Raw genomic sequence first — 275,815 nt, 5'->3', positions numbered from 1 at the left:
TAAGAGTTGTAATTACTGAAATGCTATTTGAAATGAGATTTCCATGTACTTTAACTTCTGTAATTCAGCAAAAGCTTCTAAACTATACGGTAAGAATGAAAGAAGGTTAGCTGTACTTCAGATAATAGCTCTTGAATGCACAAGTGTTACACAATATCAGGTCTTTGTATACTATTCTGTACAAGCTTTATTAGTCACCATGGACATCTATGCCTCTTCTTTTGCAGCCAACATGATACAATTGCAGGCTCAAGAATGTGGATTTCAAGCTTTTCTCCTCTGGACTCTTTTTGTTTATCAAGTATGAGCACTTAATTATGTGCCAGTCAGATCTGGTGATACAGAAGCCAGGAATCTCTGACCCCCCTTTAGTAAATTATCACGGCCTTTAAAGATGTTGCCAGCTGGGTGCCAAAGAGAAATGGAAGTATCCAGGTTATTTCTGAAAACCTTGATCATGACATTTCTCCACTTTATATTATAGTAAATCAATTATTTTTTTTTTTCAGATGGTCTGTTTACTGAACACCAAGTCATTTTAATTAGATTTAGTTGCTTGTTGTTATTCTATTTTGGAGATGACGGTCATAAAATCCCTATAAGTAAGTCTATTAAAATGAATTTCTGATCCTGTCTTTCTAGTTGTATATTCTAGCTCAGTATGCAAATCAATTCTTCTTCTCTCACATGCAAAAACTCATACAGATATTACTGCATTTCTCAACAACCAGTGCCCCATGGTATAAAAAAAAAAAAAGGAATGCTGAATTGACTTGTTATCGAAAGCCATCAAATGAACATATTAATATTATTTATAATTGCTACATTGTTGCCTAAGGAGCCAGTTGCCAAGGGAATCATTAAACCCACTGATTTTGACTTTTATAGAGGATTTGAGAAAATTGCTTTTAAAAGAAAAGTCTTTCATTTTACCCACAAAGTAGGAAAAAGCTAAACTAGCCAGAACAAATAGAACTTCTTTGAGATGTCTGATAGAAAATTCCCCTGGGTGGAAACTTCAGTAATAAATCTAGAGTTTTGGTCGTATAATATTTTTTGGTACAATATACTTCAAAGGAAGAACAGTGAGGGGTTTGAACAATATTCTTGCAAACGATGCATCTAAAACAGAGTATGAACAACAAGAAGACATTGTAATTGCCTGTTTGGAAGGAATAATTAAAAAAATGTCATTATAAATATTTTAATTCAGTATTGATACACATACATTCAGAGACATTAAAGATAAAACATATCATACTGTCATCCTTTAATGTTCCTGTATTTTTGCCTATGCATCTTCTATGCTGCCCTTTAAACTGTCCCAGTGTACTACACAATTTATTCTATCACTTTCTTAAGACTTTCTGAAGGCACAGAAATACTGGTTTACATCAAGATTAATTTCTCCCAATATACTAAGTGGCAAAATAGCAGAGGAGCTTCTGAAAATACCTTTCTGTCAAAACAGCAGTCCTATCTGTAATCGCTTTTAGTCACCCTTTTCTCTTTATTTTATCTAGTTGCATTAAACAATCTCACCTAATCTTTTTCTCATTTCCATTCTTGATACCAGTGTTAATCCTGAGAAGACACTATCAGACTGGGATCAGTGCATTTGGTAGCAAACTCTCTGGGACTGACATAATACCAGTTTCATTTATTTAGTGCCACATTTCATTCATTTCATTTTGAAATACCTGCCCATTACTACTAAACAATGTCACAAAAAGCAAACACGTAGTTTCAGCACATTGTAACATTCACCTTTGTATGAAGCTAAATCCCAAGAACAATTGACTTCAAAGCACCAGATATTTTGAAAACGGTAAAAAAAAAAAAGAAAGAAAGGAAGGAAGGAAGGAAGGAAGGAAGAGAGAGAGAGAGAGAAAGAGAGAGTGAGAGCGAAAGAAGGAAAGAGTGAAAGTGAAAGAAAGAGAGAAAGAGAGAGAGAGAGAGAAAGAAAGAAAAAGAAAGAAAGAAAGAAAGAAAGAAAGAAAGAAAGAAAGAAAGAAAGAAAGAAAGAAAGAAAGAAAGAAAGAAAGAAAAAGAAAGAAAGAAAGAAAGAAAGAAAGAAAGAAAGAAAGAAAGAAAGAAAGAAAGAAAGAAAGAAAGAAAGAAAGAAAGAAAGAAAGAAAGAAAGAAAGAAAGAAAGAAGAAAATTGCAGACATAATCGGTGGTCTGAAAATTACTGAGGAGGTTGAATCCCATGTACTTTGTCAATACATTCAACAGAAACAAGCAGAGGAAGGCAACCTGTTTCTCTACTGTACCATTTCTTCTCCTTTTCAGCATTCTAGACTGGTTTGCTATGTCCTTTTCAAGTCTCTGGTTGTGTTTCACTTCAGATCACTTTTCCTGCTTCAAAATGCTAACGTAAAGAGCTTTTTTTTTTTTTTTTGTATTTTGGAAAGTTTTGTTTATAAGCAGACTCTGATTTCATTCTAGATTCTAGATTATAATTTTTTATATCCTAATTATGTTGTGACCTTGTGACCAGTAATTGTTCTTCCTGAGAGGATGTGAGGATATTTCACTTTGCACCTCACATACTAAAACATACTCTCAGTCTCCAAACTGAAACATTTGAACCTCTCCTCCTCCCCCCAACCCCCCCCCAAAAAAATGTCCATACATTAAAATGGTAAAATTCCTGTCTGGAAGCTCTTCTCTCAGTGTCTTAGCAGCAAACATGTAAAATAAGCTACAAGTATCTTTTCTTTAAATAATATACTACACACTACTGTGTAACTAGTCATATAATTAATAACTGTATAATTTTAATCCTATCAGACCATTGCCATTGAAACCTACTAAACTATTTCAGACAGGTTTGGACATGCATACTTTCTTTATCTAGTTACTAGTTTTCAAAGAGTAATAATGATATATAACAATAATTTAATTATGGTAAAACTGTTGCAGTAAGTAGTGGCAACATATGAGAACATGTTACTCAGAGCTATCCCTGATGACTGTCGTATTAATCTACAAATACTTCTTGTCTTGTTCTATAACAAGGATTGGATTCTTCAGAAGATGTTGGTAGGACCATTTAGTGTTATGGTAAATTACAGAATATTTTGAAATAAAGAAAAATTAATGATTTTTTGCCCAACAAATTATTTGAATTCCAGATGCTAACGAGGTTATGGAAGAAAAATGATATTTTGCTTGCATGGAATTTGCAGTACCAGCATAGGAGAAAACAGTATGAGAGTATGCTTGACTCTAAATAGGAAACTTAAAATAATTTCACAAAGACTTGTTAGCAAGGCTATGAGACAAACACCAATATCATTTGTCCTTGTGTAAATTACCATAACTGTTAAAGATGTATTTATTTACATTCTTATCCTTTTCCTCATATCAGCATCTCCAAAGCATAATATAAAATCTTTGTTCCATATTATGAAGCATTAAGCAATAAAAGGATATGAAACCTTGTTTTTCCTTCTACAATTTACATAAAGAACATTTGTACCAAAGGATAAGTTCATATTAGTCCTAAGACAGATCATAACAGAGCAACCATGCTGAAGCATGGATAAAAGCCATCTATAAAGACTAGAGGTAAACATTAGCAGAAAATAATTTCTGAAACATTCAAGACTCTCCAGACTTTCTGAGATCAATTTGACTATGTCCTAGCTTGGACTTAAGGGCTGCAAAAAATTTTTGTTATTGTCCTGACATGGGGCTCAGCAGTTTGCAACATCTAAAAGCTTTCTAGTTTTTAACTGTAAAAGTTTGATGGTTTTTTTGTTGGTGGTGGTGGATTTTTATTATTACTTTTCTCATGATTTAATGGCAAAAGTTTGTCCTTGGTTGCTGAGGAACTTCAAAGAATATCCTGTGTATGTGCTGAACTGTCTTGTCCCTTTTTCCTTTCCTTTCCTTTCCTTTCCTTTCCTTTCCTTTCCTTTCCTTTCCTTTCCTTTCCTTTCCTTTCCTTTCCTTTCCTTTCCTTTCCTTTCCTTTCCTTTCCTTTCCTTTCCTTTCCTTTCCTTTCCTTTCCTTTCCTTTCCTTTCCTTTCCTTTCCTTTCCTTTCCTTTCCTTTCCTTTCCTTTCCTTTCCTTTCCTTTCCTTTCCTCTCCTCTCCTCTCCTCTCCTCTCCTCTCCTCTCCTCTCCTCTCCTCTCCTCTCCTCTCCTCTCCTCTCCTCTCCTCTCCTCTCCTCTCCTCTCCTCTCCTCTCCTCTCCTCTCCTCTCCTCTCCTCTCCTCTCCTCTCCTCTCCTCTCCTCTCCTCTCCTCTCCTCTCCTCTCCTCTCCTCTCCTCTCCTCTCCTCTCCTCTCCTCTCCTCTCCTCTCCTCTCCTCTCCTCTCCTCTCCTCTCCTCTTCTTTTCGTTGAAATTGAAACATCACTAAGAAAAGACACTTTACATCCTTTGTAAAGACAAATGTTAAATCAACATAATTTCTCTCAGAATTTTCTATTGGCACAGCTATGATCTCTGATGTTTCCAGATGTTTCCCAGTTGGATGGGGGTAGGCACAAAGCAGAGTTTTATGTGCTTAATTCATCTGAACAGAAAGTTTCTAGATCTTCCAAAATGTTAAAAGAACAATTTTAACATTTGTTATTTCAATAATTTCTTCTTTGAAACAACCCCTATCTTGGCTATGCCTTCTCTATAATATTTTACTTGTTTTATACAACTATTCCTCCATTTTCAGGAACATTCTAGGTATTTATTTTTGTCAGTATAGGATAAAATACATAACTCATCAAAATACCATGAGTTAGCTAGATACAATTCACGTCACCAGATGTGTTTTTTTCCTATTTTAGATTAGAGATAGTTCCTGGAGCTGAACAGAGGTGTTGCCTGGGAATTTTTGGTTGGTTAATTTTTAACTCTGGTTGAAAATGTCAAATCATCTAGAAAAACACTCCAAATGAAACACACTGTTTTTTAACAAGAGTGAATAGGGGACACTTTCAGAGAGCATAGACTGGTGACAAAAAGCAGACTTGGGATACTCACGAATTTCATATTTTTTCTCTGAGTTAGCAGAGAAATGATTTAAATCTTTCACACCTCCGGTAAGTATTCAGATGGCTTACTTCTGCTTTAACTTCTCTGAACTTTGAATGAAATTCCCTTACCACCTCCTGAAATAGAAAAAGAATTTTACTCTATTGTGGAACAGAATCAAAGCCTATAATGATTACTGCTGAATACTTTTTCAAGGTGAAACTTCTGTTTTCAAGTTGTTCTTAAAAATCATTCCTAATATTAAGTAATAATAATTTTCTTTTTATCACTGTGGGAGTATGCTGAATGCTTGACCTTTTCTCCCAAAACATGCAGCATTCTTTGCCAGGTTTCTAGAAAATAACCCATTGACTCTCTCATTCTGAAGCACATTTTGTGGAGCCAAGGAAAGTTTTTGTTTTCTACTTCCATCTGTCTAGAAAGATTCATGAATTATTCATGTGACAGAACTTTGTTTCAAAGGAAGACTACCTGCCTAATTTCTGAGTTACTAATGTTAGTGGGAGCTGGAGTGCTATAAATGAAGTCCTGTGTGAACAAAAGCTCTGCTTTAAGAGTATGCCCTTTGAGAGTGTCATCTTTGTTAATACAAAATGAAAAGCAGGGATACCCCTTCCACTTATAAATTTATAAATTGGAATTTCCCTTATTGCCTATAATTTCTTTTTGTGTTATTAACCCACAAAGGGAAAAAAAACAAAAACAAACAAACAAAAAAACAGCAATATTTAAAAACAATTTAGCTGAACCAGCTCTTTGTTAGAAAAATGCGTAATTTTAAATAAAAAAAAAACTCTCTCTCTTTTTTTTTTTTTTTTTTTTTTTCTGTTGAGTCTTTCAGTGTATGCTTGTGTGAAAAACAAAGGAGAAGGGATGATTTCACTGTATTTACTGCTTACACACACTTAAAAATGTTTCCTCTATAACAGAGCTTTTATAAAAGTTTAATTCTGCTAAATTTCCTATATTTATTTCACATATAGTGTAATCAAGGTTTGGATAGGTTAGGGATGTTACTTCTTCAATTACTTACAGGTCATACTGGTAACAATGGGTCAGATGCCAAAGACCAAAAGCAACACAGATGGGCAGAAGGCTTTTCAGACTAGAAAGGTCTGTTTTCTGGAACCAGCTAAGACAAAATTGTCTTGATCATTTTTTATTTCATTTCAGATTTGTTAGAGAATGAGAGAGGAGGAAATGAAAACACTTTTAAATATTTTAAAATATTAACAGAACATAAGCAAAACATTACAGTATCTATAATAATGGCAATCTACAGACCCTCATATCTTCCAACATTTCTCATAAATTCATTACATCTTTTACACCGACATTTCTGTGATTTTTTGTACTTCCTCTACACTCTTAAAAGGCACATTTTTCTTGAAAAAAAAAAAAAAACATACAAACACATCAGCTTTTTAGAACATATTGTATCACCACTCTCAGTCACCATTAAAACAAGTCTGACCGTACTTATTTTAGCAAAAATGCAAAACCATCTGTCTCTTACAATGTATTGTTTATGATTTCTATCAATGTAGTCCAAGTAGATGTTGTTAAAGTACAGGTCAGAACTTGTTAGTCATAACCACTTGCGCCACGCCTTCTATAAACACAGAAAAAAACACATTCAGAAGAAATGTGACACTTTACCACATTATATGCCATGCTACATTGTTTGATTTGAAAGAAACACAGTGAATAATTTAAATCTACATGTTCAGACTGCTCAGAATATGTTTTTCAATGCAAAATTAAAGGGTAGGTGATGTTACCAAAATAAAGATATTCTGCAAGCATCTCCTCCTAAAATGTGTCTTTTTAACTGTGAGTGTATGAAGACACAACTGATGGTTTTGTACACATGTGATGTCCTGCATACCAGACTCTGCGGGCTCTTCTAATGCCTTTTGACATTGATGATGCCCCTGGCAAGCAAGTTCCAGGGCTGCTGATCCAGTGGCATGGAAAAGAAGACAGGTTTTCTGTTGTTCCAGTTGTTTCAGCAAGGTTGTGGAGAAGAGAGAAATTCATCTGCCAATTTGTGGAAATATGCCCAACACTTGAACTGTGGCAGGAATAGCCAGCAGCACAGCTTTTGCTGGTATGCTCCCATAATTTTGGGGGATGAGGAGAAGTCTCTGATGACTTTCTGAGTAAGAGAAAGAGCCTATAAATCAGTAAAATCCTTTGCAAATCTCCTTAAACATTGAAAAGCTTTAATTACCCCCATTCTATATGGCTTCATTCCCTAAGAGAAAAAAGAGGGCCAAATATGTTAGGAGACTGCCTGTGAGGATAATGGCCTTGTTTTCTCCTGTGCGTGATATAAACTTGCAGCATCTCTCCAGCCTGTGCACTGCAGGTCCTTCTGTTTAATATGATTGCTCTTAACTGCCTCACACTGCAGCAGCGAGCTTTTCTAAAATCTATACACAAAAGTGATCTTACACAGTACTTTCTTTGAATGCTTGTCTCTTTGTAGAGGGTCACTGCTCTCAGATAAAACATACATACACAAATTCCTGTTGCTCCAGTTTGACACCACGTTGTGCATCTTCTGTTCCTGCTAATTCTTTGTGATGTCTTTGTGAAATACCATAAATGGAATAGTTTATCAAATTATATCAGACATTAAAGAAAAAAAAAAAAAAGAAAAGAAAAGAAAAACAAAACCCAAGCCAACCATAGAGCTCAATTACAGTGACCTAAAAAGTCTCCTACTATGTAGTTCCTGCATTAAGATGCAACTTTGCAAAAATCTTTCCTGCTGTGTTATAATGTGCTTATTTTTTATTATTATTCTTTAAATCTCCCACTTGTCAGACAAAAGCCATGATGTGCATGTTGTAACATTATGAAAATGAATTCATAAGCCAAGTCTATCTGCCAGAGTATTCTTGCTAAATGCTGCAATGAGTGAGAAACTCAGTATGTGGCCAACCAATATTCTGTTGTGAAATAAAAGAAAAAAATATCAAGGGAACGAGGGACCAAAAACGTTTTTGACATCTATTTAATGATCATGCAGTTACATACATGTGAAGTCCCTGGGCTCAGAAAAGATCTCTTGATTCAAATCAGTAACCAGTCTGGTAAAGCCAAGAGAAAAGAATTAATTTTAGTCCCATGGTACCCCCACCACACACATCAGATGAGATTGGGCCTGTGAAACATGTAGTCCAGAAAGCCATTCATTTGGTGTGCTCATAGCCAATACCCATGACTCTTATAGCAGTGCAAAGGTAGGAAAGTTAAGATCAAAGAATCACGGAATCACAGAATGGTTAAGGTTGAAAGGGACACCTGGAGGTCATCTGGTCCAACCCCCCAGCTCTAGAACATCTAGAGTATATCCAGATGGCCTTTGAAGGTATCCAAGGAGGAAGACTCTCTGGGCACCCTGTTCCAGTGTCCTGTCACCTGCTCAGCAAAGTGCTTCCTGATGTTCACATGGAACATCTTGTGTTCTAGTTTGTGCCCATTGTGTCATGACACTGGGCACAACTGAAAATACCATGGCTCCATTCTCTTTGTTCCTTTCCTTCAGGAACCTAAACAACCTAAAAGCTGACAGCTCCAAACCATGACCGAAAACCAAACCCCCCAAAAAAGTTTTTTATACAGATGTTGATAAGATTCCCCTTGAACCTCTTCTCCAGGCTGAACAGTCCCAGCTCTCTCAGCCTTTCCTCAGAGGAGAGGTGTTCCAGTCACAGTTGGACTCATCAGAATCAGTTAGGTTCCAGAAGACCTTGCACCAAATGTAAAATCAGAGCGAGAATGTCTTCTCTCTTAAAATGAATCTGCACACTTGTGTTTCATTTATTATGGGGATGTCCGCATACGGCCATCCACACACAGTCCACTTCTCCTGTAACATTCTTTGTCAATTTAATACCTCCCCAAAACATTATCAAGGTGATTAGTAATTTCTCTTATACCTACTTCCAGTAAAGGCCTGGGAATTATTGCATCATCTCATCTTGAGTGAAATACTGGTCTTATTCCCACCATAAATAGTATTTCACTCTTGGTTTTGAAACTTTTCAAAAATGTCACTTTAAAATGAAGCGCGAACAATTTGTCAACACTTTACCCCTAAATAATTAAGTAGCCCTGTAAAACATAACAGTGCAATTATAAGTAGACTTTTAAGTCAGTCTTATATAATTAACAACAAATTAAAATGTGAAATTGAACCTAGCTTGAAAAACACACTGAAGATTGAAACTGGACAAAGGAGTAGGCAAAAATTCAACATAAATGTCCATAAGATTAATTTAGAGGACACTGACATGTGCATAGTAAGATTTATAATGCCTACAATATAATGTGGCTTAATTAATAAATTATATCGTTGTTAATAATAATAATAATAAATAGTTAAGGAAAAGCCACCCCCTTGCAATTAGGTTGGAAATCAAATGTATAATACACTAAGAACCGCAGAGCACACATCCAAGCACAAATCTAACAAAGATAAGGTGAGAACAAGCTTCGCAATATATTTGATCATTATATCTCAGCAAAATGTAATTAGGCAATCTTTGTTCTACATATTCTGTTCTTTTTGTCCTTAAGTGGTATGCAGCCTTTTAGTAGTTTTTTGGGATATCTTTCTCTTGATGTATATTCTTCCTTGCTCATAACCCTAATTTCTCCATAAAATGAAAACCAATCACTGATGTTTTTATCTGCAGTGTCACGGAATTGCCCATTAGCCATCTTCCTCAGTGTTACATCAATTGTTATAAATGTTAAAAACATTAAAATGTTACAAGCATTACAAAATATCACCCAGTTGTAAATCAGTCCTTTATCAAACTCACTTTTGTTTCCTGAAGACTTTTGATAGGGGCACTGTTAACTCATTTCACATTCTCAGCTATTACTCTGCAGTATGCTGCTGCAGGCTGTCCCGCTCCTTACATCCCTGCATGCAAGATACAAGTATTAGTGAAATCTGCTCTCCATCAGCCTGCTGTGTCTGTTTGGTGGAAACATGGTGCCCTGAGTGGGAAAGACCTCTTTTTCACAGGATGTTATCCTCAGAGACACCCTGTTGAAAGACACTTAAATATGGACTTATGTTCTGTGCTTCTTCCTGTCATGTTATTCTACTGCACTCCAACACATGAACACATCAAGTGGTCTTTTAGATTATGTGCCATTGCACTTCCAATAAGTTTTAAAACACCTCTATGCTATGTGCATGTACACTGACATAAAATACTACAAGTCTTATTAATGTCCTTAAACATTTTCCACAGTCCTCTGACAACAGTTTTCACAGCAAGAAGACACAGCCCAATGATCTGCCACAGAAGCGGTACACCAAAGAAGCATCTATTTTTCTTTTCTTTTATTGCACATGGGGTCAGGCTTATCAAGCCTGTATTACCATTGAGAGATGGACAATGAACCCAGTTTGCCTGATTGACAGTCACACTCCACCAGGCTGCTCCAACTAATTCTATCAACCATCAGCTCAGTGACAAGCCAGAGAGTGCATCTCCCTCCTTCAGATAATCACCACTAGTTTATCCAGCTCCATGCTGGGACTCCATCAAAGATGGCAAACATGACTGGAGTGCCTCTCCTGGGTCTCATGAATCTGGTTTTGTGCAACTTGATATTCTAAAACGGGCCAGAATGCCCACTAATATTTTTCATTCTACATTAACAAAGTGAATGTTTGTCATCTCGGCCTAGACCTTTGGGGTTCTTTTTGTCTGTTCAATATATTATGCATTTTTTCCGACTAGACAGACTTTTTAATCTTCATTTCATGTCTCATCATGATTTCACACATTATGTTATTACATCCTAAAAAGTAAGTTGTCCATTTTTAACATTTTTAATGTCAATTAACAAAACTTTTATATATATATTAATTATGATTGAGTATTCAGAGTTCCTTCATGTCATCTTAAGCTAAGGGCCCTGAGCAGAACTACTTATACAGGATATTTTGCATTGAGGGCAGAGATGAGGTCATTAAAGCAGCATAAACTAATCCAAGAACTCAGAAGTTAGAGGAAAATGCTTGTGATGACCTTTCATTTTGTACAATAATTTATCTAAAACAAATGTTCCTTTAATTTGTTTTATAATGGTAATCACAGGAAATGACTGGCCAGCTCTCAGAGGTTTATCTGCAGTAATTAAGCATTTTCTTCTCCAGAATTTCTCTTCCCATTGATCAGACTAGAAGTGCAATTCACTCCAGCAGGGAAAACACTTCTAGAAGGTCAAAAAATAAACCTGTGCCATTTCTTTCACCTTCTATTAAAGATGTATCAAACTACCCATGAACATTCATACTATATATCATTGAACATGAATGGGCTCAATGACCTGTACAGAACAAGGGTATTGAGCAACCTATTAGACATGCTGACAAAAATACAATATTTGGGTCACATTATACAACATAAAAATAATTACCTCAAAGTTACACTAAAAGATACAGCTTACTCAAAACTGGAGACAATTTTTATTCTTCACAAGTCATTTTTCTAACAGAGGATAAATATATTTTTGTTGTGGATTACCATTATGTTTAAATGCAGTCTTGAAGTCTGTCTTATAGCATTGTATAGTCCCTGGCTGTATTTAGAATCTAAAACCAAGAGTGCATACAACAAATATTGTGGGGTTTTGTTTTGTTTAAATTTGCCCCTTTTTGCCGCTGAAGAAAAACATTATGAACATTTAAATCCTCCAATAAAGCCTTATTTTTCTTCCTTCATTCTGTATTTGCAGAATAAATAGCAATCTGATATCAGGAAAAATCTAGTTTTCTCATCATAAATGACAGAAACATTGTGAGGGAAAAGATAAAAAAGAAGCCAAAAAAGGTTCTCCACTATGATCAGATTAGGTTTGGGGTATGAACTATACATGAATTCTGCATTTAAGGAACTCTTTCTTGCCAAACTATTTCAGCCTTTACCAATCTGACTGCTAAAGGACATACTTGAATGAATGAAAGCAAAACAGGAAATCTCATTAAATGTTGCCAGCAGCTTCAAATCATTATGAATTTTCCAATACAGCATCCAATAATTATATTAGTTTCCCAATAATATAGTTAAATGTCTCTCATTATAACTAATTGAGAAAGTACAACAGATTACCCAATCTCACCATTTTATGAAAAGAAAATTATGTTTGGTCAGCTCTGTTAACAGTTGAATTGATGGGTGTGCATGAAAAATAAAAATTTCATCACTTACCTTTTTGTGGGGTTATTTACATCATCCCTTTGTCAGATACTTCTCTCTGTGTCAACTTTCAAAACTGACCTACCAAAAGTTAAGAGAGGCTTTATATCCACAATAATTCTTTGCTTATGACCATAAGTATTTCTAGCTACCAAACCTCAGTAGGTTGTTAACTTTCCATTAGCATTGAACTCCAAAGCATTCCTGGTACTCCTGAGGTTTAAACCATCTCAGACCTTCAGAATCACTGTTCTGAGGACATCTTTACACAAATAGTTCTCTGGATATGACCTACCAGCATCAAGATAATAATTTATCATAATAAATTAATAAATTTATAATACAATAAATTTATGCATAATTTGAGATACAAAGCCTTCGCTACTGAAAATGAGGAACATGTTGGAGGAAATCTGGACAAAACTTCTAGGATTAGCAACCAGGCTGGTCCTCCTCCTACAGAATAACTTGCACGTTTTTATTGTTATAGTTGGTTATAGTGTGGATATCCATCTAAATAGAGCTATAGATGGCAGAGCTATCTGTGTTTTGCTCCAGCCTGCTAAGACAGCCCATATAGACTCCACTAAGCCAGGTGGGGCAGAAATGTTCTTTCAGTCTGGGCAAATGGTGTCTCTCAGCCTTGGCATTGTGGAATCACAAAATCAGAACTAGTAAAGCTATTTGGAGATTAAAAAAAAAAAAAAAAAAAAGGAAAAGATAACTATTCAGTTCTAAATGAACTCCAGTATAGTCCCTGAAAACTTACTTATAATAAAATAAATAAATTATTATATGAATAAATAAATATATAATAAAAAAGCTGAGGCAGTAAAAGAATGTGCATTTTTAATGTGTCCAAGATATTCTTTTACCCAGGGGATCCAAATTCATAATTATCACCTGGAATGGGATGACAAAAGGGAAATGCAACTCTGAGTGAGATTCACTTATTCATGATAGCATTTGGAGTCACAAGTGTGATACCAAAGACCTGCAACCGGAAACGATATGCAAATATTGCTCTAGCCCTGTTTCAGCACAGTCTCCTTTGTGTCACCTTTATGCTTCAGAGACCTCAGAGCTGGAGGCCATAAGGAGCATATGCTTTCTGTTGTTTTACTCATTTGCACCTACAGACAAGAGCAACATGGTCACTGCACAGCTATTTGGTAATTGTGTCCCAACCCTCATTTCCAGGGCAACAGAAGGTACCCTTGTCTCAATGCCACAGAAGGTCTCTGTTTCTCCTCTCAAAAGGAGAAACTACCACTGGTAAGTAAAATAGTAATTAGGAAGACATAGGAACACCTCTATGCAGCTAAGGCCAAATACATCTCTGCATTTCACACACTTGGCAAAAAAAAAAAAAAAAACAACACTGTAGAAACTTGGTCTGCACTTATGAAACAGGCTTCCATCTAAAAAGCACAAGGTTACAATAATACAATGCCTATAGTAATATCAATAATAATTATGTTGATAAAGGAGACAGTTGTATAATAAATATTATGGTGATTTATTTTCCAGAACTTTGACATAGCTATTTCAGACCAGTGTCTTCAAATATTATGAATGTGGCATATACATGTATGTCATCATTGATTTTTTTAACTTAGAGCTTTTGAAATATTTATGGCTCAAATCAGCAACACAGACAAAATATGCATAAAAAAAAGCACAGGGGACAAACATTTGAGAAGTGCTGCATAGAAAGAGGGACAATTATTAAAAAGAGTGGCAAGACATGAAGATGCTATGAAGGTGGTACGAGAGAAAAAAGTATTTTGAAAAATATCTAAAGGGATTAATTTGGTATACTAAATTAAGCTTTCCTTTCTTTTACATAACATTCATTTCTGCCCTGATAGCAGTTTTTCTGATTAGCAAATAACCTACCTGGAGCAACAAATTTATTTAGAAAGATAGGCAATGGGAATGGATAACAGTGCTCTGCAATGAGCCAATAAATTATAGTTGTGTCATTCCTCCCTGTTCAGGAACCACTAGCTATCGTACTGGCTGCTTCCATACAAACACTACTTGGTAGTATCAAGTACAAATTTATCACCCAGCAGGAATCTTTCTCCTCAGAAACTTAAACATGGGGATGGTCTATCCTAGAATGTCAGAATAGATTATTAAAAGTCCTTCTTTTGTAACTGCATCCAATATAAACATTTTACAGAGAGATTAAGAGAAAGTGGCCATTATTTAAAGGTTAGTTTGGGAGAAAATTAATGAATATATTTAAGAGTCCTGAAAACCATTTAAAACAAACCTGAGTAGAAAAGATGGAGTGTTAGAGCCAGAGAAGGAACACAGTTAAGATCCACTGCTGAATACAAATGCTTACTGGGTCCCCCAGCAGCCATTTTAAATAATTCAAGCCATTTGCAGCCCTTCAAATGACCAAAATCACTTTTCAGAGTGACAGCATGGTGACTGTGTGTGTGTATGTGTGTGTGTGCATGTGTGAGTTTCTGGGGGAGAAGAAAAGCTTCAAATCACAGAATTGAGATTAATGTATTCTGCTCTCATTTAATTTGGCATTTTATAAGTGGGGCAGACAGTGCCCCAGGGACAGAACAGAACCTGCAACCCATAAAATTTCCACTAATTCAAAAGAAAATCTAAACTCTCTTTATCATGAAAACAACAGTGATTTAACTGTCTGCAAATAGAATTAATCAACAGTTGCATGTCCTCACAGAATGGAATCCAATTCAATGCTATTCTCAAAGAAACCATATCGTTTTCTTTAAAGCAAAGATGTAAATGAAAATGAGTACTGTACGGACTGATAAAGGGGAGCTATTGCTTTCCAATAAGGTAAATGGCACAATCCTGATCCCAGAGTAATTTGGCATAAAACTGGTTTTTCTGGTAACATGAAAAGGACATTGTGTGTGGAGTCTCTTCCTATTGATTCATTCCCTCTTTTCAGGCTCTGGTGCTGCTGGAACAGATTGTCTCCTCATGCGTAAACCCAAGTGACATCTGATTCACCCACTGGCAGCCATTCAAGCCTATCTGGACAAGCAGGCTTCTGTGAACTGGGGACTGCAGGTTTGTTCCATGGTTTTTATCAGCCATTTTCATACTATTGAAATGATCTTGGCAATACCACTCACAGTAATCCCTCAACCCTTTGTGCCAGTGTTGTTTTGAAACACATCTCTCCTTGCTTCTAGGTGTTATCTCAGAAGGCTTGCACCTAGAAATGCTGTGCAAGTGATCAGTTAAATTGGACTCCTCAGACAGTTCTGATGATGTGCAAAATCAATGTTCTGTAAAAACTAATATAATTTTTCAAAATGCAATTAAGTTAACTAGCTGCCTATTTAACTTTAGCGTTTAAATCCCTGAAAGACTTGGAGCCTGCAAATGGCAAAGCACTCCATACATTAACTAAATACTTTTCCGCTGAACCCTAGTCATGTCCTCAGGTGCCAAGAGCCACTTTGGGGGTTCAACTATCCAATGAAACCCAATACATCAAATTCATGTAAGACAAGCTACACACTTAAACACCCATAGAGTCTGGGTTGACAGTCTGTGGAATAATGGAACAATTTTTTTGTATACATGTGGGGAGGAATTTAACAGATTTGTACCTACAATCATATCCAAGAGCTAAATTTAAAAAGATACCAAAACAAAACAAAATAAAATAAAATTGTGATAGCCTCAATATGTCTATGAGAAATCCCTATTTTACCACTTACTCCCTGAGGGAAGAAAATACGTATATATCCATACCTATATATAACCATTAGCACACGGTACAGTGTTTTGTATCATGAATTAGATATTATCCAGTGAAGCTTCCAAAGAATAAAGCAAATTAAGACCAAAACCAGGAACTCTGGGGAGTCTTCAAAATAACTAAAGATGAAAGTATAGCCTATTCTAGGCATTTAATAAAGCATCTATCTATTTGATATATAAGCAGCCATTCTTCAAAGCCACCCTGAATCACTGCAACAAGGAAGCTTAAACAATACCAGACAAACCCATTCAAAATTACAAAGGCTGAATAAAATAAAATAAAATAAAATAAAATAATAAAATAAAATAAAATAAAATAAAATCATGAAATCACCATGGGTCAGTTCAATGTCAGCAGCAGAGAAAAGATTTGATCTGACTGCACTGACTGACATGACCTGCTTAACACACATTCAAAAATACCTTCACAATTCAGCAGTTTATATAGAAGATGACCAAAGACCAAGAATGAAACTTGAACAAGATTTCTCTAGCTGCTCCTGAAATTGCATATTAACCATCTTTTTGATCACATTAATGGTGAAATAGCTGAAATAAAAATGGTACATAAAGTCCAGTCCTCAAAGTAGAAAATGCCTATTTGTTAAACAGAAGATAGGCAATGCATACAAAAGCTCTCCTTCAAAATAACCCTTAAACTCATTAATATGGTGTCATTTCAGGATCAGTGAAACAAGCAGAAAGGTGATGGAAATGTTCTAGTGATGGGAGGAATTAAGTAGTAAAATTCTATTTACTTTTCAATAAGGAATAATTTATTGCCAAGATTAAATAACAGGCAGAAAATAAAAAATTTACCTACTAGGAAAATTCTCATAACCATTCAAACATGATATACAGTTATTTAGGTAGTACTCCAAACCAAGAGATCAAAAGATCTCTCCTACTATCATTCACTAAGGACACATCAACAGGTCTCTCCATCTTTTGAGAAGATATAGCTCTGATGCTGCAACAGCTGAAGAAAGGTCTCCATCCAAAGCACTTTTCCTCAGGGTACAGTTCTTGTAATTCATGTAATTTCATCACATCATTTTAAAAGAAGAATCCAGTTGGTATCTCCTGATACCTGATATCAGCTAGTCCCCGGATCTAACCTGCCTGCAGAAGCTTCCTTAATTTTCTACCTGTTTTATGATAGAACAGAAGTTCTTCAAAACCACAACAATCATAATGAGAAAACCTCATTTCATAAGGTAAGTCTAAATGCCAAGACCCTATAAAATTACAGGGGACATATAATTTTACCTTCCGGAAGGAAGGCATCTAAGAGGACAAAACAAAATGGCAGAGAGGTTGCAGCTAACCATCTACAACTAGCAGGAGAAATACAAAAAAATATAGTAAGGAGAGCAAGGAAAACTCAGTGGAAGAAACGGTGCCAGCAGATATACTCTCCTTGTCAAATCCTTGTTTTGGAATGTGATAGGATGCAACCATATTAGTAAATGTTTCAGAAACACCCTGGGCCAGAGCTGTGTTTTGTGACTTTCTGACTTGACTTGCACAGGGAGCAGAACAAAGGGGACTGCTGAAGACCCCAGGTCTTCAGTAAAGCTTCTTAGGTTAAAATAACTTACTTTGTGAATTACTAAGTACTCCCAGTAGCACATTCTAGTATACAGTCCAGGAACAATTTCTAACTCTTAGATTTCTAAGAGAAATACATGTATCCTAACCAAACTGAACAGTAGGAACAGCTATTATCCAACATTTGTAGTGAATATACTGTAAAACCTATTCCCCTCTGTTCCTGCCAGCAATTACAAATAAAGGACCATGAGTCCTGGAGCTCTCTTATGTCAGTTAAATAAAACTGATGGCTGATTTTCAGCAATGCTTTGCCAGTTTACAACATGTTGTTTCTGGACTCATTGTACTTTGTGACACTCAGTAACTTTCAGAATTTGGAAAATTTTAATTTTGGTGATTAAGCAGAGATCAACCTGCTGCATGGAAAATCAGGTCTATAAAGAGAAAGCATTAAACGTATTCCTGGGAAGACATTTTTCACATTGTCTAAATTATATATACTATTATTAAATTAAATATTACGTTTTAAAATTAAAATCCTGAATATATGATGCTTAAATTCCTAAAAAACTATTAGGAGAAAACCCCAAACCTTTATCTCTGCATGTAAAATGTACATGGTAAAGCAGAAAACATTTTGGGGATGAATCTGAGAGATGTTAAAATCAACATTTCATATTATCTACTAAATATAATGAAACATATACCTAAATGTTGCATATTATAAATAAAGATGAATAGCCGATAAATAGTCTTGTCTGGTCTGCTCTTGCCTTACATAATCCCCTAAAATACCTACCACATGACTTAAAAAAATAAAAATAAAAATAAAATAAAAATAAAAATAAAAATAAAAATAAAACTGTCTATGATTTTTATAAAAGAGCTTAAGCTCTAAGGTGCAACCACAGTCCAAATATGACATATTTAAAATAATATCCCCATAACGTATATAACTTAACAATATATATTAAATATATGACCCCATGTAACAGCTTTAACCAATTAATAATCTTTACAGCTTAACTTTATGCTTGTTTGGATTTCTTATGTTACCGACATAAAAATAGAATGCCCTGTCATATATTCAAATACAAGGATATATTTTCATCCTTTGATATTCAAGACCTGACTGTACAGTTTTTATATGCCCCTTAATGTGGCTGTTCATACTACACCATTAAACAAACAGCCAAATAGTAAGTGAGAAAACATCACCAGAATGCATAACTTCTTTTGCATTTTCAGATGTAACTACAGCATGCGTGCCCATCGTTGCATATTTACAGGATAACAGGCATTCTGAGATTGTGGTCTATAATTTACCAGGTTTTACTGGAAAACATCCTTTATTTGAGCTTTCCCTTAGAATCAACCTCTCTACCAGAAACTTAGATCTTAGTCAAGATAAGCTTCAGGGAAACGGTACAGCAATTAGCAAGTACAAGAGCTAGTTCCATGGGAAATTCAGTAATAAGAGCTTTCCTGCTGGGATAAATAGTGGTAGTATGGAAATCAAAATGTTTTGGTTTAAAACTTGATGCTATTAAAATCAGTCTCTGCTGAATTATCTCACAAGGGAATGAAAAATCTTTTGTGTAGTGACTGGCATAGTTAAGAAATGTCTAAAGTCAAAATAGATGCTTCAAGTAATTTTTTAGATTAGAACTTAAAAAAAAAAAAAATCAGAATCACACTAAGAAACATGTTGTTTCCCCAACTTCCTAAGCATGCAAAATTCTCATTTTAATCTCTCCATGTAAACAAACTGGATATTTATCATATGCAGCAAACAACTTCATGCCATTTCTCATAGCTGTGGCCCTATTATTCTATAGAGTTGCTATGGATAAGCATAACAAATATAAGGAAATTAGCCAGAGAATGACAGTATATTCTGTCCTTAATTATATGTCACACTGTATAATTAGCATAAAAAAAACTTTGTTGTCAGTTTTTTTAATCACTTGGTTTTCTATAAATATAAGTTGAATTAATATGATGGATTGTGTATTACATAAGAAAATAAACAAAAGAGTTAGTCTTAAATTGCCGAAGAACCATTTCTGCTGTTTGTCCTTTAACAGCCATTACACACTACTTTATAACTGTCTTGAAAAACTTGATTTGGCAATACAAATGTGCTTTGTATGTCCTATAAAGGACATACGAACCATTTCCTTCAATTAACAAAGTTAAGTTGATAAACAACAAGAGTTTGAAATTTTTTTTTTGCCAAATGGAAATAATTGTGATTTGATTATAGCTCTATCATAGTACAACTTCTTTATGACATAAATGTAATTTGACCACATTCTAAATGTTTTCATTGTGAGTACTCACTAGCTAGGATGTTATGAAGTATGTTAGTTTTTATCACTATTGGAAGATGGTATTAGCAACTCTACAAAAACAATACTTTTCCCTAAGCTCTTATTTTCTCATGAAGACAACCGTATAAATAAACCAAGAAGTTTTTCAAAGTAGAAATTAAAATTCTAGCTCCCACTACAAATTAAATCACTCTGTAATATAGTTTAAAAACAAAACATAATATTTCTCGTGGCATGCAGTTAAGCAAAAATTAAGGAAATGGTCACATACACACATATTTTTGTGTATTTCTGTGTGTGTAGGCCCATGCACACTCACATTGTGGACCAGAGCAAATCTAACTCTGTATAGAGACTTGTCAGCATTGGAAACCGATTCCGATTTATGGAAATTTTGGAAATGAAATTCAGAAATTAAAGCAACGTTTGTCTCTGCTTCAGAGTAGTCTATGGCAGAAAAGGCTTTGCAGATCTAGATTCAGAAGCAGGAGCAGTGATGGGTAACACTGTATTACAGATCTAAGAAAAGCTGTCAATGAATAAAGAATTTATGACTATACAAGGATTTTTGACTAGATTATTGACAGAATTGTTTTCTTCAAACATGAAAAGCTTTTAGGGAAAGCTTGCAGCCTCTACTGAATCAGAGCCAACATACTTCATCTAACCAATGTTACTTAGCATAGGTTAATACAATAAATTAACTGGAGCTGAAAAACGTTGCCCATAACTGTCAGCTCAGTGTTGTTTCATGTGATGACAAAACAAATATTTTGATTCAGAAGAAATAAGCACTATCAAGAACAGACCCAGCTGATGTGGGGAGAGGAGGCAGAGTGGTAAGAGGATGAGGGCAGAGGGAATGGATTTTAGTGATGTTCTACCTCAGGCCCAGCTGCTTTAGCATGCCTAATGCAACTGTAGCATACACATGCTGCTAGCAGTATAGCAGGAGCCAGCATGTGATCTTGGTTCTATGGTTGATGTACCAGGGTTGAAAGCTGTACCATGTGACTAGAGCCTCATGGTCACATGGTAGGGAGGATTACCCCTGATTATGGTATTTACATGCTAAGAGAGGTGAATGGGAGGCAGGATGCCCGGTTTCCTAATGATGCTGTTGCTTGGCATGTTGTGATATGGCAGCCATTTGCCATGTAAAACTTGCAAAAAGACATACAAGCCACAGGTCTTTAGAGTCACTCTGCCATGGTGATACAATGTCAGAGCCAACAGGCTTTCTCTCAGGGCATGGTTATAGAATAATTTAGTAAGGCAAAAAAAGATAGTTTATATAATAATCTGTCATATGAATGGCTCCACTGCTTGACATGCTAGCATAGTTTGAACTCCAAAGAATTCTTGGCAGCTTTGATTGTTCCCCTTTTTATCACAGCACCTTTCTTGACATCAGTGCCTGTGGTACTTGACTTCATCCATAGCTCTGTTTTTCCCCAAATTCATCACTTCCATTACCTGTGCCCACATAACTTACCTTGTGTTGGCAGAAGGGGAAGAATATACAGCCTTCTCCTCATGAGGTAATCAATAGCGCTTCAAAGATAAGCCAGCCACCAAAGGCCTGTAAATAAATGTCACATCTGTCTTCAACAGCCCTCCATATGTGACATTTGCAATGTTTTTAGTCTCAATTGACCTGACCCAAGGGAAAGATGTCAGGAAGCCTCAGCTGAATCAGAGTTGCCGAGGTTACAGCTTCGCTGGAGAATTACCACCTTATGCTACACTGCTCTTCTTTAACAAATACTAAAACCTCAGGCTTTATTAAGATGCTATACACATCATGGACGAACTCTCAAATGATCATAAAAAGGTTAATACATCTTAGTTTAAAAGGAGACTATGCAAGATATACCCTAAAGCAGAAACACACATACAATTTTATAATGATAACTTTTACTTCCTTCCTAGAAAAAAAAATAGGTCACAAGTCTTCGTAGAAACACTGTAGATTATATTTTGGGATGACTATATTTCTAACAGAGTATTTGGCTTACATAGGTTTAATGAAACACTGACCCAAAGCATCTGCAGAATCACAGAACGGGGTAACTACTAGAAGAGCTTTGCAGCCACGGTTTCAATGAGGCATGAACACAGTATCTCCATTCTCAGGGTGAGACAGGCAGGTCTTTACAGAACAAAAACTTACAGTCATCCTTCTGAAGAAAAAGAGTAAGCAAGTTAAATGCTACAGCTGATGTTGCCTAACAGATTAAAACACTGGTTTAAAACATTATTTCTACAGCTCTTTTTATTGGTAATTATCATAATTTTCATCTATGGTGAGAGATAAAGAAATGCAAAAATAATTATCTTGATAAGTGAAAGTACAACAACAAAAGTGCAATACAAGAAAAATACAACCTTATCAGTGCTCTATTGCACACTGGTCATAAACTCAAAAATATGATTCCTTTCCGAAGTATATATAAGAGACTTCATTATGTTTTAGAAATACTGTGTATGTATCATCTTGCAAGTTTAAGCTTGTGTTGTTTGTGATAAAGTCTAGAGGTCAGTCAATTTCCTAAGGTTCAAAACTGATTGTCAGTAGAGAAGTACTTGTGCACAGCGGAATAGGGAAAAGATCCTGAACTTCTTTTTCACTGCCAGAACTCAATGACATTTAATTGTGTCAGCTTGGGTAAGACAAGGGATATAATAAAGAGAAGAAATAAGTGAAATTAAACCATAATACATAATTTGTCTGAAAAAAGTGGGTTATCGTTCATTGTAATGGAGATGTAATCATCAAGTAATGGAGTCATCAAAGTGAGACTCAAAATTATGGTCTGGGTAAGGAGGATTTCCAAACCACAGGATTTCTGACAAACAGAAATTTTGTTGACAGAAGTGCCAGCTGGAATAAAAAGAGGGTGTCAGAGAATATTCCTTATTTCAGGAGAAAAGCCATGATAAAAGTAGTTCTCAATCCTAGGATGAAATTTCAAATGGCTAGAACTAAATTTCTGAGAAACACGCCAATGGGAAAATGCATAGTGTTGAGGAAGTGCTGCATGGATCCTTCATCATATCATTTAAGTCTGTATATGTTTAAGTTGTTGAAAATTTTAGAAGAGAAAAAAAAGCAGGGTCAGCCTGAGATCAAGTGAGGTTGCTTGGGGCTTTATCTTTGAAGGATGGAGACTGTATACACTATGTATCTATGTAAGTAAAACAGCCATATTTCAGATTTACATACATATATAAGTAGTATATTCCATTGATATATAGTGTTAGAAAAGCAGCTTATCGTGTTCACAGGTTTGGATATCAGGTATTAGGGGATAGACATTAGGGCTGTGATCTAAAACTAGAATTATTTGTAAAAGAGGCAAATAAAGGTCAGATGTGTTTCCCTGTGCCGTAGATTTGACAGTATGAGAAAATAAGTTTACCTAAACATCAAGGTCTTTGGAATGTAATGGTACAAGCTCAAAGGTAATGATACCAGAAGTGTTATTTAATTGCTATAATTGCTGTATTTCTCTAACTCATCACTGCCAACATTGGCAAAAAAAGGCAAATAGGCCATTCCATTATTAGGGGCTGAGATCATGAGACACAGTGGTAGTTCTACTGGTACGATGGAATGTTTGGTGTTTTTTATCTGGTCCTTGAGATTTCAAAAATAGCAAAGCTGAGATGTGGTATTAGAGATCTATATTCAACTCACTGCATATACTTAATGAATTACACGAACTTCAATATCTGAAAAACACCATTCTTCTGTCCACTAAACTGAATGTTCAGACTGTATTCAGATATCCATATAAATACTACAAATACCTGGAAGTGCAACATGCTAATGGTGTTTATGATTTTTCTATCAACACTACCAGCAGAACCTTGATGTACGTCAACCATTATTCTTCTATTTTTACCATCCGTGCTAGAAACAGGAGGCTACTTTTTCTAAGAAAGCTATACGAATAAAAAATAATTGCATTTTTTTCCTTTTTTTAAAATAGCATGCCTGAGATATGTTTGTTTTCCTTCACATTCCTTGATGACTTCAAGAGTAAACCATTCATACTCTATAAATCTGTTCAACACAGAATAAATATGGGGAGGTAGCAGTTGTATTTTTTTTCCTTCCATATGTTAGAAACTTTTTAACATTCTTAGGCATTGAAGTTTTGAATAGTGTGTTAAACACTGGCATGGTTAATGGTGAGCTTTGTCATTAGAATTTGGTGAGCCACTGTATTGTGAACAAACAGTTTAAATGCTAAAAATAAAATGCTAAAATTCAAAATTACATCTAACCTGATCACTTCTCAAAGGTAAATGGTCACTGTTTTCACGGTTTTATTCAAATCATTTAAGGTCTGATCCTTCCACAAACGTTTTAAAGCTAATTATGAGCATTTCTAAGGTTTTGCAAGGTACTTCCACCAAAAAAAAAAAAAAAGAAATCTACCCACATTGTCAGGAAACATCCCATAGTCTGGAGTCAAATCTTTGCTGGGCACATTTAAGTTTAAGTCAGAATAGAATGAAGACTGACTCATTCATTTTTACTACAAACAACAACAGCAAGTACAATAACAGCAAATACGTCTAAATCATTGTGAATATAACAGTAAAGGGAATAGGCATTGAAATACACTGTACTGTGCTCTACCCAAGATTCTAACTGCTCGAACAGGAACTTAAACTGCTCAAACAAGAACAGATTTCATTGATAAAATTTCTTTGTAATTAACTATTCCAATAAAATTTATTTTCATTTTTATAAGAGCTACACCTTCAGCTTTACCTCAAGCTCTAATGAAGATGGGTTTTGCCCTACTGCAAAACTCAGCTGCTCTTTAGGTTAACAGTCATTGGACCTTAAGAAGGTAGGAAATTAAATCAGTCTTGGTGTCTTCTAAGAAAACACTTGGAACTGTCGTCTTTACTACACTAAAGGAACCTATGTCAAGTGGGACAACATGATTCAGTGGTGGCAGCATGCGAAAGCAAGAGGAAATCTTTGGAGAAAGGACAGTCACAGTCTACAGGGCAAAAGTGAAATGGTTGGTCATAAATTTGTATTTAAATATGTTCAAAGACCGACAAGTAGGCAATGAATGAGAGCTTTGTGTACTTTTCTTTCTTTAGGAAGGCACTACCTTTAGCTGAGACTCTAGGCGTTTTCAGGGACTAATGTTGCACAAACTTTCAGTCTTGAAGAAATGTGAAAAGGAAACAGGCCTGATGACTACATCAAACAAGCTTTAACTTTCTACCCAGGTGTGAATGGCAAAATCTGACCAGATTACAAATGCAATAATGAGATGACCAGAAAATGTGGATCCAAAGACCTAGTTGACAATTACATTTTTTTAATGGAATAACTTGTCCAATCTAAAGCACTATTCCTACTTCTGCCAACTCACTTGATGACCCCAAACATTCCTCAATATTATCTCAGTCTTGTCTTGGTATAGCTAATTCACTCTTGTTCATGCTCCAAATTTGGTCAAACTCTGTCGAGTGCTGATACACAGATCAAGCAGGCTGCATTGCAGTTGCCCTATACCAACCATTCTGGTCCCCAAATACTCACTGATATGGGATAACAAAGTTGTAGATGGGACAGATTGGCACTCTGTGGCATGCTTCACTAGGCAGATCCTTAGAAATGGTAGGTGTTCCTGGGAGAGTGAGCATCAAATCAACCTCAGAAACCACTTGCAAAACAATGCTTGCAGGTGAGTGGTTCTGAAGCTGCTTAATATAATGGACTGCTTCTGAAAATATAGAATAATGGAATCATAGACTATCCTGAGTTGGAAGGGACTCAAAAGGGTCATCAAGTTCAGCCCCTGGCTTCACACAGAACCACCCCAAAATTAAACCACGTCTGAGATTGTTGTCCAAATGTTTCTTGAAATTTGACAGACTTGCTGTTGTGACGACTGCCCTGGGCACCCTACTCCAGTGCCTGACCATCTTCTCAGTAAAGAGCCTTTTCCTAACATCTAGCCTGAACCTCTGCCATCACAGCTTCATGACATTCCCTTGGGTCCTGTCACTGTCATCAGAGAGAAGAGATCAGCACCTGCCCTTCCACTCCCCCTTGAGAGGAAGTTGCAGGCTGCCTTGAGGCCTCTCCTCAGTCTCTTCTTCTCTAGGCTGAACAAACCAAGGCACTTCAGCTGCTTCCTATACATCTTCCCCTCTAGGCCTTTTGTCATCTTCATAGCCCTCGTTTGGACACTCTTTAATAGTTTTATGTCCTTCTTATACTGTGACACCTAAAACTGCACATGCTACTCAAGATGAGGCCACACCAGCACAGAGCAGAGCAGGACAATCATTTCCCTCAACGAGCTAGCAGTACTATGCCTGATGCACCCCAGCATATGGTTGGCACTTTTGGCTACTAGGGCACACCACTGACTCATATTCATCTTGCCATCGACCAAAAGCCCCAGATCCCTTTCTGTGGGGCTACTCTCCAGCCTCTGGTCCCCCAATATATCTAGGGTTGCCCTATGCTAGCTGCAGAATCTGGCACTTGCTCTTGTTAAACTTCATATTGCTGGTGATTGCCCAGCCCTCTGATTTGTCAAGATGTCTGCATGGCCAACAGCTCCTCCCAACTTTGTGTTGGCAACAAACTTATTTGTATACCATCAAGTCCTATGTCCCAGTTATTTATGAAAACATTAAAGAGAACTGTCGCTAAAATGGAGCCCTGCAGAACCCCACTAGTGACTGGGTGCCAACCTGATATAACCCCAATTGTGATAACCTGACCTGTCAATTATTCACCCATTCTATTATGCATTTGTCTGTTTGTATGCTGGACATTTTGTCCAGAAGGATACTGTGAGAGAAAATATTGAAAGCTTTGCTGAAATCAAAATAAATTTACATCAACTGTCTTCCCTTAGTCAACTAGGTGGGTGACCTTGTCATAAAAGGAAATTGAGTTCATTAAACAGGACTTTCCCCTCATGAACCCATGTTGGCCATGACCAATAACTGCATTGTCTTTCAGGTGTTTTTCAATAACTCCCAAAATAATCGTCTCCATAATTTTACCAGGCACTGATGTGAGACTGACAGGCCTGTAATTACCAGGGTCTTCTTTCTTGACCTTCTTGAAAATTGGAACAATGTTTGCCAGCTTCCAGTCAACTGAGACCTTTCCAGATTCCCAAGACTTGAAAAATAATTGAGAGAGGTCTCACGATGACATCAGGCAGCTCTCTGAGTACCCTGGGATGAATGCAGCTGGAGCAGCAAATCCTCCATAAGTTTGGGCTTGGCTGGAAGTTTATCATTAATGCAGTCATGGTCCTCCAACTCAGGGCTCCAGAAGTCCCAGAGCCCATCATCAGTGTTGAAGACAGAGGCAAAGAAGGCGCTAAATGTCTCTGCTTTGGCTATGTTTCTATTTGTGAACTGAGCGCTTTCATCAAGTGATGGAGCAATGTTTTCTCTGGTCCTTCTTTTGCTGTTAGCATATTTGAAAAAGCCTTTTATATGGCCCCAACAGTAAAGGATAGCTTCAACTCTAATTGAGCTTTGGCTGCACAAATTTTCTTCCTACAATGGTGAACAGCATCACTGTAGTTCTCCCAAGTTGCCTAACCTTTCTTCCAGTGGCTGTGTACTTTCTTTTTCTATCTAAGCTCTAGAAGAAGATCCCTGTTCATCCAATCCAATCTTCTGCCCTACGTGCTTGTATTTTGACATTTTTGAATCGCCTGTTCCTGTACTCTTAAGATTTGGTACTTGTATATCTCTCATTAAGATTAATTGGGTGGGGGAAACCTGTGAAACAGTACAAGATTATTTAAATAATCTTTTCTTCACTGCATGGTTTTTTGGAAGGCAATAAAAAATGTTCATCAATCCCTGTGGGTAGCACAAGCAGAGCAAGATCTACAAGCTTCCTCATGGGAGATGGACTAGTAAGAAGAAAATACTTAAATGCTTGGATTCAAGGATTATATTCATTCAGATTAGGTCTGCCATTATTTGCTCCAGTATGAAGCATTCAGCCTGAAGAATCTGCATTGCAGTCTTCCATTCCTTTGGCTCAACAAAAGCCCAGTAAACACAGAAAATTTAAGGATGTTCTAAAACACATGATCCAAACTATACCTCTTCCTCAGTCTCTATTTCCAGGCTTTTGGCATCTGCAATGGAATGAAGCTGTGGGGAATGTTTTTCCTGTTCTCCTGTCCTGATGCTGGTAGCAGCCTCAATGTGCTGGATAACATTGCACTGATATCTCTGGAAGGTAAGAATTCCCCTGGCTGGTCTAAAAAGAGGCCCATACATTACAATCAATGTTTTCCTTGATTTTGCTGAACACGGCAGTACAAAATGCTCTTCATTTGAAAGTACATTTAGTTACTTACCTTTCAGAAGAAATGAAGGGAAATGGTCCAATGAAAAGGAAAGGTCTTTACCGAGGGTTTATCCGCAAGGAAGAAAGGGTAGTCTCAGTTTTGACTCCAAATCCTAAAATTGTGAATCAATAATTGAATTTTACAACAAAATGTAATTCTTTAAATACATACCAAGATTTACATAAGTAAACTTATGAACAATTAAATACATATCCATAATGTTAACAACGCAGGTTAAAGGGTGTGTTTAACAATGCCATTATCTGGATTATCCTTGGACTCAAAATAGGGCAGGAGACTTCTGGGAATCAAATGATGGCCAAAAGAATTTTCCACCTAATCCCTTGGCTTGATGTTTATAAATAAGAAAGACCATAGCATTCCTCTTCAAGGACAAATATCTCATAATACCACATCTGATTCAATATTTGAAAGAGAGGTAGAGGACTTAAGAAATAAAGATATTAAAAAAGTTTAACTGATTATTAAAATATTAAAGGAAATAAAATATTTCATGAGATTATTTCATAATATATCTTTTGTAGCAAAATGATCAAAATAAAACATCCAGTGTTAAGAAAAATCAGATAATCATGACTGAAACAATGATCCTTAAAATAAATACTAAGCATTGATGCTGGACGCACTCTTTAGACAATTAAAAAATAAATAAATCCCCAAATATTTCTTGTGGGTAACACTACTGTTATATTCTAGATTTTATAAATCCCATTTCCTCAGCAGCTAGTTAGTGTTTCATATTCCTCAAGGGTTTTAAGCATTTGTAATCATTGTATCACGTAGCCTTTAAAACCTTTACAACAGACTGATGATTAAAGATTGAAGTTGTCTCTGCATATTTTTCTTTCCACATCACTGGAATTGGCTTGTTTTGAGTCAATTTATGCCATGGCCCCAACTTGCAAACTATCTCTAGCCACAAATCCTATGGGTATGACCTCCCATCTATAGAAATGAAAGGCAGAAGGTTTTCAGATCACAGTAATAAGGAATTTGTCTATAAGCCACAAGTTTCTATACTTTATATACCAGTGCTTCACCAAGCTTTTTCACTCCATTATGAGAATAAAGTTGTTTCTCCCAAACTTTACACACCTGTTCAGTTACATGGCAGAAAGCAAACTGATTCTATCAGTAGCTCACTCTGCAAATCTCATTTGGTAGAAATGATAAGATATTCACAGTAAAATCTGGTGGCAATGTTATGTTGTAAAAGGGCTTAATTTTTTTCCAACAAAAACTATCAGAAGTATGCAGCAGATTGGTAACATTAATTGCTTTCTGTAGTGATTCCTCCTTTGTTTAACTTTTAACCCCAGACGCCTCTCTAGGATGCTACAGACTGCACCACTTTACCTGAAGGAATATAGGCACAGACATGCTGTTGGCTTGTTATAATACATTTCTCTTCTACCATAAAATGGCAGACATAAACTTTCAACAATATACTGAAATGTTTAATTATTAGATCAATATGTGTATGATGTTCGCTACTGTCCTTAACCAGAAAAACTAACCAGAAAAAAATAGTCTCACTGTATCATTATTTGTGACTACATTCATGTTGTGCTACTAGTTCATCATTACAGCTCTTTCAAAACAACATGATTTGGCAAGAACAAAATTAATAAAAATTTGATCAGGCATAAAATGACTGCATTTTGGTTAAAGTGCAGAACAATAGCACAATATAGGTACGGTATAGCTTTTGTTTTTATTCAGCTGTTTAGTATGCTGTAGGTATAAATGAGAGACTTAAACCAAGCATCAACACTGAACCTTTTAGATGTTAATGTGATGATAGCTGTGTTATTATGAGCCTAATGATATCTAGTGCACACAAGAATACATAGGTGTCATGCTGGGAAACCAATGATCTGGCTCTCATTTTGACTGCAGGCAAAGAATATCTCATCAAAGCTATAAATTTCATGAGTCTGTTCCCAAATTTAAAACCCGTAAGGAAATGGCTTTCATGGTTCAACAATTTTAAAGGGTTGCTCTTACTTGGCTTTGTAACAAGGAAATTAATAGTTCTTCTAAAACAAATCAGAATTATGCCATAGCTGCATGTATTTTCATGCTGTTGCCTTCAGCATTTTACTTCCTTTTCCAGATAACATCACTGTGGAATCCATATTGAACTCACTGTGGGGAAACATTTATTACCTGCTATGATTTCACACTACAACCTTAGATAGGTGATAGAAGTCATTTATTCATTGCTATGTAAAAATTGTTTTCTTTAGATCATGTGAAATAACGTCAGTTTCTAATCAACCTTCACTTTCCACAGAGTAAAACCTATCCAGCCTAATGTCAGGGAGAGTTAGCTTCTGTAGTGTGATACAGAGCAACCATCCCAGAGGTAGAAGGCTTACAGGACTACAATAACAAAGAAGTAGTAAAATGATATACCTCTCTTTCAGTGTCTTTTTCCCTTTAAAAACTGTTTGCACAAATATTGATTCTCCTGAGAACAAATACTCATGTTTAAATCATTTTCTTAATGAAAAAGAATGACAATGCTCTCTAATGAGCAGAAAAATAAATATTGTGTTAGGATTAGCTTATCATATGTCATATTTCATATTAAAATACCAAAATATATTTCATTTTTGGAGAGTCTTTATGAATGCACAACATTTAAGAGCCAACAGAATTCATTTTCTATGAACAAAAATTACATTGATAGAGAAATTTGCTCTTATCTGAGGATGAAGTGATTGTGTGTAACAGGAAATCAAAAGAAAAACAAAACAAAAACAAACAAACAAAAAAACAACAAACAATCAGTGTTGGAGTCCACAAAATCCTGGATAGACCACTGTTCCACAGAGGAGAATGAGCAAACATGGAGCACTGAACAAAAACCAACAGCAATCCATCACGAACTGTACAAAAACTGGTAAATTTGCTTTAATATGAGGAAAAGGACAGTTTCTTTTCAAGCATGGAAAACATGATTATGCTCTAAGCCACCCTTAAATACCTATTACTGGAGTAAATGAGGAAACTGCTGTTCCCAACTGGAGACCACCATCACTGTCATACTTGACAGGGATGGAGTGGGAAACAAATAGCTCTTGATCTAGACTTTCAGCATGTGACTTTCATTATTCAAGGACTGCATGGGAGAGGGTGAATAAAATAAAAAGGACATTAAAATTGGCTGGTCTGGCACACATATATACGTGTCTGTGTACATTTACATTCAAGGAACATGTTGCTCCATAAATATGGCTTTAGCCAGCTGAATTAAAGCTGTGTAAACTTTTGCTCATCCCATCTCTCTAAGCCTTTGAACATATTCAGATATTATTTAAGCTTCACCCTACAGGAGCTAGACTGCTTTTGGTACCCAAGCTGGCTTCTGTTTGAGTACAGCATAGACATACCTTTGATAAAAGCCACAGTATTCTGTATCAGGTTTTCAACTTAATTCTGCTGAGGCATAGCACTGAGCAACATCATGTGAAAGCTTTGTAGGCCATTTGCACTCATCTGCTTTTCGCAGTGCATTGTGTCCAAAACATTTTTAGACACTGAGAAAAAAATATATGATGAAATTCACATCGTTAGTCTGAACACTCAAGAATAATAATTAAAAAAAAAAAAAAGTCTGTTCAGCAGCAAATTTTAATTTGATCAGAATCAAGATAATGGAAATGAAGTCACCTATTTTGTATAGTCTTTATGTGACCTTTATAAGAAAAAAAAAAAAATCTTTCTTTAGTACAATTAGCTATACTCAAGGCAACAAACAGGTTTCCTTCATTTTTGTGAAAGGGATGAATTTAGATTGGTATTTTTGATTCAGTAAAATTTGTTTCACTTCATTCTCAGATTCAGCTGGTTATGATAACAGTGATCATTTTTATTATTTTGCAGATGAAAACTCTAATTTCTGTCATGCTACAACTTTTTGAATTAAATAAATTAACCTAGGGACAGATTTATATTTATCAGCTCTGACTGTGGACTTCTGGTGACATATGTTATGTGGCTGTTCTTTCTTTATGAAGTTGATATTTTAAGAATTTAAGATACAGGTGTAGTCATTTTAAGCTCATAGGCATTATGAATCAAATGGAACCTTCTGCATCTTTCAACATCTGTACTGTCTTTCTAACTGAGGTGTTTGAATGCCAAGTAATATATTTTCATACAAATACCGAACACCAAATATCTACCCTTCTCATCTTATGCACCTTTACAGTCCCAGTCTGCCACAGAGTTTAGACTCATGGCAAAAGAACAAACTTGGTGCCATGAACTGAAAAGCAATAGATCATTCGGTATGACAGGAAACATATCTGCTAATTTTGGAAAGATAGTTTGGGTGGAGAACCCCAAACATTGACTGTCTTATAGGTGGGGACAGGCAGAGAGTCCAGGACACAGTCATAATCCATCCCAGTCAATAACTTGCCCCCATGCTATGCTACCTTTGTCTAAGCCTTTTGCCATAATTTCTACATAAACCCCACCCTCTCACCTTTTCTTAGAAGTTACTTGTTACATCCTTTAAAATCTTGAAGCCTTGCAGCTCCTTCCAGTGGCAATGTTTCCCATTTTTTAAATCGTGATGATTACTAAGCTCTGAGAACCAACTTTGGTTTTCTGGGTTAGCCTAAAAGAAACAGAAACTACATTCACTGTACTCTCTCCTCACTTGTGATCTTCCACAGTATTGTGCAGAATACATATATATATAAAATATATATATAATAAAATTATATAATATATAAAATATATTATAATGATCTAATATGCTATATACTATGTAATATATATAGTATAGTAGTATATATATATATACTACATATGTATATATATGTATATATGTATATATATATGTACTATATGTATATATATAGCAGTATATATATACTACTATATGTATATATACTATATATATATACTGCTATATATATATAGTATATATATAGTATTATAGTATATTATAGTATATATATAGTATATTATAGTACATATATATAATATATATATAGTATATTACAGTATATATAATACTGTATTATATATATAATATATATTGTGCAGGCCCATAAGGTCCTGTGGGGTAAATCCCTGTTTCTGTCTTTTCTAATTCTTTCTCTTCCACTACGATGAAATAAAAATTATATTCCCCCCTTTTATTCTGAGATGGCTACAATGGTTGATCTACACTAAAAGGACCAATGCTGAATTTATTTTCTATTCTAATTTACACGATAACTGCATTTGTTAAAATGAGGTCTAGTGTTATTAAACTGCTGTAGAGTAATTGTGATTGAAATTTGTTGAAGAGCCACGCATATTTGAACCTCGTGAACCATAAAATTCATAAGATACTACTTAATCATAGGTGTTTTGGTTTTGAAATACCTGAAACTATAATTTATACTGATGGGATAAATTGAGGATGGATATTATTTACAATCTGATTTAACAGTTTATATTTTAATATACACTGTATATTTTAATATGCAGAATAACAGAAAAAATATGGAACAGTAGGAAAAGAGGTCAATTTTTTCAATCGGAGAAAACACATTTCTCCTACTGCAAAGGAAAACTCTCCTCAAGGGACTTCAGCAAGTATTGCTCTAATTATGAAACAGAATTAGTAAGATTATTTTTTTCTTTATTGCATGTGAACAATTATCAGGCTACAAAGCTACATCTGAATTTCTTGTACTAACTTTCCCACATACTGACCTGCACAGACTTAAAAGCAGAGGTAATGAGAAAGGTTTTTCTGTCAGGATGAAGGTGTTTTTTATTTTTAATTTTTATTTTTATTTTTATTTTTAAGATTTCCATACTCACTTAAGGACTGATGACACAGGGAGAAGTCATTTTATGATTTTACTATGCAAAGAATTTTATGAAGGAATTAGAGCTGGGTGGGATGGCCTAATCAAGAACATCATTTGGCAATTTTTGTGACATTCATTACAAGATGATCACATAAAGACAAATAAGGCTTGCATGGAAGAAAATGATAATACATCATGAAATAAACTAGAAATCACAAGGTATACACATGAAAAATTAATTATTTATGAAAACACACTGAAAACACCACAAAATCTTTGCCTTCACCCAGTCTCCAGCAACATTTATTTTAATCAGAAGAAATTCCAGAACTTCTTTAAGAGAACATACATTTATCTAGAACACACATTTATCTAATTTTTAAGTATCAAAGCTCTTACTCAGAAATACAAAAATGTGTCTGAGCTATAACTATCCTTTAAGGATAACATCACTCATCAGGAAAAGAAAAAAAAAAAGGCCTGTTTGCTTAGTAAGTGTTTTTAGTTATGAATAACTCATCAGCTTTCCACCCATGTTCAAGAAGCATTTATACATTTATTGGTATGGTGCTCAGTTCTGATAACTCAGCTTGCAATATAATCACAGATATCACCAGGAGCTACGTAATTAATTCCCCAGTGCAGAATGAATTTAAATTTCAATGACTTTATTGAGAATTTTGTTGTTATTTTTACAATGAGAAACTATAATCACTGTTACACAACTTCCAAATATTTCAAACAAGACAGCAATCTCCTATTTTGGGGATTTTTTCTGTTCCATGTTCAGCTCCCGAGATAGACTTCCTGCCTCAGTTTCATTTTCATCTTCCTGTAAAAGAAAATAAAAACATGAGCATTAACCAATCTATTGAAGAAGTACACTTTTTGTACTTAAACATATGCACAGAATTCTGTTCATACTTTTGTCATCTTTTGATAAGCATAAAAATAAGCAAAAAAATAATCATTAATAGATGAAATAAAAATAAAATTTAATCAAGTCTCATCATCGGCATTCATAGTAGAAGAATAATTTAATAAGTAAATGTTTCAGTTGTAGCCCTGACCAATCTACTTGTTTGTTATATAAAAAAAAAAAAAAAAAAAAAAAAAAAATTCTAAACCATACACAGATGGCAAGATATTCAAACATTTTCAGCAGACAGTATGTCACACTTTTCTTTTGTTCTTGACCAGAGGTTTCCACTAAATTATTTTCAAATGCAAGAACTTTCATCATTGTTCTAAAAATTACTTTTGAAAAGCATCTGCCATTGAAAAATGTTTCATTTTTTTTTTTGAGACCAGATATGTTTACTTCACCATTTGATACAAGACAATAAATTTAAGTTCAGAGACACTTTATGTGCTGCAGCATCGTATTTTTGTCCCATCTAGCATATTTTCTTGACAGGTCTGCCAATTTTCCAATTACTTGTACCACCATATGTTATCTGAAGATCAGTCAGGTCTAAAATAGGAAACATGAGCATGTCAGGCAGCGGCATGCTTACAATATTCTACAGCTTCAACTCCAAGAGTTGGGCTCATAATTCAAGATGAATTTTGCTGGATCACACTGAAAACAATGAAGTGACATCATAATGCTGGTCTTCATAGGAATGGATACTATTTTGTGTCCAGTACAAAATCATGACCTCTAAAGTATAAATTGCAGAAGTCTGAGAAAACTGTTTCATAAGGCAACTTGCAAGCTATCACATCACCAACAGGCCTTATCACGCGTTCAAAGTACAGCCAGTTTTCCTGCCTGCATTTTAATTCACAATACAGAGAATCTTCCTTGCTCTAGAAACAAAAAGGAGAGCAAATGAATAGACATTTGGGAGCAAAGAAGCATTCTGGCTGCTGTAACATCACTCATCAACATCTAAGAGAGAGAAATGTCAAGGACATTAGGTGGGACCCAGAAAATCACAATGTGGCTTCCCACTTTAACACAGCACCTTCATTCTTCTAGGCAAATGAGTTTATCTTTTTGCATCCTAGTCTTCCCTTTTCTACACAAAATACACAAAATAGAACAGCAACAGAAAATCTCATTAAAAACTTATAGTCTCAGATTATGTCACAAAACATTGAAAAAAATGAAAAGCTAGTTGCTCTACTAAATAAGTGTATACTCCAAAGCATCCTGTTTCCAAATTCTCTCACCTTCTGGAAGTAAGGTAGACATGAGAAATACGAGTTTCATAACTGGCCACTCAAGACTAAATGCATTTTTCTAACTCCCTGGATAGTCATCTCTTCAATTATGTTTTAAACATGTAGTGAGTACTGTGATTCTTCTAGTTCAGGTGAGGAAACACATCTATGCATGTGTGCTAAACCAAAGATTATTGATTTGTTTAAATTACAAGTGTAGTACATATTGAAGAGTGTATTGTATAGTACACACATAAAGGTCAAACTTCTAATGCAAATAAAGGCTAGGCAGACTGGGAAACAACAAAGGAGCAGTGTGTAACTGAGCTTATATGTACTGCTTACAGGAGACAAAGAATATCGCTGAATAAAAAAGCTATCCACAGAAACTGTTGTCTCGTATAGAAAAGCAGCAAGGTTCTTTCAGGATGGGCTTGAAGAAAGCAAATCTGCATGTTTCTGTAGATCCTTACCTTCATAAGTCATATTTTGGTGACCTCAATGCCAAATTTCCCATCTTTCCGGTATATAACCTGCTGTTATTCCAATGTCCTTTGTCGTCCTCCTTCCCAAGGGGAATGTAAACCCTACACAGCCATTCTTTCCCAACACACTTGTCTTAGGCTTTCCTCTTTTAGCAGAAGAAGCATGCAGAAATTTCAGAGACTACAGGAAAAGGACCTGGGTCTTACCTTCAGTGAGGACTATAGGAGGGTGAAGAAATATTAGGCTGAACATTAGCTTTCTGAGCCTGTTTTTTAGGACAAAAGGCTTTATCCAGTGAAAGACAATTCAGAAAAGAATCTTCTGTTTTTTTTGTAGACTTGACATGTTTTAATTTTGTGCTCATAAGGTTATGCTTGCTGTCTGGCAGATTTCCTAGTTTACAGCAGCAGCTGCAGTGCTCAGTGTTTTCTGAGAAGCAGAAATGATGGCTGACTGGTTAAGAGAAGTCTAGGATTTGCTCTGCATGAATACTAAAGATGGAAGCACCTGTTTTGGGATATTTTGCAGTATCAATGGTCTTTCTTTTGTTCATCTGCTGCTGCTTCAATGCAGTAAAACATATCCAAACTGGTAAAATCTACTAGGTGAGTATAAATTGGATTTATGCGGCTGACTTCCACATGCAAGTCATCCAAGTTCCTGGTTGTTATTTTGTTATTTTTTGTTATTTTGATATTTTCAAGCACAAAAGCTTTCTAAATTGTGTTGTATTAAATCATACTCCACATGGGACATCTTAGTTTTGCAGAGGCACTTTTATTTCATTTCCATTTTCCAAGAACAGAAAGTGTCACATATCATTTTGAAATGAAAATCTAATAGGTGACTTGTTGGAAAGGCATGATGGTTCATCTTTCTTAGGATATGGATTAACAAGAGGAGAAAATGTTTTCTTTGTTACATATATTATCAGCCAGATCAGTTCACTGAGCTGTGCATTACCACATGAACAACAGTGCCAGGGCAAGAGATGCCAGAAATAACTGGCAGGGGACACTGGAAAGTATGAACTAACTATTCTGACAACCATGCAGCTTTCCAAAAGGGAAAAAAAAAAAAAAAAAAAAAAAAAAGTGACAGCAGTGTCCTGAAAATGACAAATTTGCTAATTACTGAAAATTATCATAAAATTTTGACACAAACTCCTATTATAAAAAGGGTAATGTCACTGCAAGTATAATTGGGAAGGATTTTAAATGCCAATTTAGAGTGCAATTTTTGACCATACACTAAGGTGTGAAGGCTTGCTATTCCTTCAGTTTGTTGACAATGCAAAATTTCTATAAAATTTTAAATATTTTCTCTAATAACACAAGAGGAATCCCAATGATTGCATATACAGTACTGAATTTGTTGGAGTTTCTAATGCCATTAATAATGTTTGAATGTTCAGTTAAATACCCTGTGTAACCTAATTATGAAGTAATGATGCCAGACTGAAAATTAAACATATTTAATATATTTGTTTTACTAATTACCACCTACCATTATAAAGCTTTTAATTCTGAAGGGTAGCAAAGGAAAACCTTTTATTTGTTTTCATTATCAGTTAAAAACAGTCTATGATAGCAACGTGTAAAGTTGCTATTACTGGTTTACATATTTCTGGTTATAAATACTGGATGAAATATGGAATTCTAGTTTCTGCTTTGCAAAATTCAGTTTGCATTATTTCTATTAGTACCTCACATCTCTATTTTTCATTATTATTTATTTTGCCTGGTGCATTCTGCCCTAAGAATTCTGAAACAGAACAGTCCTTTCAGTGTTAAAATGTTAAACCATCAAAGTAGGTCTTCCTAGTAGATGTCACAAATCAAACCCGTTTCAGTATCTTTTCTAACTACAGCCAACTGTAGACTCAAACATTAAGTGAATTTTGAATGCAGTCACATAAAATATGCCCTAACACAGATCTGATGACTTGTAGGAGTAGCAAAGGGAAGTGAATCCCTCAAGACCGTATTTACTGAGACTATTACTACTCTTACTGAAAAGTTGCATTTAGCAGCCCAAAGGTTATTTTCATGTTGAAATTAATTAAGTTTACTAGTCTGGAATTGTTCTTATAGATTTACAAAAACAAAACAAAACAAAACAAACAAAAAAAAACAGTGGTGAGGAAAACAACAAAGGGCTTTAAAAATTGCCATTAAACCTAATACTTTACATGAAACATGAGCTTCTTAAGCCACAGAACAGCTGGACATCCCAAGGGGGAAGACCTTCTACACCATCCTGTTTCTTACACCCTTTCCCCAGGCATTCTTCCACTTCCTGATGGAATCAAGGAACTGGATTAAAGGGTCCTTTGGCTGATCTACACATGACTTAAAAAACCCTGAGGACATTTGAACCTCTTGGTTCAAGCTACTTAGTCTACACCTGGTAGTTGAGCATTAGTGGGTGACAGTAACAGAGTAGGGCCCAGAAGTTAAAACCAAGAGACTTCAGTCTGCCTCCTAATTAAGCATTGTGAATTATTATGAAAGTATTGAGCATTTAGTAGCTCTGCTAAAGTGAACAGGAATACTTTGAAATTTAGATGCCTTTAGGTGGCAAAAACTAGATGTAAGAGGTTGACGTATAAGTTCCTATTTCTGAAAATTTTGATCTGACAGTTGAGAGACGGTGTGTGTTTCTGTCATATAACTTCATCTCCTTTGAAAGCATGTTTAAGGTTAACTGCAAATGTTACTCTGAGCATAGAATAAGCGGCCCCATGTGGAAAATTTATTTTGTAGTAATTATTGCAGAATACTCCCCTATAGATAAATTCTGACATGAGAAAAAAAAATATATATATATATATATATTTATATATATAAAAGTATATATGTATATATATCTTAGAACTAGGGTTCTGAATGTCCCTTTCTCTTTTTCCCCCTTCAACAACCTTCATTTGAAATGTCTGAGAATTTCTTTTTATTCAATTATATGAAATCTCAAAGATAACAGTGGATTAGACAATTCTTAACTATGCATGGAAATTGACACTGCACTGTACATAGAACAGATCACACATCAGTTAACTGCATTTCACAGATTTGTGCATTACACGACACCTGTAATTTCTAAAGTTTTATTACAAAAATATTTTTAATAAAGTTAAATTTCTGGTTTTGACCTATATGAAGTTCAAGATGTGTTATATGAACTTAATAAATATATATATATCATAGTATGATGAACATCTGAATAAATGAGCTAAAATAAAATTTGTACTACTAAGAAATGACTGAAGGGTTTTCCATGCTATCACATAATCTAGAAATACCACCTCAAAAACACTCAGGACCAAATTCCAATATTATTACTTTTTGTACTTCCTTAACGCAAAAGAGGTGTAATATGACTAATATACTAGGCTTCATTGAGGGTGTCCAGCTGGTCATACGAAACACCAAGTGTTCCAAACTATAAAAAATAAAAGTCTTTAAACCTCTATAAGGAAATAAAGACAAAACAAGAGAAAGATTATGTTTTGTATTCAAGTATAATGAATGTAACTATGATGTAGACTCCAGAACAAGGATTGTTCTTCCATGGAAGCACATGGTAAAAGAACCTGTGAGACTCTCTATATGGATGTTTCCTCCAAACTGCAGAATCTGAACTTCTCATTTGGTTGAACCACAAACCTCACACAACTACTAAATGGCCTCAGTGCTGGAGGTGCGGCCAGGCAGGTCACTGCTGCCAGCAGGAAGAACACAACCGGACTCTTCTGACGGCAGCAGTTTTACACAGTCAAGTAGATGGAAAGCAATATTTGCTAACTCGGTGTGGTACTTATAAATACAAGTCACTACATACAATCAAGATGTTATAGTTCATGGACATTGCAGTTTATATCTCATTGGGAGGATGTTTGCATACTAGCATTTTTAAAACCCCAACCTAGACAGCAGGTTCAGGACAGCAGACATCATCTATCTCACAGATTCTAGACTACAAAACATCAGCTGGAAGCAGGTAAAAATACTAACTATATAAACTATAACTATAACTATATAAAATATAACTATATAACTATAACTATATAAAAATACAAGAGGACAAAGGGACTTTAGAAACTATGAGAGCTAAATTCTTCCTTTCCAATTGAATATGCCAAATTTGGAGGAAAAGGAGTTTGCAGGGTTATAAATTGAGAATTAAGCCAGTCTTTCTGTTAAATCAGCAAAAGGTGAGCATCCAACACTAAAATTCAGAAGTTATTTTTCTTCCAAAGCCCATGCTATTTGCTTCAAATGTATTGCTGACAACCCTTATAACGAAGAGTGGTGCAAAAATACAGAGTACAACTGGAACAGTTCTTTACCAATGGATATTAGAAGCAAATATAAATTTCTCATGATAGATGACAGTTTTCTGTCACTGCAGCACTTCAGTGATAAGGCAGCTGTTTGTTTCCCAGGAAAAGGAGACCCTTGCTACATGGATCATTTTCATAGTGACAGCCTTGACAAGTTTGACATTTGCTTCATGAAGTATTCTGAAGCAGACATCAAGAAAATGCACCCTCTGGGACCACTGGCAAGCTGACAGTCGTACCTTTTAACGTGCATCTCCATCAATTCTTACTGTCAGACCCCACCGAATTCCTACAACAAAATCTCAGCTGATCTGGTAACATTCAAAAAATGGGGGCTATGAATGAGCTAAGCATTGTGATGTAAATAAACATGCCATCGATTAGTTGGAAGCAGCTCCCCGCCCCGTTTTTTTCAGTGCAGAGCGACGTTGAACTGCTCGGTGGTTCCACGGGAGCCCTTCACCGCTGCAGTGCAGGGCATGGTACTCTAGGTGGCAATGCAAGACTGGGAGAAATGTTTTGACACTCCCGCGCCTCTTAAGAAGCTACAGACAGCTGCTTGTTTATCACAAACTCTTTCCTTTAACTTGTACTGGTACAAGAACTTGAAGGCTTTTTGAAATGGTTGTCGGTGTTTTGTATTTTCTATTTCCTTTTTTTCTAATTCTGATCGTATAGAAAAATGTACAATTGCAAGAGTCCTTACAGCCAAATTTCATGTCACGCTTAGTACAGAAGTGGAATTTTATGCCAGATTTCCAATCCTCCATCTGTTTATCTCATTTTTAGAAGGCAACCATTCCACTGAGTGGTCCTTTTGGCTGACTGCCACTACAGTTGGGATGCTCTTCAGGGCAGGTGGTGCTTGAAACCAAACCATTGTTTTAAAAGTTCAGCTGGTTCTCCTTGAAGAAAGTACAGGAAAATGTTTCCTCTTTAACAACTCAAGTCTTTAAAGGTTTATGAACTTTACACAGTATCTATGAATGCTTAACTATTAAAAGCCTGAAATATCAAATATGAAATAGATGAAAAGCCACTTCAAAAGGATTTTACCGTGTCTGTACCTATAGGGACAAGCTTTCTTAATCTCCTCTTCAGACTCAGAATGCAAGCTTGTCTTTCATTCATGTCTTTCAAGTCTGACCCTATCCCTAAGAACCTTTCTAAAGCAAATTTGTCACTCAGTTATACCACTTATATCTGTGTATATGTACATATATATATATATGGAAACCACAATAATATTTTCTACTTATATGACAGTATAATCATTATTGTTATGAATTATAAATTAAAGTTAAAAGTTCCACTATATATATACTCACAATACTACTAAAGAATAGTATTTTGTACCCTAGAAATGCATACTCTAATCAAAAAACAATGATTTTAAATATCTATGCCTATACTCCTTCCAAATTTACAGTACACATTTACCAAATTATAAGAATGAAAACTTCTTGATTCTAAGAAATAAAATGTCATTTTCTTACAACAGCTACATGAAAACAAAAGGTTCTCAGGCCAACAATGAGGAATTAAAGGCTCTTTTAAACATTTGTATTTCTTAGTAGTGTACATAATAAATATACAAATAAAAGGCTGTTCTTTTGACTGATCAGTTGTTGGGGCTCTATGTGTATCTTGGGAGCTACTAAATTATATTTGAGGAGTTTTTTTCATACTTAACTATTTTCACAAATAAGTTCATTTATTCACACTTCTATCAAAAGGCCTGAATGTTGTTTGTTCCCAAAGTGACTAACATTAATAAACAAAGTATGCACAAATGAGTTACAGAGAAATGCTCCTGCGAACTACGGTTTAGAAATGCTAAACTGTATTTAGAAATACAGTTGAAAGCAGCTGAAAGATACTGCACTAAACATCAATGAAGTACACTTTTTTAACAGAAAGAGATAGTAGTATTGTATGAAAGGAATAAATTTCTCTCTATAACAGAGAAAATCTAGACCCTAATGAAAATGTTTTAGGAAAAATGAGTACATTGCATGCTTCTGATCAAAATTAATTAGAGTTTTAATATTTTACATTTTCTCCATAATTCTTTAAATGGTGCATTTATTTCATAGTAATAAACATTCGGTTCATTAAGTAAAGTTCAAAATCTGTGTTACTCGCTACATTTAACAACCTTTGGCCTTCTTCTTCAGTATTTCTTGATTTAGGTTTCCAAAGCATTGAATAAGCAATTGACGAACACAATTAAATTTCATGACTCGGCATATTTAGGATTCTTATTTCATCTAAGACAAAGGGCAATTAATCTACCATTCTATACTGAATCTAACTTTAGTGAGCCATGATAGATACTGAAATGAACTTGGAGGCAATGCTTAATTAAATTACTGTAAAAAGCACAACCAAAGTTTTTTTTCTTTATGACAAAAGAAAATTAATATTCAATTTTTAAAAACTCTACTGCAATTTAATAACTTGGGAATTAATGAAAACATTGCTATAATATGACAGCTAACAATTCAGAAACCTTTCTTTCTCCATTTTTTATATTTCATCAGAGCATTTCACCTGAATAAAGCCATGAAATTTTGTTCAGGCTCAAGGCAGAAAAGATGGAGTACTCAATGGATTTAATATGATAACATAGCAGTCTGAACAACAATGGAAATGCCTTTATTTTAGTAATCTAATTTCCAAAAAGTGATATAAGCAAATGCTGTGAAAATGCCTTCATATTTGTTATAATTACCACTTTCAATGATAATCCATGAAGTTGCAAATGATAAATCAAGGAAATGAAAAAAAGTTGGGGAAGTAGATGGAGGGATTAGCTTCAATAACAAATAAAACCTGTGCTACAGACAAAGAAATCAGAGATGGAAAAGGCTTTTACTTTACATTTTTAAACACAATTCCTTTTTTTAGGTCTCCCAAAACACGAAGTGACATTCAAACTTCTAGTTACATGAACACATTATTCCAGTTATTTTCTTTATTTGCAGTGTTATGAAACACTCAGTGGATTTCTAATATTATTATATTATTTTTGAAAGCACCGTCTTTACACAACAGTATTTAGATTTATAAAACAATTACTTGATAGGACCAATTCTGCATGGCAAAAGCAGAAAAATTGTTTCCTATTACTGTTCTTTTGGCTCCTATACATACGGTGTGTACTAACAAGGAACTGCACAGTTTAGCACAGTATCAAGCAAAAGGATTAAAATCAGAATTCAACAAAAACAACTTGACTGACTTCGCAATGACTTCAACATGCATTAAGTAAAATCCCCAAAAGAGCATCCTAGTCCAGAAATAGATCCACATCTTTACACTATCAACCCAGGTACAATCCTTTGTGGAAGACCTACACCTTCCCTATCATTCATTTAATCTAAATAAACACTAGCACTGCAGACCTACCCTAAAGTCAAAATCATTCCCTTATGAGATGTACAAGCATACCTCTATTTACACAGCGAGACCCAGACTTTAAGGCTATTGACCTTAACTTGGTTTTAACTTTGAGGCTATGGACCTTACATCAAGTTGGACAAGAAGTTTATGGCTTTGGAAATCAGGATTCAGTTGATTTGAAGGCAAAGGCAGACTTATAGATTTGTTTGTTGCTACATTTTTAACTTTATTTCTTTACTTAAGGGAGCACTTACTGTTCTTATCCTGTAAGAATGCCTGTACAGTCGTGTTTCATACAGTGGAGCATTTCAACTCCATGAAGCATCAAGGGTATGTTGGTAACAAACACACACTAAATTTTGAGTCATAACTGTAACACATAATATACTGATGTTTTAATAGTTTTAAGTTGATTGGCTTCTAAGTGAAAAAAAAAAAAAATGTGAAATAAATTCTCTTCAAATTCCTCTCTAAACTTTGAATTTCCAAGCAAGGTTCTGTACTGAGTCTGGATGGAATGGAGTTAGTTTTCCCCACAGCAACCCATTTAGTGCTGTGCTCTCCACCTTTAGGTAGAACAGGATTGGTATTGCATCAGTGTTTTGGCTATAGATGAGCAGTGCTGTCACAGCATCAAGGCTGTTTCTCCAACCCCTCCCTCAAAGGCCAGTAGACTGGATGTGAGCAAGAGTTAGGGATGGAACATCACCAGGGTATCTGACCTAAACCAACCAGAACCAACCAGAAGGATACTGTATGAAGTCATGCTCAGCAATAAAAGCTGAAGTAAGGGAAGGAGAAAGGGAGGCTCTCATTGTGAAAATATTGGTCTAGAGAATATTTGTTGTCCCCTTTCACTTTCATCAGCCTTTTTTTTTTTTTTTTTTTTTACTTAAACTGCCTTTATTTCAACCCATGAGGTTTTCTTTTTTCATTGTATTTTCTTCCTTCTTTCTTCTGAGTAGGGAGAATGAGAAAGTGGCATGGTGGGGTTGAACTGCCCTTCAGCTATTAAACCATGCAGGTTCTAAAAACAAATGTTATATAATTCACTGGATATACTGAGAGATTTTTTGGTGATTTGTCAGAAGAGTGATGATGTTTCACTGCAGTTTTGTGAAGTCATAATCTGATGAAACTCTTTCAACTGGAAGTAATGCAATGACCAACCACTTAAGGTAATACCATAATCTGGAAGTCACCATCCCTGGAAGTCTTCAAAAGATGCTTAGATGTAGAGCTTAGGGATATGGTTTAGTGGAGGGCTGTTAGCGTTAGGTTGGAGGTTGGACTCGATGACCTTGAGGTCTCTTCCAACCTAGAAAATTCTGTGAAAATTCTGTGATTCTGTAATCGAAATGAACCTTGAAAAATCTGCTCTGTGAGAGAACCTACCTCCAAACATGCTCTGAAATCGTTACAAAAGTTTTTCGCTAGTGGTGTTTATATATACACATAGATATAGATATTTATATATATATATATATATATATATTTATATATATATATACACATATATATATTTATATAAGTTTATATATATATGTTTATATATTTATATATGTTTATATATATAGATATAGATATATAGATATAGATATATACATATACATATAGATATAGATATATAAGTTTAATTGCTTTTCTGAAATTTAGAATCAAGTTAATTGACAAAGCTTACCTTGATCTAGGCAGTCACCATAAACAGGATCCCTTACAGGTTCATGGTGCATTTCCTTCTGATAAATCTTGAAGTTATTATTTTAGTATACGACATCAAAGCCAACTTGAGGCTTGACAACAGCTTGCTTCCTATCTCTCCCTGCCCTCCATCACATCACACATAACTTTGTCAGAAGACTGGGAGGAAAAAATACTTTGATGTGATTCAATTACTGAAAAACTATATTCTAAAAGATTCCCAAAGATAGAGAAATTTGCCTATAAATAATTAGTGTTCTGAATATTTATGGTAGAAGAGCTCATTACAGAGCTTACATTATAAATCATTATCTATCTCCTTTTCCTTAAAATGTTGAAGTCACAATATCATTTGTTGAACCCCCTGAAATATATTAAACTTCATTCCTCAGAAGACTATTCACTCAGTTGTTTTTTTGTTTGTTTGTTTCCCATTCTGCCATTAGGTTATATCACGGTGCTTCCAAGACATAATATGCTTCACAACCATTAAGGTCCACAACATGCAAACACGTATACACACATCATTACATTCAACTCATCTGATCACTGAAATGAACAATACTATTTACTGTAGTTATGTATGAAATATACTGTAGAACAAGGCCCCTCTGGAATGGAATACTGAATTTAAATAGACCAAGCATGGCATTTAAATTATGGGTATTTAAGAAGAAGTTGAGGCGATTTTCAGAAGGCTATTTTTTCCTAAAATGCTCTTGCTTCCAGTCAGCTGCAACTGAAGGGTTCCAGCCAACACTTTACTTAAGGTCAGCAATATTCAGCAGTTACTGATCTATTCTTTATCTGTGTTAATTGTTCATATTACTTAGTTGTAACCTCAAAATAGGTTGTAAAAAATAAAAAAAAATTAAAACTCCAAAAGTGTGTAGCACTGCCATTCAAAGGAACATTTAAATTTAGAAACAAACATGCAACCATAGTACCTCAAATTCCAATGCAATTTAAAGATATGATTATAAAGAATATGACGACTATGAAGAAAATAAGCAAATGTTGTCTATTTTGATAGACAACAAATCAAGGACCTTGTTCTTCCTCTATGAATTGAAGTTTCCCTTTGTCTTTCAGTAATCTCCTTAACATAACATTAATTAATTGCAGCTGAAACTGCACCAAAGTATTTTTAATTCATTTAATTTCAGTGAAGCTTTCAAGATGTAAGTTCTCTAAAAACAAAGCTTGAAAAATTTTATTAGCTGTTGTTTCCCCTGTCATTCAAAACACTTAAATTGATGCCATTTAAGACGTGGATGTAGAAAGCTCCCTAGCTCCTCCCAAGATTTTGCTGTTCAATTTGATAAACTGTATTACCTTGATTTAATAATTATTTAACCATAACATCCATTAATAATCCAAATCTTGTCTAACTCATGCCACATATTGTACAAACACATCTGGAGAGTCTGATCTTGTAGAGTCTAAAATCAGCTATGAAATAAATGAAAGAAGGGAAGGATAAGAAGTAAAACATCATAAAAGCCAAGTTAATCAGGATAATGGGCATGTATCTCATGTTTTTTGTGCCAAGAACAGCTGATATATTAAGATTTATTAAAAAGTATATAATGTATACAAAATTTATATAAGCTATTACATATAGAAATATTTTATTTTTTTATAAAATAAATATACTGACTACAAGTAACATACACACAAAATCTGTCAATTATTGCACGTATTTTAGCAAAACAGTACTGAGCCTAGAGGAATCAGTCTGTAAAGTGCTTTTCTGGGGGAAACAGTTCAGACCAAGGCAAGACCAACTCCCTGTATGAAGCATGGTGTGTGGAAAAAAAGCTGAGATAACTTCTGTACTCTGTGGTGGAAAATGCCAAAGGAGGAGAGAAAGAAATGGAGGAATGCTTTGTAATAGGATTTATAATTTAAAGGAGGATCACTAACAGAAACCAGGATAAAGTTAATGCATGTGTCTATACTAAAGCAAGGTCCAAGATTCAGTAGAAGATCTCCTCAGCAAAAAACTCAACTCTGATGTTTGTCCCCCTGATATAAAATCTATTTGGCCTGGCAGAAAAAGGGTCGTGGAAACTGAACTCGCTGCTATGTTAAAGAACTTATTGGTAAAATATGAATACTAATTCTTGCAATGGCAGGATGGAGGTCTATGCATGAAAAGATTTATATAAGTGCTAAGTGCTGTTATTGTTATTACATTCAGAAAGTACAGAAGGCTTTAAAAGCACTAACTTTTCTAGTACAGAACATCACCTGTTCTTTCTGCAGCCAGCAAAGAAGACATAAAATGAATGTAGTTATTGCAAGAAACTGTCTGGTTCTAAATTCTGATGCATATTTTTTGTCTCTAGGAAAAGTAAACAACCGTTAATAGCAGGAATTTTATGATACAAAACACAGTAAAATATGCAGCAAGCTATAAAGTATGTGAAAAGCTGTTCTACTTTACATAAACTTGTTTTTCATAAGGAAGTTATTTAATTGGAAAGATGCTTTGAGAGCAATCAGAAGGCAATGCATTAAAAAGGTGTCCAGTTTGGAATGATGAAAAGAGAATGGAGCCAATTTTTAAAACATAATGAATAAGGAAGTAAGTACATAGTGGGTGCTAGAAAATCAGCCAATGAGATTGATATGTCTATTCCTCTTTTTTCAGAAGGACAAGTACCTGCTCTCCAAGGAGGACCATATTCTAGTATCATTTAAGTGGCAGTCAGTATCCTCCCTGTGAAAGATGCAGTGGTCAGCTTGAGTTATGTCATTTGACAATGACGTAACTCAATACCCTTTGACAATACCCTTTTATGTTTAGGTTGTCTTGTATAGGGTGATAATTTTTAAGGCTGTAGCCCAGGATTGCATCTTTGGGTACACCAAATTTTGGATATTTAGTTTCTGATTTAGGATTTTTAAAATACATCATTTATTTTCTGTCTTCTGCTTACATTTCAAACTGTGCTGTTTACTCAATGGGCAGCAGAATTTTCACATTCAACGCTCCCTTCATCCAAGACCAGCAGTAATTCATTTGCCCTCTCAACATATCATTTTCATAAAATGTGAGTATTGCCTCTGTATATAACCAATTTTTCCTTTCTCCTTATTTCACTGAGAAAAATAAAAAGGAAAATTTTTCTTTCATATACTTAAAACATTAATTACAGGAAGAGAGTAATTGGTACTGCCTAAGAGGTTAAAGTACTTGCTCTGAACAGAGCTGTCACTAGTACAGTATTTATATTTATAAAGTGATTTCTGCATGAATAGGATTGTTCCAGGATGAAACAACATTTTTAATACTGTAAACAAACAAGAGATGAATGCATAAAATGAACTGTTTAACAGGGCTTTAGGTACCCCTTGTGCATTGTATTTGGAAATGAAGTCCTTAAACTCAGAAGCAGAGTGATTCTCTGTGGATTAGAAGGGAGCCTCACAGCCCTTTCAGTAACATCTTTTCATACAAAATTTGGCACTAACCCTCCATTTGCCTCAGCAAATGACTTCATGCTTTGTCCTTTTAATCCAATTTCCACCTTAATATAGTTTACAATGTAGTGAAAATACTGAAAGAAGATGCCTGAAAATGTATTGTGTTGGAAATCTAACCGAGGCAGTAATCCAATCAGTCAGTTCTTCATTAACTGAGAAGTTTAACCCACAGATAATCCACACAAACTACATTTCAAAACTAGCTATGACCAGATACAGTTATCACACAGAAATGACTCAAAAAGGCAGGTAATAGACTAAGTCTGACAAAAAGAAAAGGAACAGGTACAACTGAAAGCCACAATAAGGACTGTAATCCTTATCACAGCTTGAACAGCTCAGGTCTGTACATTATTACAGCATTAGTTACTTCGCTGGTGCAGCCATTAAGTGTATGGGCTACCCTATTTAGGAATAACTTCCTTATTAACAGGTATTATCTCCTTTTCTTTTTTTTTTTTTTTTTTTTTTTTTTTTTTTGTAGGCCAAAACATCCATGCATACCTTAAGCAGACACCCCACAGCATCCAGAATCCCATTCAGGAAAGCCTTATTCATACTTTACTGTTGTGGAAAACAGTAATTTTCTTGTAAGTAAACATTGCTACTTTTGCTTCATCTTTCTTAGACCAATTAACCATACGATATCCTGAAAATGACAGACAGATGTGGACTCCAACAGCTTACCACCTATCTGTGCTGGCAAAGAAGGGCTCCAAACCAGTATCACAGTGTCTCTCTTGCAGAAGCTCCATAGATCCACTGATGAATTAAAGGCAATATATCATCACTGTCAACACAGTGAGATTCAACACAGGTTAAATTAAAAATAAAACGCCAACAATCTTCAAGCAACTTAAATATGATGAAAACATACCACTAAGATATTACCATCCAAATATTCAGTTTCATGTATCTTTTAATCCTATTCAAACTAGTATCTCTTCATACATGTCTTTAATTCATGCTTTCAGTAGAAGCAGGAGACTGAAAACTGTACCTACCCAAAGCAAAAGCATATTCAATAGTTTAATGGATTACAGTCCTGCAAATCAGAATCTGCAGAAAGCACAAAGCAAGTGAATTGAGTGCTGGAGCTTACCAGAGTTCATTGCAACAATCTTAACTGTAGCACTCCTACTTCCCTTCACAGTGGGAAAACATGACAAATAAAAGCCAAGAGTAGATAATTCATATTAATTCTAGCGTATGGGGGTGCATGCTAAATTCTCAATGGCTATGACTGGCAAAAAAGAATTGTGGAGTATTTCGTACCATTTGTGAAGTGTTTTCTGAGTGTATCTTCTTTTGCATAGCCAAACTTGTCAGTTTTACACACTTCTTCATAGAAAGCTAAATTGTTTCTTAATAATTTACACAATTTCTCACAAGATATAAGGGTTTTGTTTATATAGAATATTTCAAAGTTAAGGTGTGAGAAGCACAAAGTGTGCAGGAAGGAGGAGGAAAGAAAATGGAAAATACATTTCCTGGCATTATTTGCCCACACTGGCTCTCAACAATAAACTATCACTGTTGCTTAGTAAAAAGGATTTGCATTCTCGGTCTATGTAAAAATACAGGATATGTCTGTGGTTCTCATTTTCTTCTTGTTTCTCTGAGTGATTGAAGCAAGGGCTAAGACTTTTTCTTTCTTTTTTTTTTTTTTCTTTTTTTTTTCTGTACAGTTTAATTAAATGCAACACAGCCCTCTCCTACGCCTTGGTTAAAGTCCCAAATATATATATATATATATATATAATTTTCAAGGTCTTATCCATTCATTCAAAGAGTAAAAGAGAGTTCTCTCCATGCTTGTTTGGTTGTTTTGAGCTGATAGCTTTAGACAAAAGCAGGTGACTATAATATGTCTGAAGGCTTCAGTACCACCCCCTCACAAGCCATTTTTTTACTGCCTTTGCAACATGTGCAGAGCTTTGGAAAATGCTGCACCATTTTCAGGCTTGTTTCCTTCCAGCTTTCACAGTTTACTTCAAAAAAATCTAATCTTTTTAAATAGAAAAGTTTCTGAAGATCCTTAAGATAACTCTGAAAATCTTGACCTTTCCTGTAGGCACAGTTCTTCTTTCTTTGCTGCTGTCCCGCTTCCTTTCTTAAAAGAACGTCTCTTGGTACAAGGACAAGGTAGAACTAATGGCTTACCATGTATAGATAAATCCAGGTGGACAACTAAGGAGATTTTTCCAGAGAGGAAATATCTGGCAGATGGTTTTCTTTTTAAAAAACAAACAAGTTTTTTTGTTTGTTTGTTTGTTTTTTTTCATTGAATCTGATATTTAAGAGATTTGGAAAGCAAAATAGCACTGAAATCAGGGAGCAAAACTGAAGTAGGTATCATTCACATTCTCTGAAGAAATGAAAAATATGTTTGGGGACTATTGCAATGTGTTCTAACGAGAAAAAGAGCACCTTTGGTGTCCAAATGTAATGGTTGACATAGGCATTGAATATTTCAATGATTAATGCTATTTTAAACTGATTCATCCACTATAAAAGCCTTTTAAACCAGGAGTCCTGTTTTTTGTTAGGGAATGTATGAAGTGATATTTATCCTCAGATTTATTTTGTTCAGCAACGTACTTTATCCACCTCACCGGGAATGAATGAGAGTCTGAAAATTAAACATTTCAGATGAAAGGATACAACACAGAAATTAATTTTCCAACTATGCTTTCAGCTTTTTTGTTTGCTTTAAAACACAGTCCACCTCTCTATTCTGTAGCCTATAACAGCAGTTGCCAGCTTTCAGTCCTTATTCTCTCCTTTGGGAAGAAAATTTATCCATGACTAAATCACTAATCCTTGCTTAGCAGCATCTAATCACTGCTCATCTTAGTTGTTTTGTTTTTATTCTTATTTTTATTCTGTACCTTGAAAATTAAGCTTCAAGTCTTTTCACGCAAAAGGGATTGCTGAAAACTGAAAAATTTTAGTGGGGTTGGGATGAGGTGGAGCAGAGAACTCAAGTTTCATTGTACTGGTCCACTTGCTGGTAAGCTGTTATGCCAACTGTTGCCCCTAAATCCCTTTTGGACACAGAGAGAGATTCTTAACATCACTTTCATAAGACAAATTTCTCATTATTTTAGAACTCCCATAATAATATTTCATCACGCTGAAAAAAAAAAAAAAAAAAGAAAAAAAAAAAAGTTTAGATTCTAACCTGTGGCAACAGAAGCCTTTGTTCAACTGTTACAGATTTTCTGAGGCATACAGCAGGTTTTGATCATACTTAAAACAACTGAGATAACTTTCGTAACTAACTTCTACAGATAAACCCACCCTGCTTTCACCACACTAGCTATGTATCCCCCACTATTCCAAAAATGTTAAATGCATAACTGAATTTCCTTTTTTCGAGGTGTATGATTTCATAACCCATGGCAGGAAAGGATAAGAAGAGTCAATTGACAACAATATGTTACGCCTGTCCAAACATTTGAAATGCCATATCTCTTCAGTAGCTTGGCTTATACATCATTCTTTTGCTTTCTACATTAGTGTTTATGAACCAGTCATCTATCAAACCCTGCAAAATCAAAGAGTAGGTATTCTGGAGGCAACACTTTTTTTTTCATACTTTCAGAAAGGCACACTCAAACATATGTGGTCTAACAGCAATTAACACTTCAGAGAGCACATTGTTTCTTTGGGCTTGAAATACCACTTTCAAACACAAGATTGGCGGACTTGCTGAAATTGCTAAGCCACACATTTCAGCTTTCTAGAACACATGAAAAGACTGCATTTCTTTCCAATGGTAGGCTTTCTTAATGAAGTTTTTTGGTGTGAGAAGATGTGAAGCAAGCTCCTTACAGAGCATTGTAAGATGTGAATTCTAATATAAAAACTATCATTAATTCTCTAATGCTAAACTAGCATCAATTTTCTAATAAATAAGCTACCATTAATGCAGTAAATATAAATCAGGAACTTCTAAAGTTACAATACTCTGGAAAAAAATGGCTACGCCATCTTGTCAATGTGCTACATTTGTATTAAAAAGTGAACTATAACCACAATTCATATATGTTAACTGCAGAAACAGAAAAGAAGAAAAAAGAAAAGAAAAAAAAAAAAAAAACAGAGACCACACTGTGTATGGAATAGTGCATCTGAAAAGCATTTGTTTTTGACACTATTGCTTGGCTTCACCTCTCCTTGGCTTCACCTCTCCATCCTAACATTAGCAGGTTAAATTTTGCCATAAAGGAATAAGGGAACTGCATGGAGGAACAATTATTTTCTTTTGCCTCCAATGAAATTTTTTAGTGCTGGATGATGTGAAGCAAGCTCCTCAGAGGTCAGCACCAGTCATTCAGAATCTACAGGATTATACGATCCTAGAGTTTTCTCGCTTCAGAAGTGTAATGGTTTGTTTGAAAAGTATTAAGAGAGCAGCAGTCAGTGTGCCTGATTAACCTGCCATGAAGGCATCATACTTGTTGTACAACATAAGTTGGGCCCCATGGTTCAGAAGGGGATGAAGACAAACAAGTATTTCTTCATACCTCCATTTGAAAGCTCAAATAATTGACATGTAATGAAATCAATTCATCTAATGTACCCATATTCTTGGAACAGAGCATACCGACTCTTTACCAGAGCAAGAAAAGCCTCTGCTATATGAATCCATACACACTGGTAGGCCAATACAATTTTTTGTCTGATAAACTTGCCTCACATTATAACAGCAGACAATCCTTTGTAAAGATGAATTGTGGATAATAATACATTAGAATGCATCTTCATAGTGAAATACACATAGTAGCCTAAAGTGAAGAGACACAAGTGCCTGACTTCCAGCAGGTATGAGCTCATGGTTCAGTTTAGACATCCTCATATAGTATCTTCCTAATACTAAACCAGAAATTGATATTTTAAAGGAAAGAATGATGAGCTAATGTGAAAAAAGGTGTTAGAATGCATTTAATTGTATGCAAGTGACTAAAAGCTCTAAGTAGTTCTTCAGAAGCATAACCATATAGATGCAGACAGATTTATTTTTTATTTTTTGGTAATTAAAGGCTGAGTTTTATTATTCTGAAGTGTTTGTAGTGTATCTAGTTAAGATGTATTTTCAACATCTGATTTCTTCTTTTAGACTAGAGCAAAACTGAGAGGGAAAAAAAAATTACTCTAAAAAAAAGTTTACATTCTCACTTAGAATAGTTGGTGGAAAACAGACCAATTCATCTGACTTCCTGCCTTTATTACTATTAATTTACTCAGATTCTTCAAAAGAAAAGAGGACCTGGTGAATTTGCAAGACAACGCCAAGTATCAGTGGTTGTGTGCTGTCCAGACAATGGCAATCTCTCCATTGTTATGCTATTTATAAATGAAATGTGTAGAATCTATAGAGACAAATGCTGTTGATACTATTACTTTTCTCTGATAACCAGTAAAAGCTACGAGTTATAGAAGGTTCTCAGCCTGCCTGTAGGTAGCTTTTTGGGTTGAACTATGGCATTATTTAGGAGGCTGCTTGAGAAGACTGACAAAAATCCAGTGTACATAAACAACATGATCTTGAAAAAAGATGCCTAAAAATCTGAATGAAATGTGAAAAGTGCTAACCAATTCATTTCTTTGTTTAACACAGAAAAGCCATCAATTTAAACTGCCATGACTTGGAATCATCTTACCTGTTTGAGCTCTCATAGTGAGATGATTTACTTACACAAGGTGCACTCAGTGGACAGCCCTATCTTGCATGTTGATTTTAGGGTGGGATGGTGCAACATTAAAACAAGGACAAGACGGTAAACAAATGGAGTCACCCATAGCACTTTGTTACTACAGAGTGGCCACCTAAGAGTAAATTCCACTTGGTCTGTAAATAATCACAAATTCAGAACTGGTAGGAACTGAAAATATTTACAGAAGGACTTAAAATTGAAATTACAAGTATCTTTCAAGCTACTGATCATGCACTATTAAACAAGTTTTATTGCTTTATCATAGCAATTAATTTTTGTTTCACATTAATGACATTCTTATCATGCCTAAGTTGCTAATGGAATTTGACAACAGCAAATACCGTAAGATCATTTAGCTTATTCATGTCACTGGCAGGGATGAATACATATCTTTACATTATTGATTTTCCTAATATACTAATCGCTTCTAAAATGAATGACTGTCTCTATGTGTTTTAGTCATTGCAAAGAAGGGTTCATTTGCACATTGTCTTTTTAATATCTGATTTTTTTAAAGAAGCCAATAATCAAATTTCTAAACAGCAGTTCTAAACATAAACTTTAGGTATACACCATACATCTTAATATATGCTTCTTTATAAATATATGACCTTACTAAACCTTCTAGCTTGTTTCATCACCAGTCTGATCTGATATTAATGAGTGATTAAATTTATTGTAGGGAAAAAGGTACAGTTCAAAGTAAAATTCTCATGTTCATCAGAAACACCAAGACTTCATTTTGGCTTTCCACTTATTTGAGAAAAGCTGTTCCAGCCTGTTGCCTTAGGTCTTCTGAGTACTTTTTCTGGACTGTCTTCAGAAAAAGAAGTGTTTCTTCTGTCCAACTGCCTATGAGAGCAGCTCTCTCAGCAGACCTGCACTCTCCGGCTGCAGCTGGAACTACCAAGCATGTGGAAGCTGCAGGGCTGGCTGTAAATGTGGGAGGTGCTGGTGCTGCAGCCTAGGGCTTCAGGAAGGAGAACTGACACAGAAAGTAAGAGACTTAAGGACACTGCATCGCCCATGGAAATGGGTACATTTCTCCCTTTGTCAAAGAAAGGCTGTATATGGCCCTTAAACTACTTCAGATCATATATATATATACACACATATATATATATTTAATAATAAAAGGACAATTATGAATTCTACAAAACAAATGTAAAGTTTCATCACCTACACCTTTTCTCTTGTGTTATTACTTCATTACAAGCAGTACTAACACTTCCTTCTATTTTTCTCATTAAAGAAACTGGATGCAGAGCTGAAAAAGTTGAAAGATACTGAACAATAGTATTTGTGTAATTACAAACATATTTTCAGTTCTAATTATGTTTTTATTATCCTAATTACTTTGCTACTTACATATTTAAGCACAATTATATCCTGTGATATGCACCTCTATTACATTTACTATTAAGGCCAATTTTATTCAAATATACTAATTGCAGGGTGGTTTTTTTTTTCAAATTGTATTATTATTGTACAAAATGACTAAGTGCTACTGATCACATAGAATGTGTACCTTTAGACTGATACTAAATAAGCATCAATTTTATTGTTATTCCAAGTAAAGTATTTGCACAATTAGTATGAAGTTCAGTGCAAGATTGTTTTAAGTTTCACTTGACCTTCACTTTTTAAAAAAAAAAAAAAATTTTGTATTCATACAAACATTCCTGCTGAAGATGGGGTTAAAACTGTCACAAGCATTTTAATAAAATACCGAAGACCTTCTTTAATTTATGGCAGATATATTTTCAAGAAGGAAAATGCTGATATTATCTTGGTTATAAGCTTACTGCTGAAATGATTTAGATATTCTTTTCCTTTCACACAGTATCAGTATAAAGTCTTTCTTTGCAGGCAATGAATTATAGTTGACACTTCAAACCTATTCTATCAGTATCTCCTAGTTCAGAAAAATGAGAAAACATAAATATTTATTCTATATATACGGAAGAGACACAAGACTCTGATAAAAATGATCCATTATGGAATGATGAATAATTGTTACATGTGTCACACTTAGAACAGGAAAGGGCAAAAAAAAATTTGCCACTTTTTAATATGAGGATTTGAGGTTATTGTGTAAATAAAAACGCAGTCCTTTTATCACATTGAGCTGATAAGCCCTGTGATTTCTGATGGAATGCACTTCATAACTACATGGAAGATGAAGCTTCCTGTTGCAGACTCTTGGTCCAATTTGTCTATTAATAACATGCTTTAACAGTGTAAAAATATTTATGCAAACAGCTTTCCATTTCCCCAGCTTATATGTGCAATACTTCCCTAGCTTAAGTTCAGCAATTAATATGACTAGGAATTCATTTGTTCCATGAAACTATCTGTTCAGTGTCTTTAATCTTGTTCCTATTACTAATATAAGCTGTTATATTATGCAAAGAAGTAAAGACTGTTATAAACTGCTAAATACTAGTCTATGAAAACTATCCAAGTGTTACTATAAATTTTCCTGTTGGATGGGATGGGGTCAGTATGGAAAAAAATATAATATTTCCAAATTTTTGAAATAATATTATCAGTCTTACTATCAGTCTTTCCTTCTAAAAAGGCAGCAAACAAGCAAGCAAACAAAAACATTATGCGCAAGCCAGTAATCAGAATTAAAACAACTTGGTTTTGTTTTGTTTTGTTTTTTAATTATTATTATTATTCACAAAGTCTGTTTTTATGCTAGAAATTGAAGATCTCTGAGACAAAGAACATTCTTTTTTGATTGTTTTTAACTGTACAGCCTTTAATATAAAACCTAAATACATTCATAATATAAATCATGAAGTTAAAAAAAAATAAAAATAAAAATGACCAGCTTAAGGTATCATATGTAAATGCACAGAATTATTTACTAATTAGTGTTATGGGAGCATCACAGAATGCAATGTGATTTCTTGATGGCTTTCTCTTTATTAAATTAAAATTAAAATACATATAGATTAAGTGAAAATAAGGTAGAGTTAGTTCAGTAAATAAAAATCAGGAACTTCTAAATTTACAATACTCTGGAAAAAATGGCTAAGCCATCTTGTGAATGTGCTACACATTGAAAGCCACAATTCATATATGCTAACTTAGCAGAAAAGAAAAAGACAGAGAACACACCAGATATGCAATAGTACATCTGAAAAGTATTAATTTTTGACATTATTGCTTGGCTTCATTTCTCCATCATTGACAGGTTAACTTTTGGCATAAAGAAATAAGGAGCTACACTGAAGAAAACAACCGTTTTCTAGCCCAGTTTCTTGTCTCGTTCAGTGGCCACAGGCAGACATAGAGAAAACTGCAAGATGAAGGCAAGAACAAATTAAATCTATCCCTACTAATTTCCTAAATTAAATGTTATTTCTAACTACAATAATCTTTATCTCAATAATTTTGAGATAAAGCAATTTCACTCAACTTACTTAGTATTATAGAAGGAATTTAGAAAATGTAGACTTTAGGAATAATTCTATTATTTTAACACTACAAATTCTTCCACTTTTCCATCACAGATGAAATAAATCAAATAAAAGTTTGTTTTAAAATTTTGTCTTTGTGTTCAGTGTTTCTACATGACATTTTGAAGGAGGAATGGAGGGATAAAACGAATTTCTCTCTATGGTATACAGAGAGATTTTTCAGCACTTCGTATTAGTGGTGAAGAAAAGTTCCCTCTACTCAACCTTTCTTATAGAAACTAGGATTGGGTTTGTTTTTTGCAGTTTTGCATGCTTCCTCTTTTTGAATAACTTGGTGCCTCTGCAGATACTGAAAGGTTTCTCAAATAATATGAGTTTAAAATTGGGTTATTTTTACTCTGCTGCTTATCTGGCTAAAATATGAACAATGGTGACTTCTGGATTATCTACAGGTTCTGAATGACACTGAATCTTTTTTTCCTCTATTGCCACTTCAAATACCACTCTTTCAAACTGAAAGAAACTGCTAAAAAAAAAAAAAAAAAAAAAAAAACCATTTTGCAGAAACCAACATCTAAAATTCTGCACAACATTCAAACACAAAAAAATATATTTTATGTGTGACTCCATTTTTAAATTCTGACTTACTGAGATCTTTTTTCCAGAGCTACTTAAAAAAATAAAGACTGTCAGGAAATGACAGTAAAAATAAATATCTAAAATGCAGAAAAAAATCTCTGCTCCTTTTTTTACACTTCTTACTTTTTCATATCTTGTCGCTTTATTTGGGTATCATACCTCCCAGACTTAAAGCTACATTAGAACAAAGAAGCTCTTATTCTTGACGTTATGTTTAATTTTCTACACTTCTCTAAGAAGTTACTTTCTAAAGGCCTATCTTTATCCTCCTAAATTATGGATATTTATCTTCATAATGTCTACCCCGTGTGAGCAATATCAGATTAATTGAGTTTACCTACATGCAAAAAGTCTACTGAAAATTTAGAGAAAACTGAAGTACAGTTGAAGGTTTGGAAAACATACATTAAGGTAGAAGACAACTAAATCACAGTCTGTAAATACTTCTACAGGAAAATGAAAATCCCAAACAAATGAGCCTTTGATTTAGCTGACAAAGGTTCACAACTGATAGAGGCTTAATTTAGACTAGAAATCAAACTAATATTTATCACTGCAAGTCTCTCTGTTTCATTTGAAATATTTAAAATTAATATGAATACTTTTTTTTTTTTTTCCCCAAAATCTGTTCTTATTCACACCAAATTTAGAAAAGAAGCACTCTGGCACATGCTACATAATAAATTAGACTGGCTGGTGGTAATGACCTCTCCTGGCCTTCTATTCTATGAATCTTAGAAGACAAACCCTGGCTACTGACTAACAAAATTGACATTACTATTAAACACATTTAAGATGACAACAACAACTAAACAATACAGGAAACATTTCTATTATCATTCACATGTACAAATTAAATTAACACTGATTGCTCAATTTGGAATTTCTGATGTAAACCACTCTCAAGGGTGAATCATTAATTAGAACACACTACTTAAATTGACTCTTTTCAGAGGTGATGCTCCATTTAAGGTCCTAGAACACAGTATCTTACACCTTGTTGAGCTCAACCCAACAGTGAAAATGTGAAAATCTTACAAGCAGCAATTGATCCTGACTTACAGAAATAAGAGAAAGTCTTTCTCACTAAATACATCATGAAGCAGTAACTCTTAATTTTATTCAGTCTCCCAAACAACCCATATATGAAAAGCCTACTGTTGTGGGGTAAACTGAAAGAAAAGCTCTAAAACAGCCTTTGAATGGATAAATACAAAAGAACTATAAATAAAATAAAGCCAGAAACAGTAACTGATACTTCGTGTTATTTCATTAGTTCTTCTAGAGTACATAAACTACAACCCAACTTCCCTTTCAGCGCCAGTGTGGGTTTGCACTGGTGTACATGGATGGAAGACTTGCTCTGCTGGCCACTGAACTGGAGATCATCTCCAGACCCCCATCTTAGCCCTCAACAAAATGCATTTCCTGGGTAAAAACCCAATTTGGGTGCTCTGAAATCCCTTCTGCCAGCATTTTTCTCAGTGGACACTGGCATGCTCTACAGAGTTTTAGGAAAGTAATTTTAGCCAACTGAGTTGTGCAGTAGGCATACCTCCAATTCTTTTGTGTATATGGAGATTGCAGAATATTACAAAAACAATGCCCTATGGGAGTAAACAGAGGTATCTTTATTGGAAGAATTTTTGTGCTGACTTCTGCTGCCCACTATCTTCTTTCCTGTGCTGACTACAATCAATTTAAACAACAATCTTACTAGAGTTAAAAAAAATAATAATAATAATCAGGACTGGATAATGGAAAACTAATTTCTCAAAGATACTACTCATATTCAAAGTCTCTCTGAATTTAACTGTATTTTCACTAACATTTTCACTGTTTTTAAATAAAACAAAGACCATAAGTACAGCATAGAATATGTAGTTCTGTGTATTCCAGGTGATCCAGAGGTTTACGGAAACTAAGATGGCTGAGTATTCACTTAAAAAATATAAAAGATTAACTGTAGGAAAACTGTTCAAATAAGAAGGATTCAGTAGGTCAATGAGGGCCATGAAAGATAATGGCGTGTGCTAATCCACTTCAGAATCTTCAGAAAATAGTCATGTGTTGTTAAAATAACATACATTTAGCTTTAATTTGCTGTTAATTAGGGTAGATAAATTAAAGTATATATGGGTATCACAAAAATACATATTAATAGCAAAAAGAACTATTCTAATAGATAACACACATCACTGATTCTGGTGTCCTAAAATATGTAGGTAATATGAACTCTTAAGTGTCTGCTAAAAATTCTTCTTAACAGTGAGAGTAATTTAAAGAAACAACACTTTGATGAAGCACCATTGCAACACAATTGGGACTGTACTGCAGTTCAGAGATAACCCTGAAACAACTGGGTAGGGAAAAATCTATATAACGTACGTTATTAATGACTTCTGAGTGACCTCTGCTTATCTTCACTACCATAAAGAAGACATTGAAATTTTCAACTGTGCTCAAGCTTCATTATTCAAAATCTCGACTATAATAACTTGAGTATTCTAATGATATTTTCAACCTGTCATATTAAAATAAAGAAGAAAATTTCTGAGATTATATATGATCTAGAAAAATGATCACTGCTTTGTTTATATAGCGCTATGTGAAATCTTATGTTTACACTGCATACAATGATCAGAGAATGTATTTGTTTAATTTTTCATTCAAATATTACAGATAAGAGAGAAGATAGCAAATCATTCAGAAAAGAAAGAAAGAAAAAGAGAGAGAGAGAGAAAGAAAAACGAAAAAGGGAAGAAAGAAGGGAAGGAGGGAGGGAGGGAGGGCAGGCTAAGGATGTGTACACTAGATATTGAAAAAGGAGTTATAAATTTACTTCCCTCCAGGAAGGAATTTCAATTGTACATCACACATACCACTCAGCAAATGACAACAGTAACTTACGTGACCAGGTATCATGCCATTCCATGAACATCTCAAAACATCCAGTCACAGCTGGACAGATAGCACACATAGGTACACTCAAGCCCACTGACACCAGTACAGCTAGCAAAATATACAGCCTCTGGGTACAGACCTTCATCTTGTACAACTTGCTGCTATTTTCTAGTTAAAATTTCTTAGTTGAACATTTCTTAGTTAAAATCTTACTTGGAGTTTGCTTAATTTTAATTTTTCATTACATTTCCCACTATCTTCCCCTAGCCAAAAAATATATTTTATGATTTATGTAGTTTAAGCTGAAATTAAAACTGTTCTTCCTTCCTTCCTTTCTTCCTTCTTTCCTTCCTTTTCCTTTCTTCTTTTTTTTTTTTTTTTTTATTTCTTCTTAAAATATAGCCGATTGATTAACATAATACAACACTTTTACAGTGACAAAATATAACATGTAAACTTCAAACTTAATTTACAAAAAATGAAACAATTTTTTGTGGACAATGTGTTAAGTAAAAACAATGTTTTAAATATACAATGGCTGTAATTTGTTTGTTTGTTTCCTATCCATTTTAAAGAGTATTTCAGGTAGTTTCTCAAATAAAAAAGAAGCTAGTATAATTCAATGAAAGTTAGTGGGTGTTTTTTTTGTTTGTTTGTTTTGTCTTTTTTTTTCTCTCTCTTTGAAGGAATCTATTTCCAATTCATCTGTATTCAGAATATGAATATAAATTTGTACACAAGTAATTCTAAATGCCATTGGCTTTCCACTTTTAATACTGTTATTTTTCCAAAGAATGTATCCACAGATCAATGACCCTTTCATACTATCTGAAAATGCCAAAGAATAACACTTCAGGGATAATACTGTTTTCACTTGACTTAAATAGTCATTTTTAAAACAGAAAGTAAGCATGACATCCTAAAATTACTAAGGATGCCATCCAGAGTATTTATATATCAGGGGAAACGATGACATGGAAATAGAATTAGATAACTAATAATTATTCACACACTAATTTCAAACTAAAGACATGTTAAAATGAATGAATCTCACAGATTATCGAACTGCTTATTTAGCAGCATATATTGTTACATTTTTTGCATATTTCATCATTTTTCTGTTACTTTTTATTAATTACGGCTACTCTGAATTGATGATCTCCAATGTACACATCAGTATGTATCAAGACTGATGAATGCATCCTGGATGTTCAAGTCACGTGGAGGGTCTGCCCATATGCAAGACTCTTGCTGTACCCCTGCATGTTTTCCTGAAGCAAACTTGCAGACACACTTTACAAAACAAGTAGAGCTGACAGAAAATTCCAGGAGTCTTTCTCCTTTACCTCATCACCATCAGAAAGACTTTCTTATGGTGACCTGCAGATATGCACTTTTGCCTAGGTACTGCTTGCTGCTATGTGGTTTCTTTCAGTCCTTCCCCCTTTTCCCTCCCCCAGAGGAAAGTCTGATAGCGGATTATCTAATTTATCTAACTTCTATAGTGTGCTTTTCTCTATAGTCCATATGTAGAGAGTGCTGTAAGCTTCTGAATTCAATTATTTTGGTACTGGGAAAAAAAAAAAAAAAGTTATTTTTTAAATTTCTAGCATGGATTCTTTATTGCTTTTAGAAATATGTCTGACTGTCAGGCAATAAAAGAGAATACTGCAGGGATTCTTAGCTTTTGACATTTTTAATTGCTTCTGCTTTGGTTATTACACAATAGATAGTTTCATCATATAAATATAATGTATCTTTGCAAAATCCTTTAAAATATTATTTTAAACCAATGAATGCCATTTTCTATTTGCCTTTAATTTCCTCTCAATAGTAAGTTCATCAGAGTGTAACAATTAATTAACTTAATTAAGCTAACTTAATTATGTTCTTTCATAGGTCAATATGTAGAGCTACTCAGATTAACAGCAGAGCTTGTAAAGTTAATCTTCTTGTATAATGCAAATGATGCCAAGTCATGTATTAAATACCTTCCTGAGTAACAGATGATACAGGACTAAATGTACTTTAAAGAAGGGCAGAGACTGTGAAAAGGTTAAATAAAGAAAAATATCTTGGATTTGTGGAAATTTTAAACAGACCTAATTCATTTTTTAAGTTAATAATCTTTTTCCAAGAGGAGGCCTCATTCTATAAAGACATTTACAGCTTAAATATACATACATAAAAAATTGACTTCAAAAGCAGAACTGTGTGACAATATTTTCCAGCTATCTTGCAACCTTTATGTTTCTTTATTGAGAAGATTACATAAAACAGTCCTGTGAAAAGATTGGATGGAAAATGTGAATTCTTAACTTCAGAGCATTTGCATGCCTACTGTATTTCCCAGTTTATTTTACAGAGGAATCACTTCAGTAGCCAAAGGTATTATGCTCTCATATCTGCTTATTATTAATTCACTTTTAACACAGTTAGACTCTAAGGCTTTCTTAGTCATGTGGCTTAGCAATTTTGCTATAAAATATTAATGAGAACTACAGTAATAATAATAATTACTTGTAGAAGCATAAAAAGTAAAATCAAACAAATAAATGATCTGAACAGGTGACTGATCTCTTCTGTTAAACAAATGAGTCTGATGGTTGAAAACCATTGTCTGACATCAGGACCATATGTCAAATAGCCAAATTTCAGCCAACTAATCAAATTTCAGTCTTCTCTGTAATTAACCTGATTTAGGTCCAGAAAATATTCTAAATGCATAGGAATTCTAGGTCTGTAATCCATTGCAACTCTTTGTTGCAACACAAAGAAAACAAAGAAGGTGGGGGCACTTCTGTAAGATGATTTGAACACAAGTGTAAAGGAAAAGGCTCTGCAAGTGTGGAAACTACTCAGAACTTTTAAAACCAGAATAAAGTACTAAGAAATACACCAACAGGACCAATCCTATGTCTGCTAGGGGATTACACAGATGCTATGTGTTCTTCTCTTTCTTAAACTATGCCATGTAGAATTTATGAAGTTGCACAAAATGATGTTGCATGTCCTGACCTCAGGATGATGAAAAGGTCCAGAGCATAAATCAGCTTGTGTTCCAAAATCACAGGCCTATGACTTCTAATATAATGGAGAATAGTCTATGATATAGAATAATTAGTATATTAGCATGTGTGATTTTTCTTCAGAAAGCATCTGCTAGGTCCATACAGCATGGAAGTTTCCAATTACTTTTCTGAGCACTTTAAAAGTTAAACAAAAAAATTACGGTTCAAGAGTAAATCTGTAGTCCAACCCATTCTGTGTGTGTAACTTTTTTTTTTTTTTTCCAATTAACAGTGTGTCAAGAACAACATATTTATAGCAAAAACTGTCTGACAATTCTTTTGTTGAATAAGTTCAAGTTATCAGCTACTCGGAACAGAGGAAAATTATGGTTATATCTATGAAGTTTAGAAAAGCACTTTTTTTTTTTTTTTTCATAAGTGCAAGCATAACAGATTTGTATTTACACAGATAGATAATATATAAATATATTTCTCTAATATTTTCTTGTGTTCTCTACAAATCATCTTCCAGGTTCTTGCCAATGTGTATTCTACAAGATGATTGAGTTATTTCCTCAAAGGAAAAATGAAAGATGGAAATCCAGTTATTTAACAGTCTTCTAGTAACTTCAGATAGAGAAAATATCACATGAGCACTACTACAGTCTTTACCATGTAAAGACTTTACCTGTCTTTACACTTTTATTCAGTTCTTTCAGAACATGTCACATCTTACTTTGCTTAAAAAGAAAACACCTTAGTATATATATATTAAAAAAAAAAAAAAAAAAAAAAGCATAAAGATGGACTGGATGCTTTGCTGAATAAGTTTATGGTTTGGGGTTATTAAAAAATAATCTGTTTTAGTACTAACTTGAAGTGTCAATAGGACTTGTTGGACAAATGTTTTATCCAGACATCAAGGAAAGAATTAAAAAAAAAAAAAAAAAAAAAAACAGATGCAAATTGTGTTCATAAAAATTAAGAAATCCTCCCTTTGCATCTGGTTCCCCCAGAATTTCTGAGAATAATGTAATGATTTCACGTTGAACTTGTAAACTGCTTGAACTATTGTTACAACTAATGTCAGATGTCCTAAGTGTGGCACACATCTTTTCCTGTAGAACAAAACACAGCTGTTCACTAGTAATGGAAAAAAAAGTCTGTGCACTCTCCAGATATAGGGCAAGCACTAAAAGCTTAATAATAGTACCTATCTATTAGGTACTTAGTAATATATAGTACTATAAGATAGTACCTGTCTTAATCCTTCTTTAATTCAGACTCCCAAAATATTGCACTATTGTAGCACTTACTGTACTGTAAGTACTGTAGTACAGCACTTAGATAGCAACACAGATACATGGGCTATTCATGTTCATACAATACAGTGATGTCATTCATATTTTACCCTAAAGTGTTCCATATGATTTGGGGAGGAAGGGGAGAGGGTGGAGAAAAGAAGGTTGGCTGGTTGTTTTATTCTTATTTATTTATTTTCTAACAGAACTAAATCTCTTACAAAGAATCACACAGCATTTCATCTGTATCCATACTGCTCTAGTAACACAGCCATTCCAAAAGACTAGCTCTGTTAGCCTCTAGGCTTACACGATTAAAACATGATTAATTGATTTGCCAGTGGATCAGCAAAGGAAATTAATACACATAACTCACGCATTTCTATTTTACCTCTAATTAAAGATGAAGATATGCCTTTTATGAGACTCAGGTTTAAGGGAGCTGTCAAAACTAGTCTCTTCTTAGTTAGATAACCAACTCCTGATTCTCACTCCCAGTAGAATAGTGTTGCTTATAAGAAATGGTATCAAAACACTAGAGTAATACCCATCAGTCTTGCTCTTTAGCCACTATAAAACTATATATATATACATATATATATAAATAAAAAAAAAAGTAAAATTACTTTAACAACAAACCTTTACTTTTTTTCAGTGTGATTGCATATTCATCTAAAAAATGTATATATTTACTAAATATACTGCAACTGCTAGATGAACAATGCAAGTGACCCCACCAAATGGGGGGGGTGTAAGGGTCATGAAATGTAATTTCTTCGCCTTTGAATTTTATTGAACAATTACATTGTTATTTAAGCAAGTGCATTTGTGTATTTTAAAAACTCTGAATCTTAACATTTGCAGAGATATTTCTTTCATTAGTTAATGGTAAAGAATGTGTGGTATCAGAGATATAATTCAATGTATTGACTCAGGGTATACTAACAATAGTGAGGTACTGAATATTGAAATGGTTGTGGAGACAAAATTCCTATGTAATTTAAAAATTATAAATTTGAAAACTATGTAGTTGAGTATAACATTTTATGAAAAGCAGAGTTTTTCTACAGTTCCCTAAGAAACTGGAAAGAAGGTCTAATTAAGTGACACTGAAATTCAGATAGCACACATCTGTCCCCTTTCAAATGTGCTGAATTTTTCTTTCAATTTCACTGTTGGATGTTAGTTATTAAAAATTACAATAAAAACATACAACATTGACTCATCAATCACACAGGTAACTTTCTTACTTTAGTATGGATAGTAATTCAAATCATCCAAGCATTCAAATCTATAAAAATTACATTCTGATTATGGGGGATTGCACAGGTTTTGAAAACACAGGGTAAGGTATCTTTCTAACTTTACATACGGTTTGGTTATTTTATAAGCCAAAGTGTTACCACATCTGAAGGACACTAATGAATACACTCACTTTCCTGAATCCTTCACAGGTACAAAACTTTCACAGGTGTAAAACGTAAACACCCAACATGCTAATTATTGATGCACTGACTTTTGTTATATGCCACGTTGTATGTCCATCTGGACACTGTCCCTTTCTCCCCCAGTTACACGTGATTTCAGAGCATGAGAAGAGGCTGGGAAGAAGGGGAGCAGTAACAGGAGCAGGATCCATCCTGCCCTCCTGCTGAGTAACAGCAGCTGTGGAGAAACAGCTCAAAATTCAACCTTTCAACCACTAGCAGAGACAACTGGAGAAGCAAAGCAAAGCCTCATCTGAGTGACCACAAGGCATCACACAAAGTTAAAACTGATGACACAAGTAACTGTGTGTAAGATTCGGACTGCGAATCTTAAGAAAAAGAAACTGTAAGCAAGAAAATGACATGGATTATACAAACGAATGCAGCGACTTATGGGATTTTCCTGATTTCCTGCTACTATAAATTGTTCTCACGTTTGCAAATCTGAAATACTTTTTTGAATGTCACTTTACATATCCTTCTTTCAAAATTCCCATCCACTCCACTTTCCTGAAATCCTTAGTCTGATAGCTATTTTAATTTTAAACTTCTTTCCTGCTTCCCTTTTCCATGGCTGTACTTGAACATTCCCTTAACTGCCTTCTCACCAGTACTGATGGGTCAAATTCAGATGAGAAAAAAATTATTACACTAATAATGCATCAGCTAACAGCTACAGTTAATTCTGAATATTAAGTAATTAAGCAAACACTAAAAGAATACAAGGGACTGGTGTACCAAGAGACTTCAGATAAAAAGAAGATTTAAAAAGGAATTTGTTGAGTAAAGCTCTGCAAACACTTTTGTTGTTGTTAGAGGCAGGTTTTTTAAAGTGTAATTCACACGCATTTGTTTACCATGCTGACTTACCCCCATGTAACTTAGGCGGGCTGTTTCCTGGTGGATTCTGAATTTGGAAATTCAACATACTGGTGCTCCCCTCTCAAGGTTCCCTGCAAATCCAACCACAAAACTCTTTCTAACTCACCTCTGTTTTGATATAAACTGCGGTAACTTTTTTTTTTTTTTTGATAAAGTCTCATTCTGTTATAAAACACATATAATAAATACTTTATGACCCCATGTTCAGCTAAACAGCTTCACCATAAACTGAGATATCTACTCAAATTCAAGAGCTGCATTCCCATCTTTCAGTTCTCTGATATTTCCTCAGGATCTCTCCCCCACAGTTTAGTTGTTTGTATTCCACACAGGCCAAAATTGAGGTAAGTTGGAAAAGCTGAAAACTAGGAGCCAGAACCCATGGACTAAGCTCCCTTTGCAACTCAGGAAAATATACAAAGGCATTACTAAAAATTTATATCACTCTATCATCAGGACTGCTTACATGTGATAACTTGAGTATGCGGTGATACTCCAAAATAACGTGAAACACCTTAAGTGAAGTACCAGAATATACTCTTAAGAATTCTCCCAGCCTTGTACTAAGAATTTGTCTCTTCTTCAAACAAAGTGACAAGACTCAGAGGAAAGGAGAAATTCATAATAGAATTTGGTAATTATCTTAAGGCTGCACTAGAGAAACAATGAATGGCACTGTAAGAGAGTAGTGTTTCCTATTGGTAATATTTCATTTTCTCCTTTATTGGGAAAAATATAGTGAAAGAAAATCTGAGAAAAACAACAGTATTTACATTACCTGGTACTTGGCATGTCTTTAAAAACAACAGTAACTGAGGAAGCCAAGACCAAGAATATTAAGGCTACTCCATGTGAAAGACTTCTCTCAGAAAGGGTTGATTTAAAGATAACAATGGTTCCCTGAAAGGATGATTCTCATCATAAAGTGAAGCTGGAAGTCTGCTGACAACCTCTTCTCCAGCTATGGTGTACTCTGACAAGTATGAATTGCAAGGACCAAAAAAGTCAGTCATTAGCTGTGTTGTAGAACTACCTTACAAGTCAGCACCTTTTCTTATAACAACAGGGAGTATGGCCTTATGCCACACTACATCATTAGCATCTAGTATAATTTTTTTCAGAAAAAAAGGTCACAATGATAGGCACAATAATATTACCAAGGGCCTTTCCTTTGTCCAACCCAGCAGTTAGCTGCATTTAATTTAGGATGACAAAAGCTTTATATCTAATTAATTACAGATTCTGTTTCTTTAGTCTTGTAAAGCTTAATTTGCTCAAATCAACAGAATTCCCCTCAATGTTATGGATGTGTGAAAGATTGGAACAAAAAAAATATATAGTTTTCCAATCACTGATAATAAGAAACATCATTTAAAATGCAGTAGATGGAATATACTTGGCTTATATAATCAAGGTCCTAAAATTTACCTTGGCCTGATGTGTCAGTGGTGTGAGAGGATAAGATTGAGCTTTAGCTTTAGAAAGCTGCTAGTATGAAGAAAGCATGAAAAACAGAGGCAAATGAGTATCCCCAAACAGTTAATCTTGGAATAGAATAGACACAGATGGTCCTACCTCTTCTGGATGTTTCTGTGCCACCGATACCAGCTCTTCAGAGCTACTTCTTGAGGTAGAGGGTACCACATTACCTGGGGCCTCTGAGACCACCTCATTTGACGGCTCGGAGTCCTGAGGGCAACAGAGACAAATAGACCCCTCAGCAGCGTGTTGATGTGGTACTCCAGGATAGAGAGAGTTCTCAGAGGAGCTGTGCTCTGAGCACAGGAAAACAGAGAATACTTGAAGTCTAAAAACTCATTTTTACACTGGGCAACTAGTTTAACCCCAGAGGCAAAAACATCTGCCATATGCTTTCTCTTAAAATGGTAATACTTTCTTCATAAGAACATTTTAAGCCTTAGTAAATAGCTATATAGCATTTCAGAATTGTAAAGTTCTGAATAAGCATGCTTGTTTTGCCCATACCTACCCCTGCTCCTAAACTGCATGGAAGGGAAACCTACATTTCATCCCCTTATTGAAGATAAGAGATTTCTGCAAAACAACCTTGACCATGCTAGAACAACCCCACACAAATGTATTTTATCGATTGCTGTAAACTGATATAGCAGAGAAAACTGGTAAAGCTAGAGAAGGTAGTAGATGACTGTCAACTTCAACACTACAGTCAAATAAGTAAAATAAAACCACTTAACCACATTCTTCTTTCTAAATTACCTTTACATTGAATTTACAATGTAATGTGACTAGAATAGATTAGTCAAAATAAAAATCACTTTAATACCTCCACTGCTTCACACAGTGGTTTTGATAACTGCATAGATTGAGATATTTTACTAGGGAGAAAAAAAATCCATTAATCGGTACTATCTCTACTATGCTTGTAATGCTCATTATAGAAGATATTTTAGTTGTCATTGCTTAGCAAGCAGAATATGTGCTTTTGATGTATCACTTTCTCTCTACAGTCATTAATTGCAAGGAAATCGAGATTATACTTTCGGAAACTGCAAGCTGCAAAGCTCATTATTAAGTTTTTGACATGACAACTTCTATAATGTAAATTCAAATTTTGTACTAATAATATTCAGCACTTGCATTTTAGCCCAATGTCTATGTTTGGACTATTGGAAGGGACAAAGCTGTGGCCCAACACCCACTACTGAGAATCACAGGACAGACCAGACATTGCAAAAGAATACATGGAGGGGGTTGCTAGAGGCTAGAAAGTTAGAAAAAAGTCTATGGGTCTCGGGGGTATTCTCTAGTATCTCTATTTCATATAACTTTTCAGGTGAATTCCTGTAAAATAAAAACAACAACAGCAACCACAACACAAACCTACTAAGCTTAACTATTTCAAATAAAGCTCTTTATGACTTTCTTTTAGCATCACCTCTCTGTGACTTAGATTATTCTGGCCCATCCTGTGGCCCATCACTTTAAGTTTAAAGTTCAGTGTCACGATAACTACAAGGAAAAGACTCTCTCTTCATGTTGGCCCAATTAGCCACAAACTGACTCAAAGTACTGAACCGTGCTATTTTGTTTTCTCCTTGAGGACTAGAAAGTTAAATCATTGCCACGCAATTTATCAGCTCAGTATGTTTCCAGAAGCTCTCCTGTGCTGCTTGCAAAAACAAAAGTAACAACCACATCTGCTGGAAGAAAATGATGTACTTGTCTAAATTCTTTGGTTCAGTGATTTCTCTCCTTGAATTCTGCCTGTCTTTTGTGCCTAAGAAAACTTTTATTATGTTGCTATCACCCGTTGCCAGATAATGGTGGCAACGTTGTTTTTTGTTACTTATGTTTTTTTGAAACAATGGGTTTCAAAAATGGTCAGAGCAGCAGTAATTTGGTAAACATATATTCTTGTTTCATTTATTTTGTTTCAACAAGAGCAGCACATCACAGATGCTCTCCTCCTCCCTCCTCCTCCTCCCCCCCCCCCATAATCAAGTCCTGAATATCTTCTTCCCGACCAGCTTGTCCATCCTTCTCAATAGTTCTCTTAAGAAACTAATATAGGGCTAATACAATACATCAATTTTTAAGGAGATGGATGGAAACCTGATTTACTTTGTTATTCAAAAACATATCAAATAAATCACTTCTGTTCCAGTTACAATGGTTTCACTATCTCTTTTCACACTGCTGTGTCACTTAGGAAAACTGTGCAGAGCCTGAGCATTTGTATGAAAAGCAATCTATGTTCTAGACTAGTTCAGCAACACGTGAAGTACAGCTTTTGGAAATAAACATTTCAGTAAGTGGAATGTGACCCATTCATGTAAGGTACAATGACAAAAATGTTGCAAGGTGCAAGTGAGAACTTTCATAAAGCTTCTTCTTGGTGTCTTCTGAGTGCATGGTCAAATGAACTAGTAACCAATTATGGTAACTTGCACTCAGACAAATAAAATCACCTTAAAAGTTATTAGCATTGTTTACTTCTGTAAATGGAAGGCATACAATCTGTATCACTGACACAAAACAGCTATTTTACTGAAGAAGTGGTACATGAAAAAAAAATGTACTTCAATTTTTATTTTTTTTGTCTTCCCCCCTTATTATTTATATCATAATACACTGGGTCAACTTTGCAAAAATATTTGCACTTGTTGATCTGTAAGCCTCAACTGTAGCAGTGAAAGACTGTTCATGGATGTGTAAATGACACAATAAATGATTTGGTACACAACCTTTCTGGTGCCTAAGCCCTTCCCATTTCATTAAAATATTATAATATTTCCACCCTATATAACTTAACTGCATTTTCAAGTCAGGTCAACACGTAGCTTTCTAACAAATCACAATGTTTAACTATATTAATCAATAACTAATGGGGAAAAACACTATTAAGTGGTACTTCCAGTTTCCTGAAAATATAGACATTCTTTATGAAAATGTAAGTACACCATAAACAAATAAACTCAGAATGCTAATGTAGTAATTATATTTTTTCCTGCAAAATTCTGATTTTGAACAAAGCTCCTCAGAACATAATTTTCTTGAATTTATGAAACTTTAAAGAGGAAACATGAAATGTGTCGACATTCTTCTACGTTTATGCAAGAAAGACAGCTCTGCTTTGAACTATGTCTATTTTCATATCACCTAAATATTCATGCAATTTAAGATACCACAGCAGCATTAGCTTGATTCAAAGAGATCTAGAAAAAAAAAAAAAAAAAAAAAAAAAAGCATTTGAATTACATGTTCATACAAACACATAACAAATTGGATCTTCTGGTCCTGGGATGGAACATGCATGCTAGAGTCATGACATTAGAGTAAACCCTCCTTAGCAGCAGACACAAAATGGTGGTGGCTTCAGTGGAATGGCTGGTGGCTGGCTCAATTTGGAGTCTTGGACCTTCAGCATTTATCATTATTATTATTATATTAATTTAATTAAGGCTATAAGAGATCAAAGTGATAATGAATGGTGAGAGGTGAGAAATCAAAAATGTATCCAAGTGTAATGCAATTCCTTCAAAATACCCAGTCTTTTTCTCCCTTTCAAGCTGTTAGGCACACTTGTTATTTGCATCTACTGTAATAGAAGTAAACATTCTTCTTTTAGTTTTTGTCCTTTGCTGTGCAGAAGTATCACTGAAACAACACAATGAAAAATCAATAGTGTATACAGACCAGATGGGGATTTCATGTGTGAGCTATAAAAAAGTGATAGATTTCAGAGGAAAATATTTACATTTTATGCTATGCTTAATTTTATTTGTTTTTGAAGTCCTAATATGAGGACTTCAGTATTTTTACTTCATTATTATTATTTATTTTTAGAACAGACCATTACATTTCACTTTAAATATATATATACATATATATTTTTATATATATACATACATATACATATATATACATATACATACACATATATATACATAAAGATATGTGTTTTATATGTATATTGCAGATAATATATTCAAACATGTACACTGCCAGTGTTATATTCAAAATGAATGCTAAAGAAACAAAATAATGTCATAGTGTTTACCCATATATGTTAAAGTCACAACAGATGTAACTCATAAAATGGAAGCTCTACACAGCCTTTGATTTCAAAGAAAATTGAAAACTATATAAACTTCATAAAAAAAAAAATACTTAAAATACTTTGCTAGAAAATGTAAGAAGATCCATTTGAAACAAGATGGAAAAACAGTGTCATACAATGGTATTCATATCAGCTGAGCATCAGTTACTTTGTCTGCCATTGTTACTTTAAAACAAAACAAAACAAAACAAAAGAACCCAAACACATCAACTCACATCACCCAAACCCTTTATAGATAATTTCAAGCTGTCAGGTTTGAATATATTATGTTAACTCTGCATCAGTTTTCATGTCATCCTGTACCTTGGTCCAGTTGAAAATTACACAAGCCATAAATTAGCTTTAAACAAGCTTTGAATCACCCTGGAACTAGTTTTCAAATTAAAGAGCCGTCAGTATATTACATGGTACTGTCATTTTATTACCCCAATCAATTCTGTGTGGCCTGAGGTAGAAAGAAAATGGATGCTGTCTTCATTTGCAAAGGGTTTATCTCTTAAACCAGGCTCTGAAAACATGACTGCAGTAATGAATTGGAAGCCAAAGTTACTAACAAAGACTTTTAACAGTAGCAAAGTAGAAATATTTGTCCCTCTTTAGACTTACAAAAGGAAAGAAGAAGAAAAAAAAAAAAAAGCCTCTTCTAAAACATGAAGGCAGCTTCTTAAGGCTGAAGGACTATGGGAAGAAATTAGTCTATTTTTGTTGAAGTGCCAAAGTGCTTTTAGCCTCTGCAAACATCACTTTAGTACTGCACTTAGTAGCCTTCCTGGCCTTCCTGGGTCAGAGCAAGGTCCCTCTGCAGCCCAGGAGGCAGAAGATGCCCTCCTAGCAGCCAGCTGCACTTGCCCTCCCTTGTTCTCCCAGGTGCTTACTTGGGAAGTCTTAGTCAGAATATGGTAAAATCTAGTAAATACAAGGTATCTGTAGTTCTTCACAGTTCCCAGGAAGACAAAGTAAAGCCCCAGGAGGAATGTACTCTTTATCTCAATCTACTTACTTTGTCTTTCATAGGATTTTACTCTGCGCTGGTTAATGAGGAAAGAATACAGGCTTTAAAAGCCCCTTTCCATATTTGTAAAATTTCATTTCCCTTTTCTGTTCCTATTTTGATACTTTCCTCATGTTAATTTTCTTTCATATTTGACAATCTCCTCTCTTCCTCTGTCCTCTCCAAAGACACAAAATTACAAACATAGCCTTTAAGGTGCTAACCTCCTGCACTGCCAGTCACAGAAGCAACACTCTTGTGTTATCCTTGGCTATGTTTTATTTCTCTTGGGAAGGGATGAAGATTTCTGTGTGCATACACTGTCAACACAACAGCCTCTCCTTCTCAGCTGACTCTGAAACTCATTCAGTTCATGCAACACACCTGAACCTGGATCTAAACCCTCTGCCCTCTTTTAAAGGCAGAAACCAAAGGAAAACCTTTTATAATTCTCTATTTTCCAAGTACAGAATCTTAATTACATTCTTTAGCCTCACACCTTTTCTTTGTTTGTTTTAATTAAACTCTGTGCAATACAGAGGAACCAGTAAAGTTACACAAAGTTTCCAATAAATACCAATCTGTTTCAATTTCTTATCCTTCTAAACTTTCTAAAAACTATAGCCCTGATAAAGCAAGCTTGCATCTTTGAAATCTGCCTACATTTCCACGTGTAAAAGCACAATTTCCCTTTACAACTGTATAAAAATAAAGATGCTACTATTGCTTAGCTTTCATTAAAACTGTTTGAACAAAGTATTAAAAGAAATAAGGTCATATGTTTGGAAAAAAAAAACAACCCCCAAACCAAACATTAATCTACACATTCTTAAAGCTAGAAAGAGCACTCCCAAAATAATGTTTTTCATGTTTATTCTTCCAACTTTATCATATGCAAATAGAAACAGCAAACAGCAGAACATTTTACTATTTGAAAATGTCATCACTCACCAACCTCTGGAATCTGAATTAGTTTCCCCTTTCTAATTTTCCACATTTCCATTAGCCAGTATACTATTCCTACCTCTCTGTGGACTGAAACCTCTACTTATAAAATCAAACTCTCCTAGATTATTACTTTCCTTTTACTCTCCCATCATTCAAAGGTTCTCTTTCAGTACCCACTTTTATGACCTCAAAAGTCTCTGAATTCAATAACCGAATGTTAAAGCACTGTAATTAATAAAAATACATAAAAATAAACAACTAGAATTAACCGTAAAAATATAGGTTGTTGACAGTACTCTCTTCTCCTATACATAATACAAACGAGTACACCTTTCCTGTTACTGTCACAAACCACGACCATTGATCACAGATACACTGTGGTGCAAACTATTGGCAAAAAAAAGAAAAAAAAAAAAAAAAAGAAAAAAAGTATAATGATATAAGCGTCTATTTGTATCACCAGAAATTTTTAGACTTTCTTCAATAAAGGGAAAAAGCCAATATCTATTTTTCTTGTGCTATATCTCCCATGTTTCGGGTAACTTTGTAATTATGTGGTGTAAAAAAGAGCAAAAGATTTTACTTGACTATCCTTTTGCAGGACATTAATATACTGGCAATACTGCTGTACTACACTATTATCATTGCATATAACAGTAACTCAATACCTTTTCCTTTTTTGCTGATACCACTTTCTTCCTAAGTATTGTTCTGATATATATTATTTATTATGATTTATGATAGAAGTATATACTATAGCCCCCAAAATTATTTTTATCCTAATTTTAAAAGAGTTTTAAAAGCTCTTTAAGACAATACACAATTTATTACTGTTAGATCAGGATATTTAATCTTCCCCATGTCCATTCAGTATGGCTCACATGTCTCCCATCCTTTTTTTTTTTTCTCTAAAAGAGATAAGACCAAAAGTTGCATAATAAATTCTCAAACATATCACAAGCACCTACAGTATGCGTGCCTCTCATTGTGCTACACGTGTCATACAACTTGCAACAGCAGACTTCAGTGTACTCACAGAAAGACACTTGTATTTTGCACCTAAGCTTTAAAATACATTTTCAGATCAACAAATGTCCAGAGACACCTGCTATTAGCTGTGGAAGGAGCTGCTGCAACTACAATTGCTCCATGTGTAAGACAACATTCGGGTTTGCAGTCCTCTGTTTCCATGAGTGGTATTTCTTTCCTTCAGCAATGGTCTGGGACTGACCACAGCAGTATATTTATACAGTGTCTCCAAAAGATAGCTTTACTCCACTTGTATTTGTTTTCAAGTCATGTTTAAGCCACCCCAAACTTTTCAAACTCTTGGAGCACAAATTGACCACATTCAGGAATCCAGCACCATTCATTTTGCAGTATGGCACAGCAGCAAACTTACTTCCACCCTTCAGGCCAAGCTGCCCATTCACACAATTTCTGGTCCAAGCAGTTTGCTTCTCCCTTCTTCCACCGCTTGAAAGAAAGCATACACAACATTTGCTCACAATACTTCGCTAACACTTTGCCTGAAAAGATTGGGCACTTGAGAAGATCTTTGCTCAAAAACCAGCTGCTTTATTCTAACAAAAATAGAACGTAGCTTTTTTTCAAGCACACAATCTTCAGATATTATGCATCAGCATGCAGAGTGCGTCTGTCAGATGTTGGAACAAAGCTTTAAATTGTATCATCTAACTTAATTCTCAAGACAGGGTCAGCACATTCACTGAGCTTTTTTTCTTTTTCCTTTGAGATGTCCTTTAAGTAATATTTATTTAGCTTCTTACATCTTCATCAGTACTGATTCTTGCTTTTCAGCTCCTTTAAGTTCAGATTTTCCCAACATAACGCAAAACAGAGATGTTAAAATGTGTGATCACCAAAAGCATCACAAAATTTTCAGACTACTTATTAAATCAAAATTAGTTTTCATCTCTCCCCACTTCCAGATTTTTTCTCCAGTAACAAGAGAAAATAAAGGGATTACACAATACATCATTCTTGCAGTCTGAGTTTATTACGCAAGTTTTATAGCTCCCTAAACTTCCCTCTTATGGCATCCTTATCTGCCTGCGCTTCAGAGGTTTTCCATAACCACTGTGTCCTGCTCTGGGGAAAGGCTCTCTGTGTGCCCTCCCCATCCTTCTTTCAACCTTACCACAGCCCTAAGCTTAAATTCATTCTATTCTCTCCTGAGTCAGTTTTTGTGTATTCCTCCGTGTAGAATTTTCTCATTCATAACAATGTATGTGTGCTCACATTTTCCCTTCTGTGCCGAGGGCTTCTCTTGCAGTCCCATTAATTTTCCCCATCCTGTTTCTCTCTCTCTAGGTCCTCATCCCCAAAAGGTACTGTATTTTACTTTCAACTGGTAAAGCATGGAAATAAAACATTAATTCAATACTATGAAATATTTTAAACAAAATCAATCCATCTATATAAGAGCATTCATATAAAAATATTTCTTATATCCTCTTTTTCAGATCTCGTTGTAACATCTTAATGTGCCAAATTAAAAGATAAAACCTCACAGATATCCTTTAACAATCCTCAAACAAGTATGTTAGGAACTCTATTTTGTGGGTGCCCCTGATTTATTCATTCACACTGGTCAGCAGACTGCAGTAATTAAAGAAAATTTCCATGTAAGTTTAAACTACTCATAGAGAGGCATACTCTTATTAATGCAAAGTAGCCAGCTAAAACAAGGATGTTTTGTTCTGTCAGACTGAGCCACACTGACAAGGGACTATTTGCTAAAAAGGGAAGGAGCAGCCCAGTTGATGTGACATTAATCAGCCATCTTTTGCTGAGCCTGCAGGAACTAAAAGGTCAAACCCAGTGCTGCTGCTTTAAAGCATCCTCAAAAAGGCCTAGAAATTCCTCATTCTTACCTAATTAAAAACACTGAAAATGATATATAGAATGATGAGGCTACATTAACTCAAAATGTTGACCTTAGTCCTTTGTTCTAGGAGGCATACATTTTTATTTATTTATTTATTTATTTTTTAAGACAGAAATCCTTTTTGTTTCTCATCTATATTTAAAAACAAAACAAAACAAAACACCAAGCCCCTTAGTTTTCAGTATAATTACTTAAATAACATTGTGGCCCAGATTCTTTCAGTTAAAAACATTTTGCATGCAGTGCTTATACAAATACACAAATTACTAAAATTAATAATCTAATAGCATATATCTGTGTATTAAATTTTAGGCTTTCTACCTTGAGACTCTACTGATACATAATTCCACAAAATCTGTTATTGAAAAGGGAATGAAATAGCTTTTGTAGTCAATAAAACTAAAGCAGAAATCCCTTTGATACAGCAAACGTAAGAGTGATTTTAATAGTCACTTCATGCCTAAGCAACTCTCTTTTGATGTTGCTTCTTCATACCTCCATTAAACGTATATATCAACCTTAAAAGTATTTCTCCTTTCTCCAATGTGTGGAATACCAGATAGATCCTTGTGTTGGGTCTGTCTGGGATGGAGTCACCTTTCCCTGCAGCAGCCCACACCACCACAATCCCAAGCATTGTGTGAGAGAGCAGAGAACATTTTCCAAAATGCAAAGAGCTTCCGAAGCACTGGCAAGGCCTCTCCTGAAACAACCAGGACTACCATGACTGGCTCTAGAAAGATCTGTGGAAGGTAGCACGCACCTTCCATGTGAATAGCACATGTGAACAAGACTCCAGAAAGCACATGTTGGAAGAAATTAAATAGTCCAGATTTAGAACATTATGGGCAGGATGAGTTAAAGTATTTTGAAGTTTAGATATTTACGAGCCTCATCAAAAGACCAAAAAAGAGCAAAGGTCAATAATCAACTACAAGTCCCAGCAGAACACACAGGGAGAGTCAGGACATACCAGCACCAGCACTACTGTGGTGCAACAGAAGAGTTGTGGTGTTGGGGATCAGTCAGACAAGCTACTGCATAGAGACTGCATGTCCACCTCCAGCTCTGGTGTCTGCTGAAAGAACCCCAGAGCTTGCATTCTCTTGAGACCTCTCCATAACACGAACCAAAGCCCAGTCAGTAATTGGTAGCAACTGGGTGGTTTGCTTCAAAAATGAATGCCTGACCTTAACCAAAACGCTAAGATAAATACACACTAAAATACCTCAGATTAAGATCCATGAAAATGAGCACACTAGCATGCAGAACCATTTCAGTTAGTCAATAAGTTAATAAATGTTCAGAGTAATAGAGTGTCTTAATGCCACCTTTAGTCAGAGTTCAGCAACATTACACTGGACTATCAAGAGTTTCAACTTAAGATTCACTGCACTGAAAGCTCTCTGGGGTCTAAATGCCCCACTGTGGTTGTTTTGCTTTGTGTTTTGTTGTTGTTTGCTTTTCCCTCCAAATAATAAAAAGAAAGACATAAACACATTTAAACCTTTCCTACCGTACTTCTAGCAGATGGTTTGGTTGCTGCCCTAAATTCACTGGTCAGTCATTCAACCATCATAATGCAAATCCTGGTTGACTTCCTTCTTCTGCTTAAGAGGGTTAAAAATTGTATTTATCAAGAGATTGCCTAACCCATCTCACTGTTCTTTAGCTGAAGCAGGTAGCTTTGCATGTAAGAACAGTTCACTGGGTAAAATGCTCCACTGTAGATTAACCAGGATACTTCAGAAAAGATTTATATTCCAAATACTTTACTATTTTGTACCAAGGAGCTTGTTACAGGATCTGTCTATGCTGTACCCAGGAAGAACATAAAGAACTACAGCTCTATAAGTCATTCCAGTGAGATATTAATGACAGATTAGTAAATCACATCTCCCACATTTCAGACTTTTTTTTTTTTTTTTCATAATTAGCTTTTAAATGTGGGTGATAGTGACGACTCTTGAAGCTGTCCTTACATGAATATAGACATAATAACCTTGAAAAAGTTCTTTACCACGACAATAAATGTATTTAGAATCATTTCAAATTCATTTTGCTCTGAAGTTGCTTTGCCTTTTGCAAAACTTTCATCCTAAACAAGCAGTGGAGATACTGATATGATGTCCTAGAAGAAAACAGTAGGGCAAATTGAATATTCACTCAAAACATAATATACTTGCAAATATGAGTATCTGATATGTATCCTTATTTATTGCAAAGGATTGGTTACATATTTAATATTCATTATGTCAATGACTGTATCAATCTGCTGACGCCCTTCTACTTCCAAAATTAAACATATAATGTGATTAACCCACTCTAAGTACACTTCTGTGTCTTCCATAAATACTTGAGTTATGTTGCTATTTCCTTTTTGACACTTCTTTTCTTTGGATATTTATATCGCATGTGAAAGGATACCATCTGCCCTTCAGTATTCACGAGATTAGTAGCTAGAAGAAATCTTGCTATCTACAGATTTCCATATAAATACATATATATAGAGAGAGAAAAGGTACTGTTTGATGCTGTTGAAATACAATTAAGACTTTCTAAACATGCTCAAAGGTGTTTCAAACCACTGAACCAGATAATCATTTTCAACCATTACCAAAGACACATTTACTAAAAATCTGAGATAAACTTAATTGCTACCAGAATTTAACAATGCAATATGCATTTTAAAGGTTTTGTGAAAATCTTTTGAAAAGCCACTTTAAAATTCCACACAATATTTGTGCACTTTCTTGGTAGAGCTAATTATAATGCTCTTACAGTTATATTCCCACACAAGCTATTTGCTGAGCCAATTTTAAGGAGAGGGAACTTTTCTGCTACAGAATGCTAAAATTCAAGTGGTGAGGCACTCCTTTGCTCAGAAAGTGGCTGACACAGCACAAATCAGCAATGCCCAGCTGTCTTCTGCAAAATGTCATTAAATGTGGCTGGCACTAAGAGAATCTCTGTTTGAGAATGGCGACTAAACCTCACGACCACTATCTAACACTACCACAAAAAGCAAGCCTCGACTATGAAAAATTCATTACTTGCTTAGCACATCATAAAATGGCAATTTCCCTCCCCCACTTCCTCATCTCCTTTCTCTCTCCCAGTTCAGTATGAATGGATTTTGTCTACTTAGCATTAGTAATTTATACTGATGAGTGACACAATACTTTAAATGGCATAGATGGCAACATTTCTTTGAAAGCCTTTAAAATAAAATCAGCCTTGAGAGTAAACATGCGGAGGTAATTAGGCAACTACGATTATGTGTTCAGATCCTATCCAGAGACTAACAATTAAAGATCTACCTCTTCCTTTATTATACAAAATATGATTATAGGTGATGTGCTAAGATAATTTGCAAGGTAATAAAGTTGGACTAGTTGTGAGGAATTAAGATATATAATTATTCTTTAATTACATATATTCTAGTTCTATATAAGACATAATGCAAGAAATATATATAACAGGTGAAGAAATTTATTTCAGGCTTTCAGTAGCAACCGTAAACTACTATGCAAAATTAGAGTGGATAGGGATGTCACCAGAATCCAGACATACCCCTGCACTTTTCAGGATTCCTTTTGCTTGTAATTGCAAAGTATACACCTCTTGCTACTTTCTGTTGACAGTCTTCAATTCTTTCTGAATATTCAAATAAGAAAAGAGTGCACTTTTTACTACTGCCCTCCTGGCAGCTTGTATCATGAAAACCAAAAATTTAATCAAGACTCAACCAGGTGAAAAAAAAAAGGTCACTCACAAAACTTTTCATTCACATTTTTTGTAGATGCTTTCAGAATCAATATGTGTTCTACTAATTAAGTAAATAACAACCAACATTTGCAACTAGCTTGTTAATAGAAAGTAGCAATGGTCAATTACAATTTATTGGCAAATTTGTTTATGATTCTACTGCCAGCATGATGCCCCTAATTATCAATACTCTAGGTTAAAGGCTCATTATTTTAGGAACTCTACAGCAGGGAGATGACTGGATTGATGAAGTGAATGAATCTGTGATGTTTTGGCAGCTACAATTTGGTGACCTTCAAATGCTAATATTTTCCTTTTGTGACTTCATTTAGAAAGGAATGTAAAACTGATAGAACCTGGGTTAAAACTGTTATCTATGCATCTTTTATATTTCTATTCATCATCTTCAAAATGTAAAATACATTGTCACAATGTTACTCTACAGCTGTAAATATCTAGAGATTAATTTTGAAAAGCAAGAAAGAGAACACATCCAGATAGATCTTTTATAAGGCATTCCTCTTGTCCTTCCCAGACACTACTCTTCCATTGGTCTTCTCACATACTTTCTAAGTATGCACACCAAAGAGGAGTTATAAAATGATCTTCCTGTTGTGGGGTGCTGAAAATGTGCTGTCATTTTTTATTCTCCCATGCTGTTTTAGCATAAAACTAGGTTTAGCGACTTTATAGACATGATGCTTGCTGCTTTTTGGATTTTTTTCCAATTGCAGACAGGTCCCAGCAGAGACTCCTCAGCACTGCACTAGTGGGCAACTAAGACTGTAAATTCATTTTGTCATGGCTTAGGAAGCATAAGTCATAATTCAGTAGAAGGGCAATTTCTCAGATAAAGCGTAATTGCAAGCAGATTTTGTTAGAAGCATAACCTAAAGAAGGTAAGAGGGAGCAGTGGCATTTCTAACAGCTGCCCAGTGAAGAGATTTTGCTTCCTTAATCATTACTTTAGGAGAGGTAATAGTTAGTCTATCAAAACTAAGCCGCATCTAAACTAGAGCTTTAGATACTTAAACACTAGATTTTTATTCAGATCAGATGCATTAAAAATGTGAAGCCACTATGCTGTGTAATTTAAATTATTTTTAAGTCTGGCACTTTACTAGCACCAGCTGCCTCTTAAATGTTCCATTGGAAATTGGACATAGGTGGGTGTATTAACAAGAGTGAAAATTAATGACCGAGCTTGTTTCTAATTTCAGCCATCCTTGCTTGTTTTTACTTCATTAACTATTTTTAGTTGCAATAAAGCAAACTGTCAAGACAACTTAGGAAAAGCAGGACTACCTCAGTAATAATTTGATTCATGAGACATTCACAAAGCCTCTTGAAAAAATAATCTGCTTCATTTTAAAGATAGTATGAGGTGTGTGTATAGTAACACTGAAATGAATCACCCTCTTCAGTAGTATTTGATATATGTGTTCTTCCTGCTTGAAACATACAGCATTATAGAAGGCATTGGATGACACCACTCATCTCCCACTAAGGAAAAGAACTTAAAACAGTGTGCAAAGTTTCAGCTTTGGAAAAAATGTTGAATTGTTAGGTTATGAAAGAGAATGAATGAAGTTAAGTAGCAAGGGATTTCTTCAGTCTCCTAGATAAGAAAACAGGAAAAAAGAAAACAAATCTTGGAAATAAAATAAATTTGGGATCAAGTACCATTAAAGTGGGATTTTACTGACAAAAATACCTATTTAAAACTGCTGTGCACACAGTTTCTAGTATAACAGGATCTGATCAGATTTCTTATAGCTTTTTCTTTTTTTTGGGGGGGGGAAGGCAAAGTTTAATAAAGAACAAGTTATGTATTTCACTTTGCATTCCTAATCAGTACTTTAATCTATCCCATTGTTATGCTTCAAAATAAGAAACCTGTTTTTGCATTTGGTACAACTATAAATCATGAGGAGTAAGATCCCTGTATTTCAATTTCTTTAAACTTCTGGTTGGCATTAGATCTATTGTCCTCTGTGGAATCAATCAAACAAAGACTTGTTCAGAAAAGGTTGTGGAAAAGAGAATGTTGTAGTGTATTGCCCATTTTTCACTATACTTTTTGATACAGTTAAACTGCACGTAGTAAGAAGTAACAGGCACTAGAAGTCTAAGGCTGTGGCTGTCAGTAACATGGTGTGTTTGGAATAGGTAGAATTGATTTTGATGCAAAGAAGAATTCAAATATTTAAAATAAACATCCATTCAAAAATATTTTTCAGTGCTTAGCTTCTCTTTCATTAAAACCTAAGCTTCCTACTTACACTACGGGAATCTTCTTCTGGCAACTGAGTGTATCTGATTATTTGGATTAATTTGTGGATGTAATACCAACTAACTTTATGCTGAGCTTATCCTCTACACATAAATCAAGTCCCATCTTAACTTAATTTCAAGGCTGATTATTTTTGGAGTATTTTATGATATAAATTATTTTCATTACATGGATTTTTTTTTATACCTGTTTGCCAGAAAATAACACAGGCCGTGCCAACTCATTTTTCTAAATACGATACCTGGGGAGCAAATACTAGAACACACTTGGCAATATTTCAGCCAACTGATAAGAACTACCCCACACGACAATTTCACCCTTTTATTTATTTATTTTTCACTATCTTGAGAGTCAAACTCCTTCCTATGCCAAGGTCTGGCATTACTGAAGTTCTTAAAACAGCATGTAAGTGGTAAAGAACTTCTTTTAAGTTTTGTCACAGCCTTACACATTTGGATTCTTTTATCTTGTCCGATTTCAAAGAAATCATTTCAGGGCCAAGGTTTGACAGTTCGTCACAAACCTAGGAAGACAACAATGACTTCAATGTAACCACATATTTTCTAGTTGCTATATATAAAAAAATCTTTTATTACATGGCACAAAACATGTCCCACTGATAGCATTATTCAACTCTAACAGCTTTAAATAAAGGAACAAATACAAGAAAGTTTAACTGTATTGTTCACAATTACCATATAATAAAATAGGTCAAAATATCCATGCCTAGTAAAAGTGAAAACAGATTCTACCTTTACAAATGTAGTCACTTACACTATGCAATTTGTTATTCGGTAAACCACTTTGAAATACTAACTTAAACCTGAAGACAGTAGCATAAACATTGAGTTTTTTCCATTATATTCTGTTCTGCATGTATCAGTCAGCAGATCTGTTAGCAGTATTCATGCGTCATTTTTCAGGTGCAATGCTGTTCACCATGGTGGCAGAACATTTGCTTGTATGTTGTGTCCTCGAATGTGCACTGACTAAATTAGGCTCACAGCATCTTTATAAGCATTGCAGTCACTCTGTCAGAATATGTAACTGAAACAAGTTTGAATTAATACAAAGGAACTTTAAGAATAAATGTTTTTTGATTTATTTTTGTAAAGATGTATTTTAAATATAACTTCTTAAAATCACATTGCACTGAATGATATCTACAGAAGTGCTATAAAACATATTTACAACACGATTAAGCATGCATATAATGGTATCAGCCTGTGCCAAACTCATATATTATATTCAAATAGGGTTTTCTTGTATATATAAAATGTTAAAGACTTTGGCTTTATCAGAAATGTTTTGTTCTGAACGCTAGTAAATACCCAAATAAAGTCTGTCCATGCAGCGCTCATTCAATCATCTTCTACATGTACTCAAGCAAGCAGAATCCCTAAACTGTAACCCTTGCTAACCAGAACTGTCTAGCCTCCTTTCTAGTCCCCGGACAGTAAAAAGCAGCTCCAAGGACAATTCATCCAAATTTAAAGAAAATGTCTAAAATAAAGGTGCAGTATCAGCATTTTACAAACAGGAAGCCAAGACCTAGGGAGAGTAACAATTAAAAGTTTTATTAAATTTGTTACTCAGTTTTCAATAGTCTAGACCATGTTATTGTGGAGACTACTTTCAAAACACAACTTACATTATCACCTCTGCAGCTCTGAGAATTCAGCACTTTTGCATGTCAGGCCAAAGGATCCAAGCTGGGCAGCACCAAATGAGAAAAAGATCCACACTAAACGTCTGAAAATTGTAACTTGTCTAGCATTCACAGGAGCTTAGGGGTGAGACAAGAATAAAATTCAATCTTCCAGTCACAACTCAACTACTTCAAACAGAAGGGTAATCTTCCTTTTTTTCTCTTCCTGAAACTAACGCCTTTTTTTTTTTCAGATCTTGTAAAACCTAAAGACAGTGTTTTCTTCTAATACTCAACCCAAATTCATCTCTTTCAATGACCCCTAACAGCTAAATCAGAGAAGGCAGGGGTCCTATAGAAAATTAATAAATAAATAAAAATCACAGCATGAACTAATTAAAGGCTATAAATTCGTGCATAGTCACAAAAAGAATAAAGTGCTGCATGCAACCTTAATTTTGATATTTCCTACATTCTGAGAGCATGACATCGTGATTTTTTGGTTCTCCTGTTACATATACATATATTTTTTTAAACACAGTTGTATGAAAGCATGCAAGTGTGCAAAAATACTCTCCAAATTTGAGATAAAGGAATAATGAAAAAAAAAACTAAATTCCATAACCCATGAGATTCACATATGTACAACTCAAGAACAGACAAGGATCTTCTACACTCCTCATAGACCTTCTTAACCACCCACTTCATGTTAGCATAAAATTCCACAGACTAAAGTAATTAAATTGAATTCCTTTTCTTTTGACGAAATCAAGAGATTTGCAATAAATTTTACATGGTGATGTTTCAATTATTCATTTTAATGATTTTTAATTTAAAAAAACTATTTTGAATATTATATTCAATGTTTTAATACAATAGCATCCAATTATATTTGCTTATTCACTATGTGGAAGCAAGATATACCAAAAGAAATGCTGCTGCTTTGCTAATAAGCAAAATTATCCATGATTGCTTTCCAACAAAAAAAGGCGTACAAAAAATACTATTTGCCAGGGCTGGTGTGTTATGGCTTTGTCATTCCAGGAAATATTTCCTGAGGGGTTTAGATGAGAATTCTACACGTATACACTGACAATTTATTTCCACTGAAAAAATGCAATATAGTAAAAGGATGAAATAAAAGCAAACTAAACAGAAGTCTACAGGCAAGGCAGCTGATCTTGCAGCATTCAAATAATGACCTGACATGTACACTCTGCAGCTTTTTGCAAAATAGATTGTATACAAAGATGAACAGATCGAAACTAAAGTAGCACGGTCACTGTAACTAGCATGATATATGTTTAAAGTCTTTGCTGCCTTGGTACTTTGGAAAAATTTGAAATTGGAAGAGATACTTCAAACAGTACTTTTTAAAAGGAAGGCAATAGAAAAGAATCCTGTACAGCCATATCTTATGACAATGGAACTTGACAATGAGGCCCTTAGTGCACATAATGAACACATGGTCAGGCCACATTTGCTCCTACTAAATATTACCACATCATAATAGTAAATAATTTGGTTTATTTTATTTATTTTTATTAATATCAACTTAAATAAGGTCCTATATTCCTTCTGAATATCATTACTTGAAAGTATCGGGAAATTTATGATTTATAGTGCTGTTTGGCAATACTGAAAACACACCATAGCCCTTTCACTGGGTGGATGGATAATGTTACAGAAATGGAGAGCTTATAGCTTCACTTCAGCTTTCATGTGGCGTAACAAAATCTACAATGTTTTTTAGATGAGAGAGCTTGTCAGACCTTAGTAGTGAGCATCACCCATTCCATGATAGTGACAGCAAGAATTACCAGCAGAGAAGCTGTTGCCCTCATGCCCTACAGCAAAGTCTCTCCCTGTCTGTTATTTGACAGGCAGGGTAATATGGGAATATGCTATGTTGGTGGAAAAACTGACACAATTGCTAGTCTCGTGACTAGTGTGAGCAAAATGGAAGCAGCATGTCCAACACTTGTGGTAGATAGCTATTTAAAGCATATGTTTCTTATTGCTACATTAAATCTCTTATACCACTGATACCTGCAAGTGTTTAGTAAAATCTGAAAATAAAAACACATTATTCACTGTTGGCAGTATGCAACTCTTCCCAAACATGTCAAATTTAAAGTCATAATTAGAAATTAAAAAGCAACTAAACCATTACATGCTATGCACTATAATCTCCTCATTGAAATAGTGTAATTTACTTACCGACTGTTTTTAAGGGCCAACACTGCTACAGAAGATATTGTTGCATAATTTTAAAATGTAAACTCTAGCAGTGATTTAAATTGGATCATAACAGATGAAAAATGTTGAAGGAAAGAAAACTAAACAATGGTCTCCTTGGCAAAAGCTGGAAATTCAATCCTATTTTGCTGCTATAATCTGTACTAGAAACTTCACAGTGACATACCAAAAATTGGATTTAGTGAGTGACTGAGAGATTGAAATTGCTGGGAGCTCAGGCTTGCAATTCATCCATAGGTCAGGCAGAGTGCAGCAAACCAGGCAACCTTCTCTACAGTTTTCCTCTTCCTAGCTTTAAGTACACATTTGAGGGAGTAGGCCCTCTAGCGAGGGGCAGAAAAAGCCTTATCACATCAGTTCCTGCTGTCTGTGAAAGGCTGTGCAAAATCATAGATATAGAATATACAATTCTAAAGCCAAAGAAAATTGAATGTGAAAATGATTAAGAACATACACAGAGCCCTACAACTTTTACAACCATGTTCACATTAAGGAAAGTTCACAAGGAGTGTAACTCAATGCTAAGTTGTTTGAATTTGTTTGAATTTGTAATGAGTAAAACAATAACAAATGCTACATTAAAAAAAAAAAAAAAAAGACTTTAAAACATACAGAGCAATACAGCTTTTCAGAGAAATTTTTCTGCTTAGTTTTGTGAAAAAGCTATGTGAACATGACTACACAAAACCACAAGGAGTCCCCACAAGACAATTTTTCAGTATCTTTCATATACATTTTCACTCAAATACAATTCAAACTTCCTGAATTTGAAAGTGCAAATGACTTTATTAAATATACTCATTTAGACGTCTCTGTGAATGAAAAAGAAAATCAGACACAATAACAAGCTTTTTTTTTTTTTTAATTTGCAATAATCACTAACATAATACAAAATACATCATCATTCTAACAATAAACTTTGTTTACTCTTCAGAACACTGTGGTTTTCAACTTTAAACTAACAGACACCCTGCACTAAATGAAGTTAATCATACTTAATTTACACAGTAAAGTATTCTAAAATTTTTATCTGGTACATAGTGTGCTAATCTCCTGGAAAACACATTTAGAAAAACAAACCCTGCTTTTTTGATCTTGTTTACTCAGAAGAAGCCAAGAAAAATGGAGATGGAAATTTTAACTAACATTATCAAGAACACCTTTTAGTTTAAGCAGGTGACAGAAATTCAATAACAATTTTAATTCACTCTTGGAATGTCCATTGCATGTAAGTGGTATTCAAGAAAGATTGCTTGATGTCCAAACTGTAGTGGACAGCTAATTTCCGATGTCTGTCTTCATATCTCCTTACAGAAGAATTTGATTAACCCCCCTGCCACGTGAAACTGAGTACCATATCTTCCCAGTCGGAAAGGGACACTATCAAGTCAAAAAAATTATATCACTGTATGGACTTTTTGTACCTACTGTTCTTTATAGTAACATCCAAGTAGGATAACACACAACTTATAGCAGCACCTCTGCAGAGCTGTGTCCCTGTGTATCCAAATAGTGATTCACTTCCTTCTTACTTAAAATATTCTGCCAAATACCAAGAAAGTAGCAGCATAGCCGGTCAAATTCTAGAGAATTTTAGAATGCTCTGATGTATGTTTTTTGTTTGTTGACTTTGATGTACAAGATGAATTTGTAAATCCAATTATAAAAATCAAGTGGAAAGTGTCTCTTCAGAGGTTATGGTAATGACAGAAAAGAATGGCAGTACTAAGAAAACTGCAGAAAAGCAAAGAATCAAATCTTTATTTTTTTCATAAGTCAGAACTACAGAAGCATACTATTTCTGTCTGTATTATGTGAGTTAATCTAGATCAGAAATTTTGTTCTGATTAAGTCTGTTAAAATGTACTTGATCAAGGCATACCAATCAACATAAAGTATTAACAATTTTCACAATTTTTACCAATGGGGAAAAGAAATACTGATTTATTCATGCAAATAATTTTCATTCTTTTTGAAAAAGATATATTTTTCATCTCTCTTAGAGGTTTTGTTCTGTACTAATCCAGAAATACTTCCACTTGTCAATAACATTATCAATCTCGATATAGTATCCTTACTCCTTTCTCACATAACACTATAATGTGAAGAGAAAACATTTAACTCAGATAATAAAATTCTCTTTATTGATTATTTTCATTTTGCATACATTCTGTTTTTTAACCTGTTTTACAGAGAATCTGAAATCATTACTTTAAGACCTTCTACTGTTTCTCAGTGCAGATCAACTTATGGCATTTCAACACAAACTTCAGATGCTCAGTAAGACTGCTAAACCAGCATACTCCAACTATTTTTTCACAGGATGAATTAACTTACTTTGGAAGATGTAGAGTCACATTCCTGACAAATCCATCCATAGCCAGTCTGCTTGGGAGACTTTTTCAAGGGAGGGTCTAGACAGCCAAAATGGTAGCAGAGCCTACATTCATCACACCTACAAAAGAAAAAAAGAGATGTATGTATATATAAATTGTGTTTCTATTTTATTTAGAATTGTGCATCTTTGCAACTCTCAGCACAAGATTTCTTGATCTATTATCATGGTAGAGAAAATACATTTTCTATAAGTGGTATTTTCAAACACCAACATTTCAAGTAGGTTCTGCCTAAATTGGAATATTCCAATGCAGATGCTCACGCACCACCTTCGTCATTATCTTATGTAAAAGACATTATTTAGGAGACTTGCAAATTAAAGAAAAAATATATAACCAGCTCAATTTTTTAGGTACAATGACATTTTTTCAGAAGTTCCTTGTATTTTTTAAACAGCAACAACATTGACTTTTAGTAGTTTTAAAAGATTTATTTAACACATATTTTACTCATCCATTTTTTCAAAGCCAACTGTCATGTGCTCACGTATTCAATAACTCAAAGTGTAATTTACAGCTATAAATTTTATAGTTCTATCTGTGCAGGTGATAAGTAAAAGCACAAAATGTTTTCTGATTCTCTTTGAATACACGGGAAATGGATGCTCATTTAAAAGGATTTCACTGTGATCTTTCACTTAAAAGGGTCCTATGCATACAGAACAATGTTATATTTTTATTAATAACGTTTTCATTAGTGTTTAGTAGTGAGTATAGTCCACACATGAAACTCAAAACATTTATCATAACTATTCCTTGCTCACCCATTCCTAATGTACCAAGAAGAAATGCTACAGTATGAGTCCTTTACAAAAGGATCTTTAAATTAGACAGTACAATAATATGCTCAAATGAAGAAAAACATTTTAAAAACAAGTATTTTCATACATCTTAAAGAACTTCACTTTATTTGCATATTCTCCTGTAAATCAAATATTACAGAGTGGCTCAAATTGGAAGGGACCTCAAAGATCACCTAGTGCCAACCCCCCATGGGGGTTGCCATAGGGGTGGCCACCCACTAGATCAGTTTGCCCAGGGCCTCATCTAACCTGGCCTTGAACACCTCCAGGGATGAGACATGCACAACCTCTCTGGGCAACCTGTTCCAGTGCCTCACCACCCTCTGAGTGATGAGTTTCCTCCTAATATCTAACCCAAATCTCCCCTCTTTTAGTTTAAAATCATTCCCCTTCGTCCTGTGAGTGTCTGAAATAATCTATATCCTATATTCTGTTGTATGAAAAATAAAGCTTTTTAAAAAATTACTTCACAATATTCTCTTCAAGAAATATCCCTGAACTCTGAACTAAACCAATACAAATGATCCAAAAATAAGAAGTAAAATTAAAAAAATAAAAATTTCTAAGAATTCTCCTACAACTTTCTCTGCTTCCCTTGATGCTCATTTTCTCCATTACAAAGCACGCAAACATCACCAGAACACACAGGGTACCACAGAAGGAAGAAGCAAATAACAGAACATCTTACTGTAATGACAGAAGAAAATATTCAGGTGGCTTTTCTCCAGGAATGAGTCTCCAAATAAAATGCAAGCATTTTAAGATTATGCTCACTTAACCTAATTAAACACTTCTGTCCTTGCTATCAAGGCCACACTTAACTAGGGAAGCTGCCTGTGTTTAGCAGGTATGTGTAAGACATGAGCACTGGTAAGGGCTCTGTTCAGATAAGGGCACTGCTGGTACATCTTCTGCTAGTAGGAATTCAAAACAATAATCTACCTGTCAACAGAGTGCAAGATTGGACTGATATCGTGGCATTTTCCTATTAAAAAAAAAAAAAAAAAAAAAAAGATAAACCACATTACAAACTATATATTTAGGTTTATTTAGTAATAACTCTAAGTCCAAGTCTATATAAGTCCAAGTCTTAATAAGTCTAAGTACAGGACAAAGAACACACTGAAAAGTGGGAAAAAAAATAATAATAATAATAATTCTGTTCAGTTTTTAAAGACACAAGAGTTCTGTTGTAGAAATATATTACTTAGAAATATAGGCAGTTTTATTTCTTGTGAAAGGCATATTAAAGTAACAAAAAGGTTGAGAGTGGGAGATGAGATAGGTTACACTCCTGCTTTTCAACAGTGTATGTGACCTTCAGCAAAAGATGAAACCTCCTTTGAGCCTCAATGTTCTCATCTGCAAAGAAATACATTTTTCCTAACCTATCTCTGTATCTAGAATCTTGTTCATGTAAGCGCTTGCATTTCAGCAGTGCTTACCAGAGCTCTGAAGTCTCCCTTCTTGTAAACTGGGACCCTCTAAGTAACACAAAATAAAGGATCACACTGTTGCATTTCAGAGCTTAATCCTAAAAATCTACATCTGACTTCTAACAGCATTAATTCAGGTTGCATTTTTTTCTGAAGCAACTGCCTATATATAGAAGTGTTTATATGTTATGTTCAACAGAAACTGTTTCCCCTTTGTTCCACTTTGCCATCTCTTACGTCTTTTTCATTTTATATCTACAACATAGTATTTCCTGAATTCACCTTCAGCCACGTTTCAGATATATGCTGAGGAAGTCACCAAAAGCTGAGCTGAAATAAACAGAACACTGTGAAAATAAATACAGAATCCCCATTCTAAAGCTGACTGGTTTTAATATACATTGTTATTATTTCAGAGCTGGTTTGGAACAATCAAAATTGCTTTTTCTTAAAATGAGTTAACATACCTGAAAATTTTCAGATACTAACAGCTTCTATCTGCATCTGAGCAGCTGAGAAAATAAAAAGTACAAAAGCATATTCTCACGTATCAACATTCAAAGAGCTGAATGACTAATAATGAGGTTAAACCAAGTATTTTTAAGCAGTTCTTCATATTGTTTTATAATGGAATACAGATTTTGTATTGTGGAACACAACTCCACAGAATGTGAAGTTCCCAGCATGACACTGGGAAATTGGGATAAATACAGACTGGACCTTGGTTAAAGGCAATGCACTAGCTGACTGGCAATTCTGTTGTCTGCTGACACTGAATTGGGGCAAAAAGTAAAGCTTACACACATCTTCATACTGAAAACAGAATGCGTATTGATAATTCCTAACTGCAAAAGAAAACCTTATACCTAGGTTAAAATGGTAGTGGTAAAGTAAGAAGAAAATACATACTAGTATCTGTGTTCTTTTGTCTAGCAATTTAAAATGACACAAAATCCCCTGTCAGACTCAGAAAGTAAGAAACAGACACAAAATAAGGAGTACTATCAAACTAAATTAGAGAATGAAATTGTTGGGTCACAAAAGGTGTCACGCTGGCAGCCTCCCAGTCTTTCAGTAAATGCCCTCACAGAGCAATCACAACATGGACACTTACAGAGCAAAGGAGCTACACTACATTGTCGGTTACAAATACCATCCACTTCCATCTTAAGGATGGTTTAATAGTAAAAGTTAAGCTAGTGGGCTAGGAAAAAAAAAAAAAAAAAAAAAAGAAAAAGGAGAGAGAACACAAAACAAACCCTTTTGCTTCTTCCATTTTAAGTCAGTTAAAATTGTTAGCCTTGCAGATTCAAGGTCATATTTTCAAAACTGTTCTAAAACTAGCAAATGTTTTAACTTACTATTATTTGTGGATAACCTTTGTCATGTTTAAGTACACGACCTATAACTGCAATTAAGTGCACAGCCATCTTCAGTGGTCTGGCTAGCAGTTGTACCTAAAACTTTGTGAAAATCAGAGGTCCATGCAAAGATAAGCTAAACTAACCTCCTAAATTACTTTTAATGGACAGGTCATTGCTTACTATCAACGTTTTAACAAGCTTGAAATCACTTTATGCATCAAAATTAGAAATTGCTGTGTTCCTCATCCCAGCAATTAATGAAGATAGATATATGAGCACTACATACTGAGAAATTGGGTGTGAAGAAGAAAGGTGAATTTGAAGATAATAAATTGAATAAAATAAAATAAAATAAAATAAAATAAAATAAAATAAAATAAAATAAAATAAAATAAAATAAAATAAAATAAAATAAAATAAATATTTTTCACTTAAAAGGATACAGAATGCAAGTCATCTACAACTTCACAGCAAGAAAGCTTCATTAGGCATTTCCATACCTGAAATATGTCTGCTTTGCTATTTAATAAAGCGATCTCCATCTGCTCGTGCCCTTGGATTTCTTATTATTATTTTTAGCAGTACATCTGGCTGTGCTCAAGCCCTACATAACTCTGCATTTTCCTGTTCATAATTAACTAATTATCCTCTAATCAATAGTGTAGATACTGATTTTACAATGTAAATGAGATAAATGAGATAATGGCTGGGGTCAATCTCATTTTATTTACAAAGCCCAGCACACACATCCAATTTCATTACATTGCATCTACCTGCATAGGAGGGAGGCTTATCAGTTGGCCTGCAGAAGTCTCCATGTGAGCACTGTGCATTTACAGATGAACAGAGAATGCAAAACCCGCCCATCACTGGCACATTTCTAAGTCACTGGTTAATACCATATAAAACCACAAACAGCTGACTCAGCCAAAGTAAAGGAACCTATTTCGTATTCACAAAACAGCACTGCTCATCTATAGCCGCAAAAAGTAATTACCTACATGTCCCTGAAACACAACATTAATAAGCTAATCTTTAAATACAACTAATCTTTAAATACAACTTTACAAACATGCTTCAGAGACCACAGAAAATCTCTCACTTATGTACACATCATTGCACATCGTCTGCAGTGTCATGCCGAAAGGTACCAACCTGAACGGAATACAAAGCTGCACAATACATATACTAGTCCCTGTTCATCACAACAGCTTAGAAAGATTTCATGAAGAAAGGACATAAAACTTTGATACACTACCAACAAACCATCGTTGACACTAAAATGAAAAAAAAATGTTGCAGATTAGCCTTTCTCTGGCACGCTTAGAAATAATTAGACCAAAATTAGAAGTAATCTAATCCAGAATTTTTAAACTCTCGGAACTACAGTGGGACAGGTGACGCACCACTAGCTGGGGGATGCAACGTGATGGCTAACCCAGCATCTCTGTGGATTTGACTTAACTATTACTACTCATCTTTCCTTGTTGGCTTGTGCTGGACCCTATTTCTGACAGCAGGCTCTTAACACCTGAAGAACAGATGCTCCTTCTCAGGCAGTTGTCTTTTTTCCCCTCTAATCCCTCAGTGCCCATGTGCTGAGCCACTGGAACTGCAAACAGCTGGAGACACAAACAAGGAGTTCATTTCAGATGACAGCACATTCTTGTGTTCAGATAAACACCTTAACAACAGCTGTGACAGTTTAAGGCACTGTTATCATGTTGCTTTCTTGTTACTGGTTCTATGACAAACCCAGTGAAAGGAGCTCCCTTCCAAACTAAACCACTCTGTGACTGTGAGCATGTAAGTAAGCATCCCCCCCAGAAAACAAAGTAAGCTGACACAGCTCAAGTGAATTCAAACAGAGCCCAAGATGGGTGACTTTGGGCTGAAGCAGGTAAACAGAGCTTCTGTGACACCTTAAGTGTAACTGGACCACAGAAGTGACAAATTCTGGGTGATAGGAATGAGTATTAAGGGGTAGGCTATAACAGCACCTCCTACATGTGATGTCAAAGAAGTCACTTTCCTGTGCGCCCTGATTTAAAGAAGAAAATTAATCAAAGAGGTAATGGTGACAGAACTGTACCACTGTATATTTACTGCAGCTGCTTATGCTGTCTGGAAAGTACATTTCTTCTACTTACTGAGGGAAGGCCCCCAAAACAATAAAACATTTTCATTATGGAATATATGGAAAGCATTCTTCTTTTTAGCTTTCTATTTGGACATCTCTTGAAACTTGGTGAAGCTATTTCAAATCTTCATATCTTACCCTGCCATTCTACCCCCAAACTCTTCAACTCAGCCTCATGGATTCCATCAGAAATTGCTTGCATTTTGCTGTGATGTGTCATAGACCAAGTAGTCAATAAAAATGATGCTGTGCTGTATTCACATTCTCATTGCAGAGTTGCTAAGGGTCTTAGCAACTCTTGTTTTCAGACTGATGAGGCAGAATACTGTCAGGATTAGCAAGAGAGAAAAACAAGAAGAAAAATCCCTTCTCTATAAGAGGCATATGAGCTAAGAAAGGATGGTCAAGTCTTCTTGCTACTTCAGGCCTACAAAAGAGTTGTAAGAAATAATTAGGAGCAGGGTAATTTAAAACAGTCCTCTCACATAGACCAATAAAGCTTGATATGATTTTAGCATCTGGCATGTGACATATTCCAGTGCTGAAATTCTTCCATGAAAGCACATGTATTCAATGCTGAATATAAAGCGGGATACAGCCAAATGATAAGACCTCTTCAGACAAAGGAGCTCCAAAGATACTCAAAATTCAGCTGGATATAACTCTATGGATTGACCTTTGTAGTCAGTTCTGCTTTGCGTGGGCTCAGCACAGATGCCCTCCAACCTAACTTTTGCTGGGATTCCAGTATTTTCATAATTTTGATTTAAATTAAGCGAAATGCTCTTTCTGGGAAGGATAATGGTTATGGTATTATGCAAAGTAATTAAAAGCCACATTCAAATTTCTATTATGCTAGGTACAATGCAAGCATACAAAAGGAAGTCCCTGACTTCCATGGATGATGATGATCACAGCAGCTTTATTCTCTTCTGTTACACCTGGAAGTGAGAGGGCTTAGCTACTGCAAGCAGGTGAGAGAATATACCAGAAGATGTTTATTATTATTATTTATTATTAAGAGAGTATTTGGGCAAGGTGCCACATAGAGCAGGACGAATTTTCAGATCCTCTCTCTGCTAATAGTAGTTTCAGGATAAAGTACCTAGATGGCTTTGGATGTGAGAAACTGCATACTAATCTCTAATTACTCAAATTTCTGTCCCAACTCAAGGGGATTAAAAAAATGGCCATTTTTTCTCTTTAATGTACAATAACCTTGAGAAAAACCTGCACACACTTAATGGATCTGTACTATACTTTTTACCATCTGCTACATGAAATGAGGTTTTAAGCAAATCCTGTATTCAGTGCTAGCTACAATACATTAAAATGTGGATTATTATGGCTCTGACATTTACGAAAAAGTTCTACTTTAAAGGAAAAAGCAAAACAAAACATCCTCCCTATAAATTCAGAAGGAAAAAAATACTTTATATTACTTCTACTCCCCCCTAATACTTATCATTACGAAACTAAACGTGAAATTTGTTAGTTCATTTTAACAGAACTAACAAAGACTGTCAATAACTTATACCACAAACGAGTGAAAGAAAATAAGCATTATCTGGCAGACATTTGCATAGCTAAGTTTGTTATGCTGAACCCAAAACTGCCGTCTCTCCTACTTGCTTTTTGTGCTTTTTAATACTAAAACAAATCAAACAAAACAAAAAATCCCAATTCCAAAAATTTAACACTGTTTATAGGTAAGGAGAGATTCTGAACTGGCTATATTTATGAGATACTTCTATGTAATCCAGATTTTTTCTGAATGATCAGCAATTGATCTGTTTCATGAAACTTAGTTGGCATGTACGCAATGATTTATGTGAATGCTATAAATAAACTTTATTTGCTATACCTGTAAGTGCACAGCTTCCTTTCAGCATGAAGTGTTCACTTTTTTTTTTTTTTTGTCTCTCATTGTATATCAATGCTACAAAACACGTGGCTTTGTTAATTTTTCAAAATTCATTAAGGGCCCATATACAAGGGGAATATACTGATGTAAACACTACATCAAGTGTTTATTTTTGTTAATATTGTACAGCTCCTATATAGAACTTACATTTACAGTATTTTTTTTAAGTTCAAATTAAGTATTTCTTTGAGGATAATGCTTCCAATACACATAGATAATGCTATGCAAATTACAGCCCCCCAAAAGTGCAGTATATTATTTTTTTTCTTGGGAAGAACAAGAAATTCTAAAAGGACCAGGATGACTTCCACTAACAAACTGGAAAGTGCAAAATTCAAGAAAGCTATACTAGCAAATGCTGCATTAGACTTTCTAAAGTATACTCTAGTCATAATATATGATTGCATCTGTGGTGCCATTCTCAGGTGTTCAGATTAATACACTTAGCTACACTGAATGGTGTATTGTTTGTGAACTACTACACAAGTCCCATCACAGATTTGAAGATTGCCATCAAACTCTTTCAGAAGGTGAAATATTGAATGCTAACATCTGGCTTTCCAGAAAAAGAGGCAAATGACATAATGAATCATTTGAAAGTGAGAGAAAGATTGAAAACTAACTGAGTACTAATGTCAAAAGAAAGTTCCAAGAAAAGGAGAAAACCCTACAAAGACACTCTAATGTACAAATATACAAAATACAAAAGGAAATCCCAAGGATAATCTTTGGGGTATCAAGCATGCTAAAGGGAGTGTCAACAATACTCAGGCCAATTTTTAATACTCATTAGTCTGCCCTTAAAAGCTTCCAACAGCAAAGATTATTCAACTTCCCTCACTTCTCTAGTGCAATTATTGTTAGAAAAAAAATCTTTCTATTGCCTAGCCTAAATCATCTTGTTACAACTGAAGACTTATTTCTGGTCTGACCAGAGCTGAAGAACATTTTTCCCCTTTTCTTTGCAACAACTTATTTGTTGCATTTCTATTAATTAAGACCGTTTGAAAAAAAAAAAAAAAAAAAAGAAAGAAAAAAAAAAAGAAAAAAAAAAGGATTCTCCAGTCTTCTCTAAATTAAAGAAATCCAACCATTTTAAGCTTTTTAAGCTTTCTTCTTCATTTTGTTCTCCTGTAGTCTTCTCATCATTCATTCTGTTTTCTTTAGACTTTCTGTACATGCCTCTTGCCAAAGTAGACAGTTGAGGCTTCTCCAATGCTAAGATAGCAGTCTTCTGAATAATCAGGAGTATTTTCATGTGTTAAATGTGTTAAAAACACCTCTTTGCACAATTCAGGTATAACCAGATTGATTCATAATCAGTTTGTGACCCAGAATTCCCCATATCTTCTTTTTTGGAGACCCATCTCATAACTAGTCACCCTTCAAAGCGTAATTATGCACTATACAGTGATTTGTCCTTTTCTTTACTCCACTATGTAATTTTCTAGATGCTTTCTTAAAGTTTCATTTTCAATTCTATCCCTGTAGTGCCTTACATCATACTGGCATCACTAGCAAAAATAATCAAACTCTATTCCAATACCTAAAAGCGAAGCAAAGCAAATTAAAAATACAACACTAAATTCAGGACAGGCCTGAGTGGAACCCAGTGAGCAGAATATTGTTCCAATTTGACGGTGAATCCACAGTAACTACTGTGGTTTTCTGATAAGCTAGGTATTCTACTGCAGCTTAATTAACAGAATATTTCCCTAACTTACATAGGAGAAGATCACACACAAAGTATTTTTAAAATCTTACTAAAGCCAAGCTATACTGCAATTATCATTCTCTCCTACCCACAGTACCTATATTTAGTTTAATAACTGACCATAAGTCACACTACATTTTTTTTCCCCAAAAAACAGCATGACATACAAGTAATCACCCTTTCTCCCCCCATTTTTAGCACATTGTTGGGATGTAACTTTCTACTGTACTTCAGAATTCTGGACAAGCAAATCACTAAACTTTGTCTTTCTTCTTCCTGAAAAGTATTCAAAGATTCTCAGAGATGAATGAACCTCTACTTCCTAGTGAAAATATCTTTACTCAAAAGGTGTCGTTGTGTATCTTGCCAATACAGAACGGTAAGCATTTATTAGAAAGAAGTCTTACTCTGATATCATCCCTCCCCCTTTTAAAACAAAACGACGTGTTAGACATCAGGTTAATTTTATTTAATATAATATCCAAACATGAAATGCCCTAATAAGATATGACTTATAGGTAAGTATACACAAGTTTGTATATTTCTCCTATTACTTATTACAGCATTTAATTTCTTTCTTAAGTTTAAAAAATATTTTCAGATGGAAATGTGCCTTGATAGATAACAAAAACCACCATATCTCAAGAGATTCAAAGATTATATGTCATAAAGTTACAAGTGTGATTGCATTTGAGCAGAATTGTTCCAAGCCAGTTCAAGATGAAAACGATGAAGCTGCCAATACACTGCTACTGTAGATTTTAGAACGGGATCAGTAACATTTGTAGATGAAAAGACTATGTCTGCATCTACCAGGATATATATAGACGAAGACGAGGATCTCAGCTGTCACGCTGCGTGATCAGTTCTTCATTCCTTCCCCAACTTACACAACAATTTCATATTTGGCTTTTGAGGAAGTAAGCTCGTCCTGAACACTGCCAGGGAAGTAAGCCAAACAAAACAAATGTTCCAGAAAACAATATAGGTAAAGTTCTATTCACTCAAGTGTCTGAAGTCAGAAACAATTAGTTCATACTAATAAGCACAAAATCAATTTTTCTGTGGCAAATCTATTCCTTAAGAATAGTAAGTCTCACATGTTTTACAGGTCTTGTTACCACTGAACATATTCTTTTTTTTTTCTTTTAAGGAAACAATCCTTTTTACAGTAGGGTCTATGTACAATATGATGTTCTATATAGAAATGTTCTTTTCAAACTATATAATTAAAGTGCCACACTGATGGCAAACCATTGCTTATTTCATTCAGTATCACCATAGAGGAACACACAATATTTAAGTCCCACAGGCTTCTGTCACTCTTCAGTGAATCCAAGCATTGTATAACATCATTTACCAAGGAAGCACAGGGGAAAAAGACATTACTTAAATAGGACAATTCTGACAAGACATTTATCCGGGATCTTTCAACAATGCACATACGAAATGTTCCTGATTAGTGGAGAAAAAAAAAAGCAGGCAAATTAAGTACCTTGTCAGTCCAAATAACAAACCAATCAATTACATTCTATCCAAGCCTGACAAGCAAACTCAACTTTTTGTCATAATAAGCTTATAGTAGAGACAAGATAGCTGTTCTCCTTTACTTAGGTACTCTATTGACTGCTTTACCCACATTTAAAAATCTTTTTTATAAAAGAGGTTTCCAGGATTGCCTCCGAGGATGAGTTGTGGCAGAGTTGTGTCTCATGAAGGGTATCTACACAGTAAAGTGATAAGAAAAAAATATTAACATTGAAAGATCATAGCAGCTCTGCTCTGTCTTATGAACATTTTAACATCACAGTAGTTTCAAGCAATGCTTATGCTCAAATCCAAATAGTAAAAAGACTTTCATACCAAACCTCCATCTGTAAGTGTCAGAACTTTAAACTGAGTTACATATAACATCCTTTTATCTTTTGCTCAGTACAGCTCAAGGAACAAAGGCAATCCACCACAACACAGACGGAAGAGAAATTTTTATATTATTATTTTTTACATTATAATAGCAACAACTCAAAAACAGTTTTCATTGTGCAAGCTAGCATTTTTTCATATTTAAAACCCACAGAAAAGTAGGTTTGGGAATGACTATGTGACAAGCACTAACAGCACCGGTACTGTGCTGACTTAAAAGAAAAATGTTTCTTTGATAGAAAAGCATTTGAAAGAAAGTTAAGACTAAAGATGTATGAACTTTCTTTCAAAATTCTACTTATTAATTCAGTACACAGGACACTTTTATCATTTCTGAAACAATGTTTTTGAGGCAATCACTCAAAAATCTCCAAAACCTTTTTTTCCTCCTCATACTTCTTGCCTCATGATGTATGTTTTTTCAAGGATGCTATTTTTATTCTTTTTTAAATAAGTACAATTCTAAAAGGGTACTTTACATTTATACTCTTTAAAACTACTTGCAATACAAGAAATTAATATAACTGATATTGTGAGACTTTCACTATAAAAAAAGTCCACGTTGTCTTTGAGCTGTGCTGGCATATCAAATACATATCAGTTTTCAAAGACAGATCTATATAAAGTCTCCACCACATTTTTCCTTTTGTTTTCTACTTTGAAATATATTAAAGTAGAATTGTAAATAAAAGTTCTTTGTAAAATATGTTTAATTTTGAGTGCAAGGATTTTGAGTGTAAATATTAAAGGGATAGTAAAGAACTAGTATATGTAAATCCATTCAATTCTCACTTCATTTCTGACTTGGGACATGAACAGATTTTTAAATCTGGTGCTACAGCAGGTACACTGCTATATACGTTACAATTTTGAACTTATTAAGAAAACTGAAAAGCTGAGTGTTAAACATAAATATTTTTAACAGTCATCTTATTATAATCCCCTTCCCTTAACTAGTGCAAGCACCTTTGTTCTGAATCACCTCAGAGTAAATGAGGTTGACAGGGGTGCACATACAAGGGCAGAAAAATGAAGAGTAGCATCAGTACACAATTTGAGATAAACTCAAGGCGTTTGTGCCTTAGGAAGCCTGCACCCACACTAGTGACTCCTACAGTGTTTCTTTATATTGAGTTTTTATTAACAGCAACATGCTGACATATTTTGAAAGACATTATTTATTTATTAATATATTAAAAGGAATTTACTTTTTAACTGCTTGGACATTGTTATCATTTCTACTGTTTTTAAAATTTCACCTGATATTTATTTTGCATGTTTTAGGGTTATCTTCACCCATCTCACCTTCAAAGTATTCTTCAGTTAAGACAAAACTACCAACTCTTTTTACACAACTTTCCAGCTAGCAACAGATTAGTAAGAGACAAAAGAATATAAATGGATAAATAAAGTAGCTTTGCTTAGCTTATAGCCCACAAGCTCAGCTAATAAATTGACTGCTGATTTGGAAAACTACTTACTAAAACTTTTTCCTGGGACTTCTCATACTGTGATTTCTTTCTTTCTGTTCTGTTCTCAAATTTTGCTTTCTTCTTGCCCCTGTGTTCCACCTCCTAACCCTCTCTGATGCAAAGAACTGGGCCCATTCCTACATATGCTTAACAAATTCCTGGCACTTACTCAATTATGATCAAATGCATTATAAAGGCTTTGAATCACAGAATGGTTTGGGTTGGAAGGGGCTTTAAAGATCATCTAACTCCAACCCCCTGTCGTAGACAGGGATGCCACCCACTAGATCAGGTTGGCCAACGTCCCATCTTGAGCACCTCCAGGGATGGGGTGTCCCACATTGCAGTGAATTGAGACCCTTATACGTTCTCATTTCTACTAGTAGCAGTACCCAAATCTGCCTGGAGTATCTGAACTTGCATTTTCACACTTAGTTGAGAAAAGGATTTATGAACACAAAAATCTGAAGTCTGACAGAAAAACTGAACAGTCTTCCTATCTTTCTCACTAGCCGATGCAACAAATATCATATAGAAAGAAGCACCCTGGGTAACAGGAATAGCTGATTTCGAGACAGAGGTTCTCAATTGCATTATTTTGTCCTTTAGAAGAGTTGTTTTCTACCAGCTCTCCTTCACCCCAGAACAAAAAGAATTATGAAAGCACTTTCCTTGAAGTTCTAATACAAAGGGAGAGAAAAATACAGGCCCCTCTCAGTCTCCCCCTAATGTACATGTGGCCATATCTGCTCCCTTCTCCTCAGTTAAGTAAATATTATATAGTAGAGGGGTCCGTGTGTATGTGCAGATTTCCATTTTGCAGGAATTTACAGCACAAGAAACACTACAAATTATTTCATTACTTTCTAATGGATTTTACACAAACAGAGTGCCTTTGGCAAAGCTATCAAAAAGTATAAATTGCAACCAAATGTCCAAATCTTATGCTTAGTATTAATGATTTTGAGAATACTTGTTTTTTTTTGGTTTGGTTTTTGTTTGTTTGTTTGTTTGTTTTGCCATTTTTATGTTTGATTTCATCGGTTTATATGTCTATTCAGAGAACGTTTTTCACTGTTAACTGGTCAAAAGTAAAACACATTTTCAGCCACAATGCAGATTCAGTTTATCTTCAAAGGTCTGAAGGTAGGAAAGTGTTTCAGCATAGAATATGAATTCTGAACCATTAGGACGTTCCCACCTTGAAATTCTAGCAAGCTTAAAGAGGTATTAAAGGGTGCTGACAAAGACCAATTTTAGAAGGCAAAAATCTGTGTCTGCAGTTAGCACCAAACCACCTGAAGGTGACACAAGTAATAAGCATTTAAAGATTTGATCTGCTCAAGGTACACCTCTTGATCCCAAGAATTAATGTGTGGAATACACAACTTTATTAAGTGCATGAGAGTTACAGAGCTCTTTACTGGGGGCAGAGGGAAAAGGGAGAGGATAAGGACCCCCAAAATAATAATGTGCTATGTGTCTTCTAGACAATGGTAACTGCTTAGATCCTCTTCAGAATTGATCAAGCTATAAATATTAATGGATGTTTCCTGAATGGTTACTTACATCTATTTGTTAATATACAAACTCAGTAGCCTGCCAAGAAGTTTTCTGCAGGACAAACCACTACATCATCAGTAATAGGAAAATTTTGTTTCATTCACGTAGCCTACACACTGGAGCATAAGTAGTGACATTTAGAGGTGGTCACTGTATAAACATGCTTACTGAGGTAAACAAGAGTATAGCATTAGTCACTATGTCCAATTTAAAACAAGTGAAGCACATATTTTCAATCTATTTCAAAGCACAAAAGAAACCATATATCCTATACAAAAGATTAAGTATCAGTATCACATACATGAAATGATTTCATTCAGTTATAAAAGTGTCATTTTCCTTCGTTCTGCAATGTCTTTGTGAATACAAGCTTTGAGAACCCATGGAAAAAAATTCAGTCAATACACTCAATACTCTACATGAAACCCAGCTTTCTCTTGTAAGTGACTGCATTTACAGACCTTGTCACAACAAGGTCCTTGATGTTATCGAAGCAATTTCAAGATACTTTAATCACCGGCAAAACTCAGTAACCTGACAAGAGAAATTTGGGCCAAGAAGATTTCAGTAACTTGAAAGGAAGGTTATTGACTGATGTAATTTCATTTGGATGTGACTGAATCCAATTGATCTGCTTTTTGCAATGCATATCTTCCCTCTGCAGCTGTTGCTATCTGATTCAGCGTGGAAGTGCAAGGAGTGACTATCCCTTTCCACTTCAAGCAAAACTCTTCCTTCCTCCTGCTATTATTTCAAAAGAGCACACAAGGAAAGCATTTTCAAGTTTAAACGCTGTACACGCTGTAAGGAAAAATATTCATCTAAATGCTACGCCATGAATTTGAGTCTTGGGACTGCAAGCATATTCATTAACTGGTTTGAAAAAGAGGTTGTAAAACAAACATTTTTTATTGTTTACCAAAATACTGAGTTAAGGCTTGTAAAACATGAGGTCGTAACACAGTACAAAATTTATTCTCAATCCCAACTGCACTATATCATGTAATCCACTTTGTAACAGATTGTACATATTTTCAGATGAGTACTTTTGTATGCAATGAGAATAATAATTTATAAACACAGATATGTTGCACTTATGAAATCAAATCTTCCAACATAAGTTTGGTTTACAACAGTTCTAATAGAAAATACGTATTAGCAGAAACTTCACATGTGATATTAAGTTTAAATAGCATACATCTTAGGTAGAAAAAAATATGGTATAGATGGGAGTTAACAAAGCCTTTAGGATAAATGCGTGGGCCACCATAAATCCTATTTGTGTAGCCTGGTGTGCTGCTGAACACCAGATACATTACATTTAATGTAACAGTAACGTTTTTTCGGAATTAAGGGGAATACAAATTGAGACACACGCACCTCAAACTCAGAGTGGTTTGCATGTATGCTTATTCTCTAACGAAGATATATTCTCCAAAATTCAGTGCAGCTCTTACAACTCTTTTTTTTTTTTTTTTTCCTTGAGGTAATTTTAACATGTTCACTTTCTTATACATTGTAAAAATTTAATAAAGCTGGTAAGGAAAATACATCACATCTAGATGACAGAACACTTACTTTAAAACTATATCCAAATATGTATCTTAAAATATTCTGAAAGAACCTGTGACTAAACTCTTTTCACACACTGGTTACTGTTTTCTGCTTATTTCCAAACATGCATTGAGTGAGATAACATCTCCACTACAGTTTCCATAGTAATCATATATTTATAAGCTTGCATCATAACTCAATTCTTCAGCATTACATTACAGCACCAAACTGCTTTCTTCCAACACTACAACTTTTATCAAATCAGGATTTAACTTCAGTCATTTTATCCCTCATTCAAGAAGTGATCTTTTTCAAAATAACTTGAGTAACTGAATATTGCTGAATAACATACTTGTTATATGATAATGAAACTGTATCTGAATCAGGATGTGGCAATAGATGTTGCCAGCAATATGCAACTGGTAGGCCAACTTCTTAAAGAGTACAAAACAGAATTCATCAAAGGTGTCTCATTTTAACGAATGACTAAAAACCAAAACAAAATTCTAAATGTTAGTCATAAACACTGCTGTTTAAATATAAAATTCTGTTTTATGTTAAAGAATATACTAAAATGCCTTTCAATCTCTGTTTAAATGACTAATAGTAATCTCCCTTATAATACTGTGATACAGGACAAATTTATCGATGAATAGGGGTATAAATAACCCAAAAGTAACAACATGATAAAGTCAGTGAGATGCAACTAAAATTCTCCTGAAACAGCACCTTCTCCAAAGCAATGCCTTTACCAAATGTAAAACCAAAACTGTTTTCACAGTTTGCATGCTGTCTTGGTTTTGAAAGTGAACAGATTGGAAGTCTTATTAAATGCATATCTACTCTGACAGCAAAGTTACATAGTATGTTTAATTATTTCACCCAACAAGATGGATTTAACATGCAAAGATGTCAAACCAACAAACGAAAAGGCAAAGGCAATGTAAGCACAGCCATTCAAAAAGCTATTTCAACTATGGAAATACATGCCAATTTGGTTTAAGGACAGAATATTTTAATTTTGACTGTGTGAAAATTAGTCTTTTATAACAAAACGTTTTCCTTCTTAAATAATTGAAATGCCTTTTCTCAAAAGCTTTAAGAATATAAAGCCATCTATAGTGACAGGAACATTCAGTGTGCTGTGACACAGCATGCTCCCAACACATATTCCCAGAGGACCCACAACACAACCCTCAGCATCAACCACTTCATCTGCATGATCCCAAAGCAGGCTAAAAGCCTTTGGATTCTGTTAATTATAATAATTAAAGGTCATCTTCCACACAAAATTACGTATTGCATAAACAATGTGCAATTAAGACTTAATCTATCAGTAAAATAAGTTAAAAGTATAGCCTCAAAAAAAGTTTACATTTTATATATTACACAATTTTTTATTTTTTTTTTTTTTATGAGTACTGCCACTTGCAGTTTCTGTTACTGTGAGATCTGTGTACTTTCAGTACTATATAAATATACTAACATACTATTAATCTTACTGATCAAAACACTTATTGGAAATAAAAAACTTCTTTCAAATATAAAACTGGCTTTTGCTTATTATTGTTACTGTCAAGATACACCGTGAGAAATATTTTAATTAGGAGAGTTATAATACTGTGAATTAGATTATTAGATTCACAGCTATTAAAAAGAAAAAATGAATAGTCTTCTACAACCAAAAAATGGACCAAAAGACAAAAGGTGGAAAGTATCCAGCTTCCAGTTCAGTATATTAAATAACATCTAAATAATTTCGCTGTTTGTTTTTATGGAGAAGTAGACAAAGTCATTTTTGTGGGTTGATTTTATCATGGGGGAGAGATGACTTCTGACATGAAAATCTAAATTTCATTCCAATGTCTAAGTTTTAACAATCAACAGTCACCACCATGGTCTAAAGGAGCTGCAGAGCCACCGGACTCTATGGTGTCACACCACTGTTAGTGAAAATGCAGGCTTAAGCTACTAAGGCAGACATCAGTTATCGATGGTTTATTGGTACCAGTGAAGCATTTAGAACCTCCTGTGTGACTTTAACGTGTTAAGATCCAAGCATGACTATCAGAGTGCCACAAGACAAGCCAAAGCAGGAATTTTGGTTTCCAGCTCAGCCACTCTATCAAGCATGTATCTAAAAAGCAAGCTGCTCCACTATAGGTAACAGCTATCATGATAGCCATTCATCTCAGACTAAAACACAGATTCAGTTTGAAGAGATAAGCAATGTATTTTTCCTTCATTTTTAAAGTAACTGCTTCTCTGAGACACATTTATAGGCTTTCTTCCTCCCCAAACTCCCACTACTAAAACCCTTAAAATTGCCTAACAGTTCTGCTGTGAACCATTCTAGTCTCTAAAGCATCACCTCTTTACCAAGCTGCTGTACAGCACAGTTTAAAATCTGTACTACACTTACTGGAGTGACTGTGAAATGCAGAAATCAATTAAGACCAGGTTCTATTTATAGTTCAGCCTGGGAAGATTAATGACACTACTGGAATTTTATTGGAACATTGTGCCCAGAGAACAAAAGGAAGTGTAAGTACAGTCTCTTATCACTGCTACAGTTTAAAAATTACAGAAGAATTTACTGCTTCATCATGAACACTACTAAGGGCTGCATCACAGCTTTGGAAAAGAAAACCTTGTTAAAGGAACCGTGAGGCAGAATCTTGCAGGTAACTCTGACCAGGTGACAGTACTGATACTTACATGGAAATCTACCCACAGATCAGGAATATACATTCCACTGTGCAGATCAGGAAATCCAGCAGGTCTGACTGCTTAAGCAAGAAGCTTCTTATCGAATTAAACATGCAAAATAAGTGGTGGTAACACATAAGAAATGAAAGCTAGTACAGGTTACACAAGGGAAGTATTAAGTCGTTTGAGCACTTAAAAAGACAAAATCCAGAAGCAAAATCCTAGATGAATACAACAAGAAACAAACAAACAAACAAAGGAGTTCTACAAGAACATCAGCAGTGAAAAGAAGTTCAGAGAAAATATGGACTGGTTTTCAAGTGACACCACAGAAGGGACTGATTTACCAAACATCTTTGTGCACAATGCCTCAGCCTGCTCAGTAAAAACTCGCTTCCAGACTTCCACACATACCAGTGTGACACAGGGAAGAGAAGGACAGCTGATAGCTGGAAGGTAACAAGTCAGCATCTATTCAGGCTGAATATATTCGTATCCGTATCCATGGGGATTATCCAACAGTTGTAAAAGGGACGCCTGCTACCTCTGTCAGTCTCTTGTGTAAGATCTAAGAAACATCATGGCAATCAATACAAAAAATGCTAAGACATTACCATCTTAAAGAGCTAAGGCGTGCTCTTTAAAAAAGGGCAGTAAGTAGGACCTAGAAAGCCATAGGCTGGTCAGCCTCACTTCTGCCTCAGTAAAAGATCAAGGAGCATGTCCTCTTCGGATATGTTTTCAAATACATGAAGAACAAGAAAGTAACCCAGAAAAGTTATTTAAGATTAACTAGAGTAGGTTAGTCATGCTTGATCAACTTTCCTTACTTTTCATTGATGAAATGATTGGCAATGTGAATGAGGGATGAGCAGTGGTGGTAACATACCAAGTGTGCACAGCATAAGGCTTTTCAGCCTCCTAAGCATTTGCATTACTAAGTTAAATACAAGGTTGGATGCATTGGTTGAAAAACAGCTGGACTGCTGGGGTCAAAGAGCAGCAGACAATGAATAGCTTGAGATCTGGATAATGTCCATTAACAGACAAGCTACCACGGGTTGATTTGGGGGCTAACAGACTGCTATCTTTAATAAAGATCACCATAATGAGACAAAATTCACCTTCTGCAAATTTGTGAAAGGCAATAATTTAAGAGTGGTTGGAACATTGAACAGTAAAGCTTCAATTTACAATTTGCTCGAGAAACTTGAGGACTAGATCAGTAGAAAACTGTGAAGTTCACCAAGAACTGTGAAATTTTGCATTGCAAGAGAATAGCCCCATTATTCGGACCAGACCGAGAACCAACTGTCACAGTCACAGGCCTGCTAAAATAAATCGGGGGTAAATATCAAACTCTGTATGATTCAGCAAAAGTGGAGTCAGCAAATCAAGGGAGGTTATTATTTCTTTATACACAGTGCTAATGAGACCAAGCTTAAAATACTGTAACCAGTTTCAGGCCACCGAAATCAAGAGTTGGTAAGAAAACAAGAGTTCACTTAATACCTACCAAGATGGCAGCAGGGACTACAGCATACAACCGGCAAGGAGAGGCTAGGGGGATCAGACACCATTTAGTCCTGAAGAGAAGACACCAAGGGGTGAGGCAGGGGGATCAAAGTGCAGTCCACAACCCCTCCAAGAGCAGTTACAATGGCAGTGCAGCCAAACTCCCCTCAGTCTGACTGGTGTCACATGGGTTGACTGACACAAGCTTGGGAGGCTCAAAGGGGACATTAGGAGAAGCTTCTTTGTTACAAACAGTGAGGTACTGGGAGAGCTTATGCAGTGAGGAGACTTAAGACTCAGCTTATCACAAACACAGATTACCTGCCCTGCTATTCGTAGTGCTCCCTGAAAGGAAGACAAAGCTATAGGGCCACTACAGGTCCTTCCTACATTTAGGAAGAACCCTTCCCACATTTAATGGTCCTTCCAAACCATTACACAACTGCCTTTCTCTCCTTCTAAAGTTTAGTTCTGAATAACCTAACAGAATAATGATTAGGCAAAACAGTTTTAGCTCTGCTGTGCAGTTTGAGATACTAGGTCAACATTTTTTCATAGGAAATTTGTCATCAGTGCCCCTAATTACCAAACCCAGGAGCTGGCCAGCAGTGTGGTGACCTCGGTTCCTCAACAACAGCATGGGGTCAGAAAGAGCCTGCAGACCTACAAGCTAGATGGGAAACAGTCAAGCAAGAAATTATGATAATTTGTTCTCAATATTCTAAGCACTTTCATTTCAGGTGCTGGAAGAGTAATCTCTACATCTGCCATCACTTCTAAGTATTGCTGACTCCTATGATCAGAACAGCAAGCAGCTATGTTGAAAAAAATTGTAATGCTCAGATTCTGGGTCAATAGTGGATTTCTGTCAGTTACAATGAATAGCAAGATTTTATTTTTTTTTCCACAGCCCTCTTGAAGACAGCATCTGACCATCCACATGCCAATACTTGATTTCTAAGAGGTGTCCAAGACTGATTTATAATCAGTCGCATTTTGCAAAAGTAGCAAAATACTGTGCCCCTGATGCCATCCTAAGCTAAGACTCAAAGGTACTTGTACAATAAAGGCCTTTTTCTTTGATGAAAAGCAATTTTATATTCTACTGAAACCTACGAAGTATAAACATTTCACCAAGTAAAAGCTGAGAAAAGATTGCGTTAAAACCTTAGAAGTTTTAGTTGCGTAACTGTGAGCATACCTAAAGCATATTTGTAGCCATCAAAAAAAAAAATGGTATTACTTGTGTATATTTATATTTACAAACCTGCAATAAAAAAAAACTTACACATGAAATGGCCTAACTAAAAAAGTTCCTACATGCATTTACAAACAAAATACAAAGTCAGAAAACTATGGAAAAAACAATGTATTTGTTTGCTCACTTGCACAACACACACATATACACTCTTCTGTATTTTAAAATACATATCTTAATACTGGGAGGCTTTTTGTTTGTTTGTTTGGTTGGTTGGGTTTTGTCCTCAAAAGGCCAGAAAGTTTTTTCAAAATGCCCAGATCAATACAAAATTGGCTGACTGACATAGAAAGACAAGATTGATATGGAAAAGCTGAGATGTGTTTTGAAGTACATTTGCTTTACTTACAATGTACATTTTTCACAGATTTCCTATTATAATTTCTCAAATAATTATTTTTAAATATTTGTTTTTAAAACTTTCTAAAAACAAGTCTCTGAATGAATAAGAACTAAGAATAGAATAAGAAATACACAAAACCCTTAGGAATTACTGTTCCTTTTCAAACTATTTCTGCAGCATGCAATAATTAGTGATAGTTTTTCCAAATTAAGCCATAAGTTAACAAATATGTATAAACAGATACATTTACATTTATGTAAGAATCCAGTTATATACAAAAGAATCATACATTGCTTCTGAAAAGAACTATTTACAACAAAAAGTGTTAAGTGTCACATAATATTCTGTGCCACGGCTGAAGATTCAGATGTCATCCATAAACCTTAAAAGCAATGACAAAGACTACTTAATTGTTTTAAATGCTAATAACTAACAGATTAATGCTAATAATTAACAGATTCTCTATGTAATGCACATATATTCTCTACGCACAATATATCTCTATGTGCACAAGTAATGCACAATAATTCTCTATGTAACACTCTATGAAAGCATACTAAGAAGCAGAGAGTTGCAGAGCATCTAAATATTACATAATAATTTCTAAGAAAATGAAAAAAAAATCAGTGAAATAATACCATGACATACAATATAACACATATACCTGTTTTCCCTCAAACAAGATAGAAGGGAACCTCTGACAAAATTATTTTATTATGACAAACAGGGAAGTCAAAGACTTTTTTTCAGATTTTTTAGCAATGTTATTTGCATTGCAGTCTTGAATATTACTTTCAGTAGGTTCATCAACAACATTGTGTAGAGAAAGCATGAAGTGTGGTTTGTTTCAACTGAATCAAAAGTTGCAGTAACTTTTTTAGATAAAAAACTTTATTAAATATTAAATTTAGATCTATTTTAATATATACTCTCATTGTATTATTTCTTGCCAGTGAGGTCTCTAAAAAGAAATATAAAGCAAAGCAAGTCAGTAGGGTGAACTGATGGCTCACTCAATGCCATGCTGGGTACAAAACAAATCAAATTATTTTTCCATTTTACCACTCCCCTAAGCTTTTATTACTACTGTGGTTGGGCACTTTCAACCAGATCTCTTCCACAGTACTGTTCCCTCTGAAACATGCCAACAAAATCTAATATTCAGTGGAGGCAGAAATTGAACTGCTTTTTAATTAGTAACAGGCTTGAGTGCCTTTCTAATAGTGAACCAATACATTTCTGTCTTCAAAATATGAATTTGGGGACAAAATATGAAATAAGATCAGGTGTCATTCTGCACAACTTAGGACAGTGCAAATCTGGCCTTTTGCCTTAGCAATGGTCCTGGTCAGTCTGTAATGCCTCTGTACCCCACTTTTCCTTTTCACTGTTTTTGTTTCCTCTCAAGAAGCAAACACAGACTGTGAATGACCAGTTGGAATGATGGATATGTGAAAGGTAAAAATAATGGATACAAAGAAGTTAAAGAATTTGACCTGAAGAACTATCAAGTGCTTGAATCTGTGACTGTGATAAACTGATTTCTGAAGTCTCTTCTTTCTCACTTATTTTTTTGGGAACAGAGGAAAATGAAAACACCCCAAATGAGGCCTAGACTAGTCTACCTATTTTTGAATTCATTGGTCAAGATAGACAAAAGGTACCATGTAACATCACAGAAAGTATATGAAAACCTGGAGACATAGAAACTCAGCCCAAAGGTTGTTCATGGAGGACAATTAATCGATATATATTTGATTAGTTAAATCATATAACTAACATTTTTCTGGATTCAGAAGGTAGTGTTTCTAAGTATGCAAACTGAATACATTATAAGTAATTACATAAGCTATGCTAATTATGGTTTAGCACTGGCTTTTCATTAATGCTTCCTGTGAGGTGTGTTTTTTCTTGTTCTTTCTTTTAAAACACAAGCATTTTCTTGTCCAATTAAGAGTTTTACTAATATTTTGATCAATCAGGAAAACACAAAAATAAAAAAACAACAAAGCAGCAGAATCAATCTTTTTCTATTTGGTGTACTTTAGTACATAGCGAATTTTTCGAATCATAGAGCGATATATATGAACATAAAAAACACCATAGAGGCCACCAAGTCTAGCTTATATTCTACGCCTCTCAACTTTTAAACAATTTTGGTAGAAATTGTTTTAAAACAACAACACTGCACATGCTGATATTCAAATGCTACCACTAGGAAGCCAACAGGAAGGGAAAAAAACACCTTGAAGGAGGCTTGGGGGTGAACATGTTCTTCTATCAAAGAGAACTTTTATAAGTAGAATATTTATCCTCTGCCATATAGACCAGTAAAGCAGCTGAAAATATACCATTTTTTCAGTCATCCACTGCCCATCTCTGCTCTGACAACTCTACCATAGCAAACCTCTCTCTCAACATAAGCTTCTTATGCATGACTCCCTCTCCCAAGGTCTTTCAACAGTTTCAGGACCTCAGTACCTCTCCTTCTTCTGACCATGATCCACGTAGTTTTCTTTCTCTAAGCAGCCCAACCTTTTTCTTTCAAGCCGTGGAACCTAAACATTTTGTATTTTGCTCCCACCATGATCCATCTCTGCATCCGGCAGTGGGTATCACTCTTTTTGCCCAGATAACCACAGCTCAAGGATTCATCTGTCTATGACCCAAGGCCATGTTTTCTATAGCATATCTGCATGAGCATTTGGCTTTACCAAGAAAACAAGTTAAAGATGTAAGAGTATAGAAGTCAAACTGCTAGGTAAGTAAAACATTTCATTGCATCTGTTGATTTAAAATGGTATACAGTAAGTGACTCAATAAAACATAAATAAAAACATGAAAACCATGAGAATGCAATGGAGAAACTGAAGACACCAATTCAGCAAGATCAGAATCAACCTGTTCCAAGGAACAACAGCAGCTGGAACATCTCCACCTTACCAATGGCTGCCTGACCATTCATCGGATGTCTGCAGTGGGTCTGATACTCACACCAAAACTCGGCCCAGCAACATGCTAGTCCTCACCATATGTAATCACACAACTGCAATCACATATGTTATGTATATCTATGCAAACGCACAACTGCAATCATCTATGTGACATATACCCTGGCTGCATCTGCATATGACAAAAGGCGACCGAAGTGACACAGCAGGGGGCTAGCTACACACTGCCCAAATTCACTGTCTCCTCTTATTCTTCTTGTGTACCACCTATCCACTCTGCATCTGAATCAAGCAGACTTCATGTACCAGTCACTGGCACCACAGTTAGGCCATCTCACATAATGCTGCTCAAAGCACCACTGACAAAAAATCTAAAAAAGAGCTGTAGCAAGGCTCTACTAGTTCTGAGGAAACTGTTCCTCTCACAATATTCCTAAAGGCTTCCAACTTTCCAGACTGCATCAAATTGACACGGATGTATTTCTTTTCTATCCTTGGGAAAGAAAGGGAGGTCTCTGATTAAAAACTTCACAATTCACTTTTCTCCTTAAAGACCTACATGCATATTTGTTGTGCAAATATGGCACAACATATTAGGAACAACAATAACAACCTGGGAAATCCAATGCACTTGCCCAAAATATCAAAAACATTATCATTAACATTTTTCCTGAAAAGAGGCAGTGTACCAAGGGTACATGAGAAATATGGAGAATTTTGAGTTGGAATTATTAAAGTATTACAAGCAGTAAGAAACAGAAAATGGGGTCTGGTACTGCAATTGCCACCACTGCCCAGCATATCTAACTTTCATATGTACCAGTGCCAGCTGCAGACCTTCAGAGTAAGCTTTGATGTGGTTCAGTCATGAACATTTCATTTGAGCATTTCAGCATTCTTTTTTTGCTGCCTGTAAGCAAACTCTTTATAATTCAATCATTGTATAGAAGTATCCTGTGCATTATTCATGATTCTTGGCGAAAGCGAGTGGTTAGCTTCCACTGTTTTAGAAACAAAAATAGTAATGCGACATTAAGTTGACAATAATACCATTTTGAACAGTATCCCTAACATATAAAGCCCAGCAGCTTCACGTAAACATTTTTGCATATAGTAGGCTGAGAAAGAGTACTTCAAATACTTTTAATATGAATGGAAATACATTGAAAATACTGTGCTGCTTAATTTCAGAATTTTATCAATCTTCATTACTAAAAAAGTAATTAATATTTCATATACACTTGTTATATATGAAATTTAAGACATAAAAATGAAAGGAAATGAATTTTTCCTAAAGCATCTCATTAAACAGTGAAACTAGTTTTGTATGAAAATGAAGATAATATTTTCATTAGAATGAGACAGAACAGGTATAACAACTTCCCCAATCATTAATTGAAGTTTCAAAATAAAGAACTGGCCTTTAAAAAAAATCAAATCTTTTGTGATTTCTGTGGGAAGTAGTACCAACTGAAAAAAGAGAGAATGATAAGTAACAATTACTATAAACTTTATCCACATTTCCTTTCCCACAAGATGCAAAACACATTGTTATGAACTCCCAGCAATCAAACAAACCGACACAGGCTGATGTGCCATCTTCTCCATCTTCTTTCAGAGAAGAATTGGGATGAAATGACGGTACACAGAACACAGGAATGCCTAGCAAACAGTTTATAATCAACTATGCTGACCATTCCACACACGTGCACACACCCAGATATGCTTATCAACAGCCTACACACAGATACATGCTGCTACATACAGGGTGAAAATGAGGCCAGAATAGTTTTGACACACCTTAGGAATGAATGGCTAATGAGCACACACTATTCAGATCAAGTCTTCAAGAAACTATGATTTGTATCAGCAAAAAACCCTCACAGTTTGGGGTCTTCTGACACACCACAGAAAGCCAGTTCGCCCAATCCCACCTTTGTTTGCAATAAATGGGGGAATCCTATCTCTGAGCAAGGATGACAGGGGCACGGTTTACCTTTATGGACAATTGATAGATGTTTTTTCCCTCTACACCTGAAGCACCAGTTCTGGGCTCCCCTGTACTAGAAAGGCAATGGGCTTACTAGGTTAAGCCAGCAAAGGGACGATGAACATCAAAGGGACTGGAGCATCTGTCATATGATGAAAGGCTGAGAGGGCTGGAAGTGTTTGGTCTCAAGAAGAGAAGGTTCAGTAGGGAACTCCCTCTAGTATTAGAAACATTTTTGTTTGTTTGTTGGTATTTGGTGTTGTTTGTTTTGTTTTACTGTGAGAAAGGTCAAACAGAACAGGCTGCCCAGAGAGGCTGCAGAGGCCCCAGCCTTGGAGGTATTCAAAACCCAGCGAGCCCCTGCTTGGGGAAAGCCGCTCCAGCTGACCTTGCTTTGAGCAAGGGGACTGGGAACCAGCTTTAGAGGCCTCTGCCAATAGCAGCTATTCTGTGATTCTGCCTTGAATAAAAGCAAAAGTGGTTCAGATGAGCCTTTCAGAGCTAAAGAAAATTAGAGTCCTACAGTTTACTTATTGTTCTTTAATGTGAAAAACTAAGATTACCACAGGAGTTTTAAAAGCCCGTAGGTTTTCTTATCTCCTTTTCACAGCTAGAGCTATTAAAAGAACTGTCAGTAGGTACCAGCAGACGACAGGCTGTTTTTATGTAAATTTAAACAATTTTACTAAGACTGGTTGCAAAGTAACACTTTTTTTCCCATTTCATTTGCTTTGTATATTAAGATATTAAACCGCTGCTTTCCCACTTTTTACATACCAGTAATGGCACAATCTTTCCAAAATGCAGAATGTCAGTTATCACTGGATTGATTCACAACACACAACTGGACTACTAAAACTGGCACTATTGATTTTACCCATGCAAAACCTAAAACCTTACCAGATACAGCATTTCCTTTAAAGTAGACATTAAATACTTTTTTCCTCGGATGCTTAACATCCCTCCACAGACTTCCACATTTAACAGTTACAAATTAGTCCTCATCAAGCCAGAAAAATCTAGAAGTTGCTCTCTTTTTCTGTCATTTAATGTTAGATAGTCTTCAAAACTTAAGCTAATGGATTTATAAATAAGGTTATTCCTGATGCAATTTCTCATCCTGTCACTGAACCCAGTTTGTTATTCTTTTTGAACATCTTCAAAATTTATCTATTCTTTTTCAGCATTACTTTCTTGGTCACACTGTGTATCATCCTCAAATACCTTCATCCTTCCTGCTCTGAGTCTCAGCATAGTCAAATAGTACTGCAAAAATACACCCCATTAGAAAGTCATGACCAAAACAGTCTCTAGACTGGAAATGAGAAGTCCACTGAAATTCTAAATTTGACTTTCAAGTTCATAGAGTTTAAACTTTTTTTATTATTATTATTATTTTAACTGCCTTTTACCAGGCATAAGCCACAAGCCAGTGCTCCCATGTGGTTCTGCTGATCTGCATGCTCTGCACTAGATGGAAAAATGCAGACAGGAGTCTCATCCATTCTCTTTTATGTTTTATTTGCCTTAATTGCCGCGCAGAGATGGGATATTAAATAAGTGGTCCATATCACAAGGTCCAAAGAGACTTCCATTTTGAGGCCTAGAAAGGCATAATATAGGTATACCTATGAAACAGAAGATTTAACTCCTCTCCTATATTTCCCTAGGTGGCAACATCAGGACCAGGCATAATTTGTCTCTGAATTTTAGTAACAAGAACACTTTAGAAAGCTCTTCAAATTCATGAGATTTTTAAATCTAAGGATAAACCTCGGCTGCCTTTTACACTGAAGCATGCACTTTTATTCATACAGTATTTTCTTACCAAATTATAATCAAGCTTCTGCTATGCAATTTTGGTGCTGCTATTGCCAGCTTTTATTGCTGTATTAAATTGTTAGCAAACAGCTAAAGGCTGCCAAAACAATTTAATCATACCTATTTCATTTTTAATAGTCTTTTGTAAGGAACAGCTCTGAAATTATTGTTTAGATATTATGGTCAAATAAATGGCAACAAATTTTATCAATTATGTTACAGCTTTGGGATTTTTGCAATTAATTCAGGAAATTCTATAAAATGAAGGCTGTTAGCTATCAGTCCACTGGTATCACTGAATTATATTTGTATTTACTTCTCTCTATTCCAGCTAAAACTGAGCAATACTTCAAACTTTTAAGTACCAGTACTGCATTCCCCTTTGACTATCACTACCATTTCAACTGCCTCTTAAAACCAGAAACGCCTCATCAAATGTGTTTTACCATATGTGGGATGCTGAAGGTTTCATAAAGTCCTGAAAGTGCTATCAGATGCTACAGGGTTTTTGTAAGACACACCCCACTATTAAAACCAAACTGTACATAATAACTTATAAATAATAAAACTTAAAAATAATAAACTTAAAATAATAAAAAGTTCAGGGTTAGTTGTCCCTGTTCACTTTTCACTACAAATCTTTAAAATACATACATTATTTCAGTTTTAGATTTTAACTTAATGTTTCAGATTTCAAGGGTGTTTTTTTTTTTATTTCAAATGAAAAACTGAAGTTTCAGCCCAGAAATGACTGAAGATTATTTTGACTTCCTGTCAACTGCAGCACGTCTTCTTGACCAACCAATAAATGATGTGACAGCAAACATGTTCCAACTTCTCTCTCAAGTGAATCTCTAAATTCATTTCTAGTGCCCCCTAAGGGAAACATGCAATGATACCAGTAATTACCCAACACATTAAAACTGGATGGGAGAAGGATAAAAAGAAATGAAATGCCAAGCTGTGTTTTAGGAGGATAAAATTGTACACAATGCTAGATATAAGCAAGGCTTTTCATCAGTTCTGAAACAGGAAATCAAAAGTTGCCAAATGATGCAAGAACCGTAGCTTCAAACAAGTAATTTTTTCCTGTCCAACCACTCTTACATGTATTACTTCAGATGCAGACAAGCTCTTGTACGATACCAATGTTTTCCCAATCCATAAAAATGTAGCCTTTTCCAAGCGACAAATGCTGACCTTTCAGTGTGTTACGGTTGTTCATACTTTGCTCTCTTCTACAGCAATTTCTAATAATATAAATCAAAAATGACATACAGAAATAAGTGTACTATGCTCTATAGCTGATGTGTAAGGTCTCTGTGATAGCTAATTAGAAAGGATGCTTTGCTGAATTATCATACTTCAAATGCAATTACTGCAGAGCACCAACATAAATTAACCTTACAGAACAAGGCGTTCAATACTGTTACTGAAGATACATACATTTCCCTTCCCCCATAATCAGTAAAATTCAATATGAGAAACAATGAACATCTAGAATGGCTTTGTTTTTATCTTCAGAAGAGAATAGTGATTTCTGTAATAGAATTCAAATGCTTGGCCACCCTTCTTCTACTTTCCTAACCTAACTTTTGTTTCCTTTTAATGAGAAAAGGGAAAGTCAGCAAAACAAAATGTCACCATTAAATCATTTCACAGCATTTTGTGTCAGAAATGTAATGGAAAATGCGCACATCACAGGAAAGGTTACTGTTCTTCCAGAACATCTTTTCACTTGGTTCAAGGCACATCCCTCTACATAACTGTGCAGACACTACTGATGGTTGTTCTCCCTGGGCTTAATTTGGCAGTTGAAGGATTGTGGCATTTTCATGGAACCACTGTGCTTTTAGTGGTTATCTGGCTGAAAGTGATGCTATGATTTAGAATAATTTCTCTATTTACGTGCAATGGTAAAAGTCAGTTACGACACCATACTCCAGTGTTAGCTTATACTTTACTGCACATTTCCTTAATATGGCATCACATCGGAACTCAGAGTCAGAAGGAGAGCAATTTATTGTTTGTGTTCCTCAACAGTAAACTACGTATGGGATAAAAAAGCATTGTTATACTTAATTTAACTGACAATTCTGAGAAAAGGAATAAGAAAATTGTTCAGCCAGTTAATCAAAGAACTGAAAATTAATTTACGCTTGACCTTTACATTGTTACAACCAGTGATATGAAAAAGAGAACATACCGTATTAGTTTCTGCTAAAAGCCTTTAGATATTCTTGAAGCAAACATAAGTGTTTTGTTTTTTTCTTCCATATCCTTTCTATAGCCTTTCTTTTCAATGCTAAGTGAACCTATTAGGTGTTCCTCAATATGAAGCCAAAGAGAAGCTTGAAAATTTAGCTGCAACCGTATTCAAGACAGAATGGCAAAATTCTTGAATTGTATTTTTCTCATCTTCTTATGACAGCAATATGCAAAGAACATTTGTTCAAATTACATGACTTCTAGACAAAGAGCAAGTATAAAAAAACCCATTTGAAGGTAGACATTCAGAAAAAAATCTGAACAAGAATGAGATTGTTATAAAGTAATGACGTGCTACCTGAAACACTCAGTGATACTGAATTCCTATTTTAGTACGGAATTTTGTCGATGGCATTTTGAATGGCCTTAAACAATTCAGACATAAAAACATTTTTTACTGATATGAGAATATAAAGGAAACACACAAAGTGATGTCAGTAATAGTGATGATCTCAGTCACTCCAAAGAAGTTAGTTTTATTAATTGTAAGGCAAAACAAAAACCTGAATCTAGCCTTGGATACAGTACATGACAGATGTTTTAAAAGAAAAAATAATCACAAAAGTTATGTAAAAGAAAAACAACAAAATGAATAATTACTTTAGTCTAGATTATTCAATCTGTAACTTCAATGGCTACAACAATATGGAACCAAAGTTAGACCATCAACTGCAGACAAAATTAAAAATGTAACTGATACAAAAACTATGCTGAAATACAGGAACAATGCAGACACCTAGCACTCTGCTCCTTTTCACAAAAAGCAAAAGACGTTCTATAAAAAGATTAATATACTTGTAATATTCTCAAGTTCGTCTTTAACAGATCTTATATGCAATTATTTCAGCTATCGTAAAGTTTTATTACAAAAATTAATTTCCCCTGTAGCATATGCTACAGAACAGCCATCTTTACCAAGTACATCATGATGCTAAAGAGGCATTGCAGGAAGAACTTTTTTCTTTTTCTTGTCTATGTTTTTAAAAGTACATTCTCCAGTATGCAGCTCTGAAATATAATTCTGAGGCTACAGAATTATTATGCTAAAAAGAACAATATTACATATACAAGTAGATTACTATCTACAGGTATCCGAAGATTATCTCAGTTAATAACACCATATGGAAACTCTCAATTTAGTCCCAAATTAACAACTGCATGCATTTTTGCTCCATTGATTTATTAATGAAAATTTGCACTATATGATACTTTAATCATGTGAATACTAACTATGGCTGATTTTTAGAAAAGTGACTCAAAACCTTTAAGCTCCCTGCACTTTTAATGCCTTTTCACATGTGAGCTTTTTCAGTAAAGCTTTTTCACAAATGAGCTTTTTTTCTCATTTTACATCAAATTTTGAATACTGTAGACAAAGTTTTTGCACCAGTAGTTCAGGCCTCCTACTATCGAATCCCACACAGATTAATTAACTACAGATCAAAGACCAGTAAAAGTAATGGACAGCAGTAACAAAAGTGAGAAACAAAATGAAGTACATACCAGTAAGAATTATTATTCTGCATATTAAGATTTCTTACTCAAATAGTTCATAATTAACGTTACAGTTCGGTGAATAGATACATAGAAAACTGACTCTCTAAATGCTCACTTCACACTAATTGTGACAAATCAAAAACAGTACTGCAACACAGTGTTTAAATGGTTATTGTTTCCTGCCATTGTCTTCTACCACATTATTTTAATACCTGAACACAAACGTTTTCAAGCTATAAATTACTGAAGTGTTTTAGTTTCATGGCTTCTGTAGCAATGATTCAGTTTAACACTGCAAAACAACTGAACTGATAAAGAATTTGATAGTTGTTTTCTGAGCATCTTGTACTATGATGTGCTCTGATATGAGAACCTTGCTGCACTCAAAGCTACTGAAGCCGCTTGGACAGAATGATGGAACAGCTGACACGCTCAAATACCAACTGAATTGGATGACTTGATAAAAGTTGGATGTTGTAAGAAAAAAATCTTAAGAATACCCGCAAAAATAAGGAGCTACTGACCCTATCAATATACATTTAGATCTTTTCCAGCCATCATATATTACTGATAAAACTAGTAATTACTAATACTATCTGGTAACCAAATTGGGAAATCGTTTGCTAGGTCATCTGTCTCCCCTTTGCTGTTACAGATAATGAAATTCCACTTTAAGGAAACAAGATGCAGAGAATGTAATTTTAATCTTCTGAAAAAAAAAAAAAAAAAAAAAAAAAAAAAAAACACACCTCATTCAGGGACCTTCTTTTCTAGAGAACAATCTTTGCTGTATGCAATGAGTGAATCCAGAGAGCCTCGCTATTACATTTTTTTATTTTTATAAATTCTTCTGAATTTTAGGAGTTTGAAAAGAAAAAAAGGTATGGGAGGGGTGCACATATTTCCTAAGGCAACAAGAAAAATAATATATAAACCCCAAAATACCTAGCTGTTCTGGGAACAGATGACAACTGCCAAATACCGTGTAAAGCTCTGAAGTACAAATACATGATTGCAGCATAGACTTCAGGAAGCAGCTGTAATTGAGAGAAGGAAAAATATTTATGAAAAGTCAGTGACCAAAAAAGGTAAAATATTGTTAGTAGAACAGAGACCATACCTAACTTTTAGAGCACCACAATGCCCCAGGACTTTTTTTTCTTTTAATTAAAGTGTTTGCCCTAGAACATTAGCTTACTGAAAAACAAAAACTGTACAAAAATCTGTGGTATTTCAGTTCGAATAATGTCTTTTGTGAAAAAAAAAAAATAAATGCACACTTCTCGTTATACATATTTTCTTGCTATCTAGCATAAAAAGAACCACTTTTTAGAAGGCACTAGAATGACGTGACAGGAAAAATGATGCAACAGGTAACTTAAGCAATTAGAAAAGTTAATATGCAGAATGAATCCCTGAAAATTATATAGTGGAAATAAACTACAGTATTGAATACTGAACTTCCTTTCATTTAAGTGGTTCATTCCAGTAAAACAATGCATTTATAACCCTCCTTAAAACCTAAGACTGTTGAAAATTGTGGCTGAATTAACTAATATTTTCCTTCTAATTAATCTCTACATTAACAGCCTTAAACTATCGTAAATCACATGCTTTCATTACTGTGATAGATTGTTAATCTTGTTCCAGTGCAGTTAAAGTAATTAATAATGTGCTTGTTCTGAAATAAACTTCAGCTAATACAGAGCTTCAGAGCCGGCAGCTAACAGCTAAGGAACAAAACCTTAACTCGGAGGCTGATGTGTACCTCAACATGGAAAGGAGAGAAATAAAGAGGTAAAGATGCACCTATGCAGGACAAATGCGATTAAGAAAATGCGGAGAGAAACAGTTTCAGAGTAAAAATGTTCTGATTCAGATGAACCTTTCTAGAATATACTTCCTGTCAAATACAGAACTAAACTAAAGGAAACCACTTTGTGGAGCTAAGGACTCATTTATTGTGTGACTTGGTGACTCTCCCGTATTTGACAAACCTCCTAGTCAATCTTACCAAAGAGATATTTTTTTTTCCTTCAGTAAACATGCCAATGCATATGTCTTCATCTGTCTTCCTACTACTCACCTTCCTCATTCCAACCTGCCTTGATAGGTCTGCATGTGCAGAACATCCTACCTAGTTACATTCCCCGAAATACTAAGTCTTGTAGTTTACATACTTTCAGATTTCCTTTCTTCCAAACAAGCATCTACATTAAGAACAAATACTATATCTATGCTTAACAGTTTGCCTGACAGTTTTACACTTCTTTGAATACAATAACCAGCATTTAAATGTGTGTGTGGTTTTTTTTAAATCTATTCCATATTCATTCAAACACAACCTTAGACTGTATTACCTTCCCTGTAAAACTATAGTTATAACTTTGCCTCAGTTCTTGCAAATCAAAGCAAATGATAAAACCTAACTACTGACAAAAAAAAAAAAAAAAAACTAGACTCTACTGACAGTAAATTATAAGAAGTCAAAACCACAAAACTATAAAAACATATATTATACACTTGCTCTAAATTGTGGGATAAAGGTATCTAACACTTTTTCAGATTATTTCTTTAAACTAGCCAATGCAACTTCATGATTTTACCTCATACATAAATGTTCTAATGTTATTCTACTTTTCTCAACTACATTCTCAAATATTACCCAAAGCATATCTAAAACCAACAATTGAAGCTATGGTATTTTTTTCTTAAATAGTAGCAGTTAAATGCTGCATTATTTTTTGAGAGGAGGTCACTTCTTTAGAAGTGAAGTCATTTAAAAGTCTTCCCTTGAAAGATTTAAACATAGATTGTTTTGTGGACTCTTTTACATTCTATGCATTGAAGTAATTTTATATTCTATGTATTAAAATAAAATACACAAATCATCTTAATGTTATTCTTTTACAGAAACAAAATAGACAGCAATACTATGCTAGAAGCACTTTGTGCATACTGTGGTACAATTACATTTCTCACTCTGGAGAATGGTGAAAAATGGAAGGCAAGCATACTCAACCATTTTAAACATACTTCACCTTATCCCTGTTTCTACCAAATATGGTTAAATTCTCAAGGGAGCTCTTGGACAGTATGATAATGTTTTTTTACATTACTGAGTTATTAACTTCATTAATAAAAAAAAAAAAAAAAAGAGATACTTAAGAATTAAACAACTCCTTTGCAAGATCTATCATTCAGTGACTGTAATAAAGCATTCAGGAAATTGAGCAGTATACTGTTACAACTAGTCTCTGATTTCTCAGTGCTTTAGTTTTAAGTGACCCCTGTAACTTCTTTTACCGAATTCTTACCTCCTTGTAAAAGTGCCATGTCTCCATGCCTTGCAACAAATCTATCTGTATCACATATGAAGTATTTTTAAGCCCCTGTATCTTACTACTCTTCTCAAAATTAATTTCATTTGAGTAAAAGGTTATTCAAAATTCACACATCTAATCAATAACATGGTTTCTGTACTGTCATTTATTATGTCACAGATTAGACTTCCTCTTACTGGAGTGAATGTTTTTAAACAACTTTTCACTGTCCAGCTAACCTTGTAAACCTTGACTGTTCCACTGATCTTGTAAAAGGTAAAAATTACGCAAGTATCTTATTCAATAAAAATTACATGTTTTTGTTAAATAAATTATACAATCAATATATTCTAAATTAAAAAAAAAATGTTACAGAAGGAGTACAAAGCTCATCCACTTGCTTTGCGGACAAAGCCATGATATCTTTATAATCAGGTATAGTGCATACTCCTGTAGCGAAGCCATCTATATATAAAAACTGACATCAGCGATTAAAGAACAGTCTTGGTATTTCTATAAAATATATGGCAGCTATTAACAGACATAGAAGTACTGACACATTGACATGTATCAATACAGTTTCAAAAAGCTAATAAATATGGATAGTCTAACATTAATTACTTTTTTCCACACAAAACTATAACTTAGGCAAACTTCAGCTAATTAATGCACTATTATAGTTTATCAGAATGAAACTTGCCTTTTTAGGAGTAATTTTAAAGCACTTTGTAGGCAATTATTTAAAGATTTGCATGCAAACGAAAAACAGGTTAAATAAAGACACAGATAAGAAACAATCCTTCAGCTATTCACTGCTGCAAATAAAATGGGAAATTGGGATCAAAAAATTGAATTTCCATTAGTCAAACAGTAATAACTGGTTGAACAATTTAATATTTTGTATTCCAGATTACTAAATACTCATCTTTGTTCAAGAAATTTATTCAGTAATTTACCAGAAAACCTCACTGAACTGTAGCTGATGAAAGACTGTGCGAGCATATTAGTAGCCAGTAAGTGTCTTATTGTTCAGACACCACTTAATTTTAAACAGGTTCTTCTTTTATAAAGTCTTGAACACAAAGTGCAAAAGGCTTAATAGTAAGAGGCTGCAGTTTTGAATTACCTCACAAACCTCCATGTGTGACAAACAAAGCAATTTGCGTTTTGGACAGTGGGAAGATGGGGAGTGTGCAGTACTGCAATCTTTGAAATAAGAGAGGTAATTGCTTATTTTCCTCTAGTACTTGCTCAGTTAGCAACCCAAGTGAGACATGCATGTAAATTTTTAGAAAACCACATTTCTGAAAAACTGATTTTTCAAGAGTCATACAACCAGCCCCACCTCAGGTAACACACATCAAGAAAAGCTGGAAGGGCCCACCATCAAGATTATTCCTCAAATCTGCAGCTTCAGCAGTGGTACATTTTCAGCAGTGGTACATTAGTGATCAATTTTCACATTGAAAAAAAATAACTTCTATAACATCCCCCCAAACCTCTCTTAGTGGCAGGAACATGGGAAAATAAAAAATAAAATCCAGGAATTGCAAAATATACGTTGAATGAAGTATAAAGACGATGAAAAATTATTGTTAATTAATTGTTTTCTGAGAAACATTTGGCTTTAATAACAAACGGATCAATGCCAAACAAAACTGATCTGGAAAAAAAAAAAAGAAAAAAGTTTCTTTCCCCTCCTAAATATCTCTTCCCTTTAAACTTCCATTTAAAATAACACACTGTTTGTACTATTACTGAGGAGTTCTGTATGATGGTATGGGTGTGAGAAAGGTGGTTTCTCTTCCTTTGTGACAGTGTAAGAGAAAACTGGATTCTGTAAACTTTCCCTGACATACTAACAACATGGATCACACTCCTCCACAATTTTGGCTACAAAGCAGAAAGCCTACATAGCTAGCACATTATTACAGTCAGCAAATTTACTTTCATCAAAAGAAATAGTTACACCCCCCACAACATCCTAAATAGTTTAGAATCATAAATGTACACATAAAATATGCTTCCATAAGACTTTAAACACTGTGGTCACCTAGCTTGGATAAAGCTGTTGCTTTGTATATGAATTATGTGAAGAAAAACAATTTTTTAATTGATAATCTTGTTTTAAAACTAAAAAAAATAATAAAAGATCTAGGAAAATATTTTTCACAGAATCAAAAGCAAAGGATTAGAGCATATGAATCCTTTTTTTCCTCCCATGCAGGATGACTAATTTGCTTCCAAGTCAGCCTAATTATGAGAATGGTTTAAGATAGAATTTGTTGGGTCCTGGCATGCAATATGCTTCTTTTTTGTCTGTCTGAATTACACGTATTACTAAAATCTCTTCATGTAGCCAACAAGACGTACCACTTATGTTCTGTCATACTTTTAATTTCAACCTAAATATCCAGTTGTGAAAACCATTTCCCCATCTTCTTTATATACTCAAATCTGGTTCTCAGCACTTACAGAAAAAGCCTGAAGAAGAAAACTAATTCACAGCTCTTTTTACATTAAGGCACAGTACGTGTTCCCAGGATTCCTTCCCACAACAAAATAGCCTTCTTTCACCTTTTATTTCTTGCCAACTGTTCTGAGAGTAAGGCTGAAGAAAGCCCTTTTTCTTGTCATGGGCAGTTAAAAACTGTTGTCATCAATTGCCATCAGGGTTACTGTGTTAATAATCACTTAATACTTGGCAACTCTATTTCAGTCTGGTCCTGGCCAGGGACTAGGAGTCCTACTGAGCAATAGTAGCTTGTCCATGTATGAGTTACTGATGAGGTCCTAGCAGTACTCTGCCTCCAATTGGGGGAAAAAAAAAAAAAAAAAAATCTGGCACACAACCTGTGAAATTGTATCAGCTTCTATGGTACATGATACGCTGTAATTGAGATATAAAATAAGCTGCTCTGAGCACAAAATACCCGTATCTGGGGTACATCCTAATTCTAAAGCTACATTTAGCCTGCATATATCATTGATTCTGACTTTTGCCATAACTGATTCCTTGGAAGGAATGAGACATGCATTTTGGATAACCCTTCTAGTTAAAACAACAATTATATCTGTACTAAAGAGATCTTTTCCATAAAAATCTAACTGAAGCATACAGGGCCTAAATACAAATGCTATTTTTAATCTAAATTTATTATGAAATCATTTTAATGGATATTCAGTAGATTCAATTAGAATCAGCTTTCTGGTTGCTAAGCTCCATTATTCTTCTTTCTAGAACTCTGAGCAGTTTCTACAGCTTCACAAAGAGGCCAGAATGCCAGATATAAAGTAAAAAACAGCAAAAGTTGTGGTCAACGGTAGCTATTCAATAGCAGCTATTCTACGCTTTAATTAGATTTCTACACCTACTAAGACACCATTCAAAGTTTTTTTTCCACCTCTGTTTCAGATAAGAAATATGATTAGCAAATCCTTTTATGATCTGTATTAATAGAGGTAGCATTAACACATTTTTAAAAGCATAAATTACTCATAATCCACACTTCAGCTCATAAAATTGTTGATGATACTAATTTAATTACTTTTAGGACGGTCCTGTAGTTTTAATGTCATTAAATTGCTGGTTTATCTTTCTGACCTACTATAAAACATTGACAATTCACCCTGACAAGAGAAAATTAATTCTTTTGTGTTAGAAAAACAGATTACCTTGGTTATTTACATCTTAATCCACAGTGTAAATGTGTTTGGCAGGTCAATAAGTGAATTGAGTTAATGTTTCTGAACTAATGTTTCCCTAAATACTTTTTTTTATAAACATATTTGCTTCGTTATAAATATGATGACAAACTGATGAAGATGGAACTTTAATCCCTCATAGGGTCAGATCATCAAACCTACCTGACTAGATTTTCATTGTCTCCAGTCCCTTTGCACGTAGCACATTCAGTCCTTAAATCCTCTGACTTGGGCTTCTTTTGCAGAACAGACTGCCGTTGTCGTCTTTCTCTGGGAATCCGTTCCTGCCACAGCAGAAGGCAAAAGAAAGGAATGGGGGGAAAGGAGGGAAGGAAAGCAAATATTTTCAATTATAGTACTGAAAGTAACACTTCTACCCAAAGTTTAATTTTTTTTTTTTTGTGAAAGTGTTTAAACAAAAAAACAAAACAAAACAAAAAAACACTATATTCCAACCTCAGGTTTTTCTTCCTCGGGCACAAAGCTTCGTTTTCGTCCTCTAGTTCTCTGGAAGAAAATACATTTAGAATTCAATACAAAGTAACATGGAATGCTTCTGCTATTTATTAATTACTCAGAACTTCAACAAAAACAGGGTATCATTTAAAGCATTAACTACAACAACTACAATAACAGATGTTAGAGAAACACCTTTAGATTCTGGATATAAATATACAAAACTAGCCAAAAGGTAAATATAAATACTTTCGTTATTATTTGAAATCCACAGCACTGTCTAGCTTATGATTTCTTAAACCTTTTTTTTTTTTTTTTTTTTTTTTTAATACATAGCAATTTAATGCATCTCAAAATATGAAAAAAAATAGCAGACAAAAAATCTTAAAACAGCTATAATCAGTTCGACTATAAATGAAACTCTGAAGAAAGTAATGGTATCATGATTCTCTCAGGGTCTTCTTTGAAGGAGATTTCCTAGTTTCATAGTAAGACTGTCTGGTATTTTTATATACAGTTAAAAGTATTTATACTGAAAATAGAGCTGCCACTTCAACAGATATGTATCTCTTTACATAAGATTTTGATCTGCTCAAGTTAAAAAAAAAAAAAAAAAACTGTTTCCAAAAAAAAAAAATCTGCTTTAAAGCAAGAGTCAATTCTGTACTAGAATGGAACTTCGAGGCTAAATGAATGGAAAATACTCATCTATTTTGTGCCTTCTTAGAGCAACATTTCAATTATCATTGAGATTCTCTTTCACATTTCCTTAGGACAATGCCTGAAAAATTGTAAGACAGTAGGAGCCTTAAATACCTGCAAAAATTACTCCCAGTAAATGGACAACTGAAGATCTACAAACTGGAATATTCTCATATTCCGTGTCCAAGTTTGCAGCTGTGTGTAGTGTGTTTAAGACAAACTTCATAACAAAATCATGAGAACACTACAACCACATGAAACCATATTCCAAGTCATTGTCCAGATACTTCACAGTAATACTTTGCCCATTTAATATATAAACATACATTTAATACATTTTTAGTAATACAGTCATAATTGAGGTGTACTACCTTCCACAACTTGATTTCATGACACATTTTTTCTTTCCCTTCTAATATGTGTTAAAATTAGACGTTGAGATTAAAGATGAAATCTAAGTGTGAGAAGACAGAAGAGTTCAAAATCTACTATTAAGTATAAATTGTTTTTCTAGATCACTATTACTGGATTATGCACATCTACACCATCTTTTCCTAGCACGCTGACATATATCCTCCCTATACAAAGGAGCACAAACAATGCAAATCTCCTTAACTCCCCAAACAACGTCTTTTTCACTAGATTACACATACTTCTGGGTTCAGTCAAGGGGAGAGGAAAACAATGAGAACTTATGGAGAAAAGTATCAGCGAACACTCTTGCAACTCAACTTGCAGTTGTTTTAACAAGGCACTCAACAGATATGCAAGAGTTCCGATCTGGAAGAACCAATTGGAAGTATCTGAACCATTAAAAGTACCTGAACTTATTAATGTAGTATGAGAGGTGTTAACTAATATCACATATAAAAACAATTATTGCAAGAAAAATATTTTCCATCTTGAGTGTCTATTAATGGCCTACACATCATCCACATGCTATAAATATCTCAGAGTCACTGTAAATTAAAACTAGTTAAAAAAAAAAAGTTTGATCAGACATCAGTACACTGTCAGCTTTACTACTTCCAACCTCTGGTATTAGCTTACAATGCCATAACACTTACTAACTCCAGTAATTTTAAGCCATGTAGACACCACTGAATGCAAGATTTAATCGTGAAAGGTTAAAAATAAGTAGGTGTAGAAGTGCATGCCAGTAGATGCATTGTCATAGTCCCATGTTTAGGCAGGACAATAATGTATGCTTTTTACAGTCATAGTAATACCATCTTGAAAACTGATACATAATCTAGAAATACAAATAACAATGAAATTATTTTTTTACACTAAGTGGAAAAGATTGCAAGTTAATAACTATGTTTTAAGAAATGACGAATCATATTTGAACTTCATCAAAATGGAGAGACAAGATTAATAAATAATTGTTACCTTTGCCAAAAAAAAAAACTGTTTATCTGTCTGCTATATAATGTGCTATATAATTACAAGGTATGTCACATTAAATTCTACTTGCATTATGCTTCCATTAGGTTTCTAAACCTTCATACATACATTGTTTGACAATCACTAGAAAACAAACATTAAAATCATCATCTTTGATGTACACATTTGTAAGGTATTTTGTGTTTTTAAAGTAACAAATTTTTACATTTATGTTATCCCAAAATATTTTTCATGCTTATACAAATTTGCAATGCTGAGTCCTGCTGAGAATCATTATATGATTGTCAGCATTCACAATGAAAAATAACATCAAATCCACAACTGAGAATGAAATCTTCTGTGATTTCCAATAGTTGCCTTCCAATAATAAGGCATTTTACATTTTACATTTGTACAAATGTAATTTTACATTTATTTTCACTAAAGCTACCTTACAGGTTCACAGAAAAGAATTAGATAAACATGGATTACTTTGCCTAGTATTTTTCATTATTGTTTTTGCCATGAAATTTCTATATTTGCCTTTTGAAATACTTTGAATAATTTCTATTACTAATGGGCAGTATCAGATATTATACGTATCTGCATATACTTGCCACAGACAACTTAAAATTTAACATTTCTTAGAAAAGAAAAGCTTAAAGGAACACTGTTACAGATGTCTAATGCTAAATATTACAGCTATGATAAACTTGCTCATATTCAGAATTTATTTGGAGACAGAAATGTTAAGCCACTATAAGGTGCCTACAAATGCAGTGATTTATTTTTTTTTAAATCAAAACACCAGATAGCTTAATACTCTACAGATTCCTTCAATTTAGGACTTCTCTATATCTTAAAATGGAGTAGACTATGTTTGTGAAATTCGTCCCTCCAGTTCCAAAGAGGTGAAAAAATAGGCCAGAAAAGCAAAAAGTCAATGTTATTAGTACCCAAGCAAAATCCTCACCACTGCCAATGCTATCCTAGCAGTGTTTTTGTTTCACCGCAAAGGATAGATACCCTCTAGCATACCTACCTTTGGGAACACACAACTCAGTCCAGAAAAAAAGACAGCTTGATTGTATTAGAATGAAGTGACTCATACGTGGCAACTGCCACAAAACAACACTTTTGGACAGGAATCAAAAAGTACTGACTGATAAATTCTGGTTCAAAATATGCAATAAAAACAATGCAATAATTTAAACAATGTAACAATTTAAATTCCTATACACAGACTTATATGGTTTGTTTAAAAACTTATTTCAAATGGTGGCATATTTGTTGGCATTTCATGACAGCTGATTAGCTGTCACTAGTTGTCCCTCTCAGCCTAGTTTCTGTTCTTGAAAAGTTCTGGAATTCACTAACAATGGACCTGAACAGGAGAGATGCTATGTACACTTGACACTTCCCTGCTATTTACAGGGAGATTCCAGCCACTGAGCTTTAGATCTCACCGCATCAACGAAATCACCACCCAGGCACCTCCATTCTCATACTACACAAGCAGCTTAAGATTTCTGTTGGCACCCAAGTTAAATGCCTACAGCTAAAGCACTAACTAGGCACTAATCCTACGTTACCTTAACCACCTTGGAAATCAGACAACCTTATTCCAAAAACTTAATTGTGACACAGAAGGAAGACCTCTTTCCTTTCACTTCTAGGACCCTTAAATAAATATAATGATAATAATAATAGAGCTGTCAAACTAGTCAAATCTGACTTCTAACGCTATGACATGTTGTTCCTCTACCTCCCCCTTCCCTAGGGATTCCTTAACTTCTTTCTTACCACATCCACACCATGTCTCCCACAATAGCCCCAGCTTCTCCCTACATTGCCAAGGGAAGGTAAAGACGCACTACAAGTCCTACCCTACACACATTCTGAATGGAGAGAGACCAAATGAAAGGATAACCAAGCTCTTAACTAAAACCTCTTCCTTACTATGGGATAGTACTGATCTATCTCAGGAACATCCGTTAACTTTATTGCCTTAGGCACAAACACCTCTCTTATCAAATCTTGCCTTAACTGGCAACATGTTCCTACAGGCAAAATTATTACAAAGGCAGGTAACCGTTTAACTTAATTTCCTTAGAAAACCAAAAATCTGTTTTCTTTTGAAATTCAGGAACAGTCAAATGATCTAGTTACTGTGTCACAAAGAATATACGTTGAACAAAAATGAAAGAGAAATAAAGTGTCTCATTTCATTAGCAATACACCCCAGAATATTCTGAGCAAGGATCAAGGAATTATGATGCAAGCATAAAAATCAGTTGTTTTTGTTTTTTTTTCCAAGTAGGAAAAAGTCAGATGAAAAAATTTTAAATAAGTTAAAAAGAGATGAAATTCTTCCTGTTAGTCATTTTTAGTGTAAGACTTTGAGAACGCAAAAACCCAAACAACCAAACAATTTTACCTCAGCAAAACAACTTCTAATTAAAATCTTAAATTCCAATCAAATGATGTTTCTCAGGTAAAGAGGCTGAGCTATTTGGTTCAATGGAATCATCTAGTGGAAAGCAAGCTATCCTTCTTTTATCCTTCTTTACCAGTATTTAGCCTTCACAGCAGTCTTAACACTCTCCCTCAGAAACAACAGTCTGGGGGAGATGAAGCTCAAACATCAACAACATCTCTTTTAGTCTTTTACTTCAAAGCCTGTCATATACAGAAGTCTGAGAAACATCTCACAGCAAGGCACAGACCACTCTTCTGAGTTATTTCATTAATTTCTGATTTTGCATTCTAAATTTGGGGGAGACAAAAAAGAACAATTGCCTCTTGCCTCTCTAATTTCTTAAAAATTCACACAAAACATTATAAGACTACCTACAAGGAAACAGTGATTGACGCCACATACAAATAGCTATCACGCTAGAAAAGAAAGAAAAGTAAAACAAACAACATTTATTTGCCCCCCTCTGATCTAATCTGTAATTATCTAAACTGACAGTTATTAAAACATGCAGAAAAATATATAGGATCTTAATAATATAAGTAATAAAACACAGATGCAGAATGTTAGGGAGTGCCTCTAAAAAAAGGATGAAATTAGGAGAACTAGGGCATATAGCACCATAGGCAAAGGAAAGAAGGATACAAAATGGGTTTTGTTCAGCCACCGTGTTTTGTGTCACAAACACATCCATCTGTTGTATGCAGCAGCCTACTGTTGTGGTTTGGAACTCACACATCAGCTTAGGAAATTCAGAAAAGGACATAAATGGCTATACATATAAAAACAGAATACTGCCATATTAAATGAATGATGAAGGAAGGAATGATCCAACATGATGTGGATCAGCTGTGTGAGTGATTCAGAACTAGGGGGACATGTTTGGAAGGTATTACATTGGACAAGAAATCAGTAGAGGAGCAGGAATAACATGATTTCAATCCATGGAAGAAAGTATTGTACTGAAAACATAAAATCAGACAGTTTAAAAAAAATGTCCATAATAGAATTATAAATGTTATGGGAAAATGTGATCAACAACAGGATCAGATTTTCACGCCAAAAGAACACAAAGTTTCAGGGAACACTTAACTGGGCATCTCCATTCAGGACTTGCAAAAGCTAGAAATGAATGGCTAAATTTCACATTCAGATAAGGCCCTTAGTTTATAAGCAACTCAGTAGCAAAGTGACAATGACACAGAACATATAAAACAAGAAGATTAAGTAATGCATTGACTGCACAATTTTGAATATTCTCAGAAAAATAAATTCAATACATGAAACAAATGAAAGACATTCATAAGGTTCTAGGATGCAGGTTTCTATTCTGGATTCAGGATTCTAGGATTCTATTCTGTGGTGCACACATGACCCAAAACCACCATGGCTGTCAGCAAACTGCATCATTATCCCTCATTCCTTTGTAAGAGGCATGCTTTAAGCCAGCTTATCCAAGACCAGCAGCAGAAGGGAAAATGTTCTCCTGGAGCAGGTCTGCTTTGTCAGCTCTCCCTCGAAGAGAAGGAAAACCAACAGTAATCAGAACTGTCCAAAAGGGGGGAGGCAATCCCCAAAGATCACAAACACATCCTCTTGTTAAATATTGAAATTCACTGAAATGCACATGGAGGACAAAAATTTATACCACCACTTCTTCCTCTACACAAGGAGATAAATATTAGAATGCTATGGAATCATTCCAAAAGAAAAGTCCATGGCAAGGAGTCACTTCATTACCATAAAACAGAAGATTACTGATATGTAACAAACTGAGTAGAACACTAAAACAAAACATTTTGAACTCTACATTGACTAATAACACTCTATAAACTCTATATTGGCTAATAAAAAAGCATGGTAATACTGGGTCTCTTTATCTTCGAGGTTTTTATTTGGAAATCATATATACAAGCCTCCAAAGATTACTTAAAACAAACTTACTGAAATATATCTACAGGGCTGTTAGTAAGCATAGTATATTTGGATGTATCACTGATCATTGATGATGCTTCAATGAGTAGTAGCACTGTATCAAATACACTGCACTACACCGATTAGAAAACAGTGCTGAGTTTTATAAACTCCGTGACTAGGTTTTCAGAACAAAGAACTGGGAAAACTTCCAATACTTCCCAAAAGAAGTATCTTGATGAAATTACAGTGTTAACTATCAAGAATGTGAATAAATCAAACTAAAGGTTTTCAAAAGCCTGAGGAAAAATCAGGTTGGAACTGCACAGCTATGTCATGTCTCTCCTGCTAAACACAAATCATGACCATGTTTGCCAAGATAATTTTTAATCCATAAAGTCACCCAATCTTCTTGAAGAGTTCAATGTTAAAAATATCCTTTGCCAATGGAAAAGTTACAATCAGACAGTTACAGAAAAATCCATTTATTTGTCTTGTTTAAAGGAAAAAAAAAAATCTATTGATGGCATCACACAGGCATGAAATTATTTTAAATAAAGGTACGGACAGCTGATGTAGACACCAGATGGCACACTCGCTCAACACAGATCAAAGTGAATACCTTAAACGGTACATTTCAGTACTCATCAAAATATATCTCTGGAATAATTATTTAATTTTCCAGAAAGCTGGCAGTAGCAAAAAGGGAGCTGCCAGACAAAAAGAAATGGCAGTAAATCAAAATATGATTAAAAAGAGAAACAAGTCGACCATGAAGATTAATTACAGAGACTTATACCCTCCACCCCCTTTTTTTTTTTTCTCCAATTTTCATTCTTGTGGGAAAGCAAAAATTTTGCAACATTCCTTACTTTATGCTGTCAAGCTACACTATCAATGTGAAACTGGTAATTAACTTCAAAACTATGGTTTCTAAGAATTAAATATAAACACAGAATTTGAGATTGATTTATATCCCTTTTTATTTGAAGAACTTAAGGAGAGGGGGGAGGACAAAAAATCATGCCAAAAAAAAAAGCAAATTTGCAGATGTTGCTAAAATAAGTGATGCTCTTCTGGGAAAATGAACTTAAATACACTTATCTGCAAAATTGATAGATATGCTACTTATCTTTACTTACAGAGATTATCAATGTTTATATCATTAAAACGTCATTGGGAATACATTCATTTCTTCAAGTCTTTGCTATAATAAAAAGAAGTGACCTGTGGATTTTTTTGTTGTGTTTTCTTAAAAATATAAAATAAAAACAAAAAACTCACCACCAATTCTTCCCCCACCCCAACTCTGACTATTTCAAATTCACTTCAAGCATTGTGGAAGAGCTGCATTTATCTTAGTTTCTTCCTTTCTAAATGTGACCTCAAACTCAAATAAATAGCCCAATACTATCGAAGTAACAGTCAAGTATCCATGTATTTGGCAGGCTAATAGACATAGTTTCTATGCGCTGGTATAGATTCACCTGAACTTTTACATTTAGCATTGAGGGGAAAAAGGGTAATTTACAACATTTTTTATTATAAATACTTTAAGTTTCAGGAAGCTGAGGAAGTCCTGATTATTTTTCTAGACTGCTAATGTTCAGCTGACAGCAATTTTATTTTTTAAGTTGAATATGTCAAAAATAATGTTATCAGAGTTGTTTTAAAAGGTCTTACAGGCGCTCATTTAGAATTCTAATCAAATTTAAATAAGTTGACCAATCACTGACAATGTTAATTAATATGATGACTGATAAATATAGATAAATGTTTTAAAATTATTTGCTGTCTTGGAGCCCTGAACAATCAAACTGGAACTGATTTTCTGGTTTTCCTTCAGTAGCCATCCCTTATTCAAAACCTGTATCTATGACATCACATAATTAAGTTACACAATAGGTGTTTGGAAACCACTTGCATGGAAATACTTCAATTAAATAGAAGATAACAATCCTCTTTATCTTTTAATATACATGGTAAGAAAAAGAAAATAATCACTTCCTTTTTCTATTTCAAACAAAAGGAAGAAATATTAATTTATTTTAAATAATAGTATTTATTTGTAAAACAAAAGCAAAATACACAACAATTCCCTTTGCTGAATACAGTTAGTAGGTGCTTTGTCAGTGTTCTTTTTTCTTCTTTAAACTAATCTACTTAGACCATAGCCCGTCAGGCACAGATTTGTTTTCTTCCATGTTCTAAAGAACAAACAGCACACTGTTGGCAAATAAACTACTTTTTTCCCCACAAACACAGACTTCTTTTTCTGCTTAACAGAAAAATCACTGTCTGTTGGTCTGGATTTTATACAATATCATTATAGGAAAAAAAAAATCAGATTTTCAGTTTTTACGAAAATAAGTTTGGTATCAGAAGAAGGTTTTATTTAAATCCCTCAACTATTTGGTGCCCAAAATCCCTTTTTTTTTTTAAAAAAAAAAAAAAAAAAAAAAAAGGAAAAAAAAAAAGAAAAAGAAAAAAAAGACCTCTTCCCTCTTATAACAATGGGCAGACATTTCCTTTCCAATAAAAAGGAACCGAAGATGGAATTTTACACACACACACAACTATATGAAGTAAGAGTACCCCAGAATTACAAGAAAAATCATCCCCTATCACCTCACAGCATCCAGCTGCCCCAGCCACACAATCTCACTTTAGAAGACATATGCTTGCGACCTTTCTTACAGAAACTCCTTCACACCACCGGAGGACACTATATAAAGTAGGTAAAGCATACTTCATGAACCTTTGAAGTAAAGGGAGAAATGGTAGGTTCTGAGAGCTAATGTTAAAACATGTCTTCAGACTTTTAACCAGTATTTTTAAAAAGCATTTAGACAGCTACTGATTTATGCAAATTAGATATTGCTTCTCTGAAATTAACTAGCACCAGCAATAATGATTTGTGAAGCTTACACAAGTATGAAATTGAAATTACAAAGACTATAGATTTTAAACACAGCTAGTGTGAGAAGTTATGCACTGAAATCCAGAAAGTCGTTCAAAAGATTACCAAGGTTACTAAATATGGCTTGAATTGCATAAGCATAAACAATGCATTCAATTCTGTCCACAAATACAGCTCTTATACAATAAATTAAAGACCTAACATCTAATCTATTTACATTCATCATTCGTTTAGACTTTGATTCCGAGTAGAATTCTGATACATTTAACTTTGTGCATTTAGGCATAATCTTAAACAATCTTTTTAGCAAGGTTAAAGTCAGAAACATGTTCTTGTAAACTTCAGTTGTGCTTTCACATACTATATGCTAGGCACCCTCTCCAAAACAATGCAGTCCAAATAGCTGCATTTTGATAGAATCACAGAATCACTAAGGTTGGAAAAGCCCTCCAAGATGATCCGGTCCAACCATCCCCCTACTACCAATGTCACCCACTAAACCACGTCCCTAAATACCATGTCCAACCTTTCCTTAAACACCCCCAGGGACAGTGACTCCACCACCTCCCTGGGCAACACTTTCCAAGGCTTGATGACTTTCTGAGAAAGACTTTCTCACTGTTGCCTTGTTTTTGTTGAAACTGTTTCTCTTCTTGATATAAATATCCTTTGACATAAATACCCCAAAACATTTGAAAGCTAAGAAAGTAAAATATTAGAGAGCATTCATGGGGTTGTTTTAAAAAACATATACAGCATTTTGGCACAAAATACTGCCCTGACATAGAGACCTGTACAAGGGAGAAGCACAGTCCTCACTCTGAATAGCTTGCTTCAGTCATACTTCTCTCTCACTTCCAAATTCTACGGGGAAATTTAGTCTCCAATATCACTTAGAAGCTGTACACTCTCCAATTGCCACTGGTTTCTGGCCATCACTGTTCAGGTATGACTGTTCACATTAGCCTGAATCAAGATTTGAACAACGTAGTCCTAGCAGAAAACCTGAATTTTCATTGGAGTCTCTACTTCCCCCTCAGTTGGTTCGAAAAGGAGTTTTACTCACAGCTCTTCCCAACCCAGCAATAAGTTATAAGCCAAGTTTATGCACAAGCAGACTGAAGATATGAAGAAAAGGAATCTAATTCAAAACAACGCACAGCAATCCATTCTAAAACTCTGCAAAAAGTATCTTGAAGCAGATGTAAGACTCGGTAATTAAGAGATTTAAAATGAGCAAGCCCTGAAAAAAAACACTGCTAAGTTCACAAACAAAAATGAAGGAAAAGAAGTTGTTTGAGTTACAGAAGTTAAAACTAGATAGCTTATTAAAATGTTTACAATAACACAAAAGAAAATGAAACTAGTAGGTAGAAAAAAAGTGGAAAAACACATTTCTGCTTTTCTCTTAAAAATAATTTACCGCTGGAAAAGAAAATCCACAACATGACTGAATGCAGGAGCTTTGATGAATTACAAAAATAGAGAAAATATCTTTGCAGGATTCAAGTACACAGTCATAATTAGATTGGATGAGAAATAAAGGTATAATTATTAATATTTTTAAAATGGTATCTTCACAGTCTGATGGAAAGGAGGGAAAAAACACTATGAATAAGGTAAAAAAAAATTACATGAAAAAGTGTATCTTGTATCATGTTTGAAATCAATGTTAACAAATATGAGCTGCAAGACAAACTAATAGCAAACTATTAATTCTGAAAGTAGAAGTTAACATAGTGTTTCCGCACAGATAGCATACAGGCTTAGTTAACCATTTGCATTTGTATTAATTATGTAAAATTCTTACATACCAGCTATTGTTGTCATCAGTAACACCTAATCCAACTTTATCAAGTTAACGGCTTACCCACAGTTTCTGTCTACAAAGACAGAGTTAACTACGATGAACCACTACAGTGAGATCCAAACAAGTAAAATGCATTCTGTTCTCTTAGGTACATGGGAAAAAAAAAAATAATTCTCAGTTGCATTTGTATCTGTAACTGAAGATAAATCTATGCAAAACAAATGGAAATTTACTTAAGAGCAACAAATACACAATTCAACAGTCTTATAATTGCACTTGTTGATTGTAACTGTAAGCAAGGCTGATTACGCTGTTAGGTAAGTGGGTTTGCCAATTTCTTGCAAAACAAGACTGAATTGAATAAAACATGTTCACAGGCCCAAAGCACATAGTTAGGAGAGCACTGAAGTAACTGTTTTTAAATGATTTGTTTTTTTCTTCCTTATTTTAAATTATTTTGAATTATCTGCACAGTGAGTGCAGAAAGGACAGACCAAATTGGTCATCACTATTGAAATGCACCACTGAGATGTTTTTTCCATAACTGGATACAACTAAACTTTATATGACAAGTTGTCTGAATGTCAGGCTTTTTTTTCCCCTCAAACACACAGTCAGCCCCAGAGCTAATGAATTATAAAAAGTCTTTCATTTGTTCAGAACAAATAAGGTGTTAAGGAATCCCACACAGCTACCAAGTGTCTAACAAGTCTTCAGAGGTTGGTACTTTTCGTTTTGTTATACAACCTAGGTGTACCAAAACCAAGAGGTAATAAAGCCTAGTTTAGAAAAAGAAACCAGCATGGTGTCACAGGTGTGAACCTCCTCTTCCATAGTTAAGCTGAAGACAGAGGGGAGTGGAGAAAAAAAAGAACCACCACCAATCATAGTCAGTGCTATAGGAAAGCTAAATGATCCGAGATAAAGAGGTTATCAGAGATAACTTTATAACCTGCTAACAGGACACCACAGACATTCTCTTGCAAATTTGGTTTTGTAGAAAAGCCAAGACCTGAAGAGAACTTGAAAGACATCCTAAAAATTCAAGCAGAAGAACAAAGTCTTTATTAGACTAGTAGCCATAAATCTTCCACTGTGTAATGCTGCATTTGCCAACGTATCAGTCCACTGAAAGTAAATTTAATCTCTACGTGAGACATACCACCGTATGTGTAGATAGGTGCTCTACCAGGGGAGATGCCAGCTCACCAGTGCAGCAGCTATGACACAACACAGTGTAGCAGTGAGTGGATTGCTTCAGAACAACCAGACAGCCTTCTCTCCATTTAGCGCAAAAGAAAACTGGCAGGTATCGCAGGAGCAGCATAAGAAATAAACCTTGCCTTCCTATGGATTTCTGTACTATGCCTTACATCGCCTATTTATTCTTACTATGTCTTTTCTTCAATGCTTTTGGTTCTATTTCCCATAATCATGGATCCCTATCCCCTACTAGCTGTATACTAGCTGTAGAAAGGTGTAGATGTAGAAAGGGGAAAGAGAAAGAAGGAAAAAAAAAAAAAAAAGAGATGAAGAGAGTTAAACAGTAACACCAGGTAAGTCTCTTTTCTGCATGAACAATGACGTATCCACAGTCAGTTTAACCTACCCAGACAGCTTTAGGAACCTGTGCTTCCCCTCAATGAGAAAAAAAGGTGAAAGCGGGAGTTTCTCTCCTATAGGCTCTCAGTTATTCACAAAAATTAATTTTGAATTACTCACGCTCCTAATGTTTTGAGCTAAACTAATTGTTTTGGCTTGAACCATTCTTAAAGCTCTTTTCAGTTACAAACCAGGACAAGGAAGCTGACATAAATCAGCACTGCAGCCCAAATACTGCAAATATATTGAAATTTATTTAAACTAAACATTTAAGGAAAATACCTGTTTAATTCCATCAGTGTGTATGCAGAAGAGGCAAGTATGGTCTATCTGCTAGTACAAGCGTAAGAAGTTGAAAAAGGCTTCAGGGGAAAATGTAGTTCTCACCCATCTAATTAACTACATGAGAGATGAACTATGTCTAACCCTAACATGAGTGGGTTTAGGCATTTTCTAATACTGGGTAGTATTTTGGAAGACAAACCACAGTTTACATATAATTACTACAAATGATCAAAGGGTCATGGGAACATTATTCATTTCCTAAATTGTACTGAAACATCCATTGATACATTCATGTATATTTTGTAGGTGAAATACATGAACACGTGAAAAATCTTGTTTTGTGAGTAAGAGAACAAAGTTTTTAAGCATTATTGCATCAGAAAAACAATGAAACACAGATTAATACAAAATTTTACTCTCAATTAATAAATAAATAAATAAATAGTTAGTACAAGAAGCAAGAGCTCTTCTAAAAAAACCACCACCACTACCCAAAAAAAAAGAAAAAAGAAGAGGGCAAAAACCCCACACCACGAGAAAAATTGGAAAAATATACAACTAGTAAAACTAGGAGGTAAAATAGAAGGGTGTTATATCTGAAATCCTGAAATAACTCCTATATCCTGAAATAACAAGACTCACAAAACGTGCAGTCATTCAGTAGGTTGTTTGTACATAAGGAAATAAATTGTCACCTTAGAATTGCAATTGGCAATTCAATATATTTAAATCTGAATGTACCAGAACAATGTCCCCATGCCATTATGGTGAAGAATAGCTGTAAATTATTAGTTTAATTACAAAGTGAACTTTCATTTTTTTCCTGCCATTAACAGAGGACTTAGTGACCTAGGTGAAAGGAAAAGCTTGCACAGCTCTTCCGTACAGAACTATGTATCCCAGATTATTATTTACTTTAGCAAAATTGCATATGTAATACAAGTAATAAAACACTAAACAATTCAAAATGTCCAAAATTAAGTCATTTTAAACAAAACCACTATGAATACAAACTGCGTAACAACAACTCAACCATCATTTACCGTGTTTCTGATTGGAATTTTCTTCGGTTCTGGTGGCACATCCTGAGGAACAAATTTCACTGGCTCCTTAATCTGTCTCCGTGATCTTTTGGTCCCATCTGGTAAGGTTTCCATAGCAATATCAGCTTCCATGTCACTGCTACCTGCCTGGTCACACTCTGAGCACTGCCTGCAAAGTGAAAGATTTCCTATTTAAAACTGCAGTCACAAAAGCACAAAAAGAAATGTTTCTGAAGCAGCAAAAAAAAGCGTTTGGGTTGGAAATAAATCAATTAAAGTCAGTAAACACAACAGTATCTAAAGGAATCTCCGAAATGATTAAACAACTACGCAGGAAAACAGCAAGACTTTTTCTGTTGCTGTGGGTTGTTTTTTTTTTTGCTGACAGTATTTAAACTTTGAAAACCAAGATTTTGAAAGCAGGATTTAATCTTCAAGAAAGATGCTTCCTATTTCACTATTCATATCCTACCACATCCCCTTTTTTTTTTTTTTTAATGGTGTCCACTGATCTGTAATCTATTCATTATTGAAACTGCTGCTGCAGTTTAATCTTTACAATGACACACTACTGAATTCACTCTGATGAGAGCGGTCTTTAGTAGCAGGGATTTGGAAGAAATGTCTATTATGAAAATCAATTTTAAAATCTATTTCCTAAGGGAGACGGTTTTGAAACAAAAAAATAGCTGAGACAAAGATGTAGAACTTGTAGGTGTATATTACCAATCATTGAACATTTAGTTGAAAAAAATGCCTGTTGAGTTTCTGAAAAAGCACAAATCGCAATCAAGCTTCCAAAGTATACAGACTCTAAGGAAAGGCTACTAACAACGTCCATGATACAATTAACAAGATGGGAAATCATCAAGTTGTGTTCTCATTTGCAGAAAATACTCATCTTGTGCAAAGTCATAAATGCAGATGTTAACTAAAAACTTCAAATATAAAAGCTTAAAAATGATACCCACTGATAAAGACTGCATTTTTTCCTCACATAAAATTTTCAGTTCAGCAAACTATAAATCCTTTCGAACAAATTCCAATTCATCACTATTTTCATGTTTTTTAAATGTTCTTTTTTATAATATCAACTAAAAAATAAAAATGCATATTCTGCTATTAATTGGCATTAAAACAGACACATACATTAACCATTACCTAAATGAAGTTGCAAATTCGCTTTGGAAGGAGACATAAAATATATATATTTGGTTATTTGTAGTTAATACATCCTTGAGACAAGACAGTGTGTGCCTCCCAGATCTAACCAAAAGCACAGTCATGTGCTTTGTGTATGAGCTGATTTCTTTTTTATATGTTTACATATAAATATGTATAAATATTTTTATATGTTTACATATAAAATATATGTATGTATATGTATATATAATATTATATATATATATATATATATATATATATATATATATATATATATATATATATATATATATATAATATTATATTATATTATATTATATAATGTTCACCAGAAACACTTTTGCTCCTATGAGCTTCAGTAAGGGCTAATATAATATTAACTCATTTGATTTTAAAAACCTAATAGTCATGGTTTTATTTTTGAAAAGGCATCGCTGAGCAGACATATATTGCCCTTAATCCAAATTCCAACTCCTCTTCAACTCAAGAGAAGAGAACCACAAATACAACAGAAAACATCTTTTAATCCTGTTTCTAACAAAGGCTTGTTCTGATGTATGATTCCATAAGTTCTTTTGTTTCTGTTGGTATTTTAAGAAGTGAAATAATGGTTATATTGCCTATTCCAATAGGAAACAAAATTTATGCTGTGTTTTTTGTTTGGTTGTTGTTGTTATTCTTTATTAAAAACAAAACAAAAAAAACACAACCACAGAGCTTTCCATGCTTTTCCAGTTTTTCTAATTTTTCCAAATTCATCCAAGCAGTATAGTCTCAGATCTCCTCTGGCTCTACCTGCAGATAATGGCAGTTTTCAGAGCCCACTAGACAATCCGGTGGCTGACAACAAAAATACAGGGGGATCCAATTCCAGATTGAGTAACTGTTATCAGTGTGACCTTGGCTAAGTCAACACCTTTCTGCTTTAATTTCTCCATATGTAAAAGTAAGATAATTGTTGGTGTGTTATAATGTTATAAAGATTAATCACTTCTTATCTCTAAAGCATTTGAGCCCACTGCAAATAGGACACAGAGCAGTGCTGGTGGTATTTGCTGATCTAGAAAAGCAGAAGTACTACGAGGCAGACTGCAGGGAAGATAACACTGTATGGAGACTTCATCAGTAGCCAGAACACAAGGAAGTCAGTTTATACAGCTTTTATGCTTTGCAAACAGTAGGCCAGCATTCAAGAATATAACATGCAATTAATATTCTTCTTCCTCTCTACAGACCTCTGTTCTCTACACACACCGTGCTGTTAACATTTCTAGGCCTCTTTGGTATGCTAATAATAAGTCCAGTAAAAATACTGAGAAAAAGCTAGTAAAAATAAAACCAATAATAAATTATAAAGTAGAATAACTTTTCCAAAACTCTACTTTGAGTTATATATTTACAGAAATTTGTGTGGATAAACATACACAAATAGACAAACTTAAACAACTAAACAGAAGCTCACAAACCTAAGTAGTATTACCTTCTATTACTCTAAGTTTATAGAAAAAAGCTCTCTAGTGATCTAAGGGGAGAAGAAAACTTTAGAGATAACAGCATTCCCTCAATTATTTTTTTTTTTTTTTTTACTTAGCTAAAGGTTACTTCTTGTAGTTTTGTTCAGCTGCATATGTCCCATTGCCTTTAAGTAGTCCAAGTCAAAACTCCAAGAAGCGTTTCTGCTTAAGTGTCACAGACCTTTGCCCTTCATAACACTGCAGCATTGGTCACATCATTAACTTCTCCAGTGGAAAGGAGACGAAGTATTTATTATGATATGCTTATGCAGGTGTAAAAAATAGCTGCAAACGTGTTCCCAGAATACTGTGATGAGCAATTTGGACGAAGTTTCTTCCTTTCTATTATTATGGTAAAAACTTGCACTATACATAAAAATTAAAAATAAGCATTCTACAATTAAAGTGCTGCATAAAACTGAAGTTTTTGTAAGACAAAAAATAGTGGCATGAACTTACAAAAAATGTTTGGAGTTGGGAACGCCATCTCTTGGATGTGCCACCCTGCACCTAGGATTCCCACTCTTTAGTTCTGGGCTAGTGAAAGAGAAAGATGCATTTTTCCCCTACATAAACTCAGGCAATTTTACAGAAAGCTATGGAGACCTGTAAAGTACTTCAGTTTCACTAGGGCACCATTTAAACATAAATAAATAAATTATTGTAATTTTTATGTTAGAAAGGAAGAGAAACACTTCATCCAGGAGAAAAGATGCTGCCTGCAAGTTTCTGAAATTCTATTTCTATGCCCAAGCTTGCTCTGCAAACAGGTCATGTAACTGTCACAGCAATCAAATTCAGAAAATAGTAATATCTACAAAAAACAAAGCTGCAAAACCACAATACATTGGGGGACAGGGGAGTAAACACAGAGAATAAAACCTTACAAATATACCGAAGATGAGGTTAAAAAAAAAAAAAAAAAAAAAAAAGCTACAAACATGAATTTACAAGGAACCTCTTGATTTACTGGAATAGTCTCTACTATCACAGGCAACCACATCTTATCAACCCTTTATAGAGCAGTCAAGCTTCAGCTATAGAGTTGTTTGGTTGTTAGCTCCCATGGGACCCACAGAAAACCTATTACAGAAATACACTCCTCTGACTTGGAAACAATCTCCTAACTTTCAGCTCCTATTATGGTTTATTTCAACATGGTTCTTGAATTTAAAGTACCCTTTTTCCCATTCTGCTGTTTAATTCCAATATATTTATAGAGAGCAGACACAGGACTTCTATTCCTTCTCTGGCAGTGCTGAAGTCATGTTCATTTTAGTTCATCTCTTCAGGGACAGGCAATGAATAGAGAAACCTATCACAACAGGTCATTTTTCCATCTGTTCAGACAATCTACAACTACATCTTAATCAGAAAGCATTGCCATGCAGCACCAGTAAATTAATAGGAAAAACAGTGCTGAAGATTCAATTTCTGTACGCAAATTTTGGTTTGCTTTTACTCCGGATTTGCATAATCCAGCTTCGGAGAAATCAATAATTGAATGTGATCTTCTGGACTCATCTGAAAGGAATGCTGTTACCATGCTCCATGATCCACAACGTGAACCAAAAAGCAGCAAGTGTGAAAAGGATTTACTCCAAACACACACTCCTGATACAGATTAAAATGTTAAAATAGATTTGCCCCTTGCGTAAAATGGGAGACCATAACTGAATATGATGTTTTGGACATATTACCAATTTCTTGCTATTAAGTCATGCTCTTGTGCATTTTCCTATGTTTCAGATGTAGGTTAAAAAACAAACACACAAAAAGAAGCATGAAAAAGGTAAAATTCTTTGCATTACTGGATATCAAGTAAACATGATAAAATAGACCTGACAGCCAAAAGAAACATTTTCAACAAGAAAAGTCTACTCAACAGAAGCACGACCCTAGACTTTACTTAGATGATCATTGTTGAGGGAGCTTTCATGTTGATCATAATGCTTCTTTCTTGCTTCCATTTATTTGAAAATAACTAAAGAAAGAAGTCTTCTACTTTTGAAAGACAAGAACAAAAACCAGATTGAAACGAAAGCACTGCAACACCTCTTTGGTTCAATGAGAAATAGTATTACCGAAATCTTCAGACCTATCCATCTATCTAGTTGTGTATTTGTCATACAAAAAAATAAATCCCTTCATCAAGAAGGATAATGCTACCATGGTACTATTGTAACAATCATAACAATCATAACTCTGTGCTACACGATTCAGATAATGAATGTTACTTTTTACACCACAAAGCATTCTGAGACTCACACTCAAACTTGGTTTCTCTAACATGAACCCTTTCTGAAGAAAAAAATCAGTGGAAAAGAGGCCTAACAACTACCAGAAGCAGGTAAAGATCCATGTCTGATAACCGATGATGTGTCTGCTAAAAATTAGTGGAAACATTTGATCCATGAAGAAGTCTCAGTAATGATTAAAAACTTTTTAATTGTAGAAAAGGCCTTTGATCAAGCACTAACAATAAACTGCAGAAGATAAGTAGCAGCATGTTTTTGTCATCACATTTTCAATCTGACACCTGCCTACTACTTAGTATAAAGACCTGTGGTACAAGAAACACCTCCCCATCTCACAGTAAATGGATCTTCCGAACTCACTAGCAAAAGACAGGAGAAGCAAATGAACAGGAGCACACATTATTAAATTTTCATAAATGATTAATGGTCCAGACTAACACTGAAACACCACTTTTTGTGTACCTGCATGATGCAAATGTTTCTTCATTGTCTAAATAACCAGTAGTGAATTTATTTTTGAGCAGGGGCAGCTTCAAGAAATGTGTGAACCTAAAATGGGGCTTTTCTTTGGTAGGCACTCAAAGACCAAAGAGTGTTTTCTACTTAAGAAGTTTTATAAAACAGTTGCACAAAAATATATTTTAACCCAGAAATTTAGGAATTTATAAAGACCTACACTGATAATACAAAAAGGAGAGGGACGATTTGGATTTATTAATTTATTATTTAGGTGATGTAGAAATGAAACCAGAAGAGAGAGAACCCTGTTACTTCTCCAAAAGAATTAGTGCAAACAATGACATTACGATGTTTCTTTGTGCTACAGCTTTATATACATCAAAGAATCTAATGTGCTTTACCTAATGACAGGTCTGGCACATAGCAATTTGTGAAATGATGAGAAAACTGAAGAAAATTGAACACCATCCCTTTATAATCGAAATGTCACAAAGTTGAAGATCTCACAAACAGACCTCAAATCCAACACACTGGTAAGCTTTATACAAACCTTGTTTTAATACTGAAGCAAAAAAAATCTTTGCTATATTAGACAGAAAAGCAGACAAAACATATGAAAGTATTTTAAACATTTAATAGATAACATTACTATAAATATTATGAAAAAGTGAGGTCTTGTTCTAATATCACATTATAGAACAATCAGACTGCCAATTAGACTGCCTTAACTGCCCTATGCTACATACTTTCAGAGTGGCTTATAAGATGACAATACAGAAGTCAAAAATACAATACTCAGTCCGAACAAGACAGCCATTCTTATAGTCAAAACTGGCCAACAGACAGAGGATTTGGAAGAAATTAGTATCTTCAGCACCCAGTGTTTAATGTGAAAAAGGTAAATTTCAATTCTCTGTGCTTGAGGAACAGCACTCAGTATGCTTTAAGAAAACAGTTCTGCCCTCACTTTGAAAGGGAAAACTGTTCAGTTATTAGATATCAGTCTAATTAGGAGAAAATATCTCTAGTAGACATATGCTGTGATAAATCACCTCATCAAATTTCAGCAAAGAATTAAACCACTCTGAACTTGAGAAACATGGACCATAGTTTTCAGATGACAGCTATGCTCTGGAAATTTGAACAAATAACGTGTGTTGACTGGTATACTGGAAGAGGAGGAAAAAAAGAGGAAATAAAAAGACAGTATGTACGCACCAAAAACAATTTTTCAAAGAGCTTCAAAGAATATTTGCCAGGGAATAACGCTACTGAAAATTTGCTATTTGCAACTACCCAAACATCCTTTACTGTGAAAAAATCCAAAATTTTATATATGAAATACACAATATTGTATTGCACATGTGCTTATATTTAAGAGACTAATTTTATACCATCATCTAATGACTCCAGATGAAAAAAACTGTCTGGCTCAGTACTGAGTAAGTGGTCTCAGGAGTATAATGAACGGCCAGATACGGAATGAGTGTTTATAGGGCTGTTGGTCAGGGACTCCAGAGGATTCATTTTGTCCTCTGGCCAAAACAAATCCCCACAACGGTACCACCAAAATAATTTGGCCTTCAGGAACAACAATAAAAAAACATCAAGACTAACATGATTATTAGTCCTTTTTTTTTGGTCAATCTCAGTCCCTGGCATTTCATATGCTACCTCAGGTTATCACCGTTTTTCAAAGATGTGATTTCAATAGGAAGTACTGGTCTCTGTTGGTAGTTGACAAGTATTTTCTTAATAAAAATGCCAGTATTTCATAATCCGATTTTTTTTTTTTTTTTTTTTGTATTCTGTTTTAGCAGCTGTATTGTCTTTGTATTGGTTCAGGTTATTCGGTTATTCTCTACCACGAAAATACTCTCACTCTACCTAGAATGGAAGGGAGCATAAAAACACACACACTCTCAGAGAGAATGACAAGGCTTACGATAATGCAAGATTCAGATGAATATTCTAGTATTTAATCTTACACTTATTCTTAAATAATCTTGAGTACTTAATCTTAAAAACAAATCATTTCTAAAATGTTCAAGATGTTACCCTGCAGAAAACTATCAGGCCTCTGAACAGGGGGAAATTCTTAGTGTTAAGCACTTGGAACCTATTTCTTATAAATTCTGAGGCACTGTTACTCACCAGGTAAATTCTTACTATGACTTTGCTATCATCACCACCTACTTTTGATGTTTAGAAATACTCTGATTAATACTTATAATGTGCACTTTCTTTAATAAATTAGCATTAAATGTGACAAATATTTTAATGACTTTGTTACCAACATTTAATAGTGGATTTATTTCAACAGTTTCAAAATCCACTTTTGTAAATTGCACTGTAAATTTCTATTTAGCAATGAGCATGGACAAAAAGAAAAAACGATTAGCTAATCCACATAGCACCACACACAGAAGCTGAATCATTTAGCATCCTAAAAATAGTATGAAACTCCAAGCATATGGCATAAACTCATGCTAAACTAACCAAAGTTTAAATGAATATGTAGCAATAAAGCGTATGACAGCTGATTAGTTGTCAAACTTCCTGTAAATGCTTAAGTTAGTAATTATGAGTAAATGATTACCAGTGATGATGTAATGACAAACAAAATGCAGTATGATGTAATGATAACATAATGTAATGTAAAACAAAAATCAAGAAACAACATTTTTAACCACTTTAAATATTTCAACCTGCCTAATGTTTCAAGGAGTTTCCCACAACACCCTTTTTCTTACTTCATCTTTTTGCTTAAGTGCCCATTATATGCTATACAAATATATGAAAAGTACATGCCCCCTGTATAAAAAAAAATCACTTTTCTTCATGGCTTAATCAAAAGATTAGAAATACATTCACAACAGCAGGAGGGAAAAACCTGCTGAACTCAAACTTAATTTAAGGGTCCATTAGATATGCTCTCTACTGATCCTGAAAAAGAATGCATGAAGGCATGTAAATGATGAAAAGAATGCAATCAATACAGATCAATTTGACTGCTATAACCTCAGACTCCAAAATATGCCTTAGCTAATTAGATGTAAAAGCTAAGTTTGTGATCTAAGATATAACAGAAGCATAAAATTCACAACAAAGATATGTCAGAACTTTGAAATAAAAGCATTTACCACCTGTACTATTCTGCCTTTAACACCTACTGAGAACTGTAGTTTTACATCTTTTGGACTGATGGCTTTAGTGAGCCTTTTCAGCTGGGTTAAAAAGCAGAAAAAAAATCAAGAACAGCCTGTGCAAATGTAGAGGTTACATTAAGAAAAAAAGAAGAAGCTTCCACGTAACAAACCCGCTTGGTAAATTTGACCAAAGGGATAAGAATGTCCTTGAAATAATTAGAAGTCCAGAATCACAGACTACATTAAATAATCTAAGGAAAATAGGAAAATTACATTCAGAAGTATATTAGTGATGGTGAAAATCTTTTCAATTTTTAAAGGAAATCTCAATTTACTGGGATAAATTCAGGTTTTCTCAAGTTACAATAAAAAAAAAAAAAAAAATCAATCATCACATTTATCCAAAAAGACTACTTAAGTAGTCTTTTTATGTTTATGGAAAGTTTTATGGAAAAAATTAAGTGATATATGGAAAAAAATAGAAGCACAGTTTTCTTGATTAAAACACTTTTAATGTATTTTTAGACCAGGTGGTAACAACTCTTGGAGATGCTGTATACTAACTTCTTGCCAGATAAGAACTGCTTCTAAGGAACTAGTTCTAGCACATTTCAGAGCAGTTTAGAAACCTACAGAACACAGCAACACACTAATTTTATGACAGTTTAGAAATCAGCACCTCTATGCATCATTTCTCCATTGTATCGCTTAGCTTTTTACACTCCACTGCCAGGAAAAGAATTTTAATTCATGGAATTAAGTTGTATTAAGTACAATTACACATACGCTTTTGCAGAAGACTGAAGTAAACCAGAGTGATTTCCTATATTGCAATATAATAATCTAGTAACTAACAAATATGCTTTTAATTATGTACAAGTATTTTCTTAAAGACCCAGACAGAAAAGTTGTGTATCTGGGCCCTAAGATAAACAGAAGACCATGCCTTTCATTTCCAGAAGCACAATTAAACCTATGGTTTCCTGCCATTACTACACAGCCTTGTTAATAATTGCAGATAAACTCAAAAGCTAAGTGAATTAAAGCTATAATCTATTTGTATAAAGTGGCTAATGAGAAATCTTTACTACACAACTTTTCACCTTCAAGCATCAGTACTGAAAATAAAATAACTCACTTCAGAGTGAGTATCGCTTCAGTATCAGCGATGTCTAAAATTCTTAGAATTTGCAAGTCCACTCATGCTTATTTCCTACTTTAAGTACAGAGATAGCACAAGATAAAACATAAATTGCATTCTTACCAATAACTGTTCTTAGTCTTCCTTGGCATCCTTGTAAGAGGTGGATCCAGACAACCAAGATGATAATGTAGTTTGCAAGTGTCACACAGTAACAGTAGATGTTGGTCATGGTTCTTCTTGCAAATTCCACAACTTTTAATGTAGGCAGTGGAAAAGCATTATAATTACATTTGAAGTTACAAAAAATAAACGATACATCCCAGCACATGCCCCAGCTTCAATATAAATATGTAGCAACTAATTTCACATAAGCACATAATTACTTTTTAAAGAGTTTGTATGTATACACATTAAAACATAGAAGGCACTTAATATAGCTAAAGACACCTTCAAACTAATTTTTAAAGATTTCTGACCAATACTTTTTGATACTTTTAGAAAACATATCCGTGACAAATGGAAAAAAAATTACCTTTACCATTCAAACACTTAAATAGAAAAATTATATTGCTACTATCAGTCTTAGCAATCATAATTATTTCAATAAAGCAAATGCCTTGAAACAGGTCTGTACTGTTACTACACTGGGCAATATATCAACTCATAAAAAATTACTTTTTTTTAATTATTATTTTACTGGAATTAACATTTTAGTTCAGTTATTTCAAAAAGATCAGATGTTCATTGATCCTATTATAAAAAGGGAGGAGCTAAATGACTGGATTTAAATACAAAAGAATTAGTAAAGTATGTCTCCTGTTATTTGTCCATATGTATAAATTGCCAAATCCTCAGCTCACTCTCGTATTTTCAGCTTGCACCACTCAGAGCACTAGAATCAACTTCTGTTTATGTAATCCATCTCCTCCTTTTTTTTTAATCCTGCTAGCTGGGCAAGATACTGCCTATTTGCTGTGGCTAGAGGCCTGGCTGCTGACCTATCAATAAGCCAAAGACTGCCACTTCTAAGATGGCGGCAAGAGAAACAGATTCAAGAGCACAGTCATGCTCTGGGACCCTGATATGGGGTCCACTATTATGCTTAGTTAAAATCCAGTCAGTAGCTTCATAACATACAGAAAGGAGAAGCAATAACAAAGTGAATACATTTTATTTTCTTGGGGAAAAAAATAGAAGTAGGGAAACTTAAAACACAAGATTTCCCAAAGCATTTGACAACCTGTGAACAAAAAGTAAATATTCTTATCTGACAGGTGCTTTATGCACTCAGCCACTGTGACTAAACAGCAGCAGCACTGTTTGCAAAATCAACACAGATGATTACATTCAAAAACACAAGGCGACCAGTTAAAATTTTTCATATCAAAGTGACAAAAGACTTCTATTTCAGATGTAAAGAGGTACCTTTGTTCTTATAAAGCACTGCTATCAAGATAGAAAAAAAAAAAACCTCAGTGATGTGTACTAATGTGAATAACTATTTCTTAAATTAGCCTTTAGAAGTAAAACATGACAACTCTGAAGCATTTTGTTAATCAGAATTGAAACAAACAATTTTCTCTTAATACTTTTTTGAAATTGCAACTTAATAAATATTTTATCTATTTTGTCAAGACTTCATTACTTGCCTATAAAGTACAGCTGGAAGCGTAGATGTCTTTTGTGTTCCTCCTTCCTTTTTACTTGGTTTTCTTTCCTTAGGAGCACGTAAAATTGCAGGTATGTTCAATTTCTATTGGATTTGAACAAATGCAGTACACATGAGTCTTGGGACTTTTAGAGAATACCATTCTAATCTCAATGTAGGGAGGACAGGACTCAATTTGAGTGGGAAATGGCTTAGCCAGCTATTTTACAGACAAAAGCAACTACATATATTTATATTATAAGATCATATTAGGGTAATATTATAATTTCTCAATTAAATAAATAACACATTGAAATACTAGCATTTACAAATCATTTTCAAGCTTTAAAATAGAAGGATGGACAAATTTACATTTGTCTAGAAGGTGGAAATAAGAAAAGCAGAATTCACAAAACTGACAGAAGAATGCTGAGGCAGTTTGTTTTTCCCCCAACATCCCTACTACATTGGTGCTCGATAGGTTAATTAGAAAAATTATCTTATTGGACCAAGCCTTCCACAAAGCAGACGAGATTCTCTTTGGATTTCTACTAATCTGCAGCATGCTAGCTTCCCAGACAGCTACCATCTATCAAAGTCATTTCTCAGCAGCCCCGTGGGCCTGCATCTGTTCAACCAACTGGAAAAAAAAAGCCACGCAAGCTGTGCAAATGAATTCTATTCAATTTTTTTATTTTTTTTGTTGTTGTTTTGGTAGTATTTGTACCAGGAAATATATTTGTGAATACTTTTTTCAAAGCCATGTTAAAAAGGATAAAAAAAAAATTGATCTAGGAGATGTAATGTACTATGTGAATAATTTTTCCTTCACAAGTAGAAAAGATAGGTTGACAAAAATCTAACCAGCACAACCAGAAAAACTAACATAGCATAGAAAAACTGTTACTGCATAAAAAGGTAAGCTTCATTTCCTGAACAGCAGTACAAACTCAGCAGTACGAAAAGGCATCACTAAATTATGATGCAATTGTATGACTGCATTTTCACGATGAACAGTTTCTTCCATCTTCTTTAAAATTCTAAGAGGAAATCATTTCAATCTCTCTCTGAAAGCTAAAATGTCCATTGCCATTTAATACCTTTGATATAAAACATAAGAACACTGCAAGAATCTCATCTTTTCTCCATCAATGGGAACAAAGAGATAACCACTGGCAACAGGAGATAATCCAAATCTTCTCTTCTCCGAGATACTTATATTCATTTGACCAAAATACTCCGCTCTATCCAGTTAAAAAAATATATCATAGTGCCTCTTATATAAACCTCTAAGTTACCATACCATTTGAAGCCTGCAGTAACTAAAGACAACATGGAGAGAAAAATGGTAGGATTAACTTGTGCTTCACATTCGGCTTCATTACAAATGACAAGACAATCAGTTATAGCGAATGAACGAATTTTGCAAACAAGATCACTATTACAACAAAATTAAACTTCAGATTTCCAGTAGGTGGTTTGCAGAAGTCTATATATTTCAATCAGGAAACATTATCCCCAGAGTGAAGCCTGGGTCTGATCACATCAATTCATTTGGCCACAAAAGTGGCAGATAGAAATAAAAAAGCCCATTCTTGGAAAACAAGGTTCGCCTATAACTATAAAAATAAAATAAAACCAACCTGTCCAATGATTCTACCCAGCAGAGCCCAAATGCCCTGCCCTTCATTTCGCAGTTTTCCATTCATATTTTGTAGCTCTTCCAAGGACTCACAAAGCTAAGCAGTTAAAGAAAAAAATCAACAGAAAAAAATATATTAAGGTTTATTTAATAAAATTTATTCAACCTCTTACCTATCAAGGGTGCATTACTTTATTGTGGGATTGAAAAACAATGGAACTCATGTCAATATAGCTGAGATCAGTGCAATCAATCATTCAGCAATTTAAGATGAAATCCTGGGCTGCTACCCATTTTGTAAAAATGATCTGAAGCATTTCAGCATTAAAAATACAGTTCCATAGAAAATTAGAAAGCAAAACTAAAATACTGCAACGTCTCATGTGTTGTTCATGCCACTTAGGCAGCAAGACTGTAACAAGTAACATATAGATGAATTAAAGACCTATATTGCCATATCAAAAAACTTTCAGCCATTATCACAGAGTTATAACTTACTAAAGGATGCAAGCAGAAACAAAGTTGTTTTTTTTTTTCTTCTGGAAGCAATTGTTACTTACTGCACAGCATATACAACCTATTGATCCGGTTACAAGCTCCCACTCCCCAATCTCCTTTGCCTTTAATCTCTTTGGGCACAAGGACCTGCTATGTCATTTATGTATGTTCTCATTTAAAGCACATACCTGACAGTTTAAGTGTGAATAGCAATACTATTTTTTGTTATCACTAATCACCTACATTGGATAGGTTACTGAATTCAGCAAGAATTGCAACGTGTCACCCGTCACAAAATATAAAGTATTTCTATGTTCCCTTTAAAGTATTTAAATGTTAAAAAAAAATAATAATAATAATTAAAATTAAATTAAGACATTAAATGCTCTTTTATGTACAATCATGAATTGGATTTTTGGGTTGGGGTACAGAGGTGGGGGGGTGTGGGTACCACACTGTTTTCTCAATGTTTCAAATGAAATGCACATGTAGAATGAGAACATGAAGGGCCTTAAGGCTCAGTTCACTCATGAGAGGGCTCTGTCTGCAATCTGTCACTCGAGCTCTCTGTGGGGTCAGTCCAAGAACCAGTGTCCAGCCAATGTAGGACTTTTTAGAAGATGACTCTGCTTGTATAATGGGGAGGGGGACAGATAGCCACATTTTAAGAAGAAATAAATTTTTAACTATTATTTTCTTTAAAAACAGAAAATTATGTATCTTTGTTTGTAAATCATTTTGTTTGGAAAGTGGAATGCTATCAAAGTTAACAGCAGCAATATTAAAACAGTACAATGGTTTATCATCCTTTTTTTCTTCACCTTATTATACTCCACATGAAGCTTTTCTTGCTCATTTTCTAATTTATCCTTGATATTCCTCTGCTCAGCCATATTCTCCTGGATTTGAATCATGCGCATATTTCTCTCTATTTAAAAGAAAATCTTATTATTTCCTAGGCTTGGCTATATTTCCAAGTTTTAAGCACTAAAAAAAAAGTAAAGCAATGAAAAGCATAAAACCATAACAGAAAAGCACACAAAACTGTAACTTACAGGTTTATTACACAGCCTCAGTAGAATGAACACTCCTAACGTTTACTTTTTGCTACACACGACAACCTAGTATAGTTACTTAAATGGTGAGCTTTGATTAGGTATCTACTTGACAGCCCCAAAGTCAAAAACACACCGTTCCACACAGTAAGGAAAATACGAGGGGAAAAAAATACCAAAGCTCCTTAAGCTTCTACTCCCTTCTCAGAAAAGATACAGCTGCCTGTGTATATTTGAATGATTTTTTATTTTCTGAAGCTTCTTTAAAAAGAAAACTCACTAGTTTTCTATATAAATAGAGATTGTGCAGTAATATTCCTGACCTAAAATGAAAACGTAATTTGTGTTTGGCTAGTAAAAAAGAAATACAAGAAAAAAGCCAGTAAACTTGGACAATACGAATACAGTAAAATGATTATCTTTCATTGGGAAAAACATGCAATTTTGATCCTTACCAAGGTAATAATTGACAAAATCAGCAGTGAGAGCTGGTTGTTTATGTTTTCTTCTTCCATCAACACTGGAACTAGTATCTGAAGTATCCACTGGAAAAATGTCTGTGCTTATCCCCATTAACTCAGCTTTGCGCATAAGCTTGCGTATGGCTGAAGCACTACTAGTAAGCGGTCGTGGCAGCTTCTCCCTCGGTACCCAGGCCTGTGGCCTGGTGGTACGAGCCAGCTCTGCCTTGGCACGGTACTGCTGTAGTCTGGCATTGATTCGAGCCTACAATAAAGAGTTCCGTGAATTAAGAACATAAGGGAACAATTCAAAACCATTTTTGAGTTCTACATTTTGGAACACATCTGCATTTTATTTTCAGTATAAAAGCCACACGGTTTAATAAATACTGTTTTCACTCTGGAACATTTTGACTCAAGAAAGACACTAACAGACATTTGATTTTATTTCAAAATGCATTACCCTTTCACTAGGTTTTGGAAATATTCAGATTCCTTGATGAGGTTACCTCATTAACATGAATGATTGCTGGCTTTCAGACAATCCTTTCTGATAATAATTTGATGGAACCATGAAAACTCACTATTCAGAAAAACCTTGGCTGACCTATCAAAAGTATACCAAGCTATACTTTAAATTGGTATTTATGAGAGCAACAAAATTTGGTGACTGGTATTTTTTCCATATTTGACATGCTTTTGTAGGATCTCCTTTTCTCAATTCTGTATCTCTTTATAAATGTTAAACTGGTTGATTACAATGTGCCAAAAGCACAACTCCAAAGAGAAGTGAAATCAGCAGGAGAAGCTCACTATCCGTCTTGTTGGTGACATCTGTATATTTGTGACCATCTGGGACATCAACCCCAGCCGATCAAGTTGTTGCTGACAGTTGAAAAAAAAATTGTCTTGTGGGAACTCTGCAGCAACAAGCCTGGCAGAAAATGACATCAACACACAAACCTTCAGAGGCAAAACTCCAGCTGACTATCAGTTAGAAGTTGTTTATTTGTCTGCATAAAGAAGCAGCTAAACTAATCTGACTGCCCTACCATATGGTGTGAGATACTCTTGAGACAAAAGCAAAAAAAGTCTGCATATACATGCGCCATGTTTCAGGATTACCTCTGATTACAAATAGCATTGCTGAAGGTAGTATTACAGGCACTGTTTAACATATAACCTTACTAGGTCTTGAACATTAATGACCAAGAAACATAACAAATGTGGTTTGTGGCTACCAAAATGTGACATTTTTTCCTTGAACTCAGAGCAGCAAGGGAGAGATCATCCACCTGCAGTTGCTACCTTAGTTTGTTCCAGCAGAGAATAAAACATTTTATAACTTCCTCAGCCTAGATGCTTCTTTACTGGTTACATTCTCAGTTTGGAAACTCCAGGGGTCATTTAAGATGTCATACAACTATACCCAGAGCCTTATTCCTGAAATAGATTACATATCAGACTGACTAGTCCAAATGAAAACCTGAACTCTCAACATGTATTTAAGCAATTTTCAAGTATGTATTTTATCCAAGGAATGTACGTTTCCTTTATTGATATAAAGAAAGTATTTCAACATAGAATATTTTCCAACAATCCATAATAGTCCTAGACAGTTTTATATTTTATATTCTTTAGAATTATTTTCTTTTTTGAGCCACAGGACTTGCCAGACTGTTAGCTCAAGTATTCCTGCCAGGGCTATATAGCACCAAATATCAGCTTTTCATCCTTTGAAAGCATCCCTCAAAAATCCAGTCGCAACACCATACAGCGTTATTTGCACAATTACATTATTATTTACATTAGCTCAATACTTGTCAGTCTTAAACTTAAAAACTCCTGTGGAAATGAGCTTTTGTAATATGTGTATGTACACACCTACTACCGATTCTTACTTCTCACACAAAAATCCTCCAGTAAATTCAATTGTCTATTAAAATAGGACTTTATCTTATTGCACACTATATGCACGAGAAAGTTCAAGTATGAATTTGTATGTACTACTTTGTGTCAACTCCCCAGTCAGGCATTTCTGTCTGTACTAAGAACCCATTACAGTCATGAATTTCTAGAAATGCACAGAAACCACTCAAAGACAAAATTATTTCATAAAACACATACCCATGGGGTCTTGCTTCAGGTTAAAGTGAAGGAAGAAAGGGAAATGCTGGGAACATACCAGCATTAGCAGCACTTCATAGGAAATACAGGTCTCTAAAAAAAGACCTGAAAACAGAGCTTGTAAGAGCCACACTAGACCCAAATGGATTTTGCACAACCAGCACTTACCGTTATGTTGGAGAGTGTTCATATCATTGTGATTTCTCCACTACATAGTGGTAATTCACATAAGTGAGAGTAGAGTGTATTACACAATTATGTAACTTGCTTTAAATCAAGCCATGCCAAGCTTTATACCCCACAGAAAAATTTTATTCAAAATTCTTCAATGTTAGAGTTTGCTCATGCTCATTCTCAAATCCACAGGTCACTTTAAATTAGAGGTTATTTTTCCTATTCAAGTATCTTTGAAGATCTAAAAAGGTATGATTTAATCAAAATTTTTGATGACACGAAGATTTATTTTCTGATCATTACACTACAGCTCTCCCTTCAGAACAAGGGAGAACTTTTTCCTCTTCCTTCTCTCCATAATTTCTCTCTTCCATTATTTACTAAGCAACTGCCAATTTCTATTGCAATTTAGGCAGAATTCCTTCAAGTAACAAGCTGTTTTTCTGCACGGGCATGACTTTTCTGCAGAATTCAGTGCGGCCTCAGAAGTAGAAGCAAAGCAGGCCACAGATTTGTCAAGACTCAGAAAAAAATAAGTACACACACTCTAATATACTGAAGTATACAGATTACCTCAGAAGGACTGAAATCTTGTTATCAACAAGACACTTATCAGCTGACCTCATGCAATAACTAACAGTTTCACATGGTTCAGCCACTTCGCAGGGATATAGACTTTGCCTAAGATTTTCAGGCATCTCCTACTCAGCAGCACAGACTCAGTATTTGATACCATTTTTTTTCTTCTAGGAAATCTTTACTTTAAAAAAAAATGCGCATAAAATTCTACTTATTTCTACAGCAGGTGAAGAAGTGATCTAGCAAGAAAAAAATTCAGGCAAGCTAGAGTCTTCTGCCAATGCTAAAATATTACTACAGTGGAAAAAAAGGAAGATTTTCACTGAACATCTATGTACAAAAACACCTTATTCTTGTCTACCTGTGTGGTTTTTGTTAAGAATCTTGAAAAAAAAAAATGTATAAAAAAAATCTATGGATTGCAATGAAAATTTAATTACCAACTTTCTGCAAACAAACTAGGTCTGCAACTCTGGAAAGGATAGATGTTCCTTTTTGACATTAAGTTTATTGAGAATTGCTCTTAAGAAAATTGAGAATTGTCTTAGCAAAACTCACTGCTACAAGAAATGAAATATATTGATGGCACACGTTCAAATTTCATTCACTATATATAACAATTACCAATCTTCTAAATTTCTTTCTTGTTTAAAATGGATGATTAATGCAGATGCATTTGTGTCAGGAATATAGTACCTGAGCTTCCGGCGAAAGCTGTTTTTCTCTTTCCTGTAAGGACATTTTACAGTAAGATTGTAATGCCAAGTAGTTTTTCCGCTTCCATTTTCTGTCTAACCTGTCCGCATGCTGTTTACAATAAGCAAAAAAAGGGTCAGCTATATCCTGTTTCAAAGAAAACAAAGGAAAAGGAACAAAAATAAAGTTAAGACATACAAGGCCAAAAGGCTCTGAACAGCACAAACATTGTGCCAACAGTTTCTGTATTCAAATAGACGTTTTTAAAAACAATATATATATTTCTAAATCAACTTTGTCACATTGATTTATCTTAGAAAGCTTTTTTCCATCTTTTTCATTTTATGACCTGAAACATTTTAAAATGCATTAATAATTAACGCAGTAGTTTGATCTCTGAACTATTTTCTCATTTCCAGAAAAAAAATGCATAAGAAATTCCTACGTGCAAATTCATTTAGCATATAATATGTATTGTTAACCTCCTATTGCTTTATTGTGTCTTCTTTTGCATAATATCCTAAAAGGAATTAACAATCTGAAAAATATGTAACGCAATGTATCTGTTTTTCTCAAATGATTTTTCAGATGTATTGGTGTGATTAATCATCTCTCAGATGACTTTTTTCTCATTTTTCATTCAGATTAGCACAGATTAGCACACATTTCCAACAGATCAGCACATTATCATGCTGCAAAGCTATAGTAATTTTTACTACATACAAACACTGCAAGCAGTTTACGAACATACAAAAATACAAAGGGCTGGAGCACCTCTCCTGTGAAGACAGGCTGAGGGAGTTGGGGTTGTTCAACCTGGAGAAGGTTCTGGGAAGACCTTCCAGTACCTAAAGGGGGCCTACAGGAAAGCTGGGGAGGGACTCTTTGCCAGGGGGTGTAGTGACAGGACAAGGAGTAATAGCTTTAAACTAAACAGGGCAGCTTTAGATTGCATATAAGGAAGAAATTATTTACTCTGAGGGTGGTCAGGCATAGCCCAGAGAAGTTGTAGCAGTTCCATCCCTGGAAGTGTTCAAGGCCAGGCTGAATGGGGCTTTGAGCAACCTGATCTAGTGGTTTCATCATTATATGAAATATCTGAGCCATGATGAGATTCAGTCTGAGAACTATGTTTCATCAGTATATTGTCAAAGCTGCAGAAACATCATCATAAATAAACAGACTAAGAAAATCTTGAGGCAGTCTTCCTCCACAAGGTAATAAAAATATTATGAAATAATTAGCCTATCCAACTTTTCCTTCACTCACATACAAAACAGAATTAATAAAAATCTGTACAGGCTTTCCTTATTTTTATTTTGATTTAGACTTTCAGAATGTGTGGCAACTTACTGCCAAAAATTAGCAGCTCCCTATAATTAGGTTCTACGAGGGAGGCCTTGATTAAAAATACTTAGCTACAGAAAATATGTAAGAACATTTTCAAGTAAAAAGATAAGGCATGTGCCTAGAAGAAATTCACACAATTTTTGAAGATTCAACATTACACATAATTTAGTAGGGAAAACAACATAAAGGCAACTGCACTTTTCTTCAGTCTCACAGAAGTACACAAATTTGTGATCCCTTTAAAAGGGATCACTTAGTGGTCTGCTTTTTCACAAACAAGTTGGACTATTTCATCAACAAAGAGCCCTCCATGGACAGTCCTTTTATTTGGCCTATGACTTCCTAGTAATTTACAAAACTTGGCTCAGGAATAGTGAATAAAAAAGGCAGAATTTCAGGTCTTCCCCACAAACTTTTGATACAACCCTTTTATTCTATCCTTTCCAAAGCTACATCATACTTACCTCTTCTGCTGCTGCTTCTGAGAGAAGGCCTTCCTTCTGGGCGCAGGTCACGTGGAAATAAGCTCTGCACATCCCAGCATCACAGCTAATACATACGCCAGTTCTGGCAAAACGAGGATCTTCGCAAAAACTGCACTCCTTTATAAGGAAGGGTAGAAAATGACAGAGTATTTCAGGTGCATTTTGCCTAATATTTAATAATTTACATCTTTCATATAAGAACTAGATGGCTGGGTTTGCTCCTGTGTGGTACGGAAACCAAGTATGCTGATAACATTTGGCAATATTTAAAGCTTCACCACTTCCCAAACCCCACGATTGACTTCATTTTCAATAAGCAATGGAAAAAAGCTTAAACATCCTAAATAGCATATTGGATGAACTCTTATAAGAAGTTCAATGCCTTCTATTTCCCTTCAGAGCAACAACTAAATAGCATCTAAGCAACACACACATACTTAACTATATAGGTGGAATATCATAAAACCACAATACTGCACAGCAAATGTTCAGTTGTTCAATAAGTTCAGAGCACACACACACACAAAAAAAAAAGCATGGTCCTCTAGGTGACTTGAAAACCATTGAAAACCAAACCATTGAAAAACCAAAAACATTGAAAAACAAACAGTACATAATGTCCTTTAATAAGCTCTGATTGAGAAGCTAATTTGTGACAACAGAAGAAAAAAATAATCAAAAAACGTAAATATCAGTAAGTAAGTTTGTGATTCACATAAAATACTACATTAAGGCTTCAGCTACATTCATTCCCGGCATAGCTGTTTGCAACACAGCAAACTAACATCCACTAATGTAACCTGGAAAAAATACAAACATTTTTCAGCTGGATCAGTTCCTCAGTCTGGTTCACCACAAATTCATACTGAACAGCTGTTCCAGCAAACTAGAGTGGTAAGTGTATAAGCAAGAATAAGCAAATAGGAACACAGGCTGGTAAAGCGGTGCCGCTATCCAGTGCGTAAAGTGACCTAAAATTACATAGTTGTGCATTTCTGAATGTCTCACATGATGAGTGATTCAGTCCTCAGTTCAGAAAATGTAATGTCTCAGTGTTTTAAATGCTCTGGATGCAATGCTGTGCATCACCTACAGAAATTATTTCCATGCAGAAAGTTAAACAACAATAGAAAGGATTCACAAATGAAATTCAGTGACAGAAAAATCTCAAAAATATTGCATACACTACCCTAAAAGGGCACCCTTTAACTGTGTCACAGCACCACGTAACAGAAAAGAAATGAAGCGAATCATAGATTATTACTTGAAACTGGTATTCCAGGGAGGTGTTTAGCTAATCTGTAACTTCCACACTTGATACAGCAAACAAGGATGCTTTAAAGCTCTGTGAGAGTAATGAGTCCTCATCTGTGCAGTTCACCCATCTTACTCACAGTAAACCTTACTCCTATACACCATTCATGCTAAAAATAAAAAATTACAAATTAAAAAGCATGATTCATTGCAACAATAGGCTGCAGGGTTTTGGTAGTTTGCTCATGCTTTTTTATACAAACATTTCTAAACAATGCTAAATACTCCTGCGGGTCTACGCTGAACATGCTCCTAATATAGGTAAGTTGCACATGGGCCACCCAAAGTGTTTTAATTTATTTTAATATTTCTACAAAGTTATTACAAATTTTAATTTAGCATTCTATTTGCCAAATTAAATCCCAGGAAATTTACTATGTATAAATTAAGCATCAGAGAAGCAGTACTACAGCCACTTTTCCTCATGTTAGCCAGATAGATAGGGATTCTCCACTCTGTTCCCGTAACTACAGGAATAGTTAGTAAATCAGTGTTGGCCTCTGCCCTTTGTGATGTTTTCCTGTATGTTTTGTACATGATCACTTTTGACCTGGATTGAAAACATTTACATGTAAAAAGACTATTTTAATGTTAGACCCACTTTTTCTGTTCAAGTTTAGGACTCCATACTGTTACGTTCTGTTTTGGTTTTTAATATTGCTTTGCAGCAATCTTTTTGTATGCATTCCAGCTTATGATTACAAAGAACCAAAAGTAGTTCTTAACTGAATTTACATCTGTCTCTTAATCCACCTCACTTTCCTTTTCTCCATTTCAAATCCCATAAATCCTCTTCTCTTTCCAACCACATTCTGGCAATCTGCCACTAACTGACTTTTAAAGAAAGTAATTGGCACCTGCATAAGAGAAAGGAAGGAAACAGAAAAATAGTGACAGAAACTATAGAGAATAGCGGTAACAAAAAATAGAAAAAAGAGAGAAGGAAGAGCAAAAGTATAACAAACAGAACAAATTTCATCACATTTGCAGTCTGAAACCTGTTTGTGGAAAAAAAAGAAAAAATAAAAAAAAACAACATAAATAAGACTGGGAAGTCATATGTTATTCTACACTAAAAAGTGAAATAAAGCTAATGGTAGGTAGTACATCTCTTCTAGACTTACCTTGGCACCATACTTTGAATAATTCATTTCTGTAAGTGTTACTGGCCGCAATTTGTCAATATCTCCAAACGCCACTCCTGGAACATAGAGGGCACAAACAATATGGACCCACCTAAAACAACACATAAAATTAGGTTAGTATTACAACATTTTGTTCCCATATTACACTTGCTAATTTCAGGTTTCAAAGTGCCATGTGAATGTTACAGATGCCAGAAAAAGCATACATAAACAAAAAATATATTAGAAGCAGGTAAGGAATACATATTGGGAAGTCAGCACACTGAACCACAGCAAGGGTTTTCAGTGCAACTGGGATTGCTTCGCTTGTCTAGGTCAAGGGCAAGGCAACCAACACCCTCTGTTCTGATGGTTCTTAAGCAGAGTTCTCCATCACTGTTTATGCAACATGAAACATACATTAAGGTTTTGATACTACTCACGAAACTAAAGCAGACTGATGGGGTGGGACAGTGGAAGCAGAAGAAACAAAATTACTACCTGGTTAACAGAAAAATCCCAGTAACAAGATACCTACAAGCCATTAACTCGCTTCACTCTAAAGGAATTGGATAGTAAATCTAACAAAAGCCGTAACACCGACCAATTCATAGTGTTGTATCTGACAAGACTCTTTTCACCTGCATATTTGAAAACATAAGTTTTTATACTATTGTTAAATCACTTGTGTTTGAGATGCAAAGTCATAAATTCACTGTAAAACATGAAAAATTAAAAGTGAGAAAAATGTACATTTGAAATATAAATTTACATGCAGTAATTTTCACAGATTTTACTGGGGCTCTCGGAATCCACAGCAGAGTCATAGCACTTTAACTACAGGTAGAATCAAAAGAAGATCTGAAGATTAGTTACAATTTTGTCTTTAAATAACACGACTCAAATACAACAGCATGCTAGCTGCCAGAGAACAAACTGGGATACTCAAGTGTTCTGCCAAACTTCTTCATGTACAGACAAAGTAAAGCCAACCATTGTTTTTAATATGATATAAACACTCCAACATGCCAGCAGAATCTCTTAATTTAATACAAAATTATGCAAAAACTAAGACTCTCCTCATTACCGTATGAAAATTCAGTAATTCAGAAAATTCTGCCTGCCTCTCCATAATGTATTCATCTCCGGTAGCAATGTAGCACCTAATACCATCCTTCAAGGTATTAGTACCTTCAAGGTACTAATGGTGACTAGCCGTGCATGGCCTGAGGGCTGGTCAAGGGAATTGTGATTGGGACAATCTACTCGGAGCTGCTGCAGCCTCATTTCAAGTCCCATATGCAGCTTTGGGCACCACAGTGTTAAGAATGACATAAAATTTTAGAGGGTGTCCATTAGACAGCATCCAAAGGAGGACAATAAAGATGGTGAAGGGTCTAGAGGAGAAGACAGATGAGGATATGCTGAACTCCCTTGATTTGTTCAGCCAGAGAAGAGGAGACTGAGGGGAGGCCTCATGGTGGCCTACAGCTTCCTCATAAGGGGGGGGAAAGATGGGCAGGTGCTGCGCACAGCTCTGAGGACCAACAAAGGAACAGCATGGAACTGGGACAGGGGTGGGTCAAGCTGGGAAGTAGGAAAAGGTTCTTGACTGAGAGGGTGGTTGGGCACTGCGACAGGCCCCCCAGGGGAGGTCACAGCACTGAGCCTGCTGGCATTCAAGCAGCATTTGGACAACACTCTCAGATACACTGAATGATTTTTGGGTGGTCCTGTGCAGAGCCAGAGGTCAGACTCAATGATCCTTGTCGGTCCCTTCCAACTTGGGATATTCTCTGATTCTCTCTCTGCCCTCCCAGAACTGGTTACAGTTTGGCCTAAACCACTACCATAATTTTATGAAATACTTTTCTACCAAAAAGAATTGGTGTGCACAAGTATGTATTTCAGCAAATACTGTACATTTACTAGAAGAAATATCTCATTTCCACAAACACACAAACTATTCTTTTCCAAAAGGAATAAAGACATTATTTTTTATCCTTTCGAGCAAAATGCTACACAGAGTAAGACATGTAACTTTGATAAAGATACTGCTTCGCCATTAATAACTGCACTAGGGCTTTTCTATATCCTTTCATTGATTTAAGATGCACTACAGAGAACAAATTTGTATAAGTTGAAGTTACACTTCCTCACTGTTACTATTCTTAAAAAAAAAAAAAAAATCCAAGGCTCTGGTTGGAGATTTTTCATAGTACATTTAGAAGACTGAATTAAAATTTACCCTCCAAAGTTCAATATAAAGATACACATCTTCTACAAGCAGCTGCTTCTCAATTTAATTTGCACAGTTTTTTCATGCTCCACTGGTGTATTAAATGCTGCTGCACTCTGTAGGAGTTTATCTATGATAAACCCAACAGCTGGCTGCCTGCTTCATACTGACCTTCTCAAAATGTTTTAGTACATGTCACCGAAGTATTACAGTATTACAGATTTAAAGTGCCATTTCAGTGTGATTGGCACACAAGTGCCTCATTTCCTTAGCCACTTTTATGTGAACTCGGACCTGAATCTTTATTAAAAAACATATAGAAGTCAGTCAAGTTCACAGCTGAAGCAATTTCAGCTGCTTTTAATACCAGTTCTAAATATTTTCCTGCTCATTTGTTTAGCCGCACATGTTTTAGAAGCTTGTAATTAAGACAAATTGGGTAATCAAAGAAGAATAATCTTCCCTGTTACTTTACCATCCATTTAGCTTGGAGCAATGACGACAGATGTTGATTAGGGAAGAAGAAAAACTCCATACCATAACAAGGACAGAATTCATATTCTTGGATAATATGAGATTTTATTTCTCATAATGATAAATTCACGTTTATGCTCATGAAGCTGAGAGGTTAATGTGAAAAGAATTCTGCTGAGAAATTAAGCACCTCATTATTATAATGATTCACATAGAAACAGAGAAATAATTCCAACTTGATTGTGAAAAGAAACTGAAGAGGCTTGGTCTCACTTTTGTGTGATTTCCAGCATTGATGCATATAAAGAATTTCTTTTTTAAAAAGTGGTAAGGGGATGGAGAGTTACAGGATTCTGTTATTCAGTGGTCTATGATAGTATTCCAAGAAATGAAATGACCTATGTTGCAGTTTACTCAGTACTGTGGTAACATAATAATGGACATTGCCAACCCCATCCTATCTTACTGTGCATTGCCCCATTTCCCTATTGAGTTCAAATTGATAAATTAACAGAACGAGAGCACAGGATTATTCACACGTTGGATAGTTGGTTTTTTTTTTTTTTTTTTTCTAGTACATAAATCTATTCACCTGGGAGAGTAAACTTATACTTATTCATGACAGCCATATCACATCATCTAGCAGATAAAAATGCAATAACAGAGATAATAAATTGTCATGTTAATCTCCACAGTCAACAAAGCAGGCATATGCTTTTGCACAAATAATCAGTATTGCAGAGAAAACACTTCCATATTAATCAAAAACATACTGCTATTTTATAAGAAATTTCAAGCAAGCAGTTTTTAAAATGTTGACTGTACTTTTTATTATCATTATAAGGGAAATTACATATATAGTGCTTAAACTGCTTTAAAAAACACAAGAATAAAAAGACTGAAATACAGCTAGAAAATACAAAGCTGATCTTAATGTATATTCAATGAAGAAAGGTAGCTGTCCTCCAAAGCCAATTCCTAGCACTTACATCTAATGGAGAAGTTCAGTGGTATGAATACCCTCCTTATCTGTTTATTACCACTGCAAACTTAAAATGTTTCTGATATTAGAAAAAATTACAAGCTAAGGCAGAAATGCAAAGGCACATGCATTTTAATCCACAAAATCTCAACCAACTTATGATACTTTAATATTGTATTTACTTTCCTTAAAAGCAGTATGTCAAAAAAAGATTTCCTAAAATATCATCTAGAGCTCTGCTGACCTTTTAATGATGGCAGAATCAGTCTGTTACAGTATTAGCAACAGTACTGGAACAGAAAACAGGAATGAAAAAAAAAAACACAGCTAATACCAAAAAAACTGAATATGCTTTTGCACTCATTACAAGACAGTCACAGTCATCTAAATGATGTCATCATTTAGAGAAAACCACTACAAGCCAATGGATGAAAGAAAACTGAAAGAAAACATTGCTATATTTTGTGATTTGCTAGTACAAAATATGTTGCTCTCTAATATATAGCTCAGTGTAAATGGTTTAAACATTAAACAACATGAACTCATCTATTGTCATCAGTAAAATATGACTGCATATTTTTATAATCCTACTTATCAAACAGATATGGTCAAACAGGATTAAGAAAGCTTTGCTTTCCTCTGAACAGCCTTATCAACTAATTAGATTGCCTTCCCTTGTTAACACAATCAATGAAAAACTTATGACAGGCCCATTATCTGAAAATGTTGTGTATTACCGTGCACCTGCAACTTATATAACTGTAAAACTTACATAAAATCCATATGTATAATATTTATGTTGCCATATATTATATATAAATAGTACAAACATTATATTGTGTATATTATATACATTTTATATAAAATTAAAAAGCAGTAAAAAAGGGGAGGTAACAAAGCTGGTGAAGGGTCTAGAAAACATGTCTTGTGAGGAGCAGCTGAGAGGGCTGGGTCTGTTGACCCAGAACTTTGAGAAGGCTCAGTGGAAACCTTATTCTACTTCACAATTACCTTAATGGAGGCTGTAGCAAGGTGGGGATCTGGCTCTTCTGCCAAGCACCAAGTGAAATGGCCTCAACTGGTGTCACAGGAGGTTTACGTTGAATATTAGGAGAAATTTCTTTACTGAAAGTGTTGTGCAGCATTGTAATAGGCTGCCCAGGGAACTGGCTGAGTAACCATCCCTGGAGGTCTTCAAGAAAAGTGCAGATTTAGAACTTAATAACATGGTTTACAGGTGGACTTTAGTACTAGGCTAATGATCGGACTAGATCATTACAGATGTCTTCCAACCTGAATGGTTCTATGATTCTGTCATTCTATGATAAAAATTTATGGAAAAAGAACCTAATTACATTAATTGTTGTTCTCAAAAAAAAAAAAAAAAAAAAAAAAAGGTGTCATCTTTATGGTCGATGTTACTACGAACCATTTTGCTCTCTCCTTTATTGTAGAAAATTAGTTGCCATTAATAACAGTATCAATTTTTTTTTTAATACGACAGGAATGGAAGACATCACATAAGAAAGGTCTTCTAGCATATCCAGTAAGACATTTGTGTATATACAACAATACATGGGTCACTTCACACTGGAGAACAGATTTTATCATTCCCTTAATTAAACAGTGATTTTTTTTTTCTCACTTAGGGTACATCTTTTGCTCATCAGTCCATAAACCTATAATATTATAATGGAAGTGAAGAATATTAGTAGTGAAAAAAAAAGATTAGGTGATTGACTATCCAAAGGGCACCCACTGTTTATACCAATTTATAACAGTCTCCCTACAGGAATAGACAAGGGCAAAACCCAACCTTTTAAGAATAAGCAGAATTTGAAACACCACTTCTTCAGCCTTACCTGCCCGCATCTGTCTCCTTGAAGATCCCATCTTGGTTTGGACATAGTTCACAACTAGGTGTGACACCACATTTGCATGCATCACAAAACCAAGGTTCAGTGGAATTTTCTGAAGCTGAGCTCATGATGGAATCACTCTCTCCATCAACACCATAGCAACCTACATACACATAAATGAAAGACAAAACATAAGGAAAAACAAATAAACAGGTACTTCTCAGTTATGATTTTCAGCAGGAAATATACACAAGCACACTCAGCTGCATGATGATGAACATCCCAAGAAAGCTTCCAATATTTATGCAAGGATAACTTTTAGTGCAAAATTTGTATTCTAAATAAAGCCTATTTCTAAAGAATGATCTCACATCACAACCAAAAGATGTAAAGGTCTGTTTTACTTTGTTCTTTTAGCAATGCTTGGTGTCCTAGACATTAAAAAAAAAAAAAAAAAAAAAAAAAAAAAAGACAAAGCAACCCACAAAGACTAAGAGAATCACAGCATTTTTTTCAATTAAAGAAATGTATTTCAAGTTAAATGCAACAGCTAATGAAAGTGTAATAAAATATTGACCAAATATTTTGTTTTGTAGAGATGATTTTTAGTGCCTTTAAACATTTGTTATCCTCAATTAAGGATATGTTATCATTCCCTTATATGTTATCCTAAATTAAGAAGATCCTTCATACCTCTCTTCTCCACTGTTGTAGTAGTGCTTACGTAGAGCTACCTGTCTTCCCATTCAACCTCTAAAGTCTGCTTTGAGCTGGATTAGCAGTCTAATACAAATTATAACATGGTTTCTTAAATACTAGCACCAAATGAGAAATCCATGGGTATCATGGGTCAGGATTTAGATTTGAGAGCATATACAGCTTTCTCTTGGATATTCTGATCTTTTGGCTTCTTGCTACCCTGAAACGAAGGTGTGGTGTTTTTTTTTCCCTCTAAGAAGTCAATCATGCTAGCAGTACCCGTTCAACAAACAGCCAGCCCACTTTTCCACTTTGCATTCAGCATCCAATTCAGGTAAAAGAGAATATACATACTAAAAATAAAAATAAGAATTTGCATCCCCCAAGGTTTGTAAGACTGAACTTAAAAAGACCTTCTGTAACTTTAAAACTGAAGTATCATCTGATGAGCACAGACTAACAGTTTTGAGACACCATTTTGGTGATTGATGAAGTATATTTTAAATTTTTAGCATTCTCATTTTACTTGATTTTAAACTATGATTAAACTTATTCAATTTCTCAATTCTTCTTTGGTATGCCCAGTGCTTTTATGATTTTAACACATCTCTGGCTTAATCGCTGTAAATTTAGTATTTTAAAGTGATTTAGAAGCTCGTTATATAAATTTTGAAAAAGAGTAAGAGTAGTATTCCTACTACTGTAAATGACAAAAAGGAAGACGTTAATGCTTATCACCACAAAAACATACTTCTGTACATGACACACTTTGAATATTTACCTTTTCCTCAATAAGAGAAAAATAATATTTCATTGTCTACATTAAAACAAAGTAGAGACACTGCTGAAAGATTAAACTCAGCTATTTGTCGACAACAGTGATCAAGTCAACATTTTTGCTTGCAGAGCAGTTAAATTATTGAATTTTGCAATTAAATAGCAACATCATTTGTTAGTTTGGTTCATTACCCACTGACTATAATAAAATAGTAACAGTGCTCTAACTCCTCTTGTGACAGAAACAGAGATAATAGACTAAAACTACATTCAGAATATAAGCAATAACACTCACTGTAGGTACCATTTAAGAAATATAGTCTTCCATTACAGCACAAGATTCATCAATAAGTATTAAATTAAGTCACCAGAATGTTTCTTTTTTATTATAGAAGTATTCCAGAATCAAAGGACAAATAATACCCAGAAGTGCCAGACAAGATTCATTAGGTATATAAAATATGGTATAGCTCATACATAAACTAACTCAATTTTCTTTATAATGTCATACCAGCTTTAAGTGGTGTCCCAGAAAGTCCTTTTTAAGTTGTAACAACACAATCTTGAATACATGCCAGCAAGGCTACTTTTAAGCAATTACATTAATGTACAAACACATAACACATTGATATTATATGGTTGATGAATAATTAAGCTTTTTATAATTCTGACAGACCGTTCTTATCAAACTAATATTTTCCTAAATGTGCTTATTAAAATTACCTAGCACTATAGGAGCAGTAATACTGTCATCAATCCATATGGCAAAATAAAATTGGTTTCTTCCGAACACTGATAATTCTTCAACAATCAAATGTAATTAGATTTGTTTTTCTCAACTAAGTGCTGTCAGGCTGCTAAAATTAGCACAGTGACTTCCCACAACTGTCTTACCTTCATTCTGAAATATTTGCCTAGTTACACTTATCAGTCATTTTTTCTCCTTCTTCCTAGAAAACTACATGCGTTTGCTGCAATTATTTCCATCTGTCTCACATGTGTTGACAACAGACTTGGTTTCCATGAAAACGCAAATATAAGTAATTTTCTCATGTGGATAAAAATAGTTGTCAAGAGTTATAACCCAAGTGTTTTTTTCTTCTAATTATATTTTAAAATAATTATATAAATAATTATATATTTACATAAAATATATAATTATATTTAATATATATGTATATATATTATAAAATTTAAATATGATTGTATTTATAATTATATAAATATTAATATTGTGTATTATATTAATTTATATAAAAATAAAAATTAATTTTTCTAGCTTCTGTCTAAATATGACAGCCTTAAAGACTTCAAGATCTCTAACAGACACAAGCAGGCATCCACTCTTTTTCCCTGTCATTTAGCAAAAGCTAAACACGCTACTGCTACATGCAGCAAAAGGGATGGCCATTAGCTGGAAAAAATACACTACATTACCATTAATCACAGCTGATAAATACACCAAAACAATGTTGTGCACTCCAGTTGGAGCAAAGTTAATCCAGCCCATAAGTCACTAACTGGCAAATAAAGCTAGAGAAACCAAGATACAAAACAGAGTTCCAGAGATTGTATGATTTTGTACCAGAAACCTCAGTTGCTGTGAAGGAGCATAAGTAGGAGTAAAAAGGCTGCCTTCAGGAGTAGTTTTTTTCCACTACACACATCAGGTCATTATCCTCAACCATTAGGAAAAGAACTTCACTTGAGTAGTGGCATAATCTGTTTGGGCATGCTCCAACATAATTCTGAGCTTTACACAACAAATCTGTAGAGTTTATTTTCTAGCACAAGTTAACACTAATGCAAATAGATTAGTGAAACACATAGTATTTAAATGCAACTTCACAGCTAAAATCTAAATTTGATCTAACAATACTTAAAAAAAAAAAAAAAAAAAAAATGAGCCCCCAAATTAATTAGAAACCACCTGTTAAGGTGAGTTGTCTTTTAAGGATATGCAAGTACTTTAACACAGAATTTTTCTCATGTTTGCTATGAAGGGTGCCTGCTGCTTTTGGGTTGTTAAGTGGTAACAGAAACCAGAGAAGAGATCAAATTTCATCAATTTAATAACCATCTGGATAATGCAGATCTTTTGAGCAGGTGTATACATGAAATGTCTGTAAAGCTACAATGTAAAAGCGAGACCATAAATCTTTCACATGGATTCCACACCCAAAAATCAATACGCTTATGAAGATAATTAAATTCCTTTGACAAACTAGCAGTGAAAAAATAACATGCCAAAAATATACAGAATAATAAAGAATTTAAAAACAAAAAGTAATTGATGACACAATATTTGTCCCAATTTAAAGGGTCACATAATAAAATACTGACGTCATTTAGGATGCCAAATATGTACAGGGACAGCTCTAACTTTTTTTTTTTTTAATATGCAAGAAAAAAAATCACTTCGATTGAGTTATGAAGGTAAAAGCAGTTTAAGAATGAAGCCTTTTTGAAGAAATGTATTGATTGGGCTAAAACTTGAATTTCAGTCCAAGTAAGAGTACTTAGAACAATCAACCGCTAAGATCATTATAGCATTCACCTCTTCTGTCCATTCACAATATCCTAGTCATTGGTGGTAGCTATTCTGGAACACACACCTGAGCCTCCTCTGTGAGTTGCTTCACATAAGCATTACTTCTTGAATACCTTACAGTTTTTCAAGATACGGCAACATGCTTTCTGTTTATAAACTTGCAATCATAACAAAAACCCTGGCAAAGGTGAAGAACACTGCTAAGCAGTGTCAGAATTCAAAACATTTTTCAAAATGAAATACTGAATTTATTTTTTTTCCTCTTGCCATCATTAGCTGTAACACTAACTGCCAACTGAAAGCTTAAATGGATCAGATTAATATTCTGTCTTAAAATGAGTTAATTGAATGCTACGCATTCTTACAGTACACTTAATGCTACACTTAGAATTGTGGATCAACTGTTTATCAAACACATTCAGGCAAGCAGATATACTAAATATGACTCAACAATTAACACTGATGGAGAAGATGAATTTGCAGTTCTAAACCATGCTTTCAGTGGCTTCCACTTAATTTCAAGTAACGTGACAGCCATGCTAAGGGATTCACATTTCTCTTTTAAGCTGAAGATTAAAAAGAAGCGTTTTGCACTGCAGTGCTATAACTTAGCTTGTGTATTAAATCAGACAGTACAGAAGGCACTTGATAAACAAGTCTAAATGTATTTTATTCCACATCTCTCTGAATAATTACAATACAGAGATCAAGAGTTCAGTCTTTAAAACATAGGTATTATTTTACCGAAGTAGTATTCTTTAATCTGTGCTAACTATCTCATTTTTGGATCCTTAAAACTTTGATGAGTATAAAGGTTCAACAGATTTTGTGCCTTCTTCTCCCATGTTTGAAAAAAAAAAAAAAAATGTCCTAGTAACAATGATTTATAGAGTGTTATTTCTATGACTCTTTAAAATGCATAGTCATGCCAATATGTTGCTTAATAAATCTTTCCAACCTTGTATTTACCAACTAAGCTGATCAGCAAGACAAAGTTGTTCTGTCTGACCATCCTGTTTGGGAATTGTGGGGTTTGGAACAAAAAGCAATGTAACAGCTTGCTACAAGTGTATCTCCCAAGCAACATTGGGAGGTAATCTTCCAAATTCTTTCTCAAGGCAGCACAGTTGTTTAGGTGGTAGTGTTGGTTGTAGTTGTTTAGGTTTCAACCTGAGGACAACCTGAAAGGACAACAAAAAAGATGCATGTCTTCTAACTAACACATTCGGTTTCAGTTGTTAGACTTAATGCTGAATAGGTCCCAGGTGCAGTAAGTCAATCACCTGCCTCTTTGATTTGAAAACATGTCAAAGGAAACTTAAAAAAAAAAAAAAAAAAAAAAAACACAACACTTCACTGAACATGCATGATGTGTTTCCTTAATGAGCATAAAATTCTGAATTTTGGAATTTTGTATCTTTAGACTACCTGAGAGCCCCTTCTCAATTACTGTTTGTGAATACATGCTATGTATTCCTTATTGCTGTATCACAACTCCATGTCTGCCCCCTTCTTGAATTTACCACTAAGTGATAAAACTATATGAGTAATGCCCATGAATTTAAACACATGAAAGTCAAGAAGTTAAAATTCTCATAACATTTATTCTTCCACAAACTGCATCTCCGTATTATGATTACAGCTAAATTGTCTATTGCGTGTCATTTTATACAGGAAACTAACTTTATTTTAAACCTACTGCACTCTGTCGTTAGCTTATTTTTATGCATTGTCATTACAATGAAATTACAAACACTAAAATGCTAGCATTGGAACAATTGTACCGAAATTTATGCCACAGAAGGAAAAGGGATGAGACCTAATTCTTGTCTTGCCTTCATGTGTTCCTCTGTCTTATCCAATTATCCAAGAGGGTAATTTTTTGTCAGTCAAACAGAACATCTACATATGCTAACACCACCTATGAATCAAGAAAGCATTAACAGTATACATGAGTATAGTGTAGGTTTGCAAAAATAAACGCTGTATTTAAAATATGTTACATTCAACCCTTAATTCAGCCAAGAATTTAGAAAAAAGATATTAACCACTTCAGGCATCAAAAATCCAGAAGAATATTTTTATTTAGTAAACGGACAGTACTGGAATACATGATATTAGAGAATGAATGCTTAAACCAGAAAGAAGCAGACCACAGTAAGCAGCAATATTAAAGCATATGGAGACTACACTATAACTTTTAGCAAGGGAAGTTTTATTCTCCGCCATACACATCCCAGTAAAGCAAAAAAATAAAAATAAAAATAGAGCCGATGGAAAAGACACAGATGGAAAAACGTAAAACTTCTCTTATTGAATTCATAGCAACTAACCCAAGAGCAATAGCTAGCAAGTATACTACCTACAGTTATGTCATATCCTGTGATATGCACCAGACATTTTGTTCAGACATGCTGCAATCAATGTGTCAGGAAAACTGACACCACAGTTGGGGGTGTCCGGCTATTACACGATCTTACCACAAAAGCATTTATCCAAAGTGACAGATTACTGCCTAAAGACTTTTTTATAAAAAGAAATGAGAGTTCTGTCTACGCAGAAGTAAACACACAAGCAATTGTACAATTACAAATTTAAAAGATTTTTTTCTCTAGCAATCTAAGGTTTCTTTTTTTTTTTTTAAAGGAAAAAAATAGATCAGTATGTGAAATGAGAACAAATTTAATCGATGGATTTAATTTCCAGGCTGAACTTGAATTTTTTAGAAATAAAAGTAAGCAAAGTATAAGTATGCAAACATATGCATAAGTATATATGCATATATATGCAAAGTATAGTATTACATATATGTAGTATATAAAAGTACATTATTATATATAAAGTATAAAGTATAGTATTACATATATGCTGCTTATGTAGTTTTAGGGGTAGTTACAGATTCTTGACTTTGGACCAGTTATTTGCTCTTTAAATTGTATAGAGTTTTGGCTAGGTGTCTGAAGAGGAGAAATAGCTTTTGGACAAGTGATGCAGGCCAGGCATATGATAAAACAAAGCAAAGGGTTGCACTAAAATGAAATTGACTTTTTAGCAATCTCAAAATGTAAGGCAAGTAGAAGAGTTTCTTAAGCATCCACCATTCTAGGTCCAAATCAGAATCCCCCTATACCGCTTAGCCATGTTATGTTCCATGTGAGCTCTATCAGAGTTGCTCCCAGATGAGTTATCACCCCTCATTCCTTTGGAAAACCTCATGCAGTCATTACTGAACAGGCACCAGGTACTTAAGGTGTTACTATCAAGAGCAAAAATATAATATAGCCTCACCTTTCTTGTAAGGCTGTTAAAATCCCACATGCTCATCTCAGAATTATTGTGGAAATCCTCCTTTAAAGCCAGTGAGAAGTTGACTATAGAAAGAGGAACATACATTTCCCTCCTCTTTTCAAATCACCCTTTAAATTAGTTTAACAACTGGCATATTCATAAGGCATACAGAAGTTGTAGCAAACAAGTTAGTATTTCAGAACAGTATTCACAGAAAAATAAAATTATGAAGTTCAAAAGTCTTACACAGAAACCCACAAAGCAATCAAGTATTGTATTCTATCTACTTAAGGCTCTGCTTACCTCTCAGACCTCTTGCCTCCTTCTCTCCCCTATACACTGTAGAAAAGACTCCTACATTTAAATCCAAACATACTCTAGATTTCAAAGCAATTAGCAAACCAACACTTCAAATACATTTTAACTTTAAAGTTTCTGCTTTTCAAATTATGAGTGAAGATTATGAGAAAGTTCAAGGCTAGCTGTTCAGTACTGTTGCCAATTCCATCCTCTCATCCTCACCATCTCTCTGCCTTTTTGGTACAGTAAAAATATGTGACCCCCTCCCCCACCCCACTTTTTTTTTTTTTTTGGTACAAGATCTTTTATTCTTATGATCTTCTACCCCCATTATGTAGTCACATTTACGTACTGAAATAGATATGACAAAAATACATTTGATGTGATAGCCTAAAGCCCTGAAAACGCAATCTTTAGTTGGAATATTTGCAAAATGCGATTCATTCTGTAGGTCTGTGTAGACCATGACCTGCCCTGTACTTGCTTGCACGTGCTATCCTAAAGTAGGTGAATGTTTCACCACTGAAAGGATCCATGCAGTACTATAAAAATTACCCACCAGAGTTCAACGATTTAATTTTTTGTTTGAAGCCAGTCAAAATTTTATTAAATAAAGTATAAGCTTTCCTCACACATTAAGAATGAAGGAATTGTATTACCTTCATGCACTGTTATTCCACAGTTGTCACACTGGATTATTTCATCAGCATCCTCACTGTTATCTCCAAGACAAACGCAACAAATCAAAATATGGTCCATTTTCTGGGAACTCCAATTTTGGGACTTCTCAAGGATCAATGAATCCTAATTTTGAAAAATGAAGACAGATTATGACAGGAATTTCAATTTTAAATAAAACAAACAAAAGATGTGTTATTTGCTCAGTTTTTATTAAAAAAGAAAAAAAAGAATTGAAGAATAAAAGTTTCATATACTTTTTTTTGTTGCCATCAAAACATTTAAACATTTAATCTGTAAAACTAAGAGCTTGGAGAAAGGATGGATACAATCTGATCTTGATATACCTGGAGTTCTGTTTAGATCTAAAGCCCAGCGACGGGTCTTATTTTTTTGAATAAAATCATATATTTCACTTTAAGCTATCTTCTATAAACAGGAGCACACATAGACCCCTATGAAGCCATTTAAAAAGGAAAACAAAACAAAACAAACAAAAACACAGAACCACCAGGACAAAAAGTGACCTTCCATGTCCCAGTATTCAGAAAAGATGTTTCATTTTGTCAAAAATCAACAGATACAAAAATAAACTTCACACATATGTGATAAAATTTGAAAACAAACAGCTAAGCCTGCCAAGTCTTCATATATGTAAAATATAAATTACTGACTCTGTTGTTTTATTTTGTTATACAGATGTGTATGTCTCTATTCAAATACTTATAACAACTTATTTTCTTCTGATTTTAAACAGGAGTAAGGATTTGCAGAGCGAGTCCATTGCTCTGGCTTGGCAGCCTTCAGTGTGTACTACACCACATAAAAAGACTGAGTTTTGACAGGGAATTTCTCTGAGGAAACAGAAGTGTTTCACAAGCCAAACAAACTGTATGCAAGTTTTCATTCTTTCCATAATTTATTATTTATTATATTTAATACTATAAAACTATAAAATAGTTTATTTTTAGTGTAAGGTACACAGACTTCTGCAGTTTCCTGACTTCTATACATTTTCTTCTTTCCTATACTAAAAGCAACATTGAGCTTCGACTGTCTTCATTGGTGATATGAAGGCATACAGGGAAGTGTGAAACTAGGCATACTGGTGAAGCTAATCGCAACAGGATAAAGAAAACCAGTTTCTGAGCAGAGATTTCTGACCAGTTTCTGAGCATCCATTTGAGATCTGAGAATATTCCGAAACCTCTGTGGTACCTTAAATAGGAAAAGAAAAAAAAAAAAGCTGGAAAGTTCCTTATCAAGCATATTTCTTTCTCCTCTCTCCTTATTTATGACTGAAAATATAGCACCAATATGCTTGCATACCCTAAGCAGTTAAAAATTACCATGAATGTTAACTGAGGTACACATTCTTCCTCAAGGATCTTAAATTTACACTGATCTACATAATTATTTTATGATAGTCTCTCAATCTTATACAGTAAGCCTCCAAACAAAATTTTCAATGAATCATTGATGATGTCTCCTTGGTCTCTGTACTTTGGGTTTATCTAGGCACGTATTTGTGGAGGGTGAGAGACATCTTTGCTTGATTTTAAAGCAAGATAAAGAGGTAAAATATCCTCACGACCTAAAGCTAGTCTCAAACAGTTCACCTTAAATAAAAGAGGTGGCTTGTTGTAATGTTTTTGATGTAGGAAAGCTCAAACACATACTTCTAGCAGTTAAGAAAGGCTTTTGGCCACTTATTTGTTCGAAAAAAAGTAAGAAAAGATGACCTATTAAAAAAAAAAATCACATTCATCTAGAGGTAAAAATGAAAGATTACACAACCATTCATAAGGTCGCACTTGTTTACAGGAAGGCCGGAATGGTGAAGACAAGGTTTTCCCTTATAGAGTTCAGGCTTAACAAGCATTTCTTTCAACATCCTCCTTTTAGGACAAAGCTGTGACACACCTGGAGGCAAGCAAGAAACTTGCACATTTTTTTCAAAAAAAAAAAAAAAAAAACATAAAACACAGTGGCCCACCATTACTTATAACGTGCACACCTTGAGGATAGTCAACAATAAAAGGTGCTCCCTCACTCTAGCAGATAACTGTTCAGTTGCACAGGCTTGTTGGAAGCATACAGAAACCAGCTTTTTCTGACAATACCTTCAACTTAAACTGGTATTTGGCTTCGCTAACTTAAGTTTAAAAAAATTTGCAACCTCTGCTGTCGTAGAAGCCCAAGGTATGGTAATTACTAAAGCAAAACAAGTATTACTTTAAATGGAATTGCACTGTAAAAACAACACATCTGCAAACCTGGGCAAAAGAAAAGAAACAACCAGTGATGGATGGGCATCAAATGTAGAGCTAGGGTTAGGATCCACATTCATAATGCTTTACGTTACGTGAAGACAGCCAACAGGTCAAACACAGAACAACTGAATAGCTTAATTTTCTACACAGACCTGTAGGGAGCAATCTGGAAGGCATGCTGTTCTGCCCTGTCCTGCAGTTAAAAATTACCATGAATGTTAACTGAGGTACACATTCTTCCTCAAGGATCTTAAATTTACACTGATCTACATAATTATTTTATGATAGTCTCTCAATCTTACCCTATAAGTCTCTCAATCAAACCCTATAGGTGACCCTACTTGCCTGAAGAACAGGAACCTTGAGGTCGAGGCAGGAACTCGAACCACCTGAACAGCACCTGCACCCTACCCAAGTGAGAGAATGGATTTCATCTGAATCACTGTGTAACCCTCATTTCTGTGGTGGTAATGAAGAAAGCAAGTTTTTCAAGCTATATGCCTACCTACATATAAATTTCATGGAATCTTTACAATAAATAACCTCACTGGGAACAATTAAAAAAAAAAAAAAAAAATCAGAAAAGCATCGTTTATCTACTAATGATGCTTAATTCTAGAAAAGCAAGCTCAGTTTGTCTGCCTGTGCTTCACAGAGTAGAAAAGCGCCTAGTTAGGTGCACATTAGGGAACTGGAAAAAATACCATATACCCACACCTCAAAATATTTTTGCAACATGCAAGAAAATAAAATGAAAATCGCAAACAAAAAATAAAGGGAGTTGGTCAGTAAAAAATGGAAATACACATACTAAGGCCACTACTACAATGTTCAGAGTTAATTACCTGAACATTCCTTCATGCAGTAATTATGCATTAAGACATCTGTTTTTCTAAGTACTTAGCTTCTGCAGCATAATGAGATTTCGCTTCTCTGCAAAACAGGACTTTTTTTTTCCACAAACCTTTTATTAGAAAATATAGTAGTGGAAAGTGCACTGTTAAAAATACAGTTGAATATTAATCTAAAAATTACAGTGCAGAGTCCAGTCTACAGACGCTATTACAAGACTTCTTGCTAGAAGGCCTTTTCACAAACAGTGCTCTGCTTTACATACACAGATTATCAATTATAAAATTATTATTTGAACTTCAAGTTTTCAAATTTTTATTTTTATCTTTTGATTAATATCCTAAATCCAAGGCAACAATGAATTCTGAGGGCTATACATATTAAGAAGCTTCCCAAAAAACGCAGCCTAACAGCTCTCTGTTTGTATAACAGGCCTAATTTTCCAAGTCAATGGAAATTAAGGACATATTCATATATCCTTAAGAATCTATTTTTGTATCTCCATTCTGATATGGGAAACAACACTGTAAGGAAACAGAACGATGACTTGAAGTTCTTGTCGTTGGTATCCATAAAGCACGATCAGCTCCTGAGCTAGGGTATGAAAGACTTTTCCTCCTGCCAAAACCAGCTGTGAAGATGAAACCATTTCACAGGCCAAGTTAGCTGTTAACAATAGAGAAACATTTAGCTTCTACGGACTGCAAATGACAAATTAAGTGAAAATAGATACATAAATAAATAAAAAGTACTTCATACACACCAAGGTGGCATCTAAAATACATAATAAGCTAAATTTGCAAACATCCCCATCCATACTAATTTAAAAACAATAGATGCCTTTATACAACGTAAAAAAAAACACCTAGAATTATGGATTTTTTAAATCAGTTATTACTAGTAATTAAAATTGCACAGCTTGCTTGCAATCATATATTAATAAATATTATTTATAACATAACAAGGTATCTGGAACAGAGACTACTCATTCTTCAAAATATTCTTTTTAGTTCTCATTAAAATAAATATGAAATAAAACAGGCAGAACTTTAAATAGTGTCATATCATTATCATTTATCAAATGTTTCATTAACACTGCAATTATTTCCTGAAAATGAAATGTCGATTTTACAGTAATTCTTTTTACTCTGTTCAGGATTTTGCTATCGTAGGATATGAAATCAACCATCCTGACAAGCTAATATCTTAGTTTTTCCACAGGCACAACCTCTAAGGCAACTGTAATTGTGCATGGAAAAAAAAAAGTGTCATTATTAGACACAACATATAATTTTCAGATTCTACAGTTAGACATGTAATAATAATAGTCCCCAAATGCTTCTTAGCACTGTAAGAATTTACTTCACCTCTGTGCATTATAAACAAAACTAGCATAGATTATCATGATTATCTTATTTGATTTTAAAACCAACTGTGCGTATTTCTTTGGTTAGAATTCTTCTATCAGTGAACTTATCACTCAGTCTTTGACATCTGTCACAAAGAAGGGCTAGGATAAAATAAATAACCTATTATTTAGCTATTTTAAGAACATGCAAGATGCTTTTAACTTTTATAATATTACAGATGTGGAACATTTAGGCGAACTATCTCACTGATACGTGCTGATTTGCATACCAGACCTCCTAAAGCTTATTTACTTTAGAAGTAGCCCACCCATCCCCAAAGCCAAGAGAAGTCTGTCTATTGACTTTAGAGGCAATAGATTGGCCAAATGGTCCAAGGAAGTTTATTTAATAAGCAGTGAGTGCCTATTTAGCACAGTTTTGCTGCTTCATTAAACATAATTCAAGCCAATCAATTCAACTTTTCAAACTAACAGAATAGCACTGTGGAGTAGTTTCCATTTCTCAACAGATATATTATAGAAAGTTGGTTGCACTACCTCATTACTCTTGCTTTGTGAAAGAGCCAGGCTATCATTTGTCAGTTCCTCATCATCTGCATTATTTCTGTTAAGAACTTTACTCTTCTTCTTCTTGGATCCTCCATCGCTAGCTGTGCTGCTGTTATCTTCTTCATTACCTTCCTCATCATTGTCATCCTCATCACTCCCACTCCCATCATCTTCATCATCCTCATTATCTCCATCGCTCCCTTCTTTTCGCAGTGCATTTTTTCCTTTTTTTTTCTCAGGAGTAGGCCGCCAGTCATTGTCATCTTCACTGTCATAATCGTCCATATCATTTAGTTCTTCCATTGATACAAAATCCAGTAAAGGCCGGTTCCTGCGCAAATTCCATTTTTTGGGTTCACTTGTTTGCTCATCAGCCACAGCATCAGGTTCAGCTGCTTTCTCTTTTTCTTTCTTCTTTTTGGGCTTTTCTTCTTCATCTTCTTGCTCTTTCTTTTCAGTTTTAATTACCTCTTTGTCTGCTGTCGGCACCTCTTCTTCAGTGGAGCTCTTTGGCTGTTGCTCTTCTACTTTCTCTTCTGTTGGTTCCTCCTCCAAGATATTTTCTTCTGATTCAGTACAGGAACCTTCTCCACTGTCCTTTGATGCATCTTCACTCCCATGACCACTTCCTTCAGAATCTGTTGAGCATATGAAAATTTAAAAAATGTTCCAACACAAATGTACCCCCAAAAATAAAATGTGCTGAAGTTGTTAAACAAAAAAACGATGCATATTCCTCCCTCATAAGGTAGTCCACCTATTTTTTCAGTTGGAGTCCAAATACTGCTATTTCAAGTGGCATGTTGAGAATCTGTTAAACATGAGTGCATCTTAAGATGGAAAAAAAAGATAGTAGAATTTATTAAATGAATGTTTAATGTTCCTCTGAACTGCAGCTCATACTAACAGTAAGAAGTAGCACAGAATAATTTCCATGTGAATTCACATCTCAATGAAAGAATGTTCAGATTTTAATTTTTGAGGTGTTTCCTAAATCTTAAAAATATTTGAAATAGCTATCCAACAGGAGAGACTTAAATTTAAAAAAAAAAAAAAAATTAAGAAGTTTATATAACAAGTACTGCTTAATAATGTGGATAATCGTATCCCTTCATTTCTGGTACAGGTTTATTTTCTGGTTTGGGGGATTCTTTTAACTACAAATATTATTTCACTTATTAATCCCACATAAACTATGACTCATTCAGCACTGAAGCTGCACAACAATGCTTAAATTCTAACCTTATACAATTCAGATGATATTGTTCTGTGTTCAATCACTATCTCCATTAATTAATACTGGCCAATCTGTGCAACAGAAAGGAAGAGGATTCATACGCAGAACCCACAAAAATAAGGCAACCATCTGTACTGTAAAGAACATGTAAAAATTACTGGAAAGTATGCCAAGTCTTAAACTTGTTAAATTTTATCAAGATCATCCATCTTCCATCTTATATGCTACTACTTTTCATTCACAGCATTAGTTGCAGCATTACACAAAGAAAAAGTCAGAGAAGATTTTTAAAAAATTAAGTAAAAAATTAAGTTAAAAAATTAAAAAATTAAAAATAAAATTAAAAAAAGTTGCTTGATCCAATGGATCAAATGGGCAATGGCTACTGCTTTCAGTTTAAATTTTCAGAGCTATCATCAGCTTCCTGAGGTACTGTCAGATGTTATAAAATAGATGCAGAGAAGAAACATGTTGGTACTCAAACATTTTTTAAAAGTCCTTATTTACTTTACTTACCCCCCACACACACAAAGTTACACCAAGTATCAACAAGAGAGAATTTCTGTGCACATCCATCTCTTTATAAAGCCAAATAAAGAAACGGGGACAACGCACTAAGTTAAGTAAATTTTGTAAACATACTGCACACTTGAAACGTGCCCTTTATTTCCATCCCACGGTGCTCTTGTCTACAACTGAGCAGTAACTCAGTTGTTACATAGGTATGTTGGTTAATTTGGGGTTTTATGGGTATACCTGTATGTAGAAGTGTTAAGTATATGATGAAATTATATAATTTTCAACAGCAACAACAGAAAACACATCAGTGCTGCTACTACTGCTGCTCAGATTATTGTTATCAGGTGAATGATAGTCCCCTTGCAAGTTGCTAAAAGAATTTTCCTGTAAGTGTTTTACCTTTTCGAGAGCCAGGAAAAGAAATGAACACAGTAACAGAAATTATTGTAGTCTTTTGCTCAAAGACTAATTCAGTGATTCCCCTGCACCTATAAGCCTTAATGGCAGTAATGGAAGCACAAGCATAATAACATAAGTTTCAAAACAGTAGAATACTCTTTAGGCATGCCTAAGAACTAAAACCAGTATTAACCAGATATGCAATCTAATATATGAGTTTTATATTACAATAGCTTTCTTTGGTTCAGGAAAGTGTTCATGAGACCTAACAAATACAAGTATGTCAAAGTTAGACTGACTCTAGACATTTGATAAATGCTAAATATAAGTTTGATGACAAAATTTATTTTTGTCTCTCATTTCACAGGATCTACACTGTCAGTGTGCCAATACTTACCTCACTGTACGACTGGATAGAGCTTTGTCATGTTAAAATTAATTTCACCAGATTTTTATACTACTTTATTTCATATATATACATAAATACTAGACATTGCATACTTAAATATACTCCCCCAGTATAGTTCCAAGACAAATAATATAAGATTTTTTGATGCTTTACTTGTGCAGTTGCCTTTCTAAATATGCTTGGATTTCTTGTGAATTTAAGCTTCTACTTCATTTTGGGGCATAATCTCGGTCTGGGGATCATTTCCTTCCAAAGAGCACTCCAAATTATCAACAGTGATTTTTTACATCAACACTATGGCACTAAGAACACTCCCTAGCTGCCATATGCCATGCAAACAATATAAAAACAGAACAAATAAACCCTGGTTTCATTCACTTCTCACCTCAAATTCTCATTGCCTTTGACTGCACATTATGGTTTGTATTTTTCTATCTGTAAGCATGTACATACCAGAGATACTTATACTAAGGGATATCCTTCTTCCATTTAAATGCATCCACTGTGATAGGTACTTCTCTAGAAAGCGCTGTTCTGCGATAACAGCTATTTTTGCAGCAGTTCTTCTGTCAGATGCACTTTCAGTTAGGAAGAAGCTGTAGTATACAATTTTCTCCTTGAAAGAAATTCTTAAAGAATGGCTCTTTCAAATTGGCAACCATATCATGTCATTCCCTATGGGACAGAAGTCAAGCTATTCTCAGCAAAAGATGGGGCCAGATACACTGTCAAACAGTGAAGAATATAGAGTTCCACTGAGAACAAAAATGAGAGAGAGCAGTTGGGAAAGAGGCATCACTTACTTCTGTACAACTTGTAGCTGTAGCTGTGTAGCTACTGCTGAGCACAGCAGCGGGTGGCAGTCATATCCAGAAGGGGTAACTGTGAGGAATTCTCCTGTACACAACACTTTGCTCCAGAATTAATGTTAGGAAAAGTATGATGAAGGTAAACAAAGGTGACACTAAACACCACTTCGCTGCTTTCAAATACATACTAAGCACAAGACTGAGGAAAGCTACTACATTACTGAAATCACTACAGCAGTTAAAAAAAAAAAATCCATCAGAGTTTTTGTAGGGCCATTTAAAAAGCAACTAAACGCTCTACCCTATAATTTTTTTTTAAACATTCTAAGAAAATTCATGTACATGGAGAGCAGGGGCTAAATTATTACAGCACGTGACTACTCACAGAAGACTGATTCTTCAAAGCAGTATTTAGTTTAACAAGCAGCTCTGTAAAAAGCCATTTTATTGATCGTTTAAGTGAAGTTTGAAGGATAAGCTAGTTCCAAGACATCAATCACTGACTCAATTTTGGTCTTCCCTCTTATGCTGGCAAAGCCTAACCAAATCCAGATAGCAGAAGAGAAGCAGCTGGCACTATGTGGAGGTATGGCAGGATGCTTCACAGTACCTTCTTTTGGAGGGCAGTAACAACAACAAATATAGGCTATAGAAGAGGTTAATTCTTTGGGAGGTGAAAGCAGCTCAGTTACAATCACCCTGTTCAGCAGCCCCTTACCCTCTTTCTCCCAATCAGAAGACAGACAGCGAATCTTTTGATTATGTGAAATTCCCTGTTTATCTCTGCTAGAAGCCCATGTTACACATCACACAAACCCCCCTCACCCATGTTGCTTGCATCCTGACAGACAGGAAAAGTGCTGGATAAACTGCCTGGCCACAACAGCCTCTGCCCATAAAACTTTCTTTCTTAGAAGAACAGCTCCAAACTCACAGAATCTCCTTTGCACACGGGTAAGAGAAGCTGCATTTCCAACGTATTTGAACTAGAAATTGCAATTAATTTTAAATACCTTAAGGAAATGTTCAAACCAACTAGAAAGCTCTGATTTTAATAAGTAGATGTTAAAAGAAAAAAAAGGCAGGGAAACTTCAATGATACATGAAAAATACGAATTTTTAAATTGCCAAAGGCAATGTTATGTAAGTGGCAAATTTCTGATCACATTTGTCTATTAGACTAAAGCCATCAAGCTCCACTATGCTAAGACTGATTAGCACACAGCTGCATGGAAAGCAAGAATGGAAACGGCTTAACACTTCTCTTTGAACATAACTTCAAATAACAGAACCTAACGTCAGTTAGGTTTATGACACTGGCTTTCTGTACTATTTTGCAGAGTGAGATGATATGGTTACTGAAGTATTTAAACCTTGGTAGGCTATTGGCAATTCAATATTGTAATGCTGGCAATTAAAAAATCAGAACTGTTTGAAGGAGCATAGTTATCATACAGAATAAAATCAAAGCTGATTAAGGTATTTCTGTTCTAAGGAGAGAATTTCACTTCTAAAACAAGACTTGAGAAAAAAAAAAAAAATTGAACTGAACACAAATACTGGGCAGGCCAGGAAATGAAACTGATTACTCTTCTTTCAGAAAGTATTCAGTTTAATAGAAGAAAAAAGACAGAAAGACATAAATTAGTTATTTAGTAAGCAGTTTCCTCACTTCTACTCCTCAATTACATCACACTTCAGCAGACACCTACTCAAATTCTAAGTTTTCAAAACTTTATGTTCTCAAATGTGCATTGAGTCACTAAGAATTGCCTCAATTTACAATGCTGTAACACGGGTGGAATGGGTTACCCTACCTCCTGAACTCAATTGACATTTCCCAGTTTCAGAGCCTTCAACTGTTTTTACTGTTATAAAACTTCTCTCATTTGGATGAAGTATTACATGTCCCATGCCTTCCCTCAGCAAACTCGCAGTCCTGAAGTAATCCACACAACTGGATTCCAGTACAACTTATTATGTAGTGAGCTTGGACATGTATTTTTCCCAGAAACGTCCACGAGCTCATGAGCTGTGCATCTTTTAAGAGGGATGTGACAGGTAGGAGACTAAGTCTCTGAGCTACTGTAACAAGTCTCCACTCAAGAGACACTTGAAACACCCCATCCTCAATAAGCAGAGGTCACTGGATTGCTAGTGGACCATCCCACCAAGTTGGAGTTAATAAAGCTCAGAATGTTCTCCATGCACCATAAAAATGCACAAGAGATGGACACATACATGCACAATAAGAGGAGATGCAAGACAAAAGTAGAAATAGTGTAGCTAAGTAGAAGACCATGAGTCCAAGTAGGCATCCTGTCTCAGCACAGACTGAACAAGCAGAACACCACTGAACAGGTGAACAATGGCTCTCTAAGGGACATGCTGTAAAAGTAAGACACAAAATGTCACAGCATGGGAAAACAAAGAAAAACAATGTTATCCCATCATAAAACCCATCCAGCCCTGGCACTGAAACAAAACCCTGGATGGCTCTTAAATTACTCCTCTGCTGTCAGGAAACATATGGAAGAACAGAAATCTCAGCATTTCCAAAGAAAACGCGTGTTCAAAATGCCAGTCAGCCACCCCAAAGCACCTTCAAGTGGTAGACACCTGTACAGTAACAGATCTCACTTGGGATGAAGATAACCCAAAAGAACATAATGCCCATATTTTTCACCTCCTCAGAGACAAAAAAGACATTGGCAATTCCATTCAGAACCACGCACTAAGGTTGCAATGTCAAGTCTTCAAAAGACTTTAATTATTAAGTAAATTATCAAGTAATTGCACAATGATTAGCTCTTCAGTATTTCCTCTTACCTTCACTGTCTAGTGAAACATCCCACAAGTTCATTCTCAAAAACAAAACTGTTAGTTTCTTTATCAATATTTCACTAGTGTTTATCACTACTGCCTTTTGGTGCTCTGTAAACGCACCTTTACATCAGAATATCCTTTACAGAAAAGCAGCAGTGGAATTTTTATTGTACTAATAGGAAACGAATTACAGAAAGATATTTGCAATATATTTCCAGATCAAGTCACTGCTTTTTCAAAATACCTAGTGTATTCATTTACATAGATTGTTACATGCTTTAAACAGAGCTCCTACTGGTCTCAATTACAGTAACAGTATGTGGCATTTGTGTAGGTCAGGTTCCATGATCAACATTAAAAAAAAAAAAAAAAAAAAGATATTTACACGCGCCTCTAAAATTTCAGTGTAGGAGATGTGTAGCAGAAATAGTGACAGAATTCAGCTCTTAGAGGCAGAATTTAACTATACTCTTCTTAGTTACACTAAGGAAGAGGCTCGGTCCTTACATTTACACATCATTCTTGACCAGGGACCAAGATATATAAATTTCTCTGCATCATTTCAGTTTTAGTGTATGAGCTGCTTGAAGTGACTGATTTCAGTGATGAAAGAAGGGGGAAATCCCTGCTTTGGAATCCTACTGGGAATTACCCTACAACTATACACCGGTTTCTGACATCGCTGCGGCACTCAGTAAATTTAAAAACAAGACCAAACAAAACCAACAACAACAAAAATCACAAAGGATGTTCTAATTAATTCAAAAGCATAACTTCAAATAACTAGTCTTTATTGTGAATCATATTATTAAAAAACTTCAGTTGAGTACATTAGAGCACTATCATTTCAAGTCACACAGCGATATTCTCTGACTCCAATTGGACGTTGTTTTTCATTGATCTCACTTTAAGACTACATACAGCACTCCTATTAAGAAACAAAATTTTGAAGATGTTTATAAGGAAAGAAAATATACAGTACCTTAAAATAATGGCACTATTACTTTACTATGTAGAAACAGTGACAGAGAAGTTTTAAGAATTACTTAATTCAGTAATGCAAAGCCAACAGACCTGAAAACTATTTTCATTAAGTAAATTTGCAATAATATAACTGTTCTAAAATCAGTTTCCTTAAACAGATGTTACAATTTTTCTTTAGAGTAGAAAAGTCAATAATCACCTGTTGGCGTAACCTAAACCCAAAAGAAAATAAATTAACTACACTGTAAGTAAAGGGCATATCCCCTTCAGAATGTTTGTGGTGAAAATGGATGTTGGGTGATTAGAAATATTTTCTGTAATGAAAGAAAACTTTATGAAGGCATCAGGACTCTGAATACAGAAATTCAGAAATGATTATTCCTTCCTGTACTAAACACCAATCAAATATCGGTGTTCTCAAACCCTTACTGCATCACATATTCCCAGAAATATGAAAGAACAATGAACACACATAAAACTTTAAATGTTCAGGATTTAGCCCTCCTAGACTTGCACATTATCATCTACTACCACATATCACTTAACATCCTAAACCTCATACATATGGATGCAACATAATCAGCAGGGAGTAAACAACTTCAGAACTATTTAAATTCAGTATTTAAATAGTCTTTGAACCTATAGGTGTCTTTTTTTTTTTTAATTTAAAAATTGCTACATATATCTGCATTTGTGAACCAAATAAAGATACATTGCAGAGCGAATTACCATACTTACAAAATCTTTCCAAGTCACGAGTAGACTTTATAGTCATTTTCAATGTAGAAAAACTTTCTTCCTTCTGTCACAGTTGTTTGTTTTTTTATTGATTTCCCTTAATAAACAAATTGCGCAATGAAATTCTGAATTCAAACAAATACTAAATATTGTACATATACAGACTCTGATTTGCAACAGGCTGTACAAGGAGAGATCTCTATCATCACTGAAAGAAGAAACCCTGAATGTAATGGAGAATTGCACATTATTCTTTGAAGGCTAAATTCCCCAGTGAGCAAAAGGAAAATCTGTTTTCTATCAGCAACAATCCAGAATATGTCTAGTACGGGTGCTTGCGTACATACACACAAAATTTTTTTAAACATACATACATATTTTTAAGTGATTGATTTTATTTTTCATATAAAGGGACTTGTGTTTATATTTATATATGCAAATACATATATACATAAATACGCATACATATAAATAAAGTCCCTTTATGTCAGTACCTCTACCATCCAAATCTGAATGGATTAAATACAACCAAATTTAAGGTTTTTTATATGAACCTCATTTAAAATCAGCACAGGCATCCTATTTCAAACATACTGCAGCTATCCAAATAAATTGTATGACACAAAAGAACAACTTTTCATCCACTTTAAGAGTTTATACATTTAATAACTTCATATTAATACCTTCTCCAAACCCTCACAACTTCTTCCTTTCACAATGAAGAAAATCTTTGAATAAAGTATAAAACTCTTCTGTTTCAAAAATCTTTTCACTTAATCTTATATTTTATTAAACAGAACATTAATTTTTCCTGCGAGTATATCTAGGACCTGACGTGTCAAAACAAAGCTGTATGAGACATAAAACCACAAAAGAGTAACCAAAAAAAAACATTTTCTAATTAAAACTTGTTTTTTTCTCATTATATAGTTGTTTCCATGAAGTGTTACTCTATAAAGAGAACTCCCATTCAACTTCCTCAAAACGCAACTGAAGTTGAAACGCTCTCGAGGCTAGACAACTGTTCCCACATGTACATATGCATCCTAAAAGTCAAAGAGGTTATCAACTAAAAAAGTGTCCTCCGCATCCAGACAAAGTTGAGTCAGGAAGCTCTATTCATTACTTTTAGATAATGATTGATTATCTTTAATCACATAACATATTGTTCTGGATTACATGTTCATGTCCCATACTCCATTTCCAATTCTCCTTTCCCCTTTAAACCAGCCTATGCTACAACTCCAAAACAAGGATGTTTTCTTCAGTAAATAAAGGCCACTTCCTTTTATGGCAACTTTTCATTACAGTGTAACTACTTAATAAGAAAAAAATAAAAATACTTAAAGCAAAATTTAAAAGGTAAATTAACCCACAAAACTTTACATAGAATTGTTAAGATAACATCTTTCCCTTAAGCCACTGCAGCCTGCTTCTGCCAAACCAGCCAAGGAGAGTATGCCTAAGTTGGGGGGGGAAGGTGGGGAAGCATTAGTCTACACCGTAAAACTGATACAGGTGAAATGATCATTACGCTTTTCTTATGTTCATTAATAAGGAAGACCTTGCCAGATGATAAAATGTCTTTACGTGGAGATGGGGAATATCTTTGCAAGACAAATTCACATGAAAACATAAATCTGTGTATCCAGTGCAGAAATGAAAAACTGAAGGTATTTGACAAGCTGTCATAATGCTCCCTTACATCTTTTATATATATATATACACACACTATATGTCTTTGCTCATTTCCCTGAGCACATGCCAAAAAGCATCCTGTGTACAACTTATTCACAAGCATGGTCCTGCTCCTTCCCCCTTATTCCACTATCCCCCCCCCCAACATACCTGAGTTTTATTCATTTAATTTTGGTATCTTTTTTATATTTTCAGTTTCTGTGGGAATTCACTGCAGATACAGGAATCTGCATACACAGAAAAGACTGCAGAACAAAAACACTCAGAGGCAAGCATTTCCTTCTGGTATGAAATGTTTCTGTAGAGCAGACACCCAAAGTTTGTCTATTATAATAGACACTTGAACAGATCATCGTTCTACCTAAGATGTTCACTTGCTGAGTGGAGTTAACCTTAAGAAATTAGGCGGGTTCTTCAGTCCAGAAGAAATTATTGCCCAGGCTAAATCAACGCAAAATGGCTTTAGGGCAGTTACTCCAATACTAAAAGAAGTGAACGGTTTAAAGTTATCATTAGGCTGAAGAAATGAAAAGCAATACACTTCGCTAAGAGAGTCAACACAGAAGATGCTCAAATGCTTCTGCCAAAACGTGTTTGTTAATGTTGTTTTCTGTTGAGAAAAAAACTATTTGCAACTGAAGTAGTGTACAGATCCCTCGTTTAATCAGTTGTTTCATATCTGCAGCATGAAAATTTCCTGTTATGCACCTGAATCAGTTCAAGCGAGTCCAAGCCCCAATAGTTCACTAGCCCCATCCCATCTCCCGTATGTTAAATGAGCAACCACACACCAAAAGCCAAGAAAATTCTGAAGCGAGCAGACAAACAAACATATTTACCTGAAGCATCTCCAACTTTAAAGTCACTGTCATCAGAGCTATCATAATCTAAAGCCTCCAGCAGCGAAGCCGCCAAAGGCTTCACCTGCCTCCTCTTCGAGCTGCGGTCCACTGCGGGGAAAAAAAAAGCAGAGTATTGCTGTTAGCTGGCACAACGCACGGCACCGGGCTCACACGGGACGAGCCGGGGGCAGCCCCCCGGCACCCCACACCGCACCACGGGCAGCCGAGGGCGACCCCCAGCCCCCCGCCCGCTCGGCTGCCGGCACCAGGCTCCAAGGGGAGGTCTCCGGCCCCGCGGCCCGGCACCCCCGGGAAGGGGCGGCCAGAGCCGCCGGGCCCCACTTACTGAAGGCGGCGCCGCTGCCTCGACCCCTCGGGCACGGAGCCGCCGAGCCCGGCCCGGCCGCAGACAATGGCCCGGCGCCGACCCGGATGCGCACCCGCGCCCGCCCGCCCGCCTCTCTGCCTGCCGCCGGCACGGCGCATGCGCGGCCTCGCCGCGGTTGCGCGCAGCGAGGTGAAGCCGAGAGGGGCGGTGGTGCCCGCAGTCTGCCCGGCGGGCGGCCACAGCCTGTGGGGGTACGGGGAGACCCCGCAGTCAGGCCGTGATGCCGGGTGCCATGTTGTTATGGGCATTCACCCTCAGAGCCTCGTGGAGTGGGAAAACGAGTTCAAAAAATAAACATAATTCCCCCCAAAACACCTTGCTCGGTTCCCCCGTGTGGAGATGAGGCAGTGTAAGGCTGCTTTTGTTACAGAGCTGTGCTCGGAGCTGGGTTCCCTCTGGGATGGATGCACGCGTTGTGTTCGCACCCTCACTCTTGCACTCCTGGCAACTGAAGTAGGGTTTTTAAAGTGCACAGCCCGAGCTGAGAGCCTGTGCTGCATCCGCAACGGCTCTGCCCGAATCCCCCACGGATGTTTCTCCAGGCCAACAGTCTTCTCGCTATTGCAAAGTACAAATAAGCACATGCATAGTGTGTTGTTATAAATGAAGTCTCATCTCAATCTGAATTTAGTAATATTTATAAAAAATATTTATAAAAGGTATAAAAGGCAAGTGAACAGCGCTGGGTGTGCAGGGTGTCCATGCGCCACCAACACACACACATGAACATCAAATATTCTAAATATACAGAACATTGCTTTTACATACTAAACCCGAGTATGCCTATACAATCAGAAAAGGTAACAAACAATCCTGTAAATTCCATGACTTACTAAACTCGAGTACACCTATACATGTGTACAATCACAAAAGGTAACAAACAATCCTTTAAGGTCCATGACTTAACAGCCTCCATTTTCCATTCCTTTTCTTGATTACAAACAAGTCTCCATTTTCCATTCCTTTTGAGCAATATGTCGTGCTTTAAGTTGTCAAGCAACTCGGCCTTCGAGCTTTATGTATCCCGTTCTTCCCGGATTGAAGAAAAGCATATCCATCTCCTTTTCAAGGCCAATAGGCCTGGGTCAAAAGGCACATCCAGGTCACTAGGGAGCGAAACAGCAAAGGCCTTCGACAGTAGTAGCAGTGGAGGGGCCGATGGCGTAGCAATCGGATCAGTAAACAAGCCCGCAGCTCCCTTGCTATCTGGCAAACCACACGTTTCTGACGGTGGTCCCACATGGCTCTTTAAGGCCTCAGAGACTTCTCGCCAGATGCCGAGCAATCCCACTGCAACCTTGTCGTTTTTAGTTGCAGAGTCCCACACCTTGTCCTCAATTTGGTCCCATATTTCAGGCTCATAAACTGATTGTTAATAAGGAGAATAAGCTGTAAGGTTACCAGGACAGTCTTTTGTTTCCAAGGACGTATGATTCCCCATAATGCGCAGCTGCTTACCAGCGAGGGGCAGTTGTGTGCGCGGGTCCGCTTCTCTCAGTTTGAGCTTCTCTCCAGCTCCGGTGTGCCCATTTCCAACAACTTTCTGCACGACCTTCTCCGAGCGGTTTGCTGAGTTTGACGAACCTATCTTCAAGAGGCAATCAATGTGCCTGTTCCCGTCATGGTCTCCGTTCTGCTAGCCCGTTCCTTTTCATTCCTTCTTTTTGCTTCTTTATTGATGACATAACTTCATTATATCATGTTGCTTTTTTTTTATCTGGAGGACAGGCTCCACTTTTATACCCTTCTCCCCACAGCAATTCTTTTCAAAACAACTTTTCATTGGTCAAACAACTTTGCATATAACAGCAGCAAACACCCAGAAACTTCCATGCCGTAAGGGCTGGAGAACAAGCAACCCGAGACTGCATGGAGTCTCCTAAATCACCCTTTTTTGTTCCCTCTAAACTCTTTTACATTCCTGATGGCCTCATCGTTAAGAGTCTAATGTTATCATTAACCACGGGGCTTTCCGAACCCCATGGCCACACTCCATCTCCCCATCTTTATTAACCCCATCTCCCCTTTCTTTATTAATATCAACCATTTTGTCGACACGAATTACCACTCCACAGGTGTATTAGTCTTTTTTTACTTACGTACACCATACTGATGACTGGTTAGTCTATGATGTCTTTTTCTGCTTTCAGAAATTTGAAATACTTTAAATATGTATATTTTTTTTGATTTTGAGTACAGTGGAAGGAAAAAAAAAATCCAAAGGAAAATGTTTTCTCTGTGTCCTTTCTGTAACTGAGTTTCCTACTTTTTTTAAACACATTACCACATCATTACTTGATGTGTTCACACCTGTTTCCTCCACTGGTACTTTGGCTACATAGCCTGAGTGCACCATGAACACCTTTCCTGTTCATGTTCTGCCAGCCCTACCTAAATTAACTATCTACCCATGCAGTCTAGTGTTTCCTGCTTCCCTGTTCCCTTAGGACCTGTGTCTTAGATTTGCATGCCCAGAGTGTTGTTTGTTTGTTTGTTTGTTTTTCCTTTAACTGGCATCCCCATCCTACTTCAGACAAAATTCCACTCTTAACATGACACATGGGGGGCTCAGCTCCCTTCATTCACACTCTGCAGCTCCATGCTCAAACACGCAGCAGCAAGTTCTGCACAATCTCCTGCTTGCCAAGGTGACAAGCCCCTGATCCTGTCATGTACATGGTAGCTGGTGGGACAACTCAGAAGGACTGCAGGTGGAGAAATTTTAGATTCTTTTACATGCAAAAGTAGAATTGACAAGATTCTTTTACATGCAAAAGATGATTGACCTGAGTGATCAGTTAAAGTCAAAGGTGAGTGTGAGCAGCTGCCAAAAGGAAAACGGGAAGCGGTCAGTCCAAAATTTTTCCCTTCCTCCCCCCTTGGATGCATCCTTAAAAATCGGTCTAAATTTGGTGGTGACTTTATGACAAAGGGTAAAATGAGGAAATATTGTAATCAGGTGTGGCCTCAATATAAACTGAACAATTGGGAAAAATGGCTAAAAAATAGATCTTTGAATTATAATACCATGTTGCAATAGATGTTATTTTGCCAGCAGGAAAAAAAAATGTCACAAGTTGATGTATGTTAAAGCTTTAATGTCATTCTATCAGGATCTGAAAAGTCACGCTGAGTGCATATTGTGGGAAGATATTATGCTATGCCCTGAAAAGAAATGAGGGAAAGGGAAAAATAAACCCCCTAAAATTTATGCAGATCTAGAACAAGAAGAGGTTCAGTTATTGGTACCCTTGGCACCACCACCATATAATCCAGGGGAGAATTCAAATGTTTCTCCTGCTTCCAAAGCTTCTGAAGGGACATCAGAGGCCTCTCCTGAGGCATGGATTTCTGAGGCTCCTGTGGGGACATCACAGGCCTCTCCTGAGGCTCAGGCTTCCACTACCTCTGTGCGGACATCAGAAGCCTCTCCCGAGGCACAGAGTGATTCCAATTTTAGCCCCATAGCCATCACACACAACAGAAGACGAGGCCTGTTATCCAGGCTCCACTAATTAAGGCGGTGGGACCACAGGGAAAACCTGGTTTTGTTCATGTTCCGTTTACATCAGATTTGTTAAATTGGAAACAATGCACTGGATTTTATAGGGATAATCCAGCAGCAGTGAACCAGTTGTTAGAGACTATTATGATTACTCACAACCCCAACTGGGGGGGATATGCAAGCTTTATTAAGCATCTTTTTTACTGCAGAGGAAAAGACAAGGGTTTTAGAAAAAGCTCAGGAAGAGATGAGGCAGAGGCACCCACGAGGAGAGGCAGAAGAATTAGTACTGATTAAGAAAGATTCTTAGTGGGACCCAAATACCAGCAGGGGTCAGCAATTGATAGAACAATATCGACAATTAATCCTGTATGGGATTCAACATGGGATACCAAAACCAAAAAAACTCTCTAAATTATATGAGGTCCGTCAGGGCCTGGATGCAAGCCTATATGCTTTTTTTTTGAACACCTCTGTCAAGCAGCCAGAAGGTGGATGGATCTAGACCTGGAGGACAAAAAAAAAATAAAATAGGAAAATGCTTCTTGTCCTGTTTATACAGCAGTCGACCCCAGACATTAGGAAGAAGCTGCAGAAGGTAGAGGGGCGTGCAGGAATGTCAGTCTCACAGATGACTGAAATAGCCTATAAGGTTTACAAGAACTGAAAAGCAAAGAGAGAGAGGAAAAAGATGGAATTAGAGGTATTGCTTTTTGCAGCAGCTATAGTAGGCAGACAGGGAGGTTATGGGAGAGAAAGAGGTAGAAGTAGAGGTGAAAGAGGAGAATTTGCAGGAAGGCGAGGGCAAGAGCAGGCAACAGAAGCACAGAAGACCTCTCACTTGAGCCCCAATCAGTGTGCGCTCTGCAGGAAGGAGGGGCACTGGAAGAGGGAATGTCCACTGCGAGGGAAAATGCAAGCAGACAGTGAGGAAAGAGAGTGTGCTTTGGTTATGCTGGAGGACTCGAACTGATGAGAACCAGGGGATGAATCTCCAGTTTCCCCAGCAAATCTCCTGGTTCCACCGAAGCTGGGGGGAGAAATAATTAATTTCCTTCTGGATACCAGAGCAACTCGTTTTGTAGTAATAAACTGCAAAGGACCTTTAAGTAAAGTAAAAATCCTGATCATCAGGGTGACTGGTAAGCAGACTTTGAGACCCTTTTTACAACCCATGGACTGTGAGATTGAAGGGAAGGTTTCAACGCACCAATTTTTATATATGCTTGCATGTCCCTTCCCTTTGTTGGGAAGAGATTTACTGTGCAAAATACATATGCAGGTAACCTTCTCTACAATCAGAATAAAGGTTAAAATCCCTCCTGAAAACAAACGGAAGGCCCAAATTTTTTTTTATTGACAAAAACAAAGACAGAGGAAAGCCAGCAAGTCCCTCAAGAGGTGTTAAACACAGTATCTTCTTTCGTATGGGCAGGAAAACAGCCTGGGAGAGCGAAAAATGCACTCCCAGTTCAGACTAGGTTAAAAGCAGGAGCTGTACCCATACGAGTATCACAATTTCCAGTTAGCCTTACAGCAAGGAGGAGGCTGGAGCTGCTAACAGACAGTTTCCTGTTTTACAGGCTAATCCATGAATGCCAATCTAGTTTCAACACCCTAATACTACCACTAAAGAAACCAAATAGCAGTGAGCATAGGTTTCTGCAAGATTTGTGAGCCATAAACAAAACAACTGAAGACATCCAGCCAGCGATGACAAACCCTTATACCCTCCTAACAACACTATCCAAAAGAGACTCTTTACAGTATTGGATCTTAAAGATGCCTTCTTTTATATACCACTGGAGCCAGACAGTCAGACTATATTAATAAGTAATTAATAAGAAGTAATCCCTTGTTTTGGAATACCCTTGTTTTGAACTCTCCTCAGACAATGAACATCACGCTACATCAAAAGTGGCTCAAGGAATACTGAGAGCATTACATATTAGGTGGGATTTATATACTGCTTGGAGACCACAGTCAAGCAGACAAGTAGAAAGAATGAATCAAATGCTGAAAAGGCAGTTAACTGAAATTTGCCAGAAAGCACAACTGAAATGGCCAGAGGCAATACCAATAACTTTGTTGAGAGTCAGGATAGCCCCCAGAGACAGGGAAAAAGTCCATTTGAGACGTTATATGGCAAATCATACCCTGTAAATTAATTGGTAACATAAGGGAGTCAAATGCATGTAAGGGGGAAGCTTGGGTAAGAATGTTTGCTGTCTTTGTCTGCCATGTTGTACTCTCCTCACAGATTTGTACAGGAATGACTACCAGTTCCATTGGATGTTCTGGTGTATGGACATGAGGTGCTGATCAGAACATGGAAAGACGAGCCTCTAAAGGAAAAGTGGAAAGGACCTTACACTGTTTTGCTCCACACCCACACTGCAATCAAAGTGGAAGGGGTCAAATCATGGATTCATTACATCCACATAAAAGCAGAACCACCAGAAGAAAAGGGAGACACACCACCAGAAGAAGGAGCACAAAAAAAATCGTGGCAAGCTAAACCAACTGAGGACTTGAACCTGCCATTTAATAAGACAAAATTATCTTTATTATAGTTATATTTTCCTCAACAGGACTGAGCTACAGTTCCAATCCTTGGACACGGAATTAGAGTTATCTTTGAATTTAACCTGTTCTGCAAATATATCATCTTGTTGTTTGTCTACCCACTTACCTGTCTTAGCAAATGAGGGAACTCCCCTCTGTGCTATACCACTCACAGTGAACTAGACAGACATGTAGCAGTTAGCAAACTGCAGCAATGCTAATATCTCCTCTCTATCAGTTTCCCTCTGTCCCTGTGTCTCCTATTGAATGGGAAAGTCTGTCATGTATAGTCTCAATTAATAGGACAAATAGGAAGGGTGCTACCCAGGGATTGTATGCAAGTTCCTGGAATCTGACCAAACAACGTAGAACTATTATTACAGATGAAGCTATCAATTACACTGTCATAAAAAATATGGAAATAGAATCATAGAATCATTGAATCATAGAATGGCCTTGGTTGGAAGTGATCTCAAAGATCACCTAGTTCCAACCTCCCTGCCATGGGCAGGGATGCTACCCACTAGATGCTCAGGGCTTCATCTAACCCATCTAAATAGAAGCAGGCCTATTGGCCTCCATTGGTGGATAGCCCCAGGAAGAGTATATGGGCTATGTGGCCATTGGCACATAAAGCACTTCCCCCTGGATGGTATGGGACCTGTGTCCTGGAATCCTTAGTTCCAGATGTTAGACTACATAAACATTCAGATATAAGGGGATGGCTAAGATCAGAGGGTAGCTTTGTGTTGCCTTGGGAAAAACAATACATTTATAATCTCCTTTCAGACAGATATACCTGGTTTCATGCTTTGTAGAGGGCTTTAATCTCCTCATTGGGAATAACAAAAATTGAGAGGGCAATAGCAAATATTTCTGCAACACTAGAAATTATAAGCAATGCAATCACTGATGCTCTCAGTCAAATACAAGCAGAAATAAAACAGGTATCTCAAATAGCCTTGGAAAATCATCTTGCCTTAGACACACTACTGGCAGCTCAAGGAGGCATCTGTGCTGTGATAAACCGCAGCTGCTGTGTCTATGTAAATGAGAAGAAGCAAATTCAAACAGATATTAACCGAATCTGGCAAGCATCCCATTTGTTTCAACAAGTGTCTCAGGATGCAGCCTTTAACAGTGGACTAGATTTCTCCTGGTTTGTGTCATGGTTGCCAAACTTAGGGTGGTTAAAACAACTGTTTGTCATATTAAATGTAGTTATTGTAGTCATATGTAGCTGTGCCTTGCAATGCATGCCTGGATGTCTGTGTAGTGCCTCGTTTAACTGACCTAAGCAGGTGATGTTAGCAAGACAAGATATGGATAATATAAGAGTGCTTCTTAAAATTGGCAGAAATGGACAAGAGTGATGTGGTGAGAACTATGAAGCCTTAAAATGAGTTTCATAGTCTCAAAGGGAGGAAACCATAGTCCAGAGCTGAAGAAACCAAGGAGGCAGGCAGCCTTGAGCTAGCAAAAGCAAAGGAGATAAGGGATGAAAGCAAGAAAGCAAGGAGGAGAACAGCTGAAGAAAGATTCCAGGCTGACCCATAGTACCCTTTTGTTCATTAAAGGTCATTAGCATATTAAAAATCACACCCATGAAAAGGGAACTGTAGGGAAATGAGGGATTTGGTCACCCCCCTGCTTCTGGCCCCATGCTCAACAGGAGATAAGCTGGGCAAGAGAGGATATGAACTAGAACAACCTATCAGAAGGAGCCAGAGGGAGAGTTTCACAAGTTAACTGGGTATAAATAATGGTGCTGCAAGTCAGAGGTGTGCTTGCTTTGCAAAAGAGTGCCAAGCACCCTATTCTGCAGAATTAATTAATTAATTAATAGACCTTCATGTGGATTCCAACTCTGTGTGCTTACTGACAAGGTGCACTGGGCGCGAAGCTACGCTAACACTGGGTTTATTCCAGTTGCTACCTACACAAGTCTAGGTGATGAAGAAGTTGATGGCTGCTTGCCCCTGCTCTTCATCAGCCTCTCACTGTGTCAGACCTTGCCTTCCTCCTTCCTTCCTCATCCCTCCTTCTAACCTATGACTTGAGCCCTCCCTTCTGCCTTTCCTCAACAACCATCCCCATTTACTCTTTCCTATCCCAAATCTTTCTTTCTGTTCTTCCTTCTCTCTTTTTTTTTCCTCCATAGGAATATTCACACTTATTTTTATTTCTGGAAATTGAATTTTGAACATGCACATGTTCTTTGTTGTCTTCTGTAGTCAGTTTTAATAATTCAACCTCATTCCTCGACAGAAAAAAATAATAATAATAATAATAGAAGTACAAGAACTGTAAAGTATTTAAAATTAATTTTCTGTTTCCCTAAACTCCTAAGACTACTTAAATAGGAATTAGCAACATATTCTCCTAATTCGATAATTAGAAGTAAATAAAACATATAGCACAGGAAAAAAAAAATAGAAAAAAGTTTATTTGTGATACCATTCTTTGGAAATTTCTGGCTATCAAATCATCTATTAAAAGATGAGTCCTCCTTAGTAGGTTTTAACCTCCTGTAGTAGATTCAGAATATTTCAAATAACAGAGAAAGAAGGAAGAGCTCATGCTCCAAATGAAAGAAGCCTTCAGAGAGAATGTCTGATCCTTGTATTCCTGCAAGGCAGGAATCTCAGCCTCAGGAATCTTTGTCAATCTCAGCAGATAATCAAGGATATTGAAATGTGCAGCTGCCTTCCTGGTTCAAGAAATGAGGTGTTAATGGCACACTGCTGGGAGCCGGGCACTATACTTCCATTGCTATACCCATTAAGTAGATGGTAAGTGTTGTCAGTTTAGCACCTTGTGCTCATACACACACACACAAAATGTCTTAACAGGTAATTTTAGAGTAAAATTATGACAAGCTGAAGTAATACATCTACTATGAAAATGTCATGGCAGCTTCATCGTTACCATAATATATAAAAATGTGTAGAAATACTTCGGTATATCAGGTCTATCAAACACATCAGGTCTTTCAATTATCTCCATGTTCCAATAGTTCTCTCCAGCTCTGTACTTCAGTGCACAGCCTGTTGCAAGTGTAGGTTTCTGAATCTCTATTTCAGTGCCACTCTTCAGCTGCTGGAGGAGCGAAAATATCTTCTAACTGTACTTTTGTCCTAAGGAAAAAGAATCTTTGTTGTGGTTCTGTAAAGACAATTTTTAGAGGGAGTTATACAATAGCAAGTCAGCAGAGAACATAGTCAAACTCACATAAATTCCTTAAAAATATCATCCTTAGTTTAATGAAAGTGTTGAGTTTTCAAAGAAAGAAATACAATAATACAACATTTCCTCACCTAGGGAATAAACTCAAGAAAAGTATGTTTTTAACTCATCCATCAACTGTGAATGGTGAAATAATAATACGAAATCCTGTATCTAATTTTTTTTTTCCTGTCAGTGAGCAGACAGTTAAAGCCATGACCTACCTGTCTGAATCCAAACAGCAAACTCTTTTTTTATCCATCAAAACATCACCATCTGTAGTAGGGAGAATGACCTTTTCAAGTATCTTCCCAAAGCGAATTGTTCCAGCTTTCACTCTTTAACTGCACCATTACAGCAAGCACCTCTCTCAGTGATCTCTGCTCTTTTGTCTAGCATTTTATGGTAAAATATAAAGGGAAAAAGACTGAATTGGGTATCTTTGCTTTTTAAAATCACTAAGACAGGAAATCCAACATCAATGGTTTTTAAACAATAAGACTATGAGATAATAAACTGCAGATTGTTACAAGGTTTACTGCAAATGTTGCCAAGGAATATTCCCTTTATGTACACTGATATTTCATGCACTCCTTAGGCCAGGCTCAGCCTCCTAAAATCCATTAATTATGGATTTTGTTGATTATGTAGAACTGTTAAAGACTCCAGGAAAAGTGAAAAACAGTAATATATATATATATTCTATATATTCAATATACTCTATCTTCACTAGAAAAGCTTTCTGAATTAAAAATACCTTAAGATTGAAAAGGTTAAGAAATATTAGAATTAGGGCTACCTATACCATTATTTCTGTGGAAATCATCATGCTGAGTAATGTGTCATTTTTTCAGGTTTAGGTAGAGATGCACACTATTCCCTTTGTTACTTGCTGATATGGGATGCAGGTGTTAAATCCAAGGATTAGGAAAGATGGATCTAATCTTTTTCTATTGCAGTCAGGTCACAGTAAGGTGCCTGTGCTCAGATGGACACTCACAAACAGCTGGCTCCTGCCTTCCATACCTTCTGCTCCCAGTGCAGAAACGCAGACATCGACATGCCTCTGTGTGAAGTTCTAGTCCTGCAAATCCGTCATCAAACAGCTATTGTAACATAAGAAAAAAAATGTCATTTTGTACATCTTTGTTAGCTCGAGTTTGACAGAACAAAAGCAGAGACCTTCCCCCTTTCCCCAGGGTCGCTTACCTTCCTTTGCAGTCACTGTGGCACCAACCACTGTCACTCGTGCACACAGAGGACATTATTCTTAGCTCAGACATTGCTGCAAATCCTGCCACTAAAGTTCTATCCTAAAGATTCAGTGGAAAACTATCTAACATGCAGCTTTCCTATCTCTTTGTTTAGCTAAAATTTGTGTCTAGGCTCATCTCCCTTCTCATTTACATCAATATTCCTTTCTCTGGTTTTCAGAAATTCAATTCTGATGTTACCATATCTATTGTAATGATTTTTCTCAGCTACTACCATTGTTCCTTTTTCATTTTTATCCCTCCAGTGATTTTCCCTCCTCTGCTGCATCAGTCATAAATTACTTAGGTTTGATTTCATTACACTTCACAGATTACTCTTTCTTTTGTCTGCCATTTATCTATGGCAGATGACATTTGCCATACGAATTTGTTTTGCACAACGTATTGGCTTCCTGCTCTCTGTCAAATTTTCAGACAACCTTTTTTTTCCAGGCACCCTTCATACTCAAAATGTGTTCCACATAAATATCTGCAAACTCAGTTCATTTTGCCTCTCAAAATACCTTTCTACCACTATGCTTCCCTTGTATGTTGTAAGGTTCAATGGATACTGTCTCTCATATTGTCTCACAGTTTACCTGTACTTTCCTGTATTAGGTGTCCCTTTCTGTTTTTTTTGTTTGTTTGTTTGTTTTGTTTTTTTTTATTATTATTATTACTATATATTTATTTTGTCATATACTTATATTTCCAATCTGTTTGGGACAGACTCAGTATTTCCAGGAGCATCAACTTCTTTACATTTATCTACACTGCATTTCACTTTTTTGCATTTATCTAGATTGAATTTCATCTACTGTTTTACTTACTGCCCAGTCTCATATGAGAGCATTTCAACTGTTTAATGCCTGAGTTATTTTAGAATTCTTGCAATAGTGGTGGTTTCTTAGTGCCTTTTCATAGTATTTTATCTTTTTTTCTTAATGTTTTATCGGTGGCTGCTTCCACAATAAATTCAACTTCAGACAGATTGTTTGCTGAGCCCTCTCCCACCCGAGAACAGCACTCTAGCATGGAAGTCTCTTAATTTATTTTCCACAGGGAGCACTGATAGGAAGAATTCATTTCCCTGTCAAAGCACACTTCATACCAATCACCAGCTGACCAATGGACACAGGTATATTTCTAGCTGTGTTTGAAGCATAATCATATTTCCCAATGCTAGCTTGGATTATTTTATCTAGCGGATCCTCAAATTGTTTTCCCATTCCACCTAATTAATCATATTTTTACGTGTAATCTACTAGAACTTCTGATAATCTGTATTTTCTTGCTTTAAATACAATTCCAGTCACTTGAAGGATTCATTCTTCTTTATGACAGTCTCTTTTACTTTGCTGGAGAGTGATTTCAGCTTCCTTCTGTACTTTCTCTGTCACTTCCATGTGTGTTAAGCACTAATGCCATGATTCCAGTATTTTGATCTCCAGCAACTTACATGCCTATGAGAATTTACTTCCTCAGACTATCCCTCTCAGATATGTTGTTATGAATGTCCTTTTTGAATCCACACAACCAGTGTGGATTTTTGAGTTCTTCTGCCTTTGTAGCAGTGCTAAGCAAGTGCATGGTACTGCTAGAGAGCAGCAATTCAGCTGCGAGATTTTGATTAGATCCTGCTAGTTACTCAGTGCAAAGTCAAGGTTTATATTTTTTTGGATGTGGGCTCAGTAGCCACTCATTCCATGAAAGAGTCATTCATAATGTCTAACACTCTCATCTCAGCGTGCATCTCAGTATGATGGTCACTCATACTGAGACTGACTGGAGGTAATTGAAGTCCCCCACTACAACTGCTACTTGCTTAATTTTTCTCAAAATTTTGCAGTAAGTGTTGCTATCCTTTGTGATGGTCACTAACAGAGACCCAATACATTTGTCCAATACAGGCCTGGAATTTAAGTCCATGTAAGTTCTAAGTTATTCACTGAAGTGGTTAATTTGTCCATTTGACTTGATTTTGATCTCTTGAATGTACACTGTGACTTTGCCCTAGGTACATTTATTCTATTTCATGTATATTTTCTTGTCTTAATATTATAGTGTGCCACTGATTGTCTTCTTCCCATCAAGTTTAAAAAATCTTGTATGTTAATACTTTATGTAAGGGAGGACATTCCTGTTCCTCTATCTTATTTCTTAAATTTCAGGCATTTATCTGCAAGTATGTGTCTGTTGTTCCCATCGTGGGAAGTCATGTAATACTCATTTTTTTTTCCCATGTCTGAATCTTTATATCCTTTGATGTATCCTACATGTATACTGAAAAACACAGAACTTCCTTTTCAGAAGCAGAATTGTTTCAGAACTATGTGTTCTTGTGCATTTGTGGGCTTTTTCATAGGGTCCATTTTAAACAGTCAATTATAACTTTCTAGACTTAAAGTGTCTAACAAAAAATCATGCACTGTTCCACATGTTGTTAGTGCTGCATGGACAGGCTCTTCAGCCTCCTGGGGAGAGTTCAGCCACCAGTGCTCAAGCAGTGATGTGTCACAGGCCTGCAACCATGAAGAAAGAGCTGCATGACAAAGAGCCAGGAGAAGCCTTTCTGGAGGGCTTGCCCCTTGGCTCTGGGGCTGGATTTAAGCTCAGGCCTTATCTGTGGTCCCTGCCTGAACAATGCTGGACTGATTGTACCTGATCATGCTCCTCATTGATCCTAACCCACTTGGCTATAGGCCCACCTCACCACTAAGTGCTTGGCTGGCAATCGTCAGGCCGCTGGCTGACCGTGGCTGCCATCACATGCTCTGCTCTTCTCTTGGTGCTGTAGAACTGCATCATCCATGCCTTGCTGTCATCCTTAGCTCCTGGTCACTTTTCCTTATGAAGAAATTCCCTTTCACAGCTCACTGACACCTTATTCAGGTGAATTTCAAAGTACTCCCTTTATTCTGAAACTGTCCTCAATTCATAATGAACCTGCTTTTCTTCCTCTTTATACCACCCAGTCAAGACAGTAAAAGGCTGCCTTTCTCCCTCTTCCTGTAGCACCACGAGGGGCAGGAATCACTTTACGGAATATTGTGACACAAACCATATCAAGTCTCCAACTTCCTTCTCGTTTGTCTAATTGTACTCCCCTTGCTACTCGTACTTGTGCACCACAACTAGTTACCCATCTAGCATTTCTTACTATTCCCTAGGGGATTTTGTCACCTGGTAGTCTCTGCATAAGCCTCCAAGCCTCTTGAGGTCACAGACCCAACCATCGATATGTGTGATAACAGATTTTTCCATCAATACAACCTTTGTCTTCCTCACTGTGAGGAAAAAAACTGTGAAAAACCAGTGCAGGATGTCATTCCATTCTGTTTTAATAGCTAAGATTCACTCCCTCTTAACAAGATGTGACAAATGTGAACATAAGCTAGTGATTTCCACTGACTTCAGTGGACTCTGGCTCAGACTTTTAATAACGCTGCCTGATCCACTTTTTCCAGACCCAGCCTTTCATCCACCAGACTCAGTCTTTCATTGTGTTGTTGTTCTGAAAAAATCTGGGATGTAAAGAACATCTGCTACAACAAACATAAAAACCACGGACCTGCTGTTACTAACGGAAAGTATTCTAAGGGCTTGGGTTTAGAAAAAAAAAAATTAATTAATTTCTGAAGAATAATTACTGCGATTGCGAGTGTCAATGACCCTTCTCACATAAAGCTTTCTCAATACAATCTTGTTTTGGTCTCACTGAGGACAAAAGATGCTTCAGCTGTACTGACAAAAATCTTTGTGAATTATTATAAATTCTGCTGAGGGGGTTTCTATATCTTCCTTTTAAATTCTATTTAGTTATTATCTATAAACAAAAGAAGCTGAGCTAGCCTGGTTTGGATTTGTATGAAAAATTATAATGAAATAATAAAACCAGTAAGCAATAAAGAAAGGAAATAACTGCTTTTAATGTTCTCTGTTAAGTGTAATTGTGACATTTAGAAATCCATTTGCTTCTTTGTCTAAAATTCATTATTTCACTGATAAGCACAGTATGTACCAAAAATACACAAGACATCTTTTAGCATCACAGATGTTATAGAAACTAAGTTTATTTTAATCTGGTTTTGCAAAATTATGCAGGTTTTTATTGAAAATTATGTTTTTGAGAATTTGAGCTGATTTAAGATCCAATTTATTGCAAAAGAAAGGCCATTCAGTTATGCTAGAGTGTCACTTCATCATGACATCTATACAGTTTCTTTGCTTTTTAAAAAAGAAGATCAGTCACCAAGCCATGTCTTTGTTAAGGCGCCCTGCTGGCAGCATATGGCAAAAATACTGGCACCTTGCCTGGAAAGTGCAGCAACAACTAATATATCTCATCTCATTCTGTGGCTGCAGAGAAAGCAGACCACGCGGAAGGCCAGTCTTATGGCCTGTGACCATCAATTGCTTGGCAAGAAGGACAAGTTCCTGAAAACAGATGCAGGAAGGTGAACTGATTTTGCAAGTTTGGGAAGGAGATTTCAACTTCCCAGGTAATGGTAGAGCCCCCTAGAACAGTCCCTCTTACAGCTGGACCTTCAGAAGTTGTGGTGTAATTGTGTTTTATATACTACTGTGAAATCAATATTTCAATGTATTGAGAAACAATGTATTGAGAAATAATAGTGCTCATTTAATATTAATGGGTCAATTTCAACTTAAAGTATTTCTTGAGGACCGGAGTGAAATCCTGCAGATGCAGTTCTGCAAAAGAAGCAGATTTTCTAACATAATGCTATATTAAGCCAGCCCTTTAGCATTGACCTGTTCCATCAGAAAAAGAGAAACACAGACCTTTTTTTTTGACATTATTCAAAACATAGCTTGGCTTTAGGTAAGTGCACAGTTTTGGAGGTTTAAGTGGTAGCAAGTGGAGAGGGACTCTACTATCATAAGTAGATCCTCAAGAGACTTGACATCTCCACTTTGAAATGTGGCTCTAGTTAGAAAATACCATTTCATCTTCCATCAATAAATTTGTGTGCTAAATATCATCCTATAGCAATGTTCATTTCTATGCTTACACAAAGCATTATACTGTGAGAATTACAGAGAGAAATAGGAGCAACCCCATACCTAAATTATGTGATAAAATACCCTTGGAACTTTAGAAGATAACAGAAGAGACTTTGTTACAAACTGAAACATAGCAGAAACAACATTCTGATGTTGAAGATGTACCTTTCTTTGTCCTTTTAAATGCTTCAAACTTTTTTTTTATTATTATTTTTATTAGTTTTAACAGGATTCTTATTTCCTTCCCCTTCCTCATACCATTCCCAGATGAGAAGGGGATAAATGAGAGACCCTGAATCAAACTCTCTCCCTTCAATACTTCCACTGGAAAAGGAGAAAAAGCACAAACAAACATGAGGCTATTGGGCTTTTCCTCATATTTGTCAAACTCAGAAAATCCTGGAAAAAAATAAAATAGAAAAATAATTCTCAATTACACTGATATGATTATAATGTGGTTTTTGGTTGGTTGGTTGATTTTTAATGAGAACATTATGTTCAACCATAATGATGTCTCTCTGGTCCTCCTAGATGGTAGGGTGCAATTTCACACTAAATCTGCTATCTTCCAGTCTCAATACCTGTATCAAATTTTTAATTATCCAACCGTACAATGAGTCAGATTAAATTTTTGATCTGCCAGAAAGCCACCGTATCCCTATGGCTTCCAAGACCAGTATATAGAGTGCAAGCCAGGGGCAGGGACACAGGGACAGGAACACATGGAGAGAGAAGAAAGCAGGCACTAGTGGCCTTCTCAGTAGCTGTTCATGTTAGATCAGGTGGGACGTACACAGGTGGAACATACATTGACCTGGTCAGTTCAGTCTGGCCTCTAATGAGAAGGCAGAGTCCCATCTCCCCTCTCCCATTTGCTTCTCCTGGATGCTTTTTCCAGTCATATCCTGTATGTCTGCATTATTGCATATTGTGTACTAGTAACATCAACAATGAGCTGGAATTGATCCAGATAAAAACTTTTTGTTTCGTCTCTTTTGTACAGCCTAATGTAAACTGGCACTGACATATGTATATCCAAAGGATGGATGAAACTGTCTCTCTGGGTAGCTTGCTGAGGATTAAAATGACTGTGTAACCTTGGCCTTAGTGATTCCATACATCTTTTGCTGTTGCATGTAATAAAACCAAATCTGAATGAATTCTTACTACTATTTATTTGTATTCTGTGACTTAAGGTGACTCTAAAGAAAAAAAAAACAGATTCTGGGAAACCACAGTACACACAGTCTTTTCTGTTGTCCTTCAAATGACTCTTATCTCTCTTCTGAAGTCCACAGTCATGAAACAGTGTACTAGTAAGCAGATTTAAAAGAGCTAGCACTTTCAAAATCATGCTTCCTCCCCTCCCAAATCCAAGTCAAGAGGAAGAGACAAGGAACAAGAATTCCCACTGTCTTAATTTGTTTCTTCAGATGATGCATCAACTAGATGATACGAGTAGATAAAAGATACTGCTTTTAAAACTCATTGAACTGGAATTTTCTGAATTTAAATCACATGAATCATTTCAGTTTGGCCACGTTTTAATCTAAGTTCATTTTACCCTAGAAACAAATATCTGAAATAAAAACTGAATCTGAATTTGAGAAGACAGATTGTTCTTTTAAATTATTTATTTATTTATTCTACTTTATTATTCTACTTTAAAAAACAAACAGTTCATCCCTAGACTGGCTTCCTTAGGTGATTATTTTAATATTATTTTCTATGATTCTGCTGTGGAGACGGTTGTGCAAAACGTATCTCATATGAGACTTATTTTTGTCATGAGTATTGTTTTTCAGAGCATCAGCATTTTGAATTATGCTTGCAGAAGATGCCAACTTTAAAATTTGTTACTTTAATCTACATCTGTTCTGCATTCCATGGAGAAAAGACAGGACTGTTGGGTGCCTGAACACTTCAGGAATACTATATGTGCTTGTTAAACAACTCTTTCACACAAGTATTGGTGTTTTGATTATGTCTTAGCAAATAGGGATGTCAGCCTGACAGAAGTGTTTCTTAAGGGGCAAGTCCCAAAGAGGAAAAACAGATGGGGAGAGACAACATCAACAAAGTAACATCACAAAGTATACAAGCTTGTAAGTTAGTCAGATAAACAGGTTAGTGAAAGACAGGAGCAAACTTGTTTGGACCGAGGATGTTCTGTACCAGCAAGTAAACAAACAGAACACTGTTGTCTTTAATCTGATTTCTTGTGCAATATAAGATAAAAACATCCTTTCATAGAATAAAAAAAGGGGGGGGGGGGGGGGGGGGAGGAATAGCTTATGAAACTCTTTTAATTACATTTGCTAACTCTTATGTTATGCCTGTTTTCAAGAAAGAAAATTTCTGATGTCTTAATACATGTAAAGAATAGTATCAAAATATTCTGCGGCTTTCTCTTCACATCATTTTCACTTCAGTCTAGGCTCTGTTGTTAAAATAAAATAAGAAATTCCTGCTTAGAAGCCTTATTACAATTACACATTTCATGCAATCACACAATGTGAATCTTAGAGATATACTGTATGTATCCTCAAAGGAGGATGGACTCAGTCACACATTCAAATATGTTATCATCCTTCTTTCATAAACACAGCAATACAATTTCCTACATATAAAATGAAACTGTATTTTGAGAAAAAAATAATACGGGAATGTTGCATTTTGAGAAGTGGTAGTTCACTTTTTTAACAGAGCAGAATTTTCCAAAACAAACAAACACAAAAACCAAAAACAGTAGAAACAAGTAAAACTCAAGAGTAGCCAGAGCAATTACTTTCACCTTTTCATCAGTTATTTTTTAACTGTTCTAGATAAATGTTTATAAAGACAAAATGTTACTTACCAAAATTTCTGGCAGATGAGCTAGAGTACAATGCAACACTTAAATCCGCATCTGGGCAGGAACATGTTCCATCCCCTATTTTACAAATGGAATGAATGCAGTATATTCATTCCTTTAGTGGCCAAATTCCAGAAAGGAAGCAAGCTGGGACTGGATTTCACATTCTGCTATGTTAGAAATTATCTGCAGAAAGTACTAATGATTCAAGGGAATGTGATAATTGGAGACTGTATAAGTGAAAAAGGGCAATGCCTTGGAGATCAACTACATGCTTCTTTACAATAACTTGGCACTCTGTCCTTCCATAGAGATTTTGCTTATGTCTAAATTGTAGTTCAGCTGGCAAAGACAGAAACAGGTTTAAACCACTGCCAACATATCAATAGTTTATCCTAATTTATAAATACAGCTGCCTGCAAAATTAGGCTGCTTACAAAAATGATCAGCCCTTGCAATGTCTGACAGCATTGCCCTTGCAGGAGGAACCCCAAGACCAATGTTTTTGCACAGTGAGAATATCAAGAAAAAGATACTATTCTACTAAGTAGAATAATAATATAGAATAACTATAATACTAAGATATTCTGCACAAGCTGGCCAGGTCTAACCAGGTTCATACCAGGATGCTGCAGGTATATTGGTTTCACTCTGAGGGGTAATGAAAGCCTGAGCTTTATCCATTAACATTTTCTGAAACACAAGTGAAGTCCATCTCTGTGTATCAGCTTGTATCTCCAGTGATTTTGGCAAGGGCTACCGATGACATCCTAAAAGCATGATTTATTGTAGCTTTACTTTACATTGCCTCTGGGAGCTGCCTTTATCTTTCTCCTGATTTCAGAGGGTATGCTTGCTTAAACTAACCCCCTAAGTTTGGATGTCAAAGTTCTGTGAAATGTATTTCTCCTAGAGTACTCTCCTTCACTGACACAAGTAAACCACACTCCACTTTCATCCTTTTTAGACAGCTCTGTGTTACCCAGCTGTGCCAGGACCTGCAACATAACTCAAAGGCTCCTTGAGTAATCAATGATACTTCTGGCATCTGGTATTAGCAGCTGGATTTAAGTACCTGTTCTGGCTGTGATGCACAAAAATAATGGATTTATAAACTACCTGAAAAACATCCTTTTGCAATTTGTACTCAGAAAAAAACATTTCTACCTTGCAAACATCAACTTTCCTCTAAAAGCTACAACAGAAAACAGAGACGAATAACATTTTCTCTGGAAACTACATGAACGACAGTTACTTCCAAAATAGCAGTATCTGCCTTCCTGTTCATAAATACGAAGAATCCTTCTTTACCCTCTCCATAAAGAAAACAAAAGCATATGACTCATGTTAGTGGAAGACAGATAATATTTCCTCCAGCCTAGGGTTTGTGGAAAATAGCTTGCTCAGAGTGATGTCTAATCCTGTCCTCTCCGGGTTCTATCACTGTCTTAAACGAGAACAAGTTTTGGCTTACTGAAACTGTTAGACTGGGGAGACTTATTCTTTCTATAAATTGTATTTCCATTAACATACTGACATCCTGCATTAAAGAAAAAGATACAGAAAAATAAATTAGAATAGAAAATCTATTTATATTTTTCTAACTGTGCAATACTTTGTTGACACAGCTTGTGCAGATAATGCCACAGCAATGAGACTATACTTTGTAAACATGCTGTTTTCATGTTTTTTTGTTAACATTTAATTGTCCTTCTTAATGTTTGGAATACATAGTGAATGTGAGGTCTCACATATCATTCCGTACAGCTGTTGCACAGTCAATTACACATGTTCTTTGTATTGTCACATTTCAGAAGCTGCTTATAAGCAGCTTTTTCTGCTCCCAGACTGTCTGCTTAACTCACTCTTATGGCAGCTGCATCAGTATCTCCTAAGCAGCAATGTGTCCTGGAAAGGGCTGTCAATACCAAATTATTGCCTTTCCACCCAAGAACAGATTTTTTTTTCAGAGGACAAACTCTGACCAGGTTTCTATAAGCAGCCAACAGCAGATAACATTCAATAGTTTTTGGTAGACTGAACCTGACCATCATGCCAGCCCTGGAAATCTGTGACTTGTCTCAGCCATTGTGGATTCCCAGCATAAAAAACAGCCAAGATTTGAGTAAACATCAATAAAACTATAAGGAAACAAAAGATTAATCTAAGGCTAATTTAAATTTGGAACAAAAGAGCAGAGGATTTATATGGACTATTTATTTCTTCTCAAGCACATGGAGAAGAAACAGCATGGAATGGTTCAGGAAGAACTGTTCAAGCATGCTCTTCCTCACTCAAAAGGAGAAACTAAAACTAAAAGTTTAACCTCTTGTATTAAGATGAAGAATCACAAGCGCAACTAGACAACTATAGGCACTAGAAACACTTTATATTTGGCTAACAAGTCATTAAATAGTTGAAGCAGCACCTCTTTAACAGTTCCAGGTACCAGTCCTGTTTACATTTTTTTTTAGTGAAGATTTTGTCTTGCTATTGAGACATTAAACTTTTATTTATAGAGTTCAGGTAGCTTTTTCAAATCAAACATGAGCAGCTTACAGGGTGATACTATCTATGGACACAATCACAGGAAAGAGATTATCTGTAAAAGGGCACTGAATTGGTGTAGTTTCAGTGGAATTGTTCCAGTGACTTCTTGGGGTCTTCATGTCAGGTTAAGTCTTCCAGTAGGGTGCAAGCTGTGTGGGGCTGGTGCTTCTGCATATTACTTTTTGGTGGATTGTGTAATTTAAAATAGAATATATTGGAAATATAAAGACCTGCTGTTTCACCTGCTCTCTTGAACCCAGAGAGTAAGCAGGGACCATGATTTAGTTCCTTTGAAGTGTTTGATTCTCAGATGTTCTGCTTTTGGTATGTCATTCTCTTTCTTTGTGTTTGTTTTCAATAGTCACAGAATGATATAACATTAAAACAAACAAAGAAACAAAACACAAAACAACAACAAAAACCAACCAAACACAAAAACCCATCCACCCACCAACCAAAAAAACATAAATGTTATAAACATTGATATTTAAAACATGAATATTTTCATCTATTCTGGAATGTCCATCCTGGAATGTATATGTCCCTACTTCTGTTTTTCTCTCATATCACAAATATTGAAGTCTCTTAACTTTTTTTTTCCTAATCTCAGTAGGCTAAGCGAAACCTTTGCTTGTGTCAGGTGCTTTAACTCAGTTGCTTCTATGGGTTCTGTTACCTGTTATCTGTTTCAGCCCATGTTGCTCAAAATATCTATACAGAGAAGGAAATTACTTCCATTTATTATTGAATTGAGCCAGATTTGAATCTGTTAGCTGACAGGTAAAACAGCTCAATATTCCATTATGAGCAGCCTAGGCAGCCCTGTGATTCCCTGTGAAATACACACTTTAATAGGTTTTCTATGCAAGGAACAGATAGGAGCATGCTAAGAAGTTGTGCACAATGACTCTTTTTATATTTCGCGTGGATAAACAAAGAACTTCCCTTCAGGTTTTTAATGCAGTTTCACTGATAGCAATTTATGACAGCTGTGAAACTGGGATTTTATAAAAAATCTGTTCCAGGGCAAAATTCAGAATTTTACTGAAGACTTGTAAATTCAAAAAAATTAGTCTTGTAAATACATCCACATTTTGCCAGAAAATGCTTCACTTCAGAAAATAAGTTAGATCTTCAGGAAAGAAAGATTAAGGAAATTCTCACTTCATTACATTACTGATAATTTCACTTTTGCTCAACAGCACTTATTCACATATTCTCTCTTTGTAGAAAAATATTATTTGTTTTCATTTTAAATTAAAAGCCTTTATTTTAAAGTAAGGATTTACTTACTTTAAAGTAATTATAATTACTTTAATGCTAAAGCAGTCTATAAAACTGTACACTCAGTAATAAAAGAGGAGCAATATGAAAGCTCTGTAAACTAGGGCTAATATATTTCAGTTTACAAATAGCACTGTAAAAATCCAGGAGACAATTTGTATTTATAATATAATGATCATAAGTTATATACATAAATGGAAGTGAACTAAAAAGTTTTCTGTTCTCACTTCGTATTTATAGAATATTATTCTTTGACTTACTGATCAAATTCTAAATTATTTCAAACTATTCTTCCCTTAGTAATAGTACATACAAACATTGTCATTTTTTTTTTCTTTCCCAGATCACTAGCACCCCTATTTAATAGACATTTTGCTTATATGGTTGCTAGCGGGTTATGCTACGTAACATATACAAACTTGTTCTAACTGTTATGTTTTAGATAAAACAATTGAACTATTATAATGCTAGGATTATTGTGTACTTTTAATGATTATACAGAGATGATAAACTTTATCATTCCCATACTTTTGGCAGGCATAAATGAAATAAGTAACAGAACATTTCTTTACCATATATTTCAGTACAATTCATCATTTATTTGTTATAGCTGTTTTTTTTTTTTTTTTGTTTGTTTGTTTGTTTGTTGTTGTTGTTAGTATTCAAGATTTATAGCAGCTGTTTTCCTTTCACCATAGTTTCTTCTTAAATGCTACATATATTTTTGTTGAAGTTTTAAAAGGTTTTATGGTTTATACCCATATTATTATTATTTTTTGTTGCTGTTGTTGTAAATATAGCATTTGGCTTAACTACCTGTAACATACTGCAATTCTTACATAGTTTTGAAGAACTGATAGAATATTTACAAGGTTACACTTTGCTTTGCTGTAATTCTTTTTCTCTTAGAATTCTTTTTGAAAGCTTTTGCTTTTTCAGCAAATCTCCTACAGAAAATCCTCAGTTTATACCCATTTCTAATTAACAGAGAACTGTCATGGATGATATAGGACACAAAGAATGACATATTTACAATAAATTGATCTGTGACCAAATGGAACACCTCCAAATCTAATAGTCTTTCCTTCCTGTTTTCCTCCAATTAAAATACGTCACTACAAACAGGACTATAATTATGTCTTTTTTGATTTTTTTTTCAACTGAGTGATTGGAATCAGCACACCTTAAGAGTGCAATTCTTCAGATTTTATAGAAAATCTACTAATAGATTTTATTATGACTCCATATTTCTATTCCTTAGGAGATCAGAAATGATTATACCTGTGGCTAAAATTAATTGCTTTAAACGTATATATATATGTGTGTGTATATATATATGTGTGTGTATATATATGTGTGTGTGTGTGTATATATATACATATATACATATATATAAAATAATTATATATATATACACACACATATATAATTATATTATATAAATATATATTATATAAATATATATACAATGAAGCCATAACTCATGTTAAATACAGTAGAAATCTGTGTATATATGATTCATAATAACAGGTAAAGTTTAGGAAACAAGGTCTTTAGAAACAGGAAGGCCTCAGAATACAAAAGCATCTGGAAAAGAAGAAAAGCTTCTGAAACCGAAAGCTTAAATGAGCCTAAGCCTGAGGATAAGAACAAGATACAATAGCAATCTGAGGCGGACAAGTGATAGACAGAAAGCATGAGTAAGGCTGTACAGGAGAACAAAAGAAAAGGGGGAAAAACAAATGATAAAGAACCAGAATAACCCGAGGACTCGATTTTCAGCAGTGCTGAGCACTACTGCAAATCTAGCCCCTTAGCTCTTAATGGACCAGTTCATCACAAAACCTTGCCGAAATACCTGAAGGATTTATGGATTCACTTATTTAGACAGAGGAAACGTACACAAAAATAACTTTACTCAGAATAAAAGAAGTGACTAGTCTAACTAAAACATCATAAATTTAATTGGCAGCTGTGAACACACAGACACCAAACCTTAAGAGGAAATAAATGTGTTTACGTTTCATATCGAGTAGATAAGCGACAGATAAGAGCGTGCTAAATAAAGTTAGAGAATTTTACCATTTACTTCCTCTTTAAGGGAGTGAATGGGTTCTTGATGTGTAACAGAAAATTGTTAGACTTTAACTAAGACAAATATAACGGCATCTTTACTATAAATTAGCACATGCCTATACACACACACATACATATAACTGCTTACAGTGCAGTTTTAGCACCTAAATGTGGCAACTACGTAGGTATTTACAGGAACCATGGATCATCAAGACACCTTTGAGGTTGCTTGTGTTTATACTCAGAATTTCACCAAGACAAGCAATTGTGAAACTTCATTTTTACCAAGGCTTATCCTGGCTGTACTATTAGAACATTAACTCACAGTTGCTAAAATTACAACGAAAAATTATGTTTTCTGCTTGTTTTCATGCTTTACTTCTTTTTGTCTGCAAAATTATTAATTGAATGCAATAATCCAAGTAAATAAATATAATACAAATGTAACATAAATGACAAGACATCTATATGAACAATGAACCAGCTGAGCTGTACTGGCCCAGGTAATGAAAGCTATGGACACAATGCTTAAAATTTATGAAAGCCCATAAAATGCATGACAAATTTTGCAATTTGATCAGGTACTATGTATCTGTTTAAAATTGTAAAAGCAAGAAAACCCAGTAAAGGTATAAATCATAGAAAAAAAATATCTTGAGAAGCATGTAAAAAACCTTGCATATTTCCTAAAAATAGGTGCCTGAGATGTGCCTAGTGGAAACAGTGTACCCCCAATGGTCTTCCCTACTCAAAGTTTCTGGATTTCTGTCCCTCAGCCTTAGAGCAGCTGCACAGAATACAGCAGGTTTGTAATCTGAGGCAAGTTTGCTCAGCAGCCCCATATAGCTAGTGGCTATCTACCTGGCCTCTGGTCTCTTCCAGTTATTCTGCAGCTGCTTAGGCACAACTGGTATTTTCTGTGGAGAGCTCAACTACCATACTAAGGGGTGAGCAGCATAACCTTGCAGGTTCCAGGGATTCCTTTGATGTACAAGAAACAGAAGTGGCACTATTATTTTCATTACTTTTAACCGCACGGAGAAGTCCATCTTTTCATTTGGAAAACCTAGAAAAATACCCTCCTCCTTACAGTATAGATTGAAATGGTTAACGAAATCTTGGAGCACTGTACATATAGGCCTTTCTATTTACCAGCTCAGAAACAAATCAGGGAGACAAGTGATGGGATGCACTGCACCAAATAGAAGAGTTAACTTTATCTGGTAGCACAACGCAGCTGCAATCTGCAGCCATGCAATGACTTGTCAAGTGTATCTGCACAAGTTGCCGGCCGTGGCCGGCTGCCAGCATTTTGTCTAGTGCAGTTATCTGTTAACTAGATTAAATGGGCTCTGGCAAATTGAAAAAGGTTGGATAATTGGATGACAAGCAAGGCACCAGGGGATTTTCAGAACTTGTCGTGACTGGAACGATCCAAAACAGTTCTTGAGGAGATGCAGAAGCCAGCCTGTGGAAGTAGGAAGTGAAATAAAGCACATCTGCTTACATATATTTATTCTCTGCCATTTTATTTTTTCTTACTTCAGAATTGTACTTTAATGCTCATTCACCCCAGCTACTGGCATTTGTGTTAGGTTACTGTGCTCCTAGGCTAGGAAAGGAACTGTTTTCCTCAGGTCTGAGGAACACTGATATTCCCTCCGCCTAGCAAACAACCCTTAACGCCTGGGCGCCAAGAATCTCATTCCTCGGATAACTTTTCGCGAAAGAAATCGCACATCAGGGGCACTGCTGAGCTCGCGCCCTCGCAGGCGCAGGCGCCGCTCGCACCTCGGGCCGAGCCCAGCGGGGGCGGGTGGTCCGCGGGGTGCCCGGGCAGGTGCCTGCAGCCCCCTGGGGACGGCGCTGCCCGGCGGGCCGGGGGCCGCGCTGAGGCTCGGGGCGCGGGGCGGGCTCAGGGCTCGGGGCGGCGCGGCGGGGCCGGCGGCGGCGGGCTGCGAGCAGGCGAACAGCGGAGCCGCTACATCCGGGCTGCGGCGGCGGGCACCTGCCGCCCGGGGGCCTCGGTGACATTGGGCCTCGGCGGCGGGGCGGGGAGGGCGAGCTGCGGAGCCGGGCAGGGAGAGGGGACTCGCGCCAGCTGCCGCCATGTTCCGCCTTATGGTCACCCACGCCAAGAAGCACCCCAGCGTGAGTACCGGGCGGGCGGGGACCCCTGCTGACCTCCGCCGCTGCCCGCCTCGCCTCTCCTTCCCCCCCTCCATGTTCTCTCCTTTCTCCCTCCATGTCCTCTCTTCTCCTTGCCGCCTCAGCGCCCTGGGCTGTGCCCGGGTTGCCGGCCTCTGCGCGCTCCGCTGCTGCTCGGTGAGCGGCGGCCGCGCCGCTTTTTTTCTCGGCTGTGCAGGGACCCGGAGCTGCAAATCTCGAGGTGTCGCTGCCAATCCTCTCGGGTGTCCTTCTCCTTAACCCTCGGCCCCCTTTTCTTATGTTATCACCGGGGGTGCAAATGGCGGGGCTGTTGTGGAGGAGCGGGTAGTGGATTCTGAGAAATGTGCTGCTGCATTGTACTGGTGGCTGCGGATGTAGCAGCATTTTCTCTGTGTCTTTGTCACTGTAGGTAATTGTTGTTCTCAAACCGCAGCGACGTCAAACCCCAGCGACGCTTCTCTCAAGCCCCAGCACACAGGGAGCTTGTGTCAAGGTTTTAGAGGGCCACAAAACATGGGAGCTCGTTCTTTCATTTGTCATTGCTGTAACCAGAAATGTAATAACGCTATTTTGTTGCATTGCAGTATGTCATTTGAAGCATTTCTTGTTGCAGTTGATCCCTCTGTTTTTGATCATTGGATCGGGAGGCGTTGGCGCAGCCCTGTATGTCATGCGTTTGGCGATATTCAACCCAGATGTCTGGTATGTATAAAACAATCTATGGTGTTAGTTTTCTTAATGCTTATATTAAAGTAAGCTTCACTGCCTTTGTTTTTATGCTTCTGGAGCCCTTAATATATAGCTCCATTATTATTGGCGACAAATCTGTAGGGTTCTCTCGGATTTAGAGATTTGATTGTATGATTACCCTACCATGTTTACAGACTCCTGACAAAGGACTGTATCTTTCTCTGGAGAAACTTATTAAGATAGATGACCACTTATGGTCTAATAACCCTAATATATGTGCAAATCTTATTTGTTCTGAAAGTACTGTGATTTTTCTCAACTTGGTCTAATATCTTGTATGTTTCTCAATAGCTGGGACAAGAAAAATAATCCAGAACCATGGAATAAACTGGCTCCCAATGACCAGTACAAGGTAAAACAAAAACCACAGATTTTTAGGAAACATCATACCAAAAGCATAGCTTACTGCTTTAGGACATTTGGATATATTAGAAAGTAGCGGTCTAAGTGACATATGTCATGCAGCAGAGGAAATACATTTATCTTCAGAAGTCAGAGCAGAGGGAGCTGTTTGAGATTCAAAACTTTCTTAGAATTGGTTGTTAATGGGCCAGAAGGAGTCTCTGTACAGAAGCTGTTAGATATCTATTACTCTCTAAGAAAGGTATTATATGCCAGTGGAAGACTGTACTAGCACATAATGCTCAGAGAAATAAAATACAGGGAGAAGAATAAAGCCTTTTAAGTTTTGAACTAAAACTTTCTAAATTCTGGACTACTGACCTCTAACTGTGGGAAGCAAAGCGGGATAATGTCAGTGTTTAACATAAATGCTAAATCAGTTCTACAGCCAGTTGCTTGAAAACAATTGTCTGTAAGTAATAGATGCAGGAGAATGGTTCTTTAAGTAATATTCAAGATATTTCATTGAACTAATGAGAAAGCATGGAAAGATGCGTAAAGCAGATGGTAGTTTAGTAAAATGGGGTTCTTCTACTAAAGATTTCTGTTGAGGATGGTTTTAAGACTATCCACAAACTACTAAAAAAGCAAACAAACAGTTTCAGTGTCAAGTGTCTTAGTATGCCAATCATTTAAATAAGCAAAAAAAACACACCCCAGAATAAAATGTTGCAGTTCCCTTAAGAGGAGGCCAAGAAGAACATAGTGCTTCATTTTCATTGCTGTTTCTGGAATGTTGCCTTTCTTAAATATCTAAGAAAGGCAAATTCAATGTTGTGCGCAGCATGAATTCTTTTAAAGAGTGCATGCCTTCTGTGGCATTCTCAGTCTGTCCTAGCATACAAACACAACCTCAGGGTTTACCATATTTGGGTTTGTGTATCACTGTGGATTTTTTTTTTCCAAGACTGTACTGTGGGAAATGAAAAGGCAAAAGCTCTAAATTGTTGGTGACTGTTATGTAAAAAGCTCTGATAAAACAGCAAGTTGCAGCTTTTGATGAAATTGCATTTGTTTTGTAAACTTTCTTCTCTTTGGAAAGGCTGAGGAAGTCAATATTTCAAAAGAGAAGAGTTGAAGGAGTGATGATTGCTGTGTGAGTTGCACAGAAAGCTGTAATTTGAATGTGTTAAAGTAATCTTAATTCCACTCTCAGCTCTGGGCTTTTTTTTTTCTTCATATGCAGAAGTTAAATAAAATTGAGTTTGGCCTTGACTAAAAGTAGTCAAACTAATACATACTTTCTAGTTTCCTTTCCTTTTTTTTTTTTTTTTTTTTCTAAGGAATAACTATAGCATCATGTGCTTGACATCAAATCAGGCTGGATGCCAAATATACCTTTAGTCTATTCATTGTCCTCAGTGACTATCTGGACTGTTCTGAATGGCTTGCAGTGGAATGCAACTTTGTTAATACAAATTGAGTGTGCAGAAGGATCTGTTCTTAGCTTCCTTCTTTGTTGTTACATCTTGAAGTTGTAGATGCACTTACCTAAACCAAATTTGACTTTAGCAGTGCTATTGTAAATGTTCACATTTACTATCCTTTGTGCTACTTATTTATTACAAATTAGATGTTGTCTTCATTATATAGGAACACAGATTTGGGGCAAAAAGGATAAACCAGCAGTACTGTCAGGACTTCTTGTGTATAGACTTTAAAGTCTGGGGATCAAAGAAGAGATTCTTCATGTTTTTCTTCAGTTGTAGACACCAGCACTGCCTCATCTCAAAGTTTATAATAGTGTATGCAGAATGAAGATAACATAAAAAGTTACTGCTCTTGAAAGTTTTTTTTTCTTTTTTTTACTTATTATTCTCGAATTCTCTATTGCACAGACTCAAACTATGATTTCAGTTTCCTGATGTGAGTTCAAATGATGCATGTTTTATAATAAATATGATGGCAAATGATACTTTCTGTGGAAACGTTATCATATCAAGCTTCTAATTCTAATCAAGATTCATTTCTTTTCCTCTCTTCCGTAGTTCTACTCGGTCAACGTAGACTACAGTAAGTTCAAAAAGGACCGCCCTGACTTCTAAGGAGCACGATCATCTCCACAAGCCGCACAGAAAGGTCTTCCGGAAGCCGTCCGCACAGTTATGCTTTATCATCCAGGAAACATTCAAATTTGCCTCATACTGCACTTGATCACCTGTTCGGAAGTGTTTTGATGGGGTTTAATAAATGTCTGAAACTTGGAGTGTCTTCTGTTTGCTTTAATTTCTCAAAATTAGGACATCCAGACATTAACAGTTGTACAGTCAGTCCAATAGTAAGCAAAAGCTGATTCACATTTGCTCTATAAGAAAGTGAAGTCTTGACACGCTTTATGCGCAGTCTGTTGACTTGAAATAAGTAATCGCATGTTCATGCAGCATAGCAAACTGCAAGAACTTAAGAGTATAAACACTATATTTTTAATTGCACCTACTTTTTTAAGTTACTGCTATAAGAAGTTTTGGTAGCAGACAAGTTAATGCTAGGAAGTCATTGTTGAATGGGGAATCAACAGATGTTGCCTTATGTTCATGAAAACAAAAGCCAAGTTCTTCTGGGGACTGGTGTTTTGTTTTGACATAGTTTGTTAATAAACAAGAAGCCAAATTTGAATAGTAAAGAAAATTCTAGGAACATAATCAAGATGTCCTGTGGATCACGCCTTTCGAGGTTGTAAAGTGTACAGTCAGCAGAACAGGGCACCAAATTCAAGAAGTAATTACAATTTACATAGAAGAACAAAAATTATCTTTCAGAAAGGGCATGTCCTCATATTTTAGCTGACCCTTGATTTGGAAAGGCAGGAAGAAAGAATCTTTGCATGTCTTGTTTATAGTAGGTTATTTGCTTTTCTGTAGACAGCTGGTATTTCCCTGAATCAAGGATGTAATTTTTGACTACTGAATGTAAAACAGCTGTTCCTATCTTGTTAAATTTCAAGTTCTCTTAAAGTGAACTCTACTGAGAATGGAGATAACCAGATAACCATAGCCATTAGTATAAATATTAAGTGCAGATTCAACGAAACTAAGCAGTGAAAATTTTTTCTGAATTTTAAAATTTCAGATTTTATATGGAAAATCTTAGCAATCAGTTGGATGTGGTTTATCTGATACTGATTTAGACTTTTCTTTTTTGTTATATACCTTTTTGTTACATGTTGGTTTCAGTTTCAGTTTTCGTTTGCTTATTTGAGATGCTCTCGTAGTGTTACGAAAGAGTATAAGTGTTACGTTTGCAGTGGTGAGCAAGATGTAAGTGACTAAGATTGTTATATAACCTTAAATATTGTTAAAAGATAGAACATTCTGTTGCAACAGTTGTTCTTCATTTTTAAAAGTATGTTGCATTTAAAAATAGGAAGTGCTTTAACAACTTCCTAGTTGGCAATCCTGTTGGATTTTAATACTGTAGTGTCGAAATGTAGATAGTTTATGTAAAGGTTTGGGAAAACTAATATCCAGGAAATAAACCTGGTACCTATTAAGGAGAGGCTTTTTTGGTCACAGCTGAAGAGAATATAAGCTTCAGGTTTTTCCTAATAAATCCACTTAAGAAAAAGTAAATTGTCCTTAAATCTATTTAACAGAAGTATTTAAGCTGTTAAAAGCTTTAAATATGGATTGACTAGAGAACAAAGAGGCAATTAATTCAATTCTACATCCTCTATTTCCTCATATTGGTGCTATGACAACATGCATTGTTCATCTAAAAAAAGTTCCATAGTTTTTTTATATATATTTTCTGATTTATTTATACATTGATAGATCTGTCAGAGTAATTGAATTCTGTAATGTTACTATTACCTCAAATGATTTTAAAATCATCCCTCTCTCTCTTTTTTTTTTTTTTAATATATATATTTTGTATGTATTGTTTTTATTAAAATTCCAGTCAGGCAAGGGCTTAAACTTGTGCTTACCTTTAGCCATCATGAGTTTCTCCTGTGGACAGATGAAATACTTATTCCATGTAAAACCAGACTTCATGCTTAGGCTTAGTTTGTAACTGCTTGGTTGTGGTTGTGGCCTATCAGTAGCAAGTGTTTTTTGTTTGTTTGTTTGTTTGTTTGTTTTGTGTGTGTGTGTGTTTTTATTGTGTGGAGTGAGAATGGAAGAGAACCGTTTTCACAATTTGGCAATACTCTGTCTGCATTAGAATGCTCAGCCATCTTATTTAAAGCTTCCTTTTTCTCCTTCATGAAGGCGAAGATTGTATTCCCTGAAGAAAGCATGAAGAAACAATTCCAGTTTGGGTTTCAGTACTCTTTTCTTTTCCCCCTGTACTCTATTAGCTACTAATGTTCATCGTTGGCTATTAACTTTTAAGAAATCACTACATCCCATCATTAGCAAGAAAATTGGGTTCCTTCATTAACACAGTGGCATGTAATTTTGCTTGGGCAAATGTCACATTATCTGAAAGAGACTGATATTCTGCCGTCCTACATTTCAACAGAGATTGATACATCTGCTACGCTGCTGTTTGTGGTCAATTTTTTCACAGTGATCAGTGTAGACCTGGCCTGTGTGTCTTGTTAATGAGCCACGCGCAGAAGATGTGTCCATTATTCTCGCCATACAGCAGGTTGCCTGTCACTGTCAGATTTCTGTTAACACAGTAATTCTGCAGCTCCTCATCGGTGATCCTGATAAGCAGCTGGGTGATCAAATCTGAAATAAATTCTGCCCACCTAGGACAGAAAGAATTACAGTTTTCCATATTTTTTGCACATGAACACATATTCCATACAGCATGTCATAATGTATTTCCTTTTATTATATTTTTAGTACAGCCAATAAGTACAATTTACATTACTCATGAGCATAAAATAACCAATGGCCTGAAAGAAATTAGAATAGTGTACTTGATATTAAAAGATTCATTTAAATTTTGCATAGGATTTCTAGCCAAATGTCATCCAATGAAATACATTTCAGATCTGCTTTACCTTTAAAGTTAGTTTGGTGCATGACTATTGAATGACCTTTAAAACTAAGCAAATGTGTGTTTAATTTTGATTGGACTGTAATACTGTGTCAGAAAGAAAGGCTGAAAGCATATTACAGAAATTTTAAAAAGATATTTAGAACAGAGAAAGATTTATTGAAAAAAAAGTTACAGATATTTGCATGTGCATACAGATATTTTTTCTACTTATTAATGATAAAACCAGCCTTACAATGGAAGTTACTGTATAAGCTAGAAAACTCTTCCTGCAGGGCAAAGGAAGCACAGATCTGTGAGAACTCAAACAAACAAAAACAACATTTTTTTGTATCTTTGTCACAGGTGATAGGTTTTTGTTGTTGTTGTTGTTTGTTTGTTTGTTTGTTTTTTAATACTATTTAATGGAAAGCTTACTCTTTGGTCCCCTCTTTTGAAATCCTGGAGTTGGTTAATTTCATGCTTTCACTTATGAGACAAGATCCATCCACTTCATTGTAGAAGTGGTCTTGGCATCAGCATTTAGTCACAAGAAGTTCCTATGAAGCCCGAAGCATCTAATCTTTTCCTCTGATCTTTAAGCTTCTTAAGAGTTTGTCTCTGGATACCACTATGACAGCACGTTTCCCAAATGTGTGTTAATCTAGTGCCATCCAGCTTGGATGGACTTTGTTTTTGCTGTTGTTTTTTAAGCATTTCAAAATATTGTTATTCGTGATTGGTAAGTCTTATTACTTTCTTAGTAAGTACGACATCAGGCTTTTGCTTACATTTTTGAAGTCATTTAGAAGGTACTTGTGAATGAACTGTAAGTCAAGGAAATGAAGAGCTTTTCTTTCTACTACACCAGTGTGAATAATAATAATAAAAAAAATAAATCCAGTAATCTGTGCTACAATCTGCACAGGTACTAGCAGAAGAACCTGAGATCACATTTTACTTGCTCTATTTTTTCTTCCTACTTGCTTTTGAGTTCAGTTAAAATCAGTATCACTTAGATAATGTGAAATGAGAACTTAAGTATGCAAGTCAAAGCATTCAAACTTTTGATAGTTTGCTATCAGCATTTACCTGAAATTCATAAGCTACTGGAACTGATATAAGATTGGCACATGCTGCAAGAGATAGCAAGTTCTGAAAATGATCAGAAAATAGTTTATTAACATATAGCAATGCATACATTACAAAGGATAATAAAAATTCTACTGGTAATATTCATGACTATTGGCAATGCTTTATAATTTAGGCACCTCAAATAATATTTCTAGGGTCATTAATTTGAATTACTTTGGACAAAATAATGCAATATGCCATTTACAGTTCATCACTCTAATGTAAAGACAACTGTTTTAGTAGAACTGCAGAAGGCATAACCCAATAGACAAATTTATAGACTTTTTTTTTTTTTTTTTTTTCCCACATTGGAAGTAAAATAACTATGAACATGAAATGTTTTCTAATTTTAGTTTCCTTACTGCAGGCAAATGAAACAAACTGCTGAGAAGGTAATGAAAACAGATTACTTAATGGTGAAAAATCTGAATGCCATTCTTTCTCTACCACTGGTGCCACTGCTGGAATTTAATGGGGTGGCACCAGTGTGTCTGAATGAATAGTTTGGTCATAGACATCTAAAAACGGCATTGAATTTAATAAGATTTCCTCAATACCCTTCCCTTCCCTTCCCTTCCCTTCCCTTCCCTTCCCTTCCCTTCCCTTCCCTTCCCTTCCCTTCCCTTCCCTTCCCTTCCCTTCCCTTCCCTTCCCTTCCCTTCCCTTCCCTTCCCTTCCCTTCCCTTCCCTTCCCTTCCCTTCCCTTCCCTTCCCTTCCCTTCCCTTCCCTTCCCTTCCCTTCCCTTCCCTTCCCTTCCCTTCCCTTCCCTTCCCTTCCTTTCCCAACAGCAAAACTCAGTATCAATAGAAAAAGACAGAATTTCATCCCAATTTCAGACTTCTTACTCCAGTACCACTTACATCTCGTGATAGTCTACAGGATTTTGATGGAGTGTTAAGGGGATAATTGGCTTCAGATGTTGTTCTTTATGATCTCTCTAACATTTAACTAACTAGAATTTTGGAAGCTTGTGGGAAGAAAATTAATCTCTGCAGTTGAGATGCTGCTCTTAAAATGACCATGGCTCACTGAAAGTTTTCTGCATGTGCAAATCACACCTTTCTCTCTGCTTTATAAAAGCCCAGATAAATTCAGGAATTATGCCGGGAAAAAATAAAAATAATAATAATAAAAAAAAATGTGACAATAGGCAGAAGGAATTGCATCAGTACTTAGAACAGTTTCATGAAGTTCATGATTTTATTGCAGGAGCTGTCTCTGCTTATGCCCAACCATTTGCACATGAATTTGACAAAATGAATTTGACATTACACATACCATGACTAGATACAGATGATGTTCATTTGCTTGGCATGTTAGGATACAGTGAGAATTAAGTTAAGGGAGAGTAAAAACAAGAACATTCTAATGGGTTTAAGTTATTACTCAAAATAAACAAAAATAATGACAAACAAAAAAAAAGCAACATAACTAGAGAAGAATGTCTGGTGCACTGTAGTCTTAATTAGACTGCTAATGCCAAAATTATATTACTTCAGTAGTTTGAAATAAAAATAAAAGTTAATTTATGATTAATTTTGAAAATAGCATTCTTTCTACTTAGCCTCATAATGGTATGTTTTAAAGATTAATGTATATCTAAAAAATTTAAACAATATAAAATCTTTACACCAATCATGGGTCAGCCATATGTATGTTAATTTGATATGGTTTCTCTAAATTATTTGTGTCAGCAACTGTTTATTACCAGTTTAAAATCTTAAGATTTTAAACCTTACCCTGCATCTTTGTACCTGAACACAAATAGTCTTAAACCTTCAAACAAAAAAAGGATTTCACAAGATCTTCAATCTTAAATTATTATTATTATTTTTTTCATTTATGAAAATTAGGTGCTGGCATAATTGGAAAGAGTTTTTCAGCAAAATGTTACTCAGCATTGGAGAAGGGACCTCGTTCCTTCTTCTGCAAAGAAGTGTAAGGAAATAACCTGTTGAATATGTCTGCCTCCAAAGCAAGGAAAGCCAGGGGCAGTTCCATGCTGGTGGCACAATGTCGAAATATGGAAGAGTTGTTTTCCATGGATGGATGGACTGGGAGTGAAGAGCCACTACCCCACCTGCTTCTAACTCAGGCCCTGTCAATTGTCTGCACTGTCAGCCACTGGCAGAGAGGAGGAAAGTCAGGAGATGACGAATGGCCCAGGTAACAGCATCTGTGTTTAAAGGTGATGCAGACTGCTGTGCAGTATTTATATGGGGAAGCTAAAAAAAATATATATATAAAAAAAATCAAATATTTCACTGCTGCTCTGGAGTAAAGATTAGTCAAGTTTTTACAAGTTCTATAATTTAATAGCCTGAGTTTGAACTGATAATGAACAGAGGAAAATGGCCATAATTAAAATGTGATCCTCAAATTCAGAGTATCTTGCAAAATAAATACCACCACCAAGGAGCATGCTGTGGTCAGGCAGGCAGATCTGATTTGCGTAGTACACAGCAATAGACTTTCTAATTCTGAATCCTGGTTGCTTGCCCCAGCAGTCAAATGAGTCATGTAGTTGTATTCACAGACTCATGGAGCTTACACAGCCTACCTCAGAAACAATGGAGCTTAATGTATGAAGTTTAGTATTCCATTATCTACCTATGTGTACATGAAATGCAAAATAAACAGTCTCATAGTACATCTGAAATTCTACTTGGATGTGTTTTGGTGAATTTTTCAGTCATTAAAGACAGCTTTTATGGGAAAGAAGAATGAGGTCTTTGAGACCCTGGAAAAAGGCATTTGTTACATCGGAAGCAAGGAGAATGGAGAGACAGAAATAAGTGTCCTGCTCGCTCAGGCACAGGAAAGTAGAGCTTGTAAAATATACAGTGGAAGAGTAATGAATTCCTCCATTACAAATTATTGTCACAGGAAAATGTTTTTGTACATGAATTTTGACATAGAAAATTGGATGGATTTTTGTTTGTTTGTACGATGCATTTATTGAAAATGAAAAAAGCTCAGTGACAGCAGTATATAGATGTGTACAGATACGTTGTATAAGGTCTCCATTTGTCTTGTCGTCAGTCTTTATTCTCTCATCCTTTCCTCAGCTAGATAGCCAAGGTTTCTGCTTACTAGCCTGAGAAATCCTCTTCACTCATATATCTTCTGCTTGTCAGGAGCTTTCCTTCTGCTAGGCTGTGCTATTTCCTGACACGCTAGAGTCACCATCTACTTTTGTGTTAAAAAGAAACAGTACCTTTTCCCATCAACATCTTGTTACAGCTGTGACATCAGCTTTCCAAGTAAGCAGGAAAGTTAAGTGATCCAAGTAAAATTTTGTACATTTAGCAATAGAAAACTGCCTTGATACAAAAATACTTTCCAACAGACTGAAGATCATTGTTGTAGTAAGCCTGGCTATCACATTAACTAAAAATGTGAATTCACTCTGCATTAAATATCTAAAAGATTATCAGTTGTTTGAAGTTTGTATGAGGATGTGATTCAGTAACTTAAAATCAAAAAATATTAGCACAACATATGCAAAAACTGTAATAAAAATACATTTAAAGCGTGTCTTTAAGCTGTGTCTTAAGTCAAATAAATGTTGCCCTTTACACGCAATCTTGGATGTATTTATTTTCCTAGGATTAATTAGTGCATGCAACTTCCAGCAGAGAAGAAAAATTAACTGCTGATTTCTGGTGAGAGGTGTGCTTGAATGTTCTGGTTCATGGCATCGGTTAAAGGAACATACGGTTTGTTTTCATGTCCTCAGCCTTAAGAAAAACTATTCAACAAAATGCTGTGCTCTGCAGCAGTACAACTTAGGGCAAGCAAGCCTATTTTTTCACACTCGTAGCAGTCTAGCCGCATGAGCAGAGCGTACTGCATGTGCCCAGTCCAGCAGAGCTGCCTCGCTGCCAAAAGGACGCAGCTGCCCATCCCTAGGCCAGCTTCGCTGGGTTATTTCTGTGCAGCACTGCCCTCTGCCTTGTCACTGCATGCAGACTTGAATATGCTTAAAGATTTTAAAGGATGGGATTGAAGGATTTAGACTGTTTGATGTTTTTTTTGATTGGAGGGAAAAAAAGCCAGAGGATTTCTTTTGTTGTGTGCACACTACAAAGTACAAACATGACAAAGTATATGCGTTATAAAAAAGAAGTGAATTTTGTATATCACTGAGTATAAAATACTTTCTACTAAAATATGCTCATATGTGTACACATAATATATGCCCTATATACAGGTATAGTATGAACTTTTGAACACTTTTGAACATTTGCATTTCAGGTGGTATGTTAGGTATTGATGTGGTGACATGCAGCCACTGCTTGTGTCCCGTGGCACTTAATGGCCCTTGCTCTTCTCTCTGTTGTAAGTATGGTGCACCCCACAGCTGAACCCATATGGGGATGCCAGTTGTAAAGGTGAGGCAGCGAGCAGGACATCCAGGGCTGAGCCCTGTGTCACCAGCCAGGCTGCAGGCCCAGGAGCCTTATGCCAGCCCAGGCCCCAAGGTCGTCCCTGCTGCATGGGCACCCACACACCATGAGGGCTGTGGCTGCCTCTGCAGCCACCCAGGGCTGGCTGTGAGCAGCTCCCATACTGCTTTACTGTCTGGGAAGGACAGCTTCTCGTTACCTTCTTTCTACTGGGTTCCCAGGCGTGCAAAGTACTGCTCATAATGCACATCAGGCAATGTGCTCCCTTGTTAGTGTGTTTTAATAATCTATATTGGTATCCCAGCATGCTTGAAAAGCAAGCATGGCTGGTGTTTATATTTATTTCACTGTTCTTGCATAAAGTTTACATTTTTCAAAGAAAAGGAGTACTGTTTATCAACACTTGTAAATATAACATTGTTAACTTGTTGAAATGTCTTTCGTCTTGTATTGAAGGATGCTTCTTTGAGAACTGAGAACTTTGAGAACTGTATTTCACACAAAATTTTGGTGTATAAGGATATTATGTTATAAATTGTAAATCTTAATTATGAAATAGTAGTTTCTCTCAGTTCATATTTACAACGAACACAATGCAGGCATAAGCTTGATTTAATCACAGAATTTTCTAGGTTGGAAGAGACCTCAAGGTCATCGAGTCCAACCTCCAACCTAACGCTAACAGCCCTCCACTAAACCATATCCCTAAGCTCTACATCTAAACGTCTTTTGAAGACTTCCAAGGATGGTGACTCCACCACTTCCCTGGGCAGCCTGTTCCAATGCCTCAAAACCCTTTCAGTGAAGTTCTTCCTAACATCTAGCCTAAAACTCCCCTGGCTCAACTTAAACCCATTCCCCCTCGTCCTGTCACCAGGCACGTGGGAGAACAGGCCAACCCCCACCTCGCTACAGCCTCCCTTGAGGTACCTAAAAAGAGCGATAAGGTCGCCCCTGAGCCTCCTCTTCTCCAGGCTGAACAAGCCCAGCTCCCTCAGCCGCTCCTCGTAGGACTTGTTCTCCAGGCCCCTCACCAGCTTCGTCGCCCTTCTCTGCACCCGCTCAAGCACCTCGATGTCCTTCTTGTAGCGAGGGGCCCAAAACTGAACACAGTACTCGAGGTGCGGCCTCACCAGAGCTGAGTACAGGGGGACGATCACCTCCCTAGCCCTGCTGGTCACGCTGTTCCTAATACAAGCCAGGATGCCGTTGGCCTTCTTGGCCACCTGAGCACACTGCTGGCTCATATTCAGCCGACTGTCCACCATCACTCCCAGGTCCTTCTCTGCCTGGCAGCTTTCCAACCATTCCTCTCCCAGCCTGTAGCTCTGCTTGGGGTTATTGCGCCCCAGGTGCAGGACCCGGCACTTGGCCTTGTTAAACTTCATGCAGTTGACCTCAGCCCATCGGTCCAGCCTATCCAGATCCTCCTGCAGAGCTTTCCTACCCTCAAGCAGATCGACACACGCACCTAACTTGGTGTCATCTGCGAACTTACTGAGGGTGCACTCGATGCCCTCGTCCAGATCATCGATGAAGATATTAAAGAGGACCGGCCCCAGCACCGAGCCCTGGGGGACGCCACTAGTGACTGGCCTCCAACTGGACTTGGCTCCATTCACCACGACTCTTTGGGCCCAGCTATCCAGCCAGTTTCTAACCCAACGAAGCGTGCGCCAGTCCAAGCCAAGAGCAGCCAGTTTCTTGAGGAGAATGCTGTGGGAGACGGTGTCAAAAGCCTTGCTGAAGTCAAGGTAGACCACATCCACAGCCTTTCCCTCATCCACCCAGCGCGTCACTCTGTCATAGAAGGAGATCAGGTTCGTCAGGCATGACCTATCTACCTATGCACATTTTAAGAAGGTTTCATTAAATAGTAAAAAGGCAAAAAGAAGTTTAACAAGTGTAATAAAAATAGCTACATCATATTCAGTGTGACTCATTATTACTCTCATTTGAAATTGAAAGGGTTTGCATTGAGGCTAAAACTTAGAGGTAAAATCTTGGACATACTGAAAACAATGAGAATTTCCTGTTGATTTAAATAGAGCTAAGATTTCTTTTGGAGTTACTTAAAAATCATTAGTAGAAGCTTTTGCAGACTGAACTAGTGTTTGCTTAATCCTTGTGTTTTCAGTAGAGAAAAATACTTATGAAACATGCATGAGATGTCTGCTTCTTGGCAGGAAACATCCTGGCTGCTTTTTGCTGCAAAGAATCTCAGACTTGGCAAAATAAAAGTAACAAGCTTTAAACAGATTAATAGTTTATCTGATTCAGTGATCATCTTGCTTTAGGACAGAGTTAAAACCATCAGAATCCTTCTCTTGATCTTACTCAGAAAGCATTCACTGCAAAGTGAGAAAGCTGCATTTAGTGAAGATGTGCTATCACTGAAATTGAAGTTTTGGGGTTATAGAGTGGTCTACTTTTTGGGTGTTATCCTAGGGTAGGTAGATAGCCCTATTTTTATATATATACTACATATGTATTTAAATATATATAGAATGATTATTTGTCTTGCTTGAATACTTGAATACTATAAAATATTATAAAAGAAAATTTTGAAATCCTCCATATTTTTATCATTATCTCTTCATTTTTTTATTGTTTGTTTGTTTTATATTCAGGGATATGGCCTGTTTAACAAAACTAAAACATACAGTCTACAGGAGAATGATAAGTTGTGAGAATCTCAATTTTTTATATATATATATATATATATATAAATATATATATATTGGTTTGGTAAGTATTCTCTGAATACTCTTATGGTTTTTGAGATCAAAAAGTTAGAGGATACATCTCCTTGTCAGCAGCTAAATTCTGCTGAGTTTCAGTTCTTATTGTGTAGCATACTATCCAGTTTTAGAAATTCCATACTCCACCAGCAACTATAAATCTTTGTCCCTGTGTTTACTCTAATCTGATAATTCAAAAACTCAATTTTAAACATTTACACTATGATAGCTCCAGGTTTCAATACATACTGCTAATCTAGTGATTGGTCTTTTTGAAAGAATATGCAGTCTGAGTAAATAAGATAGGCAGGAGTTGGAGAATGGGTATATCTGTAAATACAAAAATAAAAGTCAATGTTGTACAGCTTTACATAACCATACTTTCATTGAATGGATTGCTTCACTTTCAGTTACTTTTATTGGGCTTGCCATATGGCCACACTTTTTCTTCACAGTCAGTGATACTATCTGCTTTGCTGTGGCAGTGTCCTAGCCCTTGAGGTTGTTTATCCCTAAAAAAAAGAAGATCAAACTTGTAATCCACTGCAGCAATAGTCTTCCAGACTCAATCAGATTTCTCGTTAATCTCCTTGACAAGCATGAGTGTAGCTTCCCCTGCCCGAAGAAAAGCTTAGAGTTCACTGAATCTCTGGTTCCCAGCAGAGCTGGTTATAATTCTCACTTTTGAACTCTGGGAGCTGAAAACACCAAGTTAGTTCAATTTATTTTTAAGACTGGAACTGATAAACATTTGTAAAATTACCTCAACCCTAAACTCAGCAATATGGTTGCACTAGGGATAAAAAGGGTAGGAAAGATACATTAAGATGATTTATATACGGACCAATTTGGTTAAGAAAAGTAAAAAAAAAAAAAAAAAGAAACCAGTAAGGACTATTTGTACTTGATTTTGAGAAGTTACAGAATCACCAGACAACCAAAATTCAGCAAGCGATGTAGATATTGAACGAGGTTTGTAGACCAGTGAAGGAATAAAGGGATTCTATTTAAGATATGGGACAAATGCTTCGGTATGAAGGCTAGATGCCACACAAACCCTACCCAGAGCTAAATGTTGTTTGAAGCATGTAATACATCATGCTCTGTACACACAGGTCTCCAAAAGACCCACATGTTCTATGGGTTAGTACCTAATGCAAAGTAAATCCAGATGTGCTCTTAGAAAAATCCATGTGACCCATATTACTTTTTTTTTTTTTTTTTTTTCCCCTTCTGATTTTATGAAGCATAATAAATAGCATAATAAATTTTCAGGCAAGAATGTTTAATGTTGTTTCTTTATCAATCCACTAACATTGTAAAAGGACTTTCCTCTGTAACTACTGGAGCCAACAGAAGAAAACACAGATATCTCACTCCGTCATTATCCCTCAAGCTTAACACAATTCAGGAAAAAGGTTTGCATGTAATCAGAATTCTTGTCTCCCTGCCTCATTAAGTGAAATTAACTACTGGCAGTGATATTAATGAGGAAACCCAAAGCAGAGTACTTTGTAAAAATAAAATAAAGTAAAATAAAATAAAATAAAATAAAATAAAATAAATATTAATTGACCTAATAAATGGAAGGTCAAATGCGAACAAACATTTTGTTAACCAGAGATATCTGAGCATACAGCCATAATTCCATATCAAGGATTCTTCAAATATCTACCCCAAATATTCATATAGACTTGATTTTTCTTTGTTGTTTTATTTCCCATCCAGAGCAAGTCTTCCTGTGAGGAAAATGAAAACAATTACGTGTAGTTAAGCACAAAATATTCAGGTACTAACATAAACTTTGCCTTCTATGCCTTATTACATGGTAGAGCAATGTGGTTACCAGTGCAGAAAATTTTGAAGAATATGGCGTTTGAACATGATGAAGTATAAAAGTCTTCCAGCTAAGAAAAAGATTCAAAATATTTTTTTGTAACATCTGTGCCATCTGCTGGGTATGAACTGGTAGCTAATAAATTGAGGGAAAAGCTGAGAGTGATTTTTCAGGGGTCCAATAGAACTATGAAGTTGATTATCTTTCCATTAACCTTATGTACTTTAACCAGGGTACACAAAACTAAAGTCACTCTTAGAAATCCCCAAACTTGCTAAATGAATGCAGATAATTTTTGCACTTATCTGCTGCTAGAAGGGGGGAACCAAGAAGAAAACTGCAGGGTAAGGAGTGCCGTTGGATACCAAACCAGGCTCAAGGGCTTGCTTTCCATCCCCTGTGACCAAGGTCCAGAAGAAAAAAGAAAAAAAAGATAAATTGTATTTCAATGACTCTTTCTTTTTGTGAGAGAAATGGAAAAACTGTTAGCTGCTTGGTGACTTTTTACTCCTTTGAGAGATACCCCAAGGAATCATGTACTGAATTTTAATTAAGTAATGCTTTGAGGTATACTTCTTCCTGATAAACTTAAGAATAGTGGTTTGAAGGAACATAAAACTTAAACTTTTAGTAATTTATTTTGGTATTTTAAAGCACTCCTTTTTCTACCATCCATAAGACCATACAAGATCTATATTCCTAAGCACATTCCTAAGCACATTCCTAAGCACATTCCTTAGCACAGGAGCTTACAAAATTATCTGAAGCATGTTAATGTTTTAAATGTGATTCAACACAAAATAATTAGATACTAAAATTAATCATTTTATATTTTGTTTTTAAATAACATTTGGACTATAACAGAGCTGATCTTTATAAGTCAGCTTATAAAGAAAGTCAATAATTTTGGTTCTTTTTAATTTTTCAGCACTTACTGATATTTATTACTTGACTTCTTATCTACCTGGGTTTTGCATATATGCATCAATTCACCACATGCTTATGTAGTTCTGTGTGACCCAATAAAACATTACTTGGCTTAAAATAGTAAAACTTGCTGATCTACCTAATACCTCCAAAGTCAGTGTAATCAGTGAAAGGAGTTATCTTTATTGATGCCTATTCTGATATTAGGAACAACTTTTATGAAAATAGTAAATATATTTTGTTAACTTTCAATTTTAAATTCTACCATAATAGAAAATGTACAAGATTGTATTAACAAATACAGTGTGTATTAAACAAGTTATTACCTGTTTAATAAAAAATGCTATTTTCCTTCTTTGTCTCAGGTATTTGGATTAACATTGGAGAACACAGGAAGCTGTATGGCAGAACAAGACAAATATGCAACACCTTTACCACTGTATGTTGCCTTTTTCCCATACACAGCTCATTCCAGACCCACAGCTCTCCATCCTTGTGCATCTTGATTCTGTCTCAGTGCACTTTCTGTTCCCTGCCAACTGCAGCAAATATTTATGCTGCCCAGATGCACTCTGTATGTCTTTTTTTTTTTTTTTTTTTTTTTTTTTTTGAGCCTGACAAGGATACAGAGAAAACAGCGTGCCATTATGGCTCAGCATAAAAGGCTCAGGGACACTGCAAAGCCCCCAGAGCTGCTGTCTCATCACGTATGAGCAGGCAGAGGCAGGCGTGTCCTGGCACAAAGGGTGGCTCCACAGCTGTGAATTAGCAGCTGGAGAATGGGCTGGCAGGTAGCCAGAGGAGCCAGGGGTCTCTGGCAACTTGTCTGGGGTGCGCTTACACGACAAAAGGGACTGTAATCTTTACTCATTTTAAATTGCTTTGCTTGACTCAAATTAGCTAATGTGAGCTGAAATATTGGGAGTTTTACTTGGAGATCAGACCTTGCATTACAATCTATATGGAAACTGCTGTTTCACTTCAGTTTCTAACCAAATTAAAGCACAGCTGCTTTGTCTTCAGTGTAATTTCAGCAGTGCTATTAGCGTAGATTTGACTTGTCCTTAGATTATTTTGAATAACCACCTAATCAGGCTAAGATTGCCCTACTTTGGATTTAGGGATTTTCGTATAAACTTATTTTTTTCTAAAATTAAACATTTATCCTGCTGTTAGCTAAATGCTTAGAAATTGCTTTAAAAACTGACCAGGGAAGACTAGAAATAGAGAAAATATATCTGCCTAGCAAGAAACAAAATGAAACGTATTTCACAGTTGTTGAACCCACTTTAACACAGAAAATTACATGTTTTCAGGTTGTCACATTCAGAGGCATGTACTTCTTCTGAGATAACACATTTTACTGCATTTCGTATGTAAATTGAGCAAAAAGAACTTGGTAGTGGTGCTTAACTATAAGGAAGGATGGAAAAAAGGTTATTTGGGAAATAATTTAATCTCATCATATCAAAGGGACTTTAAAGATCATCTAGCTCTAACCTTCCTGCCATGGGCAGGGATGCCATCTCCTGAGTAAAGAATTTCCTTTAACATCTAATCTAAATCTCCCTTCTATTAGTTTTAAAACATTCCCCCTTGTCCTATCACTATCTGCCTGTGTGAAAATAAGCCCCCTTTAAGTACTGAAAGGCAGCTATAAGATCTCCCTGGACTCCTTCAGGCTGAACATCCCCAGCTCTCTCAACCTGTCTTCAAAGGAGAGGTGCTCCAACCCTCTGATCATCCTCTGGACCCACTCTAACATCTTTCTTGTACTGGAGTCCCCAGACCTGGACACAGCACGCCAAGTGGGGCCTCACAAGGGCAGAGCAGAGGGGGACAATCACCTCCGTCGACCTGCAGGCCACTCCTCTGTTGATGCAGAACAGTATGCAGTTGGCCTTCTGGGCTACAAGCACGCATTGCTGGCCCATGTAGAGCTCTTCATCCACTGGAACCCCCAAGTCCTCCTCCACAGAGCTGCTCCCAACAGGTTTTTCTCCCAGTCTGTACTCATGTCTGGGATTGCCCTGACCCAGGTGCAGCACCTTGACTTGTTGAACCTCATTAGATTCACATGGACCTACTTTTCTAGCTTGTCCAGGTCCCTTTGAATGGCATCCCTTCCTTCTGGTGTATCAACAGCACCACTCACCTTGGTGTCGTCTGCAAACTTGCATTTAATCCCACTGTCTATGGTGTTCATAAAAATATTGAATGGCACTGGTCCAAAATGGACCCCCTGAGGGACACCATTCGTCGTTGACTTCACCTGGACATTGAACCATTGACCACAACTCTCTGGCTGTTGCCATCAAGCCAATTCCTTCTCAATCAAATATTCCATCCTTCAAATCATTCTTTCTCCAATTTGGAGATCAGGATGTCATGTAGGAGTGTGTAAAAGTCCTTTGTGTAAAAAGAATTCCAGATAGATGAGATTGTTTGGTCTTATCTTGTTGACTGATGCAGTTATTCCATCACAGAAAGCTACCAGATTGGTCAGGCATGATTTGCCCTTGGCGAAGCCATGCTGGCTGTCTTGGATCACCTCCTTGTCTTACATATGACTTGACATTGCTTCCAGGAGGATCTGTTCCATGATCTTTCCAGGAACACCGGTCTCTAGTTCCCTGGGTCTTCCATTCTACTCGTTTTTATAAATGGGAGTGATATTTCCCCTTTTCTAGCCACCAGGGACTTCACCTGACTGACAGGACTTTTCAGATAGGATGGAGGGTGGTTTGGCCACATCAGCCAGTTCCCTGAAAACCCTGGGAGCATGTCATTTGGCCCCGCAGTCTATTTCAGTTTCATAAGGTGGCCTCAAACCTCTGCTTTGCGGCAGGGACTTTCAAACGCCTTTTGCTTGTTTTCCATGCTGTGTGCATCGGTGTAGAGGCACTTCAGATGGGCTATCTGTCACATCACCATTTTTGAGGAACCTTCCTGGTGTTCCCTGTTTTTTTCTCTGTCACTCAGAAGTACATAGAATCATAGAATGGTTTCAGTTTGGGTTTGAAGGGACCTTAAATATCATCTAATTCCAGCCCCTCCCCCCCCCCCCCCCCCCCCCCATGGGCTGGGACACCTTCCACCAGACCAGGTTGCTCAAAGATCCATCCAGCCTGGCCTTGAACACTTCCAAGATTGGGGCACCCACAACTTCTCTGTTTCACTGCCTCACCACTCTCATAGTAAAGAATTTCTTCATGTCTAATCTAAATTTACCCTCTTTTAGTTTAAAGCCATTACTCCTTGTTCTCTTCCCCTGTTTAATCTAGTTTAAAGCTCTTCTCATAAGTCCATCAAGCTTGCTTCCCAGAACATTCCTGCCCCATCTGGTCACATGTGCCCCATCTGGTGTCAATACGGCCAGTTTCTTGAAAGTGCATCTGAGATTGTAGAACCCTTTGTGACAACAGCCACACATCCAGTCATTCACTTGATCCATTCATCTCCTTCTTCTTAGGTCCCAATTTCCAACTGGGAGGATAGAGGAGAACACTACCTGTGCTCCTGATCCTTTCTGAGGGATATAAGGTCTCTTGATTCTCAGGTTTCCTCTGAGCAGCCTCATTTGATCCTACATAAAATAGTAGGGCATTGGTGGTAGTCTTATGGCTTTACAAGGTTTGGTAGCCTCTTAGCGATATCATGAATGTGGGCCCCCAGCAGGCAGCAAACCTCTCTAGAGAGATTGTGCAGATGGCAACACCCTTTGTGCTTTTTTTGGTGGCACTGGTTCTAATACAGTTGGTCAGCTGGACCGACTTTGTACAGTTGCCCATCTTGGATGCCCTCCCAAACTAGAACTGCACAAACTGCCACACCATGCCCTGACTGACACACCTCAACCTGCTTGGTCACCCCTGGCACTGAGCTTCCAAGGGGTGCTTTTTGTCATCAATGAGAAACAAAATGAGTACAAATGGAAATATCAGAGTGCAACTAACTCAGGAAGAAATCCCATAGTTTACATAAAAACTCATTTGCTTAGTGCATGCCATGGAGCTAAACTAACAGTTCTGTAGCTGTCCATCTGCAGAACTAGAGCATCTCCTTACCAAAGCTGCTATAGTTACAGCTACATCAGCACATTTCTTAGAAGACCTTTGAGGAGCTTTTAATTAATTTATAAAATTTTGTCTCAAGATGAGAAATGACAGAAAATTCCAGTCCAGAATATGCTTTTTGTTAGTTAATTTATTTAAATGAGAAATGTAGAAGAGAAGGAGGGAAGTTACCAACTTTAAAGTTAGGTGAATTTTGAGTATTTTTTTTAAAGTCTGTTTTTACTTGAAACATCATGAATCCCATCAGTCTCTCTGTAGATCCCAGGGGCGAGTCAGCAGTGTTGGAAGTATTTGTAGAGATTTGTGGTGAATTATAGGCTAGGGACATGATTATTTTGTATGGAAGCATGGAAATGATGTGGAATTCATGCTTCCTACTCACCCCAAATTGTCTTCTCTACCTGCTCACCACTGTGCTCTCCAGAAGACATGGACTGCAAGCACTTTATCTGTGTAATATGCAATGGCTATTTTAAAAGCTGGTGTTAAAATGCCTTTCTAGGAAAGCTCTGAAAACAAAGGTTATAGGATTGGTTTGGGTAATAATGGAGCGTGCAGTTTTTCCTGCTAGAAGCCAGTTCCAGATGTTTGGGCAGTTCACATAAAAATTTACTTCACTGGTCTTTTTCCTCCCTTGTAATTCACAGTCCCATCATTCAGCTGCACATGAAACTGTGCTTGCCCAGTCTTGCCTGGGACAACAGGATATCAGGATAGTCCTGTTGTGTAGAAAGCTTTCTGGAGGAGCATCACTTTGGAGCTTGTGATACTTGCAGCAGAGAACAGAGACCTGAGCAAACACCAGCACAGCAGTCATGGTTTCCTGTTTACTTGAACCCCATTTACAAGGGTGTACTCAACACATGTTCTTCTTCCACAACAGAAATCACAAGAGACTTCCTATTCTCCACTGCTGCCAGCAGACAGCTGCAGGTTTTTCATGAAATATCCCCTGATGGGCTGTTAGAGAGATGCTAGGTAAAAGAGTATATAGAGATGAGCAGAAAAGAGAATGAACACTTTTTAGAATGAACACTATGTTCACACCTCTAGCTCTACGTGTTGGGGTCCATGTTACGCTCTTTCATGATGCAGGCATGTGCATCTCAACAGAACTCACATTACCTTGCATAAGAAATCTCTGATTCCAGACTTTCAAGCAGGTAAGGTCTTTCTTTCCTCAGCTATGATACTGAAGGCTGCTGCTCAGTTGTTATTATATTATGACTTTTCAACCATAGTTTGTTCTGTTATTATTTCCTTTTTTTCTAGCTACACTGAAAGTTAGTACCTTCCTTCACCAGTTTTCCCGTTCCCATCATTAAAATGCATTGCAACATTAGGACAAATATTGTATTATCAGAACCAGTACAATAATTTCCATGTTTCTTTCTTTTTTTTTTTTTTTTTTTTTTTTTCCCCTAGCATCTCTTCAGAGTTCAAAACGTATGTATGTATGTATATATGAATATGTATTTATATATTCTGGAACTGACTATAATACAACAATGGCAACTAGCTTATAAGAGTTGTAAAAGACTTGTAACTATCTCAAAACAACAGAAAACAAAAAACTGCTTACCCAGCCCTACAGCACCAATACAGTAAGCAGCACTACTGTGGGAATCATTTATCATGGCTGGCAGGAAACATCAAAAAGGAAGATTTGATGGAAGGACAAAAAAAAATCCATGATGAATTATGCTTTTTTTTTTTTTAATGAAAAAAATATCATAAAATTCCAGAGATGCATTATGGTGTTATTAATTCAATTGATTTAATTTATTTGAGTAAAATCATTTTAGTCATTAATGTTTAACTGCTCCATCTAAATTTTCAAAGCTTTGCATGCAGTAGAGTCTCACAAATCTTTTTAAAGTCAATGAAATCAGTGTTTCTAAATCCCAAGCAGCTCTTTGAAAGTTTAGTTTTAGTTTATTTATGTTAGAAATCCCCATTTTTTTGTTAATGAGTGTACTGGAACACATTAGGAAGACGGGAGTGGTTTCACAAATAATCTCATCATTTTGGAAGGAAGAAAGGAAATAAGACAGAATTGCAACATACAGAGGAATTTCAGGTTTCTATACAAGTAGACAGACATTCAGTATGTATTGACATTAAAGCCATATAAGAAATAGTATAATCGTTTGAAAAACAAATAATGCTGAATATTTTCCCAGTTCTCCTCCAGCAATTTCATATTCCTAGATACCTATTTTAGTATTTATTTACCTCTTACATAACATGAAACAGCCATAATAGTAAAAATAATACCCAAACTTCCTAAGCAGATTTATTTATTATTATTATTATTATTATTATTATTATTATTATTATTATTATTATTATTATTATTATTATTATTATTATTATTAATAATAATAATAATAATAATAATAATAATAATTCTCACAAATGTAGCATTTCTCTCAAAAGATTTGCATGTGGAACAGCAGGATTAACCACAGTTTCTCTGTGTTAAGATCTCTGTGCATGAATCCAGGGAGAAGGAGGTGTGGGAAAGGTTACAGTGAGAACCTTGGCAGTGAGGCAAGGAGACAGAGAATTAGTTTCTGGGAAAATAACGTCTTCCCTTTCATGCAATTCGCTATTCACTGTTAGAAATGAGTTTTTCTGTGATTCTGAAAATACTCCATTAAGGCCCACTTATTGCAGGAGCAATTTGTTTGTGTGCTATATGCTAGTAATAAATATTCATATTTAAATAAATTACTCTGTATCATTTTTGAACTATCAAGGACATAAATAAACACAACAAAAACAAGTTATTTTGTGAGCAGTAGAATTATTAAACTCCATTGCCTGCAGATTTTGTTTCTCTCACTCCTCCAAGATAAACAAGCCCAAGTTTTCCATCTTTTCATGACACCTACCAGAAGCCTGTCCTGTAGCTACCCTGCGTGCTAGATACATGCTTCATGGCCATGTGGCTGATTCCAAACACAGTCCATAAATTCTGCATTTCTGTCTCCCTTCATATCAGAGGTGCTTATTTGGGTCTTCTTCCAGTTGCCAGTTTTCATAAAGCTTGTAGTAATCTAGTTGTCATAGAAACTTGAACCACTCTTTTCTATCCTGTAAAAGTGAGTCAACAGATAAATATGTTGATAGGAAAGTAGAGGTGGACAAATAAGGAAACAAACCCTTAATTTATTTCCCATAAGAAACTTAAATTTCCTTTCAAAAGCTGTTTTGAAAAGAAAACACAGTCAATTTACAGATAGATTTTATTTATTCTGGTGCAGTTTAAATTTAATCAATCAAGGTGGTACTTCTCAAGCACTGTAAACATATCAAAATTCTTCTCAGCAGTGATGAGAGACTACTGGCTCTGGATTGTAAAATGGGAAAAGTATTAAGAGCCTATTGTTGTGTGAAATTTGCTTTACTGAAGGATAACTCAATGTTTCACTGAGTTCTTTGCCCCAGTGAACCTTTTCATGGAACTCCATGTGTCATTCAACCAACTTTTTGGATTAGTTGTTGCATTATACTACTCATAAACTATGGGCTGTTTCCCTGGAGAGCCCTATTTATAATTGCTGCCATATATATATAGATGAGGCATCAAACCAGTAAATTTGGAAGAGTTGTGTTAGAGAAAAATAGTTTTGATGTGAGAAAAAGCTCTTTCTTGGCTAAAGCTACTCTATGCTTTATTCTGTGTTAAAGCAGTACTGAAAAATTATTCTTTTGATTATTTTAATTCCTTTACCAAAATCACATTTGTTTACTGTGTGTTTACACTACAAATAGAGGTTTTTTTTTTTTTTTATGTTCATGTTATATATATATATATATATATTTTTTTTTTTTATTAGGGTTCTTCTCTTTCAGTCCAACGTTAAAAATATCCACTGTGGAGTCTTGCAGAACTGCAAAATCACATTCTTGTGGCAGCACAGAGCTTTTGATCCTCCTAACCTCCTCCTTCTTTCAAGAAATACTGAAAAGAAATTCTACAAAAGTGTAGTTTAGGACTGTAGTATTTTAGATTTATTATATGTACCACATGAAACTTTCTTGCTAGCCACTAAATTAGGATAAAATAAAATAAGGTGACTTTACCAGTACTCCTGCTATAGTTAGACTTACAGAAGAGAGCACTGTGAACTCAGTACACAGATAAGAGAAAAATACTTCAGACTCAGGAAACTTGACAAAAATAGGTGAAAGAACTTGATAGGGGTATGTTCTGAGTAGACTAATTAATCTAGATTAATTGATTAGCTTTCACTGTCCCAGTTCTTTAGACCTGATCTAGTGGGTGGCATCCCTGCCTATGGCCGAGGGGGTGGAGTTAGATGATCTTTAAGGCTCCTTCCAACCTGAACCATTCTATGATTCTATGATTATGATTTTCTGCTTTGCTAGAATCCAGTGTATTACAGCCTTTGCTGTCCTTGGCCTCTATGTCTTTAAAACAACTGATCCTTACTCTTCTCTATAAAATAATATTGACAAAAACTGGCCAAAGATGAACCAAAAGCCTGAAGACATCTTTTAATTTAATTATTATCTGTCTAAATAATGTACCCTTTTACCGAGGGTAGGGGCTCCATAAGGAACATCTAAAGAAATAAGCTGTGAAAAAGCTTTGGTTGGCAGACTTGCTCTGAGTTGCAAATGTCAAGCCTCAAGTATTGCTGTTTGTCAGTCAAGTCAGACACTGTTTGCTTTTTCTGTAGCAATTATTGTCAAGTGTGAAAATAATAAGATATATGGAAATGACAGAAACAAAAGCATTAAACGCTAAATGAAAGAAATATTTTGCATCAAGCCTGAAAGTATGTATCTAAACATCTGACAGGCTTCTAGTATTCAGAGGTAAGAGCCCTTGGCTAAAGGAGTAGCCAAGTCAGCCAAGGAACGCTAAAATCTGCTGTATAAATCAACACCAGATGTTATCCATACCAAGTCAAGCTTTCTGCTGTTCTTTACAAAAGAAGTATAAGAGATATTCTTTGTTGAAGCTTTGGGGTTTTAAAGAGCATAGCCAGATACATAAAAGAAAGAATAAACAGGAAATGCATTTTCAAAATTCTCTGATCATTCCAATGATACGTTTCTGGGTGACAGATATGTAGGTGATCACTGAAAGGTGTTCATTAGACAGACATCATCTCCATACCATGTAAGCTAGTGCTAGTATGAATCCAGGTTTTGCAATAAGTCTGATAGATTTGAACTACAATCATTATGATATCCTCAGGGTATGATATGTATTTTTTCTATTAACTTATATTTCTGTGTGTTAAAATTCCATACCCATTTTTTATCCAGCTCATTCTCTTTGTAAGGCAGTTGGGAAGGTTTCTATCAAAAGCTAAATAGAGGACTTGCCTTTGTACTAAAGGAGGAGATGGACTTGTACAGGGTGCAGCACATACAGGACCAGATGAAGAAAAGCATTTCCTCAGTATTAACCTCAGAGCCCTTTGGAGAGTGATGAATTAACTCATTAATGAGCCTTTCTATTTACTTCTGTCAGGTCTTGCAGTGGATTGATTATGGTCAACAGTACAGCTAGCATAGATTTCCTTAGATATCTCTTATTCATGACTAATAAGAAATTATTAGTCATAAATACCTTTAATCACGAGTCTTTTATGAAGTTACAAACTGACATTAAGAGAAACAACATAAATATATAATAATATTTATGTAATAAAAGTATAGCTGAAGGTGGACTCTGTGACTGATTTTCTATGACCTTGTCAAATTCAGGAAGGAATAACAGCTGGTGTGATTGTTAATACACAAAGAAGACTTATTTAGCAGAAATTTCTGCTTGCTTAAGTGAGGCTGGCAGCTTATCTTCTTGAGAAAAAAATAGTATCTATCTCATCAACAAGAAGCCCATATTTCTCCATTAGCTTTAGTCTTTCATGAAGGATAGGGTTTCACAAACACATCATGGTATCACAATCACATTGGTTTCAACTTTCTAAGCACACTCATAAATGTAGTAAGTGATATTGGGTGAAATCCAAAGGCAAATTGAAATCCAAATGGTGTATTTCTTACCTTCTGTCCTTCTGTTCCAACACTGTAAGCCAGAATCTCTGATACAATTAATCATCACGGATCTGTTAAATTCACCAGGTGAAGTGTTCTTCCCCCCCTCCCCCTTTTTTTTTTTTTTTTTTTTTTTGAGCACAGTTCATCAATTTCTTTGCACTTCATTTTCTAGGGATGTAAAGTTGTATCAACAGCCATTTGAAACATGGTACTACTTTATGATTTCGGCAGAGATACTAATACCAGTGCAATACAATTGTGTAGTCTACTTAACAAAAATGAATAATATGGAAACACCTGTTTGTACTGAAGCTTTTATGAAGAAAAAGTATATTTTTATGACCGTAATAAGTTGAAAAGGAACAGACATATTTTCATGCAAGAGCCAACTTTAATAGCAGCTAAATATGCTGAAATACCCTGAGGTCATCATCTTTCTATATACAATATTCAACACAGAGACTGGCAACCTACATTGGTAACCCTGTATGTGCATAAGGCCTCCAGACTAACATACACATCATCACAAAAACAGCAGCCATCAAATTATGCTCAAAACCTGTCATGTGCAGGCCACACCCATGACTTTATCTGCTCTTTTATCCTTGCCTTACATTTATCCAAAGCATAAAGCTAAAACAGTGCTTACAGCACTACTTATCTTTTTTTTCAGACAGAGAAAAGGTTCTTGCCCAGATGGTTTATAATCTATATAAAGTACATATAGAATTACAGAATCATGGAATGGCTTGGGTTGGAAGGGACCTTACAGTTCACCTAGTTCCAGCCCCTCTGCCATGGGTAGGGACACCTCCCACTAGATCAGGTTGCTCAAAGCCCCATCTAGCCTGGTCTTGAACACTTTCAGGGATGAGGGATATGATTTAACAATGACATCAGTTCAACCAAGCTCACTGCTTTTTGGTACTCAGAGGATAGGTACACTGGCAGTTTTGCTGTTCTAGAAGAAATAGGTGGCAAGGAAGATATTTCATAAACTTAGAGAAACATGAGTCAGCTGTGACACATTACCTTGGGAAACGTGTAAACATTAAAGGCAGAAAAACTTCATACAAAACAAAGGTGAAAGTAGGAATGAAAAGTTTTATACAAAGACAAAAACTCTCACAGATCTTTTAAGTGTTAATTAGTGTGAATAAGAATACGAATAGTTTCCCTTCTGAGTTCATCTCATATAGTATTACATTTTTAGGCTTTAATGGCTTGAACTGTAAATCACATCAAAAGTGATTTTACAGGGGCAAGCCTTTTGGGGTTGCCTTTAGCCTGTGTCTGGAGTAGCTAAGGAGTAAATATCTTCATTTTTTATGGTCCTTTCACAAAACTCTTATACCCAATCACTAGGCTATGGTTTGACCTGATACAACTCCCTTACTTTGGCAGACTCAGTGCAACATCATTATGTTATTTATTTATTTATTTTTTCTTTTAACACTCAAAAGTCTTCCATGCTGACTCAGAAGTCTTAAATATGTCAGAAAAGAAATACTAAATGACTGTAGCATAGTCAAAACTTTCTGTTTGTAGTGTATGTTTTTCTCCTTCAACAAGCTTTTTATAGTAAGACAAATTCTGTAACCCATAAAAGTATTCAAGGTAAGTCCCACATGGGACAAAAAAGGCATGACCTGGCCTTGCCTTTGACAGAGGGTTTAAATTTGACAAAACTAACCTAGACACATGGACACAGCCATTATTTATTTCAAGTACATCTCCTGAAAGCTCTACAGGGGACCGCTGGCTAAAGCTGTTCTTTTCTGGCAAAGTCTTTGAAACAAGACAAGAGTGCAATTACTCTTTTAAAGGTAGTGAAAGGTGCAGCCAGAATGAAGTTCACTGAAACTTGCTGTTGTGCAGATACAAACCCAGAGACTTCATTTAAACATTATGATTGAGTTTATTCTGCACTACTGAATACCATCACTGTAAGTATGCTTCCAAAATCCTGTTTATAGGTGAAATCATGGGGTGTTTTCAACTGAAAAGCTCTAACTGAGGAAAAGGAGCTGCAGCATTCAAAAAAATGGAAAAAAGCAAACAAATAGATATCTTGTTTATTCTTGTTATAATTAGTCCCCTGTAGTGTTGCTAATAAAATAAATGACAGCCAGAAAGCAAGTGAAAAAGAAAAAAAAAGAACATCTACTGCTTTCTTTGCAACTGCTTTCAGGAGGCCTTAGGCTTGGATGATGAATTGCTGCTAAGTAAGAAAAGAGTTTTCCTTTAAAGCACCAAGCCTTCCTTTAAGCTTTTATCTGATGTACAGGCAGAAACATTATGTGCAACTTGTAAAGCAAAAGATTCAAATAAAGCACTAATATGTTTGTAGATCAGTGGAAAAATTGGACAAATATGTAAATACCCTACATCTTACAATAAGGAGCAATTTACTTCCCTGTCATGTTTCAGGGCTGCTACTATGTGACTAGACTTACTAATTTACACAATGAATCAAATAATGGGACTACCAGTAGAATTTCCTTCTACTTGAGAAATAAAATGTGCTTTTAACCAAGCCTTCTTATATATATTTACATAAAGCTATTGAATAATGGAATAAATAGAAAAAGAATTTAATTAGGCCCAGATTTTACACGTTATAGTCCTGGAAGCAACAAAAGAAAAGTTAGGAATCTTGGATTAATTCTTATATCTTAGACTTATTACCTTCTATAAAGGAGCTACCAAAAAGAAAAAGACAAAAAAAAAGAAAAAGAAAAAAAAAGCCTCATGCAAAAAAGGGTGTGTTTTAGAAAACTTATTACAAGCTTAAAGAATTGTTTGGTAAAATGAAAAATGAGTTGCTCAGGCCATATATCCACCAGACATTGACAAGTTTAATCTTTCTGATTATCTCTTCAATAAATCTTAATTTTAGAAGAAAACTGCCATTTCAAAGTCTTGTTTTTAGCTACCAGAACAATAAAGAGGATGATGGAATTCCTATTTCATAAATCACATTGCAGAACATATAGCCAGCTCAAAAAGAATGTCTTGAGTAATATTTTTCCTATCCTGTTTCAGATGGATGAACCCTTTAAAGACATTTTGTTTCTTGTAACAATCTAATGGTTTGCCTATTCGTTCAATAATTCCTATCAATAATAATACCTTTCAGGATGACCCTTTTTCACTTGAACCTTTAAGAAAATTCTGTTTTTATTGTTCATAAAAGAAAACAGTACTCTCAACAGTCTGATACATAACTATAATTCATGCCCAGAAACCCGTAGGTGAGACTATTGCAGTGCCATAAATGCCTTTCTTTGTTACTGCTTTCCTGAAACTTTCAGCTTAAGATCCAAGTCCAGTGTAACCACAATGCTAAAGTGATACAACCCTTATTTGCCTCACTTTGAGGGCAGATGCCAGCAGTATTTCTTCATCTTCTCACATACTACAATAATTGGATAGCCTCTTTTTTCTTTATTTTTATTTTTTGTCCCTATGTTGAAAGTTACTGAAAACAAAAGAACATAAAAAGTAAATTCATGGAATATTTTACACAAAAGTGCATGCCTTGCAGGACTAGGATTTTTTTTGGGAATAGTTTCTGATGGTTACCCCAGTTTGAGGCCTATCTCAGCTGCATCATATATTTGAGCATTAGCAGATAGAAATGTATGACTTGAATGTCTTTGAAGGAGCATTTGTTGAATAAGAACTGAGGAGAATCAAAGCATCTTCAAAGTGCTTAAAGTCCCATTACTAGAGCTAAAAGAGGGAAGATTTAGGAGAAGATTTAGGTTAGGAGAAAATTCTTCACTCATAGGGTTGTGAGGTACGGGAAGAGGTTGTCCGGAGACGTTGCGGATGCCCCATCCCTGGAGATGTTCAAGACCAGGTTAGATGAGTCCCTGAGCAACCTGATCTAGTAGGTGGCATCCCTGCCTATGGTGGGGGTTTGGAACTGCATGATCTATGAGGTCCCTTCCAGCCCAAGCCATTCTATAATTCCATGACCTAATTACACAAATGCCATCCAAAATAATGTTTTTTTATTTCTTCGGTGATTATTTTTACACTAATATTCTGTTCTAGATTATATTAACTTGCTGATAAATATTGTCTTGATTTTGAGGTTGCTTAGAGTCTATCCTTGGTTTCATAATTTCTAACAGACATTAATCTTAGATGGAAATTTTGAATACATAGAGGGAACTGAGCCTTTGAAATGACATTGATGATGTAAGAAGTATGGTTGTAGCTACACTGTGCTTTTAGATTACTCCTATTGTCTGAAACTGCTATCAAGTATTTCATTATAAGGTTTGACTAGAAAGGAAAATTTCTTAGTCGTTAATAGAAATGTGGAAATGAGCCTTGGCTTGCATCCAAGTTGACAGCTTAATAAATATTAAAAGTGAAACAAACAAACAGAAAGAGTTGTTTACTCAGTTAATTCTAAATGATAATTATTTTTTTTCTCACCCTGACTTTATATTGTGCCTTGAAAAATATTATGCACAATTATTTTGTGCTGTCATCTTTAAAATACAGTGGTTTATGGCATTTTATGTCTATGGAAAACTATAATAGCCACCAATAAGAGAATCATTTAGGTATGCAGTTCATTTCTGATAGCACACAATTTCTGCTTTACTATTTCGGATGTGAAATTATTTTTGGATTTTAAATTAGGCATATGCTTTTTGTAACAAGTAAATGCAAGAAGAATTTATATTTTGGTTTAATTGTAAAGTGAATAGTCAAAGCTAATATTTTTTATAAACAATAAGCAATAAGCAACATTCATGTCAGTAGCTGAGAATAAGCTAAGAAACCCTTAAAAAATTGAAATGAAAATAAATAAATGCTCATCTTGCTCCCTTAGAATAAAAAGTTGATAAATCTCAGTGCAAATGCATTGGACTAAATACAGAGACTTTGGAGACCATAGAGATCATTGAAAAGGTATATGCAACATTTCCTAGTGCTTGTATTACAATTGTTCAAGAATGCAAATCAGAAGGGAAGTCTGTTCTGATAGTTTGAAAGTTCTTCAATTTCTTTTAAATGAGCTTATCTGCATTTTCACATTAGAGTTTTTTGAATATTTGTACTCTGTAACATTTGATTATATGATGTTTATTTAATCTATTTATTTACTTTATAAACCTAAGAAAGGAAGATCTTCTCATTCCCTCTTTTTATCTTCTCTAATTCTCAGCTCTCTGTGTTGCTCTGCAGTATGCTACCTATGCATAATATTTGCAACTGGCTTTTCTCTATACAAACAACTCATGATTAATATAAACGAGCTCAGATTGATTCAGATACAATAGAGGCTGAAGAGTGATGGCTGATGCAAACAGGGTGATTAGTATTGCTCTTGCTGCATGATGAATTACACTAGATCATGCATTAAAGCAATGAATTGTCCTTCAGGATATCAAAGACATTAGCAAACAACATGATGGCAAATATATAGTCTTTTATCTGATGGAAAAAGCTTGAAATCCAGAAACAATTTCAAGACACTTTTCTATGTTTCAAGGAGCATGAATGACAGGATACCGTAGTGCAGTAATAAAGTTGTAGTTATTAGACTTCTTGCTCACTATATGCCCCATGGGTCCAGTACTAGTATTCTTCTTATGACAAAGTCCTCATTGAAGTTTTTTCGAGTCTTTTGCCTGGAAAAGAAATGTACAGCTGGATCTCCACACAGAGATACAGGTAGGTTCCACAGGTAGACAAGGCTAGAAGTAACATTGCATGGTTTTATTTGGTACATCATTTCATCATATAGACGTGAGGTAATCTGGGAGAAACAATCCTTTTTCTACAGCTAAAATTCACATTTAATATTCTGGTAGAGTATACTTGCTAATAAGTTTGTTGATTGCTGTTGTGATCATATATCAGGGAAGACACAGAAGCCTAAGTACATCACACCAGGACAGGATTTCCCTTCAAGCTTGAAGAGAGGGCTCTGTCAATTCTTTGAATGCCAGTTCACTGATCTTCAGTCTTTCTCAAGCCCCTCATTTGCCTTGAGAGCCACAGACAAAACTAACCAAGGGTAGGTCTTGAGTGTATCTATCCTGTATTGCCTACTATGTCAACCAGTACCATCTCCTCTACTACAGCTTTGCAAATACTGACCTACCAATGGATGTTGCTCCTCTATCTGTTTGAGAGTTCGTCATTGCTAATTTAATGTCCTGTTCTCCTGACTGTCCCAGACATGCAGAAGTACCATCTGTTTGATAATAGAAATGTAGTTTTCCCCCTAAGTATTAATGTAATACAAGGCTGAAGACGCATGCAAGTACATACTAAATATTCAGTTTAAACATGTAGGGACAGTATGCCTCACATAAAGAGGACAAAAAGGATGAGGGAATGTTAGCAGGATTGTTGATGGACTTGTTGGAAGCAGGCTGTGTGTAGCAGAGCAATTGTTTAGTCTGTGAAACAGTCTGCTTGATGTAAAGCAGACTTTTTACAGCATGTTCTCTTGCTACCTCTTTTTGAATGATTGCATTTTAATTATCATTATTGTCACCTTCAAGTCGATCAAAGGTGTAGGCTGGAAAAAGAGGGTAATTGTCTGGTGCCAGTCCCATGGATGAAGCAGAAGAAATCTTTCAGAGCAGTGACCCACTTAAAGTTAGCCTCTAAAAAGCCAGGATCTCTTCTGACACTCCTGATGCTCTTGTTCTCCATCCTTCATGCCTGATGTACTTCAGTGACAAAATGTTTCTGAAGTCATATTACAGCATGCACCTTTCCTCTTACCTAAATTCTTATGTGAGAATTTGTTTGGGAGGCCACTGTATCATTAACTTGATTTTTTTAAGGAATGCATTCATGACAGATAGTAAAACAGAAATAAATAAAATATTAAAATAAAATAAAACAGACCACAGACAACTCTCTGACGTCAAGCCAGCTGTCAGGTTGTGGATCACATTCTTGCAGCTAAATGAACATTTCAGAGCAGGTTGGCTGTATTTACCCTACCTGTTGGGACTGTTTTCTGGCCTAAATTTGGCCCTTACCATGTCTAGACATGACCTGGGACGTGACATGACTGAACCAAGGCTTCACTTTGGACCTCACTGGCAATGTGAGAGCACAAATACATGGTAGTCCATGAATCCTGGCTCAGCTTGGCTTACTGGTATGGATGTAGCCACAGAATCACAGAATCATTTAGGTTGGAAGAGACCTCCAAGATCACCTAGTCCAACCTATGAGCTAGACTAAGAAGTCCTCCACCAAACCACATCACTAAGCTCTACATCAAAATCTCTTTTAAATACCTCCAGGGATGGTGACTCAGCCACAGTTTTCTTCTCTTTTGCCTGTTATTGTGTCTTGAATAATACTTTTTTCATACGCAGGACTGCCTTTTTTTTTTTTTTTTTTTTTTTTTTTCAGCATTTTGCAAACTGGGTTATGCTACTACAGTAGTTAATCATTATTTTTATATTAGCCTCTAATGGAAATATTTATTTGACAATATTTTAGTAAATTTCCTTTATATGAATATATCACACTGCTTAAATATTGCAAATTAAATTTGTATTTATGGATAGCTTGTAGACCTTCTTGGCAAATGCCACTGCCAGGGCAAATACAGGATAAGAACAGAATAATCAAAGTCTTTCTCCTTTAACTACTGTTTCCAGTGATCTAGTTGTTTGCTGACAGGAAAAATACTTGTTCTGTAACCTCACAATCAATCAGACACCTTTGGGGTGTTAGCCAGCAACTCTAATTGTATCTTTCTTAGCTTTATGAATAGTTCAAGCACCCCCATTTTTTATTTGTACAGGCTATGATTGACCTGTATGCCAGTAGATGTTCAGAGATATGCCAGAAATTTAAGTTCACATGCAAATACAGGGAAGTAAGATTTCAGATAATGAGGAACATAAAGCACACTTACAAGTGCAGTTTTCACTTTGTATAAAAATAACACCCAACACCCTACAACAATTTCAAAGCTCTCTCCATTATTCCATTTGAACATATAATCTATTTTGGTGTTAGGCTATTTTTTGCCCAGTCAAAACTAATCATCCTGATCAACTCTAATGACATAATGTTTGAAATAGGATTATTTTGCTTGATCTGCTGCAGGGCATTAAAAATTATATTTTCTTCCAGAGTAGACTACATTAGTTCTTGTTCAGTTGCTTAATTTCAAGGGAAACTTTAAGGAAACAAGCAATGCTTCTCATTTAATTGGAATGACAATATTTTCAACTCAGAAGTACTTTAACTTTACAGATTTCAGCAGTACTTTTCAACTTTTTATAATGAATTTTGACATTTAAAAGAGATATTTTTTTCCATATTGTTGTTCTATACGTTCTATAATTAACGAAGTCTCTATTCTTATTTATTTATTTATTTATTTAAAAAAAAAATGATTTCAGAAATCATTGGGTGGTGCTTTCAAAACATCTAAATCTTGTCTAAAAATCTATTTTGTCTTATGCATGCCAAGAACACAAACAATGACAAAAACGGCCATCCTGAACCCAGCAATGCAACACCTACTCCAATAGTCTTTCAGCAGCTGCCAGATGGGGAGAAGTTTTTTAAATCTTATGTTCAGAATTCAAGCACTTTTCTTTGTTACGAACATCCCTCAAGTCAGGGTTGGACCTGACTTTCCTTCTCTGCTTTGAAGTCATTTACTTTTTATCTGCCTTGCCTCAGACAGCTGTTTCATTTTACTGATAGATGTTATGTCACCTTACAGCTATCTTGGGCTCTTTCACTTTATGAGAACAGTTTTCCTCTACACATTTTCATTTCAACTCTTGTCTTTTTATATAAATGATGCGCTCTTTAAAAATACACTACTGTAATCTATTGGCACAGATCAAGGAGTGTCTACAATCCACAAATGAAACTGGTGTGTGGGTTGTGGTTATCTCAACTCTATTCCATTCTAGACATCAGAATCATAAACTTTGACATTTCATGGAGGAAATGAAATGGTCTTATATTTTATCTGGCATAACTATTCCCTCATTTATTTCAATTGCCTCAAATTACACTGGCAATATATACCGTTAGTAGCAAGACCAGTTATATCAAAGATAATAATAAAAATATGTTTGTTTCAGACTGAACTGAATTTTCAATTTGGTTGCTTTCCAAAATAGAGCAGTAGCAGAGGAAGTATATTAATCTGCACAATTTAAGCTTTAATGGGCTAGGAAACATGCTTTTACATTAATATGATTTAAACCTAAAGTACTGCAGTTCTATTAAAAATAAATCAGCTTCTGTATGCACGTCTGAATAACCAAGGTTTTTACAACTTGCACTGCTTCTTCTTCTTTTCTAAAAGGAGGAGACAAGCCTGAAGGGATTTATGGGGGCTGCAGGCTGCAGTGAATAATGGAAGACATACCAAAGAGCTGCAGTGTAATGCAAGTGATCTGAGTATTTTTATCATGCTTCTGCTCTCAAATAATATGTAAGCCAACTACATTAATTTGTAGGATTTTGTTGTGTTTTTCCACCCATTGTTCTTCAATGTGTGGTTCAATCCAGGGTCAGAGCTGGAGTCAGCACACTCTGGCCATGCTCAGTGTACATAGACATCTCCTCTGGTGCTTCTCTTCAAGCTCTGTGATGCACAACTTTACTCTCTTCGTATGTGGCACTGTCCTTGCCCAAGATCCAGCAGTAACCAGCTGTTTTGTCTCTGTCTGCTCTAGTTAGTGGTTTCATGCAGGATGATGAAAGCTTTTCCCAGAGATGTGGCAGAAAATGGGAGAATGGGATCACATGGATTGGGTTGCCAAAACCTTTGGTGAGAGGGAAGAGAGTAAAGGAGAAACAGCAGAAGGGAAGAGAGCAGCTATGAACTTGGGCACTGGAGACTCATTCTGGAAATGATGTACATTTCCAGGATCTTTTAAAAATTATTATTATTTATTTATTTATCTATTTATGATATGGCTTTTGTGAACATACAAATGGGAAAATTGCTAACATAGTGGGTAGTGCAAAGCAGTAAAAATGATCAGTCTGATACTAAATAAATAAATAAAATAAAACAATAGGATCCTTTCTAGAGGAAAGATATTTTGACTTCCTGAAATCAAGGCTTGGAAATGAAGGCTTGGAAGTTTATTTTAATATGGCACTGATTGTTAATTGCATGCAGCAAAGAAAGCAAAGAAACCTTGAACTTTTCTACATGAACATAAATCTAGTCTTTGTTAACTTCACTATGTGGGGAATTGGATCCATGGTTTCTGTGGCAGTAACATGCTGCTGGTCATGGTATAGTAGTATATTTTTGACTTCTTATTTAAGGGTTATTTTTCAACAAGTACTGTGTAGTTTTATGATATAATTTATTTTATGTATTAATATGCAGCCAATATAAGAATATATATTTTTTATTAAAACAGCTTTTATTAAGTTATAAATTATGTTCTTTTTTAAATTATTATTTCATATGCACTTCATGAAAGTTGCAGTTTTATAATATTTTGCCTTTAGTGAATATTTAGTACTTGTCTTCCACTTTTAGAATGTGATGAATATAGCTGTAGTGTGACCTGAAGTATACTTCAGTACACTCAGTGGATATGACAAACTCTAAATATTCAGTAAGTATTTTCATTACAGAACACACATAAACAAACAAACAAGCAAGCAAACAAATGAACAAGAAAAGTTGTTAAGACAACGATGAAAAAGCCAAGTGTTTGAAAGTAAAGACATTCTGGTAGAATTTAGCACCCTTTCTGCTGTTAGTCTTTTATTAACAGATTGAGTAATCCCCTTCCCTAACTGGATGTGTGCTTCTGTGAGTAGTGACATTGTGACCTATTGCTTCAGCAGTCTCTGGTAATAAAAATAATTGGTCATAAACTGAACACAGTTTTATTTGAGTCATGTCCACTGTTAATATTAATTCTTGAAGTTTAGCTGATCTCTCAGGTTATGTGAGAGTGCTTTTGCTCCTGAATTAGGAAAAGGAGAAGAAAGAAAACATGTTCGAGTCATAAGCAATAAGTAATTAAGAAACCAACCTAGATCATGAATGACATTTGGACATTTGAATGTAGATGTAAGGCTTTGTACTATGAGCAAACAAACACTCCGGGAGAAGAAACTGTTCACAAAATGTTCACCATGAATGACTAATAAAAGATAAATACATTCAGGACATTTAAAAGCTTCAAAGACACTTAGGAATATTGTTTTTGTAACATATAATCCCCAAATCTGTTAGACAACCTTTTCATCCTGAGAAGAACTAAATCAGTAGACGCTCCCTTGCTGAGAACCTGGTACTAAAATTGTTCAAAACCAGTAAATGCTGCAGTAATTGTAACTATGACTACATGAATAAAAGGCCTTAGGTGCATGAAGAGATAGGAATTCTGAGTTACCTTCTGGTCACTCAAATGCTATGAGCATCTTGAGGAGATAAAAGCAGACATAAACCCAATTGTTCAGTCTCTCGAACAGCTGGGCTAAGCACTGGGGAAGGAGTCCAGCTGGGCATATTTCTGACTAGGTCATTTCATAGGAAATGGCCTAAAGTTGTGCTTATTATCCTTCAAGTCCTATTTCTTTACACCTTACATGCATTAGAGCTGGACCATAGTGGAAGAGCTGAGACTCATTCTTTCTGCTGTTTTGCCAAGAAGTTTATCCTGTTTTATTTACATGACTTCTGTCCTCAGGTTGGAAACTCCTGCATCACTAAGATGGAGAAGATACAGTACAAAATTTCTTCTCAACTCTTTGTGGAAATACCATAAGCAACTGTTTTAACTATTATATGTAGGTTAATGTGGAGAGATAAGTAAGCAGAGATAGAACTCTAGGAAAAAAATCTGAAAAGTACTTACAAAACCAAACATGTTTTATTTTGTAATAAATGTGAATTCAGAAATTATGTAGACCAATAGGATGTTTTTTAATTTGGGCCTCACTAGCAGTATGTTACATAGACATATTGAGGATCCAATCCTACGGTAGACTGAGCACTTTCAGTGATAATTATTCTGCATTTTCTCTGGCTCAGGACAATTGTTTTCTTAGGCTGTACTTCATTAAAAAGTATCACGAGTTTTTAATATAACAATGAGTAAGTATTCCACCTTAGGGTGTAACACAGATGCCTTAAACTAATTTGCTTTGACATGCAGGTCCTAGTCTAACTCAGGATGTTTAAAAAGGAGTTGCATGTCAGCTGGTGCCTGTGGAGTAATAGTTACTATTAAAAGACCGACAAATACTTACAATATATCCTACTGACATCATGAGTTTTGTATTAGGACTATTTGATTAGCAGTTTAGTTTGTCTGGGTTAGGAGCATGAAATGGTGGTTCAGCATAGCACAGCAATTCAATTGCTTAAAAGCTCAGCACATACTTAGTATTAGTCTTGTAAAATTTTCATGGAGAGATTTTTCTATTTGTTTGTGGAAGGATAATTTCCTGCAGCCTAGCTTTCTTTGTCTCTTGGAATATACTAATGCTATCCAGTTAATTTTTGTCATTAAGCCCTGAAGCATTCACTAAAAGGAAAAAATTATAATTTTATCCCTTGCAAAGAATTGAAAATTTGCTAACCTAAGATTAGGTAGAACACATTAGCATGTTCACAAGTACTTAATTACATTAGTGATGCAAATGTTTTACAACATTATGTTTTTGTATACAAAATGATCTTGTTATTACAGAGAATTTGTGATAACTGCAATGTGAAGGAGCCTCAGAGGCTATGAGAAATGAGGCGCACTAAATTCAGTGCCTAAAACAAGGGTTTCTTAAAAATCCATTGAATCCCTAGAGGAGTTTTAAAAATCACAACTTAATTTTACACAGTAAATTCTGTAAAAAATCTATTCTGATTTTGTTGTTGCTCTATATGGATTGCCTTTACTTTAGTGTAATAGAATGTGAGCAATTATGTCCCTGCTAAGCTTCTGTTTTTCACAATCCCCAACAACTGAAAACACATATGAGTACAGAACTAATTTCACACCCTCAACACTAAAACTTGGCATATCTTTTTATACAGTTAATTTGCAAAATATTTTAAAATTTATTATGTGACATGAAATATGCTGTAGCGAATAGCTAGGATTCTCAGGAAATAGAGGATCATTTCACATTTACACCTGGTAGATGATAATCTGCATCTTGAAAATTGATCCTTATGTGTCTAAAATATTAATATTATTTCTTATTTATTTGAAGCTACTTGCTAATTTTCTTACTTTTGTATTTTTGTTTGTGCTATCATTTGCTATTTATCACACTTTTTTTTTTTGCCACATTTCTTGAACATCCACATATTTTTGCTGAATTCTGTGGGAATCTTCATAGAACAAAGGTAATAAGTTTGACTGTAAAATAAGTTTCTTGCTTAAAATGCAAGATATTTCTTGCTTGATTAGCAAATAGGAAAGTCTGTACATAATTCTTTTTTGATGACCTTCATAACTCAGTGTGTTTTTTGACAGGGGCAGTCATCCTAGTCTTGTAGCTATCAATACTCTTCTGTTGGGGTGCAGCAAGGGCTGGCTGCTCCCTCAGGGATGGGAGCCAGCAGCAAGTCATGACTTGATAGACATTTATGTCGTGGGACATATAAAAGTACAGAGGGAAAGAACATTATTTAGATGGCAAAACTCTGTTCACAGAAACTAGGATGCACTAGATGTGTAGCAGCTTTCTGGTGGTGAGTGCAGAAGAAAACCAGAGTATTATGTGAAAATAGTATGTGATCTGTTACATCACCATAGTATTTTTACATAAAGGAGCAGAAAGTCCTTTCTTAGACACGAAACTGTGATTTTGACACCACCCCCCCTCTGCCCCCCATCCCCGTCAATAGCAGATCTTAAAGTGTTATTTCTTACTTTTCTTAAAGGAAAAAAAATCATAGAACTCCACAATCCTGTATCTCTTCATTTGGCTGTGAGTTTTAAACTTGTGATTCTTATGTGCTGTTTCAGCATTTTAACCATGAGCTGAGGGAAAGTTAGTATTTCACTGTATTTTGTAAGGAATATGTTAGGATAGCCAGAATCTTAATAGAGGATTTTAAGCCTAAATAAAATTATTGTTATTGTTATTGTTGTCATTGTTGTTGTTGTTGTTGTTGTTGTTGTTGTTGTTGTTGTTATTATTATTATTATTATTATTATTATTATTATTATTATTATTTGGAAGGATAACAAGCCTTGGTTTGTGTCCAGAAACATTATACAGCCTCCAGCATTAATGACATCTCTGGTATAGCATATCATATTGTTGGGATAGAAGGGGACCAGTTTTGGAACATTCCGGGAGCAGATAGTCAAAACTTTCCTAAGGAATCCAGACATTGTAGGACAAACCATGATTTGAACTTTTTAATAAATGAATAAATAAAACCAACCAAACTTGAATGGAATTTCAAAGCCACTTCTTTTTGCCATGGATATTCTTGCTTTCTTGACTTTTGCCTGTTACATCAAAGAAGGTAGAAGGCATAAAAAGGACATTAAGCTGCTCTCACTACAACTTTGTCTATGATATATGTTGGTACATCCATTTAGCTATTTACCTATCTACATACATATATACATATACATAGACACATGCTGTGCTAGATTCTGAGCTCATGGAAACAACAATTATTACTTAAATCAGCTCGAGTTGTCACAGGATGCTTACTAGGCTGATATGGGCATACACAATGTCACATGTATAAATAAGAAAAGTTTAACAATATTGTCCTAATTTTGCATTAAAACCTATATATAAATACACATATGTACACATGCATATTCAGACATGTAAAAATATACATGTACACATATGCAAAAGACTGGCTTGCAGCTATCTGTCTGTCTATCCATTTATCTATTTAATTTCAAACAATTTCTGTATTACCATGATGTTTTACTGCCATGAAACTCATTTCATATTCCATCAGTCCCTTTGAAAATGATGAAGTGAGATCATTTACCCTGGTTTTGTTAATGGGCTGGGCTTTTTATTCTTACTACAACAAAATGAGAGAATAGCTTAGCAAATTCATATCCATTATTACAACAGATGTACTGCAGTGATACTAGTCAGATCATGTTTAATATTTGTGCTAATAAAGAAAAATATTCTGTCATTTGACAAAGTCTGAAATGAGAAAAGTTGGTATGTTTTCTTCTGTTCTGCAATGTTTAGTGTTCTGCCCAACCTACAAATTTCACACCTTTTTGTGAAAACTCCTGTGAAGTTCAAGAACTATTAGGCACATATGACTTTGTTTTGCACTTGTGTAAGTCTGAAGGTATCTACTTTTAGCATGAGGTTGTAATTAATAATACTTTGCAGGCATCCAAATGACTCTAAGCCTTCTGCAAAATTTAATTAATACTTATAACAACCTGGAGAGGTAGTCATGGGAGATAAAGGAATTCTTTCACATGAATTGAAATGCAGCTGTCCTTGGACTGGCATGTGGCAGCTGTTTAACAGGAGGTGGAAGCACAGCTTAAGACTGAAGATGAACTAATAGCAAGAGGAAATTTCGGTAGTTAAATTGTCCAAGGTTGGTTGAAGGGTGGACATTATGGCTAATGCTCTGTTGATTACATCATGATCCCATATGTCTGGCTTATAATAGCTGTAGTTTGTAGTAGGTTGATTAGAGAAATAGATACTTTACTAATGGATGCCTTCTATGCACTTAGATGGAAAGATAATTAATTAAACAAATCAGATGCAAACAAAATTATATTTTGATAAAAATGATGGGAGAAATAGAGAACCTTTGATTTCCCCAGCGTGACAAAAGCATTATGTATCAGAGCAAATCTATGCTATTAGTTTTGGAACAGTCTCTGGAGGACGTGTGGAGGAACAGTAGTAATATTTATTTAAAATGAAGCTGTCATTTCAATTCTCAAATAATCAGATGCCAATATAAAATCAAATGAGCTAATTTTCTACTCCAAGATTGCTCCTAGTAATGGTTTCCTGAGGATTTTGGAGGCCCTGGTTTCAGTGGTGACTGGAGGTCTTTGGGCAAGTAAATGTGCTCACGAGCAGTTCTCCACCATATGCATGTTTGAAGTGATGAACGGCTATGTCAGGGTTTCAAGAGTCATCTCTGTATATACAATGTTTCTTTTCCAGAGTTTCTGGCAGTAAGGCTACAAGAGTTCAAGAAAAATGACTTATCATTGTGGGTAACAGCCAGACAGTTTTATTGGGACTGGAGAAACCACCCATATGATACGGGGGACTCTGCTCCCATAGGACTTGCTGGGTGGGGAACCTTTAGAGATTTCCAAAAAACCCAGGCCCGTAGGTTGCATCTTCAGGTGACTCAGGCTATTGATGTGGCTTTATTAAAATTACATATTGTCGTTTCTTTCATTAGCATAACATTAAAGGTTTAGAAAATAGTACAACTCCCCATTTTCTGCTGTTGTAGTTCATACAATATTAATATATTAAATATCATTACTTTCAAATGACTTGAGATAAAGGGAATCAGCAATATTCCCCTGGGTCAGTTCCTCCATTTAAAGAGACATGCTTGTACTGCAGAATGGTAGTGGCAATAGTATTTTGACAAACAGCTATAAAACAAGAAAAAGTCCTACTTTCCAGTATTAATCCATCAGGAAGCTTTCAGGGATTCATCTTGTCTAAAATATTCATAGGCAGCAAAATGTCCTGAATGCCCTACAGAATTTGTGCAGAGTCAGGCAGATGATTGATAGTAAAGTTCTGTTCTGAGTCACTCACAGTATGTAATTCTATTTGTCTTGCCAAACACTAAAGAGCAAGCAACTCATAAAATGTAAAGGTAACGGGGCTCATATTTTCCCACATTTAAAAAAGGACCTGGTGTCTCTACCTCACTGTACATTGCAGAATGTAACAAATTTCCATTAAATCAAAAGAGAAAGGCACAGTGTTCCTAGTGGAGCACTTGGAAGCTGTGTTAGGCAGGTGTCATTTATTGTATCACATATATTTGTGTATATGATTTCAGAAAACTTCTCCACAGTTTTACATCATAAATATCTGAGAGAAATTAATAACTAGCTCTCTCACTTTATTTATAATGACATTGAAAATATATTGAAGATCTTATCACTCATTGCTTAAGTATCCTCCCCCCTTTCCCCCCCCCCCCCCCCCCCCCCCCCCCCCCCCCCCCCCCCCCCCCCCCGCCCCAGCAATCCCAATACTTCACTAACAAACATTTAATTCAGTAAGTATTGTCTTATTTGTATAACAACAATAAAATACACACATGAGGTTTGGTTACTTATTTCTGCTAAAATGCTACATTTTTTTTTTTGCCAAGAAAATGTGTTCATAGCTGTATGCGACATCATTAGTTTATTTCTGTTGCTTTACTAGTCTGCAAACTTCTAGGGAAAGACACCCAAACTGGTACAAAATAATAAATTCAAGATGAAGGGGCAGCTTAAATTCTGTCTTTCATTGTTTTTCTCATTTTAAGCTTGGCTATCAAAATGGTTGGACATTTTATATAGCATTTATTTTTTGTCCTGGCTGGAGTCCATGTGGTCACTTTCCCAGTAGACCTCAGATGACAACATGCAAACATCTTTCTTTCTGCTGAGTCCTTCTGCATCTCTGTGAAAGCCTGTTTTGACAGTGCTTGTACAATGTCACACTGCCAGGACACTGCTCAGAATAAAACCCAGCTATACTGGAGGGTGATGCACATGATCTTTAATTTTGGGGTTGGACATGCTTAGCACTACATTGGTTGGGAAGAACACAATAATGTAAGTGTCCCATACGGCATCCTTTGCAGTCATCAACGGTATTACAGGTGACTTTTCTGCCTCTTGCCACATTTCATCAAACTGGGAAACTAATAAGATACCACTGGTAGAGATACTCACTGACTTACCCAAGAATTCATGGCATTCCCCAACAAAGTGTTCATGAATGGAGTAGCTAAACTTAGGGAAAGTAGCTTTCCCTACCACTTTTACACTAACAAGGTGCTTAGAGACAAACAGACAGTTTGTCTGTTAATATAAGCCACTTGGACACAAAATGAGGAAAACTGAAAGCCCTACTCCAGTCTTCAGTAGGAAACTCAGGGCTCAAACCGGAGGAAACTGCTCACAACTGCTGAATAAACTTCTGCTGGAGAACACCACTGGGTTTCTGTGTGAAATAAATCACCCCAAGAGTCCATCACAAAGCCATAGTGTCTGAAAAATAAATAAATAAATAAATAAAAATAATAATAAAAAAAACCACAATATATCAACAATGTATTTGTAAATAGAAGGCGATAACGATTTTAAGGGAAAAGTGTCGCACTGTATGGGCTAGAGTGGGAGCTTTTTCTTTGAACTCTGTGGAAACCAACAGTCGTGGAAACCAATAGACTGGAAACCAATCCTATGTCTCACCAAGTTCAGGAAAGGCTCAGCCTGGAGATGAGAGGAAACATACATATCACTGCATTAAAAACCTGCCCCATGTTTTCTGAGCATAGATGCTATAGGATGTGGGAAGGGAAAGATGCCTGCTCAGAGACCTCGTTTTAGACCAACTCAGTAAATTCAGCTATTTCACCTCTTCTGAAAGCAACTGCCTTTGTGAAAGACTGCTGGTTTTCTTAGCTTACCCTTAGGACTTATCAAGCTTGGTTTCCTTCTACTTGGTTTCCTTCACACAATTGCCATGCAATGCATCGAAGACCATATTTGTTCAAGACTGAAAAAACCTCTAGACTGAAACAAAGCAAGCATTTAAAAATGTGCTTGTAGTTGAAATCTGAGCATGTAATACAGATAAGTACAGCTTTAGTTGGAAGAAAAGGAAAATGGGAGACAAAAAGAAATGAAAAAATAAATTAGTGATGGGGTTTAGCCAACCTGTACTGAAAGAAGAAGGGGAAAATCAGGAACAGAGGAGTGCAAAACGAATAAAAAACTCTGTCCCTGTAAAACAATGACTTCTGATTCAGCAGTATCTTTCTACTGCTGTACAATATTTGTGCTTGGACAATATTAATTTGTTAGTTTGTTTATTGAGTAATGCACTTTTTTTTTTCTTTTTCTTTCTTTTTCTTTCTTTTTTTTTCTTTTTTTCAAAAACACCATTCCACTTGTATTTTTTCCACTGTTTTCCTATTTTGCCCGTTAAACAGACCAGTGGAGTGGAGTGTGAGGTTTTCAACTTTATATAGAACAATCTGCTGGTAAAATTATGCATGGCACAAAGCAGCTTATAGATTGCCACAAATTACACACCAATTCACCCTCCCAAGTGTAGTCTAGATGAAGCAACAAATATGCTATAAATTCAAAAGTGTATCCACATGCAAGCCTGTTTTTTTTTCTTTTTTTTTTTTTTTTTTTTTTAATTCCTCTAAGCTTCATTGAAATCAGTAATGCAAGCATTCTCTTTCAGTCATCAGCAAAGACAATCGAAAAAATTACAAAAAACAATAAGCTGTAAAAGAAGGATTAGTGCATACTGGCAAGATATTAATGGTACTGATTATACACATGTCTCAATAAAGAATCAATGAGCCAGATCCTCAGCTGATAAGAAGTGATGTCAGTAGAGCTGTGCTGCTATAATATACCAGGTGAAAATCACCTGGTATATTAAAGCCATGTCTCATCTTCTGTTCCAGAATCTAAGTACCTGGAAGTGCTGGGGAAGAACAGGAAAGTGTTCTTCTTAATAGCTCTCTGTCTGAGCAGATGAAGAGCTTATTGCCTGTGATTAGCGCTCTCGAGTGCACTGTAGTTAAACAGAAGGATACCTGTAAAAGTTGGCCAAAAATTATCCAGCTGATTCTCTGCTTTAAATATGAAAGTAGAGAGGGCCAAAATTCACTCTTTGTATTGCCTGGATCCTAGGTTTCATCATTAAAGCCTTGCAGCATCTACTCTCTGATCAGGCTGATGGTTGAAACTCTTTAATTCCAGTGTGGCTGATGCCACTGTGCAGTGAGGTCAACAGGAAGGCTTAGTTCATGATTTCCGTGCTCTGGGCAAGTGTAGAGAAACTGCCTCTTAAAGCAGTTTTTGTAGGCAAAACTGGATGGTAAAGAGGTTAATTATTTGCACTGTCTGCCAGCAGTATAAGAACAGCATGTGTTCAGAATGGGAGTCAGACTCCTGCTGAGGAATATGATCAAGATAAAACAAATGCCAGGAGACTGATAAAGTAATGCAAATGACAATACTTGCCTAGCTTGCTAGAACAGATGGAAAAAGAAAGAAATACTAATAAGGTGAGGTCATTCTACAAGGATGTCAACATATGGATGCACAAATATTAGCAACAACAAAAGCTTCATAAAGGACAAAAATAGAAATATCACATGGGTAGAATACAGAATTATACAAAAAGTAATTACTGCTAGGTGGTTAGATATCTTGATGAATGCTTTAATGAACATCTCAGTAGAAATGAACAACCACTGGCCAAATTCACTGTTGAAGAAACAAATTTTGACAAGTTCTAGGAGGCATCAGCAATGTTCAAAGAACAAATTTTCTGGTATCAACCCATTGATTCCATTGAAGTGGAATACGAAAGGAGCAGCCAAACATGCTACACATTCATTTCATTTGTTTGCAGGTTTGAAAGGAACCCAGAGGACTTTAAAAAAAAAAGCTGGCTATATTTCCCGTTCTGGAAAAGGACAAGTATGAAGGCATTATATTCCTTTTTATACCTGATAATATAACATTTCTGACATCCTTTTTCATTGGCTGATTCATCCTACAAAGGAAATATACATTAGATTGTACAAGAATCAATATGAATTCCAGTAGAAGATATTCAAATTAGCTATTACGTGAGAAAAGTCAGAAATGTAACCAGAATACCTACACATGATGTCATTTTCAGAAATAGGTAATAAGGTCCCATTCAATGACATGTGAGGTACAAAAAGTAATTTTGAATCTTGGTAAAATGATTACATTGTGTTGATTGTGTATCTCTGGCTCAAAAAAAAAAAATAATAATCTTGTAAAATCAAGGAATGGCATTTCTTTTTCATTTGACAGCTAGGTGTCAGATTTTGGACAAGCCTAAATAGACAGTTATAAACACAGATTTCAATTGAGAGATCTTTTACTATCTGGGACTAATAATCACTAATAAAAATTGGTGAGCAAGGAAATTTAGTCATGGATTTCAGGAGCTTGAATTCTTGACTTCTCTCTCTGTGGAGAATTTTAGCTACACAGTTTTACCAGTCCAGGTGTTTCAAATGAATGTGAACTTGGTCATTCAGCTAAGGAAGAAGTACATGAAAAAAGGGTTTGATGTTTTAGTCCACTAAGACAATATGGGGAGACAAAGTTCTAATATGAAATGATAAGAAGTCTATGCAAATACAAATATAGTAAAAAAAATACAGAGCCTAGATGAGATGGAATACTGAAGAGAGGTTAGATAAGTCCCCTTAAGAAGGCTGTTATGATGTTTTTTGATCCTATGTCCATCAAAGGGCAGGACGGTATCTAACAGCAGTGATTATCAATGATTGGCAATATAAACAATATCTCAATATATTCCAGAAGAAGATAGGGCCTATCTGAGAGACAGGTTATGCCTACAGAGAGCCAAGTTCCAAAACAGAAGTGAATTTCAGCAGGTCCCAGGAATGGTAAATAATTTTTCTCTTTGCTTGCCTCCTTCACTAGGAACTGGAGGATCTGCAACAAATGTCCTGAGTCATATGAGTAGTTTCCTTACATATATGCTGAGGGAACTTCCTTGAAACAGCAAGTAAGAGTGAGTGTAGTAGCTAAAACCAGAAGAGCTGATCTTAGCAAAAATCTATCCATCGACTATTTCGCTAATTGCTTAGTGAAATATCCGTGTTTTTCTGTCTCCAGGTATTGTTTATATATATTTTTGGTACTACCTAATCAACTGACGCTCTTATGCGTATCCTTGTGTAATATTTCTTCATTTGTTCAATTGCTATAATCATCATCGCTCTTATTCCATACCTCTACTATGATACATTTTCAGTGTAAATCTACATATCACATATACTTTTGTTGGATTTATTATCCCTTGTATTTAAAAAGAAAACGTACCCTCTCATTTTCTGAACAGCTACGTTTTTGTTCTGACAATGGCTGATATGGAACAAAGATTCCCTTCTCACACAACCTTTTTTTTGCTTACTGCATTATCCACAGCTTCCCTGTTTTTCACCTTTGGTATTTTAAAAGGCAAAAACTGAACAGGGTTTGATTCATTTCATTTCATGTGAGAATAAAAGAAATACAGGGTTGAAAGCTTGGAGATGGACAAAGGGTTATTGGACTCTATGACTCCTCTTGCAGCTTTGTCTTCTGTACAGCTCTCCTCTTAATATTAAAAGGTGATCATTCACTACAAAGTACAGCATAGAAAGAATACTCAAAAGTAACTTTGGGTATATTCAATAAATACTATAGCTCTAGGATGTACTATTGTATTATAAACCTATGTGGAGGACTATTTTGACTACTCCATTGCACACAATTTGTTAAACAGATATGTTTACATCTCCCCATATACAGATGCATTACAGAGCATACATCTGTGAAAAAGACACAGGGGCTTTCTTTTTTTTTTTTTTTTTTTTTTTTTAAATCTCATGCAGCTATTTACTTTGAAATTGTAACAGATAGAAAAAACCCTTTCTCTGATCCTGATAACTTGCACTTTGTGTTTGGTATCTGACAGCTCCTTTTCCCAGGTTTTCTTGATGTTATTCTGCCTCCAAATACAGAGAATGTTACAGTTTTGGTCTGACTTACAAAAGTTTAAAAATGTGTTTTCACTTCCTTCCCAGAGGGCATTGTTATCCTTTAGCAATTCTGTTGTCTGATGTAGCAGAAGGAAGATTACCACTTTGATGTGGATTCCATTTAAAGCAGAGCAGAGTATCAAACTAGTGATCCAGAGTTGCAAAGAGTCAAAAACAAACAGCAGAATTTCAGCATTCATGAATTTGGCTTCAGTAAAAAATAAATAAATAAAAAAAAATGTTCATGGCCGAAGGATATAATAGCAACATCACATTTTATGTTTTGATGGGTCAATTTAAAATTAGTAATATGAATGGCAGCAAAACCTGTGAGCATATTATCCTTATAATTAAACTGTGATTCACCTGGAAAAAAATAAATATATAATTTTGTTAAAACTCACACAAATTATCTACTTCAGTTTAACTTTGAAAGGGAAAGATGACAAGTTAATGGGAGCTACAGTAACTCTTTGGTTGAGACTTAATTAGTGGGAGCCATCAGACCTCTCATTTTGCGTGTTATTTATCTTTTTATACTGAAATTATTTTAGAAGGTCACATTTCACAATTTTCTGCTTGTGTTTGGCAGCTGAATCCAAATTCTCTGGGTGAAATTGCTTTTGGTTGATCTGGATTAATCTCCTATGTGGATAAAAAGTTAAATCACCCTCCATTACCACCTACTTTGGCACAATTGTACATGGAACATTTTTGTACAGAAGGACTAGAGTTAGTATATGTACCAACTAAGAATAAAGGACTAGAGTTAGTATATGTACCAACTAAGAATGAAATGAATTCTTTCTAGAAGTATACATCTTGGCATTGTAATGTTCTGTACTGCATAGACTCAGTAGTAAATTTTAACTTCTGGGGATGCATATGGTACAGC

At 35.5% G+C, this 275,815-nt stretch overlaps 2 protein-coding genes across 4 annotated transcripts; one reads left to right on the top strand and one right to left on the bottom strand.

Moving 5' to 3' along the window:
• Positions 1–34,067: 34,067 nt before the first annotated feature.
• Positions 34,068–198,406, bottom strand: PHF14 (PHD finger protein 14). 3 transcript variants are annotated; one of them, XM_032181011.1, is made up of 20 exons: positions 198,318–198,406; positions 197,969–198,079; positions 187,499–188,148; positions 182,449–182,593; positions 174,178–174,337; positions 168,621–168,732; positions 166,162–166,299; positions 164,348–164,494; positions 160,766–161,036; positions 160,077–160,183; positions 158,759–158,854; positions 157,117–157,220; positions 155,588–155,719; positions 145,780–145,948; positions 131,642–131,692; positions 131,348–131,469; positions 91,854–91,971; positions 70,672–70,785; positions 69,085–69,167; positions 34,068–34,955 (listed from the first exon to the last, which is right to left on the bottom strand). In XM_032181011.1, coding segments are annotated over exons 1-19 (2,820 nt in total). In that variant the 5' UTR covers positions 198,319–198,406; the 3' UTR covers positions 34,068–34,955; positions 69,085–69,095. The 3 variants fall into 3 exon arrangements, with proteins under 3 accessions (XP_032036902.1, XP_032036903.1, XP_032036904.1); XM_032181012.1 differs by lacking the exons at positions 34,068–34,955; positions 69,085–69,167; positions 70,672–70,785 and adding an exon at positions 90,386–90,896; XM_032181013.1 differs by lacking the exons at positions 34,068–34,955; positions 69,085–69,167; positions 70,672–70,785; positions 91,854–91,971 and adding an exon at positions 101,741–103,016.
• Positions 198,407–224,733: 26,327 nt separating this feature from the next.
• On the top strand, positions 224,734–228,221 carry NDUFA4 (NDUFA4 mitochondrial complex associated). The gene is made up of 4 exons (XM_032183111.1): positions 224,734–224,847; positions 225,479–225,567; positions 225,907–225,967; positions 228,006–228,221. The coding sequence occupies exons 1-4, from the start codon at positions 224,806–224,808 to the stop codon at positions 228,060–228,062; spliced, it is 249 nt and encodes an 82-aa protein (XP_032039002.1). The 5' UTR covers positions 224,734–224,805; the 3' UTR covers positions 228,063–228,221.
• Positions 228,222–275,815: the final 47,594 nt, after the last annotated feature.

Source organism: Aythya fuligula, chromosome 2 (genome assembly GCF_009819795.1).
Source record: "Aythya fuligula isolate bAytFul2 chromosome 2, bAytFul2.pri, whole genome shotgun sequence".
NCBI lineage: Eukaryota > Metazoa > Chordata > Aves > Anseriformes > Anatidae > Aythya > Aythya fuligula.
The sequence above is the reverse complement of the archived record's forward strand: the minus strand, read 5'-3'. Positions and strand labels throughout refer to the sequence as shown.

Coding starts and splice junctions, on each gene's coding strand:
- PHF14 (XM_032181011.1), bottom strand. Junction 182,594..187,498: donor CACAAAGCAAGAGTAATGAG/GTAGTGCAACCA, acceptor TTTCAAAATTAG/GATTCATTGATCCTTGAGAA. Junction 164,495..166,161: donor CAGAAGCAGCAGCAGAAGAG/GTAAGTATGATG, acceptor TCTTTGAAACAG/GATATAGCTGACCCTTTTTT.
- NDUFA4 (XM_032183111.1), top strand. CDS start 224,806: ATGTTCCGCCTTATGGTCACCCACGCCAAGAAGCACCCCAGC. Junction 224,848..225,478: donor ACGCCAAGAAGCACCCCAGC/GTGAGTACCGGG, acceptor TTCTTGTTGCAG/TTGATCCCTCTGTTTTTGAT. Junction 225,568..225,906: donor ATATTCAACCCAGATGTCTG/GTATGTATAAAA, acceptor GTTTCTCAATAG/CTGGGACAAGAAAAATAATC.